The sequence below is a fragment of the Schistocerca serialis genome, chromosome 3 (genome assembly GCF_023864345.2).
Source record: "Schistocerca serialis cubense isolate TAMUIC-IGC-003099 chromosome 3, iqSchSeri2.2, whole genome shotgun sequence".
Lineage (NCBI taxonomy): Eukaryota > Metazoa > Arthropoda > Insecta > Orthoptera > Acrididae > Schistocerca > Schistocerca serialis.
This window is the reverse complement of record NC_064640.1, coordinates 218,977,979-219,221,771: the sequence shown is the minus strand read 5'-3', so window position 1 is coordinate 219,221,771 and position 243,793 is coordinate 218,977,979. Positions and strand designations below refer to the sequence as shown.

The following is a 243,793-nucleotide window of genomic DNA, read 5'->3' as shown; positions in this document are numbered from 1 at the left end:
ATGTAGTCTTGCTGAATGACCTGCCATGCAGTGTCCACCTGGTGTCTCAGCTCAGTTCAGACTTGCAGACCGCGCAAGATGACGTTCCATTCAGTCCTAAACACGCTCATTGGGGTACAGATCTGGGGATCGTGTTGGCCAGGGTAGTTGACGTACACCTTGGAGACCAAATTGGATGGCACGGATACATGTGGAAGTGCATAGTCGTGTTGTAAAAGCACATCAAATTGTTGGTGCACTAACGGTAGCACGATTGGTTCAATGACGTTTTGAGTGTACTGCGCACTGTTCATTGTTCCCTCTACGAGGGGCGTTTGAAAAGTCCGTGCAAAAACAAAAACTACATATGTGTTTGGGGTAAGCCCTTTTTATATTTCGACATAGTCTCCTTTTAGACTCACACACTTCGTCCAACGCTTTTCTAATTCGTTGATCCCTTCCGAATAATAAGAATTGTCCAAGTCTGCAAAATAGCTATTAGTTGCTGCAATTACCTCCTCGTTTGAATAAAATCTTTGTCTCACCAGCAATTTCTTCAAATTGGGGAACAAATAGTAGTCCGAGGGAGCCAAGTCTGGAGAATAGGGGGGATGTGAAACGAGTTGGAATCCTGTTTCCATTAATTTTGGGCCCACAACTGCTAAGGTGTGTGCTGGTGCATTGTCGTGATGGAAAATGACTTTTTTACGGTCCAATCGCCGGCGTTTTTCTTGCAGCTTGGTTTTCAAACGGTCCAATAACGATGAATGATATGCACCTGTAACAGTTTTACCCTTTTCCAGATTGTCGATGAGGATTATCCCTTGCGAATCCCAAAAGACAGTTGCTGTAACCTTTCCGGCCGAAGGAATGGCCTTCACCTTTTTTGATGCACATTCTCCCTTGGTAACCCATTGTTTAGATTGTTCTTCGGTCTCAGGAGTATAGTAATGTATCCATGTTTTATCCACAGTGACGAAACGGCGCTTAAAGACCTGCGGATTCTTCCTGAACAGCTGCAAACCATCCTTGCAGCACTTCACATGATTCCGTTTTTGGTCAAGCGTGAGCAATTGTGGAACCTACCTTGCGGATAGCTTTCTCATATCCAAATGTTTATGCAAAATATTATGTACCCCTTCATTCGAGATGCCCACAGCACCTCACGCGCCTTAACTCATCTGTCATCCATCACCATATCATGGATTTTATCAATGATTTCTGGAGTCGTAACCTCCACAGGGCGCCCAGAACGTTCAGCAGCGGTTGTGCCCATATGGCCACTCCGAAAATTTTGAAACCACTTATAAACTGCTCTAATCGAAGGTGCGGAGTCACCGTAATGTTTATCAAGCTTCTCTTTAGTCTCCTGATGCGTTTTGCCTTTCATAAAGTAATGTTTAATCACCACACGAAATTCTTTTTCGTCCATTTTTTGGCAATCACTCGACTTCCTTGATTCACACGAATCCCAAACACAAAGAGATAGACCAATATGGCTGAAACGTGGTGTGAGTTCTTTCCAAAGATGCTACTAACTAAATATGACCTCGATACGTGCCGGTGGTGCCATCTCTCGGACTTTGCATGGACTTTTCAAACGCCCCTCCAATGATCACCAGAGAACAGCCATTGTAAGATGTGCTGTCCGGACCCAGGCTTACGGGCATGTGCACCTTCTTCTGAGCACTGACGACAACGTCGATGCACTGTGGAGATCTCTCGCCCCATGTATAGCGCAACTCTGCACTACGACCACCCACCCCTGCAGACACACTATACTCCCTCTCTCAAACTCCATCAACTTCACAAACGGTTCACGTCCACTCTGTCATGGCATTCTAACAATGTTGCAGACACAGATAGAGTACCGTATGTCACGGCAAACTGGCTCTGTAGATGAACAACTGTTGCGAAACTTGCAACATCCCGTTGCTGATAACGTGGCTCCTGTGGATTTGATCATCACATTAACTGCCCTCTCTTAGCGCCCTGTGCAAGTATAGTATGCGTTAGTCATGTGTGTCAAGTTTTTTTTTTTATTTTTCATTTTTCGGTAGTGTATAAGCACTTCTACCTTTTTTTTGCGGAAGATCATTACCCACTTATCCGTTGGATCCATGCTCGGCCGCACAACCTAAATAACGTGAGCAAGGAACCTGAATTAGATACCACAAGCAAAAAAGAAGCAACAATTACAGGTGCATAATACAGGGTGTCCCAAAAAGAATGACCCGATTTTAAACAGAATTATTTATTAGGAAGAAGGGCTTAACACCAAGAAATTGCATATTAAATTACTCAGAAAAGACAAAAGTTTCTAAAAATCCATTGTAAATGTTCAAAATGTTCTCTATTGGCAGCACGGATGACATCTAGCTGATAGCCAAATTCATCCAAAAAAATGTTAAAATATGTGTGAAATCTTATGGGACTTAACTGCTAAGGTCATCAGTCCCTAAGCTTACACACTACTTAACCTAAATTATCCTAAGGACAAACACACACACCGATGCCCGAGGGAGGACTCGAACCTCCGCTCTGGCGGCACAGTACATGACTGCAGCGCCTTAGACCGCTTTTTTTATTTTTTTTAGATCTCATTTTGTTCGCTTTCGTTCGTTGTATCTGCTCGGGGCGGACGTCGTAAGACACCCGTTTTAGTTCGTTGTTGATCGGTGAACTCAGTTTTTTTTATTACAGGGGGCAGGTAACCGCTCGGCTAATGCCGCGCGGCAAAATTCATCCAAAACTGAGTGTAAGGTGTCTTCTGTCACTGAAGCTACAGCAGCTGATATTCTGATTTTTAGTTCATCAATGTCACGGGGTAATGGAGGAACCTAAACAGCTTCAGTCTGGAACCGCGTGACCGCTCCGGTCGCAGGTTCGAATCGTGCCTCGGGCATGGATGTGTGTGATGTCCTTGGGTTAGTTAGGTTTAAGTAGTTCTACGTTCTAGGGGACTGATGACCACAGATGTTAAATCCCATAGTGCTCAGAGCCATTTGAACCATTTTTAACATATCCCCATAGGAAGAAATCACATGATGTTAAGTCAGGGGACCTAGGAGGCCAAGAGTGTAAAGCCTGGTCTCGCGGTCTTGTAAGCCCTATCCAACGTTGAGGCACGTTGGCACTGAGGATGCGCTCGTAGTGACATCTAGCGGATTCTTTTCTGAAATTCTAGGCCATGCCGATTACATCTAGCGCTGTTTCAGTTACCTAGTGACATTTGTCTCAATATTATTACAAGTTAAAATCGGGTCATTCTTTTTGGGGCACCCTGTACATTCTCCATTCGTTCTACTGCAATTTTTGCTTGTATCTTCATGTAAAGTTCCTCATAATCTCCAACAGATAAGACTTCATGGGGCTGTCGTAATTTTGGGTTAACAGGACATTAAACTATAATGACTGCCCAGCCTTTGTAAATACGATAGAAGGATTTTATCATTAAATATGCAGCATTAACAGAGATTAAAAATTTATTGTCCTTTACAGTATAACGAACGCAGAAGTGTGTTTTACTATTGTTACTGCATATTACATATACCATCCCAGTGCATGAAAAGTAGCAGAGAAAGTGAAAAATCTTTAACTCGAAAATATTACCAGTAGTGTGCTTTTTTTTATAATTTGGTTTGCTTCCTCACAGGAAAGCAAGCATTATATTAACAATGCAAAAACAGTTGCCCCAGTAGTCACTTTTTGTCCGAAAGACAGCGCTATAACATTCTCACAAGGGGACCGCGTCTACTCGTCGTCACCGATTTCGTCCAAATTTATGGGATATGTAGTGCTTGACCAGAAATGAAAGTGATGGAAGTGGCGGCTCCAGACAGCCGAGAGTTTAGAAGAAATAGCATTTTTGGCGCGGATCGGGCGACTCGTGCTATTTATGTTAGTGTAGCATCCAGGCGACGGTTGGCGCAGCGGAAAAAGTACAGAACGGTCATCCGAGAGTCGCACGGCACAGTCCATAAGCGAAAGCTTTTTTATTTTTTCTTTTCAGTTTTTCTGTTACTTTCACTGAAAATAAACCATAGAATGCTCAGTATATTGTATTTATTAATATTTTCATAAAAGGCACGAAAAGGAATGGCAAAGGTCAACCTGTGATTGCAAATAAATTTCCAGGGTGAGATTGTAAGACGAACATAAGAACTTAGAAAAAAAATTAGATTCTTTGACTATTTTAAAGTTGATGGTTTACATGCGCTGGAGAGACACTCGTCGTAAAAGCAGAGGAGGCACTAATTTTCGCGGCATCTTGTACATGTTATAAACGCTGTATTTTCACCATCACATGGTTGTTTTAAAGTTTCTCTAGAAAAACGTGGTTTACACACATAAAAAGTTCTCTCTCATCGGAGATTTTAGCAGCAGACCACGCGTAACAAAGTCCTGCATGATAGTATTCCAATCCCTTCTTGGAAAAGTAACTGCATAGTCCTCGAGGACGCCGTAAGTACGACCCTTTCGTGGAAATTAATTTGGAGTCCCAAATTTTCCATTGCCTTTAATTTCATGCCTTTTATCAAAATATTAATAAATACAATATATTGATCATTATTTCGGATTGTACACAATGTAAATAATGTAAAAACTGAAAACAAATAAGAAAAAATTTCCACATAGGTACTCGAATCCACGATGCTCAGATTGCCGTTCAGCAGTCTTATCGCTATCTGGATGCTACGCTAACATAAATGGCTCATGACTTGGCCGATCCTTGTCGAGTAGGCGCGGTTCTCTTGTCAGAGCTGCTGGATTTCATTATATTCTGGCAGTAATCTGGCATTATTAAAAAAATAATTTAATATTCACTGCGCATTTGCTGGGGGACTGAATCACACTACTAAAGACACTCACAATCATTGATTCTATTTCTGTTACTTTTGGCTCGACTGGTAGTTCACATGTGGATATCAACCATTTAGATTAACAAGGCATTAAATTATATCATCCTTAAAAAAAACCATACACACACACGCACACACACACACACAGTACAGCAAAAATTAGTAGCTTTACAGTTCCTACGAGCATTATCTTTTCATGTCAAAGAACTTTATCTTGTATGACGTTGGTGTTGCCAGTAAGACTCCAGCACTGATTTAGTACCTGTTGACATTTTAAAAAGTCTATGGATGGGTGAATGACGATGGGATCCAAGAAATGCATATTCTTAGCGCACAGCTGTATAGCTATATCGAACTTTCCTTCCAAAAGTTTAGCGACAGCTTCCCTGTACGAGTGTGAGAACTCGGCTATCTTACATGCTGTTTTCTTGAAGTCGACTTTCTTCTTACAGTGCGGACAGCGGCGAACTGCAGTCAGGTTGCTTTCTATCGGCTTCTTGCACTGCGGACATTTGTAACTGAAACATACACAATGGACAATCGTCACACTAATCGTGTTGTGACGTTAAGCACAAAGTGTGTAAAAGTTACCATAGTCTGAACTGTGTTAGACAAACATTGTAATGAAATCTGTTAGGTATAAGACGCAGATGCTGATTGGGTATTTAAGGAGATGAAACAGCTAAAGTCATCAATCTCTCATTCACCATCAGAACAGAAGCAGTGCACCAATCCCGTCTGTGTATACAGTAAATTCTGTGTGCAAATGTGAGAAAGTGTTCTATATGCTTGCTTAGCATGTTTCTGAGGTGAGGGAACAAGCCCTGTATTCGCTTATTGGGATGTGGAAAACGGCCTAAAAACCCATCATCATCCATCCACGGGGTGGACTCTATCTGTGGTCGGTGTACCTCCCTGTGTCAGAAGTGGCCTCGTTAAGGGGACATTTTATGTGGAATTCATTGAAATTTGACATTTTCTTTTTTCTACTCCATAATGTAGTTTGGACTTTCCTGGACATTTTGGTATATAATACATTAAAATCAGACAATTGTGAGACCTTCAAATAATAGTTCGAATGTTGATGTGTGACTGTCAAATTTCGTGGCTACGCATATACTGGCAGAGTTGAGCAGTCATATCTTGGGAACTACACAGTCTAGAAGGCTGTGAATTGCTTTGTTTTGTGCCTACTGCTACGTCTCAGAAGTTAGCATTAAAAACAAACAAATCAGTCCTTTGTTTCTGATACTAGTTTTCGTTGAAAGTAGTGTGATTATCGGCTATTTTTGTAGTAAGCTATCTTCTATTGCTTTTTAAACGTAAATAAAATGACTAAGCGTAAAAGTAACTTAAACAAACGCAAATTTGCGGGTACTTTCTTTCATCGAATATCAACCGATGAAAAGCCATGTCATGTTTTGCGTCCATCTCCACAAAACACTTGGTGTAAATATAGGCAAGCTGAATTTACACATAAACATTCTCTTCCTTTGGCAGTAATGGAGGAAATCAAACCTATTTAGTTAGATATTTGGCAAATCCTGAGCTACTAAAGAAGTGTTTACATGGGAAGACCCAGAATGTGAATGAGTCCTTCAGTAATGTTGTGTGGTGCCGTCCGCCTAAAACTGTATTTGTTGGCCTTCTGACACTAAAGTTAGCAGTGTCTGTTGCTGTAATAACTTTCAATGGTGGGAGCTATGAAAGACTTAAGGTTGTGGAGAAGTTGGGGACAATATTTGGACAGAACACAGCTAAAAGACTGCAGGAACTGAATGAACTTTGTATATGTGAAGCAGAGGTAGCTGCTCAGCAAATGACAAAAGAAGCAAGAAAGAAAAGGAGGAGGCAAGCACTGGGCTGTTGTGACACTGATGAAGACACAGACTATGGGCCATGGCAATTCTAGTGCAGAAATGTAAGACTGTATAGGAATTTGTAATAAAAAAGTTTTAAACCTCAATATCTCTGAACTACATTTTTTACAATAGATGTCCCATTTTCTCGAAAAGTACTGATAGTAGAGACATGACATTTTCATAGCATTCCAAGTGTGAGATTCAACACGTATAGAACAAGAATTATTAAAATGTCCTGAGTTGTTTTGTTTTTATGTTCATTCATTTACAAAAATTCTGTCAAAAAATTGAGTGTTTGCAAAAAAAAAAGATAACATGCGACACAATACAATATTAGTAATAATTCTAGTTCAGTGTATCTAGAAAGGTGCATTCAATAATTATGGAAAATTATAAGTTGGTGTCTTAAAAAGTTTCCGAGAAAATGGGTCACAAAATTCGATAATTTAACATTGGCGGCTTAGGGCATACAATGTCCCATTACGACATGCGACTATGCAAGCGGGCTAGGTATAAGAGCCCTGACCGAATCTTTTTGAATGGATTCTACGAGATTATTCTTTCCAGTGAGGCATTTGGTTCACTAAAATGTTTGAAGCATGAGCTGAAACTATTCTTCAGTTTTGACAGAAAAATGTTCATTCCCTTAGAAATGTGTACCAAAAATAATAAAAATGAAGAAATCTACATGTGTATACATATTGTCGTTTATTTTGCATATCAAAGACCTACCATACAATATTTGTATCAATCTCAGACTTTCTGCAGACGATGTAGTTTCTATAATGATGGGCTACATTGGAAAAACTACACAAAAATTTAGTCTGATCTCGACAAGATTTCACAGTGGTGCAAAGTTTTAAATGTTGATAAATATAAAGTTATGCATTCTACAATATGCAAAAACTTGATATGATTACGATATCAATTATTCACAATTGGGATCAGAAATTTGAAATAAATATTTGATTGTAGCAATTTATGGAGATATGGAATGAAATATGGTAGCATTAACAGTTAACTGCTCCATCTATGGCGTGGTACTTCACACTGGAGGGAAATCTTTTACGAGGATCATTGGACAATTAAAGAGACAAATTGGTCTGCAGAAAAATGCATTTATTTTTACAAAACAATACTTTTTCTACTTTTCAACATAATCCCCTTGAACATTTATGCATCTGTTCTAATGAGCTACAAGCTTTTTTATTCCGGCTGCAAAAAACTATTTATCTTGATGTTTGAACCAATTTCCCACAAACTTTTTCACGTCCTCGTTGTCTTGGAACCTTTTCCTGCATAATGTCTCCTTCAGAGCACCAAACAAATGGAAATAACCAGGTGCTAAATCAGGACTGTAAGAGGGTGAGGCAGTAATTCCCAGACCATTTTGTCGACGGTTTCACGGGTTAGTTGAGCAATATGAGGACGTGCGTTGCCTTGCTGGAGAATCACACCTCTCCTCTGAGGCCCACAACATCTTTCTCTCATGGCTGGCTTCACCTTGTTTAGTATTGGCTGTTCATTGTACGCTGCTCTTCGAGATAATCACAAAAAACTGAACCTTCAGCAACCCAAAGAACTGTTAACATGACTTTTCCTGCTGACGCTTGGGTTTTGTATTTTTTCTTGACAAGTGAGTTGGTGTGCTTCCACTCCATGCTTTGTCTTTTTGATTCTGGCTCATAATAGTGAACCCAAGTTTCATCACAAGTTAAAATTTTGTTGAGGAAGTGCTATCCTTCTCTTTCATAACTTTCCTTTAGCTCTGTGCACACTCTCAACCTTGTTTCCTTCTGTAGCCGCGACAACTTGTTTGGGGCCCATCTTGCACATGTTTTGCGGTACTTCAGCTTGTTACAGATAGTGTATGAACTGTATCAGTACTAATGTGAACCTAATCAACTACCATTTCCACAGTCACACGTCGGTCGGCACGAATAATTTCATCAATTCGACTTTCAAGTGAGGGAGTTGTAACTGCAGCTGGTCGGCCAGAACGGTGTTCGTCAGTCACTGAGTCGCGACCATTTTTGAACTACTCTACACACCTGTAAAAATTTGCACGATTCATACAACCTTCACCATAAACTTTAGACATTCTACAGTACATATTCATGGTTTCTCGCCTTCAGCAAGTAAAAAACGAATAACAGAATGTTGTTCAACTAATGTGGACGTTTCAAGCAGACTCGCCATCTTGAAATGTATTTTTGAGGTTATGAACAAAACAATGTTCATACATCAGCTGATCAGGGCTCATCCTAGTGGACAGCTTATAGCCACATAAGTAACAAACTTGCCCTACTAACAGTTTTTCCCCAGACCAGTTTGTCGTTTTAATTATTGAATGACCCTCGTACATAAAAATTTCACAAAGAAAATCCAGATATATCTCTACGGAGAAGAACGAGACAGGAAATGGTCAAATTATTTGGCATAAAAAACAGAATTCTGATCATCGCATGGAATGCAAGAAAATTAAGAAACAAAGAACTAGAACGTAATAGGATAGTGACGAAACAAAAGACAGACATCAGGGTCACATCTAAAACAAATAATAAGTTAAAATGGATCTAAGATCTAGATGATTACATTATGATTTACAGTGGACTACCACAACATAGAAGAACACGTTGCGAAGTGGCTGCACTTGTAAATAACGAATGGAAAAACATAATAATGAGCCAAGCTTACAGTAATGAAAGAATAACTGTGAGATTTAAGTAAGTAACAAGAGTGTATATGCACCAGAAGAAGAAAGAAAATATGATACAGCTACGTTCCGTGACAAATTACAACAAACAATGAACAGAATCAACAAAACAGACCATTTTGTGATATGTGGCGGTCTGAATGTCCATGTTGGAAATTTGTCAGTACCATGCGTGATACGAATCTTTATGGATAATGGAACGAACAGCACTGGAGAAGAGCTCAGATAGTTCGCAACGTGCAGCAAGTTAAAATTAACTAATACTTTCCTCTGGAAAAATAAATAGCCATAAATGCACAATGAGCGTGAGGAAGTGGAGGTCACTCATAGATTAAATAATCACAAACGAAAAATTCTTGTCTGAGATACATGGCGTTATAGAGGATGTGACATATTTGGACCACTATCTACTAGTGTCTGTATTTATACTGCTAGCTAAATGGAGAAAGCAAATAATAATAATAATAATAAGCAAAATACCAACAGCTCAGTGAGTATACAAAATAAACTTCACCCAAGATGATAGCATAAGGACACTATATAAAAAAGATTAAATCAATATCTAGGAAAAAGTCAACTAGGAATAATGTTGATGAAGAGGGGCACAATTTAAGGAACTATATAGCAAATGCAATTAAAGGAGCAGTGTGGAAAACAAAAAAAAGAACAAAACCGAAAAAATTAAGAATATAGAATGATATATTAAAAGCAGAAAGCATACATAAAAGGGAAAAAATAAAGAATATGATAAGCTTCTGCAGAATAGCACACCTGAAGCAGGAAACCACTATCAACAGAAATTAAATTTTGGTAGACAACTTGTATAACAGGGCCATCAATAATCTTGAGACAGATTCATCTCTCACATCAAACATGATCTACGTGAAAGACAAACTGTAGCTTACTACGAAATGAGACAAATGAACTACTCAGAAAAAGTTACAGCGAACTGAATATAATTAAAGAATATGAAAGGACTGGACATCACAAAGAGTTACTGTGAAAACAGGATGATGCTGGGAACGATATGTGTTTTGATGAAGGAAATGAATGTGTAAATATTGACAATATAATAATGGATTAACTAAAAAAAATAACTAAAGAACTAAAAATAGGACAGCTGCAAGAATAGTTAGTTATTGATTAGTTATTTTCATGTTCTATGGATCATTTGCATGATAGTTCCTAATGACGTGGAATGAGTCATTTTACATATACACTACAACTTAATTTTTAAATATTGCTACATGCTGAACATTTAATTTTTTTAAAATATCTAAAAACGCGAATATTTTCTACCCACCACCTTTTACATATTACAATAATATAAATTCTTCTCCTGTGTAGAAGGAGTTATCAAGGAGAAACTTTTTTAGTTTGTTGTAAAATTTTGCTTTGTCATCTGTTAGACATTTTATATCTCTGGGTAAGTTATCAAAATTTTTTGTTTCAGCACTGTGCACCCCATTTTGTCCTAAAGACAACCTTAATGTAGAGTAATGAATCTCGTTTTTCCTTCTGGTGCTGTTGTAATTATGAACATCATTTTTCCTTTTGCACTGCAGTGGATTACTTACAACAAACTTCATGAGAGAATAAATATATTGTGAAGCAGTAGTCAGAATGTCCAACTCTTTAAACAGATGCCTATAAGATGATTGTGGACGTGCACTACATATTACGTTTTTGGGCAATGAAGACTTTCTTTCTTAAAGATGAGTTATCCCAGAACTTTATTCAATATGACATTATTGAATAAAAATATACAAAATATGTCAACTTTCGAATTTGTCTCTCCCCAAGATTTGCAATGAGTCTAAGTGCAAATGTAGCTGAACTAAGTTTTTTTAACAGTTTTAACTGTGGCAGTTCTCCAAGGAGATCAAAATGAATTTAGAAAATGACATTATCTGTACAATAGAACGCCCCAAAGAAAAACAAACAGAATTTGATCTTGGAACCCACAAAGCTTTGACAGATTTTGAAAAAACTTTCGATCGAGTTGATCAAAATAAATTATGGAGAGTAATTAATGACAGTGGCTACCAAGCACAGATCACAAGGGTAATCAACAGCTTATACCCAGAAATAGTAGTATGTACAGGAGAGAACAGAGATAAAAATCAATCGATCAAGGAGTGAGATAGAGGTGTTCCCTTCCACTCTCTCTTTTTAACCTTTATATTACTAATGTCCTTAAAAGTTTGAAACTATACAATTATCCTGAAATTACATTAGATAAACACAGTAATCTAAGTGCTTTACAGTTCGCAGATGTTAAAGCATAATACAAGGAAGTGAAAACGACATGCAGTTAGCAGTACACTAGCTAAACCAAATAAGTGCAGAACAATCTAATAATTTCACTGCATAAGACGACATTTGTGGCCCTTCAAGGTAAATACCCACTACGACCAAAAACAGTAATTAACAACAAAGTAATTGAACAAACGTCATATTTTAAATACCTGAGCTGCCACGCGAGTGATAATGATATAGATGAAATGCTGCAAAAATATCAAATAACATGTGTAAAAATAATCATAAGTATGAACTACAAAATCCGAATAGATACAAAAAAAGTTTATAAAACTACGGCGATACCATTACTGTTGTATGGAAGCGAGAGTTGGATATACAAAAAGAAAAAAGTAAATGTAAAATTCCGCTTTCTGGTCCTAGACGAGCCAACCGGTACCGACCGATCGCCGTTTCATCCTCTGCCTGTGGCATCATTGGATGAGGTAGGAAGAGGTATGTGGTCAGCACACCACTCTCCTGCTCGTTGTCGGGTTTCTTGACCTTGCAATCGCTACCAGTCGGTCGAATAGCTCCTCAGTTGGCCTCGCGAGGTTGAGTACACCCCAGTCCTCCCACCAAGGCAAAATCTCTGGCAGTGCTGGAAACTGATCCCGGGTTCCCATCGTGTCAGTCAACTGCACTGATTACTTAACTACCGCGGCGGACAAATAAAAAGAAAGATGACAACAACAGAGATGAGATTTTTGAGGAGAGTAAAGGGCTGAACAACAAGGGATTTAATAAAGAATTAAGATTGAAATTAGTTGCATGTACATGCTCTTAATGAGAACATAACAGAATGCAGGCGGAGTTCGAAACAACATGCGAATAGAGTGAAAGGTGAACGAATACCCAAGAAGACCCAGAACTACAATCCGAAACGAAGGACAGACGTATGTCGACCAAGTAAACGACGACTACAGTTATAAGAATCGAAAGACATGAATGAGAACCAGCTGTTGAGGAGGGAGTAAGACAAGGTTTGGAGCCTTTTCCTGGTGTCATGTAATCTGTACACTGAAGAAGCAGTAAATGAAAGCAAGCAGAAACTTGGAAAGGGGATCAAAGCTAAGGGAAAAGCAATCAAAATTTTGAGAAAACTTTGAGGTTTGCCGATGACATTTTAATTATGTCAGACACGGAAAAGGACTCGGAAGATGAGTTGAATGGGAGGATAATGTCTTGAAAAGGCGTTATAAGATGGAAATCAACAATAGGAGAACAGTGGAATGCAGTAGAATTAAATCAGATGAACTGAGAAATGAGATACTAAAACCAGTTAATGACTTTTGTAATTTGGGCAACAAAATAACTGACGAAGACCGAGGCAGAGAAGATATAAAGTGCAGACTGGGAATAGCAAGAAAAGCGTTCCTTCGGACAAGAAGAGAATGGAAGCTTTTGAAATGTAGTGCTACAGAAGAATGCTGAAGATTAGTTGGGTCAATCGAGTACCTAATGAAGAGGTACTGAACCGAAATGGGGAAATTAGAAATTTGTGGACTAGAAACCGTTCGGACAAGAAGAGAATAGAAGCTTTTGAAATGTGGTATTACAGAAGAATGCTGAAGATTATATGGATCGATTCAGTAACTAATAAGGACGCACTGAACTGAATTGGGAAAAAAAGAAATTTGTGGACTGTAAACTGTACAGACAAGAAGAGACTAGAACTTTTTAAATGTGATTTTATAGAAGAATGCTGAAGATTGGATGGGTCGATCGAATAACTAATAAAGAAGTACTGAACAGAACTGGGGAAAAAAGAAATTTTGTGGCAGCTAAAAGAAGGAATTGGCCGATAGGGCACGACTTCAGGCAGCAAGGAATCAGCAGTTTGGAAAGAAATGTGGGAGGGTAAAAATTGCAGAGGGAGACCAAGGCTTGGTACCGGAATGTGTGCTGACGTGAAATTTTCTGACCTGTTAAAACTGTGTGTTGGGGATTGAGACTCGAACTGGGGACCTTTACCTTTCGGGCGCAAGTATTCTGCCGAGTGAGCTACCCAAGCACGACTCACGACCCCTCCTCACAGCTTTACTTCCGCCAGTGCCTCGACTCCTGCCTACGGTAGAGCACTTGCCAGTGAAAGGCAAAAGTCCCGAGTTCGAGTCTCGGTCCGGCACACAGTTTTAACCTGCCATGAAAGTTTCAGGTACAACTTTGATGTACACAATCCATCCAAAAAGTTTCAGGACTGATTTTATTCCCGGCGTATAAGCATCGTCAGCGCAGTAACTGCACTGGCAACTTGAGCTGACAACTGTAAACAACAGATGTCCATTCGACCATTCATTTGTGAGCAGGCAGTCGTACAGCAGTAGTGTGTCAACGTTGGTCTGTCACAAATCGCAATGGAGCAACATGTCCAACTGAAGTGTTCAAGACATTCTCTAGAATGTTTTGAAGAGGAGAAAAGGGTGTGCAAAGTTTGTTCCGCACACCGTAACTTCCGAACAAAAACAGCAATGCACGGACACCCGCCAAGATTTGACTAAAGTGGAAAACACGGACAATTTTTTTCTTCAAATTATCATCGTCGGTGACGAGGCTTAGTGTTATTAATACGAACCACAAAACGACAATGTGCAGACATTCACATGAAAGGCCAACGCTTTGACGACATTCAAGCCAACGTGGGGCGGTAGTTGAACGTCTCAAAGGAGGACTTTTCTGACGGTTTCACACGGTTGCACGAAATTTCTGTCCGTTATTGTCAAGTGGTGGGAAACGATGTAGAACGTCTGAGGCATTAAAACCACCATCTTTACCCTACTATATGTTTTATTAATCCAGACTCGAAACTTTTTTGAGTGATTGGGTGTTTTACAATAGATAAGCAGAGATGTAAAAACACGAATTCGTCAAAGACGAATTGAAAAACTGGTTGAAGCCGACCTCGGGAAAGATCAGTTTAAATGCTGTAGAAATGTTGGAACACGCGAGGCAATATTGACCCTACGACTTACAAGTATCTTAAAAGATAAGTTAAGGTAAGGCAAAGTTACGTTTCTAGCATTTGTAGATTTAGAGAAAGCTTTCGACAATGTTGATTGGAATACTGTCTTTCAAATTCTGAAGGTGTCAGAGGTAAAATACAGGGAGCAAAAGGCTATTTACAGTTTGTACAAAAACCAAATGTCAGTTATAAGAGTCGAGCGGCAAGAAGGGGAAGCAGTGATTGAGAAGGGAGTGATCCATGGAGAGGAAATAAAAACTTTGAGGTTTGACGACAACATTGTAATTCTGTCAGAGACAGCAAAGGACCTGGAAGAGCTGTTGAAGGGAATGGACAGTGTCTCGAAAGGAAGATATAAGATGAACATCAACAAAGCAAAACGAGGACAATGGGACGTAGTCGAATTAAATGAGGTGATGCTGAGGGAATTAGATTATGAAATGAGACACTTAAAATAGCAGATGAGTTTTACTTTCTGGGACGCAAAACAACTGATGATGATAGAAGTAGAGAGCATATAAAATGTAGACTGGCAACAGCAAGGAAAGCGTTTCTGGAGAAGGGAAATTTGTTAACATCGAGTATACATTTAAGTGTTAGGAAGTCTTTTCTGAAAGTATTTCTATGGAGTGTAGCTATGTACGGAAGTGAAACATAGACGATAAATAGTTTGGACAAGAATATAATAGAAGCTTTCAAAAAGTGGTGCTACAGAAGAATGCTGAAGATTAGATAGGTAGATCACGTAACTAATGAGGAGGTACTGAATAGAATTGGGGAGAAGAGGAATTTGTGGCACAACTTGACTAGAAGAAGGGATCGGTTGGTAGGACATGATCTGAGGCATCAAGGGATCATCAATTTAGTAATGGAGTGAAGCGTGGAGCCGGCCGGTGTGCCTGAGCGGTTCTAGTCGCTTCAGTCTGGAAGCGCGCGACCGCTACAATCGCAGGTTCGAATCCTGCCTCGGGCATGGATGTGTGTGATGTCCTTAGGTTAGTTAGGTTTAAGTAGTTCTAAGTTCTAGGGGACTAGTGGCCTCAGATGTTAAGTCCCATAGTGCTCAGAGCCATTTGAAGCATTTGAACGTAGAGGGGTCACTTAAGTTGAGCCGACAGAGGTGTCTGTTGAACTTCCAGTGATTAATTTCAGCCGTGCTGTAACTGTCGTGAAGCTCCTCGATGTTTATGTCAAATTATACCATGGTACTCTTTGAATCATGAAAGGGTTTAACGTATAGTGATTGCCTTTGATTTTAGATGTCCTCGACCATTCCTCTTGCCAGTTCGATGACAAACGCTTTTTGAGAATGGATATTATATTTGTGAGAGGGAGTTTATCAAATTTAATAGCTTCATGTAGAGATGCTTACTTTTATAGATCTCCTTGTTCATGCAGTTAGTCGGAGATGAAGAGGTTTGCACAGGATAGAGTACCATGGAGGGCTGCATCAAACCAGTCTCTGGACTGAAGACCACAACAACGAGCAGAAAAAATGGGAAATTTGTGGTAAATTCCAATGAGATCTAACTGCTGAGATCATTGATCCCTAGGTTTACAAAGTACTTAATCTAACATAAACTAACTTCCGCCACAGACAACACACACACCTATGCCCGAGGGAAGATTCGAGCCTCCGACAGGGGAAGCCGCGCGAACCGTGCCAAGGCGCCTCACACCGCCTGGCTACACCGCTCGGCCAGCAAGCAGAGATGAAGAGGCTTGTAGAGAGCGGATTTGCGTGAAGAGCTGTATCGATCCAGTCTTCAGACTGAAGACGACAGTAGCAGCAAGAACAGTAAAAACTTCTGAAGAAAAGCGGATTGAATATAATGTAAACTACCGGCCATTACAATTGCTACACCAAGAAAAAATGCAGATGATAAAGAGGTATTCATTGGACGAATATATTATAATGGAACTGACATGTGATTACATTTTCACACAATTTGGGTGCATAGATCCTGAGAAATCAGTACCCAGAACAACCACCTCTGGCCGTAATAACGGCCTTGATACGCCTGGGCGTTGAGTCAAACAGAGCGTGGATGGCGTGTACAGGTACAGCTGCCCATGCAGCTTCAACACGATACCACAGCTCATCAAGAGTAGTGACTGGCGTATTGTGACGAGCCAGTTGCTCGACCACATTGAACAGACGTTTTCAATTGCTGAGAGATCTGGAGAATGTGCTCTCCAGCGCAGCAGCCGAACATTTTCTGTATCCAGAAAGGCCCGAACAGGACCTGCAAGACTCGGCCGTGCATTATCTTGCTGAAACGTAGGGTTTCGCAGGGATCGAATGAAGAGTAGAGCCACGGGTCGTAAGACATCTGAAATGTAACGTCCACTGTTCAAAGTGCCGTCAACGCGAACAAGAGGTGACCGAGACGTGTAACTAATGGCACCCCATACCATCACGCCGGGTGATACGCCAGTATGGCGATGACGAATACACGCTTCCAATGTACGTTCACCGTGATGTCGCCAAACACGGATGCGACCATCATGATGCTGTAAACAGAACCCGGATTCATCCGAAAAAATGACGTATTGTCATTCGTGCACCCAGGTTCGTCGTTGAGTACACCATCGCAGGCGTTCCTGTCTGTGATGCAGCGTCAAGGGTAGCCGCAGCCATGGTCTCCGAGCCGATAGTCCATGCTACTGCAAACGTCGTCGAACTGTTCGTGCAGATGGTTCTTGTCTTGCAAACATCCCCATCTGTTGACTCAGGGATCGAGACGTGGCTGCACGATCCGTTACAAATGGCTCTGAGCACTATGGGACCTAACATCTGAGGTCATCAGTCCCCTAGAACTTAGAACTACTTAAACCTAACTAACCTAAGGACATCACACACATCCATGCCCGAGGCAGGATTGGAACCTGCGACTGTAGCGGTCGCGCGGTTCCAGACTGCAGCGTCGAGAATCGCTCGGCTACCCCGGCCAGCACGATCCGTTACAGCCATGCGGATAATGCCTGTCATCTCGACTGCTAGTGATGCGAGGCTGTTGGGATCCAGCACGGCGTTCCATATTGCCCTCCTGAATCCACCGATTGCGTATTCTGCTAAGTCATTGGATCTCGACCAACGAGGTAAACCACAATCGTGATAGGCTACAATCCGACCTTTATCAAAGTCGGAAACGTGATGGTACGCATTTCTTCTCCTTACACGAGGCATCACAACAACGTTTCACCAGGCAACACCGGTCAACTGCTGTTTGCGTATGAGAAATCGGTCGGAAACTTTCCTCATGTCAGCACGTTGTAGGTGTCGCCACCGGCGCCAACCTTGTGTGAATGCACTGAGAAGCTAATTATTTGCATATCACAGCATCTTCCTCCCGTCGGTTAAATTTCGCGTCTGTAGCACGTCATCTTCGTGGTGTAGCAACTTTAATGGCCAGTAGTATAAAAAGAAGAAGAGGCGGCGGCACTGACCGCGTGGGCGGCAGCTGATGCACGAGCGGCCAGTCCTGCTCGCAGGGCGTGCAGGTGCAGGTGAAGAAGTACTGCGCGCGCAGCTGCTGCAGGCGCTCGTCGCGGTCCTCTGCCAGGAAGCTGGGCCCGTAGTTGTCGAGCAGCTCGGCGCCGCGCGTCACGGGCCGCGACGCACGCACTACGCACGCGCGGCCCGCCGTGTGGCGCGACACGTTGGGCCAGCAGGCGTGGTTGAGCAGGCTCACCGCAGGGTACACGGCGCCGCCCAGCTCCACCGGCTCGCCCTCCTGCTCACAGACAACACACGTAGACATGGGCCGAACTCGTTCATTCCCGTGAACTACTTCATTCATTTCACTCTTTGCCGTGAAGCGTTCAAATGAAGTAGTTCATTCATGAAGTGCGGAAGCCTGGCGAAGTTGCCCAGTTCGCCGCTCAGCCGCGGCTACGCTCGCTTCGCCTCGCTCGTACAATAAAGCTTCGTAATACTTCATAATTTTAGCAACAGATGGCCGAACTATGCAGTAACGTGCACGCAACGTTTTATGCTCTTACAGCGTCTGAGTTGAATAGAGCATGGTCGAAGGGGACAAAGGAAAGATAAACAGAGAAGCCTGTCACATATAAAGAAGGTATTACATTTAATCTTGCTCGACATTTTCTTATGAAGCGCCCAAAAAAGTCTTTATCTGCCAAATGAAACATTATTTGTTGTATTCATGGACTGAAAACTAGGGCTACCAACGAAATGCAGTCCAGTTTTATGTTCCTTTTAAAATTTAATGCAACATAGGAGGAGGATATTAGTGTTTAACGTCCCGTCGACAACGAGGTCATTAGAGACGGAGCGCAAGCTCGGGTGAGGGAAGGATGGGGAAGGAAATCGGCCGTGCCTTTTCAAAGGAACCATCCTGGCATTTGCCTGAAGCGATTTAGGGAAATCACGGAAAACCTAAATCAGGGTGGCCGGAGACGGAATTGAACCGTCGTCCTCCCGAATGCGAGTCCAGTGTGCTAACGACTGCGCCACCTCGCTCGGTAATGCAACATAGAATCAGTATGTTTACCACTGTCATAAAGTCTATACACCTACGTTAAGTAATTATTCAGAAGTTTTCCTTGAGATTATATTTTCGTTGAGAATAGTAACCCTCCACATTCAAAACGCAAACTCTCACATGCAGTCACTAGTACGATTTCAGGTAAAATCCCCCTTTCGGTGTTATTAACAATCCTTTTATTTTCATGTTGGCTGTGCGTGCTCACACAGCCAGCCTCTTCGTTTGTATCTTTAATATCCATTTGTCTGCAAGCGCTGCCAACGGTAGGCTACCCGCAGACGCGAAGTTTAACTGCAAAAATAGTCACGGGTAATGATGTCAGCACAGCACGAAACAACTGACGCTGCTTTCCACTGTCCCCACATCACCCCTACCCCTCGTAAACCTATCGTTCCCCACAAACACCGCGCGATTCGTCAACAGGCAGTAGAGGGAGGACTGAAGCCAAGGGAGGATGAGTGACGTAGCGCCGATGTAGTGGTAGAGGGAGAGGGGAAGAGAGTGAGTTAACTAGAAAAAAGTGTGGTGTGTGCTATCTGTGAAGAGTTTGAAGAACCAGTTCATTGAAATTCAGTGGTTAGTTCACACTTCACTGGAGTGAAGCGTTCATTTGAACGACTCATTCACGAGCTCCCCAACACTAAACACACGTCTGCTGCGGACCTCACCCGACCATATTTTGTCATACGTAACCCACAAAAATACCAATGTAGACAAAAGTTTGTGACGCAGCATTTAATGTTTGTTATTTAAAGACCCCGTAAACAACAGAACGTATTTTACAAAATCGCTGTTACCTAGCTAAGGATTTGCCAAGCAAGCCCGTGTGCGTGTGTGTGTGTGTTTTGTTTCGGGAAGGAGACCACACAGCGAGGTCATCGGTCTCATCGGATTAGGGAAGGATGGGGAAGGAAATCGGCCGTGCCCTTTCAAAGGAACTATCCCGGAGGAGGAGGAGATTAGTGTTTAACGTCCCGTCGACAACGAGGTCATTAGAGACGGAGCGCAAGCTCGGGTGAGGGAAGGATGGGGAAGGAAATCGGCCGCACCCTTTCAAAGGAACCATCCCGGAATTTGCCTGAAGCGATTTAGGGAAATCACGGAAAACCTAAATCAGGATGGCCGGAGACGGGATTGAACCGTCGTCCTCCCGAATGCGAGCAAGCCCGTACACGTTCAAACAATGTTTGTCAGTTTAACCTCAATCTGAAGCAGGCGCTGTTCGTGTGTATTTTGACAGTAGTGAGAACGGCGACAAATGGCGACAAAACAGTCCTGTCATTCAGTTTAAAGAAGAAGAAGCACTCCGTCTTCAGGCCACAAGTGGCCCATCGGGACCATCCGACCGCCGTGTCATCCTCAGCTGAGGATGCGGATAGGAGGGGCGTGTGGTAAGCACGCCGCTCTCCCGGTCGTTATGATGGTTTTCTTTGACCGGAGCCGCTACTATTCGGTCGAGTAGCTCCTCAGTTGGTATCACGAGGCTGAGTGCACCCCGAAAAAGGACAACAGCATATAGCGGCCCGGATGGTCACCCATCCAAGTGCCGGCCACGCCGGACAACGCTTAACTTCGGTGATCTGACGGGAACCGGTGTATCGACTGTGGCAAGGCAGTTGCAAAGAATGAGAAGAGGAAGAAGAAGAAGAAGAAGAAGAAGAAGAAGACGACAAGACTCTGGTCCACGCAATGGCTTAAAACGAGGATTTACACATGAATATCTGCTAAAGTAAATATTACTCTTAAGAACCCAATGATTACAGCAGCTTTTTTCAAATGAATCACAAAACTTTTTAGAACTTATCAAGCTCCCACGTCCTAAGAGCAAAATTATCTATCAAGTTCGCTCTTATCTAGCCACGGATGTGTCAAACAAGGCCTTACACGTACCTAGAAAGCTTGTCAATTTAACCTTGTATGTTTCATGTTGTATGTTAACCGGGGGCCTAGAAACGACGGAGAGGCTTCGTCCCCACCGCAGCCGCAGTGGTCCACAACCCCACGACGACTACCGCAGTCCACTTCACCCTTCCGCCGGCCCACACCGAACCCAGAGTTATAGTGCGGTTCGGCCCCCGGTGGACCCCCCTCCCACCCCCTCCCCCCAGGGAACGTCTCACACAAGACGAGCGTAACCCCTATGTTTGCGTGATAGAGTAATGGTGGTGTACCCGTACGCGGAGAACTTGTTTGCGCAGCATTCGCCGATATAGTGTAGCTGAGGCGGAATAAGGGGAACAAGCCCGCATACGCCGAGGCAGATGGAAAACCGCCTAAAAACCAACCACAGACTGGCCGGCTCACCTCGACACAAGTCCGCCGGGCGGATTCGTGCCGGGGATCAGGCACTCCTTCCCACTCCGGAACAATTTAACCTTACCTTTGGCACTAGCGGGAATGGCTACAAATGCAGGTATAGCATTTCTAACATCGACTTTGGCACTGTGTTTAAAGAAGGAGAAAACAAGACACTGGTCCATGGAATGGTTTAAAATGAGAGAGAAATATACAACTGTAAACAGCAGCTTGCACCACGGGACGCACAACGACGTGTTGACTTCGCTCTCCACTTTGTCGCAAGGACTGAAGTTGGCGGGAGCTCGCCCAGGACTATCCTATGGACAGACGAACCTCATTTTTCTCTGACGGGTGAGGCGAACACACAGAACTGCCCAGTGTGGGGATCTTCACCTCCAGTCACTGTTGTAATATTTATGACTTAGTCAGCTATCATATTAGGCTCCAAGAAGCTGTTCCCAAAACAGTGGAGATGCAAGAAGTATATAGATGACGAAATGTGGTGTGAGGTACCTGTGACAGATGTTAGATTCGGTACCATTCCCGTGAGAAAGACCGCCTGGATAATGCTGCTGCTCTGCGATTGGCTGCTGTGTACGGAGCAAGGGCGCCGAAACGTTAAAGTATAGTTATTATTATTAGTTAAACTACTCGTTGGAATGACTTCACTTTTTAATATAAATATCTCTCAACAGCTGATTGTCAGTCAGTCATTATAGAATTATTAGAAACAATTTAAATCAAAAACAAAAGACTTACGACATTGCAGACGAAGCACTTCGGAAGCGTTCGGGTCACGCCTTTTTTGGTATGGCGCGCGAAGTTTTTCGGGCTGTTCGTCATTCTGGATTAGGCAGTCGAGAAGAACAGACATGTTGTCTGTCGTAGGATTTGTTTCCAATTTTTATTTAAGTTCCTGTTCGTCACTGTGGATTAGGCAGTCGAGATGTACAGTCATGTTGTCTGTGGCAGGATGTGTTTGCCAGTATTCAGTATTAAAAGATTCACTCCGGTAGTCATGAGGCACAGACACGTGCCACAAATAGTGTAAAGATACATGTTTGATCATGTACTTTGCTGTATCGGAAGGTGTTGTATTAAGATCATGTAGTCTTCTCGTGTGGCTATATTAAAATACGCGAGTGGCATCCCAAAGAAGTTATACATTATTTCAGAACAGAACCTCGCTAATAGTCAGTTTCAGCCTCAAGATACAGAACCTACGAACTGCGTGCTGTTTTCTGCGCTGGGGACATCAACTTGAAGACAGCAGGTTAGTGAACTACAACAGAACCTTCGTATTCCACACAGTGCAGTGGAAACAACTAGGCGCCTCACGTGTACTGCATGCACAGAACAAATGTGCTCAGTGACACGCCACCTGCAGTAATGCAGAGGAGGTAAAGGGGGATGATCGTTATTAACACCAACAATCAATTCATTCTTCCTTTCTTGTGCGTGAAGTTCCTCTGTATGGTGAACGTGTCACCGTATGGTGTGGCTTCGCGGTTACGTTCGTCATTGGCCCATTCTTTTTTGAACAGGCTGGCGCTTACGGACCAAAGACGTGCAGTGTGACTGGCCAGCGTTACTGCAATATGCTTCGCCAACATGTCATACCCGCCCTACAGTTTTCATGCAAGATGGAGCCCGACCTTAAGTCGCTCGTGAAGTTCACCTGCTTCTCCCAAACACATTTGAAAACGATCGAATTATAAGCCGATCGTTCCCAAATGCTTGGCCGGAACGGTCATCTGAGCTTACTCTCTGTGATTTCTGGTTTTGGGACTGCCTGAAGGACAGGATTTACAAGGGGAACATTCACACACGTGTTGATCTGAAGCGCAGCATATCAAGGGAGGCAGCCAGCATACCTACGCACATGTTTCGTTCTGCTGCGTAGAATGCAATTCCGCGCTTTCACACTCTTCTGGACACTGACGCCATAATGAGCTCCTTTTGTAGTGGTAATGATACCGGTATGTAATGGGTATGCTGTACCGTAGCAGCACATTACAAGTGTTTCAACTGGACTGATTCTGTACTATTTCTCTTCCCCATGTCCTTGACATTAATGCTACCAAGTTTGGTACTCGTACAGTAATTTGTTTCCGTGTTATCAAGTGTTAAATAGGGAAAGTTTAATTATAAGCAACCGGTATATATATTGTGAGCCACTTGTGACTACTCACCTCACACACACACACACACACACACACACACACACACATAAATAAGTAGCACGTTTTCACAATCCTATTATCCATAGTGGTACATGTATCAACTCTGTCGTTTTTTCAGACAGAACGATGTAGCTATTTGGTTCCAGAATAGTAATTCTCATTCAGACAACATAACTGTTTGATAGATTTAAAGCTGTGAACACTCTGACAACCTGCAAAATACAGCTGACTACTTGTCCAGATGAAAGCATATTATCAATGTCTTTGACGAATTATAAGATATTTGAAATGAAAAAGTTCAGAAAGAAACAAAATATTGTTATACTACTTGCTGTGAATTTTTTTCATATTTTACTGGTTGTTGAGGTGTAGAAAGAAAATCCTTTGATAAGTTTCCGTTCCAGCTGTTCATTACCAAAAATACACTGGAGTACAGGATTATCTGCAATTGCAACAAGAGTGAGAACTTATTGTCCCCTGACTTGTTATCTTTATTTTTCAGAGGGGAGTCATGCTGAGTAAGACATTTCTCTTGTTACCATGATAAATTTTTACTTCTTTTGCCAAAACATAACGGAGTTTACACAACTTAATTTCACTAACATACTAAGGCAGCTGAAAATGCAACAAAATTCTAAATCATAGTCTATTATTAAACAAGCATCTGACGTCAAGACAAGTCAATAGCTTACGAAATAGCTCATTGACTTACTTAATTCCTTTTGCCCCTTTGGGGGCATAGGGCATCCAGGAGAACTCACCAACCGTCTCTGTCTTTGGCCATATGCCTCAATTCTGCCCACAACTTGCCAACTCTTTTTGCTTCCCCTTCCACTGTCCTCTTCCATGTGTCCCTAGGTCTTCCTCTCTTCCTTGTTCCCTGGGGATTCCATTCCAATGCTTTTTTCTCGATAGCTCCATCTGGTTTTCTCAATGTGTGCCCCGATCGCCCCCACTTTGTCTCTCGAATCTGGTCTTCTACAGGTATCTGGTTTGTTATTCGCCAGAACTCCTCATTACATATTTTTTCTGGCCACTAGATATTCCTGATGTGTCAGAGACATTTATTTGTGCAGCTTTGTAACGGGGATGTTATCTTTTTATCCATTTTCCAGCTTTCACTAGCGTACAGAAGGACAGCCTTCACATTTGTATTAAAAACACGGATTTTTATTTTGTACCTGATATTTCTATTTTTCCATATTGGATACAATTGTATGAAGGCAGCATTTGCCTTTTCAATACCGTTTTTCACCTCATCTCCAGCTCCATCATCTTCCGTCACTATACTACCCAGATACAGAAATGAGTTGACAGTCTCCACCCGCTGCTCCTCTATTAACAGTGGCACCTCCATGTCCTCTGAATTTACTCTCATTTCCTTTGTTTTGCCTATATTTGTATTGAGGCCAACAGTCTCTGCTCCTTCTTTCAGCAAGTTTAATTTAGCTTGCATATAAGTTAGCCTTTGATCTAATAAAACTAGATCGTCTGCAAAATCCTAATCCTCCAGAGGTTCATGGATCCCCCATTGGATTCCTCGTCTCCTGCCTTCTGTGACTCTTCTCATAACTGAGTCTACAACAAGTAGAAAAAGTGTTGGTGATAAAATGCAACCCTGCCAGACTCCAGTTGTAACTTTTATGGGCTCTGTCGTGTTTCCCTTGTGGAGTAAGCTACATTTGTAGCCATCATATAGATCTTTTATGATGTTTAAGATCTTCTGTGGTATATTATACTTCCGCAACACCTGCCAGAGCACTTTATATTTCATGGAATCGAAGGCCTTTGAAAATCAATGAATGGTTGCTTGGAATTCTTTGCTTTGTTCTAAAATAATCTTAAGAGTGTCAATAAGACCAACACAACTGCGTTGTGCCATAAAATCGGCCTGTTCTTTACGCAGACGATTTTCAAGAGACTCTTTAATTCCATTTAAAATAACTCTGGTGAGGACCTTACTGGGCACTGAAAACAATGTAATACCACGCCAGTTGTTACAGACTGACAAATTTCCGTTTTTTTGGGAGCTTTACTACCAAACCTTTTTTCCACTCCTTTGGAGATTTCTCTTCAAGCCAAATATGCTCCAAAAAGGGATGGAGCATTTTAACAGTACTTTCAATATCGTCTTTTAAGAGCTCCGGTGTTATGTTGTCTAGGCCTGGAGCCTTTGCATTCTTTAGGGGTTTTAAAGCAATCCTAATTTCGTCCATTGTGGGGCACTGCAGATTTACATCTTGATCTTCTTCGACTTCCTCTGGAACATCTCTTACCTGTTCCTCTTAGTTGTCTTCACAATTTAACAGTTCCTTGAAGTGCTCCTACCATCTCTTTAGCTGTGTCTGTTGAGTTGTAAAGCATCATTCCATCCTTGTTCTTAACTGGTCCTTCACGTCTGAAGTTCTTCATTGACAACCGTTTGGTTATATTGAAGAGCTCTTTCATATTTCCTTGTCTTGCTGCCTCTTCTGCTAACTTTGCTTCCTCATCCATCCATTTCGTTTTATCTCGACGTAGCCATATTTTCACTTTTTTGTTCGCCTCCGTGCATTCTTTATGCGCTTCGCTCTTCTGCGCTCTTGTCTTACAAAGATTTAACTTAAGTTTTAGTTCTTTCCGGTGGCTGATTTCATTCCATGTAGCATCGGAGATCCATTCCTTCCTTTGATGTGCCTTAAATCCTAAGATTTTTCCTCTCACATCTAAATAACTGTCTTTGATTGTTTTCCAACCTGTTTCAATTCCTTCTTCCATAAACTTTCCTTCAGAGAGGACCTGGAATCTGTTTTATAGTTCAAGGGAAAATGTTTCTTTGCTCTGTTGATCTTTTAACCTTGCCACATACATTTTCTTGCTCCTATGATTGGTTCTATTTGCCACTATCTTCAGTCTGAATTCCGCCAAAACTAGGTGGTGATCACTTCCAACGTCTGCTCCTCTTCTATTTCTGACATCTAACAGAGAGTGTAGAAACTTGCATCTTATGGCTATGGAGAAACCCACGTTATCTTATGGCAGTTGCGATGTGGAAACAATGTGCCTCCAATGACTACGTCATGTTCAGCATACGTATCTATCAACAGTTCACCATTTACATTTCTTATCTCTGTGCCATGTACACCCATGATATGTTCAAGCCTTTCATTTTCTGAACTAACTTTTGCGTTCAAGTCACCCATTAAAATTTTTATGTCCCTAGAATTTGTTTGTCTAAGGACTCCGTTAAGCTCTGTATAATATGCATCTTTTAATTCTCCTTCATCGGTTTCAGTAGGTGTATCGCATTGAATTTCAGTGACATATCGCACATTTGTTTTAAAGCGTGCTGTTACTATCCGTTCTGAGACTGTTTTCCACTCCTGCAAGCTCTTCCTGCTGCTTTTAGGTAGTAAGATCCCTACACCATTCCTATGCATCGCGTCCTCTCCTGTCTTGACTCGCATACAGCAGCACTCCACCATTTTGTGTTTGGAATTCCCCAGATTCTGGCCACCTTATTCTGCTTAGTCCCAATATATCTAGTCGGTAGTTCACCATCTCTTTTTCAACCTGTTTTAGCCTTCCTGCCTCTCTCAACGTCCTTACATTTCAGAAACCAATACGGGTTTTTCTTTTCAGGCCAAAGGTCATATCCTTAAGATCCATCCAGCTGTTTGTCTTTTTAGTTTCTGTGACATGTGTTTTTTGGTGGTGCGGATTATCAGCCCACAGTCCCCGAGTGCCCTGGTGTGGCTGCCACGTCATGGCCTGGACACCTGCCAAGGTTTTATTTCAGGGCCTTACCCCTCAAATAGCTTGTCTTCACCGCGACTACAGAACGCTATCCATCCCTTTGCAGCAAGGCCTATGTGCATCACCACTGTCTTGGTTTCGAAGGATCTTCCGCTGTCCACATTAGGGGACTGTACCTGCTGCCACACAATCACTGAGCGTAAAAGGAAAGGAAGGGAGAGAATAGGATAGGATAGGATAGGACACTAGACTGGACGTTGTGAGACACACTTCGTCTGGATCCTCCATGGAGACCTGTCCGGCTTGGGAGGCCCTGCTGGTAGTTAGACCACCACCGGTATAGCCCTCCACTTCATTGGATCGCATAGGCCCCCTCGTCCACACGGACAGTGTTTCGTTAAGGCGGTGTCTCCTGAGGGGGAAATAGCTCATTGGCAGTATAAAAATAATTGTGTAGCCTCTTCACTTACATCATTGCCCACCCACACGCTGTTGATAGCTTTCTATTGTAATATACACAACAGTTTCATATATTAGGGGCACGCCAAAATACTCTTCTTTTGTGTATTGTCATTTGTTAAAATCTTGTTTCCATATCTTGAACTGTTTATAAAATATGATAGATGATATGAATAATTCACTATCACTGTATTCCTAGCACATGCAAGTGGAAAAAAACTACACAAAGCCCACTTTCTCAAGATAGGAGCCTCCTAAATGGTTCAAATGGCTCTGAGCACTATGGGACTTAACATCTGAGGTCAACAGTCCCCTAGAACTTAGAACTACTTAAACCCAACTAAGCTAAAGACATCACACACATCCATGCCCGAGGCAGGATTCGAACCTGCGACCGTAGCGGTCGCGCGGTTCCAGACTGAAGCGCCTAGAACCCCACGGCCACACCGTAGGAGCCTCCTAGCTCTAAAGAAAAATTCAGTGTCAGTTATTTTCATACACAGCAGTGTATGGCCTATTATGCACCAAACACAGACTTATAACGACCCATATTTTTCATAGTGAACTTTTCGAATTTTCTGCCATAGGTTATTTGAATTCAAAGTATCACAATAGCAATGACCATAAAGATAAGCAGTTCTCTTCGAATTTGATACATAACTCTACAACGACGAAATAACCTTTTTTTTTTACCGAATCGTTTCTGTAAAGTCGTTTGAGAAAGATTGCTGAGTAGCTGACATGCGCGCACTCTAGTTTTGTCAGTGGAGCACGTCGGACAACCTGCACTGCCGCAGCGAGCAAACGATATTCCGTTCTTTCAGGCTAGGCTGGCAGTGCGTGTCCGCTGCGGTCGGCGCACCCACCCGGCTGCCAGCTGCCCCATTAGATTAAATGGCGATGTTCTTCGCACTGGTTCAGGCCGTCTCACTCTGGCCTCCGCTAAGCGGGTAACCTGCACGCCCTGGATGTGGAAGGGGCATATGGTGCGTATAGCAGATGATATGTGTGTGTGTACCCACCTTGTCGTGAGGCGAGGCGAGCAGCTGCTCGGAGAGCTGGTAGGCGTTGCAGGAGCAGGCCTGCATGCGCGCCAGCAGGCGGCCGGCCAGCTGCTCTGCCTCAGCACGCTGCTCCGGCGCCGGCAGCAGGCGCCGACCCACGCAGGCGGCCGCCACGGCCCGCCGCAGAAAGTCATTCGGCGTGCGCTGCTCTGCGTGCGTCACCTGGTCGCGCACCCGCCTCGCGCTGCCGCACCATACGTTACCAAATGTTCAGTTTTCCACGTCACAAATCACAGAAACGTATAAGGGGCAATTAAAAAGTTTCCGCTCGAAGGCCGTACAGTCTAGAATCGGTATGCCAGACAGGCAAAATCGCCCTGAGCACTGAGGCAATCATCTTATTTTTCCATAAGGCCAGTATTACACTGTCAAATTTCTTTGTCAAATATCTTTGTCAAAGAAATTTAATGTGATAGGAAATTTTGTCAAATCTCGTCTGTAGACAAATAAATTTGATCAAATCTAGGGCCTCGCTGCATATTTGATCAAAGAAGTTGCTTGTCTTCTGTTCACTGCAATGTGTCATGTTACCACGTGGAGCGCTAGCATCGCTGCGGCGTTCTGTCATTTGTAGTGTTTTTATAAACATTGCCGGTAAATACAATTGGTGTGAACCGACAACTACAAAATTAATAGAGATGTATGAAGCTGATGAGGCGCTCTTCAACATGAGGCACCAAAATACAAAAATAGATTAAGAAGATTGGAGACCTATCCTAACCTAACCTAACCTAACCTAACTCTCTCCTGTAGCAAGGAATCGGAGTGTTACAGTGAGCCTGACTTCTGGAGATATAGCAGTTCTTAAGTGAGTATTGTGCTTTGTGATATGAGGATACACTTCACTGAGCACATACTGAAATGTATGCTCATCCATTCTTAAGTAACTGATGTACGACTTGATGTCCCCCACTATAATCTCACGTAACAAGTTTTGTTGAATGCTTTTATCGTGTCGTCGTAAAACCCACGGCTTCACCCAGGTATGTTTCTTTTTTATCCCCTGCTTCTCTTCCACGTGTGCACACAGTGCCATTGTGATACATCTCTCACCTGAGTTGGCGCAACTTCTACCTCCTAGATCGAACGGTGTGTCGTCGAATCGTGACCAGCACGAAACTTAGCGCACAATTCCACAACGGGGGGTTTCGACAGACATGCTGCCCCATACATCTTCTTGATTCTCTGATGGCTGTCTATCGGTGTTAGTTCTTTGGAAGCCGAGAAAAGAATAACAGCACACTGCTTCTGTTTGGGCGCATTTGATAGTAACGTCCACACAGTTCACGTTTATGTATTCACTGCATGCATGTCGGAAAGACATAAATGCCACACTTATTTCTTGCCCACTTGTCGGTACTTATATACCCGCAACGGCGTCGCGCTACGTTGGATATACCCTGCAGCGATGCCCTCAAACAGAAACTTGTTGATCGCCCCTTATAGTATTCTATAATTAAATTATCAATGAGTCACAACTGGAAGGAGACGTCTCATACAAGCATCTGGGTATTCGTTTTATAACTTCATATGCCTTTTTCTTGCAGCAGTATAATATTTATTTATCTTAAACCAGATGTATTTCCGAGGTATACAGACTTTCATAGTGTTGCCTCGAGGAGAAGATAAATTAATGGAGTGCTAAACAAATGTCGTGTGACTACCCGTCGGGTAGACCGTTCGCCGGGTGCAAGTCTTTCGATGTGACGCCACGTCGGCGACTTTCGCGTCGATGGGGATGAAATGATGATGATCAGGCCCTTAGGATTGACATTCTGTCGCGCTGACCACTCAGCTACCGGGGGCGGACAATGAAGTGCTTCCATCATTAAAGTTAAAATCTTCTGGGTTGTTAGGCCGCGTCATATTTCCTCTAAAATAATCGGCGTGTCGACCCCTTTGCTGGGATCTTCTTCTGGATGTTTCGGTGTCCACTATTGCTAGAACAGTGCTGTGTTCTAGCAATAGTGGACGCCGAAACATCGTGAAGAAGATCCTAGCAAATGGGTCGATAAAATAAATGCCATGTGGCTAGGGCCTTCCGGCGGGTAGACCGTTCGCCTGGTGCAAGTCTTTCGAGTTGACGCCACTTCGGCGACTTGCGTGTCGACGGGGATGAAATGATGATGATTAGGACAACACAACACCCAGTCCCTGAGCGGAGAAAATCTCCGACCCAGTCGGGAATCGAACCCGGGCTGTTAGGCATGACAATCCGTCGCACGGACCACTCGGCTACCAGGGGCGGACAATGGGTCGATACATCGATTATTTTAGAGGAAATATGACAGTGCCTAACAACCCAGGAAATATAAGAAGAAAGTTGTCTCCCTCACCTAGACGTTTTGGTTAGGCGGAAGAAAGATGTCTCCCATGCATTTATAATTGTCGAGTTGTCATCACCCATCGCGAAATATGGGTGTGCTCAAAACACCAGTACACGTACGTCACACAGTTTCAGATTCATATTGTTTGCCTAAAGAGCTCACTCATATAAAGACAGTGATCAGGGAAAATGAATGTTTTACCTAGAAGATAAACAGAGCGCTTAGAGTTAAAGACAAAAACCAGAAAGTGGATAGAGAGGAGGGCACGCCGGCAATATCCCCAGCTTTTCTTCCATTTGCTGGCAATATTTCGTTCAAAATAGCCAGAATACTCCGGTAATTTCGGTTTAAAGTGGTTTTCTAAACACTGTGTAAGATTGCAGAACTTCTGGGATCAATGAAGGCTGGAATTGACAAACAACTTGTCAATGTGGATCGGCTTACAAAGAGTACAACACGCGTACCATGGAAGAACGCCGCACTGAACATCAAAGCTACACTCGCCTTTTGCAGCCAACCCAGGCTGCTATTGGTGAACATAGTTTCCTCACCGGACATTCAAAGGAGTACGATAAAACAATAATTTTGGCCACAGATACATCTTTTAGGGAGCCCTTATTAAAGAATCAGTGGAAACACGCATGGCGGGAAATGTGATGAACTGCGATAGCGGTTACCGGTTGGATAATGCGTGTAACTCCATCATTCCACAATTTGCTTCGAACGAAGACGACAGAGTACACTAATGGCCACGGTTAGCGGCAAACCTGAGGACAGCTGAGTTCCGCAGTTTCACATGCGAGGACACTGCACGCCGAGGAACGTGATCAGTCTGTCACAACGATCGCAGAATGCTAATAATTTGTGGGACGGGGGAAGTCTGCGTCAGTCTTCGACGACTCACCTGAGCAGGTGCCAAGTCGAAATATACACTCCTGGAAATCGAAAAAAGAACACATTGACACCGGTGTGTCAGACCCACCATACTTGCTCCGGACACTGCGAGAGGGCTGTACAAGCAATGATCACACGCACGACACAACGGACACACCAGGAACCGCGGTGTTGGCCGTCGAATGGCGCTAGCTGCGCAGCATTTGTGCACCGCCGCCGTCAGTGTCAGCCAGTTTGCCGTGGCATACGGAGCTCCATCGCAGTCTTTAACACTGGTAGCATGCCGCGACAGCGTGGACGTGAACCGTATGTGCAGTTGACGGACTTTGAGCGAGGGCGTATAGTGGGCATGCGGGAGGCCGGGTGGACGTACCGCCGAATTGCTCAACACGTGGGGCGTGAGGTCTCCACAGCACATCGATGTTGTCGCCAGTGGTCGGCGGAAGGTGCACGTGCCCGTCGACCTGGGACCGGACCGCAGCGACGCACGGATGCACGCCAAGACCGTAGGATCCTACGCAGTGCCGTAGGGGACCGCACCGCCACTTCCCAGCAAATTAGGGACACTGTTGCTCCTGGGGTATCGGCGAGGACCATTCGCAACCGTCTCCATGAAGCTGGGCTACGGTCCCGCACACCGTTAGGCCGTCTTCCGCTCACGCCCCAACATCGTGCAGCCCGCCTCCAGTGGTGTCGCGACAGGCGTGAATGGAGGGACGAATGGAGATGTGTCGTCTTCAGCGATGAAAGTCGCTTCTGCCTTGGTGCCAATGATGGTCGTATGCGTGTTTGGCGCCGTGCAGGTGAGCGCCACAATCAGGACTGCATACGACCGAGGCACACAGGGCCAACACCCGGCATCATGGTGTGGGGAGCGATCTCCTACACTGGCCGTACACCACTGGTGATCGTCGAGGGGACACTGAATAGTGCACGGTACATCCAAACCGTCATCGAACCCATCGTTCTACCATTCCTAGACCGGCAAGGGAACTTGCTGTTCCAACAGGACAATGCACGTCCGCATGTATCCCGTGCCACCCAACGTGCTCTAGAAGGTGTAAGTCAACTACCCTGGCCAGCAAGATCTCCGGATCTGTCCCCCATTGAGCATGTTTGGGACTGGATGAAGCGTCGTCTCACGCGGTCTGCACGTCCAGCACGAACGCTGGTCCAACTGAGGCGCCAGGTGGAAATGGCATGGCAAGCCGTTCCACAGGACTACATCCAGCATCTCTACGATCGTCTCCATGGGAGAATAGCAGCCTGCATTGCTGCGAAAGGTGGATATACACTGTACTAGTGCCGACATTGTGCATGCTCTGTTGCCTGTGCCTATGTGCCTGTGGTTCTGTCAGTGTGATCATGTGATGTATCTGACCCCAGGAATGTGTCAATAAAGTTTCCCCTTCCTGGGACAATGAATTCACGGTGTTCTTATTTCAATTTCCAGGAGTGTAGTAGAGTGTAGCAATGTAAGACCAGTTGCAGTCCCATAACTTCTCTGATCATTTATTTACCTTCCAGATGTGTTTCGTCTTTTATAGTTAAGACATGTGAGTATTTAGTGGATTCACTAGTTATCTGGCTCTCCAGCACAAAATCTGCATTTGCTCTCACCTAATCATAGGGTAGAGGGGACACTTCCACTACACTCACGAAATGTCGGCATATACACTGCCTGACATAAAAACTGAAGCAACCAGAAGACAAGGTCGGATGTCATTGTAACTTTGTACCCAAACGCACCATTGGTGGGTATGTGCAAGATTAGAGTTGCAATTCTCTGTAACACGTAGCACGGCCGCCAGAGTTCATTAGTCTTTTTGGTTCGTGTTTAGCTTTCTTACCAAGCCAGGTGCGCTATACAAGCGGCGTGAACGGCATCAGATACTGAGTGATCACAATAAACGACACGGAGAGGCCGCATACTCGTCAGAGACAGCGTTATCAGCACCTGACAAAGTTTGAGAGGAGTCTTAATGTACAGTGAAGCGCCAAAGAAATTGGTATACGCATGCGTATTCAAATATAGAGATATATGAACGGGCAGAATACGGCGCTGCGCTCGGAAACTCCTATATAAGACAAGAACTGTCTGGAGCAGTTGTTAAGTCGGTTACTACTGCAATAATGGCAGGTTATCAATATTCAAGTGAGTTTGAACGTGGTGTTATACTCGGCGCACGAGCGATGGGACACAGAATCTCTGAGATAGCGATGAAGTGGGGATTTTCCCGTACAAACCATTTCACGAGTGTACCGTAAATATCAGGAATCTGGTAAAACATCAAATCTCCGACATCGCTGTAGCCGGAAAAAGATCCTGCAAGAACGGGACCAACGACGACGGAAGAGAATCGTTCAGCGTGACAGAAGTGCAACCCTTCCGCAAATTGCTGCAGATTTCAATGCTGGGCCATCAACAAGTGTCAGCGTGCGAACCATTCAACGAAACATCACCGATATGGGCTTTCGGAGCCGTAGGCCCACTCGTGTACCATTGAGGACTGCACGACACAAAGCTTTACGCCTCGCCTGGGCCCTTCAAGACCGACATTAGACTGTTCATGACAGGTTGCATGCTCGGACGAGTCTCTTTTCAAATTGTATCGAGTGGATGGCCGTGGACGGGTATGTAGACAACCTCATGAATTCATGGACCCCGCATGTCAGCAAGGGACTGTTCGAGATGGTGGAGGCTCTGTAATGGTGTGGTGCATGAGCAGTGTGAGTGATATGGGACCCCTGATGCGTCTAGATACGACTCTGAGAAGTGACACGTACGTAAGCAGCTTGTCTGATCATCTGCACCTATTTATATCCATTGTGCATTCCGACGAACTTGGGCAATTCCACACCCCACACGTCCAGAATTGCCACAGATTGGATCCAGTAACACTGTTCTTAGTTTAAAACTTCCGCTGGCCACCAAACGCCCTAGACATGAACATTATTGAGCATGTCTGGGATGCCTTGCAACCTGCTGTTCAGAAGAGATCTCAATCCCCTCTTACAATTACGGATTTATGGACAGCCTGCAGGATTCAAAAATGCTTTAAATGGCTCCGAGCACTATGGGACTTAACATCTAAGGTCCTCTAGAACTTAGAACTATTTAAACCTAACTAACCTAAGGACTTCACACACATCCATGCCCGAGGCAGGATTCGAAACTGCGACCGTAGGAGTCGCGCGGTTCCGGACTGAAGCGCCTAGAACCGCTCGGCCACCGCGGCCGGCCCTGCAGGATTCATTTCGTTAATTCCCTGCAGCACAACTTCAGACGTTAGTAGAGTCTATGCACGTCGTGTTGCGGCACTTCTGCGTGCTCGCGGGGGCCCTACACGATATTGAGCAGTTGTACCAGTTTCTTTCCCTCTTCAGTGTATACGAGATGTGGCTAGAAAAAAACCGGACTAGTACTGGTGAAACAATAAAACGAATGCAATAAGGCTGAAAGTCGCGTGGCCTGTCACGTGACTCTCGCTCCGCCTACTGCTCGAGTTTCATCTGCCTCCTGCACTCAGTCTGCCCGTGGCGTCTGTTTTAAGTAGTTGACGTTTTGTCTGTGCGTCGGAAAATGTTGAGTGTACAGAAAGAACAGCGTGTTAACATCAAATTTTGTTTCAAACTAGGAAAATCTGCAAGTGAAACGTTTGTAATGTTACAACAAGTGTACGGCGATGATTGTTTATCGCGAACACAAGTGTTTGAGTGGTTTAAACGATTTAAAGATGGCCGCGTAGACACCAGTGATGACGCTCGCACTGGCAGACCATTGTCAGCAAAAACTGATGCAATCATTGAAAAAATCGGTAAACTTGTTCGACAAGATCGCCGTTTAACAATCAGAGCAGTCTGAGTTAACAGGAGTTGACAAGGAAAGTGTTAGGCAGATTCTCCATGGAAGTTTCAACATGAACAAAGTGTGTTCAAAAATGGTTCCAAAGTGTCTCACAATTGAACAGAAGGAACGCCGAAGAATGATTTGTTCTGACATCCTGGAAAACATTGAAAGTGATCCCACCTTCTTACAAAATGTTATTACTTGCGATGAATCGTGGTTTTTTACTTACGATCCCGAAACTAAACGCCAATCGATGCATTGGAAAACTCCTGGTTCTCCACGACAAAAAAAAGCACGAATGTGAAAATCGAAATTCAAGGCAATGATGATTGTTTTTTTTTTTACATCAAAGGGATTGTGCACATTGATTGCGTACCAGAGGGACAAACAGTGAATCAGCATTACTACATTAGCGTCCTGGCTACCCTACGTGAGCGAGTACGGAGAAAACGGAACGATTTGTGGAGAAAAAAGTCATGGATCCTTCACCAAGACAATGCCCCAGCTCACAGTGCGTTGTCAGTGAAGACGTTTTTGGCAAAACACAACATTCCCATCTTAGATCATCCACCCTACTCACCTGATTTGGCCCCCTGTGACGTTTTTCTTTTCCCTAAAGTCAAGTCAGCTTTGAAAGGAACTAGATTTGAGACTGTTGAAGCAGTAAAAGAAAAAGCGACGGAAGTAATGTATGGACCTACCGAAAATGATCTGCAGCATTGCTTTGAACAGTGGAAAATTCGTATGGAGCGGTGTCGAGACCAAGGTGGAGAGTACATTGAAGGAGATGACATGAAATTGTAAATAATTGTAAATACATGTTTTTTCCAGCATCAGTCCGGTTTTTTTCTAGCCGCACCTCGTACCTCCAATGTGTGGGCATATCGTATCGTGCAATATCCAGATTTTTGGTGCTTTCATATGTGATAGTGGGTGGGTGTTGGACTGCATCGGAACGTGAGAGCAGGCATTTCTGCTCCTTCCATCCGAGAACAAGTAATGGACTCCCTGCGACATCTGTGTCATCCCACACAATTGGTCGGATATTAGCAGCAGCCGCACTAGGGAATTACCGTCCCGTGCGTATGCTGCCGTTAACAAAACGGCTGTGTTTGTAGTGGTGACTGGAAAGCATGGACTGCTGATGAGTGGCAGCGCATTGTTTTCAGCGATGAATCGCCATCCTGCACTACTCCGGATGACCATCGTCGGCGAGTATGGCAGCGACCAGAGAAGAGTTCCCTTTCTTTCTATGGAGAGGCATAGAGGTGTGACTCCTAACGTCAGGGTGCGAGGGACGATCGCGTATGGCTTCAGGGCATGGCTAGTGGTGACTGAGGGAACTCTGGCGGAGCAACGGCACGTCATTGGCATACTACATCCTCGCGTGTTACCCATCTACATCTACATCTACATGGTTACTCTGCAATTCACACTTAAGTGCCTCGCAGAGGGTTCATCGAACCATTTTCATACTATCAGTAAACACTTCCGGGCTAAGTTGCCGTGGTCGATCTGTAGAAATTCTTCTCCCTGACGTCTCGTTCTCAACTACGGAGAACATCTTCCGAGGTGAGTCGACGACTGGCTGCTAGGACGCAGACGCACATGATCGAGGACTGAATCCTCAGCTGGGGGCGAAGTTCTAGCGCTTTGTGCGCTTCACCTTCTTAGATGATGTGGTGAAAATGTGGGATGTCATGGTGGGTAGGAGCTGCGGCTGCCGCTTATATGGAGATCGTAGAGGGCGCCACCACACGTCACGTGGCGTCGATGTGTGGCTATCTCTGGCTATCGACGCCACGTGACGTGTGGTGGCGCCCTCTACGATCTCCATATAAGCGGCAGCCCCAGCTCCTAGCAGCCAGTCGTCGACTCACCTCGGAAGATGTTCTCCGTAGTTGAGAACGAAACGTTAGGGAGAAGAATTTCTACAGATCGACCACGGCAACTTAGCCCGGAAGTGTTTACCGATAAAGACGCCGGCCGTGAAAGCCTACATGGGATGATTTTCATACTACTTCTCTAACATTCCACTCTCGAATGACGCCTAAGAAAAAGGACCACCTAAATCTTTCCGTTCGAGCTCTCATTTCTCTTATTTTATTATGATGATCATTTCTCCCTACGTAGGTGGGTGTCAACAGAATATTTACGCATTCGGAAGAGAAAGTTGGTGATTGAAATCTCGTCAATAGATCTTGCCGCAAAGAAAACAGTCTTTGTTTCAGATCATCTGAGGATTTTACTGGACGGTAAATTACAGCGTCATCTGCCACCCCAACTCGCGTATCATTTCAGTGACACTCTCACCCCTATTGCGTGATAACACGAAACGAGCTGCCCTTCATTGCTCTTTTTCGATGTCCTGCGCCAATCCTACCTGGTAAGGATCCCATACCGCGCAGCAATGTTCCAGCAGAGGACGGACAAGGGTAATGTAGGCTGTCTCATTAGTGGGTTTGTCGCATCTTCTAAGTGTTCTACCAACAAAGCGCAGTCTTTTTTTCGCCTTTCCCACAATATTATCTATGTGGTCTTTCCAATTTAAGTTGTTCGTAATTGTAATTCCTAGGTATTTAGTCGAATTGACAGCCCTTAGGTTTGTGCGATTTATCGTATACCCTAAAGTTATCGGATTTCTTTTAGTACCCGTGTGGATGACCTCGCACTTTTCTTTGTTTAGTGCTAATTGCCACTTTTCGCACCATACAGAAATTCTCTCTAGATCATTTTGTAATTGGAATTGATCATCTGAGGATTTTACTGGACGGTAAATTACAGCGTCATCTACAAACAATCTAAGGGGGCTGCTCAGATCACCACCTAGATCATTTTTATAAATCAGGAACAGCAGAGGGCCTATGACACTACCTTGCGGAACGCCAGATATCACGTCTGTTCTACTCGATGATATACCATCTATCACTACGTACTGTGACTTCTCTGAGAGGAAATCACGAATCAGTCACACAACTGAGACGATACTCCATATGGACGCAATTTGATTAATAGTCGCTTGTGAGGAACGCTATCAAAAGCGTTCTGGAAATCTAGGAATATGGAATCAATCTGAGATCCCATGTCTACAGCACTCATTACTTCATGGGAATAAAGAGCTAGCTGTGTTGCACAAGAACGATATTTTCTGAATCTATGTTGGTTATGTATCAATAAGTCTTTTTCTTCAAGGTGATTCATAATGTTTGAGTACAGTATATGCTCCAAAATCCCACTGAAAATTGAAGTCCGTGATATGGGTCTGTAATTCAGTGGGTTACTCCTATTTCCTTTCTTGAATATTGGCGTGACCTGTGCTACTTTCCAGTCTTTAGGAACAGACTTTTCGTCAAGTGAGCGGTTGTACATGATTGCTAAGAAAGGTGCTATTGTGTCTCCATACGCTATTATGCTACCGTGTTGGGGTGCCATTTTTAAACAGGGCAATACTCATCTACACGTGGTACGTGCCGCTATGAACTGCCTACATTATGTTGAGGTAATCTTGTTGTAAGAAATATCCGCAGATCTGTCCCTTATAGAACATGCTTGGGTCCAGATCGGATGTCAGCTCTGTGCCAGTGACATTATACAGGATACCAGGGATCAGTTACAACAATTTTGTGCCAGCTTGCCTCAGGAGAAGAGAGAACTGATTTATAACGAACTTCTCAACCGAATCAGTGCATGCATCCGGGCCAGAGGAGTACATCATCATCCTGATAAGTGGGCTCACTCACTCAAGTTCTTTATAAATCTGACTCGGTTTTCCAGTCACCTAACAAGGGAACCTCCCCATCGCACCCCCCTCAGATTTTGTTATAATTTGGCACAGTGGATAGGCCTTGAAAAACTGAACACAGATCAATCGAGAAAACAGGAAGAAGTTGTGTGGAACTATGAAAAAATAAGCAAAATACACAAACTGAGTAGTCAATGGGTAACATAGGCAATATCAAGGATAATGTGGGCACAGGAACGCCGTGGTCCCGTGGTTAGCGTGAGCAGCTGCGGAACAAGAGGTCCTTGGTTCAAGTATTCACTCCAGTAAAAAGTTTAAATTTTTATTTTCAGATAATTATCAGAGTTCAGGCACTCACCCATAATCAATTTCGCTCTCTAAAATTCCAGGAAATGTTCAGATTTGCTTGGACATATGTAGGATTTGACGGTCTACACACGGAAAAATTTGAAAACGTTAAAAACATATGTTTTGACAGAGCACAGAGAAAACTGTGCGACTGTGAAACTGTTGCATTCATTTGTTGCAGTTTATTTGACACACTCTTATGTTTTCATCACTTTTTTGGGAGTGATTATCACATCCACAAGAAAACCTAAATCGGGCAAGGTAGAAGAATCTTTTTACCCATTCGCCAAGTGTGCAAGTTAGGTGGGTCGACAACATATTCCTGTCATGTGATGCACATGCCGTCACCAGTGTCGTATAGAATATATCAGACGTGTTTTCCTGGATCAAATGTTTTCGGTTCCCATTGGAGAGGCACGTCCTTTCGTCTACTAATCGCACGGTTTTGCGGTGCGGTCGCAAAACACAGACACTAAACTTATTACAGTGAACAGAGACGTCAATGAACGAACGGACAGATCATAACTTTGCAAAAATAAAGTAAGTAAACTTTTCGCTCGAGGGTAGACTTGAACCAAGGACCTCTCGCTCCGCAGCTGCTCACGTTAACCACGGGACCACGGCGCTCCTGTGCCCAAAGCATCCTTGATGTTGCCTATGTTGCCCATGGACTACTCAGTTTGTATATTTTGCAAATTTTTTCGTAGTTCCACACAACTTCTTCCTGTTTTCTGGACTGATCTGTGTTCAGTTTTTCAAGGCCTATCCACTGTGCCAAATTATAGCTAAATCTGAGGGGGGGTGCGATGGGGAGGTTCCCTTGTAAGTAACGTCATATACCCTCTCAACTTGCGAAGCTCCATTTCGTATCCTCCTTCCCTTCTGAGGGCTTCATTTTTTTGTCAGCTAGTGTTTTCACGTCCTAAATGACGTGAAACACTTCACTGCTGCTGTGGTAAGAATTTCAGATCCATCAAGGCGGGAGACGCCAAGTGAACAAGCACTGTTCGTACGAAATCTTTCACAGGTCTCGAAACTACCCGTCAAGAGGGCTTCCAGCAACTTGACCATTACTGTGTCTTCCCATGACGCAGCAGCAGGGAGGGGCACGCTGAACACTGGAACAGGAGTCACACTATGTCTGTTTTTCAGACAAGTTATGGTTTTGCATGCCATATCATGATGGAGCCGTCCGTGTGTGCTGGCTCCAAGGAGGACGAACGTTACCAGCTTGCATTCGTCATTGTCATAAGGTCGCAGCGTCTGGAGCGGTGATACCGGGTGCCACTGATAACACAACACTTTCACTTTTCGTTCGCATAGCCGCTAATATGGACAGCAGGCGTTTAATCTCTGACAGGTTAAGGCCGGTGGCTGCGCCCTATCTTCTAGGTATCCGTGAGTTCACCTTTCAGCAAAAAATGTTCAAATGGCTTTGAGCACTATGGAACTTAACATCTGAGGTCATCAGTCCCCTAGAACTTAGAACTACTTAAACCTAACTAACCTAAGGACATCACACACATCCATGCCTGAGGCAGGATTCCAACCTGCGACCTAGCGCCTAGAACCGCTCGGCCACTGCGGCCGGCACCTTTCAAGGTAATGCAAGAGTGCATACTGCTCGGTGTCGTAAAGAGACATGGGTCGTAACATACTTACTTAGAAGCTCACTCTGAGATCAGAGGTGACGAGTGATTTGGGGCCATCCGTGTGCGGCACACGAGCGGCTACGTGCAAGAGCGAGACGGCGATTTGTCAAGCTGAGAATTTTCAGGTCTCTGTGATTAGAGACAGTACAGAATAACTCTGACGTCAGGCTAAGCAGGTAGAGATTGTGAAGGTAAGGAAATGAGACTCTGGTTTATAGCTTCAGTAAGCGTAAAACTTAGGTGAGGCTTACTAGATTCTCCAATCAGTTACCATGACCCGTAACTTTATTAGGATTTGGATTCACACAGTAACGCATGGTACTACAGGCCGCGAATCACGGAATTGCCAAATTCTGTTTCTCTAGTCTACTCTTAGGTTCAGCTGAATTTCACAATGGAAGTGACAAACAGATACAGGCCTGTATAGAAATAGACAAACATAAGAAGGAAACCAATATCCACAGTCGAGGTACATATAGGTAAGAGTTACACTGAGGTGACAAAGGTATCTCCTAATATCGTTTCGGACCGAATTTTGCCCGGCATGATGCAGAAGCTCGACGTGGCATGGACTCAACAAGTCATCGGAAGTCCTCTGCAGAAATAATTAGCAATGCTGCCTCTATAGCTGTCCATAACTGCGAAAGCGTTGCTGGTGCACGAACTGACCTCTCGATAATAGCTCATAAACATACGATGGTATTCATGTCGGATGATCTGGGTGGTCAGATCATCGTCTCGGACTGTCCACAATGTTCTTCAAGCCAATCAAGAAAAAGTGTGGCCTGGTGACATGACGTATCGTTGTTTGGGAAGATGAAGTCCATGGCTGCAAATGGTCTCCAAGTAGTCGAAAATAGCCATTTCCAGTCAATCAAAGGTTCAGTTGGATCACAGGATCTAACCCATTCCATGTAAACACAGCCCACACCGCTATCCAGCCACATTGCCTTGTTGGTGACTTGGATCCAGGCTTTGTGGGGTCTGCGCCACGCTCGAAACTAACCATCAACTCTTACCAACTGAAATCGGGACTCATCTGATCAGGCCACTGTTTTCCAGTCATGAGTGCAGGAAAGATGCTGCAGGTGATGCCGTGCTATTAGCAAAGGCACTCGCGTCGATCGTCTGCTCCATTAGCCCATTAACGCCAAATTACGCCGCACTGTCCTAACGGATAAGTTCGTCGTGCATCCCACATTGATTCCTGTGATTATTTCACGCAGTGTTTGTGGGGTCACCGCCAGACACCGCACTTGCTAGGTGGAAGCCTTTAAATCGGCCGCGGTCCGTTAGTATACGTCGGACCCGCGTGTCGCCACTATCAGTGATTGCAGACCGAGCGCCGCCACACGGCAGGTCTAGAGACACTTCCTAGCACTCGCCCCAGTTGTACAGCCGACTTTGCTAGCGATGGTTCACTGACAAATTACGCTCTCATTTGCCGAGACGATAGTTAGCATAGCCATCAGCTACGTCATTTGCTACGACCTAGCAAAGCGCCATTACCAGTTACTATTGATGCTGTAAAACATGTACCGTCAAGAGCGATGTTCACCAATTATGGATTAAAGTTAAGTATTCCAGCAGCTACGTACGTTTTTTTGTTAGTCTCATTTCCTTGACCTGTTCCAGACCTCACGCCAGCCTGCGTGAGCTAAAACGCGTGCCTTTCGGCTTCCTCTCATAGTGGGTTGGCTGTCTTGCCAATCCACTACAGTGTTGCCTTTATGTTAGCACTGACAACTTTACTTAAACGCCGCATACTCTCGGTCGCTAAGCGTAGGCTGTCGGCCATTGTGTTTTCCGTGGTGAGAGGTAACGCTTGAAATTTGGTATTCGAGGCACATTCTTGACACTGTGGATCTCAGATTTCCGAAATTGAATGTCTCATGCATGTACCTCCAACTGTCGTACCACATTCACAGTCTGTTAATTCCCATCGTGTAGTCATAATCACGTTGGAAATCCTTTCACATGAATCACGTGAGTACAACACACAGCTCCGCCAATACACTGTCCTTTTATATACCTTGTGTATGCGATACTACCGCCAGCTGTATGTGTGCATATCGCTATCCCATGACTTTGTCACTTCAGTGTGCAAATCCCTCTTAGGCTGCAAGGTTGATGAAATGTAAGGCTCACTCACATAGTACCTGATGTAGGCTGCTGTTTATCCGAGGCTGCTGATTGAAACTCCTCTCTCTCTGGAACTCTGCTCTGCCTGACGTTACAGGGCCTCGATATTCGGTATTTGGGCCTGTTTGATTATAGATGGTACGTGATTGTATCGCCTTTTACCATAAATTCGCAATCAGTGAGCTTTAAATCAGCGATTTCCCGAAGTGTATGACCCCACGTACTGAACTGGCGAAAGCTGCCTGAACTGTATGTCTCCATCGAAGTTATAAGGCTTACTTCTAATATTCATACTGACTGTTACTCAGGCCAGCACGTTCTCCAGATCTCTCAAGAACTGAAAGCATCTAGTCATTGTTTGCCGAGAGATTGGCATGCCATCACTTGCCCGCCGCTACGATTGATGAACTCTGGTACTGAGTTAAAGCTGTATGGTAGACTTCGTTTAATTGAGAGAATTCTGGGAAAGTATAGCTCGTCTATAAAGGAGATCGCATATAGAACACTAGTGCGAACCCTTCTTTAGAACTGCTATAGTGTTTAGCATCCTCATCGTGCAGGATTAAAGAAAGAGCCGGCCGCTGTAGCCGAGCGGTTCTAGGCGCTTCAGTCCGGAACCGCGCCGCTGCTACGGTCGCAGGTTTGAAGACTGCTTCGGCCATGGATGTGTGTGCTGTCCTTAGGTTAGTTAGGTTTAAGTAGTTCTAAGTCTAGGGGACTGATGACGTCAGATGTTAAGTCCCATAGTGCTTAGAGCCATTTGAGCCATTTTTTAAAGAAAGACATTGAAGCAGTTCAGAGGCGTTAACTAGATCTGCTACCAGCAAGTTCAATCAGCACTCGAGTATTACCGAGATGCTTCATAAGCTCAAATGGGTTCCCTGGAGAGAAGACGACGTTCTTTTCCTGAATTTGAGGAAATTTAGAGGACCGGCATTTCCGGTTGATTGCAGAAAGCTTCTACTGCTGCCAACGTGCGTTTCGTGTAAGGACCACGAAGACAAGATAAGGGATTAATGCTAGTGCGAAGGCATATTCGTAGTCGTTTTCCCCTCACTCCATTTGCGAGTGGAACAGGAAAGGGAAGGACTAGTAATGGTACAAGGTGCTCTCCACCATGCTCCGTATGGTGGCTTTCAGAGTATGTATGTAGACGTACAGCGGGTGAACAAAAATATGGAAATACCAAGAACACAGCATCATATTATGCCTAACTGTGAGTAGGAAAACTCTTGGTTTCCAAAACAGCTTCCAGTCGTCTCGGAAGGGGTAAATACATGTCCTATGAGCATTTAAAGGGAGCTTTACACAATTCTACCAGCATACAGTGGCAGTTAGGAAACGATGATGGAAGTGAATAGCGATTACGCACTCTTCTTTCCAAATAGGACCACAAAAGCTCAATAAGACCGAGGTCTGGTGACTGGTGGCCAGGGGAGATACGACAATACAGCCTCGTTCTGGACGATGTGAACAAGAGTCCTGTCCTCTGGGAACACATCATCACTGTTGGAGAACAAACATTGTGCCATCTGATGGTCCTGGCTAGCCAGAATGGTCACGTCATCCTTGGCAGTAATGTGACCTTGAAGAGTAACCATGTGACCCACGGAATACCAATATATGGCTGCCCAAGTCGTCATTGAACCACCGTCGTGTTTCGCTCTTGGGACGTAAACTTAGGCGCCCGCCGCTATGGCCGAGCGGTTCTAGGCGCTTCAGTCTGGAATCGCACGACCACTACGGTTGCAGGTTCGAATCCTGCCTCGGGCATAGATGTGTGTGATATCCTTAGGTTAGTTAGGATCAAGTAGTTCTAAGTTCTGGGGGACTGATGACCTCAGATGTTAAGTCCCATAGTGCTCAGAGCCATTTGAACCATTTTTTTTAACGTAAACTTAGCCTCGAGTTTGAAACAGTGTGATACAAGACTCGTCCTACCAAATAAATTATTACATTGCTCCACAGCCCAGGTTTTGTGGCTTCGGCAGCCGGCCGCGATGGGAGAGCAGTTCTAGGCGCTTCAATCCGGAACCGCGCGACTGCTACGGTCCCATGTTGGAATCCTACCTCGGGCATGGATGTGTGTGAAGTCTTTAGGTTAGTCAGGTTTAAGTAGTTCTAAGTTCTAGGGGACTGATGACCTCAGATGTTAAGTCCCATAGTGCTCAGAGCCATTTGAACCATTTGCGGCTTCGGCAGCACGTTTTCCAGTTACGGGGATTTGCGTCACTGATGTGTGGTTTTGGATTTCCAGCTCATCCTGCAATTCTCCGCTTATGGAGCTCCCTTCGTGTTGTTTCGGTGCTGGCAGGGTTCGTAAGTGCGATATTCAGTTCTGTAGTGGCTTTTTAAGTTGTCGTCCTCTTATTTTTCACCACACTTCTCTTCACTGACCGTCTGTCACGATCAGTTAATATCCCCTTTCGTCCGCCATGTCAGTGGGCGGATGACGTTTTTCTGTCTACCCTGTAAGTGGTACAAATCTTCGATGCGGTGCCTCTTTAAACACCAACGAGCCACGTTCGAATTTAGCTAGCTCCGACATAATGCACTCACAACTAGACAGAACACTGTTTCGATCACGATTGACACTTTCAACGTATTGAGGACGTTACAAAGGTGCTGTTAGTGGTCAAAAACAACAGTGCAACCGCAGGCTTGACTACCATCTGTATTTCTCGCGGTGTTTCCATATTTTTGTCCAAGCCCTGTAGATGTAGAATGACGTAGCTATATCTGTCATCCAAGCCCATTTCAACTTAATACCGAACAGGGTTACAGACGTTCTTATTGCTACAGGTGACAGCTCTGTGTGTTCAGCCGTGCGGTGTCAGGCGTCTTGTCACGGTCCACGTGACTGCCCCCGTCGGAGGTTCGAGTCCTCCCTCGGGGATGGGTGTGTGTTTCGTCCTTAGCTTAAGTTAGTTTAAATTAGATTAAATAGTGTGTAAGCTTAGGGACCGATGACCTCAGCAGTACGGTCCCATAAGACTTTACCACAAATTTCCAAATTTTTCTGTGTGCTCAAATTCGCACCCTGTATACCCCAAATCATATATAAATTTAATCATGAATCTTCTTACTATACCATATACGCACAATAATTAAAATTTCGTTATTTGCTGCAGTTCTGGCTAGGTTTCGGCGAATTCATTTAGGTTTTGGCTAAGACATTTCTTCGCAATACACTTTATCCAGGAGTGCTGTTCCAGCAAGGAATATAGGAGTTTCTGAGAAATTTGGAAAGTCGAACAGAGGTACTGACAGAAATAAAGCTGGGAGAACGATTTATCAGTAGTACCGGATGCTCAACTCCGCCTGGGATCAGTTGCCTTGCAACAGCCACTGCTGATCCCAAGCCTGGATAAAGAAGATGGGTTTGGCATTGGGCTAACAACCCAATCCTGTAAAAGAGAAAAAAACTCTTTGTTACGGGACACTAACTTCCCTCGGACGTGGATGGATACAATGCAATAATGCATGCATTCCCTCAGAGAGACTCTCGGCTCTAAATCGATCTCAATGAACACTAAGATGAAAATCTACAACACAACGATATGCCCAGCAGTAATGTACGGTTAAGAAACACTGAACATGACTAAGCAAGAAAAGGAAAAATTATTCATATACTACTGGCCATTAAAATTGCTACACCACGAAGATGACGTGTTACAGACGCCAAATTTAACCGACAGGAAGAAGATGCTGTGATATGCAAATGATTAGCTTTTCAGAACATTCGCACCAGGTTGGCGCCGGTGCCGACTCCTGCAACGTGCTGACATGAGGACCGTTTCCAATCGATTTCTCATACACGAACAGCAGTTGACCAGCGTTGCCTGGTGAAACGTTGTTGTAATGCCTTGTGTAAGGAAGAGAAATGCGTACCGTCACGTTTCCGACTTTGATAAAGGTCGGATTGTAGCCTGTCGGGATTGCGGTTTATCGCATCGCGATATTGCTGCTCGCGTTGGTCGACTTCCAATGACTGTTAGCAGAATATGGAATTGGTGGGTTCAGGAGGGTAATACGGAACGCCGTGCTGGATCCCAACGGCCTCGTATCACTAGCAGTCGAGATGACAGGCATCTTATCCGCATGGCTGTAACGGATCGTGCAGCAACGTCTCGATCCCTGAGTCAACAAATGGCGACGTTTGCAAGACAACAACCATCTGCACGAACAGTTCGACGACGTTTGCAGCAGCATGGACTATCAGCTCGGAGACCATGGCTGCTGTTACCCTTGACGCTGCATCACAGACAGGAGCGCCTGCGATGGTGTACTCAACGACGAACCTGGGTGCACGAATGGCAAAACGTAATTTTTTCGGATGAATCCAGGTTCTGTTTACAGTATCCTGATGGTCGCATCCGTGTTTGGCGAAATCGCGGTGAACGCACATTGGAAGCGTGTATTCGTCATCGCCATACTGGTGTATCACCTGGCGTGATGGTATGGGGTGCCATTGGTTACACGTCTCGGTCACCTCTTGTTCGCATTGGCGGCACTTTGAACAGTGGACATTACATTTCAGGTGTGTTACGACCCGTGGCTCTACCCTTCATTCGATCCCTGCGAAACCCTACATTTCAGCAGGATAATGCACGACCGCATGTTGCATGATAAACAGGTATCCATTGGGCAAATATATTATACTAGAACTGACATGTGATTACATTTTCACGCAATTTGGGTTCATAGATCCTAAGAAATCAGTACCAGAACAACCACCTCTGGCAGTGATAACGGCCTTGATACGCCTGGGCATTGAGTCAAACAGATCTTGGATGGCGTGTACAGGTACAGCTGCCCATGCAGCTTCAATACGATACCACAGTTCATCAAGAGTAGTGACTGGCGTATTGTGACGAGCCAGTTGCTCGGCCACCATTGACCAGACGTTTTCAATTGCTAAGAGATCTGGAGAATGTGCTGGCCAGGGCAGCAGTCGAACATTTCCTGTATCCGGAAAGGGAAGTACAGAACCTGCAACATGCGGTCGTGCATTATCTTGCTGAAACGTAGGGTTTCGCAGGGATCGAATGAAGGGTAGAGCCACGGGTCGTAACACATCTGAAATGTAAAGTACACTGTTCTAAGTGCCGTCAGTGCGAACAAGAGGTGACCGAGACGTGTAACCAATGGCACCCAATACCATAACACCGGGTGATACGCCAGTATGGCGATGACGAATACACGCTTCCAATGTGCGTTCACCGCGATGTCGCCAAACACGGATGCGACCATCATGATACTGTAAACAGAACCTGGATTCATCCGAAATAATTACGTTTTGCCATTCGTGCACCCAGGTTCGTCGTTGAGTACACCATCGCAGTCGCTCCTGTCTGTGATGCAGCGTCAAGGGTAACCGCAGCCATGGTCTCCGAGCTGATGGTCGATGCTGCTGCAAACGTCGTCGAACTGTTCGTGCAGATGGTGTAGCAATTTTAATGGCCAGTAGTGTAAAACTAGTAACTAATCATTTCATTAATTTCTGACAAGTATTTTAGCGAACACACAGAAAACTGAGTGAAGTGTATTCGTTGGTTGTACAGCCTCTAGTAACACAAATAGTCTTCTGAATTTACAGTTCTGTCTGTTTTATTAGGATTCCTGTTATTTAGCTACATTTGCTGTGTGAGAATGAATACTCATCTTACGTGTGTTAGTCACCTTTCAACATGTAATTGCGGTATAGTACACGCGTCGCGTTGACTACAACTGCTGCCCCTACACTACTGGCTCCTTCAGAATGTGAGTTAACGAGCATTGCGCTCTCATTTAAATATATACCCGAAAGAGTCAGCTTTCAGGAATTGTGAAACAAACCCTATCGTCCAGAACCGGATGCCACAAAGGGCGCAGATTCACCACGAGATGGGGAAACTCACAGGCGTCTATTGTCTATTGAGGCCTAAGCGCTGTAGTGTGCGAGTGAGACAGACGAGAACCTACGTCATAGGGAAACCCGATAGAAGGCTTTTGTGACCGAGGAGACGTAGCAGTGTTAAATATGGCGGACCTACGATCGGCCATAAAGGGAAACATTTATGAAAACAGTAATTATAATCTGCCATCCTCCATAAATTTTCATGGTGATCCCAATAAAACTTGAATGTTGATCATATGTATAATAGTTTAGGATTTACTGTTAAAGTGGAATTAACAAGTTTTGTAACAAAGACCTGCATGCTAAAATCTGAGCGCTTTGGTCAATCTTAACGATGGACATTTCATACAGAAGCGCATCATCAGAATGACAAACGTTGTAAACATCAACTCTGTAACTTTATTTATTTAAAAAATGTAGTAAATTTAAATTATCAGTATTTTCAGCTAAGCATAAGATCATCATTTCCTCCACACAAAACACATTGAACGATGACAGCATGACAACTAATCAAATCCTTAGGTAATAGAATATTTGTTGTAAAGTTTAGTGCATAATAGTTACTTTTGTTATTTAATAATGTATCAGAAAGCAAATTGGTGCAAGGCTATTGGCCGTGACATTGAAAGTTAAGAAGGAAATTGTATTGGTTTTATATAAAATAATTTAACGTTTATTATGTAATGGGTGTTATTGTTACTTTATTTAGAACGTGAAAGTGGTCAAGCTTTGATTATCAAAACATGTTAAAATGTAAAGTAATGCAGAATAAGCTGTAGCCAATCAGCTGGACGGCTTCAGGGTAGGGAACTGCTCTAGTCAGTTGAGCGAAGATCTTCGGCGCGCGGGAAACGCGGTCGGAGACGGGCAGAGGGCAGTTCTGGTCTAGACACAAATTGTTCAAATGGCTCTGAGCACTATGGGACTTAACTTCTGAGGTTATCAGTCCCCTAGAACTTAGAACTACTTAAACCTAACTAACCTAAGGCCATCACAAACATCCATGCCCGAGGCAGGATTCGAACCTGCGACCGTAGCGGTCGCGCGGTTCCAGACAGTAGTGCCTAGAACCAGGCGGCCACCCCTGCCGGCGGTCTAGACACCAAAGAGTACAGTTCGACTGGAGACACCGAAGGGTACAGTGCTGGTGAAGATGCAGAAGCGGACGATCGGTCTTTAGGTAGCTACAGGGTGTTTCAAAAATGACCGGTATATTTGAAACGGCAATAAAAACTAAACGAGCAGCGATAGAAATACACCGTTTGTTGCAATATGCTTGGGACAACAGTACATTTTCAGGCAGACAAACTTTCGAAATTACAGTAGTTACAATTGTCAACAACAGATGGCGCTGCGGTCTGGGAAACTCTATAGTACGATATTTTCCACATATCCACCACGCGTAGCAATAATATGGCATAGTCTCTGAATGAAATCACCCGCAACCTTCGACAACGTGTCTGGCGGAATGTCTTCACATGCAGATGAGATGTGCTGCTTCAGCTGTTCAATTGTTTCTGGATTCTGGCGGTACACCTGGTCTTTCAAGTGTCCCCACAGAAAGAAGTCACAGGGGTTCATGTCTGGCGAATAGGGAGGCCAATCCACGCCGCCTCCTGTATGTTTCGGATAGCCCAAAGCAATCACACGATCATCGAAATATTCATTCAGGAAATTAAAGACGTCGGCCGTGCGATGTGGCCGGGCACCATCTTGCATAAACCACGAGGTGTTCGCAGTGTCGTCTAAGGCAGTTTGTACCGCCACAAATTCACGAAGAATGTCCAGATAGCGTGATGCAGTAATCGTTTCGGATCTGAAAAATGGGCCAATGATTCCTTTGGAAAATATGGCGGCCCAGACCAGTACTTTTTGAGGATGCAGGGACGATGGGACTGCAACATGGGGCTTTTCGGTTCCCCATATGCGCCAGTTCTGTTTATTGACGAAGCCGTCCAGGTAAAAATAAGCTTCGTCAGTAAACCAAATGCTGCCCACATGCATATCGCCATCATCAATCCTGTGCACTATATCGTTAGCGAATGTCTCTCGTGCTGCAATGGTAGCGGCGCTGAGGGGTTGCCGCGTTTGAATTTTGTATGGATAGATGTGTAAACTCTGGCGCATGAGACGATACGTGGACGTTGGCGTCATCTGGACCGCAGCTGCAACACGGCGAACGGTAACCCGAGGCCGCTGTTGGATCACCTGCTGCACTAGCTGCGCGTTGCCCTCTGTGGTTGCCGTACGCGGTCGCCCTACCTTTCCAGCACGTTCAACCGTCACGTTCCCAGTCCGTTGAAATTTCTCAAACAGATCCTTTATTGTATCGCTTTTCGGTCCTTTGGTTACATTAAACCTCCGTTGAAAACTTCGTCTTGTTGCAACAACACTGTGTTCTAGGCGGTGGAATTCCAACACCAGAAAAATCCTCTGTTCTAAGGAATAAACCATGTTGTCCACAGCACACTTGCATGTTGTGAACAGCACACGCTTACAGCAGAAAGACGACGTACAGAATGGCTCACCCACAGACTGCGTTGTCTTCTATATCTTTCACATCACTTGCAGCGCCATCTGTTGTTGAAAATTGAAACTACTGTAATTTCGAAAGTTTGTCTGCCTGAAAATGTACTGTTGTCCCAAGCATATTGCAACAAACGGTGTATTTCTATCGCTGCTCGTTTAGTTTTTATTGCCGTTTCAAATATACCGGTCATTTTTGAAACACCCTGTAGGAAGTGAAACGGCATAGGAAGTTTCGCGTTGTGTAGCATCGCGGGACTTAAGGCCGGTTCCCACTAGGGCTGCCGCGCGTCAAAACCGCGCGTCAGCGGCGTGGTTGCCATGGAAACGGCGTCAGCGGCACGGCGCGGCGGGCTCTGCGTCGCGGTTTGCCCATGTCGAACCGCTTCCGCTGCCGCGTGACGCGCTCCAGGTGCGCGCCGCCAATCACAGAACGCGCTGAGCGTGACGTCAGGTACGGCACCCTGGGCCACACGAACTTCTGCCGAAGCGCTGGCGCTAACGCGGCGGCAGCTATGAAAAACGTATCATCCGATTCCAAGGAAACTATTCGGTAGAAAAATTTGATTCTTGGGCATGTTATAGCCTGATATCTTCTCTCGATAAAGGACCGAATTTCTTTTCGTTATTCGTCGTAGTTACTTGCTGTATCGCATTTACGTAAACCTTTACACGAAATTTTAATGAGTGTGCAGAGGTGAAAACGCATTGCGCGGACTTTGCGTACAGTTCATTTTAGGTTATACATTATTGCGTATGAAATTTAGTCAACATATCGAAATTGTTTTTAAAGCTGAGAGCAGATCGATAGCTATCACCGTTCTCGAGATATTGAATGATATGTCGGCGGACGGGCTGTGCCGTGATCCGCGGCTCGCTCGCGACGCGACCTGTATTTCGTCCTGCTCGTTGTAAACCATGTGGTTGTATCAACCGCAAATTTCGTAAACGGTTCAAGAAATCGAAACGTGTTTTTTTTTTGCAAACAATAACTTGTGAAAAGTCATGTATTTCATCGCATGATAAATATCCTAAATCTGATTATCTACCGAGATATGAAAGTAACTACAGTTTTTCAGAAGGGATAGATGAATTTTTTTAAACGGCATTAATAGCATGTCGAATGAGAAGTTAAACCGAAACTAATTTGCTGGTATGTCATAAGATGTAATTTACTAAATATGTAGAGCTATTGATTATTTCCTTTCTTTTTTCTTTATCCAGTGTACTTTACTGACTCAAGACGCGTTTCGCCTTTTACTTTAAGGCATCTTCGGTGGAATCTAGAATGATTCAGTTTTGTTTTGATATGTGATACTTGCAGATTATAAAACAGTTCACATCTTTTTTTATGTGAATGACTGATTACTTTCAGTGAATCGAGTATTTGGCGGACATATACGTTTCCCCTCACCTGGTCACATGCTGGAGGTTGAACTAAAACTTAGATTATGGAACATAGGCACATTTTCATGTTCGCTCTTTTTTCTTCTGTCACTAGCAGTAGACGTTTTACTGAAAACTCTGATTTGACGTCGTAACTACAGTGTGTTCACCTCATGTCCCTTCCTGTCTGGTTTGTTTATGTACATGTTGGCAAACTGCAGAATTATATGCTGATAACTAATGTTTGTTTATTTTCGTTCTCCTTATATCTGTATGTGTGTGTGGCTAGCCGGTGATAGTTATAGAAAGTTGAAAGATTTGGTGTTCAGCTGATTTCAGTTTTGGTTTAAATGTTTTGTGGAGGAGCGCATGGAAGAGTAAATTCACTGCTTACATTAACAGATAAAATAGTAGAATTGTATTTCAACAGATGATTATTATCAGAATAGTATCAACCAACCCCTTTACCCTCACTCTTTGACGCCCCATAATACGTCCTGTCAACTAACCCCTATTGTTGTCAAAGTTGTGCCGTAATTTCCTCTTCCTCCTCTATTTAATTCCGTACCTCTTCTTTAGTCACACGATCCTCGTATCTAATGTTCAGCATTCTTATGAATCACCACATTTTGAAAGCGTCTATTGTCTTTTTGACAGAACTGTTCATCATCCACGTTTCACTTACGTACAAGGCTGCACTCCACACAAATACCTTTGTAAAATAGTATCCAACCATTAGAATTTATATTCGGCATGAACAAATTTTCTTTTTCAGAACGCTTTTCTTGCTATTGACAGTCTTCAGTCAGGTTTGCGTCTGCATCAGGAAATGCCTTACAATTTAAAATCTGGTTTCGAAAACTGTTCGAAACATATATTATTCTTTCGTGATTCTTAAGCAAGGTGCTGGCGATGATTACATTATGCTCTGTGGGAAATTCTATCAGGTGGCTTCCACTTTCATCCCTTCCCCCTAGCTTTTGTGTTCTTACTGTTTCGTGTACCTGCTACCGTATCACATTTTAAATTTTTGTCTCGCTTAACTATCTGAATAATTTCTTTTGTCGGTCATTGTTTCAATGTGTTAGGAGATAGTGAACAATCGTGAACGGTAGTCATGAAATCTGTTCATGGTGAAATGAGAAAACATGAATAATGAAATATGTGAAAGAGTACATTGTACAGAAAATGAAAAATTGGTATGTCTTCACCCAACTTCGTCTTTCCTTCATGTAGGTGTAAGATATAGTTAATCAAACGCACCGCGCGTTTCGGTGGGTCCCACCCCGTACCTCAGTGGCTGTCCGTCATTGGCTACCGCTAACGTCTGCCGCTTCGAGATGGGAACGCCAATTCCGCGAACCGCCGCGTCAAAGCGGAAAACGCTTGCCGCTGCCGTTGCCGCACGCTGCGCTGCCGCGCTCTAGTGGGAACCGGCCTTTAAGGCCGGTTCCCACTAGGGCTGGCGCGCGTCAAAACGGCGCGTCAGCGGCGTGGTTGCCATGGAAATGGCGTCAGCGGCAAGGCGCGGCGGGCTCTGCGTCGCGGTTTGACCATGTCGAACCGCTTCCGCTGCCGCGTGCCGCGCTCCAGGTGCGCGCCGCCAATCACAGAACGCGCTGAGCGTGACGTCAGGTACGGACTCCCGGGCCACACGAACTTTCGCCGAACCGCTGGCGCGGACGCGACGGCAGCTATGAAATACTTATCATCCGATTCCAAGGAAACTATTCGGTAGAAAAATTTGATTCTTGGGCATGTTACAGCCTGATATCTTCTCTCGATAAAGGACCGAATTTCTTTTCGTTATTCGTCGTGGTTACTTGCTGTATCGCATTTACGTAAACCTGTACACGAAATTTGAATGAGTGTGCAGAGGTAAAAACGCATTGCGTGGACTTTGCGTACAGTTCATTTTAGGTAATACATTATTGCGTATGAAATTTAGTCAACATATCAAAATAGTTTTTAAAGCTGAGAGCAGAACGATAGCTATCACCGTTCTCGAGATATTGAATGATATGTCGGCGGACGGGCTGTGCCGTGACCGCGTGCGTGTTGCTCGCGACGCGACCGATACTTTCGTCCTGCTCGTTGTAAACCATGTGGTTGTATCAACTGCAAATTTCGTAAACGGTTCAAGAAATCGAAACGTGTTTTTTTGCAAACGATAACTTGTAAAAACTCATGTATTTCGTCGCATGATAAATATCCAAAACCTGTTTACCTACCAAGATATGAAAGAAACTACAGTTTTTTCGGAAGGGATAGATGAATTTTTTTAAACAGCATTTAATAGCATGTGTAATGAGAAGTTAAACGAGACTAATTTGCTGGTATGTCATAAGACGTAATTTGCTAATTATCTACAGCTATTGATTATTTCCTTTGGTAAGTAACAAACGTTTTTTTCTTTATCCAGTGTACTTTATTGGTTCAAGACGCGTTTCGCCTTTTACTTTAAGGCATCTTCGGTGGAATCTAGAATGATTCAGTTTTGTTTTGATATGTGATACTTGCTGATTATAAAACAGTTCACATCTTTTTTTACGTGAATAACTGATTACTCTGAACGGAATGGACAGTGTCTTGAAAGGAGGATATAAGATGAACATCAACAAAAGCAAATCGAGGATAATGGAATGTAGTCGAAGTAAGTCGGGTGATGCTGATGGAATTAGATTAGGAAATGAGACACTTAAGGTAGTAAAGGAGTTTTGCTATTTGGGGAGCAAAATAACTGACGATGGTCGAAGTAGAGAGGATATAAAAGTAGACTGGCAATGGCAAGGAAAGCGTTTCTGAAGAAGAAAAATTTGTTAACATCGAGTATAGATTTAAATGTCAGGAAGTCGTTTCTGAAAGTACTTGTATGGAGTGAAGCCATGTATGGAAGTGAAACGTGGACGATAAATAGTTTAGACAAGAAGAGAATAGAAGCTTTCGAAATGTGGTGTTACAGAAGAATGCTGAAGATTAGACGGGTAGATCACATAACTAATGAGGAGATATTGAATAGAATTGGGGAGAAGAGAAGTTTGTGGGACAACTTGACTAGAAGAAGGGATCGATTGGTAGGACATGTTCTGAGACATCGAGGGATCACCAATTTAGTATTGGAGGGCAGCGTGGAGGGTAAAACTCGTAGAGGGAGACCAAGAGATAAATACACTAAGCAGATTCAGAAGGATGTAGGCTGCAGTAGGTACTGAGAGATGAAGAAGCTTGCACAGGATAGAGTAGCATGGAGAGCTGCATCAAACCAGTCTCAGGACTGAAGACCACAACAACAACAACTAATTACTTACAGTGAATCGAGTTTGTTGCTATTCACAGTCTTCATTTTATATCCTCTCTACTTCTGCCTTCTCAATTACTGCTTCCCTTGCAAGTCATTAAAGTCTTAGAAATGCAGTTTGGTTTCTGTACAAGTTGTAGATAATCTTGTGGCCCTATGTTTTAGAGCTTCAAAGAATGTTTTAATTAAGATTGTCAAAATCTTTCTCTAAACATGCAAATGCTATAAACACAGTTTCGCAGTTCTTCAGTGTGTCTACTTAACTAAGTGGTAGGATCAGTATTGCCTTGCGTGTTGAGACATTTCACAGGAATCTAACATTGTGCTTATGTTAGTTTGTACAACCCCTCCCCCTCTCCTCTCTACATATTCCTTCCACTTTCTAGCCTTCTCTTATTTGCTTAGTTCTGGCTTGCCAGATGAGTCCTTGGCAGTTGCTTCTCCTTTGAGCAAAGTTTTCTTTGTTCTTTCTCATTTTCATTCCCCTGTTTTCCAAGTGCAAAATCGCGTTGCAATTTTGGACTTTCTGTCAACGTCATGTTTAGACATTTCTATTTCCCACGGCCTACTTTATTTGCTGCATTTTTATATATTTCCCTCGTGTCAAATTTAATATATCACGTTTTATCTAACGATTTCTACTGTACCTTCTTCCCGTTCACATACTCTGCTGCGTTCACCACTTTTTCTCTCAAAGATATCCATTCGTATTCTAGCGGATTCCTTTCTCTGTTTCAGTCAGTCGTTGCATTACGGTAACTTTAAGATTATCGAAAAACTGTGGGTCTTGACTTATCAAGTTCCATTTCCTTAATTTGCTACCGTTTACTGTCTCTTTAGTTGTAAACCGCAGCTCGTAACCTATAAATTATTGTAGGTTTGCGTCTGCACCAGGAAATATCTTATAATTTAAAATCTGGGTTCGACAACTTTGTTCCAAGTATGTATTATTCTTTCATGATTCTTAAGCAAGGTGCTGGCGATGATTACATTGTGCTCTGTGCTAAATTCTATCAGGTGGCTTCCACTTTCATCCCTTCCCCCAAGCCTTTGTGTTTTTAGTGTTTTCCTGTACCTGCTACCGTATCACACTTTAAATTTTTGTCTCGCTTAACTATCTGAATAATCTCTTTTATCGTACATTGTTTCAATGTGTAAGGAGATAGTGAACAGTCATGAACGGTAGTCATGAAATCTGATTATATTGAAATGAGAAAACATAATAATGAAATGTGTAAAAGAGTACATTGTACAGAAAATGAAAAATTTGTATGTCTTCACCCAACTTCGTCTTACCTTCATGTAGGTACAAGATATAGTTATTCAAATACACCGGTCGTTTCGGTGGGTCCCACCCCGTACCTCAGTGGCTGTTCGTCATTGGCTATCGCTAGCGTCTGCCGCTTCCAGGTGGGAACGCCAATTCCGCGAGCCGCCGCGTCAACGCGGAAAACGCTTGCCGCTACCGTTGCCGCACGGCTCGCGGAATTGGCGTTCCCACCTGGAAGCGGCAGACGCTAGCGGTAGCCAATGACAGACAGCCACTGAGGTACGGGCTGGGACCCACCGAAACGACTGGTGTGTTTGAATAACGATATCTTACACCTACATGAAGGAAAGACGAAGATGGGTGAAGACATACCAATTTTTCATTTTCTGTATAATGTACTCTTTCACATATTTCATTATTCATGTTTTCTCATTTCAACATAAACAGATGTCATGACTACCGTTCATGATTGTTCACTATCCCCTAACATATTGAAACAATATACGATAAAAGAGATTATTCAGATAGTTAAGCAAGACAAAAATTTAAAATGTGATATGGTAGCAGGTACACGAAAACAGTAAGAACACAAAGGCTAGGTGGAAGGGATGAAAGTGGAAGCCACCTGATAGAAGTTTCCACAGAGCATAATGTAATCATCGCCAGCACCTTGCTTAAGAATCACGAAAGAATAATATAAATTTGGAACAGAGTTTTCGAAACCAGATTTTAAATTGTAAGGTATTTCCTGGTGCAGACGCAAACCTGACTGAAGACTGTCAATAGCAAAAAAAGCGTTCTGAAAACGAAAATTTGTTCACATCGAATATAAATTCTAATGGTTGGATACTATTTTACAAAGGTGGAGTGCATCCTTGTATGTAAGTGAAATGTGGACGATAAACAGTTCTGTCAAGAAGACAATGGACGCTTTCAAAACGTGGTGATCAATAAGAATGCTGATGATCAGATACGAGGATCGTGTGACTATAGAAGAAGTACGGAATTAAATAGAGGAGGAAGAGGAAATTACGGCACAACCTTGACAACAATAGGGTTTAGTTGACAGGACGTATTATGGGGCGTCAAAGAGTGAGGACAAAGGGATTGGGTGATAGTGTTCTGATAATAATCATCTGTTGAAATGCTATTGTACTATTTTATCTATTACTGTAAGCAGTGAATTTACTCTTCCATGCACTCCTCCACAAAACATTTAAACCAAAACTGAAATCAGCTGAACACTAAATCTTTCAACCACTGTCTGACAACTACTGGATTTACTTTCAACTTTCTATAATTATCACTGGCTAGTCACACAAAAATAAACAAACATTAGTTTTCAGCATATAATTCTGCAGATTGACAACATGTACATAAACAAACCAGACAGGAAGGGACATGAGGTGAACACACTGTAGTTACGACTTCAAATCAGAGTTTTCGGTAAAACGTCTACAGCTAGTGACAGAAGAAAAAAGAGCGAACATGAAAATGTGCTTATGTTCCATAATCTAAGTTTTAGTTCAACCTCCAGCATGTGACCAGGTGAGGCGAAACGTATATGTCTGCCAAAAACTCGATTCACTGTAAGTAATCAGTCATTCACGTAAAAAAAGATGTGAACTGTTTTATAATCTGCAAGTATCACATATCAAAACAAAACTGAATCATTCTAGATTCCACCGAAGATGCCTTAAAGTAAAAGGCGAAACGCGCGTTGAATCAGTAAAGTTCACTGGATAAAGAAAAAAAAGTTTGTTACTTACCAAAGGAAATAATCAATAGCTGTAGATATTTAGTAAATTGCATTTTATGACATACCACCAAATTAGTTTCGGTTTAACTTCTCATTCCACAAGCTATTAAATGCTGTTTAAAACAATTCATCTATCCCTTCTGAAAAACTGTAGTTACTTTCATATCTCAGTAGATAAACAGACTTAGGATATTTATCATGCGACGAAATACATGACTTTTCACAAGTTATCGTTTGCAAAAAAAAAAAAAACACGTTTCGATTTCTTGAACCGTTTACGAAATTTGCGGTTGATACAACCCCACGGTTTACGACGAGCAGGACGAAGTACCGGTCGCGCCGCGAGCAACCCGCAAGCGGTCACGGCACAGCCCGTCCGCCGGCATATCACTCAATATCTCGCGAACGGTGATAGCTATCGATCTGCTCTCACCTTTAAAAACAATTTCGATATGTTGACTAAATTTCACACGCAATAATGTATTACCTAAAATGAACTGTACGCAAAGTCCACGCAATTCGTTTTTACCTCTGCACACTCATTCAAATTTCGTGTAAAGGTTTGCGTAAAGGGGATACAGAAAGTAACCACGACGAATAACGAAAAGAAATTCGGTCCTTTATCGAGAGAAGATATCAGGCTGTAACATCACCAAGAATCAAATTTTTCTACCGAATAGTTTCCCTGGAATCGGATGATAAGTATTTCATAGCTGCCGCCGCGGCCGCGCCAGCGGTTCGGCGAAAGTTCGTGTGGCCCGGGGTTCCGTACCTGACGTCACGCTCAGCGCGTTCTGTGATTGGCGGCGCGCACCTGGAGCGCGTCACGCGGCAGCGGAAGCGGTTCGACATGGTCAAACCGCGACGCAGAGCCCGCCGCGCCTTGCCGCTGACGCCATTTCCATGGCAACCACGCCGCTGACGCGCGGTTTTGACGCGCGGCAGCCCTAGTGGGAACCGGCCTTAAAGGCCCATGTGCCCATGTGGCATAATGTAGGAACCCTCACCAGAGATAATAATCTCTGATATAGGTATAGTACGGTAGGCCAAAATTTCACGGGTTTCAAAGGATTCCAAACCAGGCCTCCCTGCACTGTTACAGGCAACGAAAGCAACAGTTATCCATCCATTGCCCAAACTCGAGGAAGATGAAGTTTTAATTAGAGAAAAATTAAACCTCGCACCACAAAACAATGTAGGTCCGTTTAAAAGAACAAATTGAGCAGTTTTACCTACTCCGCGTACTTCGTTCTTTTTTCCCTTCGAGGAAGATGCGGAAGCACCAAGAGTACCGTCCACATTTACAAGTGTCTTGTAGACAAGCAATCGTCGCCGACGACGATAACAACGCCATTGCCTCCCATGTGGCATAATGTAGGAACCCTCACCAGAGATAATAATCTCTGATATAGGTATAGTACGGTAGGCCAAAATTTCACGGGTTTCAAAGGATTCCAAACCAGGCCTCCCTCCACTGTTACAGGCAACGAAAGCAACAGTTATCCATCCATTGCCCAAACTCGAGGAAGATGAAGTTTTAATTAGAGAAAAATTAAACCTCGCACCACAAAACAATGTAGGTCCGTTTAAAAGAACAAATTGAGCAGTTTTACCTACTCCGCGTACTTCGTTCTTTTTTCCCTTCGAGGAAGATGCGGAAGCACCAAGAGTACCGTCCACATTTACAAGTGTCTTGTAGACAAGCAATCGTCGCCGACGACGATAACAACGTCTACGAACCATTGTAAGAAGCAGTTTTACCTACTCCGCGTACTTCGTTCTTTTTTCCCTTCGAGGAAGATGCGGAAGCACCAAGAGTACCGTCCACATTTACAAGTGTCTTGTAGACAAGCAATCGTCGCCGACGACAATGGTTCGTAGACGTTGTTATCGTCGTCGGCGACGATTGCTTGTCTACAAGACACTTGTAAATGTGGACGGTACTCTTGGTGCTTCCGCATCTTCCTCGAAGGGAAAAAAGAACGAAGTACGCGGAGTAGGTAAAACTGCTCAATTTGTTCTTTTAAACGGACCTACATTGTTTTGTGGTGCGAGGTTTAATTTTTCTCTAATTAAGGCCGGTTCCCACTAGAGCGCGGCAGCGCGTCGTGCGGCAACGGCAGCGGCAAGCGTTTTCCGCTTTGACGCGGCGGCTCGCGGAATTGGCGTTCCCATCTGGAAGCGGCAGACGCTAGCGGTAGCCAATGACGAACAGCCACTGAGGTACGGGGTGGGACCCACCGAAACGACCGGTGTGTTTGAATAACTGTATCTTATACCTACATGAAGGAAAGACGAAGTTGGGTGAAGACATACAAATTTTTCATTTTCTGTACAATGTACTCTTTTACATATTTCATTATTCATGTTTTCTCATTTCAACATAAACAGATTTCATGACTACCATTCATGATTGTCCACTATCTCCTTACACATTGAAACAATGTACAATAAAAGAGATTATTCAGATAGTTAAGCGAGACAAAAATTTAAAGTGTGATACGGTAGCAGGTACAGGAAAACACTAAAAACACAAAGGCTTGGGGGAGGGGATGAAAGTGGAAGCCACCTGATAGAATTTAGCACAGAGCGCAATGTAATCATCGCCAGCACCTTGCTTAAGAATCATGAAAGAATAATACATAGTTGGAACAAAGTTTTCGAACCCAGATTTTAAATTATAAGATATTTCCTGGTGCAGACGCAAACCTACAATAATTTATAGGTTACGAGCTGCGGTTTACAACTAAAGAGACAGCAAACGGTAGCAAATTAAGGAAATTGAACTTGAATAAGTCAAGACCCACAGTTTTTCGATAATCTTAAAGTTACCGTAATGCAACAACTGACTGAAACAGAGAAAGGAATCCGCTAGAATACGAATGGATATCTTTGAGAGAAAAAGTGGTGAATGCAGCAGAGTATGTGAACGGGAAGAAGGTACAGTAGAAATCGTTAGATAGAACGTGATATATTAAATTTGACACGAGGGAAATATATAAAAATGCAGCAAATAAAGTAGGCCATGGGAAATAGAAATGTCTAAACATGACGTTGACAGAAAGTCCAAAATTGCAACGCGATTTTGCACTTGGAAAACAGGGGAATGAAAATGAGAAAGAACAAAGAAAACTTTGCTCAAAGGAGAAGCAACTGCCAAGAACTCATCTGGCAAGCCAGAACTAAGCAAATAAGAGAAGGCTAGAAAGTGGAAGGAATATGTAGAGAGGAGAGGGGGAGGGGTTGTACAAACTAACATAAGCACAATGTTAGATTCCTGTGAAATGTCTGAACACGCAAGGCAATACTGATCCTACCACTTAGTTAAGTAGACACACTGAAGAACTGCGAAACTGTGTTTATAGCATTTGCATGTTTAGAGAAAGATTTTGACAATCTTAATTAAAACATTCTTTGAAGCTCTAAAACATAGGGCCACAAGATTATCTACAACTTGTACAGGAACGAAACTGCATTTCTAAGACTTTAATGACTTGCAAGGGAAGCAGTAATTGAGAAGGCAGAAGTAGAGAGGATATAAAATGAAGACTGTGAATAGCAACAAAAGCGTTCTGAAAAAGAAACTTTGTTCACATCGAATATAAATTCTAATGATTGGGTACAATTTTACAAAGGTATTTGTGTGGAGTGCAGCCTTGTATGTAAGTGAAACGTGGGCTATGAACAGTTCTGTCAAGAAGACAATGGACGCTTTCAAAACGTGGTGATCAATAAGAATGCTGAAGATTAGATATGAGGATCGTGTAACTAAAGAAGAGGAACGGAATTAGAGCAGGAAGAGGAAGAGGTAATTACGACACAACTTTGACTACAAGAGACACTGTCCATTCCGTTCAGAGTAATCAGTTATTCACGTAAAAAAAGATGTGAACTGTTTTATAATCTGCAAGTATCACATATCAAAACAAAACTGAATCATTCTAGATTCCACCGAAGATGCATTAAAGTAAAAGGCGAAACGCGTCTTGAACCAATAAAGTACACTGGATAAAGAAAAAAACGTTTGTTACTTCCAAAGGAAATAATCAATAGCTGTAGGTAATTAGCAAATTACATCTTATGACATACCAGCAAATTAGTCTCGGTTTAACTTCTCATTACACATGCTATTAAATGCTGTTTAAAAAAATTAATCTATCCCTTCCGAAAAAACTGTAGTTTCTTTCATATCTTGGTAGTTAAACAGATTTTGGATATTTATCATGCGATGAAATACATGAGTTTTTACAAGTTATCGTTTGCAAAAAAACACGTTTCGATTTCTTGAACCGTTTACGAAATTTGCGGATGATACAACCACATGGTTTACGACGAGAAGGACGAAGTATTGGTCGCGTCGCGAGCGACCCGCGCGCGGTCACCGCACAGCCCGTCCGCCGACATATCATCCAATATCTCGAGAACGATGATAGCTATCGTTCTGCTCTCAGCTTTAAAAACAATTTCGATATGTTGACTAAATTTCATACGCAATAATGTATTACCTAAAATGAACTGTACGCAAAGTCCACGCAATGCGTTTTTACCTCTGCACACTCATTCAAATTTCGTGTAAAGGTTTACGTAAATGCGATACAGCAAGTAACCACGACGAATAACGAAAAGAAATTCGGTCCTTTATCGAGAGAAGATATCAGGCTGTAACATGCCCAAGAATCAAATTTTTCTACCGAATAGTTTCCTTGGAATCGGATGATAAGTATTTCATAGCTGCCGCCGCGTCCGCGCCAGCGGTTCGGCGAAAGTTCGTGTGGCCCGGGGGTCCGTACTTGACGTCACGCTCAGCGCGTTCTGTGATTGGCGGCGCGCACCTGGAGCGCGGCACGCGGCAGCGGAAGCGGTTCGACATGGTCAAACCGCGACGCAGAGCCCGCCGCGCCTTGCCGCTGACGCCATTTCCATGGCAACCACGCCGCTATTCGGTAGAAAAATTTGATTCTTGGGCATGTTATAGCCTGATATCTTCTCTCGATAAAGGACCGAATTTCTTTTCGTTATTCGTCGTAGTTACTTGCTGTATCGCATTTACGTAAACCTTTACACGAAATTTTAATGAGTGTGCAGAGGTGAAAACGCATTGCGTGGACTTTGCGTACAGTTCATTTTAGGTAATACATTATTGCGTATGAAATTTAGTCAACATATCGAAATTGTTTTTAAAGCTGAGAGCAGATCGATAGCTATCACCGTTCTCGAGATATTGACTGATATGTCGGCGGACGGGCTGTGCCGTCACCGCTCGCGGGTTGCTCGCGACGCGACCGGTACTTCGTCCTGCTCGTCGTAAACCATGTGGTTGTATCAACCGCAAATTTCGTAAACGGTTCAAGAAATCGTATTGTTTTTTTTTTTTTTTTTTTTTTTTTTTTGCAAACGGTAACTTGTGAAAAGTCATGTATTTCGTCGCATGATAAATATCCTAAATCTGTTTATCTACCAAGATATGAAAGTAACTACAGTTTTTCAGAAGGGATAGATGAATTTTTTTAAATGGCATTAATAGCATGTCGAATGAGAAGTTAAACCGAAACTAATTTGCTGGTATGTCATAAGATGTAATTTACTAAATATGTAGAGCTATTGATTATTTCCTTTCTTTTTTCTTTATCCAGTGTACTTTACAGATTCAAGACGCGTTTCGCCTTTTACTTTAAGGCATCTTCGGTGGAATCTAGAATGACTCAGTTTTGTTTTGATCTGTGATACTTGGAGATTATAAAACAGTTCACATCTTTTTTTTACGTGAATGACTGATTACTTACAGTGAATTGAGTTTTTGGCGGACATATACGTTTCCCCTCACCTGCTCACATGCTGGAGGTTGAACTAAAACTTATATTATGGAACATAAGCACATTTTCATGTTCGCTCTTTTCTCTTCTGTCACTAGCAGTAGACGTTTTACCGAAAACTCTGATTTAAAGTCGTAACTACAGTGTGTTCACCTCATGTCCCTTCCTGTCTGGTTTGTTTATGTACATGTTGCCAACCTGCAGAATTATATGCTGAAAACTAATGTTTGTTTATTTTTGTTCTCCTTATATCTGTATGTGTGTGTGGCTAGCCAGTGATAGTTATAGAAAGTTGAAAGTGAATCCAGTAGTTGTCAGACAGTGGTTGAAAGATTTGGTGTTCAGCTGATTTCAGTTTTGGTTTAAATGTTTTAAGGAGTGCATGGAAGAGTAAATTCACTGCTTACATTAATAGATAAAATAGTAGAATAGTATTTCAACAGATGATTATTATCAGAATACTATCACCCAACCCCTTTGTCCTCACTCTTTGACGCCCCACAATACGCCCTGTCAACTAACCCCTATTGTCGTCAAAGTTGTACTGTAATTTCCTCTTCCTCCTCTATTTAATTCCGTACCTCTTCTTTAGTCACACGATCCTCGTATCTAATGTTCAGCATTCTTATGAATCACCACGTTTTGAAAGCGTCCATTGTCTTCTTGACAGAAGTGTTCATCGTCCACGTTTCACTTACATACAAGGCTGCACTCCACACAAATACCTTTGTAAAATAGTATCCAACCATTAGCATTTATATTCGGTGTGAACAAATTTTCTTTTTCAGAACGCTTTTCTTGCTATTGACAGTCTTCAGTCAGGTTTGCGTCTGCACCAGAAAATGCCTTACAATTTACAATCTGGTTTCGAAAACTGTTCCAAATATATATTATTCTTTCGTGATTCTTAAGCAAGGTGCTGGCGATGATTACATTATGCTCTGTGGGAAATTCTATCAGGTGGCTTCCACTTTCATCCCCTCCACCTAGCCTTTGTGTTCTTACTGTTTTCGTGTACCTGCTACCGTACCACATTTAAAATTTTGTCTCGCTTAACTATCTGAATAATCTCTCTTGTTGTACATTGTTTCACTGTGCTAGGAGATAGTGAACAATCGTGAACGGTAGTCATGAAATCTGTTTATGGTGAAATGAGAAAACATGAATAATGAAGTATGTGAAAGAGCACATTGTACAGAAAATGAAAAATTGGTATGTCTTCACCCAACTTCGTCTTTCCTTCACGTAGGTGTAAGATATAGTTAATCAAACGCACCGCGCGTTTCAGTGGGTCCTGCCCCGTACCTCAGTGGCTGTCCGTCATTGGCTACCGCTAACGTCTGCCGCTTCCAGATGGGAACGCCAATTCCGCGAGCCGCCGCGTCAACGCGGAAAACGCTTGCCGCTGCCGTTTCCGCACGCCGCGCTGCCGCGCTCTAGTGGGAACCGGCCTTTAGTCTCTTAGCGGTGAGCAGCCGCGCGCCTGGTGTGAGCTCTGTAACTTTTCGCATAGTTAAAGAGGTGGAATGTTGAACTTTTGATTCACGATGAGATTGTGATTGATCGAACTGTGGCAAATGGATATGCGTTCGAGTGTAACAGCAACTCTAAATACGACCACTTTCGCTATTAGTCTGCTTTATGAATAAACAATAATCTAAACAAAATCGCAGCTGTGTTGCCTACATTATTTATGGGTTGTTAATTTAGTCCGCGATATTATTATACTGCTATTATATGTTATGTTAACTTTGTATTTCGCAAACATGCCATCAGCCAAATAATTTAACCAAAGGGTCACAAATGTCTAATTTAGGGCGTGTAATGCGACACATGCTGTTCAACCCCTAGACGAGTTTGAACCAAGACATTTCGACGAAGAGGAACCGCAGGTGAGCCCGAACATCTTTGGGATGTTAGCTCGTGAGTCACTTTACAGGAAACGTACACATGATTAGTTTCAAAAGTATGGTTACATGTTAGTCAGTTACAAGCTTGAAATGAAATTTCATCACCAGAGTGATATAATGTTGTGCAACACACAAGGGAAGTAATAACGAAAGCGTGAGAGACTAGATATGTACTGGAAAATACAACTAGTAACTAATCATTTAATTAACTTCTGACAAGTGTTTTAGCGAACACATTGAAAACTGAATGAAATGTATTCGTTGGTGGTACAGCCTCTAGTAACACAAATAGTCTTCTGTATTTACAATTTTATCTGTTTTATAAGGAAACTTGTTACTTAGCTACATTTGCTGTGTGAGAACGAATACTAATCTTATGGATGTTAGTCACCTTTCAACATGTAATTACGGTATAGTACACGTATCGTGTTGACTACAACTGCTGCCCGTACACTACTGGCTTCTTCAGAATCAACGAAGTCGGCGACAACTATCTGGAAGAACGTTTTGTTTTATTTGCAGTGAGCGCGCAACTGTCAATCAAATAAGCATGTAGCTACAGTCGAGATGGCGTAAGAAGCCACGTGACAGCTCGTAGCACTGTTGCAAGCTTTCAGCTTCGAAAGACCACGGTTGAAAGTGAAAAACAGTAGCCGTCTAGAGAGCTGTGACAACACTGAGGCGTTGCTATACAGATGTTTACAAAATCACGTTACGTTATTGGTTGAGGTAGACCCGCGAAGCTGTGCCGCCCAGCGCACTGCAACTGTCTGTGATCAACTTGTGCCGACTCAGTGCTGGCAACTTGACTCTCTGCCACTGCCATCATTTACTCTCAAGGTTGCTTCATTTGAGCTGTAGAGTGCATTGCTGTACTTAGTCAAAGCGAGGAAAGATTACAGCACCTGCACAATGGAATGAACAGTCTAATGCGCACAGAATATGGACTGAGAGTAAACCGAAGAAAGACGAAAGTAATGAAGAGTAGCGTAGCGGAAATGAGACTGAAGCCTAGTTTACACGACAACACTAGGTTGCAGTCAACTGCGCTACCGGCCACTGCGCATGCGCGCCGTGCGTTTGCGCAACTCGTCGATGAAATTAAAAGAGTCGCGGGGTGTTCCTACTTTGGCGACACTAGCTGCATGAGTTTTGAGGTTATGTGTGTTGGTGGAATGTAGACAAACTTATATATGAAGTGGGAAACGGAGAATAATGTTCGCTTTTTGTATACGTGTTTGTGGGATTTCAGTGATGCTGATTGCAAAAATAAGCAACAAATGGTTCAAATGGCTCTGAGCACTATGGGACTTAACATCTATGGTCATCAGTCCCCTAGAACTTAGAACTACTTATACCTAACTAACCTAAGGACAGCACACAACACCCAGCCATCACGAAGCAGAGAAAATCTCTGATCCCGCCGGGAATCGAACCCGGGAACCCGGGCGTGGGAAGCGAGAACGCTACTGCACGACCACGAGATGCGGGCAATAAGCAACATATTGCTGCTCCTGACAAGGGAACGTCCCCATCGCACCCCCCTCAGATTTAGTTATAAGTTGGCACACGGATAGGCCTTGAAAAACTGAACACAGATCAATCGAGAAAACAGGAAGAAGTTGTGTGGAACTATGAAAAAAATAGGCAAAATATACAAACTGAGTAGTCCATGCGCAAGGTAGGCAACATCAAGGAAAGTGTCAGCTAGCGAGCGCCGTGGTCCCGTGGTTAGCGTGAGCAGCTGCGGAACGAGAGGACCGTAGTTGAAATCTTCTCTCGAGTGAAAAGTTTAATTTTTTATTTTCAGATAATTATCAAAGTTCAGGCACTCACACATAATCAACTTCGCTCTCCAAAATTCCAGGACATGTTCAGATTTGCTTGGACATATGCAGGATTTGACGGTCTACGCACGGAAACATTTGAAAACGTAAAAAAACATATGTTTTGACAGAGCACAGGGAAAACTGTGCAACTGTGAAACTGTTGCATTAATTTGTTGCAGTTTGTATGACAACTCTTATGTTTTCATCTCTTTTTTGGGAGTGATTATCACATCCACAAGAAAACCTAAATCGGGCGAGGTGGAAGAACCTTTTTACCCATTCGCCAAGTGTGCAAGTTAGGTGGGTCGACAACATATTCCTGTCATGTGACGCACATGCCGTCACCAGCGTCGTAAAGAATATATCAGACGTGTTTTCCTGTGGAGGAATCGGTTGACCTATGACCTTGCGATCAAATGTTTTCGGTTCCTATTGGAGTGGCACGTCCTTTCGTCTACTAATCGCACGGTTTTGCGGTGCGGTCGCAAAACACTGACACTAAACTTATTACAGTGAACAGAGACGTCAATGAATGAACGGACAGATCGTAACTTTGTGAAAATAAAGAAAGTAATATTTTCACCTGAGGGAGGACTCGAACCAAGGACCTCGCTTTCCGCAGTTGCTAACTCTAACCACGGGACCACGGCGCTCCTCAGTACATATTGTCCTTGATATTGCTTATCTCACAGATGGAGTACTCAGTTTGTATATTTTGCTTACTTTTTCGTAGTTTCACACAACTTCTTCCTGTTTTCTCGATTGATCTGTGTTTAGTTTTTCAAGGCCTATCCACTGTGTCAATTTATAACTAAATCTGAGGGGGGTGCGACTGGGAGGTTCCCTTGTGAGACCTTCATGTGCGATCAGACCATGGATAGTTTGACAATATCTGAGCTGCAGGGCAAAATTTATTGAATTAGGAGCACATATACAACTGAATTAAGAAAAATACAAGCAAATGTAATTCTAGCTGTAGAAATTCTCTTGTCTACAAGACTAAAATCCCATCGTTCTAGTTAGCCCACCTCTTTATTTATTTATTTTTTTTTTTTACCGAATATTGTTGTCAGGAGGGAAGGCTACGTAAATCAAGAAGCTACATTCTTTATTCAATATTCTTCTATTTAAAACGTCGCAGCAGTGCTCCCCATTTACATATGTTTGAATTTTGAAACATTGCCATCTTCAGGAGAGTAGTTTGCAAACCATTTTCCTCTTAAATGCGGTCTGCTTCGAACAATTACTGCTGTTTATGGTAATAATTATTACTGTTAATAATTATTGGTGATAATGAAAAAGCATCATCACCAACTAAAACGGCATCTTATAACATGCTGGGTGTTCCCGATTGTAATGCATGCAATGTGATATGTAATTTCTGTTCTGGCGATAGTGCTTCATGCATTACAATATCTTTATTCCTTGTCGTACAATTAACTCTATTTAGAAGAAACATTAACTGTTCTGGTGACATTCTAAGATAATTAAAAGAACTTCTTGGGTCTTCCATTACAGATTATTTCAGCAAGGATGCTGAGCAACCGAGCTGACGTATTTCCTTCATCCAGTCACGAATCGAAACACGTTTCTTATTTTTGTCTTATGCAGCGATTCCACGCAACAAGCTTTAACTCCATCACAACTCGTGCACCGTGCAGCTGCCAAAACTTTCATTTCAGACGCGACTCAGGAACCCACAAAACGACGAAACTGAAGTATATACTGGTTTCACCATGTCTACAGTCAAATATGAAACCATATGCGTGCACCTCATTCCACCCAACGAGTGGCGCAACCCAATGTCGTCGTATAAACTAGGCTTAACAATAAATTTAATATCCTAATTGGGGATCTAGTAGTAGACAAAGTGACAGAATTCTTCTGCATTGGAAGCAAAATACTGTATGACGGATGCGGCAAGCGCAACAGAAGAAGCAGACTAGTGCAAGCAAAGAGGGCTACTCTCGCTAAAAGAAATATACTAGGGTCATACACTTAATATAAAGCCGAAATTTCTAAGAATGTAAGTCTGGAGCACAGCAGTGTACTGAAGTGATTCATAGTTTTAGTATTGAAAATGAAGTAATTGTGTGACAGTACCAAGGTGAGTAACTCAATGAACTCACAGATATGGCCACTGTTGTGTTATTTATATATGCACATCCATCACAACCCATTTACTGTGCCTTGAAAGTATGCCAAAATATGTCCATAGTTGTAACATGTATTTATGTACATCTGGCCCTTGTCACTTACTTTTGTTCCAGTGTATGCCATAATATTTACGTAGTGTAACGCTTTATTTGTTTATCTTAATTTTAATCAATTCTCTTTCAATGTAAATAGTAAGTAAGGTAACATTAGCAATTTGCAAATTTCTACTGTCACATACATATGCATAATGAAATATCTCTGAGAGTGGAAGTCTTTGGCATTGTTATGGTTGTAATATCGCCATCTTTGTATATATACCTCCATGTGATGAAACGTCTTAGTGTGTGAGTGGTGCCTTACATTATGTGCATCTACGTACTCAAAAAAGTGCATTGTACAGTCTTCACTGCTGCAAGACGATGGGCAACCTCCACTGGAACATAATGACGCGGATTCTTCATCGTAAGTAACCGATACATCTTCCCTTTAATAATAATAACTTTTTACATCACTTAAAATCGTTGTGAGGCACAATTACAGTTAAAAAGGACGTTGTCTTACATCTTGTTTTGGCTGTAGGGCACCACCACCCCAAGGAAATTTCGTCAGGTGGGGAAACAAAAGGCGAAATATAATGTAAAACGTGAACTAACCGTCTGAAGATTAACCTGGCGGTTCGAAACCAGGAACGGAGCATTGTAAAAAGTGGCTGGTTGCTGTAATCCTCTGTGTGAGAGTCAACCTATATTAAACTACCCTTGTTGTTGTGTGTCTCCTAAACAATAATTCCAGAACTGTAGGTAGGTTGCTACACTGCACAACAGAATTAAACCTGTAATTATTTCCCATTGCGTTGTAAGAGTTTCAAATATGGTTCAAAGGTGTCTACAACCTTCCTCTGCAACGATGAAAAAGTGTGGCATCCTGTGATGTCACCCTCGGGCTTGGCAACACTTCTATCAGCAAGATGTCAACACATACAAAAAAAAAGGATAGAGCTCAAAGTTCAAGTGAGGTGTAATGTGGATTAATATAACCCCATTGGCACAGAGAAAACACGTGTCTGAATCCTGGCTGCCTGCTAGTAGGTATGCCAGAATGGAGGTGTGTTAAATGATTGCCTACCTGTAGGCGCCTAGGACTGTTGTCACAAGTTTTATCTGTACAGGTACATTTTAGAGTGCTCAACAAACGTGGGTGTGTGGCACTGAGGGTATCGCCGAAGTGGGTGGCCTTATAGGGACCCTTTGCCGTTTTATTCACGTAACTGTGAATGTAGTACCCTTCTGTGAACACGCTACATGAAGGCAGAAAACAGGAGGGCTGAAAAAGCATAAGCGCCCTTTGCTACTTTGGATAACGTTCAAATTTCGTCAACATTTTTGAACGGTTCATGCTGGTTCCACTCTGCACACCAGAGCAAAAATTGCGGTCGCACTGCACTTCAAAGAGATGCGAGCACATTCAGTGGGGGTACTGGCCCACGATGTGTTTTGGAGAAATTTTGAAGCATCCATGGGGGTAAACAGTGTCATAGATTTTTAAGAACATCGTCCTGTTGCTCATCGAACTGTGAATTGTCGTTTTAGACCACAAAATATATGGGAATCAACGCCTCACGGGAAGTGGTAGTTTCATTGACGCACTTTATGCCAGCCCCTGAGGCCTTTCCGAGTGTAGTGTGTCTGAAGCGTTTTCCTCGGTCACACATAAGAACACCGTGTGATTTTAACGTTGGGTCTCGCTTTTCTAACCTCCGTCGCGTAGGCGTCAAAAGAAGGAGTGAAATTGCGAAATACGGGGTGCGACGACCTTCCAATTGTGTGTCACGTCCACGGTAGCGTTGAGCACAATGGTGGTGAAATTTGGCGCCAATGAGACATCATTAACCCACCTTCCACCTCACATGAACTTCTGAATTTTGGCCTTTTTTCGCATGTTTCGGCACCTTGCTTCTGAACTGCCGACGTGCTCAAGGGTGGCGTCGTAGGGCGCCAGGCGCCTCAAAAATGGTTCAAATGGCTCTGAGCACTATGGGACTTAACATCTATGGTCATCAGTCCCCTAGAACTTAGAACTACTTAAACCTAACTAACCTAAGGACATTACACAACACCCAGCCATCACGAGGCAGAGAAAATCCCTGACCCCGCCGGGAATCGAACCCGGGAACCCGGGAGTGGGAAGCGAGAACGCTGCCGCACGACCACGAGCTGCGGGCCCCGGCGCCTCACTTTTGCACCATTGCAGAGGAACGTTGTAGGCACCTTTTACCCAAGTTTTAAACTTACAGATCGCAATGGGAAAGAACTACCGGATTTCGAAAAAGTGATCCTTTAATTATATAGCACGGTGTAGATTTAGAGCACTGGCCGATAGGATGCTGTTTCAGGCTCCACAATGACTGGTTACTGTTTTCTTTACCACATTAGGAGAGTTAGGATAATTTTTCCTTCTGGTAACAGCTACTGAACCAATGAAACGTGAAATGTGAGTCTAGTGCTGTGAAGATTTGCAAGTACCTATAGTCCGTGTCGCAGGCCCGGTCTTCGGCGAACACGGTCCGCAGCGCCAGCAGCGCCGCACAGCCGAGCAGCGGCGACTCTAGGAAGCTGCGCAGCCCCAGGACGCACTCGCGGCGGTGATAGGTGTCGAGCGCCTGGCGGCGGCACCACGCACTGCAGAACAGCGCCTGCATCACGCAACCACAGCTGCTTGTTAACCCTTGTCCCACTAACTTTGAGCGCCAGTTCGAGTGTCGGGATATATGTTACCCAGCTCTGCACGGATCTGCCATCTAGGGACGACTGTACTGAACCTAAGAAAAAAATTGGGACTGCACTGCAAAGGCAATGGTGACTACTTTTGTTGACTGGCGTGTATATATGGCCGCTGCAACGCCACTTATTTGTGTCATTCTTCAGTTTTCATCATTTCTCACTTTCCAGGGATCGGTTGGTAGGACATGTTTTGAGGCATCAAGGGATCACAAATTTAGCATTGGAGGGCAGCGTGGAGGGTAAAAATCGTAGAGGGAGACCAAGAGATCAATACACTAAGCAGATTCAGAAGGATGTAGGTTGCAGTAAGCACTGGGGGATGAAGAAGCTTGCACAGGATAGAGTAGCATGGAGAGCTGCATCAAACCAGTCTCAGGACTGAAGACCACAACAACAACAACACTTTCCAGCGATGTCTGAAGTAAGTAATTCATCTTATTATTAACTTAATAATCATTTTTTAGTACAAATACAGTGTGGAACGTACTTCTCAGCGACTGTACTATCTTATAATCGAAATAAAATTAGTGGGACACATGTGTCCCAGCAGACATTATTTGTAAAGATTAGCAAGACAATTGATTAATGGGTATTCATCCAGGAAAAAGAGGGGATCAATGCCCACTTTCATCTCAGCAAAGAGAGGAGTCTCTAGTGTGCCAGATGACGTCCGGCTCGTGAACGTAGGCAAACATGTACCGAAAGACAGTGGCACTAGGAAGCGATGCAGATTCTGCAGCACAAACTCTAAAGAGAAGAGAACAAAAGTAGTTTGCACTGCTTGTGGTGTACCACTCTGTGCCACACCATGTTTTTCCAAGTTTCATGGCATGTAAAGTTTTGTAAGTATTGATCATGTATAATGAAAACTGAAATGTAATGAATATTTTTTACACTGGCTCTACACAAATAAAAAGATTACACGCATGTATAATTTGTAGTTATTTTATTGTCTGCAAAATCCAGTTTATGGCTAAAAAAATAAAATTACAAAATCAGTCAGTCAGCAGAAAAGGTGTCTTGCGTTGGTTCATGGGACATGTGTGTCCCACTTCCTGTGGTGAAAAAATGGAGAACTTAAAAAATATTTTGGTGATGAAAATATAATAATGGGACTGAAAAGAAACTGTTATCACCTTAATACTTTAAAAATCTGTAAAAAATGAATTTTATCCATGAAAGGGTTAAAAGTAGAGCATTTTTTTTGGTATATTAAAGTACTAGAGACGCCGCTGGTAGCACCTATTGGCAAACACGAAGCAGTCAACAAGGCCTATACAAGCTGCATCCAAACTTCACTATTATAACAGCCGAGTTGATTGCCAGTTTGGAAGCTGTGCCGTTCATACAGCCGACCACAGCAGACATAATAGTAGAATGTCTGATGGTATGTCAGCCCTACAACTGACTAAAAACCATCATGATACACTGCTGGTCATTAAAATTGCTACACCACGAAGATGACGTGCTACAGACGCCAAATTTAACCGACAGGAAGAAGATGCTGCGACAATGCAAATGATTAACTTTTCAGAGCATTCACACAAGGTTGGCACCGTTGGCGACACCTACAACGTGCTGACATGAGGAAAGTTTCCAACCGATTTCTCATACAAAAACAGCAGTTGACCGGCGTTGCCTGGTGAAACGTTGTTGTGATGCCTCGTGTAAGGAGGAGAAATGCGTACCATCACGTTTCCGACTTTGATAACGGTCGGATTGTAGCCTGTCGGGATTGCGGTTTATCGTATCGCGACATTGCTGCTCGCGTTGGTCGAGATCCAATGACTGTTAGCAGAATATGGAATCGGAGGGTTCAGGAGGGTAATACGGAACGCCGTGCTGGATTCCAACGGCCTCGTATCACTAGCAGTCGAGATGACAGGCATCTTATCCGCATGGCTGTAACGGATCGTGCAGCCACGTCTCGATCCCTGAGTCAACAGATGGGGACGTTTGCAAGACAACAACCATCTGCACGAACAGTTCGACGACGTTTGCAGCAGCATGGACTATCAGCTCGGAGACATGGCTGCGGTTACCCTTGACGCTGCATCACAGACAGGTGCGCCTGCGATGGTGTACTCAACGACGAGCCTGGGTCCACGAATGGCAAAATGTCATTTTTTCGGATGAATCCAGGTTCTGTTTACAGCATCATGATGGTCGCATCCCTGTTTGGCGACATCGTGGTGAACGCACATTGGAAGCGTGTATTCGTCATCGCCATACTGGCGTATCACCCCTTGTGATGGTATGGGATGGCACTGGTTACTCATCTCGGTCACCTCTTGTTCGCATTGGCGGCAGTTTGAACAGTGGACGTTACAATTCAGATGTGTTACGACCTGTGGCTCTACCCTCCATTCGATCCCTGCGAAACCCTACATTTCAGCAGGATAATGCACGACCGCATGTTGCAGGTCCTGTACGGGCCTTTCTGGAAACAGAAAATGTTAGACTGCTGCCCTGGCCAGCACACTCTCCAGATCTCTCACCAATTGAAAACATCTGGTCAATGGTGCCGGAGCATCTGGCTCGTCACAATACGCCAGTCACTACTATTGATGAACTGTGGTATCGTGTTGAAGCTGCATGGGCAGCTGTACTTGTACTCGCCATCCAAGCTCTGTTTGACTCAATGCCCAAGCATATCAAGACCGGTATTACGGGCAGAGGTGGTTGTTCTGGGTACTGATATCTCAGGATCTATGCACCCAAATTGCGTGAAAATGTAACCACGTGTGGGTTCTAGTATAATATATTTGTCCAATGAATACCCGTTTATCATGTGCGTTTCTTCTTGGTGTAGCAATTTTAATGGCCAGTAGTGTAGTTGTACTAACCCCAAGTTGCAGCAATTATCGACATTATGTTTTGGGTGCAGCGGAACTATCGCAACATCGTGATGGTATGGATGAAAGGCCACTCTGGGATACCTGGGGATGAACAAGAAGATGTCCTAGAAAAGCAAGCATCTCTACGTTGAGCTATTAAATGTGATAAACTCCATCTCACAAATATGATACCCATTTCAGAAAGCGATTGAGGAATGGTCGAGGACATCTAAAATCAGTCACTATGCATTAATCCCTTCCACGATTCCAAGAGTACCATGGTATAATTAGACATAACCATCGAGGAGCTTCGCGACAGTTACAGCACGGCTGAAATTAATCACTGGAAGTTCAACAAACACCTCTGTCGGCTCAACTTATGTTCCCCTCTCTATGTACTTGCGGAGATGAAGAAGGCCCAATCCATATAGTCCTACAACGTCCTCAAAACACGTATCACATAGACGTCCTTGCAAGTAATCTTCGGGATGTTGGTCATCAGTTCCCAAACAGCTTCCAAACCTTGTTAGCATCTAACGATGTAGCAGCCTGCACAAAATCAGTTCTCTATCCGCAGCTTTTGAAACAGTTCTTGCAGGACATACAAAAGAACATTTTTGAGTTAATTTAGATACATACTCTTAATATGGATTGAACTGGGAATATCCCAAACGTGTACCATCGGCGATTTATTATTTCTCACTGTGTTACCACAGGGAGATTTTTATAGCGTGCAACCTCTGTGTTTCCTCTGTGCATTATCGTCTTATTTACTCGTTTCAGTATACTGTGGATGTAAAATTTGTTTTGTGTCGGAAGGTGTCCTTTGTGAAGCCTATGTAACTTCATACCAGGGTATGACAAACTAATGTATACTCTGAATTGTCAAAACAAACTGTAGTGTAACATTTCCAGCGTTAAGGTAGCTGTATGGGAGCATTACGAAAGCCAATAATTGAAAAAAAAAAACTAAAGTATTTTACTTGGCACGGTCCTGAGGTGTGGAATGCTACGGCCCGACTTATGAGGGCATGTTGAAAAGTAATGCCTCCGGATTTCTCGTGTGAGAACTCTTAAAGCTTTTTTAAATAAAACAGACGTCATAAAAGTCTGCACCTTTCTACATCTACATGTACATCTACACCTACATGGATACTATGCATATCACATTTAATTGCCTGGTACAGGATTCATCGAACCACCTTCGCAATAATTCTCTGTTATTCCAATCTCGTATACCGCGCGGAGAAAACGAACACCTACATACAGTGGCGGTCGAAATAATAGAGCCACCTCTATTGCCGAGATTAAGAACTAGGATATCTATTAGTTCGCGAAATCGCCACGAGTGCCGTGTTGTCAGTCCCTTGTAGACAACATCAGGGAAGACGTTGCTGCTATCTTTAGTCGTCCGAAAGGAAGCGTTTGAGCTAGACGTGTGAAAAGAGGCATAAAGGTAAGAATCTTATGGGTCAAAATAATAGAGCCGCTTTACACATGTGCCTTTAAATTGATTTTTATGCAGTTGTTTTGTATGTAAATTGACGTGTGGTTTTGTTTACATTCGTCTAGATGGGCAGAGCAAAGCATACCAGTGAAGATGAGCGTATAGTAATGTTCCGGATATTCAAAAGTGGGATGTCCATGAATAAAATAGCCAATGTCTTGCACGTTTCGCGAAAACGAGTCCAGAACGCCATGAGACGGTCAAAACAAACAAAGCCGCAGGTGGAGAACAGGGGGCGACCTCGTGTAACTACTCCTCGCGTAGACAGACTCATCACTAGGGAAGTGAAGAAAGACCCATTTTTGTCAACACCACGACTGAAAGCCATTTTGTTTAGCGACGAACATGATGTTCAACCATCAACCTCAACGATTCAAAGACGACTGAGATCTGCAAAATTGAATGGGCGCATTGCAAGAAAGAAGCCACATGTTTCACAAGCTAATGTTCGGAAAAGGTTAGCCTTTGCCCGGAGAAATGAACAAAAACCTAATACTTGGTGGAGGAACATCCTTTGGTCCGATGAATCCAAGTTTAATAGGTTTGCCTCAGACGGAAAAGTCTATGTGCGCCGCCCACCAAACCAGGAATTTAATCCCAAGTGCACTTTAAAAACTGTGAAATACGGTGGCGGAAGTGTTATGGTATGGGGATGTTTTTCGTGGTACGGCATTGGTCCAATACACCGTATCAACGGCATAATGAACGCAGAAATGTACAAAGACATCTTGGCAAATGTGATGCTGCCTTATGCTGAAGAGGAAATGCCGCTGAAATGGAAATTTCAGCACGATAACGATCCAAAGCATACTGCAAGGATCATAAGGCAGTTTGTTCAAGAGCACAATATCGAAGTATTAGAGTGGCCACCTCAGTCCCCTGACGCATCACCCATTGAGAACTTATGGGAGATCTTAGACAAGAGAATTGACCGCTCAAAAGCTACATCGTCAGAAAAACTGTGGGAAGAAATCCAGAGAGCCTGGTGTGCGATCAGTAGTGACGAATGCAGGCGTTTAGTAGACTCTATGGGTAAGAGGTGCAGGGCAATCCTCAAAAATAAGGGTTACCCCACGAAGTACTAATGCAGTCCTATGCAAAAACGACTGTTCCTGTACGTTTCATAAGACTGAGATCAAGTACAATATATTTGTTTCAATTGGCTCTATTTTTTTGACCCTGTGGTCTGGTATTCTTTTGAATATTATCGATTATTACTGATTATTTTGTGTTGTGTTATCGATATAACTGACTATAGTACAATGTGACTCGGTTGTAAAGGTTTCCATCATAGTTCAAACATGTCAAGTAATAAATGTGCACTTTATTCCAAACCTTTGCCAGGTGGCTCTATTATTTTGACCGCCACTGTATTTCCGTGCGAGCTCTGATTTCCATTGTGTTATATGATGATCGTTTCTTCTTATGTCAGCCAGTGTCAACAAATTATTTTCGCATTCGGTGGAGAAAGTTTGGGGTTGAAATTTCGTGAGAAGATGGCGCCGCAACGAAAAACGCCCTTGTTTTAATGATGTCCACTCCAAATCCTGTATCATTTCAGTGACACTCTCTCCCCTATTTCGCGATAATGCAAAATGTGGTGCCCTTCTTTGAATTTTTTCGATGGACTTCGCCAATCCTATCTGGTAAGGATTCCACACCGCGCAGCAATATTCTAAAAGAGGACGGACAAGCGTAGTGTAGGCAGTTTCATTAGTAGATCTGTTACATTTTCTGTATGTCCTGCCAATAAAACGAAGTCCTTGGTTAGCCTTCCCCACAACATTCTCTATGAGTTCCTTCCAATTTAAGTTGTTCGGAATTGTAATTCCTAAGTATTTAGTTGAATTTATGGCCTTTAGATTTGACTGATTTATCGTGTAACTGAAGTTTAATGGATTAATTTTAGCACTCATGTGGATGACATCACACTCTTCGTTATCTATGGTCAATTGCCAATTTTTGCACCATACAGATATATTTTCTAAATTGTTTTGTAATTTGTTTTGAACTTCTGGTGAATTTACTAGGCGATAAAGGGCAGCATCATCTGTAAACAACCTAAGATGGCTACTCAGATTGCTCCTAAATCCTTTTTATAGATAAGGAACAGCAAAGGACCTATATCACTACCTTGGGAAACGCCAGAAATCACATCTGTTTTACTCGATGACTTTCCGTCAATTACTGCGAACTGTGACCTCTCTGACAGGGAATCACGAATCCAGTCACATAACTGAGACGATAGTTCATAAGAACGCAATTTCGCTACAAACCGCTTCTGTGTACAGTGTCAAAAGCCTTCTGGAAATCTAGAAATACGGAATAAATTTGAAATCTCTTGTCAACAGCACTCAACACTTCATGTGAGTAAAGATCTAGTTGTGTTGCACAAAAACGAGGTTTTCTAAATCCGTGTTGACTGTGTGTCCGGTGCGGCCGAGCGGTTCTAGGCGCTTCAGTCTGGAACCGCGCGACCGCTACGGTGGCAGGTTCGAATTCTGCCTCGGGCGTGGAGGTGTGTGATGTCCTTAGGTTAGTTAGGTTTAAATAGTTCTAAGTTCTAGGGGACTGATGACCTCAGATGTGAAGTCCCACAGTGCTTAGAGTCATTTGAACCATTTGACTGTGTGTCAATAGACCGTTCTCTTCGATATAATTCATAATGTTTGAACACATTATATGTTCCAAAATCCTGGTGCATATCGACGTTAATGAGATGGCCCTGTAATTTAGTGAATTGCCCTTACTACCTTTCTTGAATATTGTGTGACCTGTGCAACTTCTCAGTCTTTGGGTACGGACCTTTCGTCGAGCGAACGGTTGTGTATGATTGTTAAGTATGGAGCTATTGTATCAGCATACTCTGAAAGAGACCTAACTGGTATACAGTCTGGATCGAAGACTTGCTTTTGTTAAGTGATTTAAGTTGCTTCACTACTCCGAGGATATCTATTTCTACGTTACATATGTTTGCAGATGCTCTTGATTCGAATTCTGGAATATTTAATTCGTCTTCTTTGGTGAAGGAATGTCGTAAGGCTGTGTTTAGTAACTGTGCAAAAAAGAGCAGCTCGTTTTGTATTATCACGTAATAGGGGAGAGAGTGTGGCAGATATGATACGCTTGTTGGGATGGAAGTCATTAAAGCAAAGACGTTTTTCGTCGCGTCGAGATCTATTTACGAAATTTCAGTCACCAAATTTCTCTTCCGGATGCGAAAATATTTTGTTGAGCCCAGCCTACATAGGTAGGAATGATCATCAAAATAAAATAAGAGAAATCAGAGCTCGAACAGAAAGGTTTAGGTGTTCGTTTTTCCCGCGCGCTGTTCGGGAGTGGAATGGTAGAGAGATAGTATGATTGTGGTTCGATGAACCCTCTGCCAAGCACTTAAATGTGAATTGCAGAGTAGTCATGTAGATGTAGATGTAGATGTAGATGCCTTGGCAGCACTGTTGTCGATAGTATTCCCATTGCTATCGTGCAGAGAAGGCTTTGATTTTGTCTTGCTGCTAACATACTTCACATACGACCAGAATCTCTCTGGGTTTTCTGGATTTTCTTTATTCTTCATGTTTACATATTTATTTTTCCACACAGTCACCCTGGTGACGATACACATTCCTCCCAACAAGAGACCAGCTACTTTATGCCATCACTGAAGAATGTTAGACTTTGCTGACTGAGCCACAACCTCACCTATGCTCGCACCGCTTCTTCACTAACAAAGTGAAGTCCTTGATGATGTTGCTTAAGTTTTGGAAGTGAAAAGCGGGTGGGGCCAACTCAGGACTGTATGGAGGATAATCGAAGACAGTGAACCCAAGGCGTCGGATTGTTGCAGATGTCGCAACGCCCGCGTGTGGTCTGGCATTGCCATGCTGAAGAAAGTGTGCTCTGTGTGTGGACGATCTCTTCGAATTCGAAACTCGACATGAGCAAGCTGTTTCTCACGCACCGATATAGTTACGCTACACACCGCCATATTACACTCAAATTCGGAGCCAGCCGCGCGGAGTGGGCATGCGGTTTGAGGCTCCATGTCACAGACTGCGCGGCCCCTCCCGCCGGAGGTTCGAGTCCTCCCTCGCGCATGTGTGTGTGTGTGTTGTTCTTACTATAAGTTAGTTTAAGTAGTGTGTAAGTCTAGGGACCAATGACATCAGCAGTTTGGTCCCTTTAAAAAAATAAATAAATAAAATCGGAGCCCTCTAGCAGCAGAGAGCTGCAAATATGTAGATATGAAGAATAGAGATGTAGAACGTTAATAACGTTTATCTTATTTAAAAAATTTAAGAGTTTTCACATAAAAGTTCGGAGGCATTACTTTTCAGCACGCTCTTATATTGGCCGTTGTTTGGGGGACCTACAATGTCGTGTCACGTTATGATGATCTCCTAAATGTGATGCCCATATCGTAGTTTCTAGCCGGTTGCCACTGATCGTTTCCGGACCGCGCCTGTGAGCTGCTCCAGTGGCTATTGTCTACAAAAGGAGAGAATTCTGGGGGGCACTTTCTTCAGCCTGCAGTTGACGGGCCGTCTTTCCCTAATCCTCCTAAATGGGTTGTGGTCTTGGCATACGAGTGTGGATCAAGATCTGGTGATTCTCCCCACGACGGTCAGTGTTATGCAACACTCGCAGAGAAACTTCTGAAAGTACCTCATGCTAAGCAACATCTTACAGAAGCTCTGTTAACAGGATTAAGAAGTGGTTCGCTTCGTGAGCTTTCCGACTGCGGTGTTTCCGACCCTTTTAGGGTCCCGCAGGTATCGTGGGACTTCCGAACAAGGAGTTTGGTACTGTAGGTTTTCCGACCAGAGCCTCGCTCCGGAGCAGATGTACTGTTACTATCACTCAGACAAGCCCTCGCCAACAGCCTTCGTTTCCGTAAAGTTTCGTGCGCCTAAGCTGTGGGTAATGGAAATTATAACAAGAACGAAAGGGAAGCCCCTTCTTCTCATGGACGGTCATCGCTTCCGGATGCATAGAAAATGTGATGCGTAAACGAACTGGTTGGGCGTGAATTCCGAACGGAATAGCTGCTGATGGCGTTTAAAAATTGCGAATGGGAGAATCATGGCTGAACATTCTTACCCACCTGATGAAGCAAATATGCAGATTAAGGCACGAATGCATAACTACGGTAGAAGAGTCCGCAATATACAGTGCCTGTTTCCCACATTTTTAAAGAAGAATTTTAACTTTTGAAAGATGAAAATTAATGGTTTAGATTTAGCCGCAAATATCCCAGATGATGAGAAGTCATAGACCTCACTGTGTAAACCAAGGAGGGTTCAATGGTTCAAAATGGTTCAAATGGCTCTGAGTACTATGGGACTCAACATCTGGGGTCGTCAATCCCCTAGACTTAGAACTAATTAAACCTATCTAACCTAAGGACATCACACACATTCATGCCCAAGGCAGGATTCGAACCTGGCGACCGTAGCAGGAGCGCGGTTCCGGATTGAAGCACCTAGAGCAGCTCGGCTAAAATGGTCGGCAAATCAAGGAGGGAAGCTACTGGGACGACCCAGATTCCTAGCACTAGTTCGGAGATTCAACGGAGCAATGACGTTTTGAAATTAATTGCAGGTTATAGTTTCCTGAAAATAGATGATAAGTCTGTTACCGACAAAAGCATCCTGATATTTTGTTGGGAAGAAGCAGAGAAAATCAAGTCAAAATACACATGGAAGACTTTTTTTCTGTACTGAAAAATGAGATGCCTGCATGGTCACCGAAAACTGCAGTGCTAGACTTTGAAATGGCTACAGTTAAAGCTATGACAGTCATGTTCCACGGAACATCACTTTCCGATTGCAATTTCCATTTCAACCGAGGTCTGTGGAAGAAAATACAGTAATTGAGACTACCGCAGGAGTACAGAGACAGAGAAGAAGTTCGACTTTTTGCCTCATGTGTGGTGCAGTGGCACATATTTCACCAAACAGTGTTGATGCAGAGTGGGTTGTAATAATGGAGGAAATGTTTAGTGGGGCGAAGGTCATGAAATTCGCAGACTATACAGCTCAATCAGTGGGCAAGAAATCCTAGTATGACAATTGAAATGTGGAACGTTTTTAATCAGCGGCACAGGATCACTGATACATCGAAGGTTGGCAAAGGAAACTAAACTCCTCAATAAATCAAAAACATCTGAACGAATACTTTCTGATAAATAAGCTGGAGGAGGAAACAGTAAATGCTAAATTTTAAATTAAGAAGGTTCCATTGGCCTGCCTCTTCCAAAAAGAAGAAAAAATAAAAGATCTTGACAAAATGTTAAAAAACGTTATCTACAGTGTACCACTAAATTGCTATCCCAGAATCGAAACCGGTTGAAGGTTGCCCATCTAACGGCTTCCAGGGGCAACAAAAATTTGATTTTCCATATTTCCCGTAATTGATGACCAAATTTAAAAATTCAAAAGGTTGTCATAATCTACTCAATACGAGGTATAATCGTATGTTAAAAGTTCAACACAGTAACACAAGTGTGTGAAGTCTTATGGGACTTAACTGCTAAGGTCATCAGTCCCTAAGCTTACACACTACTTAAGCTAAATTATCCTAAGGACAAACACACACACTTATGCCCGAGGGAGGACTCGAACCTCCGCCTGGATCAGCCGCTTAGTCCATGACTGCAGCGCCTTAGTAACACAAGTACTACAGTTAGAAACTGTGTGTTTGTCTAGTGGTAGCGTAACTGACGGTGCGCAAATACCGGGACTACATTCACCCAGCATTTGAGAATGAGAACACTTAGAGATTTCCAACAAATTTTACACATAATTTCGAACCTTTAGGAAACTTCTTCTCGCTGTCACACCCCACAAAATGTTAAAAGGAAGAAAGTTTATCGCTTATTATATTTTCGTTATTTATGCAGTCAGTCTTCACTAACAGGCATGACGTTTTAATTTATTACACCTTTACTAACGATTCTATTCGCAACACAGTTTCCAGGCAGTATCCGCAAATACTACTGAGTGTACCTGCAAAATTTTATCATTGTACGACACATAGTTCAGGAGCTATGGCGTCATAAACATTGAGGTACGTGAAAAACTAGTATTTGCTTGAAATGGAGCGCAAATTACCCAGACTATATTCATCCAGTATTTCATATTAAGAGCACTTAGCAACTTCCAACAAACTTGAATCTTAGTTTCAAACCTTTACACCAGTGTAGTGAAGCTGTCCAAGAAATTCGAGGATGGTTGTTTGTGCTGAAAGAACACTTGGCACTGGTATCACCTATCTTGGTATGCTGCAACTGTAGCTTACGCCACAGCTTCAAACTGAAAGCAGGTTTTCAAAAATGGCCAAATGTGTGTGAAATCTTATGGAACTAAACTGCTAAGGTCATCAGTTCCTAAGCTTACACTCTACTTAACCTAAATTATCCTAAGGACAAACATACACACCCATGCTCGAGGAAGGACTCGAACCTTCGCCGGGACCAGCCGCACAGTCCATGACTGCAGCGCCTTAGACCGACAGGTTTTCATCCTGCATCAATATGGCGCCCCTCCACATTTCCATAATTGTGTACGTGATTAACTGGCCCCACGCGCGTTAGCACGCCGCGTCTGTGATTCGGTGAGAGCGCCGGCCCCGGATCAAATTCACCCGGAGGATTAACGACGAGGGTTCATGTGCTGTTCAGCTTGGATGAAGTTTTTTAATTGGTTTGGTTTCCCACACCTAACTAGGAGAATACCGGACTGGTACCTACGTTCCGCGTCAGTTGCGCGATTCGCAAACGTTTCGGAGTCTCACACTTTCACATGGGATCACACCAGACGCAGACAGATGGGGGGCACAAATTCCATTTCAGGGTAGACGGAGTGGCGGCCACCCGCTACCACTAATATTGCCAAAACCAGATTAACAAAGCGACCCTGAGAAGACACGGGAGAAGGCCAGGAAAAAACAGGAAGTGTAAGAAACTACCTGAATGAGACGTTGCAACGTAGCTGGATAAGTCGTGTTGCGTCGTTGACCTGGCACCACTTGAGTAGCAGCCGTGGTCTCTGGACTTAACACATTGCGAATTTTCTTGTAGGGTTACACCAAGGATAGCATATACAGGATGGTCCACTGATCGTGACCGGGCCAAATATCTCACGAAATAAGCGTCAAACGAAAAAAATACAAAGAACGAAACTTGTCTAGCTTGAAGGGGGAAACCAGATGGCGCTATGGTTGGCCCGCTAGATGGCGCTGCTATAGGTCAAACGGATATCAACTGCGTTTTTTTAAAATAGGAATCCCCATTTTTATTACATATTCGTGTAGTACGTAAAGAAATATGAATGTTTTAGTTGGACCACTTTTTTCGCTTTGTGATAGATGGCGCTGTAATAGTCACAAACGTATAAGTATCACGTAACATTCCGCCAGTGCGGACGGTATTTGCTTCGTGATACATTACTCATGTTAAAATTGACCGTTTACCAATTGCGGAAAAGGTCAATATCGTGTTGATGTATGGCTATAGTGATCAAAATGCCCAACGGGCGTGAGCTATGTATGCTGCTCGGCACCCTGGACGGCATCATCCAAGTGTCCGGACCGTTCGCCAGATAGTTACGTTATTTAAGGAAACAGGAAGTGTTCAGCCACATGTGAAACGTCGACCACGACCTGCAACAAATGATGATGCCCAAGTAGGTGTTTTAGCTGCTGTCGCGGCTAATCCGCACATCAATAGCAGACAAATTGCGCGAGAATCGGGAATCTCAAAGACGTCGGTGTTGAGAATGCTACATCAACATCGATTGCACCTGTACCATATTTCTATGCACCAGGAATTGCATGGCAACGACTTTGAACGTCGTGTACATTTCTGCCATTGGGCACAAGAGAAATTACAGATGATAACAGATTTTTTGCACGCGTTCTATTTAGCGACGAAGCATTCACCAACAGCGGTAACGTAAACCGGCATAATATGCACTATTGGGCAACGGAAAATCCACGATGGCTGTGACACGTGGAACATCAGCCGACTTTAGAGGGTTAATGTATGGTGTCGCATTATGGGAGGAAGGATAATTGGCCCCCATTTTATCGATGGCAGTCTAAATGGTGCAATGTATGCTGATTTCCTACGTAATGTTCTACCGATGTTACTACAAGATGTTTCACTGCATGACAGAATGGCGATGTACTTCCAACATGATGGATGTCCGACACATAGCTCACTTGCGGTTGAAGCGGTATTGAGTAGCATATTTCATGACAGGTGGATTTGTCGTCGAAGCACCATACCATGGCCCGCACGTTCACCGGATCTGACGTCCCCGGATGTCTTTCTGTGGGGAAAGTTGAAGGATATTTGCTATCATGATCCACCGACAACGCCTGACAACATGCGTCAGCACATTGTCAATGCATGTGCGAACATTACGGAAGGCAAACTACTCGCTGTTGAGAGGAATGTCGTTACACGTATTGCCAAATGCATTGAGGTTGACGGACATCATTTTGAGCATTTATTGCATTAATGTGGTATTTACAGGTAATCACGCTGTAACAGCATGCGTTCTCGGAAATGATAAGTTCAAAAAGATACATGTATCACATTGGAACAACCGAAATAAAATGTTCAAATATACCTATATTCTGTATTTTAATTTAAAAAACCTACCTGTTACCAACTGTTCGTCTAAAATTGTGAGCCATGTGTTTGTGACTATTACAGCGCCATCTATCACAAAGCGGAAAAAGTGGTCCAACTAAAACATTCATCTTTCTTTACGTACTACACGAATATGTAATAAAGAATGGGGGTTCCTATTTTAAAAAACGCAGTTAATATCTGTTTGACCTACGGCAGCGCCATCTAGCGGGACAACCATAGCGCCATCTGGTTTTCCCCTTCAAGCTAGGCAACTTTCGTTCTTTGTAGTTTTTTCGTTTGACGCTTATTTCGTGAGATATTTGGCCCTGTCACGGTCAATGGACTACCCTGTATACACAAGGGCTCTTCGGAAAGTAAGGTCCGATCGGGCGCGAAATGGAAACCACAGTGAAAATCTGATAAAGCTTTGTACAGATATGTTGGTCAGTGTCTCTAGTATGCCCATCGATCGCGTCACTTCGCTCTTTTCAGTTCTGAGCGCACAGTGAGCACATAAAGATGCTGAGCTAAACAGTGTCTCCCGCGAAGTATGAGGGCCAAGTGAGAGATTTCGCCTGATGTCATGCTGCCCACATAACGGAACTGTCATGCGGTTTCTTCTTCATGATAATTCTCGGCAGCACTCTGCAGGAGCAATGAAGACGCTCCTGCAGCGTTTTCGATGGGAAGTGTTTGATCACCCACAATACACCCCATAATTGGATACACCTGAGTTTCTTCTCTGCTCACATGAACCGCTGGCTCTGAAGACAACTTTTGGCACAGTCAACGAGCTGTAGACAAGCATAGAGAATTGGCGGAAAGCACAAGCGGGTGCCTTCTATGACGAGGGTACTGGCAAGGTGGTACAACGCTAGGGCAAATGTGTAAGTTGGAGCGGCGACTATTTAGAGAAGTAGCTCGAAGGTGTACGTAACTGTAGCAAATAAAACATTTTTTATTCTCACAGTGGTTTTCATTTCGCGACCTATCGGACCTTACTTCCAGATGAGTTCTCTTTTTTTTCCACCGGGTACAAACTCCAGGGATCGATCGCTGAGATGATAAGCAACAAAAAAGGTCTATTGAACTCATGTACAGAAATACATGGTTTTCAGCTAGGGACCATTTATTTCATCACGCATTGTTACAGTGACTGCAGTATAATATGCGCTGTACCATGCAGCCACAGTCACAGTATGTGCTGAAAATGGTTTCCATATGATTCTACGTATGCGTGTCCGCGCTGTAGCATGTTCTATCTCACACATTCACATCGTTCAGGCTGCATCTGAACAGTGTCAAAGGCAGCATGGTTCAAATGCCTCTGAACAGTATGGGACTTAACATCTGTGGTCATCAGTCCCCTAGAACTTAGAACTACTTAAACCGAACTAACCTAAGGACATCACACACATCCATGCCCGAGGCAGGATTCAAACCTGCGAAAAGGCAGCATGAATATGGTGCTCCAGTGTCTCCACATCTGGAAGGGTCTCTGCGTACACGATACTTTTGAGATGGCCCCATAACCAGAAATCGCACTGGTTGAGATCCGGTGAACTAGCAGGCCGTGCAACTGGATCCATCGGCTAGGGAAGGCACGATTGAGATGCGTCCAGACGTTAACAGCGAAGTGGACTGGATCAGCCACATAAACCTTCATATCACCAATGGCACTTCTTTCAGCAGGAAGCAAAGTCATCTGCAAGAAACACAAATTGTTCCGGCCTGTTAGGCGAGGTGGAAGGAAGACTAGTCCCAAAATACCTTCGCCAATTATTCCGGTCCACACATTCCGGCTGCACCGATGCTGATGAATCGCTGTCACCATACTGTGGGGATTCTGCATACTATCCCACAGGATGACTGTTGTGAAAGATGAAGATACCACACTGTGTAAAGGTGGCTTCATCTGTGGATAGGATGGATGACACAAATCGTGGTTGCCTGGTGAAGAAACCAGTGACAAAATTGCTCCCGATGTGGAAAGCCTGTCGCTAGTAAGCCCTGCACACGCTGTAATCGATAAGGGAGTAACAATTATCGTGGAGAATATTCTACACGGTCGTCTGGCTTTCCCTGTACTATCGGGTCAACTACCTGGTACTGACACGGTAGTCGCCTTCCACAGTGTTATCACATTTTCACCGCGCGGGGTAGCCGCGATGTCTCAGGCGCTTTGCCACGGCTCGCTCTCTAAGGCGCCTTGCCACGTTACGCGCGGCCTCCCCCGTCGGAGGTTCGAGTCCTCCCTCGGGCATGGGTATGTGTGTTTGTCCTTAGGATAATTTAGGTTAAGTAGTGTGTAAGCTTAGGGACTGATGACCTTAGCAGTTAAGTCCCATAAGATTTGACACACATTTTTGAATGTCCTTAATGATTTCCTGCTTCCTGAAATGACCCTGTCTCAGACAAACGGGTCCGCAGCTCGTGGTCGTGCGGTAGCGTTCTCACTTCCCGCGCCCGGGTTCCCGGATTCGATTCCCGGCGGGGTCAGGGATTTTCTCTGCCTCGTGATGACTGGGTGTTGTGTGATGTCCTTAGGTTTGTTAGGTTTAAGTAGTTCTACGTTCTAGGGGACTGATGACCATAGATGTTAAGTCCCATAGTGCTCAGAGCCATTTGAACCATTTTCAGACAAACGGCGAAGCACTGTTGCAATCATCGAACGCTGTCATTGTTGTCGGCAGGGATAGGTCTCCTGGTACAACCCTGCTGCCCACCACCCGTTGCCATTTGCCTTTCCGTAAGTAAACACCATGTCGGCAAGCTCTCGATTCGAATAAGGAACCATTGTGTACTACGCTGTGTCACACCTACAAGGTGAGTCAGCAAGAGAAGTGAATCGGACAGAACATTACCAATTATTATGGTAGGAGAGGGCGCTACGGCATGATGTATGAGGAACAGTACCACCCCTCTAGGAGGAAACCACGCATACTGTAAATAAGGCTCCATGGTACAGCTCGTGTTAGACCGCAGTATATACAGGGTGGTCCATTGATCGTGACCGGGCCAAATATCTCACGAAATAAGTGACAAACGAAAAAGCTACAAAGAACGAAACTTGTCTAGCTTGAAGGGGGAAATCAGATGGCGCTATGGTTGGCCTGCTAGATGGCGCTGCCATGGGTCAAACGGATATCAATTGTGTTTTTTTTTTAAATAGGAACCCCCATTCTTTATTACATATTCGTGTAGTACGTAAAGAAATATGAATGTTTTAGTTGAGATATTTGGCCCGGTCACGATCAATGGACCACCCTGTATAGTATCTAAGTTATCTTGTATCTTCTACAGTCACTCAACAACGACACCTTCCCGCACACCACAGCACCATCAGTAAACAACCATAAGGGGGAAGGTGCGGGAAGGTGGTGTTGTTGAGTGACTGCAGGAGGATACAAGATGACTTAGACATTCTTTCCAGTTGGTGTGATGAATTACAGCTAGCTCTAAATGTAGAAAGATGTAAGTTAATGCGGATGAATAGGAAAAACAAACCTGTAATGTTCGGATGCAGCATTACTAGTGTCCTGCTTGATATAGTCACGTCGTTTAAATATCTGGGCATAACGTTGCAAAGCGATTTGAAATGAAACCAGCATGTGAAGATTATGGCAGGAAAGGTGAATGGTCGACTTTGTTTCATTGGGAGAATTTTGGAAAAGTGTGATTCATCTATAAAGGAGACGGCATATAAGGCACTAGTCCGACCTGTTCTTTAATACTGCTCGAGTGTTCGGGATCCGCACCAGGTCGGATTAAAGGAAGATATCGAAGCAGCTCAGAGGCGGGCTGCTAGATTTGTTACCGGTAGGTTCGAACAACAAGCATCACGGAGATGCTTAGAGAACTCAAAGGGGAATCCCTCGTTGGGAGGTGACGTTCATTTCGAGGAACACTATTGAGAAAATTTAGTGAACGTGTATTTGAAGTTGACCACAGAACGATTCTATTGTCGTCAACATATATTTCGCTCAAGGACCACGAAGATAAGATATGAGAAATTAGGGGTCATACGGAGCCATATAGATAGTCGTTTTTCCCTCGCTCTGTTTGAGAGTGGAAACAATGGAAATGATCGTATGGCGTCAGTGGCATGGAGTTCCCACGCGGTAAATTCGGCCGCCAAGTGCAAGTCTTATTGAGTGCGACGCCACATTGGGTGACTTGCGCGTCGACAATGGGGATGAAATGAGGAGGGGGACAGCACAACACACAGTCCCTGAGGGGAGAAAATCTCCCACCCCAGCCGGGAATCGTATCTGGGTCCCCGTGCGTGGCATTCTAACGCGCTGTCCGTTCAACTAATGGGGCGGACTTGCGAGTGGAACAAGAACGGAAATGACTAGTAGCAATACAGTGTACCCTCCGCCACGCACCACACGGTGGCTTGCGGAGTATGTAGATGTAGCTGTCGAACCACAGAACCTTCAAAACTTATTGCAGCAGCTGTTCTTACCGTCACTCTTGATATGCTGGATCGGGTATGGGCAGATCTGGACTACCAATCAGATGTGTGCCCTGTGACGGATAGTCGACACATAGAACATTAAAAAATAAAAAAATTCTGCCATTTCTTGGCCATTTGTCTGTGTCTATTTTTGAAATGTTTCGTAGAATTTATGATTACTTCATTTTGGCGTTCTGTTGTAGTGAAAGGACGCTCACCTGTTGGCATGTGGGGCAGGGCAGCACGCGGGCTCGCAGAGGCGTTGCGCAGTGTGTGCAGTGGTCGGCCAGCGCCTCGGCCGTCAGGGACCACGCGAACGCCTCCTCCACCAGCAGCACACTGCCTGCCAAACAACAGCCGCACATTCAGAAACAATACTTCTGTCTGGTTGCTATGTTAAATTACAAATCTTGTACGTGTGCTGCAGCCACGATTCTCACAATGCCAACTTTCGACAAGACAGCAATCGACCGTACGTTATCTACTTCATGTTTTAATCCTACACTGAAAAGCCAAAGAAACTGGTAAACCCGCCTAATATTGTGTAGGGCCCCCGTGAGCACGCAGAATTGCCACAACACAAAGTGGCATGGGCTCGACTAGTGTCCAAAGTAGTGCTGGAGGGAACTGACACGATGGATCCTGCAGGGCTGTCCATAAACGAATAAGAGTACATGGGGGTGGAGAGCTCTTCTGAACAGCATGTTGCAAGGCATCCCAGATATGCTCAATAATGTTCATTTCTGAGGAATTTTGTGGCCAGCGGAAGTGTTGAAACTCAGAAGACTGTCCCTGGAGCCATCATGTAGCAAGTCTGGACGTGTGGGGTGTCGCATTGTCCTGCTGTCCAAGTCCGTCGGAATGCACAGTGGACATGAATGGATGCAGGTGATTAGACAGGATGCTTACGTACGTGTCACCTGTGAGAGTCATACCTAGACGTATGAGGGGTCTCATATTGCTCCAACTGCACACAACCCACGCCATTACAGAGCCTCCAGCAGCTTGAACAGTCCCCTGCTGACATGCAGGGTCCATGGATTCACGAAGTTGTCTCCATACCCGACACATCCATCCGCTCGATACAATTTGAAACTAGACTCGTCCGACCAGGCAACTTGTTTCCAGTCATTAAGAGTCCAATGTCGGTGTTGACATAAAGCTTTGTGTCTTGTAGTCGTCAAGGGTACACGAGTGGACCTTCGGTTCCATATTGATGATGTTTCGTTGAATGGTTTGCACTCTGACAGTTGTTGATGGCCCAGCATTGAAATCTGTAGCAATTTGCGGAAGGGTTGCACATCTGTCACGTTGTACGATTCTCTTCAGATGTCGTTGGTCCTGATCTTGCAGGATCTTTTTCAGCCTCTACGATGTCGGAGATTTGATGTTTTACCGGATTATTGATATTCACGGTACAATCGTGAAATGGTCGTACGGGAAAATTCCAAGTTCATCCCATTGTAGGGAAGCAGCCTACTCACGCTGTAGTAAATTCACATCAGTCTTTCCATTGTGTGCCAGCCAGTCTGCTGTAACTAGCTCTGACGTCATAAATGTTGCGCAATACTTTAAAAATCAAGCAAATAACCTAAAACATTTCTAGGATGTCAGGAGTAATATTAAAACAACATGTGTTGAATATCAGTTCGATAACTTTAGCCATTTTCGAAATTTTGACGTTTTTCTGTAAAAATCATTGGCGCAACAGAAAAGAGCTAGAAAATTAAAAATTTATAATTAGATTCATCTTTCATAATAATTTAATAAAAACAGTACTTTGGGTTTCACAAATTAAAATTTTAGTGGAAATCCATGATTTTCGGGTTTTTGTCTTAAAACTTAAGGAAGCAAGATAGATTAAGTAGGCTAATAAATAAGGCTAGGATGTTTATATTTAAGAATGGAGATCCGCTATCACCATAAGGATGTGAGAAGTTTCATTTGAATACCTATAAAACTATAGCGATAGCGTATCTCCAAAGGGCCAGTTCAGAGCTCGTCTACTGTGTGCAGTGTAATTAAATTAATTCTCTCGCCCAAAGTATTTAACTTAGCCACGTCAAAATTTTATTACCTGCGTGCTGAATGCACATTTAAATTAAGAGCTTCATCGGCCATCAGCAAGAGAAGCTATGATTTATTCAATGACTTAAAGTGGTGCATTACTAGCCCAGCGGCTAGTCGGGAGAGCCGATTTGATCAGGCGTTCCCTTAGCCGTCCTCCGCACCGCGGCATTATATATAAGAACGCTGCGCGAGGAAGCAAGGCCCCACTTCTCTCCAGACGCTGAATAGCACGCCATCTGTGTCGGGAGTCGCGTCGCGTCGGTATCATTGCTACAAACAGCCTCGGATGCCGTATTAAGTTACTCGAGATACGCGTAACCATGAAATCATTTCGAGTGAAGTGTTAATTCTGGGTTGACTTTAATTATCGGTCTTCAGTTTGCGTATTGTCGTATTTTCACGTGCCGTCGCGGGACAGACATTCTACCATTAGTTTAGCGTGGCGTTTGATGAACCTTATCATCAAATTATGGCGAGCATTCATTTAAACATTTAATTTGGACAGTTATAGTTACATCAGCGCATTAGACTCTGAACTGCTCTGTTAGTCAGATTGTGTGGACTTGTTTTTTTTCATCTGTGACTTTCAGAATATAACGAAGTTTTTTTTTTTCACGATCGTTTTTGATTATGAATCCCAGACAATCTCCTAAGTCCTCAGAGCTATAAGCTGTAGCTATAAGTATATTTCTCAGATGAAGTGGGCACTAGGAATTCTAATTACAGGCTTCACGTTTTGCTAATCACTTTCTGGTTGCCAATATTGTAGTTAGAGAGCCAGTGTTGAGAACGGCGAAAGACAGCATAAATAACATTCTAAATAATAGGAACATTTAACAACATTAATTCTATCCGCCGCCCCACATATGGTGCATCGGCCGGGAAGTGTTTCAACATTCAAACATTTATGCAACAGTTAAACAATAAATTCTATCCGCCGCCCCACATATGGTGCATCGGCCGGGAAACAAACTGAGTAAAAGTGAAAGTGATTTTTAAATATTCGGATTCGTGAGTGAAATGCGACACGCAGCTGAGAATAGAACAGTGAATGTGTTACGTGTGTATGTGGACGACGCAATTGGATTAACAACGCCCCTGGAGTGACGGAGCTGGCACTGAGTCTAGCGGCGCTGCCGGCATCGAGAGCAGCCAGTTTCGCCTCACCGCAGTCGTCCGCTGGAGCAGCCGGAGCCGCGCCTGCAGTTGCGGGCCACGCAATCACACAACAGCCGTCGGCGTGCCGTCGGCAGTTCAGAGCGCTGCGGCGCATCAGTAATCCCGGTACGCCGCGCAGACAACGCCATACGTCGTGCAGAAGGAACTAAGTTAAGTGAAAAGCTGTTAAAAATTTTACTAACCTGCACTAAAAGACTGTCGGCGATGGAACCGCCAAAAGAAACTGAGGTTAATCTTATTTCAGAACCTATGTCTGTTGAGGGAACTGTAAATCCAGACAACGGTTCAAGTGTAAATATGCATAAAAGTAGTAATGTTGAGGTGAAATATGAAGTATTGTCTCCTGACAGTAGTGTAAAAAGGGGCAATGATTCAATAATAGAGACCCCTGTAGTAAAGCAGAAATCAGAAATTGTTAATTTATGGGATGATAGTTTATCTGATGAATTAAAAACGTAACAGTCATCAGAGATGGTAGAGTTTAAGAAGGAGAAGTTAGATATGACTAATCAATCAGAAGTATCATTTAGTTTTGATGATTCTGGTGTTGGAGCTAGTTTTTTGTCACCTGAGTGTGATAAAAAGCCAGCTAGTGAGCAACCCAAAGACACTGGGGCTATTGATTTAAATGTTATATTACAAGCAATAGCTACCAGCAATGCTGAATTAAAGTCTGAAATTGTGGCCAGCCAAACTAATTTTAATAAACGATTGGAGGTAATGGACGATACCTTCAAGGCTGGTTGCAATAAGTTGAAAGAGGATCTAGACAGTTTGAATTATAAAATTGATTACAACCATGAGGATATTAAGAAAAAGGTTGCTCAACAGTTTTCTGATATGTATAAAACAGTAAATTCCGAAGTTGCTGAGGTTCGCAGAGACTTCCAAATGGAAGATGCGAAGCTGGAGCACAAGTTAACAGAAAAGCTCGAGGCAGAATCTGAACTGTGCTCAGATGGATTTAAAGATGTTAATATAAAAGTAAACATATGTCAAGCAGAAGTAAATGCAATCAAAACTGATACTACCCATATTGTGCAAAGAGTAGATAATGTTGAAATGAGAGTAGAAAATATCAGTACTAACATTGCTAACATTGAGAGTAAAGTAGCTTCAGTAACTTCTGGTAATGGTAGTATGCAACAAGTTGTAGCTGCAAACGCCGCTTTTATCGGGTGTCGGCAGTTCTTGCGGTTCGATCCAGATAAAAATATCCACGCGCTAGATTTCTGGAACGATTTTGAAGATGTGATTCCACCAACTTGGTCTGAACCAGAGAAAATCTCATTTATTAGAAGCCATTTAGCAGATGACGCCATGCGTTGGTCAGCTGATGTTATGTTGAAGTGTAAAACATTAGCGGAGTTTAAAACAGCTTTCATTAATGAGTATTGATCTAGCAATAAGCAAAATGAAGTGTTGAGAGAATTTTGGAGTGGAAAACGCTTCAATGCAGGCAAGGAATCTATTAAAGAGTTTGCTAGGTCATGGATCTCACGTTTGTCACATTTGGGCGAAAAGCTAAAACCGGAAATGATAATACTAGGTCTTGAAGGTAAACTGCCATGGTATTGGCAAACTAGAATTATATCTGCCCCTAGAGACAATCTGGATCGTTTCATTGAATATTTGGAACGTGTAGAACGTGTTGCTGCCAATGAGGAGCAAGCACGTAATAACAGAAATGCTGATAACAATAGTAGTAATTTTAAGAACGAGCAGAATGGCAATGTAAACATCCGAACAGTAGGTGTTCGCCATCCTAAGAGAGGCAGGAATTGGAGAAATAATTATCAGAACCAACAATGGCATCCAAATGAATAATTTTGTTCCGAACAAAATTATGCAGGTAAACAACAGTGCGGAAAGCAATGCTGTGCCAGTTAACTATAATGTAAATACAGGAAACAGTAGTAGGCCGAGGCAGGAAAACTAGTACCCGTCTATGAGGACACTGGCGCTCACCAGGCGGTTACTTTTCCTAAGCCAGTAGTTACGGTAATTGGTAAGACAGATCAGAATACTCAAACTGAACATGTGGATGAAGTGTCGGTAGCATCCAAGGATACAACAGAAATATTAGATCACTCACAGTATTTGATAGATACCGTGTTAGAGACGCTTTCTAAGTGGGAAGAGAAAGAGAAGGCGCAGCAGTGTAACGATAGGGAGGAGCCACAAAATACTGAATTTTCAGGTGAAGAAGCAGAAGAAATTCATGCTTATATTTACGATGAGGATGATGTACTGTTATCTAAAGTGCCTGTGCAGGATGTTGATAATATACTAATAGATTTAGGACAGGAGATAAGTGAGAATGTAGAGGGTAGCCTGTTGGGGGTCGATGAACCCAGTAGCTGTGACCAGTTGTCACTTGAGAAGGGACCCGACGATAATGGTGAAAGTGGTTTAGCTGTAACTAGTGTTATGCCCGGTCTGGAGGCGCAGAATCGCTCAGACTACAGTAATTTGGGTCATGTTCAGCAAACTAAATGTAATGAAGTCGTGCGGTGTTTCGATTTGAAATTTATAGACTGACTGGAAAAGGCAGCTGAAAATGTAATTCAGGAAACCCCTACACACTTTGACCTAAATGTAATGAAGACAGATGTCGATCACTTTAGCTGGAGACAAATCCAAAAGGAACTATTGGATGAGTTTGAGGAACCACCTGTACAAATTAGAATCAGCCACCCTATAATAATAATAGTGAATATGTTGGGCATCAATGTACGTTGTCTCTTAGACAGTGGAAGTGAGGTGAGTGCAATATCTCAGTCCTTCTTTGATGCATTACCTGGTAAAGACAAGCTTACAATAATGAGGGTATCAGGACTAAGAATAATTGGTGCTACTGGCAAGGTGTCAAAAACGGTAAAGCAAGAAGCTTTGCTGCCCTTTAACATTAATGGTAATTTAATTGAGCATCCATGTTTAATTGTAAACAATCTGAGTATTGAAGTTTTAATTGGCATAGATTTCTTGTCAAAATATCAGAGTGTTGTTGACTTTGAAAGAAGCCAGTTAAAAATGGTCTTGCCGATAACCGGAGTAATTACGGTACCTTTTGTTGATAAACATGTAGTAATTAATGATGACAATTGGGAGCTGCCTATACGAGTTCTGAAAAATAGGAGGTATTGGGACGAAGGTGTTAATCTTAGTAAAAATAAGCTAAACACAGAAGAAGAAGAAGCAATTATTTTGGACAAAATAGAAGCTAAATTGCAGGAAATCGATAAAATTTCAGCTAATCAGAAGGAAGACATGAGACAGGTTCTAAAAAGGCATCATAAGGTATTTTCAGATCGACGTGGCGTGGTCAAAGGTTATGAATGAATTCTGTAGGGAGGAGGTTGTTCTGTAACCTCTACACAGTGTGGCAGCTGTGCAGTCCCAGCTGTGTGAGATCTTCTTTCCTTTTCAGGTCTCACTCATTCTTCATCTTTCCTATCCACCTAAAATTTCGACCCCTTCTTTCCATTACGAAAATTTCTGAAACCAATGAATTCTATAGGGAGGAGGTTGTTCTTTAACCTCTACACAGTGTGGCAGCTGTGCAGTCCCAGCTGTGTGGGATCTTCTTTCCCATTTCAGATCTCACTCATTCTTCATATTTCCTATCCACCAAAATTTCGGCTCTTATTCTCAAATACTAAATCTTCCAGCATGACTATCAAGCCAGCATTAAACAAATGAATGCTGTAGGGAGGAGGTTTTTCTGTAACCTCTACACAGTGTGGCAGCTGTGCAGTCCCAGCTGTGTGAGATCATCTTTCCCTTTTCAGGTCTCACTCATTCTTCGTCTTTCCTGTCCCCAAAAATTTCGACACTTACTCTCTAATACAAAAACTTTCCGTCATGGCTAACAAGCCATGAGTCCTGTAACCATTCTATCCACCGATTAGTGAAAAAAGAAAATACCTATTGTGACAAACCTAACAGTGACGTAAACAATAAAGAAGTATGACGTAATTAAGATATAAATGTATTTGAGAAACAAGTATCTATAGAACTCTGGTAATATTGTAAGTACAAAGTGTTGTGTAATTGGAAATGGTCCACCAACAATATTTAAAAAAGATATACAAGTCGTTTATAAGCAGGATCTGAAGTGGCAGTGAAACCTATTGTATGCTGTAGAGATAACTAATTAATAGTAAAAGAGATTGCTTAGTGTTATGAAAAATATGCAGACAAGTTGTAAGAATAAACTCACCTGGTGTAGCAAGGAAAGGCAGTGTAATAGAATTGAACAGTGTTTGTGGTTGAGACGTGAAGGACACGTCCCTGAAGTATTTATAAGGTTGGAGCTGGCCGTTATTTGGTGTAGTGTGTGACAGGATACACCTACGCGTATTGAGGTTATGAGTTGGAGGACCATAGGTACCCTTATGTTAGATGAGACAGAGCAGCTCATGGTGTCCTACAGGTTTAAGGAATTTAGCATTACGCTCGTCCATAATTACTTGATGCACTTTAGTGGTAGGTCGAGAGAGACTACCTGTGGTTTCAGCGTCCGATCGAGTGGAAATGGATTGCCACGTGAGCAAACTAATCAGTTGCAATACACTATAGATATGAAATAAATATGCTATTCTATGCTTTAAATGTTAATAGAGTGAGTATTACTTAAGTTCATACACTAGCAAAGTAAGTAAGCACATAATGACAGACGTGAAACATTATTTATAGCTCAGCATAAATACACTTCGATGAAGTAAGTACATAATTGCAGATGTGGAACCGACACAGCAGCAGAGGACCAATAAGTGGATTTTGTAGTCAACTAAACGTAATGTGTTTTGAACACTCAGAACTGTACTATTGCCAAAAGTTACTCACATGTACAAAGAAGCTGAGAAAACAACCACTAATCAAATATACTCATACTATCTCTAAGAATAAGGTAATCAAAGATGAGTCAGTTAAGTAAATAAAATACAGATTTGTCAGGAATGTACCGAGCATCGGTTCAGTGTTCCGGCCCAGAAATAATAAATTGGTGTTAAATAGGATTCATGATTGTATGCCTTGAGCATAGATTTTCTCTAGTACGTGACTAACGGCGTTTTGAGCCAATTGTTTACCGATTTTATGACAAGTAACCACGAGAGTAATATTGAAAAAGATTCTGTTAACTTTGTTCCAGCAACATATTGAAGGATAAAATGTATATATCCCCATTTCATTGTGACCCACCCTTAGATGTTAAGTGAACAGAGTCTGAGGCACTCTTTTTGTTTGCTCTACAGGACAAACCAGATAATGGCAGCCTGGTAGCTGCGTGAAAGCGTGGAGTGACTTGGACACAACTCACAGTGACCCCTCCCCTTTCCCCACGTAATTTAGAGTGAACGTGAAGGACGCACACCATAGCAACTTCCCCTCCTCTACCTTTGTGAATGGAAGTGTAGGACGCCAGCCAAAGCGGCTACAACAACGTGTGTAAAAATTATTTGTGAAATTTTCTTTCAGGTTTAGAAAAGACTGATAAGAGGTAATCATATGTTTATGTATCATGTTATTTTATTTGAATTTGTGTATGTAAAAATGTATTTAATGGATTTAAGATTTTCATAATTTTACATATTTTTATGTGTTTGTTTGTCTAAGGCAATATGTATGCCAAAGTGTTTCATTGACTTTGCTTAAATTTTGAGTAATAATGTTGCTTAAGAGGCAGTGAACATGCCGCAATTTAAATAATTAATGTAGATAATCGGTTTTCTTTCAATGTTTCTACATGTTTACATTTCAATTTTAATTTTTCATAGGAAGTTAAGCTGTACTCTTGCTTCCCTTTTTGTAATTAATTTTTTTTTCATTCATTAACATTCAAAAACAAAAAATTTAAGTATAGGGTGATGTAGGGAAGCAGCCTACTCACGCTGTAGTAAATTCACATCAGTCTTTCCATTGTGTGCCAGCCAGTTTGCTGTAACTAGCTCTGACGTCATAAATGTTGCGCAATACTTTAAAAATCAAGCAAATAACCTAAAACATTTCTAGGATGTCAGGAGTAATATCAAAACAACATGTGTTGAATATCAGTTCGATAACTTTAGCCATTTTCGAAATTTTGACGTTTTTCTGTAAAAATCATTGGCGCAACAGAAAAGAGCTAGAAAATTAAAAATTTATAATTAGATTCATCTTTCATAATAATTTAATAAAAACAGTACTTTGGGTTTCACAAATTAAAATTTTAGTGGAAATCCATGATTTTCGGGTTTTTGTCTTAAAACTTAAGGAAGCAAGATAGATTAAGTAGGCTAATAAATAAGGCTAGGATGTTTATATTTAAGAATGGAGATCCGCTATCACCATAAGGATGTGAGAAGTTTCATTTGAATACCTATAAAACTATAGCGATAGCGTATCTCCAAAGGGCCAGTTCAGAGCTCGTCTACTGTGTGCAGTGTAATTAAATTAATTCTCTCGCCCAAAATATTTAACTTAGCCACGTCAAAATTTTATTACCTGCGTGCTGAATGCACATTTAAATTAAGAGCTTCATCGGCCATCAGCAAGAGAAGCTATGATTTATTCAATGACTTAAAGTGGTGCATTACTAGCCCAGCGGCTAGTCGGGAGAGCCGATTTGATCAGGCGTTCCCTTAGCCGTCCTCCGCACCGCGGCATTATATATAAGAACGCTGCGCGAGGAAGCAAGGCCCCACTTCTCTCCAGACGCTGAATAGCACGCCATCTGTGTCGGGAGTCGCGTCGCGTCGGTATCATTGCTACAAACAGCCTCGGATGCCGTATTAAGTTACTCGAGATACGCGTAACCATGAAATCATTTCGAGTGAAGTGTTAATTCTGGGTTGACTTTAATTATCGGTCTTCAGTTTGCGTATTGTCGTATTTTCACGTGCCGTCGCGGGACAGACATTCTACCATTAGTTTAGCGTGGCGTTTGATGAACCTTATCATCAAATTATGGCGAGCATTCATTTAAACATTTAATTTGGACAGTTATAGTTACATCAGCGCATTAGACTCTGAACTGCTCTGTTAGTCAGATTGTGTGGACTTGTTTTTTTTCATCTGTGACTTTCAGAATATAACGAAGTTTTTTTTTTTCACGATCGTTTTTGATTATGAATCCCAGACAATCTCCTAAGTCCTCAGAGCTATAAGCTGTAGCTATAAGTATATTTCTCAGATGAAGTGGGCACTAGGAATTCTAATTACAGGCTTCACGTTTTGCTAATCACTTTCTGGTTGCCAATATTGTAGTTAGAGAGCCAGTGTTGAGAACGGCGAAAGACAGCATAAACAACATTCTAAATAATAGGAACATTTAACAACATTAATTCTATCCGCCGCCCCACATATGGTGCATCGGCCGGGAAGTGTTTCAACATTCAAACATTTATGCAACAGTTAAACAATAAATTCTATCCGCCGCCCCACACCATCGCTCGTGCACCGACTATAACACCACGTTCAAACTCAGTTAAATCTTGATAATGTGCTATTGTAGAAGCAGTAACCGATCTAACAACTGCGGCAGACACTTGTTGTCTTATATAAGCGTTGCCAACCGCAGAACCACGTTCTGCTCGTTCACATATATCTGTATTTGAATACGCTTGCCTATACCAGTTTCTCTGGCGCTTGGGTGTGTTGTATTCGTAGTAAATGCATGCAGTAACCTTCCTCTACATCAGGAGTACAACGTTTTTTTCGTCTGCACAACTAACGTGTGGTGTTTGATGCGAATAAGCGGTATAATACTATCGACTCACACATAGGTGTTCCAGTTGCGTTGGAATTCTGGTCAGTCGTTGCAAGTTCGAACATACGACAGATAATGATACTCCTTAGGAAAATGATAGTAAGAGTCGAGAACGATCACATTATGCATTCAGTTTGTGAGTGGAGGCGTCATTGAACAAGTTAAAGAGCATGTTCCGCTAGCCATTCAGGGTACAGGGTACAAGCAACTGAAGGTTGTTGTGCACGTTCGAACAACTGATGTCTGTAGCCTGGGCTCCAAAACTATTACAATGACTGGCACAATAGGCTGAGAAGACCCGTGTCACTTCTGGAATTTCGGAGAAGCTCGCAATCTACAGCATTGTTCCCAGAAATGATTGTGGCCCCGTGGTTTTGAGTCGAGTAGAAGGTTTGGACCGCACTTCACTTCGAAGGTTCTGTGACAAACTAGGCTGCGACTTCCTAGACTTCCGTTAAGGGCTGATAACGCTAAGGTCATACGAGACCCCGCAGTATTTGTGCAAAAGCCAATGAAGTGTTGCAACCCCCCCCCCTCTCCAATCCTAGTGACAAACTGCCTAATTCGACATCAAAGTTTTCTGGGTATGGTACCGCGTCATAATGTATAAAACTACTGCTGCTGGAGAAAAACCAATGTTTCGGCCACGGTTGCAGCGGCCTTCTTCTGTGTCTAATGGTGCGTTCTAGCTATGCAGTGTCCTTTATATTTTTTTGTTACTGTTCACTGCGAATGCCATTACGTCATGACATAATGACATGCGCTTGAACTGAGGATGCACAAACTGCTCCAACATGTCCAGATACACTGTCCCATTCACTGTTTGTTCCGGAAAGAAGAACAGTCCAACAACCCTGTCGTGCATCATCTCGCACCAGACGTTTAGTTTAGGGCTATCACGAACATGGTCAATGACAACGTGCGGATTTTGCGAACCCCAAAATCCGAACATTATGCCTATTAACACATACAAAGACGCTGGTGAACTACACGATGCAATGTTGATCGAGGTACATCAAGTTGCCTAGATTCTTGACGAATTGACTTACGTGAGCTTCTGAGAAACGTTTGTCTGATGTCCTCCACTCTCTCTTCTGAAACTCCGTAGCGTGCACCGCCACAATGTTTCAGAACACTTCCTGTTGCTAGAAACTTCCTATATCATTCCTTAACTGTTTTCACTTGAGGTGGATCACATTAATACACACGAAGATAATTTCTTTGCACAGTAATCGGCGATTTTGTTTCTGCAAACCACACTACTGCTTGTGCGCGCTGCTGTGGCGTCGCCATTTTCACTTCATGCGACCAGGCTGCACTCTGGCGACGATACTTGGCACTTCTGACGCGGGAATACAAATCCTTTAAGATGCTAAACAACATGGTGCATTTTTGATTGTCGTATCTACCCCTGGGTACTCGAAATCAGGGAGGTTTGAGTGGGACACCCTGTACTTCGGGGTTTCCTGTGGCTGTCATTATGCGAACTGCATGGGAAGTTGCCTAATGGAAAAAAAACCTTGTATGCACTCCTACCAGAGTAATAGCCTCTGATGTGTACTGTACCACTGAGTCCCTATAGTTATCAGCTCCTGTGGCGCAAGTGTAGGAAGTCGCAGCCTAGCTTGTCACAGAACCTTCGAAGTCACAGGTGTTAGCATTCTATTTGACTCAGAATCAGGGGGCCACATTCACCAGTGGGGTCTATGCTGACATTCTGAAAATGAGGATAGTCTTCTAAACTCTCTCAGTCAGTCGCCAGAATGGTATTGGAGCCCAGACGACAGACATCGTTCGTTCGAAAGTGCAGAACAGCCTACAACTAGTTGCCAACTGTACTCTGAATGGCTGTCGAAACGGGCTCTGTAACATATATGAAGATGGTATCTGTTCTTTAGGACATTGTAGTTAAGGCTAACCGGCCACTGACCTTCTTCATCTGTGCTGGATGCACACGCATTGCCCGAACTCTTACGGAACTCGGTAAGATTGTCTGCCGCGAGTAATGAGTGTAATGGGCAGGGGCACTACGAATGTGGTGTGTGGACATTAAGCTGGGAATGTGGGTCTCACGGGGAGCGTGCAAGGAATAAATCCCTGCAATTGCACTATCCTCTATGCCCTCGGTGGCTCAGATGGATAGAGCGTCTGCCATGTAAGCAGGAGATCCCAGGTTCGAGTCCCAATCGGGGCACACATTTTCAACTGTCCCCATTGATGAATATCAACGCCTGTCGACAGCTTAGGGTCTTGATTTAATTATCATTTCATTGGCTCTGTAACAGGCTGAATGAGTCCACCAGGCATACACAGTGCGTGACGGCTTCTGTGACTACCGTATCAGAATCTTATCGGAAGATCTGTGACAAAACCCAAATAAATTGTGGTCGTATGTAAAGCTGTCAGTAACATCAGTGTTAGTGTCCAGACATCAGTGATGACACAGCAACTGAAACTGATAGTAGCAAAGCGAAAGCAGAAATGCAATGTTCCTTGATACATGAAAATGCAGTAGTACTGCCCCATTTTAATTATCGAATCACTGCTAAGTTGATTGATATATGAGAAACAGCAAAATGAAATTGAACACCCACCGCATCAGACCATGGAATGGTTCCATTCAAAAGTAATCACCACACCCATTAAGACATCTATCCACAAAACTATCAGTTCTTGTTTCGTAGAACGCAGTCGGCCGCTCACTGACCCACAACTTCACCCACTCTTGCATTTCCTCATCCGACCGAAGCCGACGGCCACGCGCGTCTTTCTTCAGGTTGCCAAAGATGTAAAGATCAAACGGTGAAAGACCCAGGCTGTACGGAGCAAGATGCATTGTTTCTCAAGCAAACCGCTAGAGCATACGCTTCGTCTCACAGGCAGTGCAACAGGACAATTCCGTCCGACAGCATTCCGACAGCCCGAGGGCCAACGGCGAAGCCAACGGTCGAAACATCCCACATTTCCTTCTCCAACGAAATACAGAGTTATTCACACAAGTTCCGGTATGGACATCATGACCTTCTTCTTCGACTGCAGGGGCCGTTTGCTCGATGAGTACCTCGAGCGTGGAACCACAACCAATGTACAGCGCTATTAAGACACTTTGCAGAAACTGCGACACACCATGAAGTCAAAACGTCCAGGACTGTTGTCGTACGGAATCGCCCTGTTGCACTATAACACCTGCCCTCCCTTCCCCCTCTACAATCGGACAGAGGCTACACTTCAGCGATGTGGTTGGGAAACACTGCAACATCCTCTGTAACAGCCTGGATCGTTAACCGTTTTTTTCTTTTTTTTATTTTCATGTTGGCGACCCGCAGAAAGACATGCCTGGGCTTTGGTTTCAGTCGGACGAGGAAGTGCAAGGGTGGGTGCGGTTGTGGAGGAGGAGGAGGAGATTAGTGTTTAACGTCCCGTCGACAACGAGGTCATTAGAGACGGAGCGCAAGCTCGGGTGAGGGAAGGATGGGGAAGGAAATCGGCCGTGCCCTTTCAAAGGAACCATCCCGGCATTTGCCTGAAGCGATTTAGGGAAATCACGGAAAACCTAAATCAGGATGGCCGGAGATGGGATTGAACCGTCGTCCTCCCGAATGCGAGTCCAGTGTGCTAACCACTGCGCCACCTCGCTTGGTGGTGCGGTTGTGGATCCGACAGCGGCCGATCACGTTCTACGAAACAGGAATGGATCGTCTCGCCTCCCAGGTGGATAAATGTCTTAACGCGTGTGGTGATTACTTTTGAATGGAACCATTCCTTGGTCACATTGTGGCGGGTGTTCGGTTTTCATTTGACTGCCCCTTGTAGACATTAGTGGCAGTGCGGTTGACAAACAGATGATATCTGTTGAACTCAGATTTTCAGGATTTAATGGAATTATTATCAGAGTCTATACAGAATTTTCGTCTTATTTCGCCCCTCTTTTAACAAAAGCGTATCGTAGATTCGTCGATAAAAATATTTTGCCTGGTATTTGGAAGGAACCACACTTCACATGTGATGTGTTGGTAAATGTGCCAACACCTTGTAGATAGAGGAGGCCGAAATCTAACGCAGACGGGCGTGAACTCTGGAACAGGATAAGTAGTGAATTCTCCTAAGAAAAGTATGCAGCTCCTCGAATACTTAACTTTTATTTATCCTTGTTGTGAATACAGCATTCTGGATGAGACATTTCATACGATAACTATCAAACTATGTAAGGCTAATGGCGCCTTGCTAGGTCGTAGCCATGGACTTAGCTGAAGGCTATTCTAACTGTCTGCTCGCCTAATGAGAGCAAAGCTTCGTCGGTGTAGTCGCTAGCAAAGTCGTCGTACAACTGGGGCGAGTGCTAGTCCGTATCTCGAGACCTGCCTTGTGGTGGCGCTCGGTCTGCGATCACACAGTGGCGACACGCGGGTCCGACATGTACTAAATGGACCGCGGCCGATTTAAGCTACCACCTAGCAAGTGTGGTGTCCGGCGGTGACACCACAACATGAGTACAAGAAAGGTAGCAGGAGTGATCCATGAAACTTCCGTCCGATATCTTTGACATCCTTCTGTTACAGAATCTAATTCTGAGCTCAGGTGAATGATATTTCTCGAACAGATTGACCACTTCCATGCAGCTAGCATGGATTCCGGAAACATCGCTCATGGTTCAAAATGGCTCTGAGCACTATGGGACTTAACATTTGAGGTCATCAGTCCCCTAGAACTTAGAACTACTGAAACCTAACTAACCTAAGGACATCACACACATCTATGCCCGAGGCAGGATTCGAACCTGCGACCGTAGGGGTTGTGCGATTGCTCATGGGAAACTCAACTTGTGCTTTCCTCATTGGGCGCCCTGAAAACCATGGAGCAACACAAGCAAGTGCTTGCAATGTTTCTTCAGTTGAGATTCCCTATGAATTACATTACCTGTGGAATCACAATTCGCACACTGTTTGCCAGACTTGTCAAGAGAAGTTATTTTGTAATTCCTCCACTGAACCTTAAGGGCACAGAGGAGGGGGGGGGGGGGGATACGAAGGAGGAGTATTGGCGCTCTGGGGTCCGGAAGTGATCTTGGAGAGTTTGTTAAGGCCTGCAGAGTACGCTGTGGTACTGAAATACATTGGAGATCGACATGACGTTGAAGAACTGGTTAAAACCCACTGGTGTTGGGGCAAAACAAGTTCAAACAATAAATGAGCGTTTGGCGTCATTGTCCGGGAGGCCCCTTGCGGGTCAGGTCCGGCCGCCTTGGTGCAGGTCTTATTACATTCGACGCCACATTGGGCGACCTGCGCGGCGGATGGGGATGAAATGATGAATTAAATGCACTGAAATTGATGAATGGCTATAAAACCAGTGAAAACGAAGTGACATAAAATGATATCAGAGCAAACAGTTGATATATGTTGAATGCTCACTGTAATAAAAATGTGGTGACAGTTGAAAAATTGAGCCAGACCCTTCACTATCTGACAGTGCCACTTGAAGTGACGCTAATTTTTAATGTCGAAGATGTGTTAGCAGAAAATAGGAATTGCAGGAATAGGACTGTGGCTTACTCTGCCACAAGGAATGTATGTGAAATGATTTAAGTGCACTGAAATGGATCTATGGTGTAAGATCAATGAGGCTGCAGTGAGATCAATTGTGGTAGAAGTGTTCGGAAATTAAAGGCGGAAGCCACAGTGAAACTGGAAATTAGATCCAGGTATGTAGCCGTTAACAGATAACCTGATGGTCAAGGTCATTGCAGCATGCGGAAGTGACACCCCCTTCATTTCAACCTTTAGAGAAAGAGATCTCTTCCTTTCATGTCTATCCATTTTATTTTACCAGCTACTTTAATTTGAAATTTTATTACTTCATTCCACAACTGAATATGCGGGCGCACTACTATAGTATGAAGAAGGTGTTTACTTTACAAGGGTCAATGAAGAATTTTTGTACTCATCTGAAGGCAGCATTTCGCGGTATTGATGGAAGAACCAGCGTATATCCCAGGAAGGCTTTCTTGAGAAAACACACCAAGCTTAAATCTAGGTCAGTTGCCGAGAGCAAAGAAGGGACGTAGGGAAAGAAGGAGGGCTCACATAAAAACAGGGGTTAAAGCCTCCGCTCGCGAAAAGCAGAAAATTCAGGTTCGACTCCCGGTTGGCAACATTTTTTAATTGTGACTACACATTGAAGTTCAGACATGATACAGCACGCCTATCCACCGAAAATGCAGCGCCATTTTATCATAGCATAATAGACGTACCGGTACTTCACAGTTTCTCCACTTTTTATACAGTACAAATAATCAATTTCATATTGGATTATGATATAGTGCTGTGTTGACTATTGACACCAAATCAGATTTTCCCCACAGGAAGACAACGACGCAACATGAGGGGTGGATGGTGAGGGACCATAAGTAACGTAATTGCAGCCTCGTCGAATTTTAGCCGAAAGAAGTGTATCGGTGGTTAGACAATGGTCTCATATTCGGGAAGACGGTGATTAAAATCCCCGATCATCTCTCCTGGTTGGGATAATCCATGATTTCTAGGGATCACCTTTAGGTGAATGTCCGGATGATTCCCTTCAAAAGGCGGGGCTTATTTCTTTTCCCATCTTTCCCTCAATCAGAGCTTGTGGTCCATGTATGATGACATAGTCGGTGGCGGTAAGTTAAACCTTAAATCTTCCTTCTTGAATTGGTGAATCTATATGACATCGAATGTAGCAAAATCCTCATTGAAGAACTGCTCAAATGGAATGGAGCCTGACGCTGTTTAGCTTGCATTTTTATTGATTTATTAGTTTTGGCATCGTCTTCTGATCGGTTTAATGAAGTTGGTGCCGAATTCGTCTCCTGTGATGTTCTTTCAGAGAATAAAATCAAATTTACAAAGAGTTTGGCAGTATGAGCATATGACGCTGCAGACCCTCTGTCCTGGATGCATGCACTGATTCTTATGGGAAGGGTGACATAGAGCCATTGTATCATCTCTTGAGGCAAGCTGGCTATTGATGTCCTGGATACTTACACTGGTGTCCTATTGGTGACAGATCTGGGTATCTCGCTGTACCTCCACATCACGCATATAGTTCATATAGGCAGTTACCATGTGTGTACGAGCGTTGTTCTGTTGAAAAACGGAACTTCGGTACTATCGCATGGGAGGTACACGTGGGATCGCACGATGTCCGTGAAATATCGTTGTGTCATCAGAATTCCCTCAGTAGTCTAATCAACGAAGGAAAATTGGAGGGAGAAACTCATGTAGTCTCAATTTTTTGGTATAGTGATAGGAGGGAATTTCACGAACAACATACTAAAAATCCTGTGAGCGGTTACTTGGGGTAGGGGACGGGGGGCGTTTAAAGGTAACTTTTTAAGTTTCTCTTGAATAACTCGAAAACTGCGGCTTCTAGCGGTAATGTTTCTCTGTAAAAAATTAAGGTACGTTAATTTTCGTACAGAATAATGTCTCATTCATTTTTTCTCTGAGACTAATAGTTCCCGAGTTGCACGGAATGCAAAACTCGCAGTTTAATTCCCCATCTTGTATACTGCACTACTTCACAAAAAGCAACTACGGGGTTTTTCACAAAGTTATTCTGACCCTTTGTAACACTTTCATGCCGATGTGCTCTTTGACCATTTATTATTGTATATATACTTGCTTTTATCTTTATGTAAATTTATATGTACACGATGTATGAATTAATTTGTTCCTTTTGCTGTATAATCAATTATGTATATTATGTAAATATCCGTGAGTAATCGCTGCGGAAATGTTAGGGAAACGTTAGGTTTTTGTCAACGAATAAGTATCGTTGGAGTAGCGGCGTCTCTCGACGCGGGAGGACGTTACGTCAGAGCGCGCGCTACACAGAGAGAGAACTCGGGTGTTAGACTTGGTGAAGTGCGGACGCATGGATGGCGTGCACTGTACTGGAGGAGTGATTGTTTAGCGGCTCGTGGCAAGTGATGAGCGTGGGCGGTGGAAATATTGGCTGCAGCAACATCTAGAACCCGCCACGCCAATATCATTGCCAATAACTCCCGTGCTCGCTAATTATCATGGAAAGGAGCCAGCAGCAGTATCGTCGTCAGAAACTTCGTTACGGCGAGAATGGACTGAAGTAAGATTGCTGCATCACAGCTTATTGTCAACTAGTTTTGTAACGGCGTTACTCAGCTTTGTGGTGTTTTGCGAGTGAATAATTACCATTCAATCAAAACTGTTTACCCGTGATTCTCCTAAAATCATTCACCAAGTAGGTTCCTGTCCTGTCCTATTGTTACAACAATCCGAGTACCGTTTATGAAAAATGAAAATTGCAGTGCCAGTTAATTTTGTTTATGAACTAAATGATTCAGTTAGACTAAAGATTTGAACGTAAAGCATTCAGTAATTTCAGTCTCACTAGCTTTAAATTTGAACTTTAATCTGAGGCGATCTAATTGTTGCTAAACTAATCAAATTAAAATGATTCCTGGCACTATGAACAAAAGCACTTACTAGAATTAATGAGTGAGTGCAAATATCAGTGATTATTGTAATTTGATGTTAGTAAAGTTCTGGTTCACATTTTGACTTGCAGTCGTGCTAAACTATAATAATTACCTTTTGATACAGTAATTATCAATTTCTACTTCCCTGTTCAGAAGTCAACAGAGTTTCTTTTAATTATTTTTAAACCATTTTCCAAAATTCGTATGAAAATAGCAGACGTAATTGTGAGGTAGCGCCATTGTCACTTACAACAATAAGTAACCATTAATCTAAGTGTTATCTTGTATGTTTTCAAAATTTCAGCTCTATTAGTTAATGATATTTCGAGTGCAAACTATTTTCTTTCTCGCTTTATTAAGTAAATGTTTCAATTGTTTTCGCTAACGTGCACGCAGCGCTCTGTTGCCGCGCGTGTTCGAGTAATTCTTGACATTGACTGTTCGGCTCATTAATTCACCTACCGAACAGAAATTTTGCCCAATTGGGCTGGCGACCGTGTTTCTTTTAGCTATAATTATTTCAGTAACTCCTATTATTCTGTTCCGATCCACGTGGTACCTCTTCTCGTTGGCACAGTACCTGAATGATAGCACAAACCTTTCGAACAACCACACTAAATTTTACAGTAATTAAGTTGTCCTAGAAAGCATATTGTTGTAACCTCCCCCTCATTTATCGACTTAATATTGAATCTTCGGGACTATAGCCTTTTCAAAATTTTATTCCAATTGTTTAAGCACATGCTTACACGGTCATGTATTTCTAACATTGTCGATAGAAGGGAAGAGGGACGTTACACCTTCCACAGCTTGCCTTATGAATCCCTGGCGATGCAGCGCGCAGACGTGTCCGGGGGTGTTTATTTTCTACAAAGTGCGTTAACACTATATGTAATACATATGTCAGTCACTAATAATACTAAAACTAGAAATGCATATGGACTATATGGATGTAAATCTCTGCATATTGTTCTACATTTCTATGCTAGAAATTGATTCTTAGTCATCCTGTACGACAACTGCAGTGTTGCCGGCCGCGGTGGTCTCGCGGTTCTAGGCGCGCAGTCTGAAACCGTGCGACTGCTACGGTCGCAGGTTCGAATCCTGCCTCGGGCATGGATGTGTGTGATGTCCTTAGGTTAGTTAGGTTTAAGTAGTTCTAAGTTCTAGGGGACTGATGACCACAGCAGTTTAGTCCCATAGTGCTCAGAGCCATTTGAACCATTTGAACTGCAGTGTTCTTCTGGGAAAGGCAACCTCCGTACTACAGTCACTGCTCGCTTTTCAGTTTATAAACAGACTATTCCTCTCTTGTGTTTTCTGTCTAGTATTCTTTTGTGCGTATTCAAAATAACTTCACTGGGTTCGTGAGTATATAGTGGAGTTGTTTTTCGTTTATTAAACGGGTAATTATTTGCGGTTGTCAAGTAAGCTGTTACGTAAAAAAGCCACTATGGAGATGTCAACTGTCCACCACAATGAAGAGCCTGTCCCGAGTTTAACATACTGGCAATATGTATTCGATAATGTTGATTTCATTATCTCCACTCCCAATGACTGGAATAGTTTTTATGGCTTGAGGGCATCAAATGCATCAACTCAGTCTCAACTCTCGCAACATCTTGAGAAGCCCAGAGTCCTGAATTGGCTCCCTGTGCAACAGAAGAAGATCATCAAGGTGCCATGAAACTTAAGACATTTGAACGTAAGTCAAGCAATGCATTACAGCAGATTACTGTTCTAGATTTGAACATGACCAGTCTTGTTCTATCTGACATATTGCAAGATATACTGCGGATATGTGGTTAGTGCCTCCACTCAGTCCAGCCCACTCTACAAATGCCAGCAGTTCCTGAATAGAAGAGATTTATGCAGTCTATCAGTAACACAATGTTGAGAGAAGTGCAGTAACTTTCTGGTCATTCATTAATTCAGCACCAAATGACTACAACACGGTTACACGCCTTCACAACATGCTGTCACCGACAGACAGTAGCAAGATGCCACATTTACCAGTCCAATCTCTTTTCCATCAGCACTACATAGGTCAGTAACAACAGCAAACTTACAAATTAAGCACTTCTCAGCCATTTATTATAGCAACGTATTGTACATAAAAGCTCAGTTAACAACTGCAAATAAGTGCCCGCTTAACTCCACTACATAAACACGAGCTCATTGCATTGAAGTTATTTTGTCTACTGTTTAAGAGAACTGGACAAGAAATGCTGGAGAGATATAGTCTGTGGTAAGCTGAAAAGCCAGCAGCACTCGTGGCGAGGAAGTCGGCTCTCCCGGGAGAACCCTACAACGACCATACAGGACGACTAAGAATCAGTTTTCCCTCTGGCAGTGTAGAACAGTGCGGAGATATTTACCTAGAATCTGTCTATACAATTTGCTTGCATTAGTATTGTGGTATCAAAGTTCGATACCACACTTGTTGGGGTTTGCAGTTATCGACCGCGGTCCGGATTAGTATCGTTGGACCCGCGAGTCACGACCAGCGCCGCTCCGCGGCTTGTAATAAGTTTCTAGCGAGCTCTCGTCCACTCTTGCTCGGGACGTCAAGTAGTAAAGTAGCATAGCCTTCAGCTGATAGGAAGCAACCTCTAACAAGGCGCTTAGTAACATATGACCTAAGCAAGGCCTCAATAGCTACCTGTTTGTAATTATATGTATGCAGCCAAGAAGAATCCTGTACACCTATTTAAGTACAATATATATTATTTTTAACAACGACTTCTAATTATTTTAGTCGTTGCAGATCCAGACCATGCAGCCAGCACCTTATCGACGTTACTGACAAGCCTGCTGTGATTTATATGTTTCTATTTAGCATTGGCCACCAGTCAACATTGGCGACGACTCGTTCGTCGTCATCATAACAAGTATTATTAGCAACTCATAACTGAATTCAATGTAGTGTTAATACACTTTGAAGAAAATAAACCTCCCCCTCCCCCCCCCCTCCCTCAGGAGTATCTGTGCAATGCGTCGCCAGTGATTCATAACGCGAGCTGCGGAATGGTCGAACAACTTCGTGAAATACCTTTTAGTAGTTTTTTGTGACATAGTGGGTTAGAGAAAGGGGGACCCGCCTGCTCGCTCTTCAGTTTGCAGCCTGCAAAGGAGGGCGTGGATGACCACAATCCGGCAACCTTCCTTCCCTCAGTCATCGATCCTCCACCTCCCCCCACCATTTCCACCTTGTTACACCCCCACGACACAATTTATCCCTAAATACGCTTTTACTGCATTTGTGTATGGTACACATATTTAATACGTATACTTAACTGGCCGGCCGAAGTGGCCGTGCGGTTAAAGGCGCTGCAGTCTGGAACCGCAAGACCGCTACGGTCGCAGGTTCGAATCCTGCCTCGGGCATGGGTGTTTGTGATGTCCTTAGGTTAGTTAGGTTTAACTAGTTCTAAGTTCTAGGGGACTAATGACCTCAGCAGTTGAGTCCCATAGTGCTCAGAGCCATTTGAGCCATATACTTAACTCAATTTATTTAACAATAAACATTAATTTTATGACATTAAAACACTATTTTTAATAATTAGCGATTTCTCCATCCGCTGTAACACGGAAACTGTTAGTCTTAGAGAAAACTGAATATGATCTTCTTTGCAGGAAATTTAATGTGGTTTAATTTTGCATCAAGAAACATTTTTTGCTAGAAACCACGGTTCTCGAGATATTTAAGAAAAACGTAAGGAAATGACATTTAAACGTCTCCCTCTCCCACCACCCCCGCCTCCACGCTGACAATCCACCAGTCGATTTTAATACGTTGTTTATTACACTACCACCTACCACCATAAAAATTTTTTTGACGACAGAAGATTCTTGTCCCATATTCGACCATTTTTGGTGTTCCTTAACCGGGTTACAATCACTACCAGCCATAACCGATGGTTTCCCACACTATGACGTCTGGAGTGACACCGCTGTGGTTCTCCAAAAAATTGGAAGAATGGAATGTCGCTCGTGGTCGCTGCCATACGCCCTGACGATGGTCCTTTGAGGTAATGCATAACCGCGGTTCATCGCTGAACACAACTCGATGCCATTCATTAGCAGCCCATACATCCCAGTCACGCCACCACTCCAATTGCAACCGCTTGTGTTGTGGTATTAATGGCAGCCTCTGCATGGGACAGTAATTCCATAGTCCGGCCGCTTTTAGACTCTGACCAATGGGCGGAATGACACAGAATATTTCAGGGAATCCATTACTTGTTCTCGGATAGCAGGCCTAGATATTACGGGTTACGATGAACTGGGTGCAAAATACGGCGATCCTGCCTTGTGATCACACCTGGTCGACCGGATTCTTGACGACAAGTAGTCCAGCTCTCACGTTCTCATACAAACCAACAACGGGCTGTTGCCACATCCGAATGCCTAAAAATCTGGATATTGCACGAATCGACCAGCCGGCCAAATCGAGACCCGAAACGAGGCACTTTTGCAACTCTGTCAAGTGTCAATAACACTGTCTCACAAGAGTATGCAGCATGTCCTTGTCCTTCACAAAGACTACTCAAAATCTGTCGCTATTCAAAAATGGTTCCAATGGCTCTGAGCACTATGGGACTTAACTTCCAAGGTCATCAGTCCCCTAGAACTTTGAACTACTTAAACCTAACTAACCTAAGGACATCACACACATCTATGCCCGAGGCAGGATTCGAACCTGCGACCGTAGCGGTCGCGCGGTTCCAGACTGTAGCGCCTACAACCGCTCGGCTACCCCGGCAGGCTGTCGCTATTCACGCTACTAAAACATCCTACCAAGCCTGGTAACAACACTAGACACGAACTACATTAATGCACTCTGGTGGCCTTTCTACCTGTGACGAAAAGTTGCAATTTTAATAATGTACATACCAGTCGATTTTGTGTACGTGTACGAGGTTACATTGTCATCGGACCTTGTATTCTGGGTGCTTCACTGTTTTGTCTGGCAGTGTATTACAGTCTTTGTCTTGTCCAACAGTTCTTACCCCCTATAGTTTTCTCAAGTCGTACTGAATTTACACTGAATCGCCAAATAAACTGGTATAAACATACGTAATCAAATACAGATATAAGTAAACGGGCAGAATAGGGCGCTGCGGTCGGCAACGCCTATATAAGACAACAAGTGTCTGGCGCAGTTGTTAGATCGGTTACTGCTGCTGCAATGACAGGTTATCAAGATTCAAGTGAGTCTGAACGTGGTGTTATAGTCAGCGCACGAGCGATGGGACACAGCTTCTCAGAGGTAGCGATGAAGTGGGGATTTTACCGTACGCCCATTTCACGAGCGTACCGTGAACATCAGGAATCCAGCAAAACATCAAATCTCCGACATCGCTGCGGCCGAAAAAAAATCTGCAAGAAAGGGACTAACGACGACTGAAGAGAATCGTTCAATGTGACAGAAGTGCGACCCTTCCACAAATTGCTGCAGATTTCAATGCTGGGCCATCAACAAGTGTCAGCGTGCGAACCATTCAACGAAACATCACCGATATGGGCTTTAGGAGCCGAAGACCCACTCTTGTACCCTTGATGACTGTACGAAACAAAGCTTTACGCCTCGCCTGGGCCCTCAACACCGACATTGGGCTGTTGATGACTGAAAACACGTTGCCTGGACGGACGAGTCTCGTTTCAAATTGTATCGAGTGGGTGGACGTGTACAGGTATGGAGACAACCTCATGAATCCATGGACCCTGCATGTCAGCAGGGGACTGTTCAAGCTGCTGGAGGCTTTGTAGTGGTGTGGGTAGTGTGCAGTTGGAGTGATATGAGATCCCTGATACGTCTAGGTACGATTCCGACAGGTGACCCGTAAGTAAGCATCCTGTCTCATCACCTGCATTCATTCATGTCCATTGTGCATTCCGATGGACTTGGACAATTACAGCAGGACAATGCGACACCCCACACTTTCAGAATTGCTATAGAATGGCTCCAGGGACAGTCTTCTAAGTTTAAACTCTTCCACTGGCCACCAAATTCCTCAGAAATGAACATTATTGAGCATATCTGGGATGACTTGCAATGTGCTGTTCAGAAGAGGTCCCCACAACCCTCCTTTTACTTAAGTCTTTATGGACAGCCCTGCAGGATTCATGGCGTCAGTTCCCTCCAGCGTCACGTCAGACATTAGTCGAGTTCATGCCACGTCATGTTGCAGCACTTCTTCGTGCTTTTGGGGGGAGGGGGGGGGGGTTACACGATATTAAGCTGGTGTACCAGTTTCTTTGACTTCAGTATACAGGGTGTAAATTTTAAGTTGACAAAACAGAATAACTCGAAAAATAAGCTTCACACGAAAAAAATGTGTAGAATCCAAAGTTGATTATTTTCGAGGGGGGACATCTGCTTGTGCTAAAATTAGCCGGTCACCTCAGCCCCCTGGGGGTGGCGCGGAAGGCAATTTTAAAATTTCAAATGGGAACCCCCATTTCTTATTGCAGAAGTAGATTCTACATAAAAAACTACGTACATTTTGTCGACACAAAGTTTTTGATTCCTGGTAGTTGGCGCTGTAATTCAAGAAAATCCATGTTCTAATTTTTGGGTGGAAAATGGTTACGGATAAATAAAAAATACTTAGTTACTTCGTAGATTTTGATTTACTAAAACTAAAACTCTCCTTCTCTCCCCATAGGGTGGGGTTTGAGTGAGGGGATTAGGGTTTTACAAATGTTGATCCAAATATTTGGGAATTAGAGTTTTACTAATGTTGACTCAAATATTTGGGATTTAGAGTTTTACAAATGTTGACCCAAATATTTGGGCTCTGAAACCCCACCCTATGAGGAGAGAGGGAGAGTTTTAGTTTTAGCGAATCAAAATTTACGAAGTAAATAAGTATTATTTATTTATCTGTAACCATTTTCCACGCAAAAATTAGAACATTGATTTTCTTGAATTATAGCGCCAACTACCAAGAATCAAAACAAATGTTTAAGACAATAAAGTGGGGCTTGGGTGGCGGGATAATTTTAGCACCAGCAGACGTCCCCCTCGAAAATAATCAACTTTGGATTCTACACATTTTTTCGTGTGAAGCTTATTTTTCGAGATATTCTGGTTTGTCAACTTAAAATTTACACCCTGTATACTGTCATCGAGTGGTGTGTTCTGCGTGCTTCACATTTTTGGCTGGCAGTGTATTACAATCTTTGTCTTCTCCAACAGTTTTTACCCTCTATAGTTCTCTCAAGTCCTACTGAATTTATTTCTTGATGTTTTCTATATGTTCCGCTACTCGTCCCTTCTGCGGAGGACCACCTCATTTCTTGTCATTGATCGTAATCACTGGGAGGTAGTCGAGCAACCGCAAGAGGCTGCCAGAACCTGTGTGGTGAAGATTTTCGATATTGTCAGTATGTGGACGCGCGGCTTTGGCGACTGCGGAACAAACCTGCTGGGATGTCCTGCGCGGCGACCAGGTGCAGACCACGCTGCGGGTCCCGACGCACCAGCAGAGCCGCCGACATGCAGGGCACCTCCGCGTGGCGCCCACCCAGCAGCTGTGCCTGCATCTGCACACACCACCAAAGCAAAGCTACGTCGCCGGCTCATTGTAGATAAGCACACTGGACAAAACATTAGTCACCTTTGGGACACAACCATGCTTTTAACTTTGAAAATGGTCACATATCGGCGGGGAAGACTCCACACGTTTCTTCAGGTATGCCATATCCAGATGAAACCACTCATTGATGATTAGATACCGTAGAACCGCCAAATTTCTGGGACGTATATTGTTGCGTTTCATCCAATGTTCCTGATGGTCCCAGACATTTTTTGTGGAATTAAGATCGAATGATGTAATGGGCCAGTCGAGATGCGCTGCGGTCCCGAGTTTTCCTCAAATCAGGAACGTATGCATGTAGCCCTATGAACACAAATGGTTTAAATGGCTCTGAGCACTATGGGACTTAACATCTGTGGTCATCAGTCCTCTAGAACGTAGAACTACTTAAACCTAACTAACCTAAGGACATCACACACATCCATACCCGAGGCAGGATTCGAACCTGCGACCGTAGCGGTCAGGCGGTTCCAGACTGCAGCGCCTAGAACCGCACAGCCACACCGGCCGGCCCTATGAACACGGCTGTTATCATCTTGGAAGGCAGCATACTCATCATGAAGATGCTGAAGATAGGGCAACGCTTCGTCACCAAGAAATTTGAAATATTCGAGGACTAACAGGTTTGTTTGCGTGGCCAGCCTCCGCAGCAAGAACAAAATTACTTGCTTTGTAAATAAAACCGCCTTTTCCTGCTGCCACTTAATTTATTTTTCCCAGACATGTTTCGCCTTTTTCTTGCTCTAACACATCAGCAGTGGGATGATTTCCTGTAATCTGGGTTTCCTCTCATCTGGTCTGGAGGTGGTACTACCACTTTATTGCTGACGTATAAGCACTATTTTGAGTTCCCACGTCCTTCACACTGTTCACTATATTTCTCAATCTTTTTTGTGGTGATCATTATTCATTTGCCATTCGATATAACTATTCCTTCAGACAGTGTGCTTTTAACAACGTAAATATTGTAAGGTCGTTACGTGTTTCAATATTTATGTTGTTAAAAGCACATTGTCCGAAGAAATAGTTATATCGAGTGGCAGAAGAATAATAGTACACCATAAAAAAAGGAGAAACCTGGTGAACAGTGTGAAAGGGGTCGGAACTCAAAATTGTGCTTCTATGTCGGTAATAAAGTGGTAGTGCGACCTCCAGACCAGATGAGAGGAAACGCAGATCACAGAAAATAATCCCACTGATGATGCCTTAGAGCAAGAAAAAGGCTAAAAGCGTCTGGGAAAAGTAAATTAAGTGGCAGCAAGAAAAGGCGGTTTTATTTGTATATACGAGGCCTGTTTGTTTACTAAGGTCCGATCGGTCGCGAAATGGAAACCACAATGAAAAGCCGACGAAGCTTTGCACAGATATGTTGGGAAGTATGCCTGTTGATCGCGTCACGTCGCTTTTTTCGGTTCTGAGCGCACAGCGAACACACAATGATGCCTAGAAAATCGTGTGTTCCGCCAAGTATGAGTGCCTGCTGAGAGATTTCGCCAGATTTCATACAGCCCACATAAAGTAACTGTCATTCGTTTCCTTCTTCATGACAATTCTCAGTGTCACACTGCAGGCATAATGAAGATGCTACTATAGCATTTTCGAGGGGAAGTGTTCGATCATGTACCATACAGCCCGGACTTGGCTCCATCTGAGTTTCATCTCTGCTCGCATGAACCGCTGGCTATGAAGGCGACAGTTAGGTACAGACAACGAGCTGCAGACCAGTGTAGAGAACTGGCAGAAAGCACAGGCGGCTGCCTTATTTGACGAAGGTATTGGAAAGTTAGTACAACGCTACGACAAATACGTAAGTTGGAGCGGCGACTATGAAGAGAAGTTGCTGGAAGTACGAGGGCTATTCGGAAAGCGAGGAACGATCAGTCCCGAAATGGAAACCGCTGTGAAAATCCGACGAGGCTTTTCACAGACGTTTTGGGCAGTGTCTCTAGTATGCCCGTCGATCGCATCAGGACGCTCCTTTCAGTTGTGAGGGCACTGTGAGCGAGTAAAGGTGCCTAGAACAACGATGTCTCCCGCCAAGTAGGAGGGCCCGCTGAGGGGCTTCGCCTTAATGGATGCAGCCCACCTAACACAACTGCCACGCACTTCCATCTTCATGGCAATTCTCAGCCGCTCTCTGCAGGGGCAGTGGAGACGCTTCTGCAGCTTTTTCGATGGGAAGTGTTCGATCTCCCACAACACAGCCCTAATTGGCTCGTCCTGAGTGTCATCTCTGTTCACATGAAACGCTGGATACGAAGACGACACTCGGGCACAGGCTACGCACTATAGGCCAGCGTACAGAATTATCGGAAAGCACAGGCGGCTGCCTTCTATGACGACGGTGTTGGCCATTTTGGTGTAACTCTCCGACAAATGTCTAAGTCGGAGCGGCGACTATATAGAGAATTACCTGGAAGGTGTAGCTAAATGTGCAAAGAAAACAGTTTTGATTTTCACTGTGGTTTCCGTTTCGCGAGCAATCGTTCCTTAGTTTCCGAACAACCCTCGTCTAACTAACTGTTGCAAATAAACCATTTTTGATTTTCACTGTGTTTTCCATTTCGCGACCGATCGGGCCACGAATAGCCCTCGTACACCCCTGTTCAAGAGCACGGTAACCTGACTGAGTGGGCTAAAGTCATGGTACGATAACACCCAAAAAACATCACATAATCACGTCCAGCCTGAACGACACACTCCACACACTACGAGGATGAACACCTCACAGGGCCGTCGGAGCTCTCGACATCTCGCGTCGTTTGAAAAGGCAAAATCGCTACTCAATCGACCACACTACACGTCTCCGGTCAGATACTGTCGAGTCTTTGTGTGCTTGCCCCAGCTTCATGCGCTGCTATGAGGAACCTGGGTTCACTGACAGCAGCAGGTACCCTCGCGTTTGAAACCGACTGTCATTCACACAATGTGCCTCTCGTCTCCGGTCTCTGGCGGCTAGGGTGTTAGATGACCACTGTCATTGCTCCGAGTTACGTGGCTGTGATTGGTATACTTATCTTTCTAGACACGGCGAACAGTCAGTGTTGATACACCGATAAATCGAGCAAATTTGTTGACGGCGTGGTCATGGGAACATCCCAATACGATAGCCCTTTTCCGCCATTATGCCACGTCTCCAGGTCGATCGATCGTATTCCGATGATTTCATACAACTGCCATGACTTGCTTCAGCGGTGGAGGGTCACATGGACTTCTGCTACCACATCTACGCCATCTATAGCGCATAAAAGTAACAAGTGTGTTCTTTTAAGGAGATGACCAGTATTTTGTACGGTGACCTGACGTCTGAAATCGAGACGGCCGTGCCTACGATCTGCACGTTGCAATTAGGGTTGCTACCTTTTTTTGGAGCAAAGAAAGTACATTGGTTGTTCAAGGTAGGGGAAAAAGTAATTTTATTAAAAAAAAAAGTCCTCCCGCACAGGCCATGAAAGCCCAAAGGTACTGACCGGCCGCCGTGTCATCCTCGGCCCAGAGGCGTCACTGGATGCGGATATGGAGGGGCATGTGGCCAGCACACCGCTCTCCCGGCCGTATGTCAGTTTCCGAGACCGGAGCCGTTACTTCTCAATCAAGTAGCTCCTCAGTTTGCCTCACAAGGGCTGAGCGCACACTGCTTGCCAACAGTGCTCAGCAGACCGGATGGTCAGCCATCCAAGCGCTAGCCCAACCCGACAGCGCTTCACTTCGGTGATCTGAAGGGAACCGGTGTTACCACTGCGGCAAAACCGTTGGCAATTTTATCAAAGTATTATTTATTTTGCTTTTAGCAGTATTCAACAAATATTTGTCACTGCTAAACAGCTTTACAGCATCTTTACAGTCTATCCTTAAGATATATAAATAATTCATTTTCCATAAAATTCAAAGATGCTTTGTTTCTTTCGTCGCACAGCTTCATATTTATCACAGAAAGAAACACACTCTGTGAATGCTGAAGTGACAGGAATCGACAACAGAAATGAAATTAATTTGTGCAAATATGTAAAACCACCATTTGTCTTAATAAATATTTGTGCAGTGGTTAAATCTTCAAAAGTATATACTTAATATTAAAACTTGTTTGGTAATATGATTTCCCCATAAAGATAATCTACATTTGAAATGGAATTTTTGCAGCTTTAAATTTTGAACTACCGGTATGTTGGCAAACTGGACAAATTCAGGACTGCTTTTTAAATTTATGAACACTATCCAATCCCAAAGAAAGCAGGTGTTGACAGATATGAAAATTACCGAACTATCAGTTTAATAAGTCATAGCTGCAAAATACTAACGCGAATTCTTTACAGACGAATGGAAAAACTGGTAGAAGCCGACCTCGGGGAAGATCAGTTTGGATTCCGCAGAAATGTTGGAACACGTGAGGCAATACTAACCTTACGACTTATCTTAGAAGAAAGATTAAGAAAAGGCAAACCTACGTTTCTAGGATTTGTAGACTTAGAGAAAGATTTTGACAATGTTAACTGGAATACTCTCTTTCAAGTTCTGAAGGTGTCAGGGGTAAAATACAGGGAGCGAAAGGCTATTTACAATTTGTACAGAAACCAGATGGCAGTTATAAGAGTCGAGGGGCATGAAAGGGAAGCAGTGGTTGGGAAAGGAGTGAGACAGGGTTGTAGCCTCTCCCCGATGTTATTCAATCTGCATATTGAGCAAGCAGTAAAGGAAACAAAAGAAAAATTCGGAGTAGGTATTGAAATTCATGGAGAATAAGTAAAAACTTTGAGGTTCGCTGATGACATTGTAATTCTGTCAGAGACAGCAAAGGACTTGGAAGAGCAGTTGAACGGAATGGACAGTGTCTTGAAAGGAGGGTATAAGATGAACATCAACAAAAGCAAAACGAGGATAATGGAATGTAGTCAAATTAAGTCGGGTGATGCTGAGGGAATTAGATTAGGAAATGAGACACTTAAAGTAGTAAAGGAGTTTTGCTATTTAGGGAGTAAGACAACCGATGATGGTCGAAGTAGAGAGGATATAAAATGTAGACTGGCAATGGCAAGGAATGCGTTTCTCAAGAAGAGAAATTTGTTAACATCGAGTATAGATTTAAGTGTCAGGAAGTCGTTTCTGAAAGTATTTGTATGGAGTGTAGCCATGTATGGAGGTGAAACATGGACGATAACTAGTTTGGACAAGAAGAGAATAGAAGCTTTCGAAATGTGGTGCTACAGAAGAATGCTGAAGATAAGGTGGGTAGATCACGTAACTAATGAGGTATTGAATAGGATTGGGGAGAAGAGAAGTTTGTGGCACAACTTGACTAGAAGAAGGGATCGGTTGGTAGGACATGTTTTGAGGCATCAAGGGATCACAAATTTAGCATTGGAGGGCACCGTTGAGGGTAAAAATCGTAGAGGGAGACCAAGAGATGAATACACTAAGCAGATTCAGAAGGATGTAGGTTGCAGTAGGTACTGGGAGATGAAGAAGCTTGCACAGGATAGAGTAGGATGGAGAGCTGCATCAAACCAGTCTCAGGACTGAAGACCACAACAACAACATCGACATTTGAGGATAGGTTGTTTTAAAAAAAAGGCACAGACTTATGTAATCGTGAGACGAGCCATTGCAAATGTGGAATGCTGGTACATTAGTAAACGGTGTAACCCTCAGAATATTGAATGCAAACGTGCGTGCATTGTGCGTGCTGCTTTTAGATGATGCTGGAGTTGTCGTCCAATGATGTCCCACATGTGCTCGACTGGAGACAGACCTGGTAATCGACCAGGCCAAGGCAACATGTCGACACTCTGTAGAGCGTGTTGGATTACATCAGAGGTGTGTGGCCGAGCGTTAACCAGTTGGAAAACAGGAATGCTATTCATGAATGGCAGCACAACAGGTCGAATCACCAGACTGACGTACAAATTTTCAGTCAGGTTGCGTGGGACAACTACGAGACTGCTCCTGCTGTCATACGAAATCGCTCCCCATGCCATAATTCTAGTTGTAGGTCCAGTGTGCCTAACACGCAGACAGGTTTGTAGCGTCGCAGCTATTACGCGACTGCAGATTTTTTGCAATAAGTTTTGTTACGTTATGGCAAACTGTGTTGGAAGCCTGCAGTATAGTAGCATTCGGCGGCGGCCGACTTGTGGTCCGCCGTATGCCTCACAGCCACACGTGTCGCTACAACGGAGGGTGAGAATGCTCACTGTGGCGTATACTAAAATCATTTATTCACCTCACCTAAGAAACTAAATAACTATGTTAAAAATTGTATGTTTTATTCTAAATTTGGAACCTACATGACCTTTTGTTATTCGGACGAACTTCGTGTCAAAATTTTATACCGCTACCTATAATAGTTTCCGAAATATAAAAAACCCATTCAAAAAGTACTTAACCGACACTTAAGAAAGTAAATCCAGATAGGAACAATAACAGTTTATATTTCTTTTGTTTTTTGAAACAGTAATAGCACTCTCAGTGTGCCGGTTTATTTCATAAAGATTTTCAATTCTAAACTTTCGATAATCTTTCTTTCATAATAAAAATAACAGTTTAAAAGTTAATATTTATATTTTGTGTTAGGGTGAGAGTAAATGAGATTGAAAAAATGGTTGAAATGGCTCTGAGCACTATGGGACTTAACATCTATGGTCATCAGTCCCCTAGAACTTAGAACTACTTAAACCTAACTAACCTAAGGACATCACACACATCCATGCCCGAGGCAGGATTCGAACCTGCGACCGTAGCAGTCGCGCGCCTCCGGACTGAGCGCCTAGAACCGCTAGACCACCGCGGCCGGCAAATGAGACTGAATATGAGTGTGTGTGTGTGTGTGTGTGTGTGTGTGTGTGTGGGTGTGGGACATACGTCAAATTTCAATCCTGTATCGTATTACGCCTTACGTAACTAGCAAGTGCTACACCACCAGGGTGTCATGAAAACTGTAAATCCCCCTAACTAGCGGATGACGTATGTCTACGAGTCTTTGATTTTGTAATAAGGCAGCCAGAAAGGTAATAAGAGGATAATCAGTTCTAAAGTATATTTCAAGCATAGTTTTCTCTTTTTTTTCGTTTTGTTTGGTTTGGTAGAACATTTTGTTAATATTTGCAGCATGAAATGACGTAAATGCATCTGCGAATGTTGATTGGAGTAAAACAGTTTAAGCGCGAATATGATCTTGAAAGATTGATCTGATTGGCTGCTCGTTCCGATCAACCAATCAGAGTAAAGTTTCTCCTGAGCTCTATCAAGTAGCACATGCCCTGTGAGCAGCGGCATTCAGAGAGACTAACTGCCGGACGAGAAGGTCATGTTAGATGTGTGCGAAAAAGTTGTTTGTAAAATGAAGAAGTGACTGTTATTTCGCTTTCGGTTTATGTCGCCGTGCAAGCAGAGGTATTTACAGACAGTTCGATGAAGTTTGGGAGATTTTGGAGTGTTTGTTGTAGAGAAAACTGCATGTGAAACTATCGGCCTTTGTGAAGAATTCTGTGTGGCGTGTTCAATATGCATTTACAGAACATTTTTTGGCGAGCATCTTTCTTTGAAGAATACACTGAAAAGGAACGCGAGTGAAACTCATTTCGTAGCAGAGTATTGACTGAATTAATCTCGTAATATTTCGGGTTGGACTTAGCAGGTTGTCTTGGGTGTGATATAAGCTGCATCAACTAGCAATAGATGTGCTATCGACATAAATGTGGGCTTGTTGAGACCAAAACTAAAAGATAATAAAAAACATGAGTATCGGGAAGTGGAGATTTTCAATGAAGGAAGGAAGCATCCACTTTTGCCCGTTATTACTAGAGACTGACAGATTTACTTTGTTACGTGAGTTACACGGACTATGCAATCGTAAGAATGGACGATGGTTTTCTTCAACGCTGCTTTTAACGTCGTCTACATAGTACCTACGAATGCAGAGCAACGGATGGTGAATGGACGCTGTACTGAGGTAGGTGTACAATAATTCGCATCTTGCTTCACTCAGTTCTACCGTAGCGACATTTTTAGCCACGCCGCAGGTTGGTTGCAGGCCCTCTGCTGGTGTCTTTCTAATTAATACACACCCATCACTGGTACCGAGACAGAATCAGCTTTCATCGGAAAACACTGCAGACCTCAACCCTACGCTCCAATGAGCTCTCGCTTGACGCCACTGAAGTCGCAAATGGCGGTGGTTTGGAGTCAGTAGAATGCACGCTACAGGACGTCTGGCACGGACCTGTTCTTGAAGTAACCGATTCGTAACTGTTCATTGTGTCACAGTGATGCCAACTGCTACCCAAATTGCAGCTGCAGATGCAGTACAATGCGCCAAAGCCATACGCCGAAAACGATGCTCTTCCCTCTCGGTAGTGCTACGAGACCACCCGGTGCCCGGTCTTCTGCGACCGTAAATTCTCGTGATTCTTGCGACCGTACATTTTCGTGACCACCGCTGCCAGCAATCATGCACAGTGGCTACATTCTTGCCAAGTTTTTCTGCAGTGTCGCAGGACCATCCAACTTCTCTTAGCCCTATTACACGACCTCCTTCAGACTGAGTGAGGTTTTGATAATGGTGTCTTGGTCGCCTTACAGGCATTCTTGACTAATATTAACTACCACGTCTAATCTGAAAGGTTACTAACGCTCACGACTGTTGCAGCGTGCATTTAATACAAACCTGATTCGCAACCTCATAGTGGTGCTACTAGTGCCCCTGTTACACGACTGGAGCAAAATCTGATCAGATATCATCTCTCAGATGTAGAACCACGCCTACCAACTTTCGTTTATGTTGTGTCTAGACAAGACAGCCTAGACACAATGAGAGGAAGCCGAAAGGCACGCGCTTAAACTCACGCAGGCTGGCGTGAGGTCTGAAACAGGATACGTAATGAATGCTATAAAGAAAAGTACGTAGCTTCTGGAATACTTAACTTTAATCCACATTTGTAGAACATCGCTCTTGATGATACATTAATAGAATCTCAATATCAATTGAATACGGCGCCTTGCTAGGTCGTAGCAAATGTAGCTGAAGGCTATGCTAACTATCGTCTCGGCAAATGAGAGCGTATTTGTCAGTGAACCATTGCTATGAACGTCGGCTGTACAACTGGGGCGAGTGCTAGTAAGACTCTCTAGACCTGCCGTGTGGTGGCGCTCGGTCTGCTATCACTGACAGTGGCGACACGCGGGTCCGGCGTATACTAATGGACCGCGGCCGATTTAAAGGCTACCACCTAGCAAGTGTGGTGTCTGGCGGTGACACCACAGTTTATGTCACACAACTCTTTCTTGGTGTTGCAATTTTTTTCCGTCATTGTATTTTCAGGTACTTTATTGTTCTCATAAATTACAGAGGACAGTTACCCGAAATAACGTACAGTACTACAGGTGGAAACCCTAGTCGCAATAGGCGTGAAACAGCATCGATTAAGTTGACTTCATTTAGAATTATAACGACCTGCACTCTTTTCGTTCAAAGAGAGTCTTTTTTCAGAAAAGAGAGTCTGTCTTCCTTCAAGCTCAGTTGTTGGAAGAATTATTCATCTGAATTCTAATTCCAGTTTTCGTTGTATCTTGAAAATCCATAGTTTCACTTTAGTAAAAATAAATTGTTTTGTTCCCAGCAGTAATAGATTACTTTCTAATATTAACTTACGATATATAAAATTTACACACATCAAAAAAAAAAAAAAAAAAAAAAAATTGCATCAACGCGGTACAGGAATTTGGTTCAAGTGGTTCAAGTGGCTCTGAGCACTATGGGACTCAACATCTTAGGTCATAAGTCCCCTAGAACGTAGAACTACTTAAACCTAACTAACCTAAGGACATCACACACACCCATGCCCGAGGCAGGATTCGAACCTGCGACCGTAGCAGTCCCGCAGTTCCGGACTGCAGCGCCAGAACCGCTAGACCACCGCGGCCGGCCCCAGGAATTTGGTATAAAGGTCAACATAAACATATTTTCCGCCATTTTTATTGCTCATGAAAACCATACATTGCATGTTATACCACCATGCAGCGAGACCTTCAGAGGTGGTGGTCCAGATTCAGTCTAAGGCGCTGCAGTCATGGACTGTGCGGCTGATCCCGGCGGAGGTTCGAGTCATCCCTCGGGCATGGGTGTGTGTGTTTGTCCTTAGGATAATTTAGGTGTGTAAGCTTAGGGACTGATGACCTCTTAGCAGTTAAGTCCCGTAAGATTTCACACACATTTGATTTTGGTCCAGATTTCTGTACACACCTGTACCTCTAATACCCAGTAGCACGTCCTATTGCATTGATGCATGCCTGTATTCGTCGTGGTATACTATCCACAAGTTCATCAAGGCACTATTGGTCCCGATTGTCCCACTCCTCAACCGCGATTCGGCGTAGATCCCTCAGAGTGTTTGCTGGGCCACGTCATCCATGAACAGCCCTTTTCAAATGGTTCAAATGGCTCTGAGAACTATGGGACTTAACTGCTGAGGTCATCAGTCCCCTAGAACTTAGAACTACTTAAACCTAACTAACCTAAGGACATCACACACATCCATGCCCGAGGCAGGATTCGAACTTGCGACCATAGCGGTAACGCAGTTCCAGAGTGTAGCGCCTAGAACCGCTGGGCCACTCCGTCCGGCCAGCCCTTTTCAATCTATCCCAGATATGTTCGATAGGGTTCGTGTCTGGAGAACATGCTGGCCACTCTAGCCAAGCGATGTAGTTATCCTGAAGGAAGTGATTCACAAGGTGTGCACGATGGGGGAGCGAATTGTCGTCCATGAAGACGAATGCCTCGCCAATATGCTGCCGATATGGTTGCATTATCGGTCGGAGGATGGCATTCACGTACCGTACAGCCGTTACAGTGCCTTCCGTGACCACCAGCGTATGTCGGCCCAACATAATGCTACCCCAAAACAGCAGGGAATCTCCACCTTGCTGCACTCTTTGGACAGTGTCTAAGGCGTTCTGCCTGACCGGGTTGCCTCCAAACGCGTGTCCGACGATTGTCTGGTTGAAGGCATATGCGACACTCATCGGTGGAGAGAACGTGATGCCAATCCTGAGCGGTCCATTCGGCATGTTTTTGGGCCCATCTGTACTGTGCTGCATGGTATTGTGGTTGCAAAGATGGACCTCGCCATGGACGTCGAGAGTAAAGTCGCGCGTCATGCAGCCTATTGTGCACATTTTGAGTCGTAACACGACGTCCCGTAGCTGCACGGAAAGCATTTATTCAACATGGTGGTGTTGCTATCAGGGTTCCTCCGAGCCATAATCCACAGGTGGCGGTCATCCACTGCAGTAGTAGCCTTTGGGCGGCCTGAGTGAGGCATGTTATCGACAGTTCCTGTTTCTCTGTATCTCCTCCATGTCCGAACAACGTCGTTTTGGTTCACTCCGAGGCACCTGGACACTTCCCTTTTTGAGAGTCATTCCTGGCACAAACTAACAATGCGGACGCGATCGAACTGCGGTATTGGAAGTCTAGGCATGGTTGAACTACAGACAACACGACCCGTGTACCTCTTTCCTGGTGGAATGACTGGAACTGATCGGCTGTCGGACCCCTCCGTCTAATAGGCGCCGCTCACGCATGGTTGTTACATCTTTGGGCGGTTTAGTGACATCTCTGAACAGTCAAAGGGTCTGTGTCTGTGATAAAATATCCACAGTCAACGTCTATCTTCAGGAGTTCTGGGAACTGGGGTGATGCAAAACTTTCTTTGCTGTGTGTATTTGAACTGGAAATCTCTAATTAAAATTTTACAACTATTATGCCTCATTACAGCATCCAGACGTAACTAGTAAGTGTTATGTGTTGTGTATAAAGAGTCCTTGTTGAGGTCGATTTTGCCGTGTAATTGATTATCCGCATAGATGTTAGTGTGATTTTATTCCAGCTTTTCTCTATATTCTTTTCATAATTGTTGTGAATCCTGAGAGGTGCGATGTAATAGGGGTCGTAATGGCTCTGAGCACTATGGGACCTAACATCTGAGGTCATCAGTCCCCTAGAACTTAGAACTACTTAAACCTAACTAACCTAAGGACATAACACACATCCATGCCCAAGGCAGGATTCGAACCTGTGACCGTAGCGGTCGCGCGGTTCCAGACTGAAGCGCCACAGCGGTCGGCATAGGGGTCGTAATCAATGTTGGCACTGCATGATATTTATGTTATGTCAAAGTCTGACTTCGTTAGAGAACTGTCGGAGGATTTTTGCGATTTCTTGTTTATGTAAATTGATTCGGTAAAATTTCTTAGATTCGATTTGGTAATCGTTTGTTGGACGTCTGATACGCAAAATTCGTAAGAGTACTGGCCTTCTTACAAGACTGTCAATAACTAGTTTTCATGCTACTGACGTGCAGATTAAAAATTATGGAGTTAGTTGATTAAAAATTATAGCGCGAATTGTGATGCTGACGATAGTCGTATGCAAGTTACGACGTTAGAGTACATCATTTCCATTAATAATATAGACGGTCACGCTATAGAACATTTGACTTTTTTTCTAACAATTCCATCTATGTTTTTAGCTGCCACAGAAACTGGAAAGTAAATTGCAAGAACGTCGACGCAGATGAATTTCCTGTAGCCAGAAGTGATAATATGATTAATTGCTGGTTGCTTGGTTTCGTATACACATTACATTTTTATTTGGGTCGCATTATGCTTCAGTGGCGTCCATAATCATATGATCAGCGATCATAATATTGTATCAGGGGCTATTAATACGTGCTCAACTATACTCACGACCGTAAGATAACCGAGCTTCGCGGTCAACAAAATAACAGTGTTTAGTGGCGCCTCAGTCTGGTTATAACTCTGGTGGAATAACGCGAACACAGATGACATAAAAGTCATGCCTGTAGGAAACTCTGCTGCAACGAAAAATGTAAAACGGAGAAAAATCAAGGTTTAAAGTTACGTCGCTACGAACGCACTAGATAGGGAGCACCAGCTCGAGTAGCTCAAAGGAACCATTCCGTCATTCGTCGTAATTGATTTACGAAAACTACGGAAAACCTAATTATCGATTGCCGAAAGAGAATCTGAACCCCGATCAGTCCGAATCCCAGTCCTGTGCTTTGATCACGCCAACCGCCTCGTTCTGTTATGTATGTGTGAGCAGAGAGCTTGTGCATTGTAGTTCTGACTGCATGACATGTGCGTTTGGCACACACTATTGGAATCGTTGGGAAGCAGGATGGCATAGCATGGGTGACAGTTTGCGTGCTCGGACAGTTGAGAGGCTGGTGGCTAGCCACAGTCGTCGAGATGTATGCCAGGCGTTCAATGTCGCCTGTGGCGTCACTTTACGACCGTGGAAAAAAAAGCATCGAGAAAGAAGGCATAAAACGCAGTGCGAGTAACGTCGACCGTGTGCTACATCCCAACACTAGGATTGTTATCTTGTCGTAAATATCTGTAGACGTCCAACCACACAGCACTCGCGCTGGCTAGAAACCTCGTGGCAGCGTCTGGGTTGCTCATCTTGCATTATACATCAGTAAGCCTTGCGCCTCGTCAGCGTCTGCCTGTATTTGCTTCACACGCAAGAAGAGGCATGCATGTAGGTGGCAACCCTCTACCTCAGCACGTGCGCATGCGTGATTCCATTCACACCTGTATAGAACCGCTCACCCCTGAAGGTCGTCCGCTGTCAGAGACGTTTCATGTCGAGTTTTCTTGCGCGTCGGTAGCCACTTGTCTGTCTCAGAGAATCTGTAGTCACTTCTCCATCTACTGGGGTTGCCTGTCTTTGGAGGACGACTATGATTTCATGTCTCAAGAAGTCACCTGAACTTTGACATTAGCTTTACGCTTGGCAGTAGAATGCTTTAACGTGGCCGTATGGTCAGCGGCTTCCGCCTTGTGCCATGAGGATGTGCTGATGTGTTTAGTACAGACGCTTTGTCTCGTGATAATGAAATAGGCACGTAGAAGCAACTATATTCTGGATTATAGTGAGACAGTTGCTGGCTGCTTCCTTGTATAATTGTACGTTAAGTGTCTTTTCAGTTTGTGAAATAGTAGATTTCTTTCCGTGAGATAGTGCGAGATCACAACTTTGTTAGAACAATTTTTATTCACTGATCCCATCATTCAGGTTGTTTATATCGTTGCCCTTCCATTCATCACGTAATATTTTGGTCTTTAATATAAATATATGATGGTTTTCTTTGTCTTTTGTATGTGCATCGTCGTATAAAAACATGTGATACGCTGAATGAGATTTGTATATAAAAAACGATATATTGTATTCAGTTTCTGAACAGTATATTAAGTGTTCATATAATCTGGGATTTCTGTGAACTTATTTCTCTCTCCTCTGAGGTTTTATTCTTATATCTAAAGTTTCGGACATAATACGATCCCCGTAACTAATTTTAAAGCCGAGACGGAATAAACTGTCTTCAACAGAGATGAGATTTTTATTTAACTGAAACTTTCAGCTATCCAGGTAAGTTCGGGTGAACTTCCAGGCAGGTGCTTGTAGGGACAGAGACTTCTGCTATCATACTATCTCAGACCTTTTCCATTTACTACGCATTGTAGGACACAAACTGCAAACACATTTGCATCGCACGAATTACATCTACGAAGGAGTACTGAAGAGTAACGGACACGAATATTTTATATGGGAACTCTTAATGCTTTTTAAATATAACAAATGTTATTATCATTACAGTTTTATTCTTCATTTTTACATATATATTTCTCAACATAGTCACCCTTACGACAAACACATTTCTCCCTACGAGAGACCAGTTTTTTGAGACAGTTACTACTGAATGTGGCATTGTCACGTTGAAGGGGAGGGTATTCCATGTGTGGATGAACTCTTCGAATTCGAAACTCGATTGCAGGACGCTATTTCTCACATACCGCCGTAGTTACGTCACACACCGTCATGTTACACGCTACAATTCGGAGCCCTCTAGCGAGAGATGGTTGCAGCTCACATAAGCCGGCCGTTGTGGCCGAGCGGTTCTAGGCGCTTCAGTCCGGAACCGCGTGATTGCTACGGTCGCAGGTTCGAATCCTGCCTCGGGCATGGCTGTGTGTGATGTCCTTAGGTTAGTTAGGTTTAAGTAGTTCTAATTTCTTGGGGACTGATGACCTCAGATGCTCCCATAGTGCTCAGAGCCATTTTAACCATTTCCGCTTGCGTAAGCGAAGTGGGAAAGTCGACGGAGTAGAATGCAACCGGTGTTGAGATCAGAATGAAAAAATCGGAGTCATTACTTTTCAGCACGCCCTCGTATATATACACAAAAGCGTGAAAGAAACTGGTATAGGCATGCGTATTCAAATACAGAGATATGTAAACAGGCAGAATACGGCGCTGCGGTTGGCAAAGCCTATATACGACATCAAGTGTCTGGCACAGTTGTTAGATCGGTTACTGCTGCTACAATGGCAGGTTATCAAGATTTAAGTGAGTTTCAACGTGGTGTTATAGTTGGCGCACGAGCGAAGGGACACAGCATCTCCGATGTAGCGATTAAGTGGGGATTTTCCCGCACGAGCATTTCACAAGTTTATAGTGAATATCAGGAATCCGGTAAAACATCAAACCTCCGACATTACTGCAGTCGGAAAAGGATACTGCAGGAACGGGACCAACGACGACTGAAGAGAATCGTTCAGCTTGACAGAAGTGCAGCCCTTCCGCAAACTGCAGCAGGTTTCATTGCTGGGCTATCAACTAGTATCAGCGAGCGAACCATTCAAAGAAACATCATCGATATGGGCTTTCGGAGTCGAAGGCCCACTCTTGTACCCTTGATGACTGCACATCACAAAGCTTTACGCCTCACCTGGGCCCGTCAACACCGACATTGAACGGCTTATGATTGGAAACACGTTGCCTGCTCGGACGAGTCTCGCTTCAAATTGTATCGAGCGGACGGACGTGAACGGGTATGGAGACAACCTCATGAATCCACATCAGCAGGGGACTATTTCAGGTGGTGGAGGCTCTGTAAGTGTGTGTGGTGTGTGCAGTTGGAGTGATGTGGGACCCCTGATACTTCTAGACGCGACTCTGGCAGGTGACACGTACATAAGCATCCTGTCTGATCACCTGCATCCATTCATGTCCATTGTGCATTCCAACTGACGTAGGCAATTCCAGCAGAACAATACGACACCCCTCTCGTCCATAATTGCTACAGAGTAGCTCCAGGAACATTCTTTTAAGTTTGAACACTTCCGCTGGGCACCAAATTCCTGAGGTATGAACATGAAATGTCGTGTGACGAGGGCCTCCCGTCGGGTAGACCGTTCGCCTGGTGCAAGTCTTTCGATTTGACGCCACTTCGGGGACATGCGCGTCGATGGGGATGAAATGATGATGATTAGGACAACACAACACCCAGTCCCTGAGCGGAGAAAATCTCCGACCCAGCCGGGAATCGAACCCGGGCCCTTTGGATTGACAGTCTGTCGCGCTGACCACTCAGCTACCGGGGGCGGACGGTATGAACATTATTGAGCATATCTGAGATGCCTTGAACCGTGCCGTTCAGAAGAAGAGGTGTCTGCCTCCTCGTATTCTTAAGGATTTTTGGACAGTCCTGCAAGATTCGTTGTGTCAGTTCCCTCCAGCACTACTTCAGACATCAGTCGAGTCCATGCCACGTCGTGTTGCGGCACTTCTGGCTGCATGCGGGGGCCCTACACGATATTAGGCAGGTATACCTGTTCCTTTGGCTCTTTAGTGTAAGATGTACGTAGCTGTTTGAGATCTGTTGTGGGGAGTACAGTTTCAGTTTTGTGTTGATGAAACTCCTGTGAAGCCCATCGTTAATCATTCGGTTGCAGTATTAAAAAGTTTTTGCTGCTACGAAATTAACAAAAAAAGTTAGTTGGTTTGCGTTTATTCACTTATGGGTCAGATTTCATACAAAGGGGAAATGTTTCAGGGCAGTAAGGAAACGGAGCCTTAGTCTCTTATGAACTTACAGTTTAAAGCACAAAGTTGTGCAAGATCCAGTAATCAAGACGTGCGCTTTTCTAGCAGCAACTGTCACCATAGCTGGTAAATCTTGAGACGACGAGGAAATCGCAGAAAAAGTGCGAGTAGTGGGATCATTGATACCTTTTGAGGTACACATGTGTGAGTGTGGCGGTAGAGAGAATGATGGCAAGGAGTATTACTACTCCGCGCAATAATTTGGTTGTAGACGCATAAATTTTTAAAGTTCTACCCGGCGAGCTCAGAGCTCAGAAGGCTAGCTCAGGGCCGGTGTGCTAATAGGAATTTCAACAAGGCGTGTCGCCTATGTAGTGGAAGACAGGGCACCAAGTGAGCATTGCCACACAACCTCTGAGCGAGGAAAGCAGAAGCTCAAACGCCTCAGCCCTACGTAACAGGATGGTAGGAAGTAACACTACGTCACTTCAGCGTCAGGTTCCCACTGCAGTAGTAAAATGCTGCAGAAAGACCCGAGATCGGAAACACAGAATAATTATTGAACTACCGTAGCGGGGCAAGAACTGCTGATGAGAACAATAAATGAGGGTCAATTTGATATCGGACCCAGAGCCATCTAGTCAAAGGTGCAGCCTCGGCTCTTTAAATAACGAGGCTTTTGGAGATCAATGGCACGTACAGCTGTGCTGCCATTCCGTCCGTGTCACTTTAACCAGAGAGAAAGGTGGTCTATTCAGTTTCAGTAAACCCACGACAAGCTGATCGATGGTGGTAGCCTGCTATGCAACTAACTTGATGCAAACAACAGCCGTGGCCTGCCACTGCCGTCTAGTGGGACATCCCGGATGACAAGGTCTACATCTACATCTACATCTATATGGATACACTGCAAATCATATTTAAGTGCGTGGCAGAGAGTTCATCGAACCACCTTCACAATTCTCTATTATTCCAATCTCGTATAGCGCGCGGAAAGAATGAACACCTATATCTTTCCGTACTAGCTCTGATTTCCCTTATTTTTATAGTGGCGATCGTTCTTCCCTATGTATGTAGGTGTCAACAAAATATTTTCGCATTCGGACGAGAAAGTTGGTGATTGGAATTTCGTGAGAAGATTCCGTCGCAACGAAAAACGCCTTTCTTTTAATGATGTCCAGCCCAAATCCTGTATCATTTCTGTGACACTCTCTTCTATATTTCCCGATAATACAAAACGTGCTGCCTTTCTTTGAACTTTTTCGATGTACTCCGTCAGTCCTATCTCGTAAGGATACCACACCGCGCTGCGGTATTCTAAAAGAGGGCGGACAAGCGTAGTGTAGGCAGTCTCCTTAGTAGGTATGTTCCATTTTCTAAGTGTCCTGCCAAAAAAACGCAGTCTTTGGTTAGCCTTCCCCACAACATTATCTATGTGTTCATTCCAATTTAAGTTGTTCGTAATTGTAATACCTAGGTATTTAGTTGAATTTACGGTTTTTAGATTAGACTGATTTATCGTGTAACCGAAGTTTAACGAATTACTTGTAACACTCATGTGGGTGACCTCACACGTTTCGTTATGTAGGGTCAACTGCCACTTTTCGCACCATTTAGATACCTTTTCTAAATCGTTTTGCAGTTTGTTTGGATCTTTTGCTGACTTTATTAGTCGATAAACGACAGCGTGATTTGCAAACAACTGAAGACGGCTGCTCAGATTGTCTCCCAAATCGTTTATATAGATAAGGAACAGCAAAGGGCCTATAGCACTACCTTGGGGAACGCCAGAAATCACTTCTGTTTTATTCGATGTCTTTTCGTCAATTACTACGAACTGTGACCTCTCTGATAGGAAATCACGAATCCAGTCACGTAACTGAGTCGATATTCCATAAGCAAGCAATTTCACTACGAGCCGCTTGTGTGGTTCAGTGTCAAAAGACTTCCAAAAATCCAGAAATACGGAATCGATCTGAAATCCCTTGTCAATAGCACTCAACACTTCATGTAAATGAAGAGCTAGTTGTGTGTTCACAGGAACGATGTTTTTAAACCCATGTTGACTGTGTGTCAATAGACCGTTTTCTTGGAGGTAATTCATAATGTTCGAACACAATATAAGTTCCAAAATCCTGCTGCATATCGACGTTAACGATATGGGCCTGTAATTTAGTGGATTACTCCTACTACCTTTCTTGAATATTGGTGTGACCTGTGGAACTTTCCAGTCTTTGGGTACGGATCTTTCTTCGAGCGAACGTTTGTATATGATTGTTAAGTATGGAGCTAACGCATCAGCATACTCCGAAAGGAACCTAATTGGTATACAGTCTTTGTCCAGAAGACTTGCTTTTATTAAGTGATTTAAGTTGCTTCACTACTCCAAGGATATTTACTTCTACGTTACTCATGTTGGCAGCTGTTCTCGATTGGGATTCTGGAATATTTACTTAGTCTTCTTTGGTGAAGGCATTTCGGAAGGCTGTGTTTAGTAACTCTGCTTTGACAGCACTGTTCAAAAATGGTTCAAATGGCTCTGAGCACTATGGGACTTAACATCTGAGGTCATCAGTCCCCTAGAACGTAGAACTACTTAAACCTAACTAACCTAAGGAGATCTTACACATCCTTCCCGAGGCAGGATTCGAACCTGCGACCGTAGCGGGCAGCACTGTCTTCGATAGTATCTCCATTGCTATCGCACAGAGAAAGCATTGACAGTTTCTTGCCGCTAACATACTTCACATACGACGAGAATCTCTTTGGATTTTCTGCCGGGTTTCGAGACAAAGTTTCGTTGTTGGAAACTGTTATAAGCATCTCGCATTGAAACCCGCGCTAAATTTCGAGCTTCTGTAAAAGATCGCCAATCTTGGGGATTTTGCTTCTGTTTAAATTGGGCATGTTTGTTTCGTTGTTTCCTCCTGGTGTGTGGCCAACCTTTCTCCACTGAGGGTCAATCACACGTGAACAACAAGCTGTCCTTTCCACACCGTCCAGGCGTGATGTGTTTGCGCAGCCACCTGACCAACTCGTGAACACCTGGTTGATCCACGATGGCTGACCAGCGCCCAGTCTTCATGACAAACGACAACCCGAACCACACAGTCAGCTGCTCTCACCTGAGCCAGCGACGGGCTGTCTACGAGAGCGCTGAGGTGTGGGCCGTACTGTACTAAGGAACTTCTGGATGTGCGAGCCTACCGGCCCACGCCGCCACCGGCAATACACACTGCGGCAGCTCCGACGTCACGACTCGCTGATGGGGCGTATCAGCACTCCTTCGTGGCTCATGCTTACACCCGGCACCCCCGGGATAACATGGTCGCCCAGCAGTGTTAGTGACGTCACACTAAGCGGCCCATAGCCGACGCAGCAGTCCACGGACACCTCCGTACAGACGCGCCTGATCTTCTGTCCGTATAGGAGCCAACTATAATTCGAACCAAAGACCAAATTATATATATTCTTGTAAACAGCATAAAGGTTCATAACGAAATACCGATTACATATACGGGCAGGAATAGGTTCTAGAACTCCTCTGAAAAGTGTTTATCTTCAGTACCAGAATGAACATCAAATTGTCAGGTTTTCTAAATAGAAAAGCACTTTGTTAGTAACAGACAGCAATAATGAGACTTGCAGTTGGTGATTTCTACGTGGAAAAGGAAATAAGCTGTAGAGAGATTGAAAATGGTAAGTAAAGAGAGCCTTAGCCTTTTGCTCACATTATTACATGTAATGCACTTGGTTGTTTTTCATTTCCTTACCTTTCATAACATTTTTAATATTGTTTCAAGAAGTGTATCTTCAATAGCAGAGTGAACTTCAAATTGTCAGGCTTTTCTTAAAGGAAAGAGCAGTCCCTTAGTATCACAGTGCAGGACAGAATCTTGTGTTCAGTGATGTCTATGTTAAAAGGAGAATATTTGATATCTACACTCCTGGAAATTGAAATAAGAACACCGCGAATTCATTGTCCCAGGAAGGGGAAACTTTATTGACACATTCCTGGGGTCAGATACATCACATGATCACACTGACAGAACCACAGGCACATAGACACAGGCAACAGAGTATGCACAATGTCGGCACTAGTACAGTGTATATCCACCTTTCGCAGCAATGCAGGCTGCTATTCTCCCATGGAGACGATCGTAGAGATGCTGGATGTAGTCCTGTGGAATGGCTTGCCATGCCATTTCCACCTGGCGCCTCAGTTGGACCAGCGTTCGTGCTGGACGTGCAGACCGCGTGAGACGACGCTTCATCCAGTCCCAAACATGCTCAATGGGGTACAGATCCGGAGATCTTGCTGGCCAGGATAGTTGACTTACACCTTCTAGAGCACGTTGGGTGGCACGGGATACATGCGGACGTGCATTGTCCTGTTGGAACAGCAAGCTCCCTTGCCGGTCTAGGAATGGTAGAACGATGGCTTCGATGACGGTTTGGATGTACCGTGCACTATTCAGTGTCCCCTCGATGATCACCAGTGGTGTACGGCTAGTGTAGGAGATCGCTCCCCACACCATGATGCCGGGTGTTGGCCCTGTGTGCCTCGGTCGTATGCAGTCCTGACTGTGGCGCTCACCTGCACGGCGCCAAACACGCATACGACCATCATTGGCACCAAGGCAGAAGCGACTCTCATCGCTGAAGGCGACACGTCTCCATTCGTCCCTCCATTCACGCCTGTCGCGACACCACTGGAGGCGGGCTGCACGATGTTGGGGCGTGAGCGGAAGACGGCCTAACGGTGTGCGGGACCGTAGCCCAGCTTCATGGAGACGGTTGCGAATGGTCCTCGCCGATACCCCAGGAGCAACAGTATCCCTAATTTGCTGGGAAGTGGCGGTGCGGTCCCCTATGGCACTGCGTAGGATCCTACGGTCTTGGCGTGCATCCGTGCGTCGCTGCGGTCCGGTCCCAGGTCGACGGGCACGTGCACCTTCCGCCGACCACTGGCGACAACATCGATGTACTGTGGAGACCTCATGCCCCACGTGTTGAGCAATTCGGCGGTACGTCCACCCGGCCTCCCGCATGCCCACTATACGCCCTCGCTCAAAACCCGTCAACTGCACATACGGTTCACGTCCACGCTGTCGCGGCATGCTACCAGTGTTAAAGACTGCGATGGAGCTCCGTATGCCACGGCAAACTGGCTGACACTGACGGCGGCGGTGCACAAATGCTGCGCAGCTAGCGCCATTCGACGGCCAACACCGCGGTTCCTGGTGTGTCCGCTGTGCCGTGCGTGTGATCATTGCTTGTACAGCCCCCTCGCAGTGTCCGGAGCAAGTATGGTGGGTCTGACACACCGGTGTCAATGTGTTCTTTTTTCCATTTCCAGGAGTGTATCTTTTGTTTCCATTCTTTATTACTGGGGATACACTTGTAAAAATTCTTGAAAAGAGCTGTCACCATGAACATATGAGTAAATTCACAACAGTCATGTGTTTTATGAGATAAAGCGAACTCTTGTTACCTTATTGTAAACGAAAGTTGTGAGGGCTTTGCTACGTATGACAGTGTTTAAGATAATTTACTTTCAGTGTAATAGCTTGAAAATGTTGAGTCCTGCTGTCAGTTGGCATTTGTCACCACGTGTATGCGAGTTTTAAAGCTAAATAGTGTTCTGACAATTATAAAATAGTGGCAAAGTTCCTCTATCGATTAAACTCATTCCTGCCCGTATATGTAATCGGTATTTCGTTATGAACCTTTATGCTGTTTACAAGAATATATATAATTTGGTCTTTGGTTCGAATTATAGTTGGCTCCTTTCTGTGTGACGGACAGAAGGTGGTTAGCATCAGGCGCGTCTGTACGGAGGTGTCCGTGGACTGCTGCGTCGGCTATGGGCCGCTTAGTGTGACGTCACTAACACTGCTGGGCGGCCTTGTTATCCCGGGGGTGTCGCTTACACCCGGCCGCCGTCCGACGCACTCAGACACTTTGTAACACTGTAAACTCATCCTGGAAAATACATATTATTGCAGATACCGCTGTATCATTAACGCCTCCGGACGTATTCTGGACCACTCTTCTGCACAACGCGCCCGGCTTCCTACACACAACGCGACCACAGCTCCCCGGGCGGCAATAGTATTCTCATTAATAACTGTTCTCGAGATGTCGAAGTAATACTTCATCTTGCTTGGCTCCTTATGGCGAAGGTAAATGCAAAATGCGGAAACGTTATACTGTGGCGACAATGTTAGCTCTGACATTTAGAATCCTTGCTACCGGAGACAATTACCCCTGTCTGAAGTTCCAGTTTAAGGAATCTACTGCATCGAAAACTAACGTCGTCCTAGTTTTCCAGGATCTGCTGAAATCCGTAGAAAACTACATTAAGTAACTTGATGGGCACTTAAAATTTCTTCTTTCTGAAAAACGAAAGACATATTTGACGCTTAGCATTTACGCTCGATAGTTCCACAATATGCACATATGCGTTTATTTCTGAGTATGCAGCACTGTGAGGGTATACAAAATGGAAGCCCTGGAAGGATAACACATTTCCGTTCACATGTACGTCAGTCAAATCCCATCACGGGATTTATTTTTGGTGTGTGTTTGTTTTTTGTTTACCTTCAGCTTCCAAATACTAGAGAAGAGTGGCTGGGTGTCGCACTGTTTGGGGGTTTTGAACAACAAACATACCTATAAAACAGTGTCAGCAGCTATTCCAGTTGCAAGCACGGTACCAGTGTTCTTTTATTTTCTATCGTCGGCGCAAACTACTGATGAATCAAAGCCGCCCCTAAAGGAACCAAGACGGTTTTGGCACACCAAGGGCACCAGAATCATTCCTCTTCTTCAACAGGTATTCATTGGCAGTACGAACGAAGTTTTCCTATTTTGTTCAGACTTGGTGTTGCTGTTTCTCGGTTGTTCTTACTTGTGAGGAATAGTAGGCAGTCATTTAGTTTCACTCTGTCTTTATAATTCGCCGAATTAACGAAGCAAAAACAAGAAAATACGTGATAATGCGCGTCAAATTCCATGTGTTTCTCGTTGTACCGTTCGACCAAAGCGTAAACGCGAAGACAAATTAGAATGTGCGCGAAAAACTAAATTGTTTAACAGTAAGGTGTAGTAAAACAAAGCACTAAACGGACTATTGCACGTTTTTCACCGACAGGGATTGGGGGAACCTGTGCAAAGTGGCCCGTGCGCACAAATTAGAAACATGCGTGACTTCGGGCCTTTGCATACGTCCACTTGCCCGTTCGTGCAACGGCGGCACGTACCTACCTAGTGCGCACAGAAAGTTGCATAGATGTAAACGAACGTTTGACTACCTCGATTGCTTCGAGTGATTGCTCATACTGTTCGGAGAGCCGCCATATGCCTTCCCCTTGTACAAAGACACAGATTGTCTCAGCGGATGTAGTGTGTTGCCCCCGTCAGCATCTAGGAACATTAGGAAAGTGTCCTGTTCAGCCGGCCAGTGTGGCCGAGCGGTTCTAGGCGCTTCAGTCTGGAACCACGCGACCGCTACGGTCGCAGGTTCGAATCCTGCCTCGGGCATGGATGTGTGTGACGTCCTTAGGTTAGTTAGGTTTAAGTAGTTCTAAGTTCTAGGGGACTGATGACCTCAGATGTTAAGTCCCATAGTGCTCAGAGCCATTTGAACCATTTTTTTGTCCTGTTCACCCAAGAATGTCAGTTTAGCTTGGAAAGTGATCCTTGTCTTCCGTTCATTTAGCTCACAGTTATGGCACGTTACAACCGTATCATTCATGTGGAAAGGCCCAATATGGTAGCAGCTGTGGTTTTGTCTCCAGTGCAATCAGGTTAGGAGTACAAATGGTACTGCATTTGTTTCCTAGAGTTACTGTAGCAGCAGATCTGTAAAGATGACACCTTGCAGTGGTATCTTGGTTCCTGAAGTGGAGCATGTGAGCTTGGTTTTCATCTTAAGCATCATATGCACACGGGGCTGGTCTCTCGGATGAATACATCCACGCACACATCAAGAATAACCAGCTCCACGAGCTTACATCCAATTGAAAGTGAGTGGGAAGTTTCGGTCGAAGGAAAGGATTATCGGCAGACATGCTGAACGGCCTGGTCTAGAGCATGTGATGCGTTGTGCATCCTATACTGCCTCACAACAAAGTCACGCCTTGCATTGCTGCTTTGTAAGCTACCGGCGGAGGTAACTTCAGCCATGGCATTACTCACGGTCCATCGTCAGCTTCCTAGTAAACATTGTTTTCGTATCTCTGTGTCACGACTTACAATGTTGCCACGGCATCTATATCTGCATACACTATCACCATTCCTCATAAAGTTTCGTGAATGTCTACGATCCATTCATTTACTTAGTGTAGACTTTACGTAGTGTAGAATAAGTACACTGTCTGACAAAAAAAAGAAAAAAAAATGAAGCTCGCAGAACAGCAGGTCCGAGTGTGTAAACGGCTAGAATTGCAACACTCCGTGGCATAGTGCATTAATATTGTTCGTGTTTAGCGCTGTTACCAGATCTGGTAGGATATATAAGGGGCATGAACAACGTGAGACGTTGATTGCTCACTGTAGAGGACACGGAGATGCCGCATACTCGTGTGAGACAGCGTTATCAGCGCCTAACAGAGTTTTAAAGGGGCCACATTGTGGGTCCCCATTTGACTGGCTAGTCTAATAGTGAAATATCAAAATTTGTGGGGCTTTCGGATTTGACAGTGGCAAGATGTTGGACTGCATGGGAACGTGAGGACATGCATACTCATCGTCAACGTTCCAGTCGACCACGTCTGACCACCACCAGGGAAGATCACCATAGTGAGTGCTAAACACATCTTAACCACTTCACATATACGCCTGCCATCTGAGAACAAGTAATGGACTCCTTGCAACATTCTGTGTCATCCCACACCGTCGGTAGGAGACTTACGGCAGCCAGGCTATGGAATTACCGTCCCATGTGTATGCAGCATTTAACACAACAACATACAAGCCTGCGTTTGGAATAGTAGTGTGTTCGAGAAGCATGGACTGCTTATAGATAGCACTGCATTGTGTCCAGCGATGTTTTGCTGTAACTCGGATAACAATCGCCAGGGAGGATGGCGGTGGTCTGGGGAGAGGTTTCCAATGTTTTGGAGAAGCACAGCGTTGTTACTCCTGGTTTCATGGCGTGGGGCATGCCTTCAGGTCACTGCTGGTAGTGAGAGAGGGAACACAACAGTATGTCACAGACAATTTGCATCCTCGCTTACTACCTCTGGAGCAACCTTATCGTGGTGCTATTTGCTCATCCACACATAGTATGAACTGTCTGCGTGATGCTGAGGTACACCCATGGCCAATAAGATCCCCAGATCTACCCCGACAGGACATATGGGGGACCAACCAGTGTGTCAGTTCCATCCCAGTGCTAGTATCAAGGATGTCAAGGACCAATTACAACACTTGTGGGTTATTTTGCCTTACAACAGCTTTATGACAGCCTTCCCAACCGTATCAGTGGATGGAACCAGTCCAGAGGGGGTGCAACATCATACTGATAAAGGGGCTAAAACCGACAACTTCTTTTAAATTTGGTACGACTTTATAATCACCTCAATAACACCACATACCTGCTCAACCCGCATAGTTTTATTTCGTTTCCTCGACCTGTTCTGGGTGCTTCACTTTCTTTGTCAGGCACTTACAGTGAGGAGACAAAAGTCACGGAATAGCGATATCCTCATATACAGATGGAGGTCGTGTCGCGTACACAAGATATAACAGGACAGAACATTGGCAGAGCTGTGTCCAGGGCACCCTCTTTCCCTTCTCTCCCTCTTCACTTCCTCCCCCCTCCTCCCTCCCTCTCCTTCCCCCTCTCTGGGCTTCCACACACACCCCCTACCCTCGCCCCTCCCTTCTTCTCTCCCACTGGCACCTTCCTCCCCCTCCCTCCTACCCTCACCTCTTCCCTCTGGCAGGCCCCCGGCTTTTTCGTGTGCGCAGTATGTTTTTAGTGCGCCGGAGATCGTCGCCACCGTGCTAGTGTTTGTCTTCCCGTCAGTTACTCAGTGTTTCTTCTTCAGTGCTCTTCCGTTCACATATGAAACTATGTGTCTCCATTGTGTACAGTGCTGAACGTTTTTATACAAACAGTGCATCCGTGAACGCCTTCTTTTATTTTAATATGTACGTCTCCTGTTTTTATCCTCCATGTATGTTTGTTTATATGTCTTCCTGTTTCATGTATGTTTTTTCTGTGGCCGAAGAGCGGCATAGATAGGCCACTGCCGGCCTACCTTTCTGTAGAGATTTTAAATTTACAATAAAGGAAAAAAAAACAGAACTGTCATTTGTACTCAGGAGATTCTCGTGAAAAGATTTCCTACGTGATTATGCCCGAACGACTTTCAGCGCGAAATGGTAGTTGATGCGAGACACATGGGACACTGCACTTCGAAAATCGTTACGGAATTGAATATTTCGCTATCTACAGTGTCAAGAATGTGTCGAGAACACCAAATTTCAGGCATTACCTCTCAGCACGGACAACGCAGTGGCCAACGGCCTTCACTTAACGACAGAGGGCAGTGACGTTGTCGTAGAGCTGCCAGTGGTATCAGAAAAGCAACACAGCAAGAAATAACCACAGAAATCGAAGTGGGACGTACGACAAAAGTATCCGTTGGAAAATGCGCCGTTATGGGCTATGGTAACAGACGACCCACGCAAGTGATTTTGCTAACACCACGACATCGCCCGCAGTGCCTCTCCCAGGTTCGTGACCGTATGGGTTGGACCATAGACGACTGGAAAACAGTGACCTGTTCAGATGAGACCCGATTTCGGTTGGTAAGAGCTGATAGTAAGGTTGGAGTGTAGCGCAGATCCCACGAAGCTATGATCCCAAGTTGTCAACAAGGCACTGTGCAAGCTGGTGGTGGCTCCATAACGATGTGGACTGGCAACACCTTCGCAATTATGGACCGCTATACAGGCAACATGGCTCAGTATTTCTGCAGGGGACTTCCAACGACTTGTTAAGTCCATACCACGTCGAGGTATTGCTCTACGCCGAGCAAAAGGATGTCTGACACGATGTTAGGTGGTATCCAATGACTTTTATCACCTCAGTGCATGTTATTTACTACAAATATCGGGTGCTGGCCTCGTGTTAGTAGACCTATGACAAACTGATAATCCTTTTCAGAAAGTTGAAAATTTCAGTATATGTATTTTAAAAAAGCATATATTAAACTACTCTCTTGTCAAATTTTTTTTCTAAATATTTTGCCTTTGTCAAAAAATCCAAGAATTACCTGCTCCACAAGTTTTTCTGAAGTATACAGTTTAATGCCACCTTTTGCATTTACCTACTCTCATACAATATGAAAGTTGTAAACCAAGTCACAATGATGAGAATCTTGGTAACATCATGTTGCGAGTGCGATTTGTCACATACACCTGGCAACGTCTGTTGACGTCAGTATGAATTGTGCGTAGGAAGCGGCTTTTTTATAGATTTGAAATTGGCAAAATGGTCGCTGCATGATTTTCGTATGCACGAAACATGACAGTAGCACGTAATCACCATCAAACTTGTAAGGCTTAAGTGGATGGGAGAATCAGTTCATCACTGGTTTAGAGGTTTATACGAAAGTTCTGAGGGCGTGAAAAGCTCACGATCAATTGTAATGAAGGCTAACGTCAAAAGATACTGAGGAACTAACGATATAGGTTCATGACGTGAGAATAAAGGACATCAGCTTCACTATGAAGACGCTTGCACTTCTTTAAAGATCCCAGACTGAATGCAGCTGTCACTATCTTGTTGTGGTCACAGGCAGCACATTTCTGGCTAGCGCAAGAAAGAAAAAGACTCAAATGACGGTGAGCGTCTCAAGAAAAGACGAATTTATATAAAACAGTAGTTGTATTAATAATAAACATAATCATTATTATTATTTTCCGTGATTTACTTACATTTTCATAATTAGTGGTGTGGAAAGAAAACGACAGTGCAGGTTCATTGTTAGCCATTATATTATTTAGCTCTGACATGAAAAATGAATTTATAGTTTCAGCTATGAGGGCGTTACTTACATGAGAGATGTCGTCGATATGTGCGTGACTGTCGCCATCATTTTCTGGTTGCTCGTCAGTATCTGCGGGTTGCTGGTGCTCCCACCTGTAGTGGAAAACGCAGCTGTCATCTTGTCATTGCGGAATCCAATAACTTTTTATTTTGTATCTTTCTATAATAAATATCAAAATTTGATTTGTTATCAGTTGAACATAATTAACAGATAGATATATGGGAAGGAAAGCGTAAGACAATTATAAACAGAAATGTGGTGCCAAAGGTGTGTCACAGGTCACAGTGTTGCCCAAGTACCTTTCTTTTCAGTTGCGCACGTTATTTCCGTCGTCTTTTATTTCCTGGATCTGTAAGATCCTGTAACTTAAGGACAGGTGTGTGTAACGTAAGGGTGTCATTATTGATATTCTTAATAAAATACCGATATCAGCAGCTCATTCTCGGCGGCTGCAATATAGTTTAAGTTGTAGAAAGTCTGGAAGTCACAGGTAGGCGCTTTCCAGTCGTGAAAGCGTCAGTCGATGGCGAGTGACCACGGATATTGGTTGGACTGCGACCCAGAGGCGTAGACAAACGTTTAATTCTGAGGTATGTTGAGCCTAATAGAGGAAAGAAAAAAAAAAAGAGTCGTGACATCTAGGGTTGTCAGGTGTTCTGCCGGATATCAGCGTCATACTTGCACGATATTTCTGTCACGTAGCTCTTGGCCTTCATCAGGTGCGACCTGAGACTGCTCCTCGATTGGACCTGGTCCAGTATTTATGCCTATGGCCTTCCCCCTCCACCAACGGCTGCAGGCGCTTCCTCTGTGGTCCGCGCCCATTCCCTGCGACCTGCTGGAGCGTTGCTGCTCCGTTTTCCGTCCGTGACAGGTGACAGACAGGTGACTAAGTCAGCCATTGCTGAACACTGTCTAAAACTAGATCATGCCATGACATATGAGGATACCAATATTCTAGCACAAACACCCAGATTTTGGGACAGTGTTATAAGAGAATCGATAGAAATTAAAATGACTGACGATCTTGTGAACCGTGACACAGGGTACCAGCTAAGCAGAGCCTGGGATCCGGCTCTGGAATTGTTAAAGGAGCAACGGGGCCAGCTGCAACACTACACAAACAGAAGAACCAGAGACATGGAGATGGTAAACGAGCCCCTGACGGACTGCCAGGTGCACCAGACCGAAGATGGAACACCCAGAAGTGGGACTGGTGGGCGCGGACCGCAGAGGGAACATCCAGAGCCGCAGCGGACGAAAAACGGAGCGGCAACGCTCCAACAGGTCGTGGTGAGCGGGCGCGGACCGCAGGGGGAACGCTTGGTACCCCAGACCGTAGATGAAACCCCCAGAAGCGGGTTTGGTGGACGCGGACCGCAGAGGGAACACCTAGAACCGCAGCGGACGGAAAACAGAGCAGCAACGCTCCAGCAGGTCGCAGGGAATGGGCGCGGACCACAGAGGAAGCGCCTGCAGCCGTTGGTGTAGGGGGAAGGTCATAGGCATAAATACTGGACCAGGTCCACTCGAGGAGCAGTCTCAGGTCGCACCTGATGAAGGCCACGAGCTACGTGACCGAAATATCGTGCAAGTATGACGCTGATATCCGGCAGAACACCTGACAACCCAAAATGTCATTAGATCGCCGGGAAAGCCTGAAGAGTTACAATATGAGTCGTGTTTGTGGTGTATATTCAGAGCAAGTAATTTTGCGAAGTACGTAGAATCGTGACTCTCGAGTATTTTCGAAGATCGCGGAATGTTACAAAACATTTAGCACGTAGTAAACATAGGCTGAATATCTGTTGCAGTAACTAAACGACTGAATTTTTCGCATCGTGAGATAGTTGGAAGAAACCGGCATCTGTGGCTAAGCTAGCTGAGTGCCGTTCGAGTGAGGGAATCTGATGAGGGACCATGATTTGGCTAAAAGTGAAAAATAATCTATGTTTAATTTTGTGAGACTGTTATCATATCAAGAAAATTATTAATTATAGTCTATTATACATAGAGGAAGCCTTATGCAGGTTGGTCTAGACCCACAGTTCAAATAATAGCCACTTGTGTGGCTGATGTAATGAACCCCTTTCACTCGTCCGAGTGCTGTAAAGTGAACGAACTTTTTTGTTAAATTTAGAGAAGAAGATAGAAAGTCTGTTACAGTAATCACATTTAAACACTCTGCATCTCCTCACACACTTAGTGTCTACAGCTTACACAGTGGTTTTCAGAATGCATGCTGCAAAACAATTGAAATTGACACATATAATTCATTTTCAATGGGTAGTTAAATTACGTGATAAATACCCACACAAACTGACAACCCTGATTCTATAAATAACCGAACTCATATGCATAAAACAGCTTCAGAGTCTGATTACTTTACAAGTGATTTAATATGTTAAATGTTTGACGTTAAGCATGTAAGCGAAAAAAAGTTTAGAAAATATTTGAAATTATTTTTAAAATTTATTGGATGTCGCTAAGTTCTCTCATCAAGCACTGGATGGGCACAGTGCGAGTAATTTGCGCTCTGTTTTAAGCAAAAGGTAGTTTTTCAGACATTTCAATGTTTATGACGTCCTATCTCGTGAACTATGTGTTGTTTAATGACATAATTTTGCAGGTGCTTTCAGTGGTATATGTGAATATTGTCTGCAGAATGAGTTGCGTATTGAGTTAGTGTTAAATAAGTAATAAATGGAAACGTCATACCTGATGCTGGAGTTTTATTACATGAGCACCGACAGTGTAGTAAGCTATAAACTTTTTTTTCGTTTAATCATTTTGTGGGGGCATCAGCGAGAAAATGTTTGTAAAGACTTTAAATTTTGCACGAAGTCTGTTGTACGTCATTAAGTGCTCTTATTGACAAATACTGTATGAATATATTCTGGGTAATTTGCGTGCCGCCAGTTACGCTGCCTCCGAACGTATACGCAGTTTCTAGGTGTTATACTTGTCTTACTGTGTTAAAACTTTAACATAAGATCATTCCTCTTATGAGCAGATTACGACAGCACATTAAATTTTAAAATTCTGTCGTCAACTGTATGGAGAATTGAAAATAAAATTTTTGTTGCCCCTGGAAGACGTTAGGTAGGCAACCTGCAACTGTGACTGTGCCTTGGGACACCCGTTTAGTAATTAGTAGACACACAATATTTATTTACGGGTGAAAGTAATATTTTGAGAACAGGTTATCTAAGATTTGGAGAAAATTTAGTACCCAAGATCGCATTTAGTACTATTTATTCCAGATTACTGGTTTCCACGGCTAGAAATGCCGTCATCTGATGTTTAAAAGACTTGTTGTTATACGTCCTTCCGTTATGACTGTATCACATACATACTATGTTGACATCCTAGTGGATATTGCGTAGCACATTCCACACAGGTTTCTCAAAATGAAATAAAAACCGGTTTCACAAATAAAAACAATACAGTTAAAAAGCCCATAGTGTAATTTGGGATGTCACACACACAACATTCAATTCATGCCTATTAGATGTTGAATTGTGTAACAGTGCATATTTCTGCACTTGTTCACATTTAGATGACGAGTTAAATACATCATGGATTGACATTCTTTGAAGTACACAATCCAGTTCAGTTGAACTGTGTACATCAATGAATGTAGGCCCATGATGTATTTAACTCATGATGTAAACGTAAAAACGTACAGAAACGTGCACTGTTACGCAATTCAACATCCAATAGGCATCAGTGGAATGTTATATGTGCGGACATCCCTAGTAACACAAGGGGCTTTTTAACTGTATTGTTTTTATTTGTGAAACCGGTTTTTATTTTTAAGAAACCTGTGTGTAATGGGCTACATAATACCCAATAGAACATCAACATGGCATGCGTGATAAATTCGTAATGGAACAGGAAGCATAGCAAAAAATTTTTAAAGGTCATAAGATGACATCTTAACTGTTGAAACCCGTAACCAGGGATAAATAGTAATGAATGCGATCTTGGCTATTAAATCTTCTCCAAAACAATTACAGGGCTCTCCTTCGTATCTCTAATTATGAGAAATTTCAATCAAGTTTGTATAAATATTAATAAGTTTACGAAAAGTAACTGCTAATGAAAATCTCCGTGCACGAAATCTGACATATGCACTCTCAAGTTTCCTATCACCTTAAAAAGTCAAAATTTAAAATTTATCCACCACGTTTTGTTACATTTCATTTGACGGTATGTCACTGAGTGCGCCTGTAAATAATTAAATAAGTACTACCTGTGCTGCACACATAGTGAAAGCTAAATAATGTTTCTACAAAATTCTTTATACTTTGATAAATCTTCTCAGAGCTACTTGTTTACTGCAATGAACATACCGAACATAAAAGACAGACAGATAAATTAGGTTGTTGTAATTCACCATAACACGAAACTCTATTGCAGACATCTCATTTGTGTGATGTCCTTAGGTTAGTTAGGTTTAAGTAGTTCTAAGGGGACTGATGACCATAGCTGTTAAGTCCCATAGTGCTCAGAGCCATCTGAACCATTTTGAACCACCTCATTTGTACTGTCACAGTGTAGTAAAATTCTTCTGGGGTTGAGACCGCGTTGTGATATTAGAAAACTAGTTTTCGGCTAGTATTGCTGGCAGATATTATAAGAATGACTGTTTGTGGTTTGTGCTGAATACAGAGTGCTCTAAAATTCCCCTTACAAACTTCTAAGACTTGTATACGGGACTGAACAGATAATATTTTACATTGGAACTCATGTACACAACCGTTTTAAAACATATTGGTTACGCGACCACTTTTACTGGTGTTTATTAGCCGTGACCCAGTACATCACTTGTTTTACAATTCCACTCATTAACAACCAAAGAAACAAAATGGAAACTTAATTACTTCTCACAGACATTGTCTTCCAATTCGGGTGTGCGGCACCACAGTCACGCCTGCTGACGGGGTACCTTTTCTCGAAGGTGAAAATGATATGCTATGGAGTCTGACGTTGTGGATAACGATCTTGATAAAGGTGACGAGCAGCACTCCCGTTACCTTGAGCTTCGCCATACAGAAGAATCACTTCGGTATATTCTGCAAACGTGACTCAACCATGTTCCTCTGACACTTACGTCAATGAGGCTAGAACAATGTCAGAGAGGCATGACAGACGTCAAATGGCATCAGCCGATCCGACGTAACCCCTCCTCCCTTCGCCCAGCATGACTATCCAGTTGCATACCTATCTGGCACACATTTTCAAACGGCTGTAGCTCAGAAACGGTACGTTTCTGGATATGGGTTCCAGTACAAAATATTGTCTAGTCAGCCGCACTACAAGTCCTAGAAATTTGTAAGGGGACTTTTGGAGCATCCTGTATATATTATTTGAAAATGACTGAGCGTCTGGGCATATTACACTAATGGCCACTAAAATTGTTACACCACGAAGATGACGTGCTACAGACGCGAAATTTAACCGACAGGAAGAAGATGCTGTGATATGTAAATGATTAGTTTTTCAGAGCATTCACACAAAGTTGGCGCCGGTGGCGACACCTACAACGTGCTGACATTAGGAAACTTTCCAACCGATTTCTCATACAAAAACAGCAGCTGACCGGCGTTGCCTGGTGAAACGTTGTTGTGATGCCTCGTGTAAGGAGGAGAAATGCGTACCATCACGTTTCCGGCTTTGATAAAGGTCGGATTGTAGCCTATCGCGATTGCGGTTTATCGTATCGCGACATTGGTGCTCGCGTTGGTCGAGATCCAATGACTGTTAGCAGAATATGGAATCGGTGGGTTCAGGAGGGTAATACGGAACGTCGTGCTGGATCCAAACGGCCTCGTATCACTAGCAGTCGAGATGACAGGCATCTTATCCGCATGGCTGTAACTGATCGTGCAGCCACGTCTCGACCCCTGAGTCAACAGATGGGGACGTTTGCAAGACAACAACCATCTGCACGAACAGTTCGACGACGTTTGCAGCAGCATGGACTATCAGCTCGGAGACCATGGCTGCGGTTACCCTTGACGCTGCATCACAGACAGGAGCCCCTGCAATGGTCTACTCAACTACGAACCTAGGTGCACGAGTGGCAATACGTCATTTTTTCGGATGAATCCAGGTTCTGTGTACAGAGTCATGATGGTCGCGTCCGTGTTTGGCGACATCGCGGTGAGCGCACATTGGAAGCGTGTATTCGTCATCGCCATAACGGCGTATTACCCGGCGTGATGGTATGGGGTGCCATTCGTTACACGTCTCGGTCACCTCTTGTTCGCATTGACGGCGCTTTGAACAGTGGACGTTACATTTCAGATGTATTACGACCCGTGGCTCTACCCTTCATTCGATCCCTGCGAAACCCTACATTTCAGCAGGATAATGCGCGACCGCATGTTGCAGGTCCTGTACGGGCCTTTCTGGATACAGAAAATGTTCGACTGCTGCCCTGGCCAGCACATTCTCCAGATCTTTCAGCAATTGAAAATGTCTGGTGAATGGTGGGCGAGCAACTGCCTCGTCACATTACGCCAGTCACTACTCTCGATGAACTGTGGTATCGTGTTGAAGCTGCATGGGCAGCTGTACCTGTACATGCCATCCAAGCTCTGTTTGACTCAATGGCCAGGCGTCTCAAGGCCGTTATTACGGCCAGAGGCGGTTGTTCTGGGTACTGATTTATCAGGATCTATGCACCCAAACTGCGTGAAAATGTAATCACATGTCAGTCCTCGTGTAATACATTTGTCCAATGAGTACACGTTTATCATCTGCATTTCTTCTTGGTGTAGCAATTTTAATGGCCATTAGTGTATGTTTTTCGTTTGAGTGACAGAATATACGGGCAAGGACATCAGATTCTATTGCTATGTATCTCTCACATTAATTTTTGTTGGTTATCAGCGAATCTGGTGGGAACTACCATCGTGACTAGTGATGCTTGCGTAGTATCCGGTGGCACCTTAGGCCTGTGAGTGCTTCCGGTGTGGTGTTTACGCCACAGAATGGGACATCCTCGCAAGCAGGGACGGCTCGCCGACCTGCTGTAGCTGATAACTCAGCTAATACGCGTGCAGCACTACGTCAAGTTGATAAAATCCACTGGAATTGCCGGTTGCAACCAGTAAAATTTTAAATGAAATATTCCCAGCAACCGCATCTAAAAACCCTTCCCGTTGATCCTCTCACTCAGTCTGTACAAAGTACGCTCAGGCACATACCTGTTTTGAAGTAGTATACGCAAAGAAGTACCACTGGCCAGAAGTGTTCACCCTGATGAAGGTTTCCTGCAGGAGTAGCCGAAACGACGGTACTTTTGTAGGAGACCCAGTCAAACGTACATACATACATACATTTCAGCCATTAGGGACCCTGAAGATAGTGCACTGATCTCAACAGTGTTCCTCCATAGATGGAGAACTTCTGCGCTTTCGATTTAGTTCTCGTGGACATTCAACTGCTCAAGGTCCTTCTGCAGTTCATCCTCCCATCGCTTCCTTGGTGTTCGGTTGGACGAATACCATCAGGATTTCAGTATACACAGCCTTAATACGGCAGGTGTCTGGCTTCCTGGGAAAGTGCCCTCCCAGGTTTATTCTTTGCGCTTTCATCTTCTGTACGATGTTTGGTTGTTTCATCATGTCGTGTAGTTCTTGGTTCTTTTTGTGTCTCCAGATATTATATTCGCTGATTGCCCCAAAGTTTTTTCTCATGATTCAGGATCAACAGGTTCTCTTCATCTTTCTTTGTAGTGCTTAAGGTTTCTGCCCAAATAACAACCCTGGCACTAGCACTCCATTGCATACTTTAAATTTGATATGAATTAATAAATTTTTTGATGAAATTATCTGCTTCACACTGAAATAACTTTAGACCCATTGACAATACGTTGGTTAGTTTCCTGTTTTAAGTTATTATGCTTGTTGAACAATGTGGCAAGCTGTTTAGTTTTCCACTCTGATATGTTCTATATTCCTACCTGTAATATGGTGTTATTTGGGGCTTCTCTGGAACCTTCAATCATTTCGGTGTCCTCCGTGTTAATCCACAGTCCAGTCTCACTGGCAGTCTTTGCCAAGTCCGCCGGTCGGAGTGGCCGAGCGGTTCTAGGCGCTTCAGTCTGGAACCTCGCGACCGCTACGGTCGCAGGTTCGAATCCTGCCTCGGGCATGGATGCGTGTGATGTCCTTAGGTTAGTTAGGTTTAAGTAGTTCTAAGTGTAGGGGACTAATGACCTCAGATGTTAAGTCCCATAGTGCTCAGAGCCATTTGAACCATTTTTTTTTTTTTGCCATGTCCGCTACAGTTTCTGCTATTTCTTCCCCTGACTCATTGTGACTGCAGTGTCGTCTGCATATCCCAATGACTGTATTCTTTCATTTAGCTTCACGCTTTGCGTCCTCTTTTTCTCCAGGATCAAATTAAAAAGCAATTGTCACAGGCTCTGAAGAATTTTATTGGAATGTTTACATTCTAAAATTGTCACAGCTACACCGAATTTACATTTACATCCACTAGCAACAACAATGGTGGACAGTGTCTGCATCAGTATTACCATCTCACTTATGTTTTTTCTTATTCCTATTCGATTCATGATGATGTAAAGGAAAAACGACATTTGTATAGTTCTTAATGTGTCACACTCTATGTAATTTTATCATTGTCATTACTGTACATTGTGTATGAAGGCAGGTGCGATACGACTAAGGCGAAAGCAGAAACTATACCTCGGTGCTGCAAAGATAACAAATCCTGAACTACCAACTAATGAAAATACGCTGTACAACAAGTCTTTAAATTCTTACCTATGACGTATTCACAGACTGAGAATAACAGCGAAAGTGTTCAGTTCAAGCGATCTTTGTCCTACTATGAACAACATAGGCCTAAAAATTAAATACCAACTACTCGCTTAGGACGTTACTTTTTAGCCGGACGTGTTTTGTAGCAGCTTAGACATGGAAATAGTTTTGGAGCAGTTAATTAGATAGTCTACAATCATGTTTTAAATATCAATTTTGATGGACGATTCCGCAGACGTTTTAGATGTTGAATTAACATTGTAGCACTTGATAAACATCACAGAACAACTTAGATGTGTAAAACATGTAATTTGAGCGTCCGTTCGCTTTACATAAGTGTGGTACAGTGATCGAACTAGTGATCCTCAACGCGTAAGTTCATTGCACAAAAATTGTGTAAGTGTGTTTTGATGATGACGAAGCTTACATATTTTAGATGTGGACACGCTGCACATTACATCCTTTACGTAATTTTGGAATGCCGTGTGTGCTCACTTGACTTGATAGGTACAGTATTTGACATAAACATTTTTTTCGTACTTTTGATAGACATTAAAGGTAATTCGGATTCTTTTGAACATGGTGGCTGTATACTGATTGACCTGTTAAGCACTCGGCTGTGATTGGCTGTTTCGTGGTGTTATATTGCACTGTGATTGGAGGAAAGTGGCGTGGCTTAGCGCCATCTTGGATTGTGGAGTCAGAGATAAGAGGGGGGAGGTGACTAGTCGTGTAAAAGATAAGGAGGAGTGGCTTGTGACGTCATGGGTAGGGCACTGAATGTGAACGAGTGAAGTTACGAATGCAAACAAAGTGGATGAGGGATCGTTAACCACGCTGTTTCGTCCCTTCACCCAAATCAACCGCCGGCCGAAGTGGCCGTGCGGTTAAAGGCGCTGCAGTCTGGAACCGCAAGACCGCTACGGTTGCAGGTTCGAATCCTGCCTCGGGCATGGATATTTGTGATGCCCTTAGGTTAGTTAGGTTTAACTAGTTCTAAGTTCTAGGGGACCTCAGCAGTTGAGTCCCATAGTGCTCAGAGCCATTTGAACCAAATCAATCAACCAACCAATGTGGATGAGAAACAACTTACAAGGGGAGGCCGCCAATTGTGAAATTCAGATTCGATTCATACTGCGCACAATAAAAGCTCATGGCCAGAGGTGTAATGTGGCAAAGCACCAAGATGCACTTCTCAGCCGTTGTCGAGAAAATCGACAGTTAAAAGAAACCGTTGCGCTGAAATACTCTCTACGATTAATAGTCTTCTACAGCGTCTTGGCGCAGCGGTACGCGCTCGGGTTCGTAATCAGAAGGTCGCCGGATCGAATCTCGCGCCATGCGACATTTTTCTTTTTATTATAAGCTTTTTGTAATTCATATATATATATATATATATATATATATATATATATATATATATACCTAAACTATTAATGAATTACTTATGCATGTTGGTGAAGGCGGATCGATCTCCAATTGTACCGCCTCCATTTTTCCGTTTGTTTAACAGGGTGTACCAAAGCTCTCACGTCCGCACTGATTTTCGACGATGTTATAAGTTGCGCTAGGGACCGCATCTACCTTCTTTCGAAGTTAGCAAGCAACTACGCTGTTATGCGGCGGCTCGTTTCGGCCCATTCAACATCTGTCGTTCAAGTGTAACGAGCGGGTATCGGAGTTTATATTTCATACCTGCCACAGCAAATTTGTGTTCGTGGGGTTTCTATTCTAATTCGAACGTTTGACTTACGCTATACGTATTCGTTTCGGAATATCGTTTCTACGTCTTCCGTTAACTATACGTGGTTAACATTATGAAGACAATTAATAACATTTGTGAAATACAACTTTGTTTGCGGAAAACATAATGATGTTCGAAGTCGCCAGTTTTTCCACGACAAACGACTTTCAACAACTTATTATATGCATAATTGATGCAACTGATTGCCGGGAATTATATATATATATATATATATATATATATATATATATATATATATATATGTGTGTGTGTGTGTGTGTGTGTGTGTGTGTGTATACACACATTTGAATTACAAAAAACAAACAATAAAAAAAAAGTGTTGTATGGCGCGAGATTCGATCCGGCGACCTTCGGATTACGAACCCGAGCGCTTACCGCTGCGCCACGACGCTGTAGGAAATTATTAAACGTAGAGGGTATTTCACCGTAACGGTTTCTTTTAACTGTCGATTTTCTCGACAACGGCTGAGAAGTGCATCTTGGTGCTTTGTCACATTACACCTCTGGCCATGAGCTTTTATTATGCGCAGTATGAACTGAATCTGAATTTCACAATTGGCGGCCTCCCCTTGTTAGCTATACTACTGTTAACATTTGATAATTGCTATTTCTGTTCTTTCAGTATTTACAACAAATTATTCATCCCTGGGAGACATCACTCTAATATCGTATAACGTCGCCTGTAACCTCGACAAAAGCCTCATTTCGGTGAAAAGGAGAGTCCGCGTGTTTATTCACGTATGTTACATCTACATCAAGCCACTCATGGATAATTAGAATGCTCAGAGCTACGAAACTGTGGAGATGTTGATTGTTACCATTTACCTGCAGTTTCAAATAGTCCCACACGTATTCTATGGGATTACGATCGAGTAAATTAGCGTGCCAGCTTACATGCGATAGGATGCCTTAACATTCATTCTACTAGGAATGTAAGTGTGCAGCCTTCTAAAAATGGTTGTTGGCATTTGGAGACAGCATACTCATGATAAAGATGTAGAAGATAGGCCAACACTTGGTTATTGTGAATGTTGATGTATACGTCCTGGTTCGTATTATGGTACATAAAACACCTCCAATACATAGCAGACCCATCTCTGGCATGAACTATGTCTTCCGCCACTTTAGGATAAACGTTTCATTAGACCGTCGGTTCACTTGAAGCTTAGCACCATTTGAAAAAGAGGCAAAATAGTGTCTCGTCGGAACACACTGAATGCCTCCAGTCTACTGCTGTCCACTTTCTGTGTTGTTTAGCCCATTCAAGACCTGTATCTTTATGTGTACGACTCAGAATGGCTATTTGAGGGGGATCCCTTCGCAACGTTCTCTCGGTTACTGAGTAAGATGGGACGGATAACAGCAATTCCTGTCTTGCATCTAACCGGTGGCCATTGCAAACACGTGACTCTCATCTCCAGTTCCTATCACTTAAGAACCTTTCACGACAACTCATCGTATGCCGTGTTACATGTCTGCGAGTAGTACACCATTTATTATAGACACGTTGGAGAATATGTACCGATGCATCAACAAAGCAGGCAATTTCAATCACAGTGCGGCCATGGACATCTCCAAATACGACAACTTCTCTTCGGCATTCTGTCACGTCCCCACGTCGGCCTATCTCAGTGTATTGATCCCGGCTGGCACAGACACACTGCATCACTGTCCTGACTTCAGCCAGCGGTGGAGGATCACGTGACCTTCTGATACCAGATCCACACCATCGTCAGCGCCCCAATACCTCCAGTGTGTTCTTTGAAGGGGACGTCTGATATTTTGTCCAGTGAGCGTATCCATCAATTGCAGGATGATTCAGGCTGTTTAGTGTATCAACAACACGTTGAGAGGGTGTTTATTGTAAGAGGGCGTGCTGAAAACTACTACGAGGAACTCGTTAAACTTCGGTTACACGATAAATCAGTCTAATCTAAAAACCGTAAATTCAACTAAATACCTAGGTATTACAATTACGAACAACTTAATTTGGAAAGAACACCAAGAAAATGTTGTTGGGGAGGCTAACCAATGGCTGCGTTTTATTGGCAGGACACTTAAAAAATGTAACTAACCTACTAAGGAGACTGCCTACACTACCCTTGTCCGTCCTCTTTTAGAATACTGCTGCGCAGTTTGGGATCCTTACCAGGTAGGACTGACGGAGTACATCGAAAAAGTTCAAAGAAAGGCAGCACGTTTTGTATTATCGCGAAATATGGGAGAGTCGCTTATGTAGGCTGACACCACTTTTTTAAAGAGTGCCAAAAGACACCTCTGTCAAGCAGGCATAAACAATTGTTTAAACAATACTTCGCGGTAATCTGTAGTCATTTAACGTGAGCGCACTTGCGAAAGAGTACTGCTTTGTTTATTTATGAACCAACTACTACTTACGTTTATTGTAAATGACCTGAGTATAACAGAATGTTTATTGCATTTCCTTATTTAAATATTGTTGTAATATATTAGGTTAGTCCGGGAAGTGGTCAACCTGAATCACATCATATCTGTAGAGCTTGAGCACGATGTATTTTTGGTGGGGATGGCCTTCAGCCAAAGAGAATTGGACAGTGGCGGAACACTGCTGGAGTCAAATGGAGGCTGGAATTTCCGAGGGGAGCGCTCAAGTGAGTGATTCTGGACACTTGTTGTCGAGTGCTGGAAGAAGGCAGACCTGCCTGTGACAACGAGCGTGATTCAATCGTAGAGGGGTTTGATTCTGGGCTGTGAACGGTCACTACCATACTTTTTAAGGGACTTTATAGTTCGAGAGGTCTGAATGTACTTCAGAGAAGGCCTCTTAACTTCTTCCGCTTGTGAATAGACAGAATATGAGTTACTATTCTTCGTGTCGAGTGTGACAGTTTATGAATCATTATGCTGAGCTCTGAACTATTTTGAGCTGGTGAATCCTTCGTGTACTGTGATCACGAAATGGACTTAGTTTTCGCGTATCTTTGATGACTGCTCGGTTTGGAGATTTCGCTACCATTCCCATAAGGCGACCACTGTAACTTTACTGCATTTGATAAGGGTATTTTCTGTCTGTATGTTAACTGAATATGGTAGGACCACTTCTCGTTTGTCTGAGATGTTCTTTCTTGAATAAACATTATTCAACATAATTCTCTGTTGTCCTCATCAATTACAGACGTTAGAACAGAACCTTTTTTTATCAAATTACTCGTTTATTTATTATTTTATAGTTATGTGCATTTCACTAGCTCGCCATTCTAGCCAATGCATAGATTATCTGACTGCAGGATCATAGCTACAGGTTATTATTTGCAGCAAATTAGCTGCGGGACTTGAGCCTATGACTACATGGGGCTATTATTTTTAAACGAAGCCGTGCTTAACCCAAGTGCCTAAGCTACGAGCAATATCAGGCAAAGTCGCAGCTGATCTGCTCATATGGACTCCTGTTCAGAAGAGAAACTATCCAGCCCATAAAAGAACGAACAAAAATGGAATCTTTGTAAGACTTTTCAGTTGAAGTTAATATCAACTTCCTTCAAAAAACTGCCAAGAAAAGCAAAAACATGGATATTTCCAAATATAATACTAGGGGAGTTATAGTTAGATCACGTGACTATTTCTCAAAGCAATATTAAAGAAATCATGAATGTAAAAGTAACAGGAAACAGGGAATTTGACTCTGAGCATTACCTGACTAAAATTAAACTGAAAATTCCAAAAGAGGTAGCAAAAATTGATTAAATATAACACACACATGCTCAACATAACAAAAGAGTCAATAAAACAGTTTCAAGAAGAAATTAAAATAGCTAAATCAGAAAAATGGGAAGAATTATCCAAAGAAATCAACAGGCAGCGAAGAATGTATTTGGATCCAAAAAATTATAAAAAAAGTCTGGTGGAATAAAACGTGAGAAAAAGCAGATGCAGAAAGAACGAACAGTGGAAAACATCGAAATGTCCTGAAAAGACTGAGTACCTTGATGAGTTTAAACTGCAAGGGAAAAAAACAGCATGAATAATAAAGAGTACTAAGCGATCTTTTGAGAAGTCACCACTTCTTGACATACAAAACAGATGTGTTAAAAATAACTCTGGATGTTTAAAAATCATCTAAAGGGATTCCAAGCGCCAAGTATTTGCTTCAGAGATGAAAATGGTAAAATACGCCTAAGCAATACCCAAAACTGTTAAATACTAAGAAAGTAATTTGTACAATTGTTGAACTCTGAAGAACCGAACTGTAAGCTAAAATTTCTGGATCTTCATGAAACCCAGAAGCATATCTCCCACCTACTACAGCTGAAAGAATTTTTTAAAAAGCCATAAATATCCTGAAAAACAACAAAGCCAGTGGAGAAGACCGTATTACAGCTGAACTTATAAAGAGGTGTCAGCTAAAATTATAACTAACCTTCAGAAGAAATGTAGGAAACAAAAATATTCCAGAAGACTGGACTGTGGCTCTTATCCATCCTTTGCACAACAAGGGCGGTAAGCATGATTCAAGTAACTGCAGAGATGTATCTCTGTTGCCAGTGGGTTACAAAATATTTTCAACAATATTACTAAACCAGGAAGAAGGGCCGGCCGCGGTGGCCGTGCGGTTCTGGCGCTGCAGTCCGGAACCGCGAGGCTGCTACGGTCGCAGGTTCGAATCCTGCCTCGGGCATGGGTGTGTGTGATGTCCTTAGGTTAGTTAGGTTTAAGTAGTTCTAAGTTCTAGGGGACTTATGACCTAAGATGTTGAGTCCCATAGTGCTCAGAGCCATTTGAACCAACCAGGAAGAAGCAACACTTGATAGCCACGTGGAAGATATTCGGAGTGGATTTAGAAAGTGAAGATGTTGCTCAGAACAGATTTTCAATCTCAAGTCCACAATCCGTTACAGACTTACAAACTCTAAAGACATGGTTGGATCATTTATAGATTTTAAAAAGGCATTTGATTCGGTTGATAAGGAAACAGAGAATTTGGCATTAAATCTAGACTAGCAAACCTTATTAGTGAAACGTTCACAGACACCAACTCAAAAATAAAGTTTCGGGGTGAAATATCTAAGGAATTCAAAACAAAAACAGGTGCAAGGCAGCTGTGTCCTCGAGAAAGTAGTAAGAGAATGGAAACAAAAATTAGAAGAACATAAGCCATCACCAATAAGACTGGAGGCTAAGAACAATTGTTCTAAAATTCACTGTCTAGCATTTGCGGATGATTTTGCCATTCTTTCTGAAAACTAACAAATGCAGAAATACAAATCGATCTCTTAGAAGAAATAGTTGACAAAGCAGGTATAATGATTTCTGTAGAAGAAACAAAATTTGTGGCAAACATAAAAAATGCCCTAGAAATCGTGATAACAGGTATTAGACAGATAAAGAAAGTCAATAAATTTAAATATTTGGGAGAAATTATTCAAGAAATGGCTTAGAAAAAATCGGTGTAGAAGAAAGTGTACGTAAAAATGAAGAGAGCATATGGTATAATCAGGAACATAATCTGTATCCTGCAGCTTTTCAACAACTGCATGAAACAGTGCCAAATACCAAAGATCTGGCGAAAGAGCAGGGTGATAGTTCTTCTGAAACCTGGAAAGGGAGCAAATCATCCAAAGAATTTCAGACCAGTTAGCCTTTTGAGTCACCTTTATAAACTGTTCGAACGTATGATCCTGCATAGAATCCTACCAGTATTAGACCCTCTTCTCATACCCGAACAAGCAGGATTTCGACCAAACAGAAGCTGCACAGGGCAACTTCTGAATCTCACTCAGTTTATAGAGGATAGTTTTGAAACCCGTAAAGTAACGGGCGTGGTCTTCGTGGATCTCACGGCAGCGTACGATACTGTCCATCATCGGTTACTCCTTGCAAAACTATGCAATATGATCAACAACGCCCACCGCGTTAGACTACTCAGCACCCTCCTCCAAAACCGCAGATTTTTTGTTGAATTTCAAGGACAACGCAGTCGCTGGAGAGCGCAGGAAAATGGTCTACCTCAGGGAAGCGTCTTGGCTCCACTTCTTTTCAACATCTATACCAACGACCAGCCACTGACCCCAGGCACAAGGAGATTCTTATATGCAGATGACCTAGCCCTTGCTACACAGAGCTCATGCTTTGAAAAAGTGGAAAGAAACCTGACAACAGCACTTAGAACACTGTCAAGCTACTACAATCGGAACCAACTCAGACCAAACCCTTCGAAGCCACACGTGTGTGCCTTTCATTTAAGGAACAGGGAAGCTAATCGTGAGCTACATATTGCATGGTCAGGTATCCAACTCCAGCATCATCACGCACCTAAATACTTGGGAGTCACTCTCGATAGAACTCTGACATTCAAAACTCACTGGAAGAACACCAAAATGAAAATCTCCGCTCGAAACAACCTAATTCGCAAACTAGCGGGGCCACAGTGGGGATCACATCCACAAACTATTATCTGTTCTGCAATGGCACTGTGCTTTTCTACTGCTGAATATGCTTCTCCAGTCTTTTACAGGTCATCTCATGCCAGACAAGTAGACATTGCTCTGAACGAAACCTGCAGGTTGATCACAGGTTGCTTAAGACCTACCCCAACTGATAAGCTCTACTGCCTGGCTGGAATAGCGCCACCATGGAAACGCAGAACAGTGGCTGCCAACAAGGAGAGACTGAAAGTGGAACAGGACAGTGCCCATCCACTGCACGGACATAATCCACCACAGCAACGGCTGAGATCGCGAAAGGGCTTCCTGAGAACATCCGAGAAGCTCACCATTTCACCAGAGAAGGCAAGGCTGGAGTTATGGAAGAAGTCGACGCCTCACTTGCAGACGCCAGAAGCTGAAGAACTACCACCTGGACAAAACGAGAGCTGGCTGCTGTGGAAATCTTTAAACAGATTACGATCAGGAGTTGGACGATCCAGAGACAACCTGAAGAGATGCGGCTTCATAACAGAAGATACGTCCTGTGATTGTGGACATGAACAAACCACAAGCCACATGCTCCAGTGCCTTTTGTGCCCTACATCCTGCACGAAGATTGATCTCCTGCAAGCCACTCCAAGCGCCTTGGAGGTTGCAAAGTACTGGGCACATGTAATATAAATTCAATTTGTGTGTATATATTTATTGATGTGTATGGCAACTGTAAATTTGTATGTTTCTGATTCGAGAATAATAATAATAATAATCAGGAACATTTACAACAAAGGGTCTCTGTCCAAAGTTTTGAAAAGACAGCACTACAGCACAGTAGTAAAACCACAATATCTTTATGCAAGTGAATTATAAATTTCACAAACTTGAAGTCCTAGAAAGAAGAATCACTCTAAAAACACTCGGTTCGCCAAGAAATACAGAGGTATGGAAATTAAGAAGTAATGAAGAAGTATGTCGCAACACAGAAAACATAACTGAAACGCTACAGAAGAGGCGACTGCTATTTTTTGGACGTTTAAACAGAACGAGCCTCGCAACAGGTTCATCAAACAGGTTTTTAAATATTTGTGTGACAAGGAGTCAACAGCATCCTGGATTCAAGAAGTTAGGAAAGACTTAGAAAGAAACACCATAAGTGGAAAAGACTCAACAGAAAGAGAGATTTCTAAGAAGAAAGTGTTGGAAATGGAAGGATTCGAAGGCAGGAGGGAGAAGAAGACAGGATCAAAATGGTCTGAGGAGAGAAAAACTATACATAATGAGAAAATGAAAGAAAACTGGAGGAACAAGAAAGAGTAACAAAGGAGGAAGTATCGAAATTGGCGCGTGGGCCTTAGATGACTCAAACATTAAAATAATACAATTTTGTCATATGATGACATGTTGGATACCGTGGCTGTTTTTGAAGACAAATGTTGATCGTGTTAGGACAGCAACCAGCCACAAATTTACTTTGAGTTCCTTTATTCAAAGGAAACCGTTGCCGGTTTCGAATCGTTGCGATTCATCATCAGACGGTTTACACGCTTTCTTTCTACATTTGGTGTGTTTTTTACAGATTAATTGTCCTAAATTAATCTGTAAAAAACACACCAAATGTAGAAAGAAAGCGTGTAAACCGTCTGATGATGAATCGCAACGATTCGAAACCGGTAACGGTTTCCTTTGAATAAAGGAACCCAAAGTAAATTTGTGGCTGGTTGCTGTCCTAACACGATCAACATTTGTATTAAAATAATAATAATAATAATAATAATAATAACAATAATAATAATAGTAGTAATAATTTTAACATCAGTGTTTAGAACATCACTTAAGCATAATGTCCAGAAAATTGTAAGTCAGAGAAGTACGGTATCTGAAATGCATTCTTCCGAAAATTTGAGAAGTGCATATGTGATTAAATTAAGAATTATATTAGCAACAAACTCTCACAACGTTGACGGTGTCATAATTTACGCGGTTTAAAATCGAAGAGTGTACTCACTATTTCAATTAGTACTACTATTGTAAACAGAGGCCTGCAGACTACGGTTCTGTGCGCTTATAAATGATGGGAATGCGACTTTTTTACCTTGTCGTATAGCGCTTGCGAAGTTAGACTCTCTGTTATTTTTGTTTTCTTGCTGGAGCGTCTTGCCCATTTTGTTATGCCTTAATCAACTTCCTATGGTCTGGGGGCTCTACCTGTGGACTCATGAATCGCGTAAAATCTGTTGTTGAGTGTAGCTATGGTCAGTCTGTTAATGTACGCCGTCTGCTCCACGTCTGCTGTGCAGCGAGCTACCTTAATTTAAGTATTAACTGTATTTTTCTTACTTGTCACTTCTTCTTCCGTGTGTTTTTGCTTTTAGGAAGCTTTAATTGTCGAGTGCTAGTAATAGTGTTCCATAGATTTCGTGTTTGTTTTGAATAGAGTCAGAGAGAGTCCCTTTAGTCAACCATAGTGCCAGTAGTGCTAGTGTTTGTTTTCAATACAGTCCAGAGACAGGTAGTGCTATTTTCATTGTTTTCCACAAGAAGTGGCTACTAACCACAGTTTAGTCAGTTTAGTCAGCCGCCTTTATTGAATTAGCAGTCTAGTTAAAAGTTGATTAACTCTCTACAGTAAATTGATTTCTTAGGATGGATAGGATGTGTGACTGCTGTGTACGGACGCAGGAGGAGCTGGCCACTGTTCGCGAACAGTTGAACGTGTTGATGGCCGCGGTCGGCCGTCTTCAGGCTGCTGCCTCGGAGTGTAGCGGCAGTGGCGAGTCTGGTGCGTCGCATGGTACACCCCAGGTGTTACATGCTTCACCCACTGTCCCTGCTGTCGAGACATCTTCGCGGGTACCGGGCGCGGATGGGCCACCCTCTCCCCAAAGGGCGTGGCGGGTTCAGCGGCGTTCGCGGCGCACGAGGCGGAGGGTCAATGTGGAGGCTGGCCGTGTGGCATCGCCCGCTCTGCCTGTGAGTGGACATGTGGCCGCTCCTTCAGCAAGGTCCGAGCAGGCAAACGGGGGGAGGGGTTTATTAGTTATTGGGAGCTCCAACGTTAGGCGGGTGATCGAGCCCCTTAGGGAAATAGCGGAAAGGTCGGGGAAGAAGGCCAGTGTTCACTCTCTCTACTTGCCGGGGGGTCTCATCCGAGATGTGGAGGAGGCCCTGCCGGCGGCGATAGAGAGCACTGGGTGCACCCGACTGCAAATTGTTGCTCATGTCGGCGCCAATGACTCCTGCCGTCTGGGTTCAGAGGTCATCCTCAGTTCGTACAGGCGGCTGGCGGAATTGGTGAAGGCGGAAAGCCTCACTCGCGAGGTGGAATCAGAGCTAACTATTTGTAGGATCGTTCCCAGAACCGATCGCGGTCCTCTGGTTTGGAGCCGAGTGGAAGGCTTAAACCAGAGGCTCAGACGATTCTGCGGAGATCTGGGGTGCAAATTTCTCGACCTCCGCTATCGGGTGGAGAACTGTAGGGTCCCCCTGAATAGGTCAGGCGTGCACTACACGCCGGAAGCGGCTACAAGGGTAGCGGAGTACGTGTGGAGTGCACATCTGGGTTTTTTAGGTTAGAGAATTCCCTCCCTAGGCCCGACAAGACGCCTCCTGAGACGCGGCAAGGTAGGAGTAGGCAAAATGCAACAGGGAATAACAATATTAATGTGCTAATAGTAAACTGCAGGAGCGTCTATAGAAAGGTCCCAGAACTGCTCTCATTAATAAACGGTCACAACGCCCATATAGTACTAGGGACAGAAAGTTGGCTGAAACCAGACGTAAACAGTAATGAAATGCTAAACTCAGATGGAATGTATACCGCAGAGACAGGCTGGACAGTGAAGGGGGAGGCGTGATAGCGATAAGAAGCGCAATAGAATCGAAGGAAATTGACGGAGATCCGGAATGTGAAATAATTTGGGTGAAGGTCACGGTTAAAGCAGGCTCAGACATGATAATTGGATGTCTCTATAGGCCCCCTGGTTCAGCAGCTGTTGTGGCTGAGCACCTGAAGGATAGTTTGGATAATATTTCGAGTAGATTTCCCCAGCATGTTATAGTTCTGGGTGGAGATTTTAATTTGCCGGATATAGACTGGGAGACTCAAACGTTCATAACGGGTGGCAGGGACAAAGAATCCAGTGAAATTTTTTTAAGTGCTTTATCTGAAAACTACCTTGAGCAGTTAAACAGAGAACCGACTCGTGGCGATAACATATTAGACCTTCTGGTGACAAAGAGACCCGAACTATTTGAAACAATTAACGCAGAACAGGGAATCAGCGATCATAAAGCGGTTACTGCATCGATGATTTCAGCCGTAAATAGAAATATTAAAAAAGGTAGGAAGATTTTTCTGTTTAGCAAAAGTGACAAAAAGCAGATTACAGAGTACCTGACGGCACATCACAAAAGTTTTGTCTCAAGTACATATAGTGTTGAGAATCAGTGGACAAAGTTCAAAACCATCGTACAATATGCGTTAGATGAGTATGTGCCAAGCAAGATCGTAAGAGATGGAAAAGAGCCACCGTGGTACAACAACCGAGTTAGGAAACTGCTGCGGAAGCTAAGGGAACTTCATAGCAAACATAAACATAGCCGAAGCCTTGCAGACAAACAAAAATTACGCGAAGCGAAATGTAGTTCGAGGAGGGCTATGTGAGAGGCGTTCAATGAATTCGAAAGTAGAGTTCTATGTACTGACTTGGGAGAAAATCCTAAGAAATTTTGGTCTTATGTCAAAGCGGTAGGTGGATCAAAACGAAATGTCCAGACACTCTGTGACCAAAATGGTACTGAAACAGAGGATGACAGACTAAAGGCCGAAATACTAAATGTCTTTTTCCAAAGCTGTTTCACAGAGGAAGACTGCACTGTAGTTCCTTCTCTAGATTGTCGCACAGATGACAAAATGGTAGATATCGAAATAGACGACAGAGGGATAGAGAAACAATTAAAACCGCTCAAAAGAGGAAAGGCCGCTGGACCTGATGGGATACCAGTTCGATATTACACAGAGTACGCGAAGGAACTTGCCCCTCTTCATGCAGCGGTGTACCGCAGGTCTCTAGAAGAGCGTAGCGTTCCAAAGGATTGGAAAAGGGCACAGGTCATCCCCGTTTTCAAGAAGGGACGTCGAACAGATGTGCAGAACTATAGACCTGTATCTCTAACGTCGATCAGTTGTAGAATTTTGGAACACGTATTATGTTCGAGTATAATGACTTTTCTGGAGACTAGAAATCTACTCTGTAGGAATCAGCATGGGTTTCGAAAAAGACGGTCGTGTGAAACCCAGCTCGCGCTATTCGTCCACGAGACTCAGAGAACCATAGACACGGGTTCACAGGTAGATGCCGTATTTCTTCACTTCCGCAAGGCGTTCGATATAGTTCCCCACAGTCGTTTAATGAACAAAGTAAGAGCATATGGACTATCAGACCAATTGTGTGATTGGATTGAAGAGTTCCTAGATAACAGAAGGCAGTATGTCATTCTCAATGGAGAGAAGTCTTCCCAAGTAAGAGTGATTTCAGGTGTGCCGCAGGGGAGTGTCATAGGACCGTTGCTGTTCACAATATACATAAATGACCTTGTGGATGACATCGGAAGTTCACTGAGGCTTTTTGCAGATGATGCTGTGGTGTATCGAGAGGTTGTAACAATGGAAAATTGTACTGAAATGCAGGAGGATCTGCAGCGAATAGACGCATGGTGCAGGGAATGGCAATTGAATCTCAATGTAGACAAGTGTAATGTGCTACAAAATAGCAGGTCAGCAACTGGAAGCAGTTAATTCCATAAACTATCTGGGAGTACGCATTAGGAGTGATTTAAAATGGAATGATCATATTAAGTTGATCATCGGTAAAGCAGATGCCAGACTGAGATTCATTGGAAGAATCCTAAGGAAATGCAATCCGAAAACAAAGGAAGTAGGTTACAGTACGCTTGTTCGCCTACTGCTTGAATACTGCTCAGCGGTGTGGGATCCGTACCAGATAGGGTTGATAGAAGAGATAGAGAAGATCCAACGGAGAGCAGCGCGCTTCGTTACAGGATCATTTAGTAATCGCGAAAGCGTTACGGAGATGATAGATAAACTCCAGTGGAAGACTCTGCAGGAGAGACGCTCAGTAGCTCGGTACGGGCTTTTGTAAAAGTTTCGAGAACATACCTTCACCGAAGAGTCAAGCAGTATATTGCTCCATCCTACGTATATCTCGCGAAGAGACCATGAGGATAAAATCAGAGAGATTAAAGCCCACACAGAAGCATACCGACAATCCTTCTTTCCACGAACAATACGAGACTGGAATAGAAGGGAGAACCTATAGAGGTACTCAGGGTAACCTCCGCCACACGCCGTCAGGTGGCTTGCGGAGTATGGATGTAGGTGTAGATGTAGATATCTGGCTGCAATGTTGCGAGTCAGGCCGAAGGCCCATCCACGTGGTTAGGCCCTCAGTCAAGAAAATGAAAACTATCCTTTGTTAAATATACACGTTGTCCCCAAAAAATGAACACACTCTTTTACACCTCATAGCTACAGTACATTTTTTTTTCTTTTTCACATGCGACGGTTTGAAGAAATGGCTGCAGGGAAGCTGAACCTTGCGCAAAGGAATTTCATTCTGTAGTGCTGCTGGAAGACTGAGAACGCAAGTGAAACCGAGCGAGGTGGCGCAGTGGTTAGCACACTGGACTCGCATTCGGGAGGACGACGGTTCAATCCCATCTCCAGCCATCCTGATTTAGGTTTTCCGTGATTTCCCTAAATCGTTTCAGGCAAATGCCGGGATGGTTCCTTTGAAAGGGCACGGCCGATTTCCTTCCCAATCCTTCCCTAACCCGAGCTTGCGCTCCGTCTCTAATGACCTCGTTGTCGACGGGTCGTTAAACACTAACCACCACCACCACCACCACGCAAGTGAAGCGCGAAGACAGTTCAGAATGAAGTTTCATCGAGATGCATAAACGCGACTCATCATTACTTGTCTGTGAGATAAGTTTGAGGAAGAGGGAACTGTTCAGAATGCCCATAGGAACCATTCCGGAGGAGCACCATCATCCACCGGCTCCGCAAGAGAAAGGGAAGCCACCGAAAGGTTTCAGTAATCTCCTGGAAAGTCTGTGCTGCAAGCGCGTCATGAAACAGGAGTTCCAAAAACGAGCGTCCATCGCTTTTAGAAGCGTGTTCAATGGAAAAGTTTTATTCCTGGATTACTCCACGGTCTGAATGAGGATAATCATGATCGGAGAACTGAATTTTGTGCGTAGTATCAAGCAAGGTGCGCGCGGGACACAAAATTCCAACACAAGATTCTTTGGAGTGGTAAGGCCACTTTTAAGTTAAATGGTTCGATTAGTCGTCACAGTTGTACCTACTGGACAGCTGAGAATCCTGACGTGACAGTGGAATACCATGTGAGCCTACCAGTAGTTACAGTGTGGTGTGGTACATCAATATTTAGTTTGACTAGATCTTTCTTTTTTGAGCGTACAGTGACTGGTGAAGCTTACCTGAGCCTACTACAGGAATACACCATGCCACGCAACGAAGAGATGTTTCGGGATGGAGAATTGTACTTCCAGCAGGAAGCAGGATCTCTCCACTACCATCGCGACGTAAGGGCCTACCTTGATGAAAACATACCGAATAGATGGATAGGACGAAGAGGCAGAGACGACTACGCTTCACGCTCACCGGATTTGATCCCTACGGATTCTTTTTTATGTGGGAATGTGAAGCACAATGTTTATAGCACAAGATCAGCTACAATCAATGAGTTGGAAGCAGCTACTGAAAACGAATGTTCCAAAATACCAATTTCAATGACTAGGAACGTGCTGAGTTCCATCTATCAGCGTCATCAGTGTCTAGACCATAATGGTCAACAATTTGAACAATTTCGATAAACGGTTGGTTTCTATATTTTTCACATTATTTTTGATTTTGAATTGTTTCCGTATCTTTATAAATATGAGTAATGAGTGTATATATTTTTTGGGACACCCTGTAGATTAAAATTTCTAAAATTATTTCCCATTTTCAAGACACTTTTATTTTCGCGATGCTTTATTCCCCAGAAGCTAGCTATGAAATTTGGAAATTATTCTTCTTTTTCTTGGCGTTGGTATCTTCTACTATAAGGTCCGCTTTGTTAAGAATTGACAAATTTTTATTGTATTATGTAGCATCGTGGCTGGACGCCCTTTCTAGAGTCACAGTCGCCAAGGTAACCTAAAGGACGGGAGTGGTGCGAAACGCGGAAACTTTGTTTTGTGTATTTCCGTACTTTAACAGATTATGCATCGCATTTTCTAAGGCAGACTTCGGAGACAAGCCCACCATTTATCTACAAGAGCATGGAAACCCCTAAAAATTACACTCAGTCTGGCCAGTGTACAAACCCACGGTTCTTAATGCGCCGCGCGAATTCCATCTGGGTCTGTCTCACCTCCATGTTTCGCAATATGTATGCGCTGCATGTTGCACTACACGAGGAAGTCGAAATTTGGAAAGTGGTGTATGAAAAATATATATGTAAACACTTCTATTAAAATAGTGTTTGGGTTGGGTGACGACCCTCATGAAACCCCTGTGGATCTGCGCCTGGTATAAGGGGTGATCAAAAAGTTTCCATTCGAAGGCCGTACAGTCCAGAACCGGTATGTCAATCAGGCATAATCGCTGTAAACATTGAGGCAGTCATCCCACCGACTTACCAGGCTTAAGATAACCATTTGGTAAAACAACATGTCCTGCGGTGTAAAGAAGCCTTTTTTAAGGGGCCGAATGCATGGTAATTCCATGGGAAGAGATCAAGACTATAGGGCGGGTGCTCGAGTGTTTCCCACTTGAGTTAGTGTAATGGATGAGGCTGGCCTCCCAGATCGACCAGTGTATTGTGCCGAATCGCGACGAGCAGGAAGTTGGTGCACTATTCCACAGCGTTTTTTTTTCTTCGATAGACTTATTCTTCATTTTCCAATGGTTGTCTACCTGTGTTTTTCTTCGTCAGGTAAGAAAACAATAACAGCAGCGTTTGGACGCATTTGGTGACAGCGTCATTATAGATCACGTTTCTGCATTTACCGTACTCATGTCGGAAGGACACGAATAGCACACCAACACCCTGCCTACATGTCAATGTTTATACCCTATGTGATCAAAAGTATCCGGACACCCCCAAAAACATACGTTTTTCATATTAAGTGCATTGTGCTGCCAACTACTGCCAGGTACTCAATATCAGCGACCTCAGTAGTCATTAGACATCGTGAGAGAGCAGAATGGGGCGCTCTGCGGAATTCACAGACTTCGAACGTGGTCAGGTGATTGGGTGTCACTTGTGTCACACGTCCGTACGTGAGATTTCCACACTCCCAAACATCGCTAGGTCCACTGTTTCCGATATGATAGTGAAGTGGTAACGTGAAGGGACACGTACAGCACAAAAGCGTACATGCCGACAGTTGAAGAGGGTCGTAATGTGTAATAGGCAGACATCTATCCAGACCATCATACAGGAATTCCAAACTGCATCAGGATCCACTGCAAGTACTATGACAGTTAGGCGGGAGGTGAGAAAACTTGGATTTCATGGTGGAGCAGCTGCTCATAAACCACACATGGCGCCTATAAATGCCAAAGGCCGCCTCGCTTCGTGTGAGGAGCGTAAACATTGGACGATTGAACAGTGGAAAACCGTTCTGTGGACTGACGAATCACTGTACACAATGTGGCGATCCGATGGCAGGGTGTGGGTGTGGCGAATTCCCGGTGAACGTCATCTGCCAGCGTGTGTAGTGCCAACAGTAAAATTCGGAGGCGGTGGTGTTATGGTGTGGTTGTGTTTTTCATGGAGGGAGCTTGCACTCCTTGTTGTTTTGCGTGGCACTATCACAGCACAGGTCTACGTTGATGTTTTAAGCACCTTATTGCTTCCCACTGTTGAAGGGCAGTTCGGGATGGCGATTGCATCTTTCTACGCAATGGAGCACCTGTTCATAATAGACGGACTGTGGCGAAGTAGTTACACGATAATATCATCCCTGTAATGGACTGTCCTGCACGAAGTCCTGACCTGAATCCGGCACAACACCTTTGGGATGTTTTGGAACGCCGACTTCGTGCCAGGCCTCACCGACCGGCATCGATACCTCTTCTCATTGGAGCGCTCCGTGAAGAATGGGCTGCCATTCCCCAAGAAACCTTCCAGCATCTGATTGAACGTATGCCTGCGGGAATGGAAGCTGTCATGAAGGCTAAGGGTGGGCCAACACCATTTTGAATTCCAGCATTATCGATGGAGGGCTGGAACTTGTAAGTCATTTTCAGCCAGGTGTCCGGATACTTTTGATCACATAGTGTACAGCCGCATCGACGTTGCATTACGTCGCACACGCGCTGCAACAACGCCCTCAAACATCGGGTTGACGGAGGAGATAGAGAAGATCCAAAGAAGAGCGGCGCGTTTCGTCACTGGGTTATTTGGTAACCGTGATAGCGTTACGGAGATGTTTAATAAACTCAAGTGGCAGACTCTGCAAGAGAGGCGCTCTGCATCGCGGTGTAGCTTGCTCGCCAGGTTTCGAGAGGGTGCGTTTCTGGATGAGGTATCGAATATATTGCTTCCCCCTACTTATACTTCCCGAGGAGATCACGAATGTAAAATTAGAGAGATTAGAGCGCGCACGGAGGCTTTCAGACAGTCGTTCTTCCCGCGAACCATACGCGACTGGAACAGGAAAGGGAGGGAATGACAGTGGCACGTAAAGTGCCCTCCGCCACACACCGTTGGGTGGCTTGCGGAGTATCAATGTAGATGTAGATGTAGATGTAGATGTAGGCTGCAGCGCTGTTGGTACGCACTGGAGGTCGGCGAGGCAGGGCAGGCTGAGCACGCGGGCGACCCTGTCCAGGTCGGTGCGCATGGCCGCCAGCTCCTCCGCCAGCTGCGCCGCCTCTGGCAGGCCGCGCACCGCTGCCAGCACTGCGTCCGGTTCCCAGTCCATCTGCAAAACAACACTTCTGTCAAGCAAAATAAAACATTTCTTGCGCTGCGAGCAACTCAGATTCTTTTGTGCGATCAGGAGCAGACAATGTTTCACCCTGACACAATACACTACTGGCCATTAAAATTGCTACACCACGAAGATGACGTGGGACAGACGCGAACTTTAACTGACAGGAAGAAGATGCTGTGATATGCAAATGATTAGCTTTTCAGAGTATTCACACAAGGTTGGCGCCGGTGGCGATACCTACAACGTGCTGACATGAGGGAAGTTTCCAACCGATTTCTCATACACAAACGGCAGTTGACCGGCGTTGCCTGGTGGAACGTTGTTGTGATGCCTCGTGTAAGGAGGAGAAATGCGTACCATCACGTTTCCGACTTTGATAAAGGCTGGATTGTAGCCTATCGCGATTGCGGTTTATCGTATCTCGACATTGCTGCTCGCGTTGGTCGAGATCCAATGACTGTTAGCAGAATATGGAATCGGTGGGTTCAGGAGGGTAATACGGAACCCCGTGCTCTATCCCAACGGCCTCGTATCACTAGCAGTCGAGATGACAGGCATCTTATCCGCATGGCTGTAACGGATCGTGCAGCCACGACTCGATCCCTGAGTCAACAGATGGGGACGTTTGCAAGACAACAACCATCTGCACGAACAGTTCGACGACGTTTGCAGCAGCATGGACTGTCAGCTCGGAGACCATGGCTGCGGTTACTCTTGACGCTGCACCACGGACATGAGCGCCTGCGATGGTGTACTCAACGACGAACCTGGGTGCACGAATGGCAAAACGCCATTTTTTAGGATGAATCCAGGTTCTGTTTACAACATCATGATGGTCGCATCCGTGTTTGGCGACATCGCGGTGAACGCACACTGGAAGCGTCTATTCGTCATCGCTATACTATACTGGCGTATCACCCCACGTGACGGTATGGGGTGCCATTGGTTACACGTCTCGGTCACCTCTTGTTCGCATTGACGGCACTTTGAACAGTGGACGTTACATTTCAGATGTGTTACGACCTGTGGCTGTACCCTTTATTCGATCCCTGCGAAACCCTACATTTCAGCAGGATAATGCACGACCGCATGTTACAAGTCCTGTACGGGCCTTTCTGGGTACAGAAAATGTTCGACTGCTGCTCTGCCCATCACATTCTCCAGATCTCTCACCAACTGAAAACGTCTGATCAATGGTGACCGAGCAACTGGCTCGTCACAATACGCCAGTCACTACTCTTGATGAACTGTGGTATCGTGTTGAAGCTGCATGATCAGCTGTACCTGTACACGCCATCCAAGCTGTGTTTGACTCAATGTCCAGGCGTATCAAGGCCGTTATTACGGCCAGAGGTGGTTGTTGTGGGTACTGATTTCTCAGGATCTATGCCCCCAAATTGCGTGAAAATGTAATTACATGTCAGTTCTAGTATAATATATTTGTCCAATGAATACCCGTTTATCATCTGCAATTCTTCTTGGTGTAGCAATTTTAATGGCCAGTAGTGTATTAAGTTAAGGTCAATGATTTTTTTTACATGTTCATCAGTAATGTAAGTATCGTGATAGCCAGATAGGTGAAATGGTTTTCTTTATACAGCATTTTGAAGTAGCCGAATTGAACACTATCCGATGAGAAGTATTTGGACACGTATTGGTGGACATTAATATGGAGTGTATTATCCACTGTCCACCTTTACGATGGCTTCAACTCTGCTGGAGACACTTTCATTGTGGTGGCTGAATGTCTGTGGAGGAAATGGAGCCCACTCTCTCTGAAGTGCTGAAACCAGAGAAGGTAGTAATGTTGGGTGATGGGGTGTGGAGCGAAGTCGACGTTCTAACTCAGCTTAAATGTGTTCCACTGGAATCAGGTCGGGACTCTGGACATACCAGTCTATTTCAGGAATGTTATTGTCCACAAACGATTACCTCACGTGTGCTGTATTATGGCATGTACTGTCATGGTGATATAAACAATCATCCTCTCCAGACGGTTCCTCTACTGTTTATAGTACACACTGTTGTAAAACGTGTCCATCTCTTTCCGAATTTAGAGTTTTCTTAAGCGCAGCGAGGGGACTACATATTAAGCAGGAGAAACACCCCCATACCGTAACACTGTCTCCTCTGTACTTCACTGTTGGCACTATACATGACGGCAGGTAATGTTCTCCATGCATTCGTCAAACCCAAACCTTCCATCGGATTGTCAGAGCGTACTGCGTGATTCGTTACTACAAATCACTCATTTCCAATTGTACACTATCCAGTGGCTTCGCTGTTTACATCATCTCAAGTGTTGGTTACTACTGACTACAGAATTGTATGACTTACAAGGAGATGCTCGAACACTTTTCAGCCCGCTACACACGGTCATTGTGCAAGCTGAACTGCTGGTAGCACTTTGAAATTCATGAATGATTCCTTCCTCTGACTTCATGCGACACTTTACAACCTCTCGATGGTCCATGTCCGTCAGTACATGAGATCTGCCTGGTCTTGTTTAGCTGTGGCTGTACCTTCACGTTTCCACTTGACATTTGCATCACCAACAGTCGACTTCGGTAACTTTACAGGGGTTGAAATGTTCGTGATGGATCTGTTACTCAGGTGACATCCAATGATTACTCCATATTCGAAGTCACTGAGCTCTCCTCACAGACCCATTCCGCTGTTACTGATTGTTTACTGAAAACAGGAATTCCCTGCCGCCTTTTATACTGGCGGGTCCTCCCCTCGTGTCACCTGGTGGTCAGTGTTGCATTACATGGGGATGTCCAGATGTTTTTGATCAGATAGTGTGTATGTTACGTTCAAATTGGGAATCACGAATGTCGTGTGTTAAAAAATTTACTTTCTTTGGAAAGAGAAATGTTCCTTTCGTCTCTTACTGGAGTATCCATGGCACACCGTTCCTGCAGCGGTACCAGATTGGTGACGGTGCAGTTTGATCAGGTGCCTCATAACAGAGTGAAATTCGCCATTGAGGCTTACGAACTTGCCGGATTTTGTGACCCATAGCCACATTCTCTTATGAACCGAAACATTATGTCCATCTGAAACTTCCTGTCAGATTAAAACTGTGTGCCGGACCGAGACTCGAACTCGGGATCTTTGCCTTTCGCGGGCGGCAAAGGTCTCGAGTTCGAGTCTCGTTCCGGCGCACAATTTTAATCTAGCAGGAAATTTCATTCCAGCACACAGTCCGCCGCAGAGTGAAAATCTCATTCTGGGAACATCCCCCAGGCTGTGAGAAAGCCATGGTTCTGCAGTATCGTTTCTTCCAGGAGTGCTAGTTCTGCAAGGTTCGCAGGAGAGCTTCTGTGAAGTTTGGAAGGTAGGAGATGAAGTACTGTCAGAATTAATGCTGTGGGGACGGGTCATCAGTCCTGCTTGGGTAGCTCAGTTGGTAGATCACTTGCCCGCGAAAGGCGAAGGTCCCGAGTTCTAGTCTCGGTCCGGCATACAGTTTTAACATGCCAGGAAGTTTCATATCAGCGCGAACTCCGCTGCAGAGTGAAAATCTCATTCTGGAAACATCCCACAGGCTGTGGCAAAGCCATGTCTCTGCAATATCCTTTCTTCTAGGAGTGCTAGTTCTGCAAGCTTTGCAGGAGAGCTTCTGTGAAGTTTGGAAGGTAGGAGATGAGGTACTGGCTGAATTGAAGCTGTGGGGACGGGTCGTGAGTCGTACTTGGGTAGCTCAGATGGTAGATCACTTGCCCGCGAAAGGCAAAGGTCCCGAGTTTGAGTCACGGTCCGGCACACAGTTTTAATCTGTCAGGAAGTTTCATATCAGCGCACACTCCGCTGCAGAGTGAAATCTCATTCTGGATTATGTCCATCCGCTTAGTAGTATGTCGGTCCACCTGTGGAAAGCAATGCAGTAGCTGTTCTGCGTGGCATGGATTCGACATGCCTCTGGTTTGTTTTCATGTGTACGTGGCGCCAGATGTCTACATACATGCCATGCAATTCCCGTAAATTATGGACCGGCGGCAGTGAGCGTGGAGTTGGCGCGTCTCTGATATGCTCCGTCGGGTAGAGACAGGCGAATCTGGTGTCCAAGATATCATGATTCACTATCATGCTCCTCAAACCACTGTAGCACGATTCTGGCCTTGTGACAAGGACAGTTTTCCTGTTGGAAGATGCCATCGCTGTCGGGGAAGGTATCAAGCATGAAGAAATGCAGGTGGTCTACAATAATGTTCACGCAGTTGGCGGCTATCATGGTGCACTAGATTACTACCGTAGGTCCCATTGAAGACCAGGAAATCCTCCATAGCATAACATCGCCCTCGCCAGCCTGCGTCCGTGGTGTAGTGCATGTCTCGAGCAGTCGTTCGCCTGAGTGACGGCATATCCTGACACGGCTATCGACCTGGTGTAAGAATAAACATGGTTCATGTCACCACACGACACTTTTCCATTGCTCCACAGTCCTATCTCGATGATTTCGTACCCACTGCATTCGTAACTGACACTCGTGGTTTCACCGCACTTCAACCACTTTCCAGAAATGCTCACGGAAGTAGCATGCGAACAGCCGATCAGCTGGCCGTTTACGAGACGCTTGTTACCAGGTTCCGCGCCATACCAATATGCCAGTTGCGAATGTCAGTGGATTCTCTCATTAGCGGCTCGTACCGTCGCTAGAATGAATCCTCATTCATTTCTGCTCCGCTTATATAGTGTCTTAAAAATGTATTCCATACTCTGAGAGGTGGAAGTATGGACCAAGACAAGAAAAAAATGTCCGGTAAACATGGGTTTTTATGCATACCCTACGAGGTATGAAAACTTGTTCATCTTCGGTACTGAGAAACACATCTCTTCTACTGCAAGCTCTTTCCGATTATGAATGACCTACAGAATGCAGTAACCAAATAAGAACACGTTATTCTGTTACTGCAAACCAGCAGGGCTTCTAATGTAATCTGCTTGCTATTACGTACCACCTACACTTGTGAGCCATTGCTAAAGTAGGTCCTCCATATGGTGTCCGCTCATAGTAAGACATGCTTCTTTTCGACCTCTTAGGGAATCACGCTGGAAAAGATTGCTGTATAATTGTGCAGATTGTACCCTGCGTTCTGAACATTCTTCAGCATAGAGGACACGGGATCGGCGGTTCCTCCCACTTGCCAGGGCATAACAGATCATGTTTGTCATTACTAGCGTGGAATAACTGGCTTCCATTATGTTGGTAAGTGCAAAGATAAAACTACAATGTAAAATTATTTCCTGAATTTATCAACTAGAATTAATATATGCGTAGCACTTACCACAAACTGTGAATACGGTTAACAAACAATAACACTAACAGATTTTTACTGCATGATGTGTCCATGGACAACAATGGAGCTTGCAGTAGAAGAGCTGTGTTTCACACTAGCGAATATGAACACGTGCTTATAACTCATCAAGTACGCATTTTAGAGCCATTGTATACTGGACATTTTTGTCTTCTCTTGGTTCATACTGCCACCTCTCAAAGTATGAACTTCTTTTTTTAACACCTTGCATACATTCCTTTCACTGGGTGGGCACTGGTCACAATGTTTTGGCTCATCAGGGTATCTTGTGCAGTTTGTCATAATCACACTCTCTCTGACTAAGACCTCTATAAGACTAGTCAACGCCATTTATATCATAAATATTCTACATCTACATCTACATGGATACTCTGCAAATCACATTTAAGTGCCTGGCAGAGGGTTCATCGAAGCACCTTCACAATTCTCTATTATTCCAATCTCTTACAGCGCAGAAAGAACGAACTCCTACATCTTTCCGTGCGAGCTCTGATTCCCCTTATTTTATCGTGGTGATCGTTTCTCCCTATGCAGGTCGGTGTCAACAAAGTATCTTAGCATTCGGAGGAGAAAGTTGGTGATTAGAATTTCGTGAGAGGATTCCGTCGCAACGAAAAACGCTTCTTTTAATGATGTCCAGCCCAAATCCTGTATCATTTCTCTGACACCCTCTCCTCTATTTCGCGATAATGCAAAACTTGCTGCCCTTCTTCGAACTTTTTCGATGCACACCATCAGTCCTATCAGGTAAGGATCCCACACCGCACAGCATTATTCTAAAAGAAGACGGACAAGCGTAGTGTAGGCACTCTCCTCAGTAGATCTGTTACATTTTATAATTGCCCTGCCAATTAAACGCAATCTTTGGTTAGCCTTCCCCACATACTTTTCTGTGTGTTCCTTCCAATTTAAGTTGTTCGTAATTGCAATACATAGGTATTTAGCTTTAGATTAGACTGATTTATCGTGTAGCCGAAGTTTAACGGATTCCTTTTAGCACTCATGTGGATTACCTCACACTTTTCGTTATTTAGTGTCAACTGCCAATTTTTGCACCATTAAGATATCTTTTCTAAATCGTGTTGCAATGTGTTTTGATCTTCTGATGACTTTATCAGTCGATAACCGTCAGCGTTATCTGGAAACAACCTAAGACGGCTGCTCAGATTGTCTCCCAAATCGTTTATATAGATAAGGAACAGCAAAGGGCCTATAACACTACCTTGGGAACGCCTGAAATCACTTCTGCTTTACTCGATGACTTTCCGTCAAATACTACGAACTGTGACCTCTCTGACAGGAAATCGCAAATCCAGTCACATATCTGAGACGATATGCCATAAGCACGCAATTTTACAACGAGCGGCTTTGTGGTACAGTGTCAAAAGCCTTCCAGGAATACGGAATCGATCTGAAATCCCTTGTCAATAGCACTCAACACTTCATGTGAATTAAGAGCTAGTTGTGCTTCACAGGAACGATGTTTTTTAAACCCATGTTGACTGTGTATCAATAGACCATTTCCTTCGAGGTAATTCATAGTGTTCGAACACAATGTATGTTCTAAAATCCTGCTGCATATCGACGTTAACGATATGGGCCTGTAATTTAGTGGATTACTCCTACTACCTTTCTTGAATATTTGTGTGACCTGTGCAACTTTCCAGTCTTTGGATACAGATCTTTCTTCGAGCGAACGGTTGTATATGATTGTTAAGTATGGAGCTAATGCATCAGCATACTCCGAAAGGAACATAATTGGTATACAGTCTGGATCAGAAGACTTACTTTTGTTAAGTGATTTGAGTTGCTTCACTACTCCGAGGATATTTACTTCTACGTTACTCATGTTGGCAGCTGTTCTAGACTCGAATTCTGGAATATTTACTTCGTCTTCTTTTGTGAAGGCATTTTGAAAGGCTGTGTTTAGTAACTGTGCATTGGCAGCACTATCTTCGATACTATTTCCATTGCTATCACGCAAAGAAGAAACTGATTGTTTTTTGCCGCTAACATACTTCACATACGACGAGAATCTCATTGGATTTTCTGCCAGGTTTCGAGACAAAGTTTCGTTGTGGAAACTGTTATAAGCATCTCGCATTGAAGTCCGCGCCAAATTTCAATCTTCTGTAAAAGATCGCCAATCTTGGAGATTTTGCGTCTGTTTAAATTTGGGTTGTTTGTTTCGTTGTTTCTGCAACAGTGTTCTAACCCGTTTTGTGTACCAAGGAGGATCAGCTCCGTCGTTTGTTAATGTATTTGGTATAAATCTCTCAATTGCTGCCGATACTATTTCTTTGAATTCAAGCCACATCTTGTCTGCACTGATATTATTTATTTGGGATGAGTGCACATTGTCTCTCAGGAAGGCGTCAATTGAATTTTTATCTGCTTTTCTTGAATAGATATATTTCTCGTTTATTTTTGGAGGGTTTGGGGATTACAATATTCAGTCTCTCTACGACAACCCTGTGTTCACTAATCCCTGTATCGGTTTTGATTCATCCCCATTAACACACAAGTCGCCGAAGTGGCGTCAACTCGAAAGGCTTGCACCAGGCGACGGTCTACCCCACGGGAGGCCCTAGTCACACGGCATTTCCATCGCTTTTGATGCTCGTTATTAACTCAGGATTATTTGTTGCTTAGAGGTCAAGTGTGTTTTCACAAGCATTTACTATTCGCGTAGGCTCATGAACTAACTGCTCGAAATAATTTTCAGAGAATGCGTTTAGCACAATTTCGCATAATAATTTTATGCATACCTCCGGAATAAAACATGTATTTTCCCCAACATATCGAGGGTAAAATATTGCGAATGACTTTTAGAGCAATTATCAGTTGTATAGTCAAAAAATGAAATCAGTTTTTGTTTGTGAGGCTCAGGTTTCTTGTGACACGTTACCCCTCTATATCTATCAAAATCCTTAGAAACGTTGGGCTTTGATTATTCTGATGGGCCATAATTTAGTTATACTGTGAATGTAACTGCTGAAAAACAATCGCATTATGCACTAGAAGTTCTCATACAAGACTCTCAGTTCGAAAATACATGTGCAGAAAAGACGGAGGTTTAGCAACATTCCTGGTCAGCCATGCTCAGATGCTTTGTACCAGAGTAAATAGCACAGCTCTTTATATATATATATATATGGTGTATCTAAAAAGAGTGTGAAAAATGAGAGCGCTTGTAGACTGGGTCATAACACGCATATTTCACATAGCAGCCCATGTCTGCATCCCTTAGCGTACGGTGCTAAACGTTATTGAACAGTGTCACGCTCTGCCAAGAGGGTAGGCACACAATATGGCACCCAAGCCGTCATGGTAGAACGCCTGCAAGGTGAAAGAGAGTCGAGTTGAAGTTTTATGACCTTCATTTGCAAACGCTGTAGTCAGTATAGTTGTGGATATGCCAGGTGGGACAACACTACGGGTTTTCCGCCTATTACTGGGACGTGAAAGTGTTGCGTTTAGCTGTGAAAATGCCTGTTTGATAGGTGTTGCATAGAGGGCAGCACCTTAGCACAATGCAGAGCCTTTTTGCCTTGCTTCACTTTGTCATCGAATGGGAACACTCTTATGTTTGTTACTGTGTGGAGCGGACAGGAGTTGGAGCATTATTCTTGGGAGGGAAGGGCAGACATGCACAGTCCTTATGGAGCAGACGATGGAAATACTCACTAGTAGTAGGGTAATGGGGATCCTGGTGCAATTTCGATATCAAATTGTTATGCAAATTAGTTAAATTGATCAATTAAATACCCCCAACCATGCCCATCCACACCCCACTCCCAGATGACGTCATGTTTTCCTCAGCCTGCACATTGTCCTCACACCCTCCGCACTCCCACCTTCCCATCCCCTACCCCAGCCTACCTTATTGTACAAGAAATTCTAATTTTGTCGGGAATTTCGAATTATGGTGTGAATTTCTTTGTCCCTTGGCTGTGCTGACGTCCCACCCCATCCTCCACCCGAGGATTGGCGGGAAATTAAAAATGGCGATGCCCTTTTCAGGACTCAAACCTTGGTCTCCTGGACAGAAATCCCAAGTGCTCCTCTATAACACAATTATATCACCAGAGGCTCTTGGAATTGGTGGGATCTTAAAAATGGCGGTGCTTTTTCTGGGACTAAACCTCCTTTTGCACGGAAAGCCCAAGTGTACTCCCCAACACAGGGAAACTGCCCAGATGCAGGAGAGGAAGATTGGGTTAGTGCACTTTATTTATTTTGGTTGGGTAACTGAAGTAAAGATCGGTCCTAATTACGTAATTAATCACACAGGTCGGTCCAAATTACACAACTAATGTGTTGTTCTGTAACGTACATAAGAATAATACTCACGAAGAATTGTCTCCGTCCTTCCGATGGACATCTGGCACACAAAATAGCGGAATTGCTATGATTATGTCATCATGGATCTTTAAGAGTGTAAAAGGAGGCGTGATAGCAGGATCCCATGGTTTGTTGCTATTACTGGACAATCTAGACAATATTCCCGCCAAAATTCGAAACTCCCGCCAATAGGGTAGATGGGAGAGGGGGATGGGGAGTGGTGGGGAGGGGGAGGGTACGAGGACCCACGTGCAGGTTGAGGAAAACATGTGACTTCATCCGGCGTGGGGTGGGGATGGGCGTGGATGGGGGTAAGTAATTGATCAATTTAATTATTGCTAGTTTGTTTATTGATGTGAATGATGGTGTGAATAAAAAATAAGATGTTAAATGAATATTATTATGTTTATTAACTGAGTACAAGTTAGTGTGAGAACTGTGATTGTACAGAGAAAGTGAGTTATACTCTGAAGGGATATTGTAATTTACAATTAGCGAGTTTAGGGAACTAGCAAAACAAGAAACATTTTAGAGTAATTCTGTTATTTAGAGAAGGAGTTAGTTTCATATTTACGGAATTTCTATATTATGGGATGGGCTAAAGAATTGCTTTGTGAAGTAGCTCTGCCGTCATCATGTTCGGATGCAGATATAAGGATCTCTGAATAGGTGGGATAATTTTGCAGAGGAACGATTAAAACTTGACCACGGATTGCTGAAAAGCGGATGCGAACGTATGAGAAAAACGACCACATGAAATTCTGATTTTAATACTTCAACTGTGACTTCTGAATAACCAAAATCAGCGTTTCATGTTTACAAGCCGTGACCGCAAAATGAAAATGCGTAGTGGTGGAAAAATGGTTCAAATGGCTATGAGCACTATGCGACTTAACTTCAGAGGTCATCAGTCGCCTAGAACTTAGAACTAATTAAACCAAACTAACCTGAGGACATCACACATCCATGCCCGAGGCAGGATTCGAACCTGCGACGTAGCGGTCGCTTGGCTCCAGACTGTAGCGCCTAGAACCGCACGGCCACTCCGGCCGGCGTAGTGGTCGGGTTGTCTAATACTTGAGCGAGTATTCTGTCATAGTTATTCCGTTTGGTACCGTAATATTTTTGTTAACGGGTTTGGTTAATTACCATAACATGGCTATTACAAGTGACTTTGATTGCATGTGAGTGTTCAAACTAGAAATTAAGATTAGCACCGGCTCGCAATGTTTTTTTTTTTTTTTTTTTTTCTTTTTTGTATCAAACAAGTGCCACTATATCGAAGTTTCCAGTCACACACTGCCTTTCAATCAGTCGCTCAGTTAACTTGATACTGAAAAAAAAAAAAATGGTTGCACCCACTGGATTTAATACTACTGTTTCTACTATATCTTTTCCAGTAGAGGAACAGGGAAGGCGTGTGGACCGGATTGCAGAAGAAGAAATCACCGCACGGTGAGTGAACAGTATTTCTGTAGGAAGGGTCAACATAACCACTAAGTCGCAGGTCGCCTTGCGCAGAGCTCCATGTTCAACAAAGTACGCTGAAAGGTGTGCTCTGATATATTTTTGCCTCCTGGAGTTTTGTACTGCGTCGTTAGATCTGCTATACATCGCCGTATATGTTGCTTTACAGAGAGGGTAAGTTTCCGATTTCTACGTCCAACACCTTCTCGCCTACTCGTGGTTTCGCTGTCTTAATACCACTTACCGTGGATGCTCACTACAGCAACACGCGAACGGCTCGCGGTGGCAGTGGTCATAATGCAGTGAACAGGATGGAATATCTGTCGTATAGATAAATATACCATATGAACGCAGCGCGACTCTGCATACTCCTCAGCTGTTTAAAAACGAGTCAGTCATGACGTAGTGACTTTGATATATTAGCCCCATTTCTTTCACAGAAATGTACGAGCTAAAGTGCAGCAGACGGGAAATAGTCGGCGACTTCTTTTTTCTGTGCAGACTCTAAACCTGGGTTACTTAGATTCGAAACATTATATTAATTACGGCTAATGATAGAAAGAAAGATAATTAGTTCATTATCACGAAGCGAAGTGAGACTGTGAGATTTTAAACGACCGGTATCTTTAACGTAACAGTTTCTTCAAAATACACTGCCTTACAAAAAAATGTAAAGCACCCAGAAGACATGGTCGGATGTCAACGTACGTACCATCGGCGGATATGTATTGGCCGGCCGTGGTGGCCGAGCGGTTCTAGGTGCTACAGTCTGGAACCGCTCGACCGCTACGTCACAAGTTCGAATCCTGCCTCGGACATGGATGTGTGTGATGTCCTTAGGTTAGTTAGGTTTAAGTAGTTCTGTTCTAAGGGACTGATGACCTCAGAAGTTAAGTCCCATAGTGCTCAGAGCCATTTGAACCATTTGGTATGTATTGTATTGTATTGCATTGTATGTTAACTGGGGAATGACGGAGAGGCTCCGTCCCTGCCGCAGCCGCAGTGGTCCACAACCCCACGACGACTACCGCAGTCCACTTCACCCCTCCGCCACCCCACACCGAACCACTCTTTCAGGGTTATTATGCGGTTCGGCCCCCAGTGGACCCCCCAGGCAATGTCTCACACCAGACAAGTGTAACCCTTATGTTTGCGTGGTTGAGTAATGGTGGTGTACACGTACGTGGAGAACTTGTTTGCGCAGCAACTGCCGACGTAGTGCAGCTGAGGCGGAATAAGGGGAACCAGCCCGCATTCACCGAGGCAAATGGAAAACCGCCTAAAAACCATCCACAGACTGGCCGGCTCACCAGACCTCAACACAAGTCCGCCGGGCGGATTCGTGCCGGGGACCAGGCGCTCCTTCCCTCCCCCGAAAGCCGTGCGTTAGACCGCTCGGCTAACCGGGAGGGCCATCGGCGGGTATGTAAACAATTTGAAGTGCAATACCCTATGAGAGGTAAGATGGCCACTGGAGTGCATTAGTGTTGTCCGTGTTTTGTGTTCTTATCAGGCCTGGGAGTGCATATAGGAGCGTGAACAGCGTCAGATGTTGAATGATCGCTGTGAAGGACACGAAGATGTGTACTTGTGTCAGACAGAGTTATCCGGACCTGACCTAGTTTGAAAGGGTCCTCATTCAAGATCTTCATTTGACCGACTGATCGAATTGTCTCAATATCCAGATCTGTGAGGCACTCGCAACTGACCGTGGCCCGATGTTGGTCTGTGCGGGAACGTGAGGGCAGAAATACTCGTCGTCAAGGTCCCAGTCGACCACGTATTGCTCCACAAGGGAGAATCGCCGTATTGTGCACTAAAAACATTGAACTCCTTCTCGTCTGTGCCTGCTAGTAGAGAACAAGTACATAACTACCTGCAACATTCTGAGTCATTCTGTATGATTGGTCAGACACCAACAGCAGCTGGGGCTAGGGAATTACCGCCCCTTTCATAAGCTGCCATTGACAGCACAAAACAAGCGGCTACGTACGGAGTGACGCGCCATGATCGGCGCGCGTAGACTGCTGGTGAATGGCATCACATTGTTTTCAGCGAGATGAAGTATGCCGGATAACCGTCGTAGGCGAGTATGACGACAACCTTGGGAGAGGTCCCATTCTTTCAATCATTTGGAGAAGACGCATCAGTGTTACGCTTAACATCATGGTGTGGGTATCCATCAGGTATGACTTCAGGTCACGGCTGGTAGTGATCGAGGGAATTCTGACGGCACAACAATATGTCACAGACACCCTGCGTCCTCGCGTGTTACCTCTCGTGCGACAGTAGCGTGGTGCCACTTTTCAACAGGACAATGCTCGTCCTCGCATGACGTGTCTCTATGAGCTGTCTGCGTGATGTTGCCGTACACACGTGGCCAGCTGGGACCCTAGATCTGTCCCTGACAAAACGTGTGTGTGACCATCTCGGACGCCAACTGTATCCACGATATCAAGGACCAGTTGCAACAGTAGTGGGTAAGTTGGCCTCAGGAGAGGTGACAATTTGTTAATGACACCCATTTCGACCGAATCAGTCCATGCATCCAGGCCACAGAGTATGCAACGTCGAATTGATAGTGTGCTCATAGTGCCAATTTCTTTGTAAATGTAACTCGATTTTGTAATCACTGAAATAACATCACATAACCTCTCAAACCACGAAAACGGTTTCGTCTAGTTTTCTCCTCCACTTCCACGTGCTTCACTTTTTTTTGTCAGGCATGTAGGTTGAGGAAGAATTAGCTCTTTTGTATGCATCATGAATACACGTACCTCGGGGGAGAAAATTGCCCCATAAGACGCTATCTGCCACAAGATTCGGTTGCAGTTTTAAAGGCTGAGACGGTAGCGACACATTGTCTGAGCGATATGCTGCGCGAGACAAATTTCGCAACGCAATGCACCACAGTTTACTGGCGGAATCGGATTAATTGTCTGCACTGTTAGACTATTAAAATTAGTCGTTCTGGCGCAAATTTTCGTTTGTTTCCAGTCACTTATATACCAAGCTGCGAATACCTACCTACATGGCATTACATGTAGGTTTATTCATGGAGAAAGTGGTGTACGCATATATGCAGTGGCATTCGCAGATACATGTTTCCGTCGCAACCCAGGGCAATTTAAGTCTTTCATAGGACAATTTAAATAATAAAGATAAATCTATGATTCTAAATGTATATTGCGAAATGAAATAAGCTATTGTATTGTATTTCATGACATTACATGTAAGTTGATTCATGGAGAAAGACATTTAGCATGCTGTACGCATAAATGCAGTGGCATTCGCAGATACATGTTTCCATCGGAACCCAGCGCGGTGTAAATCTTTCATAGGACAGTTTAAATAATAAAGATAAAGCTATGATTCGAAATATACATTGCGAAATGAAATAAGCTATTGTAAGAAAATTGACAGATTTGACAGTTAACAGTCAAAGTACATTTTCTTTTAAATTGAACAAAATATTTCTCTTAAGGTCATTTGAGTTTTTAAAACGAAGAAGTATAATGGTATAACACTTGATAACACGAGCAGTTCACCTTTATTTGCAAAAGAGGGATTAAATGTGGTAAATGCGACGGTAAAGATTGCCAGCATAACTGAGCTGAGGCTGTATTGTCCACGCAGACATGAGATAATGTGGAAGAAAATTACACCGTGCCGGTTTTATTTACCACATTGCAGTCTTGTTTCGATAGTTTCCCCTGTAGTCTTCAATGGGAATTATATCAGTACTCTCTTTTTTTTATTAAGAGCTCCAGAATGTTGCTAAAAAAGCTAAAAACACAATATCTCGACAGGTAAAAATGGTACAGATACGAAGTATACACGAAAATACTCAGCCATTTGCATTTTCTGACATGCAAAACTTTTCATCGGTTTGTGAAATATTAGAGATGTCGTCGATCCGTGGAACATTATGTAGCAAGAAACGTACATCAGAATCATTCAGTAATCTCCTCAGTGAAAACAAATACTGACAAAACTTGTTCAGTCTCGCTACAGTGCAGAAACTGTATTAATGCACATTTCTGCCCTGTGACACAGTTCGTAAACAGGTACCTGTTGTTGAACTACTCTTACGGGCCACGTGAAAAATACAGGGTGATTCGAAAAGAATACCACAACTTTAGGAATTTAAAACTCTGCAGCGACAAAAGGCAGAGCTAAGCACTATCTGTCGGCGAATTAAGGGAGCTATAAAGTTTCATTTAGTTGTACATTTGTTCGCCATTTCAGCCAATAAAGTTTTTGGTCCCTTTTTCTTCGAAGGTGCTACTGTAACTGGACTACAGTATCTGGAGATGTTAGAGAATTGGCTGTTCCCTCAGCTCGAACAAGAAGCACAACAATTCATATTTCAGCAGGATGGAGCGCCACCACATTGGCACTTATCTGTCCGTGACTACCTGAACGACAACTACGCGAGGCGATGGATCGGCCGCCAGGCAGCCCGTGACAGAGCACGTCATCACTGGCCTCCAAGAAGCCCTGATCTTACCCCCTGCGATTTTTTCTTATGGGGGTATGTTAAGGATATGGTGTTTCGGCCACCTCTCCCAGCCACCATTGATGATTTGAAACGAGAAATAACAGCAGCTATCCAAACTGTTACGCCTGATATGCTACAGAGAGTGTGGAACGAGTTGGAGTATCGGGTTGATATTGCTCGTGTGTCTGGAGGGGGCCATATTGAACATATCTGAACTTGTTTTTGAGTGAAAAAAAACCTTTTTAAATACTCTTTGTAATGATGTATAACAGAAGGTTATATTATGTTTCTTTCATTAAATACACATTTTTAAAGTTGTGGTATTCTTTTTGAATCACCCTGTATTTAAAGTGTCCTTACAGCCACGAATTGCAGAGGATCACACACGCCAGGCAGCTTAGAAAAGGTGTCCAACTGTTTTGGTACATGCACGGCGCTCAAATGATTTTCCTGTCGGAGCAAGACGGAGGCAAGACTAATATTAGGCAGTGACATCCAAGCAGCATACGTATACAGGGTGAACCAACTGCAGGGAAGGATTCCTGACTGGGAGGAAGAAAAATGTCATATGAACAAGTAAACGGAAATGCATCGTTGCCACGGTAGATGGCGCTGACGAATAATAGTTCCTCTGACCACGTGCCGTCGAGCGGTTCTAGGCACTTCAGTCCGGAACCGCGCCGCTGCTATGGTCACAGGTTCGATCCCTGCCTCGGGCATGGATGTGTGTGATGTCCTTAGGTTAGTTAGGTTTAAGTAGTTCTAAGTTCTAGGGGACTGATGACCTCAGATGTTAAGTCCCATAGTGCTCAGAGCCATTTGAACCACGTGCCGTGTGTTTCTTGTGTGCTGCAGGCTGGTTGGTTGGTTGGCTGTTTGGGGAAGGAGACCAGACAGCGTGGTCATCGGTCTCATCGGATTAGGGAAGGAAGTCGGCCGTGCCCTTTCAGAGGAACCATCCCGGCATTTGCCTGGAATGATTTAGGGAAATCACGGAAAACCTAAATCAGGATGGCCGGACGCGGGATTGAACCGTCGTCCTCCCGAATGCGAGTCCAGTGTCTAACCACTGCGCCACCTCGCTCGGTGTGCTGCAGGCTGTATGATTGACGCAGCGTACTGTAAGCAGCAGAATGGTCCGGTGTTCATGTCGGAACAAGCCGAGATGGTGTTTATGTACGGCCAAGCAGATGGAAACGGTCGAGAGGCAGCACGGCTATACCAGAACTAGTACCCTCACAGACACCAACGACATCTCACAATATTTCAAGTCCGTTTTGGGTGTTTGTGTGACCATGGGTCCTTTCAGACAGACGAACGCGCAGAGAGGTGATTCAAATGTTGTGTGATGTGGTTGGTGCCTGTGAGGGAACTTGTTTTGCTATAGCCGTGTTGCCTCTCGACCGTTTTCATCTGCTTGACCGTACAAAAACTCAAATGGCTCCAAGCACTATGGGACTTAACATCTGAGGTCATCAGTCGCATAGACTTAGAACTACTTAAACCTAAGTAACCTAAAGACATCATACACATCCATGCCCGAGGCAGGATTTGAACCTGCGACCGTAGCAGCAGCGCGGTTCCGGACTGAAGCGCCTAGAACCGCTCGAGCATTGTGGCCGGCTTGGTCGTACACAAACACCATTCCAGTTTGTTCCTGACCCGAACCATTCCGCTGCTTACAGTACGATGCGTTAATCACACAGCCTGCAACATACAAGGAATACACTGCACGTTGTCAGAAGAACTTTCATTCGTATAAGCGTCATCTACCGCGGCAACGATGCAATTCCGGACTCGTGTTCATAGGACCTTTTTTCCTCCATTTCCAGTCAGAAATCCGTCCCTGCAGTTTGTCGATTTTATTAATGTTCACCCTGTATATCTACGATGGGAAAAAATGGAAATGAGCGCTTGGAGTCATTGGCCGGGAGGCCCCTTCCGAGGCAGGTCCGGCAGCCTTGGTACAGGTCTTATTACATTCGACGCCACAATGGGCGACCTGCCCGCTGGATGGGGATAAAATGATGATGAAGACAACACAACACCCGGTCCCTGAGCGGAGAAACTCCGCGACCCAGTCGGGAATTGAACCCGGGCCCCTTAAAACGGCAGTCCGTCACGCTGACCATTCAGCTATCGGGGCGGACTCTGCGATGGGACACATACATGAATACGTTGGTGGCTCGACCAGAAGTGTAACGGGGAGCTGCTAGAACCATATGAAACGCATCCGATCAGATGATGAAACTAACAAGCAGAGCAGGTAACTGTCGGGCGCAGATCTGAATGAAATTCTGAATGGAGTGTAGTGCATCCAACCCTTGCCCAACGGATCAGGTTGTCAACCAATTACAGACATTAGTACTTAGGCGACAAAGTAAAATTTCTTCGTCATCTTCTCAAAAACTACAGTATGGTTCAAATGGCTCTGAGCACTATGGGACTTATCATCTGAGGTCATCAGTCCCCTAGACTTAGAACTACTTAAAGGTAACTAATCTAAGGACAGCACACACATCCATGCCCGAGGCCGGATTTGAACCTGCGACCGTAGCAGCAGCGGGATTCTGGACTGAAGCGCCTACAACCGCTCGGCCACAACGGCCGGCAACTACAGTATGCGCAACAACAAACCTAAATAGAAGTCAGTTCTTTTACCTATGCCAGATTTCGTCAAAATCCGTGATTCACAATTGCCGACCTCTCCTTTCGAGACTCTTGTATGTCACTGACAAGGGGAGGCCACGGTGTTTGGAACGCAGATTTACTGTAAACTTTATGCACTCGTAGTACTCCATTAGGATAACAAAATGTGTAAGCAGTAGCCCGTACTTCTCAAGCGTTACTGAGAAAATCGCAAGATAATTACGGTCGTCGAATATATATATATATATATATATATATATATATATATATATATATATATATATATATATATATATATATTCGAGTGTAGGAAAAGGGAGAGAAGGAAACATAGTAGGTGAATATGGATTGGGGGACAGAAATGAAAGAGGAAGCCGCCTGGTAGAATTTTGCACAGAGCACAACATAATCATAACTAACACTTGGTTTAAGAATCATGAAAGAAGGTTGTATACATGGAAGAACCCTGGAGATACTAAAAGGTATCAGATAGATTATATAATGGTAAGACAGAGATTTAGGAACCAGGTTTTAAATTGTAAGACATTTCCAGGGGCAGATGTGGACTCTGACCACAATCTATTGGTTATGACCTGTAGATTAAAACTGAAGAAACTGCAAAAAGGTGGGAATTTAAGGAGATGGGACCTGGATAAACTGAAAGAACCAGAGGTTGTACAGAGATTCAGGGAGAGCATAAGGGAGCAATTGACAGGAATAGGGGAAATAAATACAGTAGAAGAAGAATGGGTAGCTTTGAGGGATGAAGTAGTGAAGGCAGCAGAGGATCAAGTAGGTAAAAAGACGAGGGCTAGTAGAAATCCTTGGGTAACAGAAGAAATATTGAATTTAATTGATGAAAGGAGAAAATATAAAACTGCGGTAAGTGAAACAGGCAAAAAGGAATACAAACGTCTCAAAAACGAGATCGACAGGAAGTGCAAAATGGCTAAACAGGGATGGCTAGAGGACAAATGTAAGGATGTAGCGGCCTATCTCACTAGGGGTAAGATAGATACCGCCTACAGGAAAATTAAAGAGACCTTTGGAGATAAGAGAACGACTTGTATGAATATCAAGAGCTCAGATGGAAACCCAGTTCTAAGCAAAGAAGGGAAAGCAGAAAGGTGGAAGGAGTATATAGAGGGTCTATACAAGGGCGATGTACTTGAGGACAATATTATGGAAATGGAAGAGGATGTAGATGAAGATGAAATGGGAGATACGATACTGCGTGAAGAGTTTGACAGAGCACTGAAAGACCTGAGTCGAAAGAAGGCCCCCGGAGTAGACAATATTCCATTGGAACTACTGACGGCCGTGGGAGAGCCAGTCCTGACAAAACTCTACCATCTGGTGAGCAAGATGTATGAAACAGGCGAAATACCCTCAGACTTCAAGAAGAATATAATAATTCCAATCCCAAAGAAAGCAGGTGTTGACAGATGTGAAAATTACCGAACAATCAGTTTAATAAGCCACAGCTGCAAAATACTAACACGAATTCTTTACAGACGAATGGAAAAACTAGTAGAAGCCAACCTCGGGGAAGATCAGTTTGGATTCCGTAGAAACACTGGAACACGTGAGGCAATACTGACCTTACGACTTATCTTAGAAGAAAGATTAAGGAAAGGCAAACCTACGTTTCTAGCATTTGTAGACTTAGAGAAAGCTTTTGACAATGTTGACTGGAATACTCTCTTTCAAATTCTGAAGGTGGCAGGGGTAAAATACAGGGAGCGAAAGGCTATTTACAATTTGTACAGAAACCAGATGGCAGTTATAAGAGTCAAGGGACATGAAAGGGAAGCAGTGGTTGGGAAGGGAGTAAGACAGGGTTGTAGCCTCTCCCCGATGTTGTTCAATCTGTATATTGAGCAAGCAGTAAAGGAAACAAAAGAAAAATTCGGGGTAGGCATTAAAATTCATGGAGAAGAAATAAAAACTTTGAGGTTCGCCGATGACATTGTAATTCTGTCAGAGACAGCAAAGGACTTGGAAGAGCAGTTGAATGGAATGGACAGTGTCTTGAAAGGAGGGTATAAGATGAACATCAACAAAAGCAAAACAAGGATAATGGAATGTAGTCTAATTAAGTCGGGTGATGCTGAGGGAATTAGATTAGGAAATGAGGCACTTAAAGTAGTAAAGGAGTTTTGCTATTTGGGGAGCAAAATAACTGATTATGGTCGAAGTAGAGAGGATATAAAATGTAGGCTGGCAATGGCAAGGAAAGCGTTTCTGAAGAAAGGAAATTTGTTAACATCCAGTATTGATTTAAGTGTCAGGAAGTCATTTCTGAAAGTATTTGTATGGAGTGTAGCCATGTATGGAAGTGAAACATGGACGATAAATAGTTTGGACAAGAAGAGAATAGAAGCTTTCGAAATGTGGTGCTACAGAAGAATGCTGAAGATTAGATGGGTAGATCACATAACTAATGAGGAAGTATTGAATAGGATTGGGGAGAAGAGAAGTTTGTGGCACAACTTGACCAGAAGAAGGGATCGGTTGGTAGGACATGTTCTGAGGCATCAAGGGATCACCAATTTAGTATTGGAGGGCAGCGTGGAGGGTAAAAATCGTAGAGGGAGACCAAGAGATGAATACACTAAGCAGATTCAGAAGGATGTAGGTTGCAGTAGGTACTGGGAGATGAAAAAGCTTGCACAGGATAGAGTAGCATGGAGAGCTGCATCAAACCAGTCTCAGGACTGAAGACCACAACAACAACATATATATATATATATATATATATATATATATATATATATATATATATATATATCTGTGCGTGGCGATTTTAACCATGAAGCGACTGCAGCCGAGTGGTGACGCCACGGTAGCTCAGCGTGTTCGGTCAGACGGTTAGCTGTCCTCTGTAATTAAAAAAAAACTGAGTTAATCGATCAACAACGAACTTAAACTGGTGTCTTACGACGTCCGCCCCGATCAGATGCAACGAACGAATGAAAACAAAAAAAAGCGTGTTCGGTCACAGCGTTAGCTTCCCTTTCTAATAAAAAAAAAACTGAGCCAACAGATGAACGAACAAACTGAACGGGTGTCATCTGACGTCGGCCCTGAACAAATTCAGCGAACAATATAGAACAAAATGTTTTTTTAAACGCTATTAAAATACACTCGATACTGCATAACCAATTATCAGCGCCGATTTTTGAGGAAATACTGCGTTATGCATGATTTGCTTCCAAACCATCGTCTGAAAGAGAGGTTTTTTAAAAATGTCAACAAGGTTTGTTTTTCCACAGAAAACGTCAAAAGACCTTGCGTATGCGGAAACATAGCATTTATTCAATGGAGCTGGTGCCGTTTAACTTTATGTTTTCCATGTTTTTACGAAAAATACCATCCTGCAACTTGTACTCGTAATGTCGAAAGCGACGATTAATTGTACATCCTTCGAAAGCCGTCTGTGCCGGTCAAAACTTGAAGGTAACAAGTCGTTTCGGGCTCCTTCCAGGTATAGGGGATTGAGAAATCACGGACAAGCATACATTTTCAGTATGACTTAATGCATTTGGTCGTTTACTAGTCGACAGTTACGAATATTACATTATTTGCGATAATAAAAATTAGTAGACTGCCAAATAACATTGTAAATTTAATAAAATTTCATCCGATTAGACGTACTTTCCCCCTTATGTCAGTTGTAATATAAATAATAAAGAAAATGACTGTGTTGAAAATAAAAAAAAAACTGACGAACGCAAATCGATCCAGCGATCCAGCGGCTTGAACGCCAAACACATTAAAAAAAAAAACATTTTGTTCTATATTGTTCGTTGAATTTATTTCAGGGTGGACGTCCAATGATACCCATTCAGTTTGTCGATGATCCGTTCGCTGAGTTTTTTTGTTAGAAAGGGTATCTAACGCTCTGACCGAACACGTTTTTTTGTTTTTTGGTGCATTTTGTTCGTTGTTGATCGTTGTGTTTGGTCGTTGCGGACGTCACATGACACCCGTTAAAGTTCGTTTGTTGATCCTTCCACTCAGTTTTTTATTACAGAGGCCAACCAGCTCTCTGACCGAACATGCTGAGCTACCGTGCCGGCATTTGAGCTACCGTGCCGGCACCACTCGGATGCAGCCGCTTCATGGTTAAAATGGCCACGCACACATATATATATTCGACGACCGAAATTATCTTCCGATTTTCTCAATAACGCTTGAGAAGTACGCGCTACTGCTTACACATTTTGTTGTCCTCATGGAGTACTGCGAGTGTACGAAGTTTACAGTAAATCCGCGTTCCAAATGTCGTGGCCTCCCCTTGTGAGATAGTTTGGACGCTACGATTGTCTTTTACGTGACACACGCTCTTAATAGGGTCCTAAAAGTAAGAGGGTTGTTCGGAAAGTAAAGTCCGATCGGTCGCGAAATCGACACCACACTTAAACTCAAAAATATTTTATTTGCAACAGTTAGCTAGACCTTCCAGCTACTTCTTTATATAGTCGCCGCTCCGACTTAGACGTTTACTGTAGCCTTGTACCAACTTTCCAATGCCCTCGACATAGAAGGCAGCTGCCTATGATTTCTGCCAATTCTCAACTCTGGTCTGAAGCTCGTTGTCTGTGCCAAAATATTGTCCTCAGAGCCAGTGATTCATGTCAGCAGAGACAAAAATCAGAGGGAGCCAAGTCCGGGCTGTATGGTGCGTGATTAAACACTTCCCATCCGAAACGCTGCAGACGTGTCCTCATTGCCCTTGCAGTGTGCGGTCCAGAATTGTCATGAAAAATGACATGTATGACAGTTTGTTACATAGGGTTACGCGAAATCAAGGAAATCTCTCAGCAAACACCCATACTTAGCGGGTGACATTATTTTCTAGGTACTTTTACATGCTTACTGTGAGCTCAGTACTGAAAAGAATGACGCGACGCCACCAACGGGCGTTCTGGTGACACTGACCAATACATATGCGCAAAGCTTCATCGGGTTCTCACTCTGGTTTCCATTTCGCGACCGATCGGATGTTGCTTTGCGAATAACCCTCGTGAGACGTAGACAATCCGTTTTTCTCACACGGCTCTTAGGAGAAAAAATGAACTAATTCTGTGAGCTGCAATCCAGTTATATAAAATGAGAGTTTTTATATATACCGGAGTCAAAACAACTGCCGGAATGTCTGTCTATTTGAACACTCCTCGTGGCATAGCGCGACAGTGAAATTCACAACAATGATCAATCTGGCTTGTAAAGAGCAAGTTGTAATTTCAGCACGGATAATGGGATAGTAGGACCGATCACAAGAACTAATTAGAATGACTTCTATATTACGCTGTTAAGGTGTGACCACCTGTTCCCTGAGCATTGATGCTACTAATAGACACGATGAACCCGAATTCCATCGACAAAATTTCGGAGGTTGTTCCGGAATATTTTCTGAGTTCTTCGCTACAACGGACACAGGGTCTTTGGTGGCTCGTTTCGGAGTTATTTGCTTTTCGTTTGATTCCTTTCCCTGAGCTTAGGTGTTGATTACAGTGATGGAAACATACTCCAATAGCCACAACTGTATGTCACCTTTTCCATAAATTTAACAGAAAATTTTGCTACCGTTTTCATATCACCACATCAGAAAATATTTCGGCAAACAGATTCTGTATTGTTGTTCGTTAAAATGAATATTTTAATCAGTGTCGCAAAAAAAGTATCTGAAACTTTAATAAATACTTTAGTTTCTTTTAAAACAACATAATAAAGCATAAATTAAGTATATACTGTTTTTATCAAACACAACCAGTGATTGTTCTTCAGTTTTTATTTTTCTTATTAATTGGTTTTCGGCATGGGAAGTCACAAACTGGCATCAAATGACTATCGTTGCCTCTGTATATCGCTGAATAACTTTAGGAAAAGGTATTAACCCCGGAAGGTGTGGAGGGTAAATCACAGAGTAACAGCGGTCTCTGACAGTGCAACAGTAACAAATATCAGACGGTGTCAAAACTAAGCAAGATAATGGAATGCAAGCGGGCGGGTGTATAGAGATGAGAAAAATTTGGCTACCTGTTAAAAACCGTGGCATAACAAAATTGAAATTTATAAGTATTGTAATAAGTTACATATATCAGGCCAGGTTTCTATACGGGGTGTTCCAGCAGGAATGGTCAGTATTCAGGTATATGACAGGAACAGCATTCGAAGCAAAAACGTCTAGTAAATGTGGGCTCTAAAATGCATACCTTAATAGCTATGAGCACTTCTTCGTCTTCGATACTGCGAAACTGTAAGCTCCTTGCTTTCCATATTTTGAGAGGAAGCAATATGGACAAAAACAAGAAAAAATTATCTAGTAAACATGAGCTCTAAAAGGTTTACCTTAAGAGCTAAGCGCATTTGTTAAGTGGAAGAGATGTGTTTCACAGTAGCTAAGTTGAAGAAGTGCTCTTAGCTCTTAAGTATGCATTTTAGAGTCTATGTTTACTAGACTTTTTGCTTCGAATGATCGTTCCTGTCATATCACTGAATGTAGAACATTCCTCCTGGAACATTCCGCATACGAAAAATACCGCATAACCGTAGTAAATATATTAAACCAGCAAGTTATGCATATATTTAGTATGCACTGAAAATTATTAAATTAATAAAGAAGAAAATGAATGAATAGGGCGAGATGAACGGTCTGGAAGAATGGGAACTATTTTAAGGAATTACGTAAAGTTTTGCAGTTGTAAGCTGCTATACTGTGTTGCATCTAAAATCAACGGAGGGCAGTGTGCTAAATTTTTATTGGTGTCAATGTCTTCCAGCAGGTTCACCCTTCGCCCTCTGTTCGCCTGAAGAAGGTCCGTTAGACTGTATTTGGTACTTGTGATCTTCGCTCAACACGCACCTAAACAAAGTCTCACATTCATATTGTTTCGTATTTATTTAATTTTTCAATGTACTACATTTCCAAATACCCTACTTTTTTAACATCTGAACATTCTTCTGTTGATATTTGTTATTATTCGTATAAACTAAGCTACCCTGATATATGAATCTTAAAACAATAGGCAAATTGTTAGTTACAGATTTCAGTTTAGCTGTAGCGCAGATACTTGCCAACAATATTATTTATCATATTTCGTTTTCCCCCTGCCCCACCGTCCCCCCCCCCCTCCCCCCGTCACCCGATACCCTTTATATTTACTGTACGCTTAGATTCAACGTTGCATTGTAAAAGATAACTTTACTTTGCATGTTTCTTTGAACGTCTTTAGGCTACCATAAATTTTTTCAAAGCTGTTTACCTATAGACAATCGTTTTTTACAGTGGTAGTCTGTTATTGTCGGATAATGGCCTTACAAGTCGAAAACAGATCAAAAAGAAAAATATATACGCTGGAACATTTACAGTTTGCGTTTCTCTCTCGTAAATAATAATTTATTATACAAAGCATTAAAGAACACTGAATTAATATAATTAGCACTCATTTGTTGCATGTCGCACAAAATGCAGGTGAGATAACTTTGGCGTAACTCGTATGTATGAAACGCTGAGATTGTTATTGTGGAAGTCGAGCTGCACAGATAAAATTTCGGAGTTTTTCAGAGATATTTATTGAATATTTTGGTATGAGAGACCTGTGGATCCCGCAATTTTATTACAGCGTAATTGCATTTCGTTTGTCTTCTTACCCCTACTTAGTTTGTAGCTGTATTGCCCTGACAATATCTACACAAAGGTGCAAATGTCGACCGTATATGCTGTGCGTCTTGTTTGGAAACAAATTTACCCCAGTTAATCATGGTACTATCTGTTGATGCGCACTTTACTCTTAGCCGACAAACTTGCATTCAATACAGCTCCGTTTTATCTGTTTTCAAGCTGTGCTGCATTACTCTGTGTTCTCTGTTGTGCGTGTGATATGTGCATATTACAGGCTTTTTCACAGTTGCGAAGGTATTTTTACAGAAACGAAGGTAATAGGGACAACAAGCCGAATAAATCACAATTACATTATTACCCTGTAACGAGTCACCCAATACGACGGGTCCTTGCTACCAAAATACTCAGTAAAGGATTGTGAATAACCTCCGACGTTATTTGTGATGTGGTTCAGATTTACCCTATAGACGTACAGGATGTAAGCAACAACTGTTGCCGGCCGGTGTGGCCGAGCGGTTCTAGGCGCTTCAGTCTGGAACCGCGCGACCGCTACGGTCGTAGGTTCGAATCCTGCCTCGGGCATGGATGTGTGTGATGCCCTTAGGTTAGTTAGGTTTAAGTAGTTCTACGTTCTAGGGGACTGATGACCTCAGATGTTAAGTCCCATAGTGCTCAGAGCCATTTGAACCATTTTGAACCAACAACTGTTTACACCGTACTACAGTGGTGTAGATGAAGTTGGGACGAACAGTTTGATGTAGCACACTTGTGGTCTACTCTTGTACACTTACGCAATCGGCTTAGTCACTCAGTATTTGAAATTTTGTATTTCGTTAACAGTAGTAATTAAAAATTCTGCGTGAGAGTAGTGATATTAAACGAAAAAAGACTTTTGCTAAAGTTATGGATAAGGCCAGTTTTCGGGCAGAAGAATACAACAACGGAAACTATAAAAACTAATTACGTTTACAGTTAGACCTAAAGTTGACCCTTAAAAGAACAATAGTCTTGTCGTAAGAACACCAGAGACATAAAACGATTTAATATTTAATTTAACACCGTTAAAAATTTACAAAATTTTGAGGTAAAATTTGTACTAATGTCAGTTTTGCAGTTACAAGTGCAACAAGAACGAATATTTAATATTCAAGGACGATTTTAGCGAAATAAAGAAACGAGCTTCAAACGGGTATGACTGCTCAAGTTGATGGCGTAAGAGGACGAGAGGATATTCAAAGCCTCGCGCTACGTGCATGCGCTTTAGCTGCGGCGGCTTTCGTAAGACAGTTTGAGGTTGTTTCCCGGCTTCATAGACGAAAAGGGCGCTGTACCCATTTATTAGTCTCGACTTCCCCCTACACCACTGTGGTACGTTGTAAACAGTTACCGTTTGTACCCTGTACATAATAAAAATATTATGCTCAGAGAAGAAACAGAACGAGATGTTACATTTTGCACGCAGCGGCGTTTGTTAATTCACAAAAGTGGAGTTTTAGCTCAACAGTTAAAGAACGTAGAAACACGAAATTGTTTCTCCCACAGTGCACTCAACAGCCTAAAACATCACTGCCGTGTCGGTCACATAATGCGACAGCACAGCGCCTGCAGACATCGTCACAGAGAAACGAAGACAGCTTATGTACACGGAAGTCCGTATTGCGGAAGAACTCCGATTCGTGGCAGAAACGGACGGAGCCGAAACGTAGGGCGGTAGCCGCGCTTCGCGACTTGCGGACGCCGAGCTGAGGTGGCGACGTACCTCGGCGGTCCCTTCCGGCCGGCTACCACGAGCGGACTGCGGCCATCCGCGACCCGGCGTCCAGAAATAGCAGCTCACATGATCGCGTCCCCACAGAAACGCCAAACGCCGACGCCACCACCTCTGCCTCCTCCTAATTTCGCTGCTCATCCCAATCACAACTAATTCAGAGATGCAGTTACTGTCTCTCTTCCTCTTGAGAGGTACCCACATGCCTTGCTCATACTGTGGCATCAAGCAGTCACCCCTGCAAGATAAGTGGTCTGCCAAGCGTGTGGATTTATTCTTATTTATCGAGTAACATCAGTGACTGATTATGAGCTCTAGTACTCACAATTAAGCTACAATTTATTCTCCTGTTTGAATATTACGCAACGGAAACGGATAACGCAATCCTGACTATTAGTAATTTACACAACTCTGATTGTTCACTACGCACTGGTAATACCACATTTTCTTTCTTACTCAACGGCTTTGATCAACACGTGGCCATCGCATTGAATATGAATGGCACACACATTATAAATTCCGGATATCATGACTACACACTATTCGAAGAACAAGGCCACCAATCTTTTTCTTTTCACTACCTTTTTTATTCCGATAAATTCTATAACCTAAACACACCATTACATTTTATACAATTACACATGAGAAACTCCGCCCAGTGGGCATGGTTTTACATTGGTGATTCTCTATCTTATGGTCTCGTAATTATCTAACACTACAGTGCACTTTCTGGATAGGATGGTGGATCTTTTGCTATATCTCACACTTCGACTCTCACACCCTTCATCACGAAAATTTCCTCCAGACCGAGTGGTACAAAAAGGAACATGCATAACCCACTGCCTCTGAACCTATCTTGCTACTCTCCCATGCAAACCACACATACTTAAATTACATGAAATACATCACACTGGCAACATAGAATACAACACAAAGAATAGCCACAACGTTAGAATCACATCACTTTCAGCTTTCCCACTTCAATTAGTATTCATCCCAGTTTCACACGACACTGCCCCACTTCGTAACTTTTCTTCCCTACTACGAACTCTGGAGGATATATGCACGTCTTCCTGTGCAATGCAAGCCGTGGCGTTGCTGGATAGACGCCTGACTCACCTTACTTCTCTCTCAGAGTATTAGAGTTTGAATCTAGCGTCACACGGAAACGTAACACGCAAAGTAGTATTAAAATCATATTCATCACACACGCGAGTCCTCAACTGATACCATGGACGAGTACTTCTCTTTGTCCTTTGTCTCATACACAGATTGAGACTCACACAGCACTCACCACGTGGAAGTACTAGTCTCTAATTTCATGTCCTGCACACGCCATTTCTTAAATATTTCCAACTTATAGTACACACGCCAGTAATTCAGCTTCACTTTAGCACTTAGTACTAGCACTGGCAAGTATTTCAACTTATTGCTGCACGTGGTTTCATTGTGACCGTTGGTCACTTCCAAAGATTACTACGATCCCCTTAATATTACCTGCCTGTCGTTTAATTCTCCCCCCAAAAGTTCCTGAAATAGAGAAATATTATTCCAAACTACTCTTAAGTATTCTACATGCATAACATTCTCTCCACTCTTTTGTCTTTAAGAAGCACACCTAATGCAGGTCTTACCAACACAAGACCCAGCGCCAGAGTGCTGAAACATGGCCGTTCTTCAGGTCATCTCGCACCTCTGCCGAAGTGGGGGAGCACCTTGCTACCGTATTGGTCAGCCACATTTCAGGCGCTCAAAGCGCAGGTAAATTTCATCTCTTTGGTTCCACCAAAGGTGACCAAAGGACCGTCTCAAAGATGATCATATATTGCACATTCACTATCTGTGGTTAGCAGACCACCATACATTCATTCATTTCGCAGATCTCACCAAAATTGGATGTACGGATTTATTTTGTGGGAGTGCACATGTGATCAATTAAATAAATAAATTGACATTATTTCCTACACTGGTATCCGGCTTCGGTGTATTAAGTGAAATTGAGTTATTATTACAAAAAATATGTTGTTCTGACAAGAATAACGAAGAATGTTGTACCTATTTTCAAAGTCGGTCGGTACTGTACCCTTTCACTCTTTCCTAACGTTTACCTAGCTGTTTACAGTTCACAGCTTCGGAATTGGCATCATAATTAGCTTGCATTCACCGCGGATGTCTCGCCCGTTGGAAAGTCCCAAGATACTGGGAAAAAAGCGCAGGTGACTGTCGTAGATAAGAAGGGTAAAAGAATGGACCCGGAAAATTGCAGATATCGTTAACTTCGGTTTGCTGCAGAATTCTTCAGCATAGTCGAACAAGGCGACCGCGCGTACTTGCTATCATCGATTTAGTTTAAATTTATGGTATGTGCAAGGCTTGGCTAGAAATGGAAGTGCCAGAAATGGGAGCTCCAGATGGCCAAAAAAACAAAACTCCGCCCGAACAGGCCATGAAGGCTGTATTGCTCTGACAATATCTACACAAATGTGCAAACGTCGACAGTAGATGCTCTGTGTCTTGTTTGGGAACAAATTTACCCCAGTAATGACCTAGTAGACAGTGTCGGAAGTTCCATGCGGCTTTTCGCGGATGATGCTGTAGTATACAGAGAAATTGCAGCATTAGAAAATTGCAGCGAAATGCAGGAAGATCTTCAGCAGATAGGCACTTGGTGCAGGGAGTGGCAAGTGACCCTTAACATAGACAAATGTAATGTATTGCGAATACATAGAAAGAAGGATCCTTATTGTATGATTATATAATAGCGGAACAAACACTGGTAGCAGTTACTTCTGTAAAATATCTGGGAGTATGCGTACGGAACAATTTCAAGTGGAATGATCATACAAAATGAATTGTTGGTAAGGCGGCTAACAGGTTGAGATTCATTGCGAGAGTTCTTAGAAAATGTAGTCCATCAACAAAGGAGGTCGCTTACAAAACACTCGTTCGACCTATACTTGAGTATTTCTCATCAGTGTGGGATCCGTACCGGGTCGGGTTGACAGAGGAGATAGAGAAGATCCAAAGAAGAGCGGCGCATTTCGTCACAGGGTTATTTGGTAAGCGTGATAGCGTTGCGGAGATGTTTAGCAAACTCAAGTGGCAGACTCTGCAAGAGAGGCGCTCTGCATCGCGGTGTAGCTTGCTGTCCAGGTTTCGAGAGGGTGCGTTTCTGGATGAGGTATCGAATATATTTCTTCCCCCTACTTATACCTCCCGAGGAGATCACGAATGTAAAATTAGAGAGATTCGAGTGCGCACGGAGGCTTTCCTGCAGTCGTTCTTCCCGCGAACCATACGCGACTGGAACAGGAAAGGGAGGTAATGACAGTGGCATGCAAAGTGCCCTCCGCCACAAACCGTTGGGTGGCTTGCGGAGTATAGATGTAGATGTAGATGTAGAAGGCCCAACGGTACCAACCGGCCGCCGTATCATCCTCAGCCCACAGGCGTCACTGAATGCGGATATGGAGGGGCATGTGGTCAGCACACCTCTCTCCCTGCCGTATGTCAGTTTCCGAGACAGGAGCCGCTACTTCTCAATCAAGTAGCTCCTCAGTTTGCCTCACAAGGGTTGAGTGCACCCCGCTGGCCAACAGCGCTCGACAGACCAGATGGTTACCCGTTCAAGTGCTAGCCCAGCCCGACACCGCTAAACTTCGGTGATCCGACAGGAACCGATGTTACCACTGCGGCAAGGCCGTTGGTTCTAGATGGGCAAGCGTTCAGAAAAAAATATCGGCTTGAACGCGGGTGGTGCGAGACATGAGACATTGACACTCATGAGCCAAAACAATATGACCACTGCCCACCGCGGGGTTGAATGCCTCGCGGTGGTGTTGCGCGCACGTGACGCAGTAAGGAAAGAATGTAAGCGGAAGAGAGTAAAAAATGGTTCAATTGGCTCTAAGCACTATGGGACTTAACATATGAAGTCATCAGTCCCCTAGACTTAGAACTACTTAAACATAACTAACCTAAGGACATCACACCCATCCATGCCCGAGGCAGGATTCGAACCTGGGACTGCAGTAGCAGCGCGGTTCCGGACTGTTGCGCCTAGAACTGCTCGGCCACAGCAGCCGGCGGAAGAGACTCGAATAGGCAGTCAGTATAGAGAAGATAAAGGGCCGCAAATGCGGAAATCTACTAATGTAAACGCTTTTGACAAAGAGCACATTGTTGTAGCTCTGCGGCTGGAAACGAGAATATCTGAAACGGTGAAACTGGTCGCCTGTTGACATACTAGTGTCGTGAGCACCTATGGAAAGTGGTTGAAGAGTGGTGAAATAACGAATAGGCTGTATGATACTGGACCACCATGCCTCATCACAAAACGTAGATGTCGGAGGATCCCCCACTGTGTAAACCAGGACAGGTAGCGATCTGTGGCAGATCTGACGACAGAGTACAATGCTGGTGCAGGCACAAGTGTTTCGGAGCTCACCGTTCAAAGGCCATTGTTGAACATGGAGCTCCACATCAGACGAACAAAAAAAAAAAAAAAAAAAGGTTCAAATGAATCTAAGAACTATGGGACTTAACATCTGTGGTCATCAGTCCCCTAGAACTTAGAACTACTTAAACCTAACTAACATAATGACATCACACACACCCATGCCCGAGGCAGGATTCGAACCTGCGACCGTAGCGGTCGCGCGATTCCAGACTGAAGCGCCTAGAACCGCTCGGCCAGGCTTTTTCACAGTTGCGAAGGTATTTTTACAGAAACGAAGGTAATAGGGACAACAACCCGAATAAATCACAATTACATTATTACCCTGTAACGAGTCACCCAATACGACGGGTCGTTGCTACCAAAATACTCAGTAAAGCATCGTGAATAATGTGGTGTCACCGCCAGACACCACACTTGCTAGGTGGTAGCTTAAATCGGCCGCGGTCCATTTAGTACATGTCGGACCCGCGTGTCGCCACTGTGTGATCGCAGACCGAGCGCCACCACAAGGCAGGTCTCGAGATACGGACTAGCACTCGCCCCAGTTGTACGGACGACATTGCTAGCGACTAGACTGACGAAGCCTTTCTCTCATTTGCCGAGAGACAGTTAGAATAGCCTTCAGCTAAGTCCATGGCTACGACCTAGCAAGGCGCCATTAGCCTTACATAGTTTGATAGTTATCGTATAAATGTCTCAAGAAGAACGATGTATACAACAAGGATAGATTAAAGTTAAGTATTCGAGGAGCTGCATACTTTTCTTATTAGAATTCACTACTTATCCTGTTCCAGAATTCACGCCCGTCTGCGTTAGATAGCGTGCATTTCGGCCTCCTATATCTACAAGGTGTTGGCACATTCGCCAACACATCAAATAACCTCCGACGTTATTTGTGATGTGGTTCGGATTTACCCTGTAGACGTACAGGATGTAAGCAACAACTGTTGCCGGCCGGTGTGGCCGAGCGGTTCTAGGCGCTTCAGTCTGGAACCGCGCGACCGCTACGGTCGCAGGTTCGAATCCTGCCTCGGGCATGGATGTGTGTGATGCCCTTAGGTTAGTTAGATTTAAGTAGTTCTAAGTTCTCAGTATGAGTACCTTTTCTGACATCAGATGTTTCAGCTTGTATGCTTTTGGATGCGGACTTGCTGCAACAATGAATGGACCATAGCACGAAAAATTTTTTTTGTCTAAATCACTCGATTCCTCGTTAGTTTTCATTACCACTTGGTCCTCGATTTTATATTTTATAGGTTTAAATCGTCCATCATGTTTCCTTCACCTTTCGTCTGCCATTTGTTTCATTTGAGTCTTTATTGTTTTCTCTCTTTCGTCTGTCGTGATTTTTTACTCGCTGGAAATTTAATGATTCTGGCTTACTACTCATCACCACCTCATACGGTGAGGAGCACAAAGCACTGCTCTATACACTATTTAATACATCCTCAAATGATTTCACAAACTATGTTCATTTTGATTGCTTAGTGGTTGCAGAAGTCCTGCACAAGTGTGCAGTTTCCTTCACGTAGCTCTCAGAAGTGTTGCTTGTCGGCCGGTAAACTGATATTTTAGTGTGTCTGATGCCTTATTTGTTTACAAAATCATTCCAAATATTTAAAATGAACTGTGATCAGTTGTCAGACAACAGCCTCTCTTGTTTCATCACTTTAGAAAAGTATCCCTTCTCCAGTTTGGCGATGAAAGTTTTGATATTTGCTTTCTGTATCGCATACAGACCGATAAATTTTGAAAATACATTCAGAGCTAGGAATATCTATTTCATTCCACCGCAGACGGTTGCAATAGGTCCAAAATTATCCACTGCTAACAGTTCCCCTACCTTACTAGGAATCATACTCTGCATTTATCTCTGTTAATCCACAGTGCGATGATGCACCCACTGGCATTAACCGCATATAGCCAGCTGTTTACGTACCATCGCGCCAAGTTATTTATGTGTACATATTCATTTAAAAGCTCGGTACTTTTTTTGTGATCCGTAATGCCATAACTAGTCTATAAGATCCTCAACATACTTCTCTGGAAAACACAGCCTCCAAAGTTCCATTTTTTCAACTTTCCCCCTAAACGTAATTCCCTTATAGATATTATAATACGGTGGTATCTTTTCAAAGTCTTTAATGTCAGCATTTATCTTCATTAGTTTCAGTAATGGGTCTTCATTTTCCAGTCTTCGCATGTCTCCGCAGGCATCACGATTATCCTTTTCCTCTTCTGCTCCTTTCATATACAAGAGTTGAAATTCTTCATTCCCTCTTCATCAACATTCTCTTCTTCCCCGACAGGTAAATGGGATACAATTTCTGCTGCCCTTAATATATCTGACAGTGTAATTAAATTGTTAGAAAAACGTGGCCCAACGCATAAGTATTGATTCATTAACCTACAATTCTGTTGAAAGCTAAGTGCTTTATGATCAAAAAGTACAGTCACCTCGTGACCCTCCTGATAGATACAGAACTTCTGAAAGCCGCACACGATAGCGACTAAATCCTTCTCTGATATACTGTAACTAGACCTGTGCTTACTCTGCATTCGTATGGTAAAAGTGAAACGTCCCCTTGTACATGACTGTGCTTAAACTGACACACAATATTTTTAGCGCAACGCAAACTGACTTTAAAAAATCCCTACAAAAGAATGGCCCTGACTAACATTAACCTATACGTTTCACAAATCACTTACCTCACAAAAATCTTGGTTACTCGAACTACTGCAATACAGCGAGCGCCACTACTGCCAGCTAAATAAAAGATTCAAACTACGGAAGGCACCAACTACTGATAGGCACAGTTAGCAAATGAAAGATTTTGATAGAGAAGAAACAATGTATTTACCTTAATAGTGTTCAAAGGTCATAATATATATAGCAGTTCATGACATCCGGTCTTACAAATTTCAAAACTCCGCCATTTCTCTCCCCACATCCACCACTGCTGGCGGCTCACCTCCAACTGCGCAACGCTACGCGCTGTTCACATCCAGCTGCCCAACACTACAATGGCAGACAACAATGCAAACTAGCCACAGACTGCACACAGCACAGCCGGTGATTTTCATACAGAACGCTACGTAACGTTGCCAATAAGAAAACATAAACAGCCTACTTACAAAAGCCATGCTTCGTTGTACAAACTTTCCTTCTACCATTTTTTCTGAAATATCTGACATCCTACGCTGTAATCTGAACTCTACGTCGCAAGACCGAATGGGAACAACGTATCTGGGTAATATAACATCTTTCTACTGCATAGACTACCTTTCAAAATATTAAATTCACATTCACACTTGTTGCTCAATATCCACGTGAATTTCCTTTTCAGTAATTTGTATAAGTTTGGTGCAGTCAAGGTCCCATCTCCCAAAAATTTTTGGTAGAAACCGGTTAGACACAAATATGACTTTAGTTGTTTCTTCAAAGTCGGTCGCTTGCATACAGCTACAGCGAGCTTTTAGCTTCTCACTGCTTGGCAGTATACCCATGGATGTGAGCTTATGCACTAAAAACCGTATTTCAGCCCTGACAAATTCACATTTTGCTAGTTTTAGGGTCCTGCCTCCTCATCTTAGGGCCACGAAAACTTTCTCCATTATTTCGCAATGCTAACGGCAAGAATCCGTTGCAATTAATATATCGTCAACGTAGACCAAAAGCCTGAGCATTAATTCAGCTCCTAACACATGACTCAGTGCCCTCACGAACACTGCGACCGAGGTGGTCTGCCTGAAAGGAACAACTTTAAAACAATAGCTTCGTCCTTCAAGGAGGAAAGCCGTATATTGTTTAATTTCTTCTGTCAACCGAATTTGCCAGAAGCCGAATGTAAGATCTACACTCGACAATAGTTTAACATTTTGGAAATTCTGTGATAGTTCTGCCACACTGCCCGTTTGGTTATGCTTCATTACAAGTACTTTTCTTAATTTACATACGTCTATAACTATCCTCACAGAGTCAAACTCTTTCTTCACAGTTACAATGGGATTGCAGTATTCGCTATATAACATCCCGTTCCAGCAACTGTTTTAATCTAGCCTGCACAGCTTCCCGATCTAGTTAATGCCGTACAGTGAAGTTTTGCTTTGATATGCTCATGTGGTACCACATTAAATCTACCAACCTGCATGGTTTTTCTGCGAAAACATCCTCATAACTGCCTAAGAAGTGACATAGTTAATCTTTCTGCGTAGTTGAGATATTATCAGTTGGCTCTATAATTTCCCTAATTTGATCATTTGAAGATTCAACATCATACCAGCCTTCAGAGATTTCTGTCTAGGCCACTCGCCATTCCCAATTAAAATATCTTTGGACTTTACTTTTCGCCTCGTATTCTCAAAGCCGAATTCATATTATTTATTTTCACAATTTGGCGAGACTTTGTACTTTGTGTGCTCCCTGCCGTCGTTGGATAAGCAGCAGCAGCAGCAAGTCGTATACCCCTAGCTTACTTATTTGTTACATAGTTTAATTCTTAATTTCTTTCCGTGTTTTTGGGTACTTGCATTGTTTAATTCATAAATTTCGGGCGTATTATAGCATTTGAGAGTTGTAACATCGCGCTTTAGTACCTGAATAGTGTAAATTCGCGTAGTCGTCTGTCTTCAGTTTTTGCTTCGAACGGCCAGTGTCGGTTGGTCACAGCCAGTGTGCTCCCTGCCGCCGTTGGTGCAGCTGCAGCAGCAAGTCGTATACCCCCAGTTTACTTATTTGTTACATAGTTTGATTCTTAATTTCTTTGCGTGATTTTGGGTACTTGCATTGTTTAATTCGTTTACTTCGTAGATTCTTACTTAAATTGCGTGTGAGTTTCGTATAGGAGGTGTAATTTCGAGTTTTAGTTACTGTAATCGTAAATTCAGGCAGATTGTAGCGCAGTCGTCAGGCATTTGTACAGGTTAGTTAATACATCCTTTCTGTGTTTCCCTTGCGTTATCTAGGCACGGACTCGTGTTTCAGTAACTGTTGTTCAACATCGATTAGAATGGACAGGACTGTGATTGCTGTGTTCGGATGAGGGCTGAGTTTGCATCCCTTCGCTCACAGCTGCAAGCGGCGCTGACTTCGGTCGCACAGCTTGATGCTGTTGCCAATGGGCACCACTGTGGGGAGCCGGACTTGGGTATCACGGGGATGTCAACCTCGTCCCGTCTGTCCCCAGATCGGTCTGCCGCTGTGGTTGCCCCGGTTGCTGCCCGCAGTGGGGCTGAGCCCACGCCTGTGGTTGATTGGAAGGTCGTTCCAAGACGTGGCAGGCAGCGAAAGACGTCCCCGGAGGCTGATCACAAAACCTCCCCGGTGCGTCTGACAAACAGGTTTCAGGCACTGTCTCTGGCTGAGCCAGATGCAGCCGCCTGCCCTGTTTCAGAGGATGATTCTCAGCCTTCAAGGTCCGGGCAATCACAGAGGGTGGGCTTATTGGTAGTTGGGAGCTCCAATGTTAGGCGCGTAATGGGGCCCCTTAGGGATATGGCGGCTAAGGAGGGGAAGAAATCCAGTGTGCACTCCGTGTGCATTCCGGGTGGAGTCATTCCTGATGTGGAAAGGGTCCTTCCGGATGCCATGAAGAGCACAGGGTGCAGCCAGCTGCAGGTGGTGACACATGTCGGCACTAATGATGTGTGTCGCTTTGGATCTGAGGAAATTCTCTCTGGATTCCAGCGGCTATGTGGTTTGGTGAAGGCTGCCGGTCTTGCTTACGAGATGAAGGCAGAGCTCACCATCTGCAGCATCGTTGACAGAACCGACTGCGGACTTTTGGTGCAGAGCCGGGTGGAGGGTCTGAATCAGAGGCTCAGACGGTTTTGCGACCGTGTTGGCTGCAGATTCCTTGACTTGCGCCATAGGGTGGTGGGGTTTCGGGTTCCGCTGAATAGGTCAGGAGTTCACTACACTCAGCTGGCGGCTACACGGGTAGCGGAGGCTGTGTGGCGTGGACTGGGCGGTTTTTTAGGTTAGAAGGCCTCGGGAAAGTACGGGGTGGGCTACGATCTCAAAGAGTGCATGGCAAATACAGGACGTGCTTGGATCAAGGAACAGTCGGAATTGTAGTTGTAAATTGTTGTAGTTGTGCTGGGAAAGTCCCTGAGCTTCAAGCACTAATAGAAAGCACAGAAGCTGAAATCGTTATAGGTACAGAAAGCTGGCTAAAGCCTGAAATAAGTCCTGCAGAAATTTTTACGAAGTCTCAGACGATGTTCAGGAAAGATAGATTAGGCAGAATTGGTGGTGGAGTGTTTGTGTCTGTCAGTAGTGGTTTATCTTGTAGCGAAGTCGAAGTAGATACTCCGTGCGAATTGGTATGGGTGGAGGTTATACTTAACAGCCGAACTAAGTTAATAATTGGCTCATTCTACCGACCCCCAGACTCCGATGATATAGTTGCTGAACAGTTCAGAGAAAATTTGAGTCTCATAACAAATAAATACCCCACTCATACGGTTATAGTTGGTGGGGACTTCAACCTTCCCTCGATATGTTGGCAAAATTACTTGTTCAAGACCGGTGGTAGGCAGAAAACATCTTCCGAGATTGTCCTAAATGCTTTCTCCGAAAATTATTTCGAGCAGTTAGTCCACGAACCCACGTGAATTGTAAATGGTTGCGAAAACACACTTGACCTCTTAGCCACAAACAATCCAATGCTGATAGAGAGCATCATGACTGATACAGGGATTAGTGATCACAAGCTCGTTGTAGCTAGGCTCAATACCGTTTCTTTCAAATCCAGCAGAAACAAACGCAAAATAATTTTATTTAAAAAAGCGGATAAAGTGTCACTAGAAGCCTTCCTAAGAGACAATCTCCATTCCTTCCGAACTGACTACGCAAATGTAGACGAGATGTGGCTCAAATTCAAAAATATAGTAGCAACAGCAATTGAGAGATTGATACCTCATAAATTGGTAAGAGATGGAACTGATCCCCCGTGGTACACAAAACAGGTCCGAACGCTGTTGCAGAGGCAACGGAAAAAGCATGCGAAGTTCAGAAGAACGGGAAATCCCGAAGATTGGCTCAAATTTACAGACGCGCGAAATTTGGCACGGACTTCAATGCGAGATGCCTTTAATAGGTTCCACAACGAAACATTGTCTCGAAATTTGGTAGAAAATCCGAAGAAATTCTGGTCGTATGTAAAGTACACAAGCGGCAAGACGCAGTCAATACCTTCGCTGCGCAATGCCGATGGTACTGTTACCGACGACTGTGCCGCTAAAGCGGAGTTGTTGAACGCAGTTTTCCGAAATTCCTTCACCAGGGAAGACGAATCGAATATTCCAGAATTTGAAACACGAACAGCTGCTAGCATGAGTTTCTTAGAAGTAGATACCTTAGGGGTTGCGAAACAACTCAAATCGCTTGATACGGGCAAGTCTTCAGGTCCAGATTGTATACCGATTAGGTTCCTTTCAGATTACGCTGATACAATAGCTCCCTACTTGGCAATCATATACAACCGCTCGCTCACCGATAGATCTGTATCTACAGATTGGAAAATTGCGCAGGTCGCACCAGTGTTTAAGAAGGGTATTAGGAGTAATCCATCGAACTACAGACCTATATCATTGACGTCGGTTTGCAGTAGGGTTTTGGAGCATGTACTGTATTCAAACATTGTGAATCACCTCGAAAGGAACGATCTATTGATACGTAATCAGCATGTTTTCAGAAAACATCGTTCTTGTGCAACACAGCTAGCTCTTTATTCGCACGAAGTAATGGCCGCTATCGACAGGGGATCTCAAGTTGATTCCGTATTTCTAGATTTCCGGAAAGCTTTTGACACCGTTCCTCACAAGCGACTTCTAATCAAGCTGCGGGCCTATGGGGTATCGTCTCAGTTGTGCGACTGGATTCGTGATTTCCTGTCAGGAAGGTCGCAGTTCGTAGTAATAGACGGCAAATCATCGAGTAAAACTGAAGTGATATCAGATGTTCCCCAGGGAAGCGTTCTGGGACCTCTGCTGTTCCTGATCTATATAAATGACCTGGGTGACAATCTGAGCAGTTCTCTTAGGTTGTTCGCAGATGATGCTGTAGTTTACAATCTAGTAAGGTCATCCGAAGACCAGTATCAGTTGCAAAGCGATTTAGAAAAGATTGCTGTATGGTGTGGCAGGTGGCAGTTGACGCTAAATAACGAAAAGTGTGAGGTGATCCACATGAGTTCCAAAAGAAATCCGTTGGAATTCGATTACTCGGTAAATAGTACAATTCTCAAGGCTGTCAATTCAACTAAGTACCTGGGTGTTAAAATTACGAACAACTTCAGTTGGAAAGACCACATAGATAATATTGTGGGGAAGGCGAGCCAAAGGTTGCGTTTCATTGGCAGGACACTTAGAAGATGCAACAAGTCCACTAAAGAGACAGCTTACACTGCACTCGTTCGTCCTCTGTTAGAATATTGCTGCGCGGTGTGGGATCCTTACCAGATGGGATTGACGGAGGACATCGAAAGGGTGCAAAAAAGGGCAGCTCGTTTTGTATTATCACGTAATAGGGGAGAGAGTGTGGCGGATATGATACGCGAGTTGGGATGGAAGTCATTAAAGCAAAGACGTTTTTCGTCGCGGCGAGATCTATTTACGAAATTTCAGTCACCAACTTTCTCTTCCGAATGCGAAAATATTTTGTTGAGCCCAACCTACATAGGTAGGAATGATCATCAAACTAAAATAAGAGAAATCAGAGCTCGAACAGAAAGGTTTAGGTGTTTGTTTTTCCCGCTCGCTGTTCGGGAGTGGAATGGTAGAGAGATAGTATGATTGTGGTTCGATGAACCCTCTGCCAAGCACTTAAATGTGAATTGCAGAGTAGTCATGTAGATGTAGATGTAGATGTACTTAAGAAATCTGTGCCTAACACCTTTAATTATTCAATTTACTCATATTAAAATGACTATCTTCACCCTTAAAATTTAACAACAGTTCATTCTTTATTGGCCTGATTAACCTACCTGTGGTGGTTTTAATCTTGACACCAGTGACCGGCAAAATTACTAGTTTCTTGTGTTTGTTTCTGTTTATAAAAGTTTCCGATATGGCTGTAAATCACTACCTGAATCGAGAAGGTCCATACATTTTCATCATAAACATCAATTTCAACTACTGGTTGCACGATTTCAATCACTTTCCTCTCCAAACCTCACTCTCTTAGCAAATTGTTTTCCCTATCCCTTCTTCTATAGCCCATTTCCATAGCACACATGTTAAGCACTCAGAAATCTACCACACCATATTTTTCCCCAAATAATTCGTTAAATACGTCTATCACCCCGGTTCACTTCTCCTCTTCTCAATCTCCATAGCTATTTGACATTTTAAATATTTCCACGTAGATGTATGCGATTTATAAATTAAGCTGCACGACCTCCAGTCCTCTATAGTATATCCGCACAGATCTTTCGACCTTCAGTCTAATCCCACATATGTGTCAAGAATATGCAGTTCACCCCCTCCTCCTTACCAGAAATAAAAGCATAAATACATTCCTCTGTCATATTTATTCCAGTAATTTCAACCTCCCCACGTATAACTTCATAATTTAAATTAATAGCTCTGTCTCTCCCGATCAACAATTCACTGATTTTCGTCGACACAACCCAATTATTATCTCCAGCTGGCGAGACTACAGGTTAGTCGTTTTCAGAGACATTACTTAATAACCTTTCTTCACCCACACTAAGATCGTTGTAGCTAATGCAAAGTTCTCCCTCGGAATTCTCTGTACACTCAATTTCCATCAACTTTGAACTTACGCCTGCCTCTCTACCTAGCGCATAATTTTCGACGTGAATCACCTGCACACTATACTTCTTTTATTTCCCATTTATCTCATATATATCAACTGTAGATACACTTTTAATTTCATTATCGCCATCAAATAAATCATCATATGCCTCTGTTGCACCCACTTCTTCTCTTATCCCTTCAAGTTCCCTTGCCACTTTGCGTTTATCTGTTGCCCACAACTGAGGTAACAAAATTTTTAATACCTTCCCGTACGATCTCCAGTCATCAATACCATATTAAAGTTCCTCTTTCATACAGAATTCAGTGTTAATATCGGCCCGCATCTCGTGGTCGTGCGGTAGCGTTCTCGCTTCCCACACCCGGGTTCCCGGGTTCGATTCCCGGCGGGGTCAGGTATTTTCTCTGCCTCGTGATGGCTGGGTGTTGTGTGCTGTCCTTAGGTTAGTTAGGTTTAAGTAGTTCTAAGTTCTAGGGGACTGATGACCATAGATGTTAAGTCCCATAGTGCTCAGAGCCATTTGTTAATATCGGATCCTAAATCGACAGTTTCTCTACAATTTCTCACTACGTTTCCCTGACCTGTCTCTAACACATGATTGAATTTTTCTCCTCGTCAAAAACAACCAACTCGCCTACCTCTGCAGAAATGAATGAACTGATCTCATCTTCTTAAGTATCGAATCCAGTAGCAAGACTGTTCGCTCACTTTATCGCACACGCTGACTTTGATCAACACATTATCAGTTTTCCAGAAACATCATTTCCATCTGCCGACACAAATATTTACAGAATACTTTAAAGAAATTACACACAATCATATTTACACCAATGATGAACGATAATTAAATATAACTGAGAACAAAAGCATATGCAGTTTAATAGCAAAAAAAAAAAAAAAAAAAAAAGCTCAAATGTGTGTGAAATCTTATGGGACTTAACTGCTAAGGTCATCAGTCCCTAAGCTTACACACTGCTTAACCTAAATTATCCTAAGGACAAACACACACACCCATGCCCGAGGGACGACTCGAACCTCCGCCGGGACCAGCCGCACAGTCCATGACTACAACGCCCTACACCGCTCGGCTAATCCCGCGCGGCAGTTTAAGTAGCAAAATTCTGTAAAATAATTATAATCTTCCTAGTGTTAAGTACGTTATATATAAGAGCTTTGCAACAACTGCTCGAAAGTAACGTGCTCCTAAAATAGCGTGAAAACCTCGACCTAACTTATGAGCAACTAATTCAGGAGCAGCGACGTATATGACATGATCTGTTACCAAAAAATCATCCATAAAGCAAGTTATAATGCGCCTAGTACATCTACAGATATGACTTGTTCCTACATCAAAATCACAAATGTCACTAGTGTATCCAGTGTATCAAACTTCCGTTTTAGATACTTGAAAATGGCCTAAGGCCGAAATTGTACAGTCGTACAGGAAATAAAGAAAATGGCAGCTGAAGGCTTCAAGAAATCATTCATAAACATCTTTACCATCCCTGTCAAATTCTTCTATCTGAAGCTTTTCAGCATGCCGCACTGACTGTGCCCACGCTACAGGTGGGATGTTTTCTACTACCTCACGCACAAGCGATTGAGCGTATGTTATCTTGAATGTTTTGTTTTTGTTTCCAACAAAGCTTTAACCCTTTGCCCAAATTAGTTCCATGGGGTTACACTGACAGTGACACGTGGATAAACTCAAAACTGTGTGAATCCATTCACGTGCAAGGAAGTCTAGTTTGTACATTCTGTCACGTGACTTGTATAAATCAGTGAGTTTCAGGATATCGGCACGAGTCTGGTTTACACTGTACTTAATATTTTTATTTTTAAGCCAGAAAAAAATATTCGCTTTTCTGGTGTTTGTACTTCGTGTTTTCGCTGTAACAGTTGAATTATAACTGGCAATGACCGACTTCGAAGCAAGATATGGCAAGAATTGGGAAGCGCGTCACGAAACTGACAGCGTTCATTTCCGAATGGTAGTCACTGCTGTTTTTCTTACACCTAAATACAAGTTTATTCTCAGAAACAAAACCAGAAGAGTCAGCATGCAGAATAATTGTCTGAGAACCTAACCCTATGTGAATTTGAAAACCACCAGTACCATCACTCATTTTCCAGCAGATCTTCCTGGAATGAGTCTAATTGACCCATGTTTCATCAACGTAATACACTGTTGAACTACTTCCTTCTCTTGTATCGTGAATCTTTATATGGGATGTAGTTTTTGTTGCACCTATGTCAGTTCTTTGAACTAAAAACTGTCTTCTTAACATATCTGGAACCTACGTGTTTTAAAATTCTTTACATTTTGACGAGGCGCTTACCATTGAAGCCAATTTTCTCCTGCACAAATTTAACACTTTTTGTGATGTCGGGCATTCATCATTCACATGGAGCACTTTAAAATATCACCTTTAAAACCATCCATTAGTGTCACAGGTTCCTTGCGATTTCTATGCTTTCCAACGACACGAAACCAACCGTTTCTACGGTTCCTACAGCTCTGACATTCTCGTTTACAGTTCTATTTATAGTTATCTTGCCGACACCACATGGTTCTGGAGTCCGTTCTTGTGTCTTCAAAAGTCAACAGTAGGAGACATGCTTTCAAATTCACATTTGAAAACGTTAAAAATGCAGTAAATAATCACCCTCGCCTGCTTGTGAAGTGCTTCACATTTGTTGCCGTCAACTAACTTTTTTAAATTGCACTTCAATATTTACAGATACACGTTCACAGCTATACTGCTACAAGAAAAAAAAAGAAAAAGAAACTGACAATTGAATGAATAATTCGGTTGTCGCGAAGTACGGCAAAAGTACAGCATGTAGGAAAGAGATTCTCGCTGTCTAGCTGTAACTCGCTGCTAGCCGCTCGAAAAGACATTGAATATCATTGGCTGCCAGTGGCTAGTGGAGGGGATGCGCAGAACGGCTGAAAATAGGGCCGCCGTCCTACAAGACGCGGACTTTAGTGTGCTAATGAATCCAAGTAGAGAAAAAAGGTCCTTCATCAACATAAAGTTTCAAGAAACGGCTTTGAATGATGACTCTATGAGCATACTAGAACCCCCTAGGTATTGCTCCTGTATGGATCATAAGGACAAGATTAGATTAACCCCAGCAATACCAACGCACTTTCATTAAAGTTTACTATTAAGGGGTCTGGGGTACTTTACGAACATCACAAAAAATTTAAGAAATATAAATTTGGTTAACTGTTATTACCTTTTACTCACAACATACATTTCAAAGAAACCTGAAAATACTGAATATGATATTCGTTGTCAAAAGCCACATCTATTACTAAGACTTAAATTCTGGGTTACGTTTAAGTGGAAATTTTAAAGCATTTACGGAATTCTGTAGAAACTTCATTAAAAACAAAAAGCTTTTTTTTAATTTTAAGATATAAAGTACCTGGCTAGATAGGCAATATTTTCAAAAGTTGTGCATATAGTACCCTCCTCGTCCCCCTCACCCCCCCCCCCCCCACCCCCACACACACACACACTTGGTAATGCGAGGATTAATTACAACGAGCACAGAAGCATTTATAGAGTCAAGACACAAAGGGATTAAGGACATTAGGTGCCAGAAGGCACTGATGTAAATCAATGGGGAAAGTTGAAAATTTGTGCTGGATCGGGATTCGAACATAGGTCTCTTGCTTGCTAGGCAGATGCGCTGACCCCTGCCCCATCCGGACACGGTGCTCATCGCCACTACATGGTCTACGCTAGCACGCCTTCCGCCAAATCCAAATTCTCTACTTACCCGCAAACTACTGATGTGGCGCCCCTCGCCTATTATCCTCATTAGACGCGACATTTCGCCGAGTCCCGTAAGAGTTCGAGGTAGGTGGGCATCTACACTGAAGGGAGCATTGGCTGTCCTCGCCTTGATTATATATGTGGTGTCTGCTTGTTCAGACATGTCCGAAAGAACAGACACAACATATACAAGGTGAGTCTCTAACTACTGCCACCAAGAATAACTCCGAAAGTATGATAGGAGCTGAAAAGTTTGTGGGACAAAAGTTGCAAGGGACAACGGGGGCCATAATATGACGGTTTTTTGTTGCTAGGTGGGGTCGCGTCGGAGATATGAGGGTCAACTTCGTTTTTTTTAAAACGGGATGCTATAGTTTGGTACTTATTTTCTGATAGCGACTATCGAGACGAATCCAGTGATGTGTAACAGTAAGGTCTTTGAAGGTCAACGAAGGTCACAAAGGTGGCAAGAACGTCCATTTACAGAAGGTGTTAGAAGTGATGACCATTGGTATCAATGCAGTGCTGCAATCTTCTTATCATGGATTGAATGGTATTCCTTATCAGATCGGCATTTATCGAAGACCTTGCTCTGACAGTTCTCTCTCGCATATCTTCAGGTGTAGTTATAACGTCTTTATAAACAATGTCTTTTACGAATCCCCACAAGAAAAAAACCAGAGGCGTCAAGTCTGTCGAACGAACCGGCTACGACACAGCTCCTCCGCGTCCAATCCAATGATTTAGGAACTGTCTCTGCAACTAATTTCTAGCCGTCAGCGAAAAATGTGCCGGACACCCATAGTGATGATACCACTTTCTGTTCCTTGTTCTACCAATAACAGACCTAATGTTTTTTGCAGGAATGCGGTGTACTTCCTACCATTAAGATTTCCTTCGATGAAATAGGGAACTATAATTCTGTCGTCCAGAATCCCACACCATACATTCACCGACCACGATTTTTGGTGTGCAACTTGCCGCAGCCAACATGGATTTTCAGTTGCTCAATAATGCATGTTATGCAAATTAATATTTCCGTGGTTCGTCAGCAAATAAAATAAAAAAAAATGCGTTTTCCCCCTTAATCTGAAGTTGAGCCCATCGGCAGAATTCAATGCGACGCATACAATCCGTACCAATTAATTCTTGGTAGAGACTGATATGGTAAGGATGATATTTATGGCGATGCAGAACACGAAGAACACTACTCTGGCTCATGCCAGATTCCCTTGCGATTTGACGCAAACTAACACAAGGATCTGGAACCACAGTGGCATGAGTACCAATTTCCGTGTCCGCAGCTCGTGGTCGTGCGGTAGCGTTCTCGCTTCCCGCTCTCGGGTTCCCGGGTTCGATTCCCGGCTGGGTCAGGGATTTTCTCTGCCTCGTGATGACTGGGTGTTGTGTGATGTCCTTAGGTTAGTTAGGTTTAAGTAGTTCTAAGTTCTAGGGGACTGATGACCGTAGATGTTAAGTCCCATAGTGCTCAGAGCCATTTGAACCAATTTCCGTTTCCTCGTTTGTAACTTTCCTTTGCCGAATATGTTTCCGATGCGTTGAAGATCCAGTTGTTCTCAGTTTATCATACGCATATTTAAATGTACGACGAGTAGGGTGAGTGCATTGTGGATATCTTTCAGCGTGTAAGTATCTAGCTCTCGCTGAATTACGTTGGCATTCTCCGTAAATGAGAAGCATACCGACTTGTTCTTCGAAGGCATACATTATTCAGATTCGCTTGATTCGACGATACTAGTCTTACCGTTGCTATTAGTGTTGTATCGCGAAAACGTCGAATGGTGTTTACATGTCAATGGCATGTTAGATGGATACGCCGTTTTCAGCGAATATTTACTATTTGCACGATATACGAGAGACAATTGTCAGAGCATGTGCTTCGGTAAGAGCCGAAGTGATAAGGAATACCACTCAATCCATGTTAAGATTGCAACACTGCATTGATACCAATTGTCATCTCTTCGAACACCTTCTGTAAATGGACGTTCAAGCCACCTTTGTGACCTTCGTTGACCTTCAAAGACCTTACTGTTGCACATCATTGGATTCTTCTCGACAGCCGCTATCAGAAAATAAGAACCAAACTATTGCATCCTATTTAAAATAAACAAAGTTGACATCTCTGACGCGACCCCGCCTAGCAACAAAAAACCGTCATATTATGGCCCCCGTTGACCGATGCAACATTTGTCCCACAAACTTTCAGCTACTATCATACTTTCGGAGTTATTCTAGGTGGCAATAGTTAGTGACGTACCCTGTATATTTGTAGATTCATTCTTTTTGCTCTACATACGTGACCGGAACGGGAAGAAGCCCTAATAACTGGTACAATGGGAAGTACCGTCTGCCATGCACTTCACAGTGCTTTGCAGAGTATGGATGTAAATGCAGATGTAGATGTTGGCAGAAGGAGGACGTCAGAACTGGTTTACCACTGCAGTAATCGGATCCGATAAATCAACAGTGCAATCGCGAGCCTGAAACGTACACTTCCGAATACTCTTAGCGTACATGAAGGAGCGTGGACGCACTCTGGAAAAACATCACTGTCCATACCGGACTGATATACACTTAAAATTTCACTCATTGGTCAGGGGACGAAGCAGAAAATCAACTCCATTAACACATTTCGAAGAATGCAGTGGGCGATGGCCTCTCGGAACCCAAAGTTCGTCATGTGATCTTAGCCCATCTTAACGAGATAAGTATTAACTTGGCAAAGGTAAATCTATATTTAAATAAGAACTTAAGTTTTTCAGTATGGAAGTCTTTGTAAAGAAAGTCTGCTTATTTCATACAGCCCTCAAGAGCGCAAAGCGAGCACGTAAGTTCCTGGTCCATATGAAGGGATTATGGTTCAAATGGCTCTAAGCACTGTGGGACTTAACATCTGCCGGCCGCAGTGGCCGAGCGGTTCTAGGCGCTTCAATCTGGAACCGCGCGACCGCTAAGGTCGCAGGTTCGAATCCTACCTCGGGCATGGATGTGTGTGATGTCCTAGGTTAGTTAGGTTTAAATAGTTCTAAGTCTAGGGGACTGATGACCTCAGATGTTAAGTCCCATAGTGCTCAGAGCCATTTGAACCATTTTTGAACTTAACATCTGAGGTCATCACTCTCCTAGACTTAGAACTACTTAAACCTAACTAACCTAAGGACATCACACACATCGATGCCCGAGGCAGGATTCGAACCTGCGACCGTAGCAGCAGCGCGGTTTCGGACTGAAGCGCCTAGAACCGCTAGGCCACAGCGGCCGGCTGCAGGGTTTACGTTTACATTTACGTGTACAGGTTTATGAAAAATGAAGGTGAGGTAAAATTCGTTACAACTGACCTTGATGTTTGAGAAAAATCGCCTGAAATCTCTTTCAGTTTGTTTGAAATGGTGGAATTTTGCGTACCAAAACTACATGATGTCTCTGATGGACGCTACATTTTAGGAGCGGACCGGTTCCGGCGAACAGTTAAGTGTAGAAACGAATATTAGTTGCGCTATTGGCGGCCAGTCGTATTGATTGTCGGCGAGCCGATCGGTCTTTAAATAACATGCCTTCACTATCGCAACTTATTTCATTTACTCCGTTCTCGTCGTCGAAGACAGATCCTGAGCAGAACAAACAAAATCCATAAGTTCTAGCAATTAGCTCAAGACACAGCTGAGAGAAAAATTAAGTTTCTAAAACAGCCATCTAGTTTCATATTAAAACATTTCAGGCTGACTCTATACATCAGTATTCCCCAACCGGTGGGCCGCTACAATGTCAAGGAAGTGACGCTAACGTTTATAGATTATTGAAGAAACTAAGGGATTTCGATATTAGACATACTGCGAAATTTTATGTTTTTACAGAGATTAACTCTAATTTATTTCCTTAGATTTTAGATAAGAAGATTCTTGTTTATTCTTTAACTATTCAGTGCATCCTGATAACTGTTATATTTCCATAGACATTAATTTTAATTCATTTACTCGATATTATTGTTACACTTTGCCTATCTTAAGTTAACTGTATTCTCACTTGTAGCACTGCAGCAGATATGCCGCTAGGGTGAGAGAACTTTGTAACACCATATCTTATTTTACGGCCGGCTGTACGTGCTTTTCCCTAAAATTCCTAGGATCAGAAAAATGTCCCTTTCTTGTTACTTTTATTGCCTTGTGTTGACATTTGTTCCAGTATGTAGCACATTCTTTAAGTTTATTGCTCTTTTCATTCGCCACCAAACATTGTCAGACAACTGATTTATGTGACTGCAGGCTTCCTCGGAGATTCCAATGAAGAAATCTTTTCGAGTGATCAGCCGAGTGGTGGTATTGTCTTGTCGCAGTACATACAGTATTTCAGTTCAGGGATACTGTTGGTATTCCATCCTGTACTTTCCATTGTTTGAGTATTTCAGTTCAGTTTTATCACAGCTGTGATCTGCTGTAGTGAGAATATTGCGATAGTTAAACCAGTATTTTCTATTGCAGTGGCATTAAACTATTTTTTTCCGATAAGTTCATTGTTATGGAATGGTCCATTCTCAAGTGCAGGTAGTGAATCCACAGAAACCCCAAAAAAAAAAAAAAAAAAAAAGGAACAGGAAGCAGTTCAAAGCTAATATAGTGAGAATTATTTATCTTATGGGCTTTTTCTTCGTGTGCAGACAAAACATGCCCAGTCCCCAAGTGCGTTCTCTGTGGTGAAAAACTTGAAATTGAAACGACATTTGTCGACAAAACAATCCTCTCTGCTAAGTAAGGATGTTAATTATTTTCGTCTGCTGATACATTCAGCCGCCACGTTAATGACATGTCCAGTGACATCGAAAACATTTTGAAGGAGAAAATAAAGAGCAGTTGTAATTTCTCACTTAAAATCGAAGAGTTCACCGATATTGGCGGTCACACACAACTTCCTTCCTATAAAAGGTATATTGATAGGATGTAATTGTAAGTAATTTCTTTTTTTGCAAAGAATTAGCCGAACAAGCAACCAGTGAAGAAATATTTCGTTAAACTAATGAATAACAGGTTCGTAATGAATTAAAGTGGGAGCATTGCGTTAGTGTTTGTACGAGGGTAATCCCAAAAGTAAGATCTCCTATTTTTTATAAGTATATAGACCTGTTTATTTCTACAATGGTTTACATCAGTTTACAGATTGAACATTTAGTTATTTTTCGACATAATCACCATTTCTTTCGATGCATTTTTGTAGACGCTGTGGCAGTCTTTGTATGCCCATGTCATACCAGCTCGCCGCCATGCCGTTTAGAAAGTTATGAACCTCTTCTTTTACCTCGTCGTCGGAGCTGAATCGCTTTCCGGTCAAATGTTCTTTTAACTTAGGGAACAGGTGATAGTCACTGGGCGCTAAATCAGGACTATAGGGTGGGTGGGTGATTATTTTCCACTGAAACTGTTGCAGGAGAGCAACGGTTTGCCGAGCGATGTGTGGGCGACCGTTGTCGTGGAGAATGTGTACGCCCTTGCTCAACATTCCTCTTCTTCGGTTCTGAATTGCCCGTTCGAGTTTTTTCAGACTCTCACAGTACCTGTCAGCGTTAATTGTGGGCAAAAAGTCGACCAAAAATACCCCTTTTCGGTCTCAAAAAACGGTTGTCATGACTTTACCGGCAGACTGTGATTGTTTGAATTTCCGTGGCTTTGGCGAATAAGGATGCCGCCACTGGCGTGACTGTTGGGCTCAGATATAAAGTGGTATGCCCAGGTTTCGTCACCCGAGACAATTGAGTCCAGAGAGTTGTCCTGTTCGGCTGCAAGGCGGTGAAGAAATGCGCGGGAAGCATCAACTCGTTGCCGCGTGTGGTCCTCAGTCAGCATACGTGGCACCCATCTTGCGCACACCTTCCGGTACTTCAATGTTTCCGTTAAAATTCTGTTAGCGGTGCTTCGGGAAACGTGCAGAGATCATACAGGGTGATCCGCCGAAGTTCACGCATGCTTTGCTCAACCTGCAACACTCTCTCCTCAGAAATTGAAGGTCTCCCGCTCCTTTGTTCATAGTGAATTTCGGTCCGACCAGCTGCAAACTCTCTACACGATTTACGAACATTTTTGACATCCATGCACGACTTACCATACACTTCCGTCACGTGGCGATGGATTTCAATCGGCACAGTGGCCTTTGCGTTCAAAAATCGAATAATTGAGCGCAGTCCGCACGTGGCGGTAACATCCAACGGGAACTCCGTTCTGAGCGGCTGCCAAGCCAAGACTGAGCGCCTCAGCGCGGCGTGCTCATGTTTACACACTGCGATTGAAGCACTCTGCATAACAGTGTGACCAACTGCCACACAAACAGAGTTCTGACTCATAAAAAGATCAGAGACCTTACTTTTGGGATTACCCTCGCACAAACGAAGCCGTTTGTATACAGGCCAATTGAAAGGATTCGTGGGTTAAGTATGCGAAGTAAATCCTAACTTACGAATCGACCATTGCCTCATTCGCCGCGAAGCTACAGTTGCTAAATCTTTGGCATCTCCTCTGAAAATTGCAATGGACAAAGCAGTAAAAGCAGTGAACTTTATCAGATCGCGACCTCTAAATATGTGGCTTTTTAATGTTGTGTGTCAAGAAACGAGAGCACAGCACACTACACTTCTGCTACGTACAGAAGTACGACGGTTATCACGATTTAAATTGTTAAAGCGTATGTTTGAACTAAGAGGTAAGATAGATGCTTTTTTTACTATTGACAAGCATGAGTATGCGGATTTACTTGCAGCTTATTAATGGATATCTATGTTGGTATATCTTTTAATATATCCGTACGCTTAAAGAAACTAAACAGAAAAATGAAAGGTAGAAACGTGTGGATTCAAGGATTTTAGAAAACGCAACAGGTCTACTAAAGTAACTGCTTACACTACGCTTCTCTGCGCTCTTTTGGAGTATTGCTTTGCGGTTTGGGAACCCCATAGATAGGATTGACGGAGGACCTAGGAAAATTTCAAAGAAGGCCAGCTCGTTTTGTATTATTGTATTATGGCGAAGTAGAGGAGACAGTACCACAGATATGATTCGCGAATTGAGGTGGCAATGACTAAAACAAAAGTTTTTTTTCGTTACGGTAGGATCTTTTCATGAAATTTCAATATCCAACTTTCTCCTCAGAGTGTGAAAATATTTCGTTGGCGCTCACCTACACAGGGAGAAAATATCACCTAATAAAATAAGAGAAATCAGAGCTCGCACGGAAAGATTTAAGTGTTCGTTTTTTCCGTGCGCTGTTCAAAGTGAAACGATAGAGAAATAGCTTGAAGGTGATTCAATGAACCCTCTGCTAGGCACTTAATTGTGAATTGTAGGGTAATCGCCGGCCGGAGTGGCCGAGCGTTTCTAGGCGCTACAGCCTGGAACCGCGCGACCGCTACGGTCGCAGGTTCGAATCCTGCCTTGGGCATGAATGTGTGTGATGTCCTTAGGTTAGTTAGGTTTAGGTAGTTCTAAGTTCTAGGGGACTGATGACCTCAGAAGTTAAGTCCCATAGTGCTCAGAGCCATTTGAACCATTTTGTAGGGTAATCGTGTAGAAGTAGATTTATTAATAAGGTAAATATGCGGATAAAGACAATTGAAAATGGACCGTGTGGGATGTTCGAAACTCTATGGTACTTACTGACGATAACAAGGTGCTGATTGACTTAATTAAAGAACGTTTAGTACGCTTACAGCAGAATTTAAAAAAAATTGTTTTGGAGATACTATTGAATATTTTGACTGGGTTCGTGATCCATTCGTGGATCCGAAATATCTTTCTAATAATTTAGGTTTAGGCTCAGAAGAGAAACTGCCAGATTTGAAAGCAGACAGAACTTTGATACCAAAATTTCTCGAAGTCTCTTTGGATACATTTTGGTTGTCAATAAGCAGTGAATACCCAGCTATATCTCAGACGGCAGTTAATGTGTTATTACCGTTTTCGGCTACATATGTGTGTGATCTGGGGCTTCTCGACTTTGCCTGAAATTAAAACAGAGAGAGAGAGAGAGAGAGAGCCTCGGATATATCAGCGAAGAAATGCTTGCTTTATCAACGATTCCTCCACGAATCAGCCGTCTGTGTGCAGCTAAGCAGGCTCAAACATCAAATTGGAGGGATGTGTAGAGTTATTTACATTAAATTTCGTATTAGCAATGCCTGTTTCCTACAGTGAATTAAAGTTAATAAGTTGTTAATAAATGCACGTGTCTATTCCTATTTTATAATAATAATCTACATCTTATCTTTACTCTGCAGTTCACAATAGAGTGCCTGGCAGAGGGTTCAGTCAGCCACCTTCAAGCTGTCTCCCTACCGTTCCACTCTCGAACGGCCCGCGGGAAAACTAACACTTAAAATTTTCTGTGCGAGTCCTGATTTCTCTTATTTTATCGTGTTCATCATTTCTCCATATGTACGTGGTACGCGGGTGCCAACAGAGTGTTTTCGAAGTCGGAGGAGAAAACTGGTGATTGAAATTTCATTAGAAGATCGCGTCGGAACGAAAAACGCCTTTGTTTTAATGATTGCCACTCCAATTCACATATCATGTCTGTGCCACTATCTCCCCTATTTCGCGATAATACAAAACGCGCTGCCCTTCTTTGTACTTTTTCGATGTTCAAATGTTTCAAATGGCTCTGAGCACTATGGGACTTAACTTCTGAGGTCATCAGTCCCCTAGAACTTAGAACTACCTAAACCTAACTAACCCAAGGACATCACAAACATCCATGCCCAAGGCAGGATTCGAACCTGCGACCGAAGTGGTAACGCGGTTCCAGACTGTAGCGCCTAGAACCGCTCGGTCACCCCGGCCGGCCTTTTTCGATGTCATCCGTCAGTCCCACCTGATGCGGATCCCACACTGCACAGCAACACTCCACAATAGGACGGACAATTGTGGTGTAAGCTTTAGTAGACCTTTTGCACCCTCTAAGTGTTCTGCCAATGAATAGCAGTCTTTGGTTTTCTCTACCCACAACATTATCTATGTGATCGTTCTAATATAGGTTATTTGTAATTGTAATCCCTAAGTATTTAGTTGAATTTACAGCCTTCAGATTTGTGTGACTTATCGCGTAATCGAAATTTAGCGGATTTCTTTTAGTACCCATGTGAATAACTTCACACTTTTCTTTATTCAGGGTCAACTGTCACTTTTCGCACGATGCAGATATCTTTTCTAAATCATTTTGCAATTCACTTTGGTCATCTCATGACTTTACAAAATGGTAAATGACAGCATCTTCCGCAAATAATCTAAGAGGGCCACTCAGATTGTCTTCTATGTCGTTAATATAGATCAGGAACAATAGGGGGCCTATAACACTTCCTTGGGGAACGCCAGATATTACTTCTGTTTTACTCGATGACTTTCCGTCTAATATTACAAACTGTGACCTTTCTGACAGGAAATCACGAGTCCAGTCGCACAACTGAGACGATATTCCATAGCCACGCAGTTTGGTTCGAAGACGCTTGTGAGGAACGGTGTCGAAAGCCTTCTGGAAATCTAAGAATGTGGAATCAACTTGACATCCCCTGTCGATAGTACTCATTACTTCGTGAGTATAAAGAGCTGGTTGTATTTCGCACGAACGATATTTTAAGAATCCGTGCTATGTGTCAATAAATCGTTTTCTTGGAGGTACTTCATAATGTTCAAATACAGTATATGTTCCAAAACCCTACTGCACATCGACGTTAGTGATATGGGCCTGTAATTCAAGGGATTACTCCTACTTCCCTTTTTGGGTATTGGTGTGACTTAAGCAATTTTCCAGTCTTTAGGTACGGATCTTTCTGTGAGCGAGCGGTTGCCACTGGTGTGTTTTATGTATGACCAGAATCTCTTTGGGTTTTCTGCCAGATTTCGAGACAGAATTTCGTTGTGGAAACTATTGAAAGCATCTCGCATTGAAGTACGTGCTATATTTCTAACTTCTGTAAAACTTTGCCACTCTTGGGGATTTTGTGTTCTTTTAAATTCGGCATGCTTTTTTTCGCTGCTTCTGCAACAGCAATCTGGCCCGTTTTGTGTACCATGGGGGATCAGTGCCATTACTCATTAATTTATGTCGTGTATTTCGTTCAATTGCTGTCGATACTATCTCTTTGAAATCATTCCACAAGTTTTCTACGCTTACATGGTCGATCGGAAGGAGTGAAGACTGTCTCTTAAAAAGGCGTTAAGAGCATTTTTATCAGCTTTTTAAAATAGATTTAATTTGCGTTTCTTTTTGATGGTTGTAGATGTTACGGCATTCAGCCTAGCAGCAACTGCCTTGTGGTCGCTAATCCTTGTATTCTTGACGATACTCACTATTTGTCCAGGATTATTTGTTGCTAAGAGGTCAAGTACGCTTTCGCAATCATTTACGCTTGGAATAGGCTAATGAACTAATTGTTCAAAATAATTTTCTGAGAAAGCATTCAGTACAATTTCTGTTGACGTTTTATGCCTGCCGCCTGCTTTAAACGTATAATTTTTCCGGCACATCGAGAGAAGGTTGAAGTCGCCACAGACTATAATTGTATAAGTGGGGTACCTCTTTGAAATGAGACTCAAGTTTTCTTTGAATTGCTCACCAACTACACCTTCTGAGTCGAAGGGTCGGTAAAGCGATCCAATTAATAGTTTAGTCCGATTGTCAGGTTTAACCTCTACCCATACTATTTCACAGAAACTGTCTACTTCAGTTTGCTAGGTTCGCAGGAGAGCTACTGTGAAGTTTGGAAAGTAGGAGACGAGGTACTGACGAAAGTAAAGCTGTGAGGACAGGGCGTGAGTTGTGCTTGGGTAGCTCAGTTGGTAGAGCACGTGCCCGTGAAAGGCGAAGGTCCCGAGTTCGAGTCTCGGTCCGGCATACAGTTTTAATTTGCCAGGAAGTTTCATATCAGCACACACTCCGCTGCAGAGTGAAAATCTCATTCTGGAAACATCACCCAGGCTGTGGCTAAGCCATGTCTCCGCAGTATCCTTTCTTTCAGGAGTGCTAGTTCTGCAAGGTTCGCAGGAGAGCTTCTGTAGAGTTTGGAAGGTAGGAGAAGAGGTACTGGCAGAAGTAAGGCTGTGAGGACGGGGTGTGAGTCGTGGTTGGGTAGCTCAGTTGGTACAGCATTTGCCCGCAAAAGGCAAAGGTCCCGAGTTCAAGTCTCGGTCTGGCACATAGTTTTAATTTGCCAGGAAGTTTCAATTTCACTACAAGGTAAACTACTTCTGACAGCAATAAATACTCCATCCTATCCTTTCTGAACACTTGTAGTGTTTTGAGGACAGAACAACAACTGTGTAAGCTGTAAATATTTTTTGGTTTAATGTTGCAAGCTTATCACAGAAATACATGCATTTACACAGTTTACAATTTGTCAATGATACGACAGTTGTCAAACGAACGCATCTCGTCCTCAGAAAGTGAAATAACCATAAACACAACAATGGTAAATTTTAACTAGAAATTTCTTTGGAAAATTATTCTGATGACTACGTCATGATGTTGGCCAGTACTACAATAAATCACGCAACTCTGGTTCAAAGTTCGGTACTGTTTAGGATGACAATCGAGTCTACGGAGGATGATTAGTTTTGTGACAAGTTTAGCTAAAGGCTACCCAAGGTCGCTCAAGTTTATAGTGGACGCAAGCTGATGAACCAACAAGTTTACGCCTCTGCTCACGGTATTTACCTCAGCTGTGATGAGCTGTTGTCTGCATGGCTGCTCTCATCCTCTGAAATTCCTATAAAAACTAACTAAGCCTTTGCTGATTTTTCCAGGAGAAACTTTCCCTACGTTTCTCGTTATGCAAGAAAACATGTACTCATCCCTGGTCTTGGAATATGGCGATATGCACGCACATGGCTGGAGCAGCGTGCATATTAAAATGCCATCTCAGTCCTCACAAGAACAATTAACTAACCGGCTGGTTCTTTTCTCCACAGTTGGAGCTCAACGACACTACAGCTAACATCTACCTGAATGTCAGCCACAGTGATCGCAGTGTTCACACAAATGTCTCCTCTGCGTCGTACAGAGAGTTATGTACCCCGCATTCAGAGAAGAGTCCCCGAAAATTTCGCTCTTGTCTTTCTCGTAGCCGAACTGTCTCCCCACCTGCGTTCTTTCAGTCTCCAAGTCAAGGCTTTTTTTGACCAATAGGAGCGATCCTCTTATTTTTGTGGAAACTCTCTCTACCAATCGCAAGGGCCCTACTATTAAACTGCATCGAAATCTCGGCACTTTACTCCTTCCTAGTTCGTTTCCAGCAATCGGACTTTTTGTGCCCGCTCCAGACGCTTAAAAGTTACGTGTGTACATCACATGTGTACCACTCACTGTTCACGTGATCAACTGCGTCACTGGTTTTGTTCGTATCTATTTGGAATTCCAAAACGCAGTTTTCTAAAACTTCTTTCTGTCCTACTTCTGGTGGCCAGTTGCTTGTTCTCCAGCATGTGTCACCTGTGTGGTCTCTGACTCCCGCCTCGGGACGCCCCCTAAGAGTTTTTCGTGGTGCCTCCCGTGGTGTGACTCTGCTTCTGCCCGCACCTGCTCCCACACAAAACGTTTCCCTCTCACTGCTTGTTTCACCTTCTGCTCATTGGCATACATTATATAGGAGGGGTGTGTTAATACCGTCCATTGAGTGTCATCCCTTTTGCATTAAATACTTATAGGCAAATCTGCTCATTACCTCCGAAGTAAGGTAGGTGTCATTTTCACCTTCCCGTTACAATGTATAAAACTCTAATGTAAGGTCCGAAATTGACATTAATTTATTCTAAAAATGGTTCAAATGGCTCTGAGCACTATGGGACTTAACTTCTAAGGTCATCAGTCCCCTAGAACTTAGAACTAATTAAACCTAACTAACCTAAGGACATCACACACATCCATGCCCGAGGCAGGATTCGAACCTGCGACCGTAGCGGTCGCGCGGTTCCAGACTGTAGCGCCTAGAACCGCTCGGCCACCCGGCCGGCTTTAATTTATTCTGCCACCTTACATACTGTTAGATCGTTTGAAAGAAATTCGGCTGAACTTATTTCTGGCTGTAGCAGGATTTCTGTACCTATAAATATTTGAGCTACAATTCTTTGTATTAGGGCTTGGAGCTCTGGTGCTTTCCCAACACAGCTACGACAATTTAGAACTGCAATACCGGCCGTTTCTACAACTACCTTACTGTGTTTTATCTGCCCCCTTTTAGCCGGACACCCTTTCTGTGGTTTCCTGAGACCCCCTAACCTAATAATAATAATAAAAACTGATTACATAACTATGTAATAATTCGTAACGATCTTAAGATTCACACGATTGTGAGGGAACTGACATTTTGGTGTGCCGTGTCCAGTGTGGCCCAATCTGGATGTACAATGAGTAACAAAAGGTTGTGGAATACTGCCCTAGATAAGTCAAAGCACCTAGTGTCCATTCGGGTACTTTTCCCTTTTCGTCAACTGTAACTTCCCTGCTCTGATGTCGTCACCTGTAAGGTAATGTGACAGTACATAGGAACTTAAAATATAGAGGTGCCTCGCACTAAATTCAGGCAGTATGAATACAGAAACCTTCACAACTATGGAAAAGAGAGAATATTAGCAAAGACATAAACAACCTAAAGAAATATGAAATGTAAGTTGCTCCCACACAATGGGAGCAATGTCTCTATGCTTTCAGTCTACGGTTTTGGGTGGCTGTACTGACACTGGACGTCCAGAATTGGCGTATCACAAATAGAAGGGCAGTCAACTGAACAATTACCCCATTTCAGCATACATACCTTCAGGCCTGGCGTTCAAATAGATTCCCTTCTTTGTCTATCCCAGGGACAAGGTTGTTTGATTGGTGTGTGTACTGTCTCCGGTCACTAAGACACAAAGTGGACGTGGTTAATTACCAAATACGTCCTAGCGTTACAGCAAGGGGATGACATTCTTACAAGGTGGAAACCAAGACAGTTTCAAAGAGTAAATACAGAATACATCGCACAGTAAAGGCAGTCGCTTGAATAACTAACCACTTATGTTATGGATTTGATTTTGCAGGTCTTGGTTCAGATCATCTTTAAAGTTACTTGTTTTCTCTAATAATAATAATGATTTCAGTAGGGTTATTTTTTCGGCGTATTTTAATGATATTTACTTTAGGTAGGTCATCAGTTTCATAGTTAACATTTCTTCATTTCATTATGAAATCTTACTAAGTATCTTTGTTCAAATATTTAGGTTTGGGAATATTAGTGAAAGTTTGTGCTTTGCTTTCTCTCCTTATAAGATTCTTTTTCATTAGTAAAATCCCAGTTTTATGCAACATTATTTTAGTTCCTAATTGCAGCGTCCTTTGGATAAATTAAATTAAATACCGGTATTATTTATTTTATTTCATATATAAACGACTGTGGAACAAGTATGGTTTCATGTTTCCCGTTTACCTTTGAATAATACCTGACTTTCCATCTTGTAATATAATTAATATTTCGTTTTGGACCTTTTTAAACACAAGTGTCTTATCACGTATTTAATAATTGACTGTGTTTTGTTTCAACTGTCCATAATATCATTTAATACTTCCGTTTTCGCAGTTACATGTTTGTAAATGTAACTTATGTCGCTGTTTTGTCCATGCGTAGGAGAAAAATGCAAGATGTATATTATATGGTAACATACTGGCGAGTCTCTTCTCCAGTTTTTCAGTTTAATATTTTCAGCCCGGTTTTTTTCATTTATCGTGTGTTAAAATAGTATAAAGGGCAGTCAAATGAAAACGAGACAAACGGGAAAAAGCAAGTACACTGTCTATTATTTCAAAAGTATCTCCAAAACTGTTAACACATTTATCCCACTGTTGGGCAACAGGGTCAGTGCCTTCGTGGAAGAATGTTTGCGGCTGCTTACGGAACCATGATTGTACCCAGGTGTGCACGTCTTGGTGCAAGGTAAATCGATGGTCGCGAAAATCTTTCTTCAGGGCTCCAAAAATGTGAAAACTGCATGGGGAGGGATTCAGACTGTGTGAGGATGTGTGAGAGCTTCACAGCGAAACTTCTGCAGCGTAGTCGAAACAACGTTAGCAACATGTGGGTTCTAATTACCAGGCATTCGGCGCAATTTGAGAGTTTCTGTGGTTCGGAGTCTAATACTATATTTCGACGTTCTGTTCTCAATCTCACAGAGAAAGCTTTTGTCGATGCACCTTTATCCGTGCTAGGGAAAGGTTTACATTTTGGGCCGACGCCCAAGCATTGGCCAGTCGTTGGTTTTATAAGTTCTGTTGAACATGCTGTTTTTAAACTACCTCCTGATGTTGCAAAGAAGATTAGGAGGGGAGCATGTAGTATGTTGACTGCGGCACGTTCACCTAAGAGTAATCTAACAGTAGTGTCGAGGGCTGCTGTACATTCAGCCAGAGTGGATCCGGATATTTCTGTTTTACCCGCGGAGAGGGGCAATGCTACAGCTGTGTTGGACAAGCAGGATTACGTTCAAAAGATACTGTGTTTACAATATGATTCAGCGTACCGTAGGATCGGCGCTGACCTGACGAGTTGAGAGTAAAAGTAGCAGTCTCCTGAAGAAAACTTCCTTATCGCAGGAGATTATCAAGAGTCTTAATTCATGTGGCGATATCCCCTCACTCCCACAAAATGTTGGTTGGTTGGTTGTTTTTGGGGAAGGAGACCAGACAGCGTGGTCATCGGTCTCATCGGATTAGGGAAGGATGGGAAGGACGTCGGCCGTGCCCTTTCAGAGGAACCATCCCGGCATTTGCCTGGAGTGATTTAGGGAAATCACGGAAAACCTAAATCAGGATGGCCGGACGCGGGATTGAACCGTCGTCCTCCCGAATGCGAGTCCAGTGTCTAACCACTGCGCTACCTCGCTCGTTCCCACAAAATGTGGGATAAACGTATTAACTGTTTTGGGGATTATATTTGAAATAATAAACGCTGAACTAGATTTTCTGGTTTTCCGAACGTTCACAAGGAATACATGAAGTACATGAAATGTATTCGCAGTTGCGAATACGGACAACCATCAGTTGTATAATGGAATGACGACAGTGAACATTTGTGCCGGACCGGGAATCGAACCCTGATTGCCCGCTAATCGCGAGCGGTCGTCTTACAATTTGACTAGCCGAGCACGACTCACGGCCAGACCAAAATGTCGCCAACCACGTGTCTACAACCTGTACTCGTATATCCATTATATACACTACTGGCCATTAAAATTGCTACACCAAGAAGAAATGTACATGATAAACGGGTATTCATTGGACAAATATATCATACTAGAACTGACATGTGATTACATTTTCAAGCAATTTGGGTGGATAGATCCTGAGAAATCAGTACCCAGAACAACCACCTCTGGCCATAATAACGGCCTTGATGCGCCTGGGCATTGAGTCAAACACAGCTTGGATGGAATGAACAGGTACAGCTGCCCATGCAGCTTCAACACGATACCACAGTTCATCAAGAGTAGTGACTGGCGTATTGTGACGAGCCAGTTGCTCGGCCACGTTTTCAATTGGTGAGAGATCTGCAGAATGTGATGGCCAGATAGCAGTCGAACATTTTCTGTATCCAGAAAGGCCCGTACAGGACCTGCAACATGCGGTCGTGCATTATCCTGCTGAAATGTAGGGTTTCCCTGGGATCGAATGAAGTGTACAGCCACGGCTCGTAACACATCTGAAATGTAACGTCCTCTGTTCAAAGAGCCGTTAATGCGAACAAGAGGTGACCGAGACGTGTAACCAATGGCACCCCATACATTGTTGGGTGATACATCAGTATGGCGACGACGAATACATACTTCCAATGTGCTTTCAAAAAAATGGTTCAAATGGCTCTGAGCACTATGGGACTTAACTTCTAAGGTCATCAGTCCCCTAGAACTTAGAACTACCTAACTAACCTAAGGACATCACACACATCCATGCCCGAGGCAGGATTCGAACCTGCGACCGTAGCGGTCGCGCGGTTCCGGACTGAAGCGCCTAGAACCGCTTGGCCACACTGGCCGGCCAATGTGCGTTCACCACGATGTCGCCAAACACGGATGCGACCATCATGATGGTGTAAAAAAAACATGGAGTCATCCGAAAAAATGACGTTTTGCCATTAGTGCACCCAGGTTCGTTGTTGAGTACGCCATCGCAGGCGCTCCTGTCTGTGATGCAGCATCAAGGGTAACCGCAGCCATGGTCTCCGAGCTGATAGTCCATGCTGCTGCAAACGTCGTCGAACTGTTCGTGCAGATGGTTGTTGTCTCGCAAACGTCCCCATCTGTTGACTCAGGGATCGAGACGTGGCTGCACGATCCGCTACAGTCATGCGGATAAGATGCCTGTCATGGCGACTGCTAGTGATACGAGGCCGTTGGAATCCAGCACAACAACGTTTGACCAGGCAACGCCGGTCAACTGCTGTTTGTGTATGAAATCGGTTGGAAACTTTGCTCATGTCAGCACGTCGTAGGTGTCGCCACCGGCGCCAACCATGCGTGAATGCTCTGGAAAGCTAATCATTTGCATGTCACAGCATCTTCTCCCTGTCGGTTAAATTTCGCGTCTGTAGCACGTCATCTTCGTGGTGTAGCAATTTTAATGGCCAGTAGTGTAGTAATGTAACAAAATTATCGGTATCGTATCTGTGATGCCTAGAACGTTTCATCTGCCTACACAACGTTTATGAATGGAAGCGCACGGGAATGCTGAGTGCGGGCTATTGAGGAGTTGGTTGTGCTTCCCCGGCTGCCTGTGTGGCCACACTCGAGAGTTTATTCCGGCGGCAGCAGGCGGCACGAGCGGGAACGCCTGGCGCCAAGCGTAGCCCGGCAGCGCGCCAGGACAGTTTTACTTGGCGATACGCGGCGCGTCTGCTGTGCATTGTCTGCGACAGCCCGCCTCCATCTGCTCAGCCACCTCGTTTCCTACTGGAGGATGGAAGCAGATGAAAATGCACAAGCTATCATCCTGCTTCAGGTCTCCTTTAAACATAAATATCGCGTGCAGGGCCTGCTCCTTATTGTGATTTCTAAGCTTGTATACGTTCACCTCGGTAGCTGCACGGTCAGCGCGGCGAACTGCTGACCGAAGGGGTCCGGGTTTGATTACCGGACAGGGTTTTTCTCCGTTCGTCGGTTGCATGTTGTGTTGTCCTTACTTTCATATCGTCATAGTTGAGATAGCTTTATAGTCACGTCCCGTTGTTATTGTTGTGGTCTTCAGTCCTGAGACTGGTTTGATGCAGCTCTCCATGTTACTGTATCCAGTGCAAGCCTCTTCATCTCCCAGTACATACTGCAGCCTACATACTTCTGAATGGCCGGAGTGGCCGTGCGGTTCTAGGCGGTACAGTCTAGAGCCGAGTGACCGCTACGGTCGCAGGTTCGAATCCTGCCTCGGGCATGGATGTGTGTGATGTCCTTAGGTTAGTTAGGTTTAATTAGTTCTAAGTTCTAGGCGACTGATAACCTCAGAAGTTAAGTCGCATAGTGCTGAGAGCCATACTTCTGAATCTGCTTAGTGTATTCATCTCTTGGTCTCCCTCTACGATTTTTACCCTCCACGCTGCCCTCAAGTACTAAATTGGTGATCCCTTGATGCCTCAGAACATGTCCCACCAACCGATCCCTTCTTCTAGTCAAGTTGTGCCACAAACTCCTCTTCTCCCCAATTCCTTTCAATACCTCCTCCATAGTTATGTGATCTACCCATCTAATCTTGAGCATTCTTCTGTAGCACCACATTTCGAAAGCTTCTGTTCTCTTCTTGTCTAAAATATTTATCGTCCATGTTTCACTTCCATACATGGCTACACTCCATACAAATACTTTCAGAAACGACTTTCTGACACTTAAATCAATACTCGATGTTAACAAATTTCTCTTCTTCAGAAACGCTTTCCATGCCATTGCCAGTCTACATTTTATATCCTCACGTCCCAAAAGCCAATAAATACGAGGGTGAGTCAAATGAAAACTTTAAATATTTTTTTTTTAAATATTATTTATTGTGCAGAAGTGGTGCAAAGCTGTATCACTTTTCAACATAATCTCCCTCCCCGCTCAGTGCAATTCCTCCAGCGCTTACAAAGTGCATAAATTCCTTTAGAAAAAAATTCTTTTGGTAGTCCGCGCAACCACTCATGCACCGCGTGGCGTACCTCTTCATCAGAACGGAACTTCTTTCCTCCCATTGCGTCTCTATGTGGTCCAGACATATGGAAATCACTTGGGGGCAAGGTCTGGTGAGTATGGTGCATGAGGAAGACACTCAAAATGCACTTCTTTGATTGTTGCATCTGTTGTACGTGCAGTGTGGAGCCTTACATTGTCATGTTGCAAAAGGACACCTGCTGACAGCAATCCACGTCGCTTTGATTTGATTGCAGCCCGCAGATGATTTTTTAGGAGATCTGTGTATGATGGACTGGTGACAGTGGTTCCTCTAAGCATCTAATGCTCCAAAATGACGCCTTTTTCGTCCCAAAAGAGAGTCAGCATAACTTTCCCTGCTGATGGTTCTGTTCGAAACTTCTTCAGTTTTGGTGATGAGGAATGGCGCCATTCTTTGCTCGCGCTCTTTTCCTTTGCGATTGGTGGAAGTGAAGCCACGTTTCGCCCCAGTAACGATTCTTGCAAGGAAGCCATCACCTCTTCGTTCAAAGCATCGAAGAAGTTCTTCACAAGCATCAACACGTCGTTCTCTCATTTCAGGAGTCAGTTGCCGTGGCACCCAATTTGCAGACACTTTGTGAAACTGGTGCACATCATGCACAATGTGGTGTGCTGACCCATGACTAATCTGTAAACATGCTGCAATGGCATTCAGTGTCACTCGGCGGTTTTCCTTCACTACTCCATTCGTAGACTTGCTGCTGCGACAAACATGCATCACCTTACTGAACCTTCATTCGTCGATGAATTTCAGTAGATTTCACACTTTCACTACGCAAAAACCGAATAACAGAACGCTGTTCTTCCCTGGCGCAGGTCGCAAGTGGGGCGGCCATCTTTATAGTGATACTGCGACGGTATGTGTGCATATGCAGTATGCTGCCACCTACAGGCCATTCTGCAACCTGGTTGTAGCACGCTTACCAACTTACAGGATAACGGCGCGAAATTTCGATTTTTTATTAAAACTTTAAGGTTTTCATTTGACTCACCCTCGTAAATAAAAAATTGTTCACGCTACGCAGCAATTAGATTTATTCACGTGCTTAGTGGCTCAACGGCCTTGCTGCAGTGGTAACACCGGTTCCCATCAGATCACCGAAGTTAAGTACTATTGGACTTCGCTAGCACTCGGATGGGTGACCATCTGGATCTGCCGAGCGCTGTTGGCAAGCGAGGTCACGAAAACTGGCAACGACGGGGAGAGCGCTGTGCTGACCACAAGCTCCTTCATATCCGCGTCCAGTGACGTCTAGCGGGTGAGGATGACACGGCGGTCGGTCGGTACCTTTCTGCCTTCCGAGAGCTGTTCGGACGGAGTAAGTGTTTAGTGGCCACATTGCAATTCAGGGAATAATCGCCATCATTTCGAAATGAAGGATGTTACAAAAAGATTCATCTGATTTCGCGAGACAATATCTTTTACATGGAGCTGATAAAACTTGCGGTAAATTTTAACTTACGCATAGACCTAGAAAGTTTTTTTTCCCAAAAGAAATATCCGATTGCACAAGGGTATGTCTTTACATACACGCACATAAAACTGTGGGGTAATTTCTCCAACTGCGTTTAAAATCAAAGTTTACGTTTACCTTTCACATAAGTTCACTGTGTCATTCATCGGACGCACGACAGTCATCGAGACGATAGATAAACTCGTCAGATACTGTGTGTCGGACAGGGATTCGAACCTGTGACCTTTGCCGACTGAGCACGACTCACGGCGATCCCAGTTCGAGTCCCGGTCCGCCACACAGTTTTAATCTGCCAGAAAATTTCAGATCAACGCACGTTCTGCTGCAGAGTGAATATTCCTTCTCGTTCCATACTCTTGCGAGCATATCTGGAGTT

At 43.6% G+C, this 243,793-nt stretch overlaps 1 protein-coding gene across 1 annotated transcript; it reads right to left on the bottom strand.

Moving 5' to 3' along the window:
- Positions 1-3,446: 3,446 nt before the first annotated feature.
- On the bottom strand, positions 3,447-204,757 carry LOC126469951 (SET and MYND domain-containing protein 4-like). The gene is made up of 9 exons (XM_050097361.1): positions 204,698-204,757; positions 176,872-177,014; positions 149,039-149,123; positions 119,881-120,001; positions 93,173-93,297; positions 74,254-74,423; positions 28,888-29,113; positions 18,130-18,416; positions 3,447-5,359 (listed from the first exon to the last, which is right to left on the bottom strand). The coding sequence occupies exons 2-9, from the start codon at positions 177,012-177,014 to the stop codon at positions 5,041-5,043; spliced, it is 1,476 nt and encodes a 491-aa protein (XP_049953318.1). The 5' UTR covers positions 204,698-204,757; the 3' UTR covers positions 3,447-5,040.
- Between the last annotated feature and the right edge of the window lie 39,036 nt (positions 204,758-243,793).

What these genes read in the sequence shown, in the direction of transcription:
- LOC126469951 (XM_050097361.1), bottom strand. Translation starts at nt 177,014, where the DNA reads ATGGACTGGGAACCGGACGCAGTGCTGGCAGCGGTGCGCGGCCTGCCA. An exon ending in ATATCGACGACATCTCTCAT is followed by an intron (nt 120,002 to 149,038) that starts GTAAGTAACGCC and finishes TGGTGTGTGCAG; the next exon opens with ATGCAGGCACAGCTGCTGGG. An exon ending in CGCGCAGGACATCCCAGCAG is followed by an intron (nt 93,298 to 119,880) that starts GTTTGTTCCGCA and finishes GTTGTTTGGCAG; the next exon opens with GCAGTGTGCTGCTGGTGGAG.